Genomic DNA, 288358 nt, shown 5'->3' with positions numbered 1-288358 from the left:
GATTTGTATTAATGAACTAAACTAAATTGATTATGCCTCTGTATATAAAGAATTTTGCTTCTGAATTATCATATTCATTTTGCTGACTGCAAAGATTGTTATCATGACCATACCACAATTACTCTCAATTACACTGTGAGTAAGTAAGGAGGGGTAAATAATTTAGGCTATGAGGCATGACCCAAGATATGACCTCGGGGAAACTCAAAAGTAACAAATGGTGCTGAGCTACTGTCGCTCACCTTGATATCTACAGTGAGATGTGTCAATCTAAAGTGTCAACAGAATACATATTGCTATCACTCATCTGTTCATCTCTGCTGAAACAGAAAATGTTTTTCCTATTGTTTCACAATAACAATCAAATCCTAATGATTTGAAATATGAGGTCATCATAAGGACCATACATGACTAGTTAGAAAAGACCAAGCATATTGTAAGAATTTGTACATACTGATGCAGTTGAACACAGATGGACGACACTGACCGATCCAGCAAATGTAGATGTCATCAGCAATGTGCTGAATCAGCAACTCTGGTTCTTCAGTTTTGGAGATGCTGTTAATGGTATGACTTCAGACAGAATTATAGAATATGGTTGAATGTAGAAGATCTTGAAAAGATGAAACAAAAGCTACCCATATATAATGGGGCCCCACTACAAACTACAGATAACAAGATTTCAGCATATTATAAACCAAATGATAAATCATAAATAGTTTTATATAGCTGCCATGGCTACCACTGTGAAAATCAGATTCAGATCTTTTAATCACCTAAAGCTGCAGTAAAGGGATGATGCTGTGAGCAGTAAACATGGAAAACTGTAGTGCCTGATACTAACTAGGCAGCACTGTCCTGAAATACATCATTTATTTCTAATATGTTTAAAGGATACAAAGAAAAGTACCACCTTCGATAACTGGACCACTCATGTCTCTCTCCCACCATTCAGTATCGAAATCTGTTCCAGTATCAAATGAAAATATGAGTATTCTTATGCTATTGTGTATCCAAGTTTTGTGGATGGAATATATCTTGGCAGCATTATATCTGGTGAGGAAATATCAGTGAGACTATCATCAATTTCACTGCCAACTGGATGAAAGTCATCAGAGTAGTTGGCATCACTGCTGAGGGAAATCAGTGCATTATCTGCATCTGAAGGCTGATAGGAACTAACTGAGTCTGTGTGCACTGATTCTCTACCTAATCTGGCTGGTTGTCGGGGTCGGGGTGTTGGCCGTTTAGAGCTACCCTGAGATTGAGGAGTGCCTTCCCTTGGTGTAAGTTCTTGACTAGGACCCATGTCTACCTTCACTACTGAACGTCTAGTAGCAGGCACAGGAGATTGCTCGGAGGCAACAGGATTCATAACTGGAAATTTGTGCATTGATGTCATACTTGCAGAGACAACTGCTCCAGAGAGGCGCCCATGGCGACCACTGTCCATTATGTCTGATCTGTCATCCTCATCGCTCATCAAACCTTGTAATTCAGGCTCATCAGTTGACATAAATTGGTGAGTGTCATAATCAGAGGACTCCTTCATTCTGGGTACATTTGTGGATAGCCTGGTTGATTCCAGTGGTTGATCATCATCTCTTGTTTCGCTCAAAGACTTGTTAGGTTGCCCATCAATTGACTCAGGGAAAGATTCATTTCCTTTGCCAAATCCAGGAAATCTCATATTTTTACTCACCAGATGGTCATTTGGTATAGTGTCTCTGTCATCAAGCGTCCTGTCACTATCACCATCATCATCCATTTGTGCACTGGGTAAATGCACTTCAATACTCCGCTGGCTGTGTTGATCACTTCTTTGACTGTTGTCATCAGTCTCATTTGATGTTGCACATTTCACACTTGGATGCCTAATGTCTTTCTTGCCATCATCATTTTTATCTGGTTCTGCATGTCTTTTCGACTTTTTCTTTGTCAAATTCGAACGCTGTTTAGGAGAAATGCTCCTGTCTTTTGGTGAAGGTGAACGCTTTCCATATCTATTTAACCACATTTTGCCTCTATCTGGACTATCAGGATTTCTCCTTGCCTCTCTAGCCATACTTGTGTCACCTTTACTCAGGCTACTCTGGGCTGTAGTAGTGTCAATCGTCTGATCCCCTTTCTCAAGTTCTTTCTCAGCCAAGCGCCTGACTTCAGTAAGAGTATCAGAATAATTGGTAATATTCAGTTCAGCATCTGAATCGGCAATGCTAAGAGCTGCAACCTTTTCCTTCTTCTTTTTCATCTCAGCTTCTTCCTTCTCCACAGTTTTCAACCATCCTGGATTTGTTTTAGCCAACCTGAGTCGTTGTGTATGGGTCAAACCAAATTTAAGGGGACTCTTCTTTACCCCTTGCTCAGGTAACTGCCTCAACCACCCCTTGTTCTTGGGAACAGGAGAATGTGGCTCAGCACACTGTCTGTTAGACCTTCTTCCAGTTGTCACTTCTTCTTCTGTTTTGGATTGTACTACTACTTCATTTATCAATTGACCTCCCTTAAGAAAAGGCTGTCTAGGCCGACTCAATTCTTCAAGTCGTTTGCTTGCAGACTTTGGTATTGGTGGTTTCTGATTAACTGTAGGGACCTTTTGAACATTCTGCTTTCCCTGAGTAATTTTTACAACAGTTTCCAATAATTGTGAGTTCTGAATTCCAGTGAGCTCATTTAGAAGAGCTGTGAGCATTGGGAACATCTCATTAGAATCTGTAGTTGTAACATCCCTAGTTCTTTGTACTTTTCCACCCTTGGCAGTCTGCAATCCAGATGGTCTGTGGTTAATCATGTTATTGTAGATGGGACTCCTGTTCTCTCTCGCTGTTGTCTTAGTATCCTCATTATCATCAACACTTTCCAAATCTTCAATGGTCAGGTCATCATCCTCAGATGTAGTGTCATAGTGTAGGAGTTTGTGCATTCTGATTATTGGGTCACATTCACTGTTGTAAAACATTGGTGGTGGACAAACAATGTTATTGATGATAATTCCATCATCTTCATCTTTTTCTTCAACATGCTCTATGAACCTTTGCCTTTCACGTATGACTTGCTTCACCTTATGATTTTCAGTTTGTGTGGATGCTGTAAAACACTTCTGTTTCTGTTTCTGAGAATAATCTTCTGGACAAGAAATTGCCACATTCACTCCTTTGTCACTGAACTCCATGGTTTGAAGAATAGCATCTTGTTTTTCAACATCGGTCATAGATCCCATCTCTCGACTTTCATTTAAATGTTGCGCTGCATGGTGTGGTGTTACTTGAAGTGTCTGACTCTGATGTATTGCTTCTTCTACTGTTTTATTTTCTTTTTCTGTTTGTTTAATAACACGACTTGATAAAGCTGCTTCTGGTAAATGTGGAATTAATCCTGGTCCTAAGCAAAGCAGTCTGAATCCTAAGACAAAGTATCCAATTTCCTTTCCCATTAAGCTGTACACTTTAAAGAGACCTTTATCACCATGAACTGAAGGTACTGTAGTGCCCAGTTTTGCAATATCCACTGAGATATCATCCATTAGGGAATTCAGAGGCACTGCACTATTCCCCATCAGCTTTGGTGTATCTGGGAATGTATCAATCACCATAACATAGAGAGGCGTGTTAGTCAAATGCATCTTTAGACTCTCAACGGGGATCTTGAACAGACATGACTTTCCTTTCTTCACCATAAAATTTCCGTGTTTGTCTTTCAGTTCACCAAACTGATCTGGTAGTTGGTAGTAAGGGTCGCGCACTATCTTGGCTTTGATTGTATTGGCTAAATCTGGTTCTACATGACTGATTAATATGGTTGGAAAGTCAAGCAATCGGAATGCAATAGCGGGAAACCGACATGTTACATGCGGAACATACAACTTTTCCACAACTAACTCAAGTGAGAACAACGATTCTTCCATCCCTGGCATGATGAATCACAAAACGTGGCGTCTCAGAACAGCATAGATAATGTTGCACGATATACCGATGCTTGATAAAAGAGGTATTTACAGGCAGATGCTAGGAAAGTCAGTTGAACCATTCACCATGTATCAACACTCCCCGTGTCCTCCATCTTTGACAACAGCAAACATACTCAGAACGAGGCCATGCAGAGTTATTTCCCATTTGTGCAACTCTTTTCTGAAAGAGGCTTCAAGAACATGGCGGGTTATTGAAAATATGTAAACATATGAAAGTTGGGTCATGTGATTGTAGTACCACGCGTGCTTCCAATACTCATATCCATCAAGACATTTAGCTACCTGCATTAATATTATGACTATTTGTGAGACGGGTGAGTTCATAACTACAGTCAGTGGCCAAAATTGATGTCGCACTCGCCTAACCGTACAGTGCGTAGGGCAGTTCCGGATCACTAACGAAAAACCAACTGCATGCGCCTCCGCAAAAATGTATCTGAAGCACCTAAGGGCAATTTCTGACTGAAAAATGTTTCATGTTACTTACACCAAAATATGAAATTAATTCGGTCCTGATTGACTTTAGAAATATCGCAAAAGAAACGCTCCGCCGTTACGGCAGTTCCGAATCATTTCAGGGTATTCCGGATCACGTGACATAACTAGTCAGTGTTCGGTTATTGGTGCTCGTTTGGGGCAACAGGGGTCTATGTCAAACAGTAACACGCCTTTAATTAAATAGATGCGTTGACAATATTTATAATATTTGATAAACGAATAATTAACAAACATTGCAGTTGATAACAAAATTCACTTGGTAGATAGTTTTAACACTTTCTGCTTATAACAACATACTCCAGAATCATGATTCCAGGTACCAGTGTAGGCTGAAAATATTTTTCTTGGGGTTAATACATAAGTGGTTTATGATCCTGATCTCTTCAGTATTGATATATAGTATTTTGTCGTCACTTTTACATGCGACTTTAACTTGTAAAGTACAACTATCGAGGCAAAATAACCCATTTTTTCAGAACCATTAAATCTTTATTCAGTCAAGATTTTTAACATCACATCATCATTTACTGATTGTGAAGCTAACGAGTATAATCTATTAATACCAGCCTATTTGAACTCTTTATGGGTGTATGTGTATCTTCTTGTGTTTAAAAATGAAACAAACTATAGCTCGAGTCTACTCCAACCTCATTGCTTCCGCCTCTGGCATAATTCATCACTAAAATTCATCAAGTTATTAAAAAAAAAGAATAATATGACTTGAAAACAAAACAAAACAATTTCAACCCCAAGTTGGTTATTTTCAATATTCATAATCTTTTACCTGACAGACAGTTCTGTACCGCAAATTACGTTTTGGCGAAATGAAGGCTAAAACGTTTTATGTTTCTACTCTGTGCAAAGAACATCTAAGACAGACCCTTGAGTGAGTATATATTTTAAATAAAGGCAACAGAAATAAGATCGTGAAACTAATTACTTTATTTCAACAGTAATTAACATTTTTCGGTGGTTGGCAGTCCTGAGGTGATCCCTATTTTCTGGTGATCGGGAACTGACTTAAACATGTGGTTCCATAAATTGCTCATTTCTCCAAAAAATATGGCAGATGAAGAGAAGATTTTTGTTGCTTTTAACAGGTGAAAAGGATATGCATGCAATGGAGAGTTAACGTGAAGCAACTTGATTCTAGTCTTATTTGAGACAGGCCATTCCTAATGAGTTACCTTTTCCTGATGACAAATTACGCAATGATAGGTATCCTCGTTACAGGGCGCGCAAGTAAACTTCTGGTTCAGATCAAGTAAAACAAAATATATCACCTTAAAGAGCAATGTCTCGGCTTTAAAATGAAAGATTGAGTGAAGAAATCTATCGAGATTTACAGTTTCTAGGGGTTAATGTACGTGGCAGTGATCCGGAATAGCCGTGATCCGGAATACCCTTACCCACTGTATACGTCATGACAGCTTACTGAATATCAAAAGTTGACAAAACACAAAAGGAAGATATCATAACTTTTGTAAAATTTGAAAACACTCACACGAAATTTTCAGTACTTAGTGATATGATCTCTTACTCTCAAAACCTGTCGAATTTTGGCCCGTAGAATATGGCCTCTTACATAGACAAGAGAAAAGTCTCCACTGACTCCACTCTCCAGATTCCCCGACGATGCGTATGATGTCATCTTTAGTGTTAATGTCTGGCACTAACCTCATAAGGCGATTTTTAACACTTTCCAGACATATTCTGTAATGTTTAAGTCTGGACTTTGGCCTGGCCCTGGAAATTTTCTGATATGATTGTCTGTTTTCCACTGCTTGACCCTTCAGGCACATGACATGGAGCATTGTCCTGTTATATCCAGGTTCGGTTTGTAAAGTATTCGGTGATGAAAGGCCAGAGATTTTCATTCAAAACGTTTATATATTTGTCAGTGCTCATATTTCCATCCACACGTCGGTGTTCCCACTCTGTGATACATGACCCATCCCCAAAACATAGCCGATATCACTGTCCTGGCACATTCAGGCAGTAAATGTTCATTTCTTTTGCACCAGTTGAACACTTTCCTATAACTGCCAATCACTGCTTGTGTCTCATCACTAAATTTGATTTTTTGCTTTTCATTTTGGGGCCAAAGCCAGTTAGTGCGACAAAATTGTAAACAGAGTTCCCTGTTAACTGGTGATATTGTGATTTTCTTTGATACTTGCCACCACCTGTAGCCCTCAGTGAACAATCATCTGCGAAGAGTTCTAGCAGGCGCTGTATAAAGTTGACTGTGCATTAAATGTAGTTGTAATGTCATTCAAACTACTCCGCTGATTTCTTTTAATAAGATGAAATAATTGTCTATCACTCCTTGGTAATGATTTTGGTGGTCTTCCGCTGCTTGGTCTGTTTTCATTAGATCTGACTTGATTATAACATTTGATACACTTTTGTGCAGTTCTTGGATTAATTTCAAGTAAATCAGCAATTCGTAACTTGATTTACCTTGCTATGATACAGTTATGATAACACCTTTCTGATCTGGGATAAGTTGATAGCTGTGAGATGGCATGTTCAAGGAGATGATACACCGAAGGTAAGCAAAGGGAAGTAACTGCAAATAAATACTGTCATTTACACCCCACAAGGAAAAACAGTGAGTGAGTTTAGTTTTACGCCGCACTCAGCAATATTCCAGCTATACGGCGGCGGTCTGTGAATAATCGAGTCTGGACCAGACAATCCAGTGACCAACAACATGAGCATCGATCTGCACAATTTGGAACCGATGACATATGTCAACCAAGTCAGCGAGCCCGACCACCCGATCCTGTTAGTCGCCTCTTACGACAAGCATAGTCGACTTTTATGGCAAGCATGGGTTGCTGAAGGCCTATTCTACCCCGGGACCTTCATGGGTCACAAAGAAAAAAAACATGCGGAATTTGCCGATATGCCAAAACATGAAGCCAAAATGAATCATCAGCAGTTGTGACCCGACACTGCACAACCATTTTTGCGAACTCACTTTTAGCCACTGACTGTATAAACTGTAACAGATAATATGTTTTGTTCATTATATGCTTATGAACTTCAGAACGAAGTGAGCAACATCACAAAGAATTATTATCAGTTTTGTGGATAGCGGAATCAGTTTTCAGGTGTTATGAATTTTTTTCCCTGATTTTTCACCTAATTTTGCAGTGATTTAGGTACTGCTATACGACAGTAAACCTCTTTGGAAATGAAGCTACATAAGAAAGTTTACTTTGATGTAGGTACTAATATCTTGAAATTGTTCCAACATACATTCACCAGAGCCATTCTTCCTCTTACACAGAAAAAGAACTTGACAAAATGTAAACATCTAAAGTTGTGGCTTCTCTTTCAAACCTCTCCTTTTTCACTTTTGGGTCAAGCGTTTGAAAAACATGAAGCTCAGGCCGTGCAGTTGGATCCATCACATCTCGTCTATTTAGCTCACATACCTGTGTAATATTTGTCAGCCAGGATCATATTATGTCTGTTTTATACTTGCAGAAGTATACTGCATTCTAGGCTGTTAGTTTGCTGAGAAACCTGAGACAAATATTACCTTTTGCTAATTAAGAAAGAATTACACCCAAGTTTGTTTTGATAAGCCTCCTGTAATTTTGATTTTCACCAACTCAGCTTGAAATGTTTTGTCTCAGAAGACAATAGAGTGAGACTCAGTTTAACATCCCAGATAACACTTCCAGCAGTGACAGTAGTGCAGCTAACCAGCCTTCATTTGTGAGTGGTTGGTCATAAATGATTCTCTGCAAAATATTGAGTAGTATAGGGAATAGGGGTTCTGGACCACTTTCAAGAAATGTCTCTACAAAGCCTTATTTACTAAATAAGGCTTTGGTTGGGTCATTAGCTCTTGCTACTATTACCCCTACTACAAAAAAGTTGGCGGTAATTACTATGCCTACTTTGTGTTGGTAGGAGGTAACACTGTGCCGTACGGTACGATTAATAATTCTTCTCTTACAAACCCCCTACCCGGCCCATCCCTCAAGTAGTACAAGTTAGGTTCGTCGGCTTTCATATCCACTTTATCTATGTTGTAAGTTTTGACTGACCATATAGGATCGGTGGCTCGCTTACGGCTATCGCCCTCGTGTTCCCCCGGCTGGTATAGATACCTCACTAGGGCCCTATCTGGTATCTGTTTCTCCTTCCCACGCAATGGAGCGGCCGACTCTGCAACTATTGATTTTAGTTTGATAGCGTCTGCCGGTTTCTTACCGGTGAGACGGGTGACTTCATGGTTGATTGCCGACACCACCTTGGGTAACCTCGTGACCCATTCAGTCGATCGTTTTCCAGGGGTGGCCATCTCCCTAGCATACTGATAGCCGAACAAGCGCTCAGCCAAAGTCCTATTAAATCTTTCAACTATGGCTTGGCTGCGATGGGCTCCGGCCGTGCCACGCCTGACCTTTGTATCGTGTTTGGCTAGCAGTTGTGACACGGCACCCATGAACTCCCGTCCGGGGTCAACTTGCAGCTCTGTTGGCCACGTCAGCGGGCTGCGTTTGTATATGCGTTCGAATCCTCTGGCTACCTGGGCCGAATCTTTCGTGGTCAAGGGTTCGGCTTCCTTGTAACGACTGGCTACGTCCACTACGGTTAAGGCATACTTGTACCTCTTGTCGTGGGGTAGGAACAGTAGGTCTGCCTGGTGAACGCTATTAGGTATGTTAATACCGAACCTCCTTCTAGGCACGTAGCGTGGTGCCGGCAAATAGATCTGCCACAGGGCTTGTTTTTCAAGCCACGCTTTGGCTTCCTCAGGGGGTACTCGCGCTATTTTAGCTAGCTTATCTACTGCGCTAGCTCCTTTCCAGTACCCACGCGGGCTGTAGTAAATAGCCTCAAATTTTTTCATGTCCATACGCGTATGTGTTTATCCCATCAATAGCTATCCAACGTTTCGTGTCCATAGGCGACAGGGACGTCTTGTTTATAGTCAGTCCGTATATCTTATGTCCATCACTTCTAAGTGTGTTCATTTTATGTCTAAAGGTACGGGTCTTGAACAGGGCTTCCTTGAATCTGGCGTGTTTGATGTGTTGTTTCACCACATACTTCTTAACCCCCTTAGCCTTCCGGATCTCACTATTGTCGGCTTTCAGTATGGAGTACATCTTAGGTCTCAAACCTATGTACTCGGCTATGGGCGTGCCAGCACACTCGTCCTTCATTTTACCTAGGACCTTTTTATTTACCGTATTGTGTATGGCATGGGTCTTAGGGTAATCGCTGGTGTCGTATAAATCAAGGTGTTTTTTCATGTCCTCGTACACGTCCTCGGTTCGAATCTCCATCAGCAGGGAATCCGTGTCAGTGTACAGCACTTCACACCTGTCACCGTACTGTTTCTTGAGCTCGTTGTAGTAAAAGTCGTACATCAGGTGTTTGGATAAATCGAGGATGCTCATCCCCACGTAAACGGGCCGGTTGAATTTTATGTGACTTTTCTTCATGTGTAGGGCAACCAGGTTGTCTGTGAATATCTTACTACGGTTGAATGCCGGACTGGCTATCAATCTCCTGAGCTTGTCTTCCTCACTCGACCGAACCAGCTTCACGGTCACGCGTTTCCTCAGGTTCTCCATAGTCTTACCAAACACCGAGTTGTTCATGAGCTTGTAGAGATTTTTCTCAAAATCACTGGTGGCTTTTTTTCGTAGGTCTGTGTTCATTCTGATGTAGGGCTCCATCCATGGACTCTGGTCGAACATGAGCACCCTGTGTATTTTGGTCAGCCTCATACCCAACGACAGGTACAGCTGTAGGTTGCGATAGTGAACGATGTACTTGGTCTTATTCATTAAGTTAGGCACGAGTTTTTCAACGTCTGTCACACGCCCACCTGACAAGTTATGTTGGTACTCAGACATCCAGTCTGGGTTAACCCTCATACGTTCGGGGGCCAGGGGGTAGCTGTTGTGCGATGTGTGTAATTCCTTGGGATACTCTAAGTCAACCTCGAGGATATAACCTTTGTTCGAATCTGGTGCAACCCCCATAACATCAACGTGGGGTACCCATTCGAATCCCCCTGTAGGTAGATACTGACTCATGGCCCAGCCGTACAGGTTGTTTGCGTCGAGGTAGAGAATGTGATTGGTTGGTTTGTTAGGATCGTAACCTTTCACGTATTGATTATTTGCTTTCGCGTATCGTTTGGATGCCATGGAAATCCCACCTCGCAAGCCTTTCTCAATGAATAGGTGCATGTCGTAATCTGTGAGCAATTCCAAATTAACTCCGGTCTTTTTAAGCAAGGCATCCCACGACAGACCTGGGCTGGTGTAATACCATGCGGGGTCGAGTTTATACTGCTTGAAACATGTCCGCCTAAACGTTTCAAACACGTCGGCTAACAGCAGTACATCTGTCCTCAAGTACAGGTCGTGATAATCACCCAGGTTCTTACAACCCAGTTTATTCCATACGTTAGTCGCGTGCGAGTAATCATCTCGTGAGACAGACGCCTCATTCAGCTTGCTATAAAAGCAGTCAATAGGGGGTAGTCTGGTCTCGGTGAACTTGACCCAACTATCCATGTACTCATAGGGGTACACACCCTTCCTCATAAGCAGGGGTCTAGTCTCGGCGTCTGTGTATCGATCGGTGATAGGGAAGGTATTGTTGGCCTTGACCAGACTGTCGAGTGACGACAGGAGGAACTGAAACGAGTCAATGAACCTAAGTCCGTTTAAGCTGAAGGAGATGTATCTCTCCATGTTGTTGGGGATGCACGTTATATTACCATCGATTTTCGCGATGGCCTGCATGATCAAGTGTGAGTCGTACCCTCTCAAGTTGTGAAAGACAACGGGGATGTTTATTGTCTTAGGGTTGATTTTAAGATTGAGGTTGCACGCGTTGTGAGCGGCGCCTCTATACTTACCAGTTATGTGACAGTGATCTCTCACCGAATCACCGTTAAGTGGTGATTCACACACGTGACAGTTAGTGCTACTAGCGTGGGCTAGCCTGTCGACTCGGGTCAGACGCATGGGAGCGATTTTATACAATGCATTCCTAATAATTTTTTCTTCCTCCTGCAAACACTTTAGAAACCTTTCAGCCGCGTCAGGCCCCCTATACACTACCGGAGCTTTCGTTTCCCCGTCACAACGGACGACAATGTATCCAAACGAACAGGCTTTATGCTCTTGTGTTTTGTGGGTGAAGCTACCACTGGGAGCCTCGCCGGCGGCAGCCACTAAGGCTTCGAAGTCGGCATATATAATATAAGGCACAGACATTTGGTTCTTGTGGTTATTGAATTTTAGGATATTGTCACCTTCCTTAGGCATGTCGACTCGTATGGCCGTCTGCCCCACACCTTGACAATCATCCCGGTGGGATTCTAATAAATCAGCTCGGGTGAAGCCATGTAGACATCGTTCACAGAAGTGGGTCTTTCCTTTGTATGCTGATTGTTCATACAACAGCTTGCTAAAGTGTTTTATCCATGTGTAGTGATACTTGTCACCTCGCTGGATCATGAATATATTGATAACTTGGCGATCCTTCACCGGGCTGACCCTGTGTACTATTGTTGTGTTACCTTCGTGCCCAAAGATATTTATAGCCAGATTATTCTGTTTTTCTATTTTAGTGATCTGGGATATGGGGGTGGGTTCATCTATACCATCCCAGTTGAGCCCATCGTCTTGGGGATAGCTAGAAAGCCTATCTGAATGAGTGCCAGCTGGAAATAAGGCTGACCTGATAGCTAACCTCAGGCAATCGTTTCCTCTATTCTTAACGTTTACTATGGCATGTTTGTTTCTATAGTAGGGAGGCAAGGCTAGGTATGACCCGCCTCTGAACGGCACGTAGTTAGCTATGTCTAGATAGACATTATCGATTTTATCTACAACCCACCCGGACCCCAAGTGTGTGTAGCGTTCTAGGTATTCTCGTATCTGCTGAAAACTGGTATCGATTGATGTATCAATGGTCTCTGTATGTGTGGCGACCTCTTGTTGACCTCGGAAGTAAGGCTGAACATACTCAGTGGTACTCCCAACCTGCTTATCGAGCGACATTTTCACTGTGATCTGAAACTTGATACTTCCTAGATTATTTAGTTCCTGGTTGACCTTATCAGCTATCAGAGGCTTGATATCTGTAATGTCTATGTTTCTATCAACGTGCATGCGCCAACCTCTCAAATAGTTGCCTACAGCGCGCTCAGTGCGCACGAACTGTAGGTCAATAGCTCTATTCTGTCGTAATAATTCTACAAGCTGTGGTTTTCTCATACGGGAATACCCGCCTAAACCCAAATCGTGTGCCTCGACTTTCAGTTGTTTTACAGTGAGAGGTTTTGCTACGGGGGCATGTGATAACAATGCGGTTAACCCGGCTCTCCCCAGGTTTGAATAACCCGTGTATCCAAGCTGTTTTGCTTGAGCTTTTAATTGTTTTACTGTAGGAGGGGCTTCTAAACCTAGTAATCTCAACAATGCTGACTTCCGCATTCTAGAATACCCGATCACACCTCTCTGTTTTGCGACCCGCTTGAGCTCGCTTACAGTAGACATCGTGTTTACACCTAAGAGAACCAATGTCTAATTGGTTCACAGTAAGGGGAGGTAACCCTTAAGTGGCTATCTTGAGCAGTCGCCTACGTTCTTTTATGTAGCCTTTTTTATTCTCGTAGATGAGTTGATGTCTGACTACGTTCGCTCCGTGAGCTTTACATAGACAGTAGTGTCCTTTAACCCCGATACCACACACAGAACACGTGTAGTTAGGACTTCCCATATGGAAACAACAGAACCCCTGATTCCTGCATTTCCTACCACAGGCCTCGGTCTTCCCCATAAGTATATATTCGCATCGGTATGGAGCGGGTCTCATGTTTACTTATATAGGTATTTTAATTTAATTGCTTCGCAACCAACGCAGTAGCTGCTATACCCAACACTATGAAGCCCAGTTCACGATTCATTTGTCCCTTGGATGGTGTGTAGTACTGAGCTAGTGTGGGTTTATTGAGCGGTTCCAATTGTTTACCAGTTAGTAGGTAGTATTCTTTCATTGCTTCATCGACATCGTAGAATGTTTTAATGGCATGGTTTTCACGCTTGAGTTGTTCGTTAATAAAATCGATCCTCTGGAGGCGTTTTTTAACGTACTCGTCCTGTGCTCTTTGTAATTTCTCAGTAGCGAGATCGTGTCGCTTCCTTTCTTCCTGTATTTCAGCCGCGTGATCATCTCGTAGTTTAGAGAAGAGGAAATTACTCCCGGAAAATGCCAGGGCATTCACTAACGCCCCACCGACCATCATAGCTATCGTGGCCATCCCTATATTTATTTCATTATATTATCAGGTATTATTCTTTGTTTTACTAGGATGTCTTTTGTGGCCATCGCCATACCAAGGTTCATTATGAGCATACCCATATCCTGCAGGTTGAAATCTAGCTTGATAGTTGGTTGTTTAAGCACCATTTTAGTCAACCGAGCGTACCCTACGGCTAGACTGGCGACCACTGTGGCGTGGTATGCGTCGTTGACGAACGTTTTCCCCTCAGACATTATGTATATGATATAAAATATTAAAATTATAACATGATATGCGGGTCAATAGTGGGGGATACCCCCACACCCCCACTGTTGGGGGTTACCTCACTGTTGGGTGGTGGCTCACTGTGGGAGGGTACCCCCACGTATAACCATGTTATAACCACGGCAGCAGTTACGCCTACAGCCAACAACAGTCGGGTTGGGTTGGTCACTTTATGTTGGTTACACCACCGTTTTTTACCGGCAGCTACTCTCTTAGGATTCTTCTGCCTGGTTACTGTGGGGGTCACTTCCCTCACTGGTTCCTGTGAAGGGGTCTCCTCCACTGTTGGGGGTACCTCCACTGGTTCCTGTGCAGCATCCATCTATACTATTATTATTATTCTTTCTCTCAAATTGACAATGTTTTGCTGTGATAATCGCCGCCGTCACTGGAGCCAACAACATACCATATTTGTGGTACAGCCCGCAGCTGATAGAGCTCACGGCGTGTTCGATAAAAGGGTCTTTCTCGAGGTCCTCCCACAGGTAAAGTCGGCGCTCTGGTGGAATGGGAAGGAAGTGTGATACAATACCGGTGTATATCTGGGTCATAGCCGATCCTATTGTCTTTGTCATTTCTGCTCCGAGCCGGGACTCGTATCTAGCGTACAGCTTATCTATTTCTTCGGCTGACATTTTGTGAATTTTATCCGGAGTGTAGTCTCCAAAGTAATATTTGGCTTTACCGCCAACAGCCAACGCCACCAGTTTCTCTCGCTTGGGGGAATCCCCCACACCCCCAGTGGGGGAACCCTCCAACGACAATTGTTCGAGCAATTCCTCACACTCCATCTTATAATATAACAAGTAAGATTTAGTTTTAACTATATAATACCCGATGCAGACAAAACACAGAGAAATGAAGGTTAAGTTGCACACGACAAATACTTCAAATATCATAGCTATATGCTTAGCTTTGCTTAGCTTTGCTTAGCTTTGCTTAGCTTTAGCTTAGCTTAGCATACTATATATGCTACCGGTTGGTCGGTCTTTAGCACGAGCTTAGCGTGTTTAGTTTCAGCGAGCTGTTTCTTCACCAGTTCCCGTTCTAATTTGCTCATCACATCGTTCTCTCTCAAACACTCCTCGAACGAATCCCTGTCCTTGCAGTGAAATAAGGCCACCCATCGCGTCTGCTCCCTGAGGTCTTTCAACACCGAGTTGAACTTCTGCGTTAGCACCCAGACGCTGTGATTTGCATGCCGGCCGGAGAAGGCCAGGTACGATAGCATGTCTCTCTTTTTTGTTATCTCGCGATTAGCGCTGCAGTCGTCCAGTATGAACAGCGTCGGTTCCCCTTTAAATTTGAAGAGCTTTCAACCAGTCCTGCAGGCGTGTTCCAGGGTCGATTTTGTGTACGTCGGGGTCCGTCATCACCCAAGGTCGCGCGTACGTTTTATTCATGCTCAGAGTAGGGCACATGATAACGATGTTATCGAACACATCCTTGTAGTAACCCTCCAACATATCCAACACGAAAACGGTCTTCCCACAGCCAGTCTGCCCGCACACTATGGCGCAGTGTGGGTCAGTGGGTAGTTGTGGGTACCCCCCATCAGTAGATGGCTTGCACGAATCTCCCATTGTCTATATTAAGTTGCGCGTCCATAATAACGTACAGATATAATTTCAACTTACCAGCGGTTTGAGCCTTCTTAGTAATCTGGATGGTTATCCCTTCGCTGCCGTTATCTATACGGCGCCCGCTACCGTGCAGTTTATCATCATCCGTGGATCGCATGTCCAACCATAGGGCGTACTTGGTGGTCAGGTATTCACCGATCTGCACGGAGCCGAGGTCCAGGTCCTTTGTTATATAATCCCCCACTGGTAGCTTTTTTATCTCATCCCACTGCTGGTGTGGTCTCATACCATGACTGAACAGCTGGTTGGGCACGCCCTCGATGGTAACTTCCACCTTTTCAATCTCGGGGTTGAAAAACTTCTCGCTGTCCCTCCGGAATGGATCGTAATCCTCCACGGGGACGACCAGGATACCTTTCATCGATCGCGCCGGCACGTTCAGGTTGATATTCCACACAGTGTCGCTCTTATCTCGCACGACTGATCTATGCCTCAGTACGCGATCGTACAGGATGGCCATCTTCCCAGAGTACTGGTTTCGAACCTGCCTGGCCAGCTCCGGGCTAGTGACCATGTCGAACTCAAGAGAGATGTTGTCTATGGCATAACTAGCCTCATCACCGTTCGGCGTACGCACTACTTTGCTATAGTCGTTAAACGTGAGCTCGTATTCGAGCCTATCACCCAGCGCGGCCTGGTAAAACGGCGCGTGTCCCGTGAGCAACTCGAAGTCGAGCGGCACGCAGAATCGATTCCCGTATGCTAGAGCGATGGCCTTTTCACCGTCCGATAGCTTGTCTTGCTGGTCTTGCGTGAAGACGTATCCTATGCGCGCCCGGGTTGATTTGCTGATGCCCTGGTACACATCATTGACTCGTTCTCTCTCGCTTTTCCAGAGATCCTTGTAGCAGTGAAACACGTCGCTGTCGTCGATGCTCAGCACCTCGTTACCGCTGATCTTGATGGTCGTTTTCTTGATGATAGCTCGACCCACGTTCCGCACTAGCTCGCGTTTGTCGTTGTCGGAGGTCAACGTGATATTGAACGCCAGTCGAACAGTGCCTGGTACAATGAGGTCATTCTCACCAAGGTTTGGAAATCTAACCAGCAGAGTTTGATTCTGGTCTATCTTGCTGGGATTGTTGGTGATGGTCACCGACTGGCGCACGGCTCTGGCTCCTAATGGCTCTCTCAATCTTCTGAAAGGATCTAATTTTCTGCCGTACATTGTTATATAAAAGAAATATATTTTTAATACTAATGGATGAAGACATAGATATGACGGAGATGCCGGGCGCTAGTGCCCAGGCATTCGATGATGAGCAGGAGACCTCATTTACTAGTTCACCATTGAACCAAGAACTCTTGGAAACAACGGTAAATGATTATTACGAAAGTTTAAGAAGAGATAAAAACTACGTTGAACCACAGGGTCGATACCATAAGAATTTTTTTATTGATACAAAGGGTGTTCTACGCCTTAAGTCTGACCCAGGGGTTGACCTCTTTAACAAGAGCAATAAAAAACCACTGGCCTTGTCAACTCTAGCCAGCCGCCATGGTGTCGAATTTATCCGTGAACATCTAAACATGCATGATTACGGTGGTGCAATACCTAAGGCCGTTAAAGAAGATCTGCAAGCTACCAGATCCCACCTCACCACTAGAGATGAAATGACACCACAGCGTGCTACAGAAGCCTCGGACAGCATAGAAAAACTGTTGAGCACCTACTGGGACAAACCGTTACCGGGGTTTGACTTTCCGGTAAGGGAACTGCGCGGCTTAGACGAAGCCGTGAAACGCGTGCGTGGAGAACTCGTGAACAACATGGGGAAACTGAACGAAATCGACGAGCACATCGCTAGGGAAAAAACCAAACTCAACGAAACTGAAAACGATGATATGAAGCGTCGTATCAATGAACGAATACGTGATTTAGAAGACGAGAGACGTACACGATTGGAAGCCGCTTCCTCGAATCGTGAACAGCTTCGATCCCAGATCAGTCGTATTCGGGAAACAATTGATAGAATACTGAATGAGGATACAACTTTAGCCAACAGGATTCGGATATTGTTCCGGGAGCAAGGGATCACCATCGCCAGCATTCTAACTGCATTGGGTTTCATCATATCAACCCTGGTGGTGTCACTGACAGGGGGAACCCCCACACCTGCCGGCGGGGGAACTCCCACTCCCACAGGCGGTGGTGTTAAAGACTGGATAAAAAAACTCGGGGAAGGCCTAGCTAAACTGGCTGGTAAAGCCGCCGAAGCCCTTCCCGGCATCCTGGGTAGCATCGTCTCGTGGTTGTTGAGCGCTCTGTCTAAAACTGCCATGTGGCTCAGTCAAAACCTGTGGGCAGCCATCGTCGCCGTGGCGGGTCTGGTGTACGTAGCGGCTAAGAAATCTTTAACCAAATAAGTCCCAAAGTTACCCCACCAACCACTAGGGCCGTTTTATTATCGATATGCTGCTGATAGGGGGGTACCCCCACATGCATATGGGGGTGTGTGGGGGGCACATGAACTTTAGACTCCGGGGGTGGCGCCACTATACCCTTTTCACGTGGTGGGATGTGTGGGATATAGGGGGTGTTAATATCGGGGTTGATACCCAACTTTTGGTCCGCCGTGGCTATGACTATTTTGTTGTTATAACCCACCACTTTTTTTATTCTCAGTTGCATATCACTCGGAGCCATGTACAACCCCACGCCGAACACGTAATTGACTTTCGATCTGGCGTATTCTAACACGTTTTGGTAACGGTCGATGGCCCTCGGGAGATCAACTGGAGAATTGATAGCATCATCAACGTTGGAAACGAATTGTGTCTGAGCGTCGTAAGCAGTTCCCTTACCGAGGATGTTGGAACGCGTCATCGACTGCGCACCCAACAGCGCCCACACGTACGTTCGAATCGAGTCGTTCAAGCGTATTGTACCAGCACGAGTGAATTCTTTCGATGTTTTTGAGATCATTTTAGTCCAGGCTGTGGCTGCATCAGGATTGGTTTGCTTTATACAGCTGACATGGATCTTTTCATTCGTTGTGGGGCCTGTAAATGTATGACGGTTTGGGTTGTATGAACCATCTTTAGAACCGGCATAATATGTTCCGGACCTGTAGAAGTACACGAGAACTATACCGAGACCATGGTTCACACCAGGAAGGCGAAAGTCTTTATTCGTTGGAATCTCAAACTCCCCACAAATACATTCATAAGCGCGTCTATCATAGGGGTTATTCGTCATACTCCACGCTTTATCTTGGGGAAGAGGAGCACTTATTTCCTTCAATATTCGTCTCGTTTGATAATAAATATGAAACAAAATAACCGCCTTACTCAGTTCGTCTATACCGTAGTCTGGTGTCACACCCGACCCTGTCGTCGCACACCACACAGCAAAGTTGAGTTGGTTCTGCCAAAACTGCATTGGGTTTTGATTCCAGTTTACCACCGCCTGCGCGTTATTAACGGACACGATATAGTTTTCAAAGATATCAATAAAGGTTGTTTTAAACCCCGTACCATCTGCATTCACCACGATTTTCAAGTGTGCTAAATCCATATTATAATATATAAATTATATATTATAATATGTACATAACACTTCCAGGGATAACGAGCGGTGAGGCCGTTCAGCTGACGCACGCGATCGATAACACGTCAGGTCAACTCGAAGTCGCACTCTGCGATATCACCTACCTACCGCAATGGACTAACATTAATATCAGCAACAATAAGCTGTTCGTCAGTGGAACTCGCAGCCAGATAACTGACGGCTACTACAGCGTGTGCTCTCTAAACGACGAGGTCTTCAAACCCCTGGGAGCCGAACTCAAGATGAACGACTCAAACGGCACAGTGGTGTTAATCAACAATGGAAGAAACCCCTTGAGGCTCGGCCGACCATTAGCGAGGATACTCGGTATGTCTCCTGACGAGATAAAACCAACAACAACCGTCACAGGTACGAAGTTACCCGACCTAGTACCGTACCGAGAGCTGTACATTCATCTCGATCAGGTGAGCACAACGTACAACATTCAAGGAGGTCACCCTTCCACTATACTGAGAGCAGTGCCGGTGAAAACTGAGAAATACAACGACGGTAGAACCGAGTCATTTTCACCACGACAGTATAAGAGATTAACTCAGGGCAACATACCTGAGCTGACAATATTGGTGTTAGATATAAATCATAATCCTGTAAATATAGGATACCTCAGCTTAACGCTTCATGTAAAATGACCAGCGCACAAGGGCCCGGAGTGAAAAAATGCGTCAATATCGGGATCTCCGACCTCGGAGACACGCGCGGTTTCGACGCTCCCGGAGTAGATGGTAAATCGTACGCCTTGCAACTGAAAAACAACATTTACAAACGCGTTGAAATCCCCTCCGGTGGAACCCTAAGTGATATGATAGATACCACAAGAGCAACAGTCAACACTAAGTACGCCCTTGTCAACACCGGTGATAATAATTGGATAATATACCCATCGTTCGGGGGTAAACTGTTCGACTTAGACGATGTTGAGAGCACTACCGTCGCCCGAAACAAGCCATATATGCTCGTCTTCACCGAAGATGACAAGTGGGTGTTGTTACCCGATAACGACGACTGGTTTCTCAATATTAGACTCGTCTCTCCCTACGTGTTCATGGATAACAAAGACAACCACCTAAACAAAGTCGTGAACAATGGAACCCTGCTCGTGGCTTACGTCCCAACTCAGAGACGTAGCGTAGTCGTCAGCCCAGTCAACACTATGGCAGCCCACATGCTATCGAGTAAACCGGCCATACAAAACGTGAAATTGCAGTTGGTGTCTGAATTCGAAGGCGTGGTCAAGATACTAGAGAGTCTACCGGCAAACTCAACACTGGTCATCAAAGTCTACCTAGGGGAACCATCAGGGAATGATATCGAGATCGTGAAGGGGATCAAACTCGGGTGGGTGAAACGACACCAGTATCAAGTTTGCAACGTTTACGTGCGGGTGGGTGTTGGAGCCGACACCAGTCTGCAGGGGGTCAACGTGATCGTGGAAAACAAGATATCACTAACCAATATCTTCCTGCCTGACAACATACACTTCATGGGTATGAAGTTCACCCCTGAAGTATTATCAGAAAACCAGTTGGAAATTATATCGTAATAGTATAATAATGACCAGTCATCGTCCCAACACTACGCTTAACGACCTGGGAGATACGGAGGGATTCGATCAGCCTGGTGAGGAAGATGAATTATATATCCTGCACTTCAAAGACGTGTACAGACGGGTGTCGTTATCAGATTTTAAAGAGCCCAAATGGCTGATCAACTTAACACTCACCTCACCTTATATCATATTAAACGAAAATAGGTTTGTCTCTAAGATTAGGAACAACGGTATCTGGGTCGGGGATTTCATTCCGGAGGTATCCATATCCATAAGAAGTAACGGGAAAAATAGGTTAAGGTCTGTATTAAAAAATAAATTAACATTTAGCAATAATCCTTATGGTAAAGATCTTGTTGATAGAATATACTCCTCTTTCACACTCATCATAGAAGTCTTCTTTAACCAGGAAAACATCGCAATAGTACACCAAATTTTACCCGGGGTGTCAATACGCTGGCATGCCGTACACACAAACGAATATTGTCGTATTGTTATACAACGGGATACCCCCACGGGTCCTATAAACCACTTAATAAGCCTCCGTAAGGGAGTTTATATTACAACAGAAAAGTCTATTAGCCTCTTACCTATTACCATAACTGATGGTCTAGAACTTGTAGACTTCAAATTCATTGATAGATTTTTAACTGAAACCCAATTAAAATATCTTTCCAAATATACATTATAGGATGGGTCTGTACCCAGTCGTAGAGGAAGTAGCGAAGACGCTGGAAACCGTAGATGGGTTCCGCTTGAGGCAGTTATGTGATGTGAAACGTCAACTAGAACAAGACCGTGACACGCGTAAAGCACTATGTAAAAAGTACAATAGAGCTTTCAATATCGTGGACGGGGCTGACACTACCCTTATGGCAACCAGCATGGGACTAGGGGCGGCAGGCGTTGGGTTGTTAGCTACCATCGTGGCTGCACCTATAGTGCTAGGTATTGAAATAACAGCTGGGGTGGCAGGGTTAGCAGGATTGGCGCTTAAGTTAGTATCACGCAGACTTAATCGTAAGGCATTGAAACACGACGAGATCAGGGTTCTGGCCGAAGCAAAGCTGAACACAGTGAGTGAGCGTATTTCCACGGCACTCTCTGATAGTAAGATCTCAGAAGAGGAGTTTCGTTCAATCCTATCTGAACTAAAAAAATATAACGGAATGAAACTAGATATTCGATCCAAGTCTCGTAAGTCTGCTATCAGCGAGGACGAGAAAAAAAAGTACATAGAACAGGGGATACAAAAAGCCCAGCAAGCCTTTATTATGAACACCAAAGAGATCGTAGGCGGTTCACGTTAAACTGTTTCATCGATATAAACATGACATAGGGGAACACGAGGGCGATAGCCGTAAGCGAGCCACCGATCCTATATGGTCAGTCAAAACTTACAACATAGATAAAGTGGATATGAAAGCCGACGAACCTAACTTGTACTACTTGAGGGATGGGCCGGATAGGGGGTTTGTAAGAGAAGAATTATTAATCGTACCGTACGGCACAGTGTTACCTCCTACCAACACAAAGTAGGCATAGTAATTACCGCCAACTTTTTTGTAGTAGGGGTAATAGTAGCAAGAGCTAATGACCCAACCAAAGCCTTATTTAGTAAATAAGGCTTTGTAGAGACATTTCTTGAAAGTGGTCCAGAACCCCTATTCCCTATACTACTTATTGTGATGTAATGAATTGTTGTAAGTACTTGGTGATATACTTTGTTCTTGTGTTGTGTGTTTTCAATAAGTAAATTTTAGTATTAACTAAGGTGCAGTTAACATTTTATAGAGCACCCCTTTGTCAGTTTGTTTCATACTTATATAGCTGCACAAGACAGTGTTACTATTTTAACAAATAGGTGGATAATGGACAAAATAAAAAAAAAAAATGCTTGTTGGTGTTTGTATGATTTACATATCTGTAGATTTTGTCTTGAAAGTGAATATTGCAGTTCAAAAGCATGAAAAGAATGATATGAACAGGGATTTACAGGACACAGGTTCCTGCATCCTATACGCATAAAAATTAACAATGGACTCAACAATATGTATTATTGCATCCATAATGTTTGTAAAAATTTCAATGAGGTAACGTTTTCACTGAGTCTGCTACTAGCTTGGTTATGATATAATTTTTAGTGGCTGTAACAAGGTGATGATCATGATACACAATACAATAATAGTACCTGAAATACAACAATATCACAACATAGTGTTAATAATAATGTCTGAGTGTATGGCACCCTCATTTTGAAGTCCAGGACCTCTGAAAATTAGGAGTTCCAGGGACCCTCTTATATAGGACTCAATGCACATCCCTGCATGAACTCTAAAAATTAACTGAAAAAAGATTTTCCATGATATAAGACAACAGGTATCAGGATATATGCATTAAATGAAAATATGGTTTTCTTTGAACTTTCAGAGGGACAGTCAATCTAACATGATCTAATATGAAAAAGTCTGATAAAAGTCACGTCTCCTTGGATTGTATGTGTATTGAAGACATAATACAACATGCAATGATGCGTACATGCAATGAAATTATTCCATCTACCACGTGCTTGTTACCAGACTGTGCAAATGTTGCTTGCTTGAATTCCTGACATAGATTCAAAATGGACATATCAGTTGGCATAAACAATGAGCAGCAAACAGAAAACCCTTTTTCAAAGCTGGGGCAACTGTGGTAACAAACAATCTTCTCAGAAGCATACCTCAGATACAAAAACATCTTTGCAACCTTCTGTTGTTGATGATCTGGTGATTGACCTCTGTGATGAAGAACTGAATGACGATGATGTCCTGCTTGCTCAGGCATTAGATGAAAGCATAAAACCAACAAACATAAATAGTTCTACCTATGGTGAACATGGTGAAAATGCCAGTAACTCGGGCAAGTGTCCTCAGAATAGCATTCCTTTTACAAAGGTGACTACTTCAATCAAATCATCATCATCATCCAGTTTGTTCAACTCATATCAAAAGACTACAGTAGTGCAGGGCAACAATGAATCACATGAAGAGGGAAACTTATCTATTGGAGCAGACAAAATTGATTTGCATGTTCCATCCACCAGCTCTGTCTCACTGTCACACGTACCAGACTTGCCAGGGTTTGACAAGCATGCTGGCCAGCTGTGGATCTACCCAACCAACTACCCAGTCCGAGACTATCAGCTCAACATAGTTCAGCAATGTCTGTACAACAATACTCTGGTCACCCTGCCAACGGGTCTGGGGAAGACTTTTATAGCTGCTGTGGTCATGTACAACTATTACCGATGGTATCCACAATGCAAGGTGGTTTTCATGGCCCCAACCAAGCCTCTAGTAGCACAACAGATCCATGCTTGCTATAACATTATGGGGATACCCCAGCAGGACACTGCCGAGATGACAGGTAGCTATATTTCCTTACATCATTCATCATCATTGGTTTTTTATGTTCATTAGATGGCAGGATATTTTGTTTTTGCTGCCATCAGTGTCTGTATTTGTCCTGCTATTCCTGGCCATGGGGACGCTGCTAGTTGTGGTATATTGGCATTATATTGACATGAGACAACATTCTCTCTGCATTATTAGTTAGTAATATGCAGGTATAGATCAAACTCTTAATAACTTTGTATGGTAAACATTAGAAGTTCAGAAGTGCAATATTACTCTTGTTTGAATCAGGCAACATGAACCCCACAGAGAGGCAGAGGACCTGGAAGGAGAAGCGTGTGTTCTTTCTTACCCCCCAAGTGATAACCAATGACCTGAGCCGGGGTACCTGCCCTGCTGATACTGTTAAGTGTCTAGTCATTGATGAGGCACACAAGGCACTTGGAAATCATGCATATTGTCAGGTATTATTGTGGCTTGTACCTTGTGTTGATCAGTAAGAGCTATATTGTGTTATATACTAAGAAAATGGCACCTACACTCAACGAACTTCTGATTTTTTAAGATATTAGAAATATCAACATATCCAAAGGTTCATGTGTTTTAAAACCAGAATTATTATGATTCTTGTTTTGTCATTGCCATCTATCCATGCATATTGTATTTGTAAATATCTTATACCTACAACATAGAGGGTTCCCCACCCCGATCAGACTGACAATACCAATAATCCAATTAGAGTGATTAAGAGCCCTTCTGTGTCCAGTTGATTTTGTTATTTTTCCTTATTCTGAATCATGTTTAAAATGCTTGCCTTCTGCTAGACAATTGATAGTGGAACTCTTGAAAGCTTTTGTAGATCCTTTGAAGTGGACACAAAAGTTCACCTACCCAAGAGTTGCCTCCCTTGCTTACTTTCCCACCCAGTCACATGACCATTCATGCTTGTCACCCTCTCTCCTCCATCGCCCTGGTGGATGGTTGTGGGAACTTGGGAATCCCTGTACTGCACTGTATCCTTTTGTATTTTGATCCTTTAGCCTTAATTTTGCTGTATACAGTTTTTCGAATTACGCCACATTTTACATAAATAATGTTGTTTTTCATCATTTGTGATTTTTGTTTACATTTAATGAAATTGTGTTGTCACTGTAGGGACCCACTGTCTGTAGCTGATCCACACTCCCTGTGTCCTTTTTGTACTGATCAATGCTCTTCCAGCTTCCAGCAACTTTTGGCTTTACTTATGCGTAATAAGGACAAGGTGCGGAGGTCATTTCAAGTCATGGCTGATAAATCAAGAGATAGCATGTGTAACCGTTTGTTACAAACTACAGCCGAAATTCATGTTTCCAGTGTTTTTCCAATTTTGTCAAGAGGGCTGGCCTCTATCCCAGTAAATGTGAGGGCATCTAAGAAGAGGAGTTGATCCCATCCCATGCAAAAGTTGTCCTCAAGCACATTTCAGTTAACGGAGATCACCATCAAGGCACAGTTGCTCCACATCAGAGTCAGCCAGATCACACAGCTGCAGATCAGCATCACCCTCCTGCAGAGAGAGTCTTTCTCATAAAGAAGAGTGTTTGCGAACAGAAAACTCATGGAAAGGAGCATGCACAAAGTGCACAGTTCATCTGATAGGGATTCGGCACAGAGAACCAATGAAGAAGGCAAAAGTGTCTTGTCTGATGCAAAAGTAACATCCTGGATCACAAATGGTGTTGCCAATGAAGGATACTCGCATACAGACTGACAGATGAGGATTTTGACTCTCTCAGGAATCCATCCATCGAACCTGTTTCAGGAGGCCCTGCAAGCTTTAGCACAGCATTCGAGAAAGCTGTGAAGTACCAAAGTCAAAATGTGCCAACATTTAATGCTCGAAGATTTTCTGTGTACCACACGGAAACGTTCATGAAAGTGCCAGACTTGGATGAAGATTTCAAGCTTATCAACAATGTTGAAGACAAAAAGATTGAGCAGGTAGACACTTAGACCAGATGAATTTTTTTAGGCCATGCTATATCCACAGCAATCAATAAGGCACCCATCACAACTCACATTCAGGGGAGGACAGGATGATTTTCCACTGCTGCACAGAAAAGAGATCAACAATTATTTGTTTGATTGGCACTATTAGAAGCTGGTGAGTGATAAGAGGGTAAGATTCTTTATGGATAACAACTTCTTTATTACATATGATGCGACGTTTCTGTGTGGATCCTTATACCGCTGTCAAGCAAGAGTGGAGTAATACATCACAGAACAGACTTATATACATGGACAGGGATAAAGTAATAACAACATGTAGGTATGAATCAAAGGCGGGGGATTAACAACAACAATGGATGGTAGTAATGATGAGACAATAAGAGGAAGCCAATAGTGGCTGTAGCTGTAACAAAGTATACATGGCTGATAGGGTAATTAGGGTAGGGTAATTAGTAATGGTAGCTGGTGAGCTCTAATTTGTTATTTTTATCAGTTCATTGTATGCAGTTGGGATGAGATATCCCTGATCACTGTTGATTGAGGGCTTGTGTCTCCTGATTTGAACTGCTTCTGCCAGTTTTCTAAGGGTGAGGTCCTTGTGGTTTTTGGTATCTCTGCATTGTGGTATCTCTGCATTGTCCCAAATTATGCTGTGATTGGGACATTTGATGATGTGGTCGGATATAGCAGATTTCCGATCTGATTTGGTTGTAGATGATAAGCATTCTTTGATTCTGATGTTTATGGGCCGGGAGGTTTCACCTACATATGCCTCGTCATAGTCGCAGTTGATTTTGTAGAGCTCAACAATTCATCTTGATGCATCTGGCATCTACGCCTCACCCTCTTGACAAGGGCAGGACTACTTTCATCTTACTCATACAGCAAAAGGTTTACCAAACCACTGCTGAGAGTCCCATGGTCATCATCCACCATCTTCGGCGAAAAAATCAAACAGGTTTCAGTAGAAGTCAAGCATCCAGGAACACCTTGTTTACCTTCAGGAGAGGATGCACACCAAGAGGTGCCAGACAGACTAAACATTGAAGATAGGGTTCTGAACGACTGGAACTTCCACCCCAGACAATGGGTGGACATCTACAGTGGTACTGGGAAAATTGGGGAATACTGAAGGATGACTGCTGTCATAGATCCTGCAAGAAGACTGCAGAATCCATCTGAGGGCCACTCCACTGTGACCTGCAGTCTACTGATCTTCAACTATGCAGACAATCAAGCAGAGAAGTTAAAAGAGGCCATACTCTGCTGGAAAAGAAGGCAGTTGAAGTGCTAGATCAAGATCAACACCAGGCCTCTACTACCCAATCTTCCTAACACCCAAAACGAATTCCAAGGAGAAGTTCATGCTGAACATGAAGAAGTTCAACCAGGACTATCTCCTCAAGCCTGGAAAGTTCAAGATGATTCACCTTCCACAACTCTGACGTCTCATTTGTCCAGCAGACAACCTGTCCAGCATAGACCTCCAGGATGCATCCCCATACATCAGGAGCCAAGAAAGTATATGTGGTTCCTGTTCAAAGGTTAACAGTTCCAACTGAGCTTCCTTCCATTAAGAATATCATCAGCCCCATGGTTGTTTACACAACTGACCAAGCCCATAGTCTCCTTTCTACACCAAAGAGGTCTACACAGTGTAATCTATCTGGACGACGAAATACAAATTCATCAAGAAGCTGCAGCTGGACTTCACCATCAGTCTACTCACGCAGTCAGGATAGCTAGTGAACTTACTGAAGTTGGAGTTGGAACCGAGTCAAGACCTACAGTTCCTCGGAATAAGATGCATCACTACAGAGAATTGCATCACGGTTCCAGAAAATCAAGATATAAGCCATGATTCCACAACCAGTCATCAGTCCACTAAGGCTACAAACTTGTCAATATCTACTGGGTCTACTTACATTGGTCCAGGATCTGACTTGCAGAGGAAAGCTACAGCTGTGGCCATTACAGTGGATCCTTAATGCCCACCTTGACAGTACATATATGGTAAGCCTGCCAGAAACCACACCTGCTATGGTGGACTCAAGAGTTGTTAAGGAAAATACTTAGAAGAGCAGGTCTGCAGTACACATCTCTATGGATGCATGTTACAGGGTTGGGGAGCACACCTGGGAAACAAGGTAGCTGCAGGAAAGTGATCAAGCTTCCTGAGCAACAGAATGCTGATGACACACACATACAACTCCATAGTGGCATTCTACATCAACAGACAAGGCTCAACAGGGTTGTCAAGCTTATTACAACTCGTATTCCAACTGCACGACATGTTGGACAACCTGAACATCTGGATAAAGGCATGTCACATCCCGAATGCAAAGAATATCTTGACAGATGCTCTAACTTGCCGACAGCAACCAACTCCCGAAAGAGTGGATGCTACATCCAGAGGCATTTCGACTCATCGTACAGACGCTAGGGTCATGCTCATGGATCTGTTTGTCACAAGATTCAACAACAGATACATACATTTGTCTCAACGACACTGGATCCCCAAGCTTGTGCACTCAGCATACCTTGGGAAGGACTAAACACTTACACTTTTCCATCTCTGGTTCTCAACAAAATCAAGCAGACGACATCCCTGCAACTGATTTGATTGCACCTTGCTGCCATGTGCCTCATATGAATACTTGGTAGTCCAAACCTGAAACTACTAGACTGGCCGAACATGATTGTCCATCTGTACACCAAGCAAGGTCACAGGAATGCGCCAACGTTCCAGCTTCATGCATGAACCGTATCAAGAAAAGGGGATACTCAGCTAGCTCAGGAGAAGCAGTGACTCTAGCTGTATGCAGATCAACTCACAACTTATAAGAAGACAAGTGGCAGATATTTGAACTCTAAGCTTCACAGTAAGGAAAGCAACTCATCCCTTCTTTTGTCACCAGTTGCAGATGAAGTGATTGAAAGATTCAACATTGTCTACATACCTTGCAGTGATCAGCACAGTCGTCACAATGAAGACAGGCATCAGCTGACGAAAGTGCCAGAAGTACTTGCTCTGCTATACACCTTCAAGCTGGAATGTCAGCAAAGAAATTCACGGCACCTGCTCAGGATCTTAACATAGTACTATAGCATCTCACCAGTGATGCCTATAAGCCTTTAGAGCAAGCGACCTTCGAGCAACTTACACAGAAGACGCTGTTTCTTTTTGCCATAGCCTCAACAGCTTGGATGTCAGAGATACATGCGCAGGTCTTTGGACCAACTCAATTTGACACGGGACATCATACGACAGCATATACACTACTTAGATATGATTTTGTTGCAAAGAATCAACTTCCTAGTCAACCAGATAGACAGTTCCACATCCTAGCACTATCTATGATCCTTGGCCTAGAGGATTTGCAAGATTTATCCTTGTGTCCTGTCAGAACATAAAAGATCTACTTGCACCAGACACAACGAGGAGAAGAAAGTTCAAGTGTCTATTCATACCCTTGTCTGCAGAGACATTGAGAAGTCTCTCGGACGACAATATCAGTATGTATGAGAGCTGTTATACTGAGGCCTACAAAGCAGCAGGACTACCACCTCCACTAGCATCCAACCCGCACAAAGTCAGAGCCTCGGCATCTACACTCACTCTTTTTGGGAACTGCTCGATCTCACTGATTAAGGAAGGTCACTTCTGGACGTCAATCACATTAGTCAGTCAGTGTAAGTTGTTGGAATGGCAGTTGTTTGTAGTGACATGTGTTTTGACTTGTTGATAACCCACACTCTTAGGAGTAAACTGTTGAGAGTCCATGCGTATGTCTAAGACTAGGAAAGCATGAGTGATTACGACCTTGTACTTGTATTGTAAGGAAAATACTCGTACATGAAAAAGGGTTGCAACTATATGGTGAGGACGTCATGTAGAAAAAGTTGCTATAGATGACTATCCACACGAATCTGAAATATTTGCTTGTCTTAAAGAAGTCTGACAAGCTGTGGTCCCCACAAGTTGACAGAGGAAAGTTGAAAGAACAGGATCGTCAGAAGTGCCGTAATACAGTTCGGGGAAGATACAGGACTATCTAGCAGAGCTGATGAATCCAAAAACATGGTGTGGCCCACCACTGATTCCATCAGATCCTGAAAGCATTACAAGCATGAGTCAGGATAAGGAAAATATGTAATTTTTTTATACTTTATACGTATCTTGACTCATGATGTCAAGCCCTCCCGACCTCCCTTATAGAAGGTACTTTGGATTTCATCTCAGATCCAGGTGTCTGGCATATTATGGAGAGCAGGTCTCAATTTAAGAGATGCTAACCTACTTGCAGCAGGTGCAATGTAAGATTAAGACGTAGTTGCACTGGCCAAATTCCAGTTGCAACATAGTGTGCTGAAACGTCAGAGGCACATAGACATAACTCCATGATGTAGTACCCATGGAACAGCAATACAAAGGCAAAACTGATCCCTATTTACAAGAGCAGTCATAGCCGCAATGCTTTGGTGCCATAGTTATTCAAAATTTACAAGAAAAATGAGCTGGCATATTTATGCTTATAATGTTAGATTTATTGTTGATTTATTTCTGAAAAACTGACTTCCACCTTGTGCAAGTTAGACTCATAACTAGGTGGAACTTTGTAACATTTGGTGCACCAGTGCAAGTAACATAAAACTAAATTAACCTCTGGAGAGAGTGACAAGCATGGTTAATCATGTGACTGTCTTGGCAGGAAAGTATGCAAGGGAGGCAACTTGTGGGTGAGTGTAATTTTACATCCTCTTCAAGGGAACTACAAGGGATTTCAAGTGTTCCACTATTATTTGCACAGAAGGAGGAGGCAAGCATTATAAGCATGAGTAATGATAAGTATGAAATACCAATTTTACTCAAAGACTTATATTACTGCTCACAGTTCACACTGCTACATCTGGACAGTATCATGTATTTCTTTATTACAGGTTGTGAGAGAACTGGTGAAATATACACAGCAGTTTCGAATTGTTGCTCTCAGTGCTACACCTGGAAGTGATATCAAGGTCAGGGAGTCCAAGTGTCATTAGTGATGGGAAGATCTTTTAGAGATCAGATTTGGAAGTACAATGTTCTTATCACAACATCAGTTACATCAGTTACGGGGTATTGTTCAGATCAACACATGATAAATTTAATTCTGCAGTTGTGTGTCAGGACAGTTACTAGGTGCTACTTAAAGTAAAGGTTACATGCAACGTAAAACTCAACTTTGCAAATTCTGATACCTTTCAGTATGCAGTTCCTGAAACAAATCACCAAAAATGCTAATTCAACATATAAATCTGAAAAGAAAGCCTGTAAAATTGGCATTCAAATGGTTCTGCACTCATATCGCATGCGCAATGAATAGGTTTGCGGAGCTTGAAACAATATGCCTGTCTAGAGTATGAGGACGTGAGCAGTAGTTGTAACCTTGGTTTTGCACACAAACGTGTACAAAAAACATGTTGATTGTGATAAGCAGACTCACAGAGAAAACTCAAAGTCTGGTTTATTGACACCTATGTGTCTGCCTGCCTGTCTGCTAATGACAATATGCAATGCACAACTTCAATCATTGACCACATACAATTTGAAAGTAATACCTAATTGGCTTTTAAACCATAAACAAAGAGCCAGTTCAGCACATCAGCTAATGGACCAGTGGCCAGTGAAAAAGCTTCATTCGACATGCGTGCACAGCCACCAGCTCTGACTGGGTTCGGTATTGCGGCTGCTTTGTTTTGAGGGAGGTAAACCCAAGTACAAAATATTGCACGTTTGATTTGCAATTATATTCTTATAATTTTGTTTATTTTTTTCACAATCACCAATGTATTTTATAAATCATAAAGAAGTGATAACTGTGTTTTAATTAGTTTTTGGTTGCATTTGACCTTTAAACAGTTAGCCCCTGGAACTTATTCTCATATTCTGGTGCACACTTGTTCCAACGATTTCCACAAGTAGTGTGTCCACACCCAAAAATCCTTTTCCCCAATATTTATTGAATAAAGATTGTAACAATGCCATGTATAACTTAAATCACCTTTTTATGAAACACCACCTCCTCTGTACCAGTATAAGGACTGTACATGTATAAGGCACCATTTTTCAATACTAGAGCAAACCCATTGGTACAACATTAAATATAATCCACAGGTCTTCTATACCATGGTTACCATGATTGGCAAATGACTCGACTGCATTGGCACACATTTTAGTAGTTAAAGTGCCAATTAGCAACACTCAAAAAAATCCTAGCTGAAGCACTGCATGGTCTGGTTGTGACGTACTGTTTCAGGCTGTGCAACAAGTTATTACCAATCTGCTGATATCACACATTGAACTGAGAACAGAAGAGTGTATTGACATCAAACCATACACTCATGAGAGGAAGGTGGAGAAGATTGTGGTAGCACTTGGAGAAGAACTTTTGATGATACAGAAGAAGTATGTGCAGGTGGGTATACCTGAAATGGAACACTCTTAGAATATACTTCTCTCCTTACTTCTAATAATGTAAGCATTCTGATTGACTGTACAAACACTGTATGTGCTTTTTGTGGTCAGGTGATGAGTACAGTAGTCCAGCGTTTGATCCATCATCAAGTTCTCTACAGCCAGCGAGAGGTGACAAGTCTCTCCAAGTTCCTCATACTGAAAGCAAGGGAGGCATTTCGACAAAACCCTCCTCCAAGTATGCCTGTGAGTAGTTTTCCTCCATTGATCCAGATCTTTTAGGGCTGTGCAGTGTTACTGGTAATATCGCGATACAATTATCACAATATGGTTCAGATTCTGCAATATACTGGGCAATCCAGGGTTAGCTCCCTTTGAAATATCTGCTTTTGATTTCCATAGGGACCCGAGCACCCATCACATTACCCAGACCCGCTTTTATCACATGACTAATGAATGAGGAATAAATTATTTTTTTACAATGAGATTGTTTACATTATGGACACAACTTGCATTGAAAACTCAAGATATGAACTTTCAGCAGCTAAACGTGTCATGTACAATGTGTGTGGTAAGTACACCAAGTACTTGAATATTTGCATGTAAAAGACTGTCAGGATGTCCGCTCCAAGATGTCTGCCTCAAATGAGTCTTGAAAAAGCCACTGAAGTAGATGTACAGTTAACAATTAGGTAACTCCAGTTTTAAAACTTTTAACAAATTGTACAATGCATTAGTTTGGCCAGTTATAACTTAAGACATTTCAACCTTTCTAACAGACGACTCTTCTTCAATCAACGCAATACATTTCATCAGTCAATGCAATACAAAGGCATACTGTGAGATTTTACCCAGGTCTAGACTAACGAAGCAGTTGATGGAAACATAGGATGGAACCCTGTAAGTGTATGACAAGATATATGCTTGATTTGTTACTGATGGGGAATGATGAACATTGACCAAGAAGGTAAAAATGCCAATGTTTCAATTGGGAAAATTATCAAGCATGGAACAGACACAAGACTTGGCACTCAGCTTTTAACCAGCAAATGAATACATTGGGGCTCACCAAAGACGTTCTTTTTTAAACAACATCATCATTGTAAGAGTATATGATGAGACATAAATAAGCAGTCTGTCTGTCTGTATGGGTGACTATTAGGATTGGATTAAGGTTGCTGGAGAGGTACCTACTTTGAAAACTATATTTTTACATAACATTGTTTACTTGTTAGTTTAATTGCAAACGCTTTATATTTATACATTCAATTGTATTTTGAATGTAGGTTGTTAGAACAGCATTTCTTTGTAGATTTTTGTTTGTTACCAATGGTCTCCTTATGAGACTGATTCAAAATATTTATAGACACCATTCTTAATTTTGGCCATATCTGATTTAACTGAAGGGAAATAACTTGCAGTTTGTGTTTTGACGGGTACCCAGGTCGGATCGGTGAATAGGGTGTCGGGTATCTGGGTAGGAAATTTGGACCCATCCGAGCCATGTAGTACTTTACAAGTGGAAGTGCCATTAGAAGTTTGTCCAAAAGGGCCAGATGTTCTTCCAAATGCTTTACTTTTTGTGGATTTGAATGGTTTCCTTTGGAGGAATTAAGTGGCCTCACATGGACGAGTTTTTCATTCAGACTTATTAATAGCGTCTGTTTCTCTGAGTGATTCTTTCACAATTCACAATATTTTGTTAGTTTTGTTTGTTTCATAATGGGGCATGTAATATCAGTTGATCATAAAGGTCTTAGTCAAATACATTATGTATAGTATAGAATGATATGATTGTCAAGGATCTTAGTTATTGGACGCTGCATGCAATTTTAAGCTCGAGTGGTTCAACTAAATCGTGTTTTTGGTTTCAATTTGCGGTGGTTCATGTTAACACATGTTTATGTTGAAGCTGAATCTGTATGATTCAGTACATACAGTATCAATAATTACATACAGTAATGATGTACATTCTGATGAAGGAGTCACACTGACCAACAATCCATGTTATATAATTACCTTGGTCCTTATGTTCGCGAACATTTGTTGCAATACTTCAGTAAAACATTCCATGTTAATCATCTATATCATTACATTTTTCTGTAAATGGTCACATGTTGCCGTACACAGTTGGGACAGGGAGTCTGAAATCATCATGTAACAGCAACTAGGAAGATGATGTTGCACACACAGACAGCTATTATGAATTTATGATGTACGGACTTGGGCAGAAACCTTACAGTCAGTATATCACAATATGTATTGCAGTATCTCTTACATTATTGCAATATACTGCAACATGAAAATCAGAGTAATATCCGGCCTTAATTAATTTACTTATTTTCAATTCATCCTATGAGCTCAAGTTTGATGTCCCACAGAGCATATTTATTGTTGTCCCATAGAGCATATTTATTGTTGTCCCATAGAGCATATTTATTGTTGTCCCACAGAGCATATTTATTGTTGTCCCACAGAGCATATTTATTGTTGTCCCATAGAGCATTTTTATTGTTGTCCCATAGAGCATTTTTATGTTGACCTTGTTGTACATGGACTTGGGAACGAACATTCTCTGGTCTGTTTTGAATATTTTGCTGACTGTTGTAACAACCTGTGGAACGTTTGTCTAAATCCCTTATATTCTGACATTACTCCTTAAGTGATTACCATGGTTTATTGTGTTAACTGTCAGAGCCATCAGTATGGTGTGGTTGAGGGTGACTTTGCCCTGGCTCTCAGCCTCTACCATGGCTATGAGCTGCTGCAACTGCATGGCCTCCGCTCTCTCTACAACTTCCTGGAGGGAGTCATCAACAGGGATAAAGGTTATGGTCGTACCAAAACAGAACTCATGAAGAATGGGAACTTCCTGGAAATCATGGGCCTCCTGAAAACAAAGTATACAACAGATGACAGGTGTGTGCTAAAAAGGTCAATAGTCACTGTTACTTCATACAACAGACATCAAGACAAAATTCTCTGTTGCTTCGTTATAAGAATGAATGTGTCCACATACATCTGGTGTTTCCTAATGCTCACCTTAATACTTCTTTAACTTTAACAAAATTACCCGTTTGGACAAACAACGGTCTACATAGGAGAATGTCAAGGTTTATGTCATCAGTAATTGTATGTATTTTTATGCCCCTGTAAGTATACTCTGCAGCCCAGTGACTGATAAACTTGAGTGTGTTGTTTCCTCACACATTGTTACCTGATGTCTAGTTCATGGAGCTGTTCCCAGAAGCAGGCCAGCTGTGTCTCAGGTCATCCCAAGATGAAGAAGCTAGAGCAAGTCACCCTGGAACACTTCAAAACATCACACCAGGGTAATGCCATTCTGTATGACTGCTGCTGACTGACTTTAGCATTAGAGCAATGATGTTCTGTGTGACTGCTGCTGACTGACTGTAGCATTAGAGTAATGGTGTTCTGTGTGACTGCTGCTGACTGACTGTAGCATTAGAGTAATGGTGTTCTGTGTGACTGCTGCTGACTGACTTTAGCATTAGAGCAATGGTGTTCTGCGTGACTGCTGCTGACTAACTGTAGCATTAGAGTAATGGTGTTCTGTGTGACTGCTGCTGACTGACTGTAGCATTAGAGTAATGTTGATTTGTATGACTGCAGTTGATTGGTTTATAAGCAAAGATTCTTTTTCATGTATTTGCTTGGACAACTGAACTGAAACAATCTGAAGTGGAGTAGTTCTTTGTTCCTCAGCCACTCGTGTGATGATCTTCTCCCAGTACCGTGACAGCGTTCAGGAAATCACAGACATGTTGAACCTTCACAGACCAATGGTAATAGCTATGAGCTTCATAGGTCAGTCATCTACTGGGAAAGCAACGAAGGGATTCACTCAGAAAGAACAGCTTAAGGTTTGTGAATTTGTCTTGTAAGAAACATGCAAAACACTAAAGCCATCAATAATAGTTCATTTCTTGCATTACAAGAAAAAGAATCAACATTAGGTCAAGAAATGTGTATTGGTGTATGTTCAAACATATTGTGGTTGTTATCATTTACTCATTTGGAATGTAACTCCCTCCAGGTAATGAAAGAATTTCGAGAAGGTGGATACAACACTTTAGTGTCAACGTGTGTTGGTGAAGAGGGCCTTGACATTGGTGATGTGGATCTGATTATCTGCTTTGATGCACACAAGTCTCCAATCCGCCTGGTACAGAGAATGGGGCGCACGGGGAGGAAAAGGCAGGGCCGCATTGTCATGCTGGTCACTGCAGGGAAAGAGGAACAGGTAAATGGGCACAGCAGGGTAGGATGTTATCGTAGCAGGGTGGAGGGGGCACAGTAGGGTAGGAGGTTATAGTAGCAGGGTGGAGGGGCACAGTAGGGTAGGAGGTTATAGTAGCAGGGTGGAGGGGGCACAGTAGGGTAGGAGGTTATAGTAGCAGGGTGGAGGGGCACAGCAGTGTAGGAGGTTATAGTAGCAGGGTGGAGGGGCACAGCAGTGTAGGTGGTTATAGTAGCAGGGTGGAGGGGGCACAGTAGGGTAGGAGGTTATAGTAGCAGGGTGGAGGGGGCACAGGAGGGTAGGAGGTTATAGTAGGAGGGTGGAGGGGGCACAAGAGAATAGTGTGGTTACAGTAGCAGGGTGGAGGGGCACAGCAGGGTTAAGTGGTTACAGTAGCAGGGTGGAGTGGGCACAGGAGGGCAGGAGGCTATAGTAGCAGGGTGGAGGGGCACAGCAGTGTAGGAGGTTATAGTAGCAGGGTGGAGAGGCACAGCAGTGTAGGAGGTTATAGTAGCAGGTTGGAGGGGGCACAGTAGGGTAGGAGGTTATAGTAGCTGGGTGGAGGGGCACAGCAGTGTAGGAGGTTATAGTAGCAGGGTGGAGGGGGCACAGGAGGGTAGGAGGTTATAGTAGGAGGGTGGAGGGGGCACAAGAGAGTAGTGTGGTTACAGTAGCAGGGTGGAGGGGCACAGCAGGGTTAAGTGGTTACAGTAGCAGGGTGGAGTGGGCACAGGAGGGCAGGAGGCTATAGTAGCAGGGTGGAGTGGGCACAGGAGGGTAGAGCGGTGCCAGTAGTAGGGTGGAGTGGGCACAGCAGGGGAGGAGGTTATAGTAGCATGGTGGAGGGGCCACAGGAGGGTTGGAAGTTATAGTAGCAGGGTGGTGGGGGCACAGGAGGGTTAGAAGTTATAGTAGCAGGGTGGAGGGGGCAAAGGAGAGTAGAGCGAGTGCAGTAGCGGGGTAGAGTGTTTACAGCAGCAGGGTAGAGGGGTTACAGTAGCAGGGTGGAGAGGGCACAGCAGGGTAGAGTGTTTACAGCAGCAGAGTAGAGTGGTGATAGTAGCAGGGTGGAGGGGGCACAACAATAGAGTGGTTACAGTAGCAGAGTGGAGAGGGCACAGCGGACAGAGTGGTTACAGTAGCAGGGTGGAGGGGGCACAGCGGACAGAGTAGTGACAGTAGCAGGGTCGAGAGGGCACAGCAGGGTAGAGTGTTTACAGCAGCAGGGTAGAGTGGTTACAGTAACAGGGTGGAGAGGGCACAGCAGGGTAAAGTGTTTACAGTAGCAGGGTAGAGTGGTTACAGTAACAGGGTGGATGGGGCACAACAGAGTAGAGTGGTGATATTAGCAGGGTGGAGGGGGCACAACAGTAGAGTTGGTACAGTAGCAGGGTGGAGGGGCACAGCAGAGTAGAGTGGTGACAGTAGCAGAGAGGAGGGGCACAGCAGAATAGAGCGGTGACAGTAGGAGAGTTGAGGGTCACAACAGAATAGAACGGTAGAGTGGTGACAGTAACAGAGAGGAAGGAGCACAGGAGATAGAGTGGTGACAATGGCACGGTGATTGAGGCAGATAGAGTAGTGACAGTAGAAGGGTGGAGGGGGCACAGCAGACAGAGTAGTGACAGGAGGGTGGAGGGGGCACAACCATAGAGTGGTGACAGTAGCAGGGGGGAGGAGGCACAACAATGGAGTGGTTACAGTAGCAGGGTGGAGAGGGCACAGCAGACAGTAGTGACAGTAGCAGGGTGGAAGGGGCACAACAATAGAGTGGTGGCAGTAGCAGGGTGGAGAGGGCACAACAGAGTAGAGTAGTGACAGTAGCAGGGTGGAGAGGGCACAGTGAGACCTTGGATATCCGGACACATTCGTTTTTATGTTTAATGTAATTGAATATCCAGATGTCGGGATTTTAGCTTTTCATCCACTTCAAGGAAAACCCAAAATAATTTTGTTTATAATCATTAAGCCTTTATTGCACATGTATAGACATTAAAAACAACATCACAACATCACAAACCATCATACCGTGACATTTGTTAATCTCACATTAGCACTGTTATGACTAGCGGCATTGTCCAAAAGCAATATGATACGCCTAGCACCTGACCTCGTCTGCCTATCAAAGTTGAACAGCCAATCGCTGAACAGGTCAGACGTGATCCAGGCTTTAGTGTTGAACCTGTAGCGAGCATAACACCTCGGGATTGAAATCACTTCAGAAACGTGGCCTTCTTGATTTTCCAATAACAAATGGTCCAAAATGTTTGCTTATGTTTTCCAAGCTCACTTTTGGATTCCCTTCTTTGTAAAGACAGCAGACAGCACTTTCATTGATTTGACTAAATAAACACTTTCATAGTTAGAACTCAGTGGTTATCTCAGTGTCAGCTCGGCCTAATAGTCACTATGAATACCTTGTGAACCGGTCATTAATGGATGAGCAGACCATGTCTCATGTCAAAACATGTAGGACTCATACACTTCACCTCACACGGTCAGCGGTAGATCAAAGCTGTGTCCGGATTTGCGAGTCAATTTTGTGTTGATTTAGTCGGTTGGTTTGTAAAATATACGGTCCAGAGATGGAAACCGAATATCCATTATAGACAGTCACTTTCATGACGTAAGAGATTGGGTTTTTTTCTAAAAATTGACCGGAAGGTGAGGTTTCAGGTTATCTGCGGTCCGGGTATTTGAGGTCTCACTCTATTAGATGGGACGGAAGTAACATGACTTATAGCCCAAATATTTGTTACAGATTTACAACCAGAGTCAGTACTCTAAGCGTAGTATTCACAAAGCCATTCTGAATGGAGCACGAGCTTTGCATCTATACCCAAATAATCCCCGAATGGTGCCTGATGGCTTCAGTCCATCATGTCACAAGATGTTCATCACTGTGAAGGATGTGGCAAGCCTGAACAGAGGCACCAAGGACCCAGGAGGTGCCAAGCAGAAGAAAATCCTCACAAGCAAGACTGGCACATGTAGGAGAGTGTAGTGAGAGCATTGTATAGCGTTCACAATCATATGTTGCATACTTTCTTCTACCATTAATGACCCATAAAGGTTCCAGAGTAGAATAAGCCATCAGCAACCCATGCTTGCCATGAAAAGGCGACTACGCTTGTCGTAAGAGGCAACTAACTGGATCAGGTGATCAGGCTCGCTGACTTGGTTGACACATGTCATCGGTTCCCAACTGATCAGTGCTCATGCTGTTGATCACTGAATTGTCTGGTCCAGACTCGATTGTTTACAGACCGCCACCAAATAGCTAGAATATTGAGTGTGATGTAAAACTAAACTCACTCACTCACTCACTTCTACCATTAATGGGGCTTTAGATTTATGTAAAACATGGATTTGTAATGTTTCTTAGCTGTAAAATGTGTCACCTGTGGATGTCATGCTTGACAATGTTGTCTGCCTTTGCCATATATACCACTTCTGCAGTGACTGTTGCACACAAGCTTACTTATATTCTCATCATAGGTCTATTTTCATCAACTGATGCTAGTACAAATTGATATGTTGATATGTTACATCAGTGTTACATCTGATGTTGTGTGCAGTGTCGCATTAGCTGGGTTGTGTGCAGTGTTGCATCAGCTCTGTTGTGTGCAGTGTTACATAAGATGTGTTGTAGGTGTTACATCAGCTGTGTTGTGGGTAGTGTCACATCAGCTGTGTTGTGTGTACTGTTACATCAGCTGTGTTGTGTGTACTGTTACATCAACTGTGTTGTGTGTCCGGTGTTGTGTGTAGTGTTACATCAGCTATGTTGTGTATAGTGTTACATCAGCTATGTTGTGTGTCCTGTGTTGTGTGTAGTGTTACATCAGCTGTGTTGTATGCAGTGTCACATCAACTGTGTTGTGTACAGTGTTACATTAGCTATGCTGTGTGCAGTGTTGCATCAACTGTCTTGTGTGTAGTGTTACATCAACTGTGTAGCGGGTAGTGTCACATCAGTTGTGTTGTGTGTACAGTTACATCAGCTGTCGTGTGTGTCCTGGTACATTAACTGTGTTGTAGGTAGTGTTATATCAACTGTGTTGTGTGCAGTGTTACATCAGCTCTGTTGCGTGTAGTGTTACATCAACTGTGTTGTGTGTAGTGGTACGTACAGCTGGGCACTGTGCGTAGTAAGTGTTGTATTTTCTGGTTTCAGGGCGGAAATTGATGCCCAAGAGTGAGGAAGCCACAATAACACAAGAGGAATACAATGAACTGAAGCCGTTTCTGGTGTCCAATGTCAAACGTCCCCCGCCACAACCCTCCCTCCTCTGTCTGGGCTGTCAGGTCTCACTCAGTAGTCCAGTAACATCACATCACATCAGTAACATCACATGGTTCTTTGTTAGATAGGCCTTAGCAAATGGAGACACAAACTGCTAATATTTGTTTATTATCCCCTGCTGTGTGTTTATTGCAAAGCAGAAGATATAGTATTATGCCGTCACCATCCTTCCGTACGTATGTATGTGCATATGAATTTGAATATCTTAAGAACCGTTTACTAGATTCTTTTCATATCCAGTACCTAGGTTTATCACAGTATAAAAAGAGTCCCAGTCAGGTTTGTTGACCTTGACCTTCATTTTAAGGTCACAAGTGGACTCCAACATTTTACCCTTAGAGATATCTCAAGTGCCATAAACTGGATTTTTTCATATTCAACACCAAGCTTTATTTAGGGAGGGGGCAGGGCCCAGTTGATTTTGGTGACCTGCACATAATTTTCAAGGTCACAGCGACACTTTGAAGATTTCAGCATGTTAACATGCATGTTAGGCTTGTCAGCAAGATATTTCAAGACCAGATCACTGGATTTTCTTCATAGACTTTCATGACTTCTCTTTATAGCTATTTAGGCATATTTCATATGCCATGACATTCATGTCAAGGTCAAAGTGAGTCTTCCAAAATATTTGTGTGATTGAACAACTAGAGCGGTGTCGGGTATTACCAAACAAGCAGCTATGAATGAACAAAATTCCATTTCTGTACTGCTTTCTCAACTTGCTGATCTCTTGAGCAATTTTTATGCACATGCCATGAAAGGGAAAATTCCTCTACCAGAAATATGATCATCTGCTCTTTAAATATTTTTCAAAAGAAATGGAGAAGAAAACTGACAAAAAGACAAGCAATTGGCATTACATCCTTAAACATTGTGAGTATATCTTCGATAAGATGACTAAGCCAACAAGTCTTAGTCAAATCTTGGATACCCCATTCTAAATATAGTACCATGTCTATTTAAGTGCATTACGCAGTTCCGAACCATAATGCAAGGCTTTGATAGCCATATATGGACTGTACTGTCCAAATGAACACTACCCCTTTGTTGTGTAGTCCTGTCGTTCTTTACCGAACAAGTGCCATCGACCTTGGCAATTTTCACTACTCTACTTTATGCCTGTCGCCATTTGTGTGGCTTATTTGTCCATACTAAAACAAAGTGCATTCATTATTCCATCAAAACATGATAATTTTGCTTGTCTCCATTCTCTAGTCATCGGTCTTAGAGTTTAACTTGTCCTGTGTAGTATATAAATAATTGTTAACTACGGAAATGTGCCCTGCTGAAAAACACCATTTCATACATGAATTGTTTTTATTGTACAAGCTATCATTTTCTCCCAAGCCAAATAATAATAAATCAGACAATAACTCCAAATATTAGTCCAGGGAACCCTTTATTTTTACATCAGGAACATGTTTGTTGAGGTATGTCCATAAACCTTTTAAATACTCAACCGTGGCGTCATAGGAGTATCAAGGGCTGTTAATTTCACGACTTTGTTGACAGTGGTTTACCCTTAGACTATGCGCCTTTACTAACTGAGGGCACCTTGCACATCATTCAATTCATCATTCACCCCTTCTCCCTGTTGAAATACTTAATTCAATTAGTTTCCATGGCCAGTTAATTTTGACTCCCATACAATACCTCCACGTGTCATAAAATGCATACACATTAATCATGTATTTAAAAGTAGGGCTTCCAGTAATTTATTTTTTTTCTGCATTCCCATCTTCTGTATGAACCACTTTTTCTATTCATGAATAATAATAATAAGTGTCCTGACTATGTATGAATTAATGCACTTTTGTGACACAAAACAGTTCAGTTGTCTCCATGATATACATTTATTGAAACAATGTTTCAATAAGAAAACAATCAGAAATATATCAGTTCAATAAAAATAAAGATCAGTAAATAAAGATACTATAGATATTCTACATTTGAAAAACTGATAAAAGGATCCACATGCTGGAATGAATTTGCAATTTTCAAGCAAACATCAATCAAGTGATATTGTCAAAAATTAATACAACACTCTTCTTTGTGGACTTCCCTTTTGAGTATTTTCTGCTGGTTTTTTGAATAGTGAATGTTTACTTTCAAACTGCTACATTTTGAACAAAACTGAAGAAATATTTCTTCTGTGTTTGGACCTACTGTATATCAAATTACTTGATTGACATCATTAAATTCTGTGTAAGTGGAATCACATGTTATTTTTGGGTGAACATGCTACTGTTACCTGGCTTAACTGACCGTATTTCTTTAATCAGACTCAATATGATCAATATGATCTGATTTATAGTTTGTAGTTCTTTCATATTGCTCTTTCACATACTACTGTACTAGTTTCAGTTTCTGCATCTAATTAAGGGAGCAAACTGAGTACAGTGTGAAGGAAATAAATGCTGTTTACTTGATAAACAACAAAAGAACACAAAAACCCACACAATCATCTTTTGAATTTATCAGAATCTGACATTGTGATATGTTTCACTTGCAAAGGAATCAGAAGTAGAAGAGAATACATTATCGCTGACTGAATGGATGCTATGGCAAAACCGGCTGCAGGACACACAACTTGTTGATCACTCACAGCGCAGTCAGCATTTGGTGGAGTTGGTAGAGTTCCTCCAACTTCAGGGTGAGTACATGCATATAAACAGCTTATAGCCTCATAAGTAGGTTAATTTACTACTCAAAAGTATGAACAAATATCCACCTCCATACAGTTACCTGTTATGCCTGAACTTATATGCAGTTTTATGGATGGCAACTTCATTTTGTTGCATTAAGCAATGTTTCAATTCTTACATTGTTATCAAGCTAAAAGTGACCACAGCCAAGTTGTGACATGGTATGTTGTGACAAACAGCTTATTAACATTCAACAACAATATGCAGTAGAATAACAATGGGTACATAATTGGAAGAGGCCAGTAGGGAACTAAAACCAAGAAACAGCACTGGTGCAGAAACCAGTTACCAAGGGGGATTAAGTAATAACAAGTAGATAGGGTGCATCGATGGTCTATAGGTTTTTCCTTATCCTTACTCCTGTATCCTCCTTGCTTTTCTCCTGTTCCTTTTCCAATGGTATGTGGAAACTTAAATTCTTTTGTTGCTATGAATAGTCAAATTTCGTTCACCCATCAAGAGCCCCACTTTCACAGCAAAACGTCTCATTTGACCTGTGCCAAACTCTCCTCCCTCTCTCTATCACCCAAGCAGATGGTTGGGGGTTTCCTGAGTCCCTTTTATGGTGAACCCTTCTAGGCAAGCGATCACTCATTGCCAGCGTCTATAGTCTAGCAACCGTTTAGCATTCATGAACGCTAATGCATTGCTAGCTTCACTGGATGCACACATTGAATTGTCTACTATGATTGCCCATCACCATGGATGTGTTCAACCAACATAGCCCTTCAACCAACAGGACATCATACACCAGACTTTCAGGAAGGTAGTTTTAGCAATGCAGCATCCATTCTCCACAGAGATCCATCTTCCCATCAGTCAATGACATTCACTGCAGACTGCATCTCTGAAGAAGTTCTGGCTTCAAACAAGGACGTAAATGAGGATCTGCACCCAACCATCTATCCTTGGTTGCAGATGGCTTGCTGATATCGTCACCAACTTGTAACTCAAACTCTCCAGAGACTTATTGCATCAAAGATGATGACCTTGACACCTTGAAGCTCCATCCATGAAGCTGATATCGCAAATTCCAGTGAAGGTCACAAGAGGAGCATACCTCATCTTTCAGGACCAGAAACTTCCCTCTTCACAACATGGAACCATTCCTCAAGGCTACAGAGATAGATACGGATTACTCACTACTCAGCGACTCCAAAATCTGACAATAAGAAATTGGCACAACTCAACACAACTACTAGGAGGGTGCTGTTTGGTCTTGCTAGATCATGGGGCATCAACAAAGCCATGATCAACACCATGTAGACTCCGAAGACTGACCTGGAGGGGATGTTTCTGTTTACTGGGCCTGACCTGTGTACACGAAACCCCTGCAACGCAAACCCATGGCTGCACCAACATTGTTTGGGGTGGCATACGACAAATGTCCAGAACCCAGGACTCAAAGACAAGATGTTGATCAGGTCTGTTCAGACAGTGAACAACATGTACAAGTTAACTACTGAACATCCTTTCCAATCCACATTTGCAGGGATACAGAAGGCCGAGGACAAGAGGTAATCATCATCCCGATGTTGCTTTAACCATACTGTGGGAGGGGTTGAACATGTACGTCTTCCCACCATAGAACTTGGAAGTTATTATGCACTGCAGGAAGAGGAGAAAATACTCCACCAGAGTAGCTAGGCAGTTGCACTGGCCTTAAGACGATCAACTGCAATCAATCAATCAATCAATCAATCAATCAATCAATCAATCAAAACTGTATTTCTGTATTTTCTCAAAACTGTAAAGGTATGTTATGGTAATACAAAGTATAATATGGCAGTTAATATTATCATCTTGTAATAGTTTACTTCTTCGTTCGTAAGAATGCATTATATATAGGCTGAGCATATTTAAACTATGAACATCATTTGTCATAAGTAGTTCTTTAAAGATATACATATACATTTCGGAGTCACTTAGTAAATATCAAATTAGTAAATGAAATGATATTCATCTTCTGGACCTTCGTAACAGATAGAACAAGTTCAGAGATTTGTGTGAATTTTACACCATGGTCCTTCATTAATTTTTGTCCTTAATAGCTCTAAATCTAACTAAATATTTATGTAATTTATAATCTGTAACATCGGACAAACCAGATTCATCTCCAGAGAGCATGTCACAGTCCACCTGGGACTTAGATGGGACTTAATAGCTAAGAATCAGCTACCAGATCAACCAGATAGACAATTCCATGTTCCAGTATGTATGATCCTTGGACCAGAGAATACACAAGAAGTGTCTCTGTGCACAGGCCAAGCCTTGAAAATCTACTTAAAATCGACTGTTACGAGAAGGAGGAAGTTAAAGGATCTGTCTATCACCTGCCACAACTATTGAAGTCTCCCAAACTGTCATCTCTTTGGGTCAGAGCTGTCATCTTATGAGCTTACAGGGCAACAGGGCTGGATCCTCCTAGAACCCCCAATCCCCATAAAAAGTTAGAGCATTAGCCTTGACACTCCCCCTTCACAGGAATTGCTCTTTATGGTTTATAATGGAAGACTGCTTCTCAAAGTCGCACAGTGTTTGCCAACTGTTATCTTTGGGATATCACTACAGAATATGTATCTAGTATCCACCAGTTCGGGTCTCTTGTAGTAGCACAGCACCTCACGAATCCAGCCTAATGATAAGGAACTCACCCTTATCATGTTACTTGTTGATGCCAGGCAACTGTTCCATTGTCACCACTAGAGAGTCCATGCTCGTCTGTCCTACAAGATAGGTCAGCGCACGAGTGATCTAGACTCAGTTTCTGTAACAGCCCTTACCTTAAGATATTGGCCATGATTCAGAACATACCCATGATGTTCATGTCCGCACTGACTTTTAGGAGAACTGTTTGAAGAATATGTACAAACTGGCTCCGTGAATCAGTAGATACAAATGAAATAGGTTTGGATCTTTCAGTTGCAGGTTCAGCACATTGATAAGAAATGCCCTCAATCCTTTCATCATTTATAATTATAATAGCTGCATAAAACTAGGTAATAAAGTGTTCATATTTATCTGTTCTTCATTGCAGAAACCTTGTCTGAAACTGAGGACCACTACGGTGTCGAGATGGAGATGTATCTGAAGCTTGATGATGTGTTGCAGCCAGGGGAGAAGGATAACTCAGAACACGATGGGGGCATCCCCAGGTCCTCTATCACAAGTGAGCGTGGAAAACTCCCCTCAAGAGGGAAGCAAGCAGGGATGACTGCCATGGTGCCTGTCCAGAGAAGGAAGACTGTGAGGAGGTCTGATATGCTGCCAGTCATTGAGGACTGGCAAGGGGAGGAGGAGGATAGTGAAGGGGAGCTACCAGAGTTTCATACCAGTAGTATTTCTCCACACCATGCTGAAGCAAACAGTGACAAAAATAAAACCCATAAGCATAATATGAAGGAAGATGTAAACATTCTGCACACAAAGAGGGAGGTTAGTTTAATCAAGCCGATCACAATAGATGACAGTGATTTTGAAGAAGATGCTCCATTTGCTTTAATAGACATGAAACACGAAGAAGATTCCTTAGATAGTGATGAGTGGAAAAGGGATTTAAGTCTTGGTCAAGAGAAGGAAAAATTGTGTATGGCTCATGCAGAATGTAGTGATGATATAGATCATCAAGTCATTTCCTCAATGTTACACACATGTACTGATGTGATTTCTCAGGGTAGCTTGCCCAGTTGCCCAGTACAGCTAGGAACATTGATGATCAGACCAGCCCCACCTTTGCAGGAGGTTGATATGGTATTCAGTGAACTTAGAAATAAAGCTGAGTTACCTCCCTTAGATCTTAAGCCGATTGTTTGTGAGTGGTATGAAGAAAATCATGGACCAGCAGGGCTTATTTTTGTGAGTAACTGGGAGAAGCAACATCAAATTTCAGTTGGTACAAATCTGGAAAAGGACAGAGTTTGTGATAGTACTGCACTGTGCAGTAATCTGAGTGCTGCCACTGGGGACAGGGCCAATGTGTTACTGTCCACTGATCAGAAGGGATTACATACTGTCCAGACACAGATGGTCACTGCAGGTGTGAGTGATCAGTCCAGTTCTGACTCTGATGTAAATACATTTACTTGGATGAAACCAGTACCTACAAGGCCTGAAAGGGGCACAGCAACGCATAATCTATCAGTGCTAGAACTAAATGATTTGAAAAACATTCCCACAAGTACTGAAAACTGTCCCTCACAGAGGCCAGAAAAAGAAGGTTTGGAAACATGTGACAAAGCTGGTGTTGATATCATAGATCTTGGTGTAAGTATGAACAGAAGTGCTAATTTCAAGAAGAGTATGATGACAAAAGATGACCATAGGATTGTTGTAAGTGATAAGCCTAAAAAACTGGAGCAAGAGACAGACAACATACACAGTCTGCACACTGATGGTTTTGCAAATGAACTAGGGTCACAACATTCATACTTTGAAGATGATATAAAGAATGATAAATGCCCAGATTTGGGTACACTCCAAACATTACATGGTGCCAGATCTACTCAGCCAGGGGCTCTGTCCTTCACACAGGCCCTATTGTGTGTGCAGAGTAGTGAGGAACACCCACATGACGATGGGCAGCTTGTACTTGAAGACCTTAAACAAGAGGAGCATCAGCTGGACCAAGACCACTTGGTGGTGCAAGATTACAGACAGGAGAACACACAGGATAAGGAACAGCTTGAGCTGGAAGACTTCAGCAAGGATCACTTAAAGGGCCATCAACAGCCTATGGCAGAAGACTTCAGCAAGGATCACTTAAAGGGCCATCAACAGCCTATGGCAGAAGACTTCAGCCAGGATCACTTACAGGGCCATCAACAGCCTATGGCAGAAGACTTCAGCCAGGATCACTTACAGGGCCATCAACAGCCTATGGCAGAAGACTTCAGCAAGGATCACTTACAGGGCCATCAACAGCCTATGGCAGAAGACTTCAGACAGGATCACTTACTGGAACCGGTACAGCATTTGGTGAAGGATTGTAAACAGGACACAAATGATATTGGCCATTTCATGCCAAGCTTTAATTTGTTTGATAACGATTCAGATTTTGATGATGGATGCCAGGATGTGCAAGAAGTTGATTCATGTTCTTCTTCATCTTATACTGTAAAGCATTCTTTTTCTAAGACAAAGGTGACCCCCGAGAAAAGCACATCTATCAAGTCGGCTCCAGAAGTGATGTCTTGTGATCAGCAACAACATTCAGAATTTACTGATATGACAGCAGTATCTCTACCTCACTCAAACAACAATGAGGGTGATTTTGCCCTCCCACGATTTGACCTTGAATTTGACTTTGATGATGATGTCATACCACCATCCCCTATGGCAGCTCAAACATTTTCTCAGATATCCTTGAGTCGTTCACAAGTTAGCATCTCCAGTCGGAAAAAATTGAACTTTAAGAAGACTAATGATCTTGTTTCTGAGGAGAGAGATGCGAAAGTGACAGCCATGCAATGTGAGATTGCTGGCAGGACATCAAATGAAGTGCAGCATATGTCCTGGGACAATCTACTTGATGATGATATGGGCACGGTGAATTTTCCTGGTAGTCCAAGATCAACTGCACTGAGTGTGGGAGAAATCATGAATAAGACCTCTGCTTCAAAAGCAGTCTCAGTGTCTCCTTCAGGTGTCAATGCAGATCAAGGAGACATTCTGAATTCAATGCCCAGAACCCCTTTCTTCAACAGTCCTTTATCAAGCCATGTTCGAAGTAGCACTCCAAAGGTTGGGATGTCCAAGATGGCCTCATGCGTCTCACATCTGGCTCAGATTGCTACCCCAGTAATGAACACAGTTTCCACTAGGATTGGTGATGTCAGTACTGGTATATTGGCCAGTCCATGTCCTATGCTGACACAAACAAATCAGCTGTCTAACAGTCCCAGTAGCTCCATGCACAGCAGTCCTCATGAAGGTTTGTATGCAGACATTGAACTTACAACATTTGGAGACAACATTAATAATTATCTCACATTTGCAGGTTGATTAGTCCTGTAAGACAGGATACTTATTACATGTTGATATGGAACATATGTCACAGCATATAGGTGACTTACACGCTTGATTATGGACCCCAACGCCACACAATCCTCTTCATCAAATCAAAATGCAGTTTTACTCAATTATTCATTTACAGCTTAAAGTATCTACTGTGGTGATAGATTCTGGTGTAGCCATAGCTATCACCCAAGGAAATATTCGCCAGTTTTGTCTACTAATTGTCCACTGACCATCTGCTGACCATAATATTATATCTATCCTGTGTATCTCCCTTATAGTCCTGAGCTGAGATGTAGACCAATCCAGATGAGATATCATTTCTGGGATCAAATATATCCTGATTAAGTCAGTTCTTCTTCATCTGTTAACACAGGTGTTAATTAGGCTAGCATGGCAAAAGAAAAACATCTTTCTCTACCCCTTCTACATCTGCACAATCAATTTGTGCACCTGCTCCAATAACATTAACTGACTTGTCATCTATTTTACAGCAACAGGTGAGTTCAGTGTAGTCACTCATCTTGGACGCATTGAGTGGGTACCAGAGATTTGTATCTGTTCTGCTGGTGGTGGCATGGAGTTTAAAAATTCCATCGCCTGACACCAGGGACAAGTCAGTTTTCATTTCAAACAATCAAATAATGGTATCTTACTTGCCCTTGGGCTACTAGCTAATTTGCACCTATGGTTTCAAACTGCAAATAATATTTGATTTCATTTGATATCTGCTTAAAATGTAGCCATTAAATTTTGAAATGATAATAGAGTTATTTTTTAGTGCTCAAGATGGAGACACTTACGACTTTCGGAAATACCTGAGGATGACTTACTCTGTTTTGCACTTGATACAATTTGTATCATCCTTGTCCTTGTCGTTTTCCTCAGTTGTTGAGCTTTCTTTGGTGCCAGTTTATCAGGGACAGTTTATCAGATCCAGGAGTTTAAACTCAGTGGATCCTCGTCATCTGTCTCCATAAAGCCATAGAGTATGAGATTGTCCCATCTTCTCTGTGCTTTGAGTTTGTTGAGATCCTCCTCTAGTTGTGATGTTGATTGCATATCATGCTCTGTTTCTTTCACTCTTGTCTCCATGTCCCCCTGCTGGGCTGACACAGCAAAAATGACTTGTTTCATATTGTGTTGTTCCTCTATAAGTCTTAACACTCATCCACCATAACATCATAGAAGGTTAAGTTCAGGTTGATTAAGTAGTGGGAAATGGTTTGACAGGAACCTTAGGCAGGTGAGGCATGAGGGGAAGCAGCAATACGCGGACTATGCAGTAAGTTGAAAGAAAACAAGAGTGATGGCTGATACATAATCTCATTGGCTTTGAATGACATGTTAAAAGAGGATTTAATCCACTTTTAGCATCATTTTAAGAAGCTTGAGGTTACTTTGCATACAATAAGAGTTTTCCCTGTGCATCTGCAAGGAGAGGTAACTCGATCTCAATTAGGGACCACAAGGAGGAAAAACAGCATGATTGGTTGGACTTCACTTATATTCTTAAAGGTTAAAGAAGTTTCAGGAATACAGCAGTGAAGTGTTAGGGGTTGCAGTGTAAGAATTATCAAAATGGTTACCAATGTACAAATTTTTCCTTATCCTGACTCATGCTTTATTGCTTATCTCCCCTTTCCTTCCAAATGGTTAGGGGAAACTTGAATCCCTGCAAATTCCCAAGGAGCAAACATACAATCACTCACCCTAAGCCATCTGCCCTCTCCCGCCAAACCAACCACGTGATCAACCACATGGCAATCCTCACTCTCTCTTCTTAATCACCTGAGTGGACTGTTGGGCGGTGTTTCTTGGATTACTTTGCGGCTTATCTTTAGTTTATTTTGGGTCATTTAGCCCAAATTCTGCTGTGAATGCTTTTATTATGCTGTATTTTGGTTTTATTATGCATTGATATTGTTGTAACCTTACAATTATCATGTTATATGCATATGTTTGCGCTTTGACGTGGTGGTCACCAATGTTATTCATTCACATCATGTGAGGTTTATAAATTGTCACATGTGAATTGGAAAATTGAAACTAAATAAGACTAATACTAGGTCGATTTCATCATCAAAGAAGTCGTCGTCTTCCAGGCATTCATCGAGACTGTCACAGTTAGCAAAATCTTCAACTTCGTTGAGTCATGTGTGTTCACAGGAGTCTCCGACTAGTGTGTCGATGCTTGAGGGTACAGCTGAAGTTCCTGGGCATCAGCTTCTTAACTACAGAAAATCGAAACTCAGGTTCCAGATGACCAATGGAAGAACATACAATCATCCTCACCAGAAGCCCACAGCAATCCTTTGGACCTCAGAGCATGGCAACATCATCTGGGGCTACAGACGTCAGCACGGGATCTTACATGCAGAGGAAGACTGCACTTAAGACCTTTACAGCGATAACACATCTCAACGACACGCAGAAGCTCAGTGTGCCACATCATCTATAGCAATATCTGTTGTGGTGGTCGGTGAAATCAAATGTTTGTGGTTGAAATCGGGTTACAACCTTCATCTCTACATAGATGCATCTCCCCAAGGATGGGTGGTGCATTACGATGAAGCCACTGTAGACAGATGGTCAACAAAAGAGAGGAGCCTCCACATCAACCAGTTAGAACTGAAAGCAGTAAAAGATACATCCTCACTCCAAACAAAAGCAAGGGAACCCAGAAGCTTTCCGCTTAAATGTATGGAGCAAATTGCATGCAGATTAGAAAGAAGAGGATACTCCACCAGGGCAGCAACATCTGTGACGTTGGTCTTATGTCAATCTACACGTAATCTGTATGACGACAAGTGGAAAAGTTTCGACCAATGTGCTACTTTCAATGGGTTTATGGCCAGAAGCACAACTCATCCACAAGTAGCAGACTACTTATGTCATCTGAGGTCTACTAGACGCTTGAAGGGATCTACACTGTCAACTTATTTGGCAGCAATTAGCTGTAAAGTGACAGTAAAGTTGGGGGTGAAGCTGACGAAGGCTCCAGATTTAGTTGCATTATTAAGATCCTTTAAATTAGAGGATCAACAACAGAAGTTCCGAGTTCTTGCATGGGAACTTAATGTGGTACAGCGGCACCTCACCAGTGAAGAGACAGGCATCTTTTGAGTTGCTCACTCAAAAAACAATATTTATTCCCATCATAGCAACTGCAGCCAGGATGTCCGAAATCCATGCCTTAGATTTCGGACGTACAAGATTTGAAGCTGGTAAACATGCTGCTGTCCACCTAGGCTTTTGGTGGGACTTCATATCGAAGAATCAGTTGTGAGGACAACCAGATCATCAGTTTTATGTTACGGCTCTATTGAATATCCTGGGTCCAGATGACACACAGGACTTGTCCTTGTGTCCTGTCAGGGCAGTGAATATCTATGTAGAAAGAAGTGCTGTGAGAAGAAGGAAATTCAAGCGTCTGTTTATCCCATTATCTCCCACATTGCAGTGCATGAGTGAACCAAGATATGCCACACTGTTAGTTTGGGTAAAGTCCTTGACTTAAGATATGGGTTGCGGCACCAGTTTGGGTAATAATGCTTACCTTAACATATGGGTCGTTCCAGGTATTTAGACAACAATGTGTCTAGTATATCTAAAATCCACATAATCTATAAGATTACTTCTCATACTTAGTATAAGAAGCTGGTCCCCCATCAGACGTCAGACAGAAATCCAGTTTGCAGCCACAAGAAGAATTCCCAGGGGGTTAAAATAAGCAAACACAGAATGAGTACAATCTAATGTGGAATCCCAGAGGTGATAAACCCACCACCTTTTCCATTGGATTCAGTAAGCAAGAAAGCATGAGTCAGGATGATGAAATATATGTAATTCTTATGATAAAATTGATATTTTATCATCCTATTATTTTATTTTATTATTTATGAGATGAAGCCCTCCCAACAATCCCCTCACACCATTCAGGCTTCCCTGTAAGCCTGTGTGGAGGCATATTGTTGGAGAGAGTGAGGATTGCCATGTGATTGGTCACGTGGTTGGTTTGGCGGGAGTGGGGAGACGGCTCAGGGTGAGTGATTGTATGTTCGCTTCTATTGAATTGAAGGGATTCATGTTTCTCCTAACCGTTTGGAAGGAAAAGGGACATAAGCAATAAAGCATGAGTCAGGATAAGTATAAAATATCAATTGTATCATAAAAATTATATTTGCCTGCCTCATACATGTGAAAGAGGTTCAGGCAAGAAGGAGATTATTGTCACACCTGGTTATGTATAGGAGAAAACATGCCTCCGAGGTTTTGGTAGACAATGTAAAACCGGAGGGGGAGGGAACCACCAACCCTGATGGTTTTACATTGTCTACCAAAACCAAGGAGAAGTGTTTTCTGTAACACATATACCGTCAGTGATGGGTAATTACAATGAAGTTGGCCGTGAGGTAGAGCGTCTGCCTACGGATAAGATAATTGCGGTTCCAATCCTGTTTCGGAAAACCTTTGTATTGTGAGTTTAATCTAGAACAATATTTTTCATTTGATTTCAAACACTGATGTATCATTTGAATGTTGATGTTCATATAAGTTCGGAAAAGTAAACCCTGGGAAGCGGTCTTACTAACGAAAAGTAAAACCTGGGAAGCAGTCTTACTAACGAAAAGTAAAACCTGTCCATCCAAAACAAAAACCTCAAATGCGGTTATTCTGGGAAAATAAGAGATGACCTAATATATAGTGAGAAGCACACTTTAGGTTTATATAGAAGGTGAAGATGTCTGTTACCAAAGGGAAGAATTCTGTTTTTGTATGACAAGCAAACTACAGGATTTTTTGCCACAGTATAGTGGTCATGTGCTTTCAATAAGTGGCAATGGTAACTAAAGTTTGAGGTTTTAGTACTGAAAAGAGTTTTTCGAGGCATTTGTAAGGGTAGACAAAAGACATGGAAAGCAACTTCCTTCTCTACCTTATCTGTGGGTGTTGTAGGTTGTGGCACAGAGCTCAGTAAATCTGAGGAGGAGAGTTTCCATGTGATAAGGAAAAGGAAAGTGGCAGCCATTCTGGATGATACTGAAACTTCCTTTTCTCTGCAACATAGACAGGAAAGTGGAGGTATGTTATGTATGTCATATTTGACCTCTGATTATAGTCAAATATAAGTACATGTAGCATATGAGTTTACAAAAGTGTGCTTTATGTTGTAAAATGCTTCACCAAAAAGTGCAAATACTACTTTATCCAGCAGTTACTAAGTTGTCCAAGATAGTTGGAAGTACATGTATGTCTGTCTGCTGGTTTTCATCCTGACAGATCACTTGTTGAATAGTGTCCCATGATTAAGGTGAAGTAACTTTATATCATAGCACAAACAGATTGCTTCACTGCCTGTTTCAGAGTGGATTTGCCAGTAAAATATACAGTTGGTTATTCTGTGCATCTTAGAAGCATACTCTACACACGTGTGTAGTTTTGCCGTGAACTCTTCATATTTCACTTCATTTGGATACAGTTGTGTTTAAACATTATCTGTCAAAAGAGCATCAAAATGGTCAAAGAGTCTGTGGAATTTCAGTTGATCTTGTCAGTGTATAAAGATGTCATATCTTTGGTTTTATTTAGTCAATAGTGGCAAATTGCTGTCAATATTCCTACCAGTGCATTTACCTGAATACATATGAGTGTTGTGGTTGTCAGATGTCCCTTCCTTCAAGACTCCATCTCGACCTGCGGCCAGAAAGAAGCAGAAGATGAAGGTAAAGTAAGAGGTGACCAACAGGATCGGGTGGTCAGGCTTGCTGACTTGGTGGACACATGTCATCGGTTCCCAGTTGTGCAGATCAATGCTCATGCTGTTGATCACTGATTGTCTGGTCCAGACTCGATTATTTACAGACCGCCACCATATGGCTGGAATATTGCTGAGAGCGATGTAAAATTAAACTCACTCACTGTAGCTGAAAAATTTAACCGTTTCGTATTGCGATCCATATTTTGCATGCCCAAGGGGCAAGGGAGGTAACTTGAAAGATGGGAATGATAGTGGACCATGTGCTTCGCTGTGGCGAAGATGCATGCATGCATGATGATGATGATGAAATGTGGAGGAACACAAGAATTGATGAACACTGTGGTGTATGTAATGATGATGAGATGGAAGTAAATGTCGAGTACAAGAAACAAAAAATGAACCCATTTGTTGGTTGAATTACAACACTCACCATGTAAATGTTATTATTTTTGTCTAGGAAACCAGGGCAGTACTATTAGGTCTCTTTGCAAAGAATTCAGGGTAGCACTATCACGTCTTTTTGCAGTGAATTCTGTGTGTTCAGGGCCGCACTGCTATGATTAATATCAGGGAATTCAGGGTGATACTATTACATAAGGGTGTTCAGGGCCATGATGTCACGATTAGTATCGGGGAGTTCATTGTGGTACTATTATATCAGGATGTTCAGGGCCACACTGTCATGATTAGTGTCTGGGTATTCAGGGTGGTACTGTTATATCAGGGTGTTCAGGGCAACAGTGGCATGATTAGTATCGTGGAACTCAGATCGATACTATTATATGAGGGTGTTCAGGGCTACAGTCATGATTAGTATCGGGGAACTCAGATCGATACTATTATATGAGGGTGTTCAGGGCTACACTGTCATGGGTAGTATTTGGGAACTCTAGAGTGGTAATATTACATGTATATCAGGGTGTTCAGGGCTACAGGCATGAGTAGTATCAGGGAACTCAGAGTGGTATTATTACATGTATATCAGGGTGTTCAGGGCTACACTGTCATGGGTAGTATTTGGGAACTCTAGAGTGGTATTATTACATGTATATCAGGGTGTTCAGGGCTACAGGCATGAGTAGTATCGGGGAACTCAGAGTGGTACTGTTGTGTAAGGTGTTCGAGGCCACACTTGTCAAGTATAGTGTTTTGATTGCAGTTCAAGCTTTAATTCTTCTGGGCAGAATGACAAGATTTTCCTTTGGAAAAGGACATGGTACTCATGTTTTGGGGTTGATTATGTTGTTATGAGTTGTTGTTTTTTCTTTTGGCCATGCAGTTAAATTTCTCCAGTGACGATGAGACAGAAAGTGGCCCCAGTTTCACCAAGTCTAGGAGTGAGACATCTCAAGCCCATCGTAGCAGCAGTCACACCAATGATGATGATGATGATGATGATGATTTCCAGCTGGGTGAGCTGAGATGTAGCTCTTCAGTTAGGTTATATAGTAGTGAGAGATTCATCTGTCTGACTGTACTTTCCACACTTTATTGTAGGGCTTCCTTACAAGACTTAGGCCACAGTATCCCATTGTTGTCACACATGTGACTGAAGTAAGATGAATACCTGAATTAATCTCACCATGCTGTCACGCTTTCCATTTACTGCTTATCTGATTTAATATTTACAGGCAGAAAAATACAACTGAAATATTGCTCCCCTGGCTGTCAAGAACATTCACTCACCAACCCCTAGTAATTCTGCTGTCCTAATGTTGCTGAGATTAGTTGACAGCAGCATAGCACAACATTCATCCCTACTAGTTGAAGAAATATTGTCACATATTTATTGTTTTTCTAGGCAAACCTGCTGGTAAGAGCAGAATGGCGAATGCATCAAAGATAAAGAAGAAAAAGATAAGAGAAACAATCAAGGTATGTTGGTTACTTTAAGATATAAGTCTTTGGTGGGTATTGTTAGTGTCTGATTCATTTTTCAGCATTTTTTCTTATGCTAACTCTTTGATCATCTCTGCCTTCTCCATGACATTATCTATGACTGGTCCCATGAAGGTCCTGGGGTAGAATAGGCCTTCAGCAACCCATGCTTGCCATAACAGGTGACTATGCTTGTCGTAAGAGGCAACTAACAGGATTGGGTGGTCAGGCTTGCTGTCTTGGTTGACACATGTCATGAGTTCCCAATCGCACAGATCAATGCTCGCGTTGTTGGTTACTGAATTGTCTGGTCCAGACTCAATTATTTACAGACTACCGCCATATAGCTCAAATATTGCTGAGTGCGGCGCAAAACTAAACTCACTCACTCACTCACTCACTCACTATCTATGACTCAGTATGACCGAGATGAGGCATGGGACTTGAAGGAACCATTATTGGGGTGTATTTGATAAGTACATGTATACCTCATGCCTACATATGCAAGCTGGATATACATGGCCTATGCTGTTAAGATCCTTCTCTGTGCAGACCTTCCTTCAATATGTATAATCCGTAGTGAAGATTAGACATTTCTGTAGTTATGACTTTGAAGGTACAATGGAAAACTTATACACAAAGCTAACTACAGCAAGACTGAGACCATATCCAGGTAATTACACAGATGCTTTTTCATAGAAAATAGTTCCCAGAGTATCTGAAGGTAAATATGTACTAATGACACATTGTAGAGAAGAGGGGGCTATGGTTTCCTTGACAATGAGGCCATGCTGTCTGGTAGTGAAGCATCGTCAGATGAGGAGTGGGATAGCAATGATGAGTGTCTGGAGGCCAGCTTCGTCAATGATGACACTCTGATGTCTCAAGATCATGTTGGTGAGTACCATCAAATCAGTCCCCTCAAAATTAAGTGGCACATGTCCTGTCAGTATCATATGTCATACCTCCCTTCATCATTGCCATGTATTTTGTTTGCCACGATTCTATGGAATCTGCAGATTTTCAACAGTTCTCTTCACTATCAACTATTCATATGCCATTGTACAAAACATGTGTACATGTGAAAGATGGGATAATTCATTTCTAAGGAGCAATATCTGTATAGGTTTCATTGTTTCATCAAGTCTATGATTCTACACAATGGTAAGCCTCGTTTGGTTTCTGTTTTAACTGTAGATTTATGCACTCCTACAATTTTGTGACAACAGTCCCCAGTCTAACCTTAATCTCATACTCTCCTTCATTGGTTTTGAGTAACTGATAAAAGCAACGAGAGCCTATGAAAATGTGATCTATCGGGCAGCAACACTATCAGGTGAAGAAGCATCCCACTGCCAAGAGCCTCAGTAGGGAGCAGATTCATTTGGAGGTTGCATGACTCTCAGACCTCTTAACCTCACTTAACATGAGTGAATACCACACTGAAGTTATTGTTTAGCAATGGCAAAGCCATGGGGGGTGGTTAAGGGGGTTCAACACCTCCCCTGAAAAGGCTTGGATCCCCCTATGGATCTACACGCACTTTAAGTACCCTATTGTTTTTAATCTGTGTGATATTTGAAGCAATATATATATTTTGTTGGATTTGTCGTCATTGTGACCCTGAAAACACATGAGCAAATCCTGCTAAGCATGAGAAATTTGTTTGTGCACTCAGTATTCAGTGGATAACCTGCGGAGTCAATTCATCAGTATTTTACTTATCATGAGCCCGTCCTCCATGTGTATTCCATTTTCATGTCATTAACATACCCTCACAGGAAATGGCTCTTCACCTTTGGTAGATTTGCTCATAACTAGTTCAATCCCAAAAAGTAACAGGGTTTGCGCGTTGTGCCCTGTGCAGATATACATGCTGTCTACCTGAAGTCTGTGCGAAGTCCAATTCAACGTGACCGGTTCCGTCTACAAGCACATCACTATGAGAAGGATGTTTTCTCCCAAGTCCCTGAGCATGAAGACAATGAGTATGAGGAAGACAGCTTCTGTGTTGGGGATGACTTCCAGGAATCAGGTTAACCATCTTTCACACTGTCTTAATGTTTCGTATTTGATTTATGTCTTAATTATGATACGGGTCTTGGGTCCCAATGAGGTTCCTGGTACAACCCTCTGTGCTGAGGACTAGAGCTGACCTGTGTCTAAACACTCTCAGAAGCCGTTGGAATTGGTGACTATTTATCTCAACTTGAAACCGTAAAAAGATTAGGATTTGTTGAATTATACAAAATGGGGCTTGTCTTACAATAAGCAATGAAATAGGTTCATGGGGGGAATCCTACCATAGCTACTGTAATGACCTGACAGTGGGGAGTAGTTAGTCCTGGTAATAGGCACTAATCTTGAGAGGAGTACTTAATTCTGCTTACTGACACTAATCTTTAAGCAGTTTATTGAACCATCTAGAATCATGTTTTTTTGCTACTGAAAGGATTGTTTAACAGTTGTGGGGTAGCCTAATGCTTAAAGCATTTGCCTGTTGCGTCAAAGACCTGGATTTGATTCACCACATTGGTACAATGTGTGAAGCCTGCCATGATATTGCTGGAATATTGCTAAAAGCGTCATAAAATCATTCTCACTCACTCTAACTGTTGTGTTATTATTGCTTTAACAACATTACAGTTGTTGTTGCTTTAAACTGGTGTCTTCTCTAAGCTGTGACTAATCATGATGCAACTAATATTGTATGTATGTGTTTCCCTAATATCTGAATCTTAATATATCACTTGTAATGGTAATAGTTAATAACAGATTCTCATATGAATTATTATTCCATGATACACTGACCAACTGAAGAACAACCAAATCAAATAGTAACAAGCCCAAAGTTTACTACCTATTGCAACAATGGTTTTGTTTGATCTGATTACAAGGTAGCATCATCAGTAGATATGTCAACAATAACAGTAGGTTCAACAAGGGTTTAGAGAATATGTGGACATATCACTGATACAGGTGAAGTCTTACCAAAGCATTCAGTTCTGGCATGGCCTAATGACACCTGACAATAATTCAAACAGAGAGTAGACACATGTGAAGATATGTTTTCTGAGGCTTTTATGATGGCTCGACTGAGGGTATGGTCAACAATTGTTGTCATTCCCACAATGGCCTGGTTACATTGATACAGATTGGTTATTGATTTCAGAGTACATTGATGAGGAAGAACATGATCTGTTGGATGACTTTGATGAATTTTCACATTATTCGAAAAGGAAAGGTGCAGAACATTCAAAATCCAACAAATCTAAACATATTGTCGGAAGATCCAGAAAAAGGATTCGTCAGATATCTGGATCATCCAGTGACGAGGAAACTAGAGTAACCACCTCTGTGCTTGAGAACACTCAGGCTGACAACCTTGACCCTCACTTTATATGCAGTCAGAAAAATGAACCTGTTCGCAAAAAGATTGCAGCCATTTTGTCCAGCAGTGAGGAGGAAAGGAGTCCAACACCTGTGTCGAAATCATCACATCATGCTCCTCCCACAGCCAGCTTTGAACAGGCAGATATGAACACCTCTTCATCACAGAGGTCTGTGGCACTGTTAGATGCTGACAAGATGCGCCAGGAACGTCTTGCCAAGCAAAAACAGAAGCAACAGGAATTCCGTACAATGATGTCCAAGAAGAATGGAGCTGCCAGCATTTGTGGCAGTTATAATGATAGCCTTGAGCCAAGGACAGCATGTGCTTCTATTTCTGGCTCAACAGTTTATATGTCAAGGAAGTCATTAGACAGTAGTCAAACAGAGGACAGGTCCAGGTTTGACTGTGAAGACTATGACTTTGCTTCTGACAAACTGAGTTCAGTTATTCCAAAGCCACTGGTATGTAGTTTTAGTTTGACGGCTTACATGTAACTCGGTACCCTTCTAGCCAATGAATGGTCTTTGTCAGTCTTGCCAAAACACAAGAATATTTTCATACAACAGAAATCACATAACCTAATCATTTGTAAAAGAGCCATTTGGCAATAAGTCTTGATGATAGTGAGAATAATCAGTGCATCATTTTAACTTGTTTAAATCAAATTATTCTCCATTTAATTTCACATTTCTCTTCAGCCAACCGAATGGGGTTTAAAGGACAAGTTAGTGATACTAGTTGATTCAAGAGAAATCAGTGGGGCGCAGGTAAGTTCTTATGAGAAAAGGAAAATGACGATAAAGGGGAAAATGGTGGTATGACTTACAGTCAGTGGGGCACATGTAAGATGTGACAGTAAAAGGGAAGGTGGTGATATCACTAACGGTCAGTGTAACACAGGTAAGATGTGATGGAGTAGTATACACAATAAAGCTCTATATGGATTACTTTTTTAATGTGAAGGTCCTGGGGGAGAATAGGCCTTCAGCAACCCATGCTTGCCATAAAAGGCGACTATGTTTGTCGTAAGAGGCGACTAACAGGATCGGGTGGTCAGACTCGCTGACTTGGTTTACACATGTCGTCGGTTCCCAGTTGCGCAGATCGATGCTCATGATGTTGATCACTGGATTGTCTGGTCCAGACTCGATTATTTACAGACCACCACCATATAGCTGGAATATTGCCGAGTGTGGCATAAAACTAAACTCACTCACTACTTTTTTAAATGAACCAGAACCCCCATTGTGTATACTACTAATGGTAAAAGGGAAGATGGTGATATCACTTACAGTCAGGGGGACACAGGTAAGATATTATTATAAAGGAGAAAATGGTGATATCACATACAGTCATGGTAAAGGGGAAGGTGCTGATATCACCTGGATCACAGGCAAGATGTCATGGTAAAGGAGAAGGTGGTGATATCACAGTGAGTGGGGTACAGGAAAGATGTGCTGATAAAGGAGAAAATGGTGATATCACATTCAGTCATTAGGTCATAGGCAAGATGTCATGGAAAAGGAGAAGGTGATATCACTTACAGTGAGTGGGATACAGATAAGATGTGACAATAAAGGAGAAGATATAACAAAGAAAAGCTTTCTCGCTTGTAAGTGGGGTACATTAATTGGCTCAGCCAATCAGAAAACAACATTTTTGTGTGAAATAAGATAAATACTGTTGTTTTCCACATCGATCTATACTGCCTTCTTTGTTGCCTTTCACCTGTAATGTGAAATGTTTTCCACTTCAGGACATAGTGTCTAACTTGAGATTACAGCACGGAGTGTCTGTCGTAGCTCGCCAGCTTGGTGCTTGTGACTACATCATCAGTAACAGAACAGCTGTGGATCGCAGGCAGCTCTCAGGTGATACACCAGTCATTGCAACTGTTAGGTCTCCAAAAATAGACAGCATAGCTATTCCATAAATCATAAGAAAGTATGCAAACATTTACTGGCTTAACGCTTTCAACCTTTTGTGTAGTACCTCTCTAAGTCATCAAGAACAAAGAAGTCCAATTTGACACACTGTCACATTCAGAAAGGTGTTACAAGTGTGTTATTTGAGTTATGATGGCTGTTTATGTTACAGATTTCAGCAATGGGGCCCAGCGTGTGAAGCTGATAGATCGTGTTCAGCAGATGAGGGAGCTGTATGACAGATGCTGCCTAATAGTTGAGAAGGATAGAGTAAAGCCAGGCGAGGAGAAATCCGCCAAGCTAAGGTAGCAGTAAGATATAGTTGTACATATGTACATATGACAGAACTTTGTTTGCATGTTATAGTCACAGGTTATGACAAGGCCATACATTCAGGATAGGCTGTCAGTGGAAGTCTAGTACTGACGGGAAGTGTCTCAGATGATGGAGTTTGTGGTGGAGGAGACTGTTAGCTTATAATATTAGCTGGCATGGATGGTGTACCTATCAGCTTATGCTTTTAGGTGGTGATGGGGATGATGTGACTGTCAGGGCTCTGTTGGTTACATACATCACTATCAGTCATGTTTTGGAGACATGGAGGAGATTCAACTGAATGATCCCAGTGACACTGAAGGATGGTAATAAGTTATTGCGGATGTACTGTGATAAATGCCTATGTCTCAGAGTGACAGTGAGTGACAGACTTAGGTCAGGGGGCTAAAGTCAGGTCACTTAACACCATGGAGGCAGAACTATTTATGTATTGCGTATTTTCATAAGCAGCGAGGTTATTCTGTGAGAATTGTGGATGCGTAGCATTGGGTCTAGCACTAAGTATAATGTAAAAATGTATTCAGAGATTTATGATATCATACATCATTTTGAATGATTATTTGTAGATATATTGCAAATATAAGATTGGTTTGAGGCACATAGTATTATATGTTGTCTGAATTTTGTTGCATGTATAAATGCCACCTTTTTAGTACCCCTAAAGGTAAAATACTGAGTTTGCTATAACGCCGACATTGTGTATGGTGTTTACTGTTGCAAGTACTCTCTTGAATCCCGGATGTTGCTGAACCCTTAAATGTACTTTACTGAGAAAGTAAGTTTAATTTGTGTCACCATTTGACCACTTTCTGAAAGGTATTGTGCACTGAAGACATTTGGAAGGAAGGAAGTGTCATCTAAAGAAGGAAGTGAACACAGTAGGATAGAAAGTGATTTGGAGTTTGAAAACTGTTTAAAATGGGTGACAGAATAAGAAGGATTCTTTCATTAATTATTCATTTATTCTGATTTTGTTTCAGTCACAGAACAAAGTACTATGACTGGATTCAAAGTGTTCTTGTTCAAACGAATGTTCGTCTTTTCTTCACTGAAAATCAAGGTAATTTTTTAGCAAATGAAGGTCAAGGTAATGCCAATTATGTCACAGTTGAAGGTCCAGATCATTTATGACCAGTGAAAATCAAGATAATGCCCAAGATTGGACCATTCAGGATCAAATTAATGCCTAATTTAGGATCATGGGGGACCTACTACAAGGCAGCTGGGGTCAAGGTATTGTCCACTGTAGGGTAGTTAAGGCCAAGGTCATGTCCAGTGTATGGCAAATGCGGTCAGGGTAATATACAGTGTAGCACTACTGGAATCAAGGTCATGTCCAGTGAAGGGCACCTGGGGTCAAGGTAATGTCCAGTGTGGGGCAACAGGGGTCAAGGTAATGTCAAGTGTAGAGCTACTAGAGTCAAGGTCATGTTCAGCGTAGAGCAACTTATTATGAATCAATGGCCATTTTATGACAACTGAAGATAAGGTAACACAGCAATGTAAGAGCATTTAAGATCTGAATATAGTTATAGCTATTGTGTGATTGCTACTGTCAGCCAAGATAGAGGTTGGTTGTCTCAGTGAATATCAAACACTGATCATATCTAAGTTGATAGAAAATAGCATATGGTGGGATGGAGAAGTGTTGACCCCTCTCTTCTGTCTGCAATGTGTTGTTCGCCTGTGCAAGGTTACTTCAAGGGCTCACCAAGTTGTTCATGTCTGAGGTAACATGCTATATTCATGGTCAGCTGCTAGACTGTGGCACCTGTTTCAGGGGAGACAGCAGCTCTCATGGCACAACTGGCTCAGTTGGAGAAAAAGAAGGAGATGAACGTATCAGTACCAGTTGATGTTGGGCTTATTGAAGAACAGGTAGAGGAACTATATTGTTAACAACTGGAAACTCCATCTACATGTGAATCACGTCTCTCAATAAGGAAATAAATTGTCAGCAGAAGTTGTAGAAAATGCAGCACATGATAAGGGATGTTCTGTATCATCTGGCTTACAGACTGCAGGGCTGTCAGTGTACTGTGAGTATTTTGATCAGGTATGTTTCTGCTCTGTTATCAGGTGCTGAAGTTCTATACCTCTATTCCTAAAGTGAGCTATGCTAATGCACTGAACCTGTGCTACAACTACAGAAGCATTTCCGACTTCTTGTCCAGGTAAGCAGATACTATCTCACAGCACCTTTCACCGTATCTTCAGTACTTTTGTCGAGTTGTCTCAAAATAACAAAATCTTTGAATCTGAAAACACATATACACCTACTGGCCTGTTCACCCATAGCTTCTCTGTACGATATTTTTGGTTACTAGGTGACATGGCATGTTCAGGACAGTAAACCTTTAAAGGGTTTGCTAAGAATATGTTGTCACATTCCATCTGATGATGTCATAAGCATATGAAACATGTTACATAGATCAACTGTTTTCTACCAAATACTTTTAATATCTTCATGGACATTGTGGTGCTCAGACAGGGTCTAATTTCCTACCTGGCTACCCCACACCCTTTTACCCTACCCTCATATTTGTTATGTTAGTTCCTGACATCAAATTTGTAAGAAATGGAAATATATTGTTCAGCTTGGAGGCTAATATTTTGAGATTTTCAAAACTTTAACCATGTATTATGTTCCACACAGGCATCAATACAACCTTATAATCATGAAAGAATAACATATTACATTGTTAAATCTCTTACTCACATGCACATAACGGGTCCAGGTATTGAAACAACTCATTACCCACCCATTCCGGATATCCGAGTTACCATTATCACCCAGTCTCCGCTCTACAGCAACGAACAGAGATATGACAATGAGATAACACAAATGACTAGTATTCAGCTTCTCATTCACTACCCCAGAAAAGGGAAATTGTGGAAGGGTATTTGGTTTTCTGAGTATGGTGATTACCCTCCTGTTATACGTTAGATGATGCACCTCACATTTGATGCTTTCAACTCAATCAACTGATTGTTTTCAAATTCAGAAAAACTCAAGCCTTTTAGTGTTTAAATTCATGTGTTAGAGATTAGCGAATTTCTTAACTGATTGTTTCTTTTAAAAAAATATTTGGTAAAAGTAATAGAAGCATTATATGTAGTGAACAATATGACCTTATCACACCCTTATCTAACTTTTAAATATACTGGCCTAATCAAACTAAAGGGTTATAAACACCAAAGAATATAGGTTAGTGCAGATAGTTATCTGTGAGCATGTTGAAAGTTGAACTTCAATTCAGTATGAGTCAACAGATACTTGACTGGCTTGATAAAGTAATCACTCCATAAAGCATCAATATATCCATTAAAATTGCACACACTAATAAACTTGTTAAATGATGACTGAGTGAAAAAACACCTTGCGTATAGTGGTTATTTTCAGAAGTGTTTGTCTGGCCAGCAGTGACTGCTTTGTATGGAGAAATGAATCTAATATTTCCATAATGTATAAATCATGTTGTGTTTAATAACAGAAAAAAAGTCTTGTTTTTTAATATGTTAAAAATATATGAAATGTTTGGTGGTCATGAGTGTATGTATGTGCATATTGTGGTATTACTGTCCATGGTGTTAGATCAGGTTCACTTTTGTGTTGCAGCTGCACTCCACATACTGTCAGTGTTCGAGGGAGGATGTCAGAGGTACGTGCCGCTGAAGTTTGTCGCTATGTGGGTCATTGTTTTGATCTGCAGATGCTGCCAACAAATAGATAAAACTAAAAATCAGGCTCATGGAATGATTAGTGCTGACGTTATGGTACAGCAGATGCTACCACAGGATGATTGGGGCTGACATTATGGTACAGCAGATGCTACCACAGGATGATTGGGGCTGAGATTATGGTACAGCAGATGCTACCACAGGATGATTAGGGCTGGCATTATGGTACAACAAATCCTACCACAGGATGACAAAGGCTGGCATTATGGTACAATAAATCCTGCCAGAAGATGACAAAGGCTGACTTTATGGTACAGCAAATCCTATCACAAGATGACAAAGGCTGACATTATGGTACAACAAATTCTACCACAAGATGATTAGGGCTGACATTATGGTACAACAAATCCTGCCAGAAGATGATTAGGGCTAACAGTATGGTGTAATGGATGCTCCCAGGGCATGAAAATGTCTGAAGTCAAGATTAAGTTCACAAGACGATGCATGGAGAAATTGTGGCTGTTGTGCAGCAGTCTCATCTTCTACTAGGGCACCTTGTAAAGCATCACATCTGACATTCCCGACATTCCACTGATGGTTACTGTGAGCTGAGGTGCACACTGGAAGGTACAATATATAATAATTGGAGATGATGAAGGACAATTAAGGTTTACCTACAATTTGGACTGCTCATTTCATCAGAGCAGACTTATCTCTCAACTAATAATGAAAGACTGAGTTAGGAGCAAGCATTTTTAAATAGCATACATTGACTTCTCACCAGGACTGTGATGGTGCAATGTCTGTGATAACAAGGTCAAACACATCTGAATTCATGTGAATATGGCAACTGCTATGAAGAGATGTTGGAATTGATCTTTGACCAGTACATGTGCAATAAATACTTGGATATTAGTGGTCTCTTGTTTTCTGTCAGAGAGCTAAAGACATGCTGAGATAACATAATGATGAGACAAGTTGAGATCAATTAGTCAACCCTGGGAATACACATCACCAGTGCTAGTTTCCTCGAGGTCCTACATTAGTCAATCATGGGATTACAAGTAACTATCTCTAGTTTCACCCAGTGCCTACATTAGTGAAACGTGGGATTCATGTAATCAACGTCTGTTGCCCCAGTCCCTACATTAGTCAATCATAAACTTACACCTGACCATCGTCTGTTGCCCCAGTCCCTACATTAGTCAATTATGAGATTACACCTGACCATCATCTGTTGCCCCAGTTTCAATCATGAGATTACATCTGACCATCGTCTGTTAACCCACACCACCTGTTGTCCTTCTTCCTTCATTAGACAAACGTGAGGTTGCATGTAAACACTGTATCTTGTAGGGGTCTGTGATCAATTTGCCCTTTATTCCTACAATCTATGTAACTATGAGCCAACTTGTTGTGGATCTATAGTGTACATGTCACGTCTTTTGTGGAATATATTCCCCATTCCCATGCTCACAGACTGAGAAAGTAAGTGTGCTGGCTACAGCTGACCTGTTCTCATCATCTGCATGCCTTCAACAGAAATTACTTTTAATAAAAATGTTTTGTATCCGAAATGCAACCTTAAAGGACTGTTATCTTGCATGGTGAATGTTGCAGTTCTGCTTGTACCAAACATTCAGTGATAATATTTCTTACTTGAACCCTTTGTCGTTTCTAAACAAGATGGTTTATAACAATGCATTTTTCATTATCTTCATTACTAAGCTTTTTTGCAGTGTAATCAACAAATTGTGGAAACGTTTTAAATGTTACTTTCGGCGTAGAATAATTTACGTGCTTTGCTGTTTGTCGACGATATTTCCGAGAGTGCCCACACTACAAGCACAGGACAGGTTAGAAGTATTCAACAGGCAAACTGGGATGGAAGTTAATCTAAAAAAGCTTAATACTGTTAACTGTTTTAGATGTTCTTGGTATGGTACTTTGAAGGTAAACAGTTAGAAGTTGTACCTGGACACGAATATTTTTGTCAGTGATATACCGGATTGTAAAAACATACGAAAAATATTGGATTAATTCATACAACAACAATAGTTGTTACAGGTTTATTAACTATCCCCTATGTTATTTGATAGAATGTAGGCCATTGGCTGTTAAATATATCGGTGTGTGTAAATAAATCGATGCATTGAGGCTGATATCTAGGCTACATCACTAGTGTATTCTCATGCATATCCTTTTGATGAATCTGGACAGTTAATTATGCGACAGTTAGAGCATCGTCTCTCAAACAATCTACATGAAGTATGGTTTGACTCAATTAGTGATTTATCTTTATTTTATAGTTATGAAAAGGCACAAGCACTAACCACATATAATTATCTTCTTTACCAATAAATATATTGATAATCTCACCCAAGTGTCTACTGATATCAGTTATAACAACATGAGTATATATAATTGATATCAGTAGACACGATGGTGAGATTCTATTTATCATCCAAAATCACTGTTCAGCAGTTTTCATTGAAAAATGGACATCTGTGAACACAGTACTGCCACAGTGCAGCGATGTCATAGCATTGTGACGTCATCAACTTCATGACAATATTTATCAATATTTCGCTGTTTTTCATAAGTGACGTCTAGTGACTTCGATGAAAATGTAATATTAATGCTGACCGAACTCTACCGACCGGACTTTACGACAGGAGCCCGCTATCTTTCCTGTGCCGCATGACCGGCTTGCACCGAGCTTCAGGAATGTGAATAGGAAATAGTTTTATGAGAGCAGCGTGTCTTGTTCTAGATCTGTATTGTGTCACACAGTCATTTCATATACCTTTACCACGTCAGTCTGACACACAGGGTTATTTAAGGTGTTCCGCTGTTGTATCCCAGCGACGTCAGTGTGACACAGGGTTGAAGTGTTCCGCTGTTGTATCCCAACGTCGTCAGTCTGACACACAGGGTTGAGGTGTTCCAGTGGTGTATCCCAGCAACATCAGTTTGACAATTGAAGTGTTCTACTGGTGTGGACTAGCGACGTCAGTGCGACACACATGGTTGAAGCGTTCCACTGGTGTATCCCAGTGGTGTACGTCAGTGTGACACACAGGGTTGAAGTGTTCCATGGTTGTGCCCAAGCGACGTCAGTGTGACATACAGGGTTGAAGTGTTCTACTGGTGTATCCCAGCGACGTCAGTCTGATACACGCGGTGTAAGTTGTCCACTGGTGTATCCCAGCGGCGTCAGTCTGACATACAGGGTTGAAGTGTTCCACTGGTTTATCTTAGCGACCTCAATCTGAAACACGGGGCTGACACTGGTGTACCTTGCCGCGTCTTGTACAAGGTTGAACAAATGCGGAAGTAAAGCAAAGTAAAAGCCATTAAAATACACAAATCTCTATGTATGACATGCTTCACGGGAATATAGTAATATTTTTCGATGTGATTTGTCTTAAAGGCTGTATTGCAGATGTGTTCTGTTATGACAGTGGGTGATGGATGGTGGTGACTCCCCCGTGACACGGCACCCTCTAGAAAACACCATGTCGACACTAACCTGCGGGGGTAACTCTCTACACACGTTCTGCACGCTCTGCATTCTCTGCACGCCCCATTGATGATACCGTCCCTGCAGCTCAGTACATGAAATAACTTCAATGTACACACACCTTCACCAAATGTACATACCTTCAGTACAGGGAACAGGGAAATGACGTTTGTAGAAGAGAGAAGATGAATCAACTCAGACTTGTATTGTATTATGTAAAGTGAAGATGAATCAATTCACGCGTGTATCTTATGTAATGTGAAGAGGAATCAGTTCACAGTTGTATCTTATGTAAAGTGAAGAGATATTAAGTTAGTTAACATCGAAGAGACGCAGTATATATCATGGTGAAGACAACTCACATGAAAGCCCATCTGTCAGGATAAGACAAACGTCTATCAGTGAGGATGTCACCCCGTCACGTGTGACCCCACTGCCAAGGGTTGTCACCTGTCCTTCACTACCACTGCCTGGCTGACTCAATAAACCTTCCGTCTCATTATCAATCTTCATCTGAACTTTCCCCGACATCTTCCTAAAATACTCCCTAGGTCCATCTGAGGGCAAACCTCGAACATTCAGTTCCTTAAAGCTTCATGTTCACTTCCTCTTACACATAAAACACCAAATACTTGCGCCGTCCGTAGTCGTAACCGTATGATGAAAGATGATCAACTGTCGTAACAAAGGGAACAATCTGTATAGCAGTAGTTTGCTGATTTTTATTACATCCAAAGAATTTTTATATCGGATGGTTCGTAGATCTGAAGAAACACGTTATATGATGGTACGTAGGTCCGAAGAAACACGGTATATGATGGTACGTGGGTATGAAGAAACACGATATATGATGGTCTGAAGAAACACGTTATATGGCGGTACGTAGGTCTGAAGAAACACGTTATATGGCGGTACGTTGGTCTGAAGAAACACATTATAAGATGGTACGTAAATCTGAGTTATTCAGTGTTATGGTACAGTAGCCAAACTGGAAATTGAATACATTTCGATTCTTTTTTTGATATTACTGTTTTGTCAAAAGGACAAATGTAGCAATCCCCGAAACTGTAAAACACAATACTGTATCTGTTTGTTAAAAGATATACATTAGTGAAACCTTTAAGTGAAAGTCGGCAGTAGTTACACGTCATTGCCTAGTTTAACATTGCACTACAATAAGTAAAAGGACTGATGGTGTAGATCGAGACTTATAGATAGAGAACACACACCCCATCACACACCAGCCCACTCCAGTCTTCAGTGCCCGTCCAGATCAGCTGTTGCTGACACATGTGCTGCTTGTGTAACATGTAATGCTCCATGCATGTGCACTGCTGTGAAGTAGTTACGTCAGCGTGATGCGGATGTCACGTTCGCATTCATCAAACACGGAAGTCTGATCAAACACACATTTCCGAGAATCTAAATAACCTTTAATTGATAACGTTTCTTTTTCAGGACTAAGACTCTCGTGTTTCATGACACTGTGAAACGTGATGGTCTCGCTGGTCACCAGTTCAATCACTCTTGTTCACTATACTGTTCGGAATACTTATTTCACTGCTCTAGGAATTTAATTCATGTAACCGTCTCTAGAACAGAAAGCCACACAAATAAAAGCTGTGTAAAAGAATATTGTAGTAGCCCTCTTGAAAAGGATCTTTGATTTTATTGCTACAACATTGTGCACGGGTAAATCCTGCTTCTTTTGAAGTACATGGTGACAAAGTGTCAGCTTGAGAAGTCAATCCGAGTCGTTCCCCTGCTTGTTTAGTTGGCATGATGTTGGACCAGGTACTGCGCAGCAGGTTGGCTCCCTGTTACCCAGCAAGTGTGGCAGGCATAAAAAGGCCCACCCCAGTGAAGCAATTACATGAAAGGCATTCAGGTCTTTTAGACGACGTAAGGACAACACGACAACCAGCTATTAGCTTTCATGGCTATATAACATATAACACTGAAGAAGCGAGGCATACAATCGTGCTCGCGTTCCGAGAATAGTTAGGCACTTCCGCTAGTTGTTCTTCTTCAGTATTGTGTGAATGGAATCACGTCTTTCCTAAAGAAAATGATAATAAAACGAGAGATAAATGTCCAACATTCCAAATACTTATCTCGTCGGTGAAGCGTTGAGATTCCATAATGTCAGGTTTAGAATGTAGAAACAAATTCACAAAGTAAACATGACACACATTTGTGATGTTACTCTTGCTGTATGTTTGACTGGTGGTATGATGCTACTGTTTGTGAATGCCAGAGTGGTATGATGCTACTGTTTCTGTATGCCGGAGTGGTATGATGTTACTATTTCTGTATGCCGGTGTAGTATGATGTTGCTTTTCCTGTATGCTGGAGTGGCATGATGTTGCTGTTTCTGAATGCCGGAGTGGTATGAACCTAGTCTTTCTGTATGTCAGAGCGGTATGATGCTACTGTTTCCATATGCTGGAGTGGTATGATGCTATTGTTTCCGTATGCTGCAGTGGTATGATGCTACTGTTTCCATATGCTGGAGTGGTATGATGCTACTGTTTCCATATGCCGGAGTGGCATGATGCTACTGTTTTTGTATGCTGGAGTGGTATGATGCTACTGTTTCCGTATGCCGGAGTGGTATGATGCTACTGTTTCCATATGCCGGAGTGGTATGATGCTACTGTTTTTGTATGCCAGAGTGGTATGATGCTACTGTTTCCATATGCCGGAGTGGTATGATGCTACTGTTTTTGTATGCCGGAGTGGTATGATGCTACTGTTTCCATATGCTGGAGTGGTATGATGCTACTGTTTTTGTATGCCGGAGTGGTATGATGCTACTGTTTCCATATGCTGGAGTGATATGATGCTACTGTTTTTGTATGCTGGAGTGGTATGATGCTACTGTTTTTGTATGCCGGAGTGGTATGATGCTACTGTTTCCATATGCTGGAGTGGTATGATGCTACTGTTTTTGTATGCTGGAGTGGTATGATGCTACTGTTTCGGTATGCCGGAGTGGTATGATGCTACTGTTTCCATATGCCGGAGTGGTATGATGCTACTGTTTTTGTATGCTGGAGTGGTATGATGCTACTGTTTCCGTATGCCGGAGTGGTATGATGCTACTGTTTCCATATGCCGGAGTGGTATGATGCTACTGTTTTTGTATGCCGGAGTGGTATGATGCTACTGTTTTTGTATGCTGGAGTGGTATGATGCTACTGTTTCCGTATGCCGGAGTGGTATGATGCTACTGTTTCCATATGCCGGAGTGTTATGATGCTACTGTTTTTGTATGCTGGAGTGGTATGATGCTACTGTTTCCGTATGCCGGAGTGTTATGATGCTACTGTTTCCATATGCCGGAGTGGTATGATGCTACTGTTTCCATATGCTGGAGTGGTATGATGCTACTGTTTCCGTATGCCGGAGTGTTATGATGCTACTGTTTCCATATGCCGGAGTGGTATGATGCTACTGTTTCCATATGCTGGAGTGGTATGATGCTACTGTTTCCATATGCTGGAGTGGTATGATGCTACATGGTGACGTGGTTTCTTTTCCTTTCTTGATGCGATACTAGGTATTTCTCTCTTTCTTGTGGGAAACGTCTGTCGGTGCACTTACGTATGTAATATACTGATATAGTCAGGCTAACTTTGAATATGTAGTTAGCATGTTAGTTTGTGTATTAGACTATGCAAGTATTTCAGTTGATCTTCGGCGTCTGTTTGCGAATGCCCGTATAGCTCACCAAGAAACTCAAACTACCTAAACAGTGATTCTGGGTTCAATCCATGAAAAGTGTTGCTTTCTCCGTTCCAGTTAACAAGGGACCACGCTATAGTTGTCTCAATAGGTAGGGTGGGTACAGACTATGTCAGATGGCTGGATGCTGTCAAACTATATAGACGGGTATGGGAGTGCCTGGGCCCAATCATGTATGACTATCTCTGCAAACCAGACAGATATCACTATTTCATTAAGTACTACACGGATATATAGCGTCGCCATAATAGTGGGATAAGTGAACTATTATACAGGAGAATATTAAGTGCTGTGTGATGGAGCGTGTGGTATTTATACATGCTGTCGCCAGTACTTTCCTTGTTCGTACCTCCATACACCCTGGCGCCTTGGTGGAGACACACCCTCATCAAACACGTCCATTCTCTCAGGACCCCTTCCCACACACGGGTCGATTCTATCTCATAATAATGTATGCTACTCTAAATATGATTGTGAAAACAGACTTTTTAATATAACTACAGTTCAGCTGCCGTGACGGTATAATGCAAACACATAAAAATAATGTCAACTTAACATGAGCACTATATCAACTTGCTTTTTTCAGATATACACGTTCAAAGATCACTTACAAAGTAAGTGTTCTATAAATTCAGTATGAACCTTAGGCTTAGTTCTATAAATTCATGACGAAACAAGAAGTAAAGGTGTTGCTGCCTGTATTTGGCCTGTAAGGCCAGACCAGTTTAATTTTTTGCTTTACGGATTTTTGTCCTCTGAAAACCTAAGCAGGAGGGGAAAATAACCTGGCAAAGTAATATTCCTTTCAAATACTAAAAGTACTTTACTTTTGACAATCTAAGGAGCGTATATGGGACAAACCCAACCTAAAGAGATTTCTTACAAGTTTACACCTTTGGCCAATAAAACTATTAGGATTTTTTTTATTTTTAAGCGGAGAAATATTTTTTTCTCTTATCTTTGAAAACATAAGACCGGCGGATCCATAAAAACAAGAAATAAAATTGGTCTGGCTTAATCAGTCAATAACAATACTAGCATGTTTTACTGAAAGATAAAAGGCTCTGACAGTTTCTTATCCTGCTATGAAGTACTTCTTGAATTGGTTTGATAAGCCATAAGTTGTCAGTTCTCACTCGTTTAATACATATGATCACTGTTTGCGCAAGCATTACAAAATTTAGCAAAACGTTACAATGGTGAAACGGTCGGAACCAGAAAAGTTCGAACCAAGACAATGCCTCCGGTGTTAGATATAGCACCATCTTGTTGGCTTGATTTTCAGCAACCGTCAAACACGGATACACTTTCGTTTAGTTTTGAAAAAAGACTCACGACGGCAGGGTGAGCCTCAGACACATGAATTAATAAAACAAACAGGATATGATTTTTGATATAGTCAAGTCATGTCCCAAGGCACGCCATTATCCCATTGATTCACATTACATGGTGAATGACGGAAGCAGTGTTATGTTTTCATGAATATTATGGTCCAGACTGAAAAGTTGCTGTCTCATAGTTGCTGGACATCCATTTATAATGGCATCCTCCTGGCCTATCGCTTGATAATGACGTCACACAACATGACCCCAAGACATGGCTGGCAGTATACACATACGTACCATAATGGCGGTTCAGCAGACTCCAAGTACGAACAGACAGTCGTAGTCATTACTGAAAAGTTAACTCAGTTTGGAACTGCTTGGTATATATTAGCGTATCTGGACAAGCAAGCATGTTTCAGATATGGTATTTGCGCTCACGCACGCACGCACACACACACACAAACGTCATATGAGTGGCTAACGACAACAATGGTAATTACAAAGTTCCATTATATGTTTCCCAGTTCCATGATGGCCACCACCTTTTGATAAAATAGTTATACCTAGCTTTACACTGTATTGTAGCAGTTGTATTTACTTTGAAGAAATTAATGTCTTGACTTCTATTTCTATTCCTGTCGGGTATTTATCGATGTGAGCGGTTAAGGGGGTGCACCTTGTCCTGGCCCCATTGTCTTGTTGTTACAAACACACTGTTACAATCTCACTTGGCATGTATATGAGATACTTCTTTCATCACATTTTATGCATAATTTTCAGCTATATATTTGGAAGTTCGACAATATCCACGGTTATATTTTGATACGGTGAAATATGTAGATGTATTACATGAATCGAATTCAGCACTTGTTAAATTCGACTAGGTCATTCATTTTTATTATCGCTACCTTGGCTATAACTCGATTCATGCCAACATCAGCGTTTAAAGTTGGAACAGTTTGGCTGATGTTATAAAAGATTTCCAAAATCTTCCGGTTGTACGCTAGATTGATTGTGTCAGATTTTCGCTTATCGCGCACTGTCAACCGCAGTGTCGCTCTGTGGCTGTGGTTGTTGTTGTGGTGGTGGTGGTTGTGGTTGTGGTTGTGGTTGTGGTTGTGGTTGTGGTTGTGGCTGCTGTGGCTGTGGCTGTGGCTGTGGCTGTGGCTGTGGCTGTGGGGAATTTTTTTATTCCTTCTTCTAGAGGAATATATTGGAATAAGCTTAACATGTATCAGAAAACTATTTTGAGAAAGAAATTCTCGCTAGATTAAAACCTGGGTGAAAGTGTATAAATGCCTACCATTCCAGACAAGCTCCAATATGGCTTAAGATAAAGAACACGGTGCAGCCACTTCAGCTTATACTTTAAATGAAAGTATATCCTTCTACCTAAGGAGAGATTCACAGGTATATACTGCTTTTATGGATAACGAAAAGGCTTTCGATCGCATATGGCACAATGGACTCTTTTGTAAAGCTTTATGAAGCAGGCATAAACGGCAAAATGTCGCAGCTCCTATACCAAAGTTGTGCTTGGTTCAATATTATGACTTAAAATCAAATGAATATGCTATACAGCAATATGTCGGACAAGGAAAGGTCTCGTGTATACGGTATTAATATTCCCTGCATTTTATTGGTGGATGCTTGACACTGTGTATAGCAATGCCCGTAAGTGGCCGCTTCGAGGAATAGGTTCAAACGGCAAGGACAGACATATCTCTGGGTATATTATGCAACTCCCCCTTTAAGGATTTAATCTGTGCCCAATTACCCACATTTCACAATAGAACATCGTCACATAGTAAAGTGACAGACTTTTTAAAACCATTATAAAATACAATCTTTTTTAAATATGTGAGAGATTATCTTGAAATTGGGTAGTTTCCATTGAAATCATCGTGGTGTAAATCAGTTATAAACAGTGTAACTGAAACTGAAACCGCACGATGGGCTACTTAAGTCTGTGTGAGACAGGATATGTCCAGATACCCCTAACCCATTGTACCTTTCGTGTACATAAATGATATTGTTTGATGTATGTTTATCCCAATATGAAGATACCTAACCATTTTGTGTACAAATCAATTCTGCAGGAATATTTTCAAAATATTGTGAATTCTGTGAAAGACACTGTGGTGATTATAACTGCAATATAATTCTACGTTGTGAACATTATGTGTAGAACAGGAATCAATTCTTTCCAAACTTTTAGATCTTCTTCATGTCAATGTGTCTGTGCAAATAAAGTTACTGTCAGAATATGAAACGCTGTCTCTCTTTTCTAGAGGTGCCATACCTGTTACTGAACACATAGATAGACTGTCAGGGAGATGTATGGTTGTCCTATTGTGTGAGTGCCTGTATTCCATGGTATCTTCACTCAAGTGTGTATTGCCTTTGCTCTGTACATGTCTGCACCCGCCTTGTGAATATGTTGTAAATATTTGAAGTATATGTGTAAATGATCTTCGGATTGATATCTAGAGGAAATAAAGACATTCATTCATTCATTAATTCATTCGCATGTTTGCTGTGTGTACGTGTACATAGGTACATCTTGCCAGTACACCAGTACACACACATTGCATCAGCAGTTGCAGAAATCCTGCCACGACATCCTGGTCACTTGCTGAAACACGTCACGACAGCCAAGCGTGCGTAGAAATGAGCTTGATGATGTACGCGCTGTCATGACATAACAAGATCGCCCTATTCTCCGTAATAAATCCAAAGCGATGTATTGCCTGGACCTCCGTCTGTCATCGTACAAGGCTTCTGTTAGGACTGTGACAAATGGTCTTGTCAAACAGAGTGGACCAAGGTTCTCTGTACACTGTGTCACCTGTTTCAGGTGTGTCTGCAGCAACACAGCTTTCACAGGGATAACAAGACAGCATGACGTCAAAGAACTGTAAACAAAAATCAACGTTAGCAGAGCTGTTTACACTTGCTAACATCTCGTGCTTCGCAGCCTGTCCACACATCATGTGACATGAAATATTGGCTTTCAGGCTGTCTATACACATACACCTGGAACTGACTTGAACAATTATTCAGCCTGTCTATACACATACACCTGGAGCTGCCTTGAACAATTATTCAGCCTGTCTATACACATACACCTTGAGCTGACTTGAACAATTATTCAGCCTGTCTATACACATACACCTGGAGCTGACTTGAACAATTATTCAGCCTGACTATACACATACACCTGGAACTGACTTGAACAGTTATTCAGCCTGTCTATACACATACATCTGGAACTGACTTGAACAATTATTCAGCCTGTCTATACACATACACCTGGAGCTGACTTGAACAATTATTCAGCCTGTCTATACACATACACCTGGAACTGACTTGAACAATTATTCAGCCTGCCTATAAACATACATCTGGAGCTGATTTGAACAATTATTCAGCCTGTCTATACATACACCTGGAACTGACTTGAACAACTATTCAGCCTGTCTATACACATACATCTGGAACTGACTTGAACAATTGTTCAGCCTGTCTACACACATACATCTGATGCTGGCTTGAACAATTATTCAGCCTGCCTATACACATACACCTGGAGCTGACTTGAACATTTACTCAGCCTGTCTATACACATACACCTGGAGCTGACTTGAACAATTATTCAGCCTGTCTATACACATACATCTGGAGCTGCCTTGAACAATTATTCAGCCTGTCTATACATACACCTGGAACTGACTTGAACAATTATTCAGCCTGTCTATACACATACATCTGGAGCTGACTTGAACAATTGTTCAGCCTGTCTATACACATACATCTGGAGCTGACTTGAACAATTATTCAGCCTGTCTATACACATACACCTGGAGCTGACTTGAACAATTATTCAGCCTGTCTATACACATACATCTGGAACTGACTTGAACAATTATTCAGCCTGTCTATATACATACACCTCGAGATGACTTCAACAATTATTCAGCCTGTCTATACACATACACCTGGAGCTGACTTGAACAATTATTCAGCCTGTCTATACACATACACCTGGAACTGACTTGAACAATTATTCAGCCTGTCTATACACATACATCTGGAACTGACTTGAACAATTATTCAGCCTGTCTATACACATACACCTGGAACTGACTTGAACAATTATTCAGCCTGTCTATACACATACATCTGATGCTGGCTTGAACAATTATTCAGCCTGTCTATACACATAATTCTGGAGCTGACTTGCACAATTATTCAGCATGTCTACACACATACACCTGGAGCTGACTTGAACAATTATTCAGCCTGTCTATACACATACATCTGGAGCTGACTTGAACAATTATTCAGCCTGTCTATACACATACACCTGGAGCTGACTTGAACAATTATTCAGCCTGTCTATACACATACACCTGGAACTGATTTGAACAATTATTCAGCCTGTCTATACACATACATCTGGAGCTGACTTGAACAATTATTCAGCCTGTCTATACACATACATCTGGAGCTGACTTGAACAATTATTCAGCCTGTCTATACACATACACCTGGAGCTGACTTGAACAATTATTCAGCCTGTCTATACACATACATCTGGAGCTGACTTGAACAATTATTCAGCCTGTCTATACACATACACCTGGAACTGACTTGAACAATTATTCAGCCTGTCTATACACATACACCTGGAACTGACTTGAACAATTATTCAGCCTGTCTATACACATACATCTGATGCTGGCTTGAACAATTATTCAGCCTGTCTATACACATAATTCTGGAGCTGACTTGAACAATTGTTCAGCCTGTCTATACTCATACATCTGGAGCTGACTTGAACAATTATTCAGCCTGTCTATACACATACACCTGGAGCTGACTTGAACAATTATTCAGCCTGTCTATACACATACACCTGGAGCTGCCTTGAACAATTATTCAGCCTGTCTATACACATACACCTTGAGCTGACTTGAACAATTATTCAGCCTGTCTATACACATACACCTGGAGCTGACTTGAACAATTATTCAGCCTGACTATACACATACACCTGGAACTGACTTGAACAGTTATTCAGCCTGTCTATACACATACATCTGGAACTGACTTGAACAATTATTCAGCCTGTCTATACACATACACCTGGAGCTGACTTGAACAATTATTCAGCCTGTCTATACACATACACCTGGAACTGACTTGAACAATTATTCAGCCTGCCTATAAACATACATCTGGAGCTGATTTGAACAATTATTCAGCCTGTCTATACATACACCTGGAACTGACTTGAACAACTATTCAGCCTGTCTATACACATACATCTGGAACTGACTTGAACAATTGTTCAGCCTGTCTACACACATACATCTGATGCTGGCTTGAACAATTATTCAGCCTGCCTATACACATACACCTGGAGCTGACTTGAACATTTACTCAGCCTGTCTATACACATACACCTGGAGCTGACTTGAACAATTATTCAGCCTGTCTATACACATACATCTGGAGCTGCCTTGAACAATTATTCAGCCTGTCTATACATACACCTGGAACTGACTTGAACAATTATTCAGCCTGTCTATACACATACATCTGGAGCTGACTTGAACAATTGTTCAGCCTGTCTATACACATACATCTGGAGCTGACTTGAACAATTATTCAGCCTGTCTATACACATACACCTGGAGCTGACTTGAACAATTATTCAGCCTGTCTATACACATACATCTGGAACTGACTTGAACAATTATTCAGCCTGTCTATATACATACACCTCGAGATGACTTCAACAATTATTCAGCCTGTCTATACACATACACCTGGAGCTGACTTGAACAATTATTCAGCCTGTCTATACACATACACCTGGAACTGACTTGAACAATTATTCAGCCTGTCTATACACATACATCTGGAACTGACTTGAACAATTATTCAGCCTGTCTATACACATACACCTGGAACTGACTTGAACAATTATTCAGCCTGTCTATACACATACATCTGATGCTGGCTTGAACAATTATTCAGCCTGTCTATACACATAATTCTGGAGCTGACTTGCACAATTATTCAGCATGTCTACACACATACACCTGGAGCTGACTTGAACAATTATTCAGCCTGTCTATACACATACATCTGGAGCTGACTTGAACAATTATTCAGCCTGTCTATACACATACACCTGGAGCTGACTTGAACAATTATTCAGCCTGTCTATACACATACACCTGGAACTGATTTGAACAATTATTCAGCCTGTCTATACACATACATCTGGAGCTGACTTGAACAATTATTCAGCCTGTCTATACACATACATCTGGAGCTGACTTGAACAATTATTCAGCCTGTCTATACACATACACCTGGAGCTGACTTGAACAATTATTCAGCCTGTCTATACACATACATCTGGAGCTGACTTGAACAATTATTCAGCCTGTCTATACACATACACCTGGAACTGACTTGAACAATTATTCAGCCTGTCTATACACATACACCTGGAACTGACTTGAACAATTATTCAGCCTGTCTATACACATACATCTGATGCTGGCTTGAACAATTATTCAGCCTGTCTATACACATAATTCTGGAGCTGACTTGAACAATTGTTCAGCCTGTCTATACTCATACATCTGGAGCTGACTTGAACAATTATTCAGCCTGTCTATACACATACACCTGGAGCTGACTTGAACAATTATTCAGCCTGCCTATACACATACACCTCGAACTGACTTGAACAATTATTCAGCCTGTCTATACACATACATCTGGAGCTGACTTGAACAATTATTCAGCCTGTCTATACACATACATCTGGAACTGACTTGAACAATTATTCAGTCTGTCTATACACATACATCTGGAGCTGACTTGAACAATTATTCAGCCTGTCTATACACATACATCTGATGCTGGCTTGAACAATTATTCAGCCTGTCTACACACATACATCTGATGCTGGCTTGAACAATTATTCAGCCTGTCTATACACATACACCTGGAACTGACTTGAAGAATTATTCAGCCTGTCTATACACATACACCTGGAACTGCCTTGAACAATTATTCAGTCTGTCTATACACATACATCTGGAACTGACTTGAACAATTATTCAGCCTGTCTATACACATACACCTGGAACTGACTTGAACAATTATTCAGCCTGACTATACACATACATCTGGAACTGACTTGAACAATTATTCAGCCTGTCTATACACATACACCTGGAACTGACTTGAACAATTATTCAGCCTGTCTATACACATACACCTGGAACTGACTTGAACAATTATTCAGCCTGTCTATACACATACATCTGGAACTGACTTGAACAATTATTCAGCCTGTCTATACACATACCCCTGGAACTGACTTGAACAATTATTCAGCCTGTCTATACACATACCCCTGGAACTGACTTGAAGAATTATTCAGCCTGTCTATACACATACACCTGGAACTGACTTGAAGAATTATTCAGCCTGTCTATACACATACATCTGGAACTGACTTGAACAATTATTCAGCCTGTCTATACACATACACCTGGAACTGACTTGAACAATTATTCAGCCTGTCTATACACATACATCTGGAGCTATCTTGAACAATTATTCAACCTGTCTATACACATACATCTGGAACTGACTTGAACAATTATTCAGCCTGTCTATACACATACATCTGGAACTGACTTGAACAATTATTCAGCCTGTCTATACACATACACCTGGAACTGACTTGAACAATTATTCAGCCTGTCTATACACATACACCTGGAACTGACTTGAACAATTATTCAGCCTGTCTATACACATACACCTGGAGCTGACTTGAACAATTATTCAGCCTGTCTATACACATACATCTGATGCTGGCTTGAACAATTATTCAGCCTGTCTATACACATAATTTTGGAGCTGACTTGAACAATTGTTCAGCTTGTCTATACACATAGATCTGGAGCTGACTTGAACAATTATTCAGCCTGTCTATACACATACACCTGGAGCTGACTTGAACAATTATTCAGCCTGTCTATACACATATACCTCGAACTGACTTGAACAATTATTCAGCCTGTCTATACACATACATCTGGAACTGACTTGAACAATTATTCAGCCTGTCTATACACATACATCTGGAGCTGACTTGAACAATTATTCAGCCTGTCTATACACATACATCTGGAGCTGACTTGAACAATTATTCAGCCTGTCTATACACATACATCTGATGCTGGCTTGAACAATTATTCAGCCTGTCTATACACATACATCTGGAACTGACTTGAACAGTTATTCAGCCTGTCTATACACATACATCTGGAACTGACTTGAACAATTATTCAGCCTGTCTATACACATACACCTGGAGCTGCCTTGAACAATTATTCAGCCTGCCTATACACATACACCTGGAACTGACTTGAACAATTATTCAGCCTGTCTATACACATACATCTGGAACTGACTTGAACAATTATTCAGCCTGTCTATACACATACACCTGGAGCTGACTTGAACAATTATTCAGCCTGCCTATACACATACACCTGGAACTGACTTGAACAATTATTCAGCCTGTCTATACACATACATCTGGAACTGACTTGAACAATTATTCAGCCTGTCTATACACATACACCTGGAACTGACTTGAACAATTATTCAGCCTGTCTATACACATACATCTGGAACTGACTTGAAGAATTATTCAGCCTGTCTATACACATACACCTGGAACTGACTTGAACAATTATTCAGCCTGTCTATACACATACATCTGGAACTGACTTGAACAATTATTCAGCCTGTCTATACACATACACCTGGAGCTGCCTTGAACAATTATTCAGCCTGCCTATACACATACATCTGGAACTGACTTGAACAATTATTCAGCCTGTCTATACACATACACCTGGAACTGCCTTGAACAATTATTCAGCCTGTCTATACAGATACACCTGGAGCTGCCTTGAACAATTATTCAGCCTGTCTATACACATACATCTGGAGCTGACTTGAACAATTATTCAGCTTGTCTATACACATACATCTGGAACTGACTTGAACAATTATTCAGCCTGTCTATACACATACATCTGGAACTGACTTGAACAATTATTCAGCCTGTCTATACACATACATCTGATGCTGGCTTGAACAATTATTCAGACTCTCTACGTATACATCTAATGCTTTTCTTCTACCACACAACCTCTCTTTATACATACAGCTTTAACAATCATACGGCGTGTTAACAAGTGAACAGTCTCTACCTAGGGTCATATGTCGCATATATCAAGCTTACAGTCTGCCTGTACAGTCTGCCTGTACATGTAGCTAATACTTAACCCTTTTGCATAAAATCATCTTCCAGCACGTGCATCTGCTGTTTCCGCCATCAAACACACTAACTGTCTCTGTTTCTTTCACAACCGCTCAGTGTGGACGGACAAAAGCCCCACAGGACAGAAACCCCACAGACGAAAAATCCTCGGAGAAAACCCTCTTTGGACACAAGTCCCATGGCAAAAAACATATATGAGACAGTGGCGCTACATTATGTTTTCTCAAGGTGGTCTGAGTAGAAAGTGGGGCTTGAGGAGGAGGTTGGTCTTGAGAAATTGGGAATTAATTTTAAACGCTTAAGTGTTGTTTTGTTTTCAAGGATGGTCTTCAGGAGGAAGGATTAATTAATATAGTTAGTGTTAACGGGGTCTTCTCATTGTTTCATTCAATGAAGCGTTCAGTGTTAAAAGGATCTGAGCAATGGGCAATGTCAGGACTGTAAACTCTGTTGTTGTCGTGACTTTGAGATGGCCACCTTAAGAGCAGTAAGTCGGTATTTGGGAATAATTTGATGACCCAATGTTGTTTCTACCATCTTATCCAGTGCACCTAGGGAAAATGCAAGAAATGGGACTTGTCACACTGTACAAAGAGTTTACCATGTCAGTCTATCATGTTTGCGACTGGTATCTGCCAAGCCTACTGTCATGTTTGCGACTGGTATCTGTCAAGCCTACTGTCATGTTTGCGGCTGGTATCTGCCAAGCCTACTGTCATGTTTGCGACTGGTATCTGCCAAGCCTACTATCATGTTTGCGGCTGGTATCTGCCAAGCCTATTGTCATGTTTGCGACTTGTGTCTGCCAAGCCTACTATCATGCTTGACGCTGGTATCTGCCAAGCCTACTGTCATGTTTGCGGCTGGTATCTGCCAAGCCTACTATCATGTTTGACACTGGTGTCTGCCAAGCCTACTGTCATGTTTGCGGCTGGTGTCTGCCGAGGGCTGAGGGCAACTGATCTCGTGTGAGTGTGCACTCGTGTCTTAACTGCGTCTGATATAATTTGTGCTGAACAAGTGTCTGTACTGGTGTGTAGGTAAAAGGTGTTCAAAGCAAGAGAGTTCTATGGATAAACAACTTCTTTATTATAATGTAAGCAACGTTTCAGTGGTGGAAAACATACAAGAAACACATATTTAAGACAAGAAGCAAATGTTTACGCTGATTTTACTTCAATTGAGGTTTGCCTAGTGATAGATTTCGTCGAATCGATCATGTAATCTGCCATTTTTAGTGGTGAAGATATTGTAAAATTACTCCCATAATTCATACTGGAACTATTCTACACAGCTAATACTGTTGCGTCATTGATGTTGTGACTATTGTACTCAACTACCAGCACTGCATCTTTCGTGGTGGGATTATTGAACACACCTAAATCACAGCATCGTTCATGTTGTGACTATTGTACACAGTTAGAACACTGCACTGTTCATATTGGGACTATTGTACACACCTAAATCACAGCATCGTTCATGTGGGACTTGTACACAGCTAAATCACAGCATCGTTCATATAGTGACTATTGTACACACCTAAATCACACCATCGTTCATGTTTTGTCTTTTGTACATATTTCTCTCTCTTTTTTTCAGCATACACCATTCCTTCACCCTTTCCCTTTTCTCCGACAAACTATATCAACTTGATCTCAAGGACAGATAATATGATAACTTAGTGATTGAGCCAGATAGCTACAATAGATAGCCCGTGACACGTGGACAAGTACAGCATCGTCAGCATGTATGTATACCTTTATTCCCTCTTGTTTGATCATTGATGTTCACTGGTAGATGTGTAAGTACAGCCTGTATGAGCCCCAGCTGATCTTTTGTTTTGTGCTTGTCGGCAGTGTGTGACTCCAGTCATGCAAAAATATCCAACAATTAATCGTGCACAATGCTCATACCGTGTGTCGTGGTTCGCGCACATAGACGTGTCGTATACGTGACACTCCTCCATACAATTGCTACATTAGCTCACTAAACATTCTTTACAAATTGTTTATCCGTTGTTATTTAACGTGTTCAAAGTAATGGTTGAGGGTAGGATAGGGGAGGCATGTACCTTTGTTCACGTAAACACCTGCTAGACATAGTGTGTAACCTGTGCAGGTACCACACTTCATTGTATCCCAAGGGATACGCGTGTGTGTTCCTATGTGTGTTTGATTGGCAAACAGCCACCAGGCAAGTGACGAATGAAACTGTTCTTGTGAGGATGGAAGCTCGTACATCATGCCGAGGCCCCGCCTCTCGCTCCGCCACAGACCCAGCGCCTCCGGCAGGTAAGCCATATAAAAAGCGAAAGTCGCCAAGCGCGAACTAAAACTCATTCAACTGGAGTAATCAGCGTGCTCATCAACTGGTTAGGACTTCCAAGCTGCCTACATTTCACTAGTGTGTTTTGCTGTGACTATGGAATTACCCAAACTGATTCTGGTGAGCATAATGACGTATTTAAACCATTCCTCACGATGTACGACATTGCCTTCTTTGAAGTATGTTTGACGGAACTGACCAAACATGTACTGAAGTCCAAGTCATACAAGGTTCACTGTCCATAACCAGTTATACCCATGGCTCTCATTTCGCAGATTCCCATGTATTTACTCTGAGAATAAGTATTATTCTACATTCTACATAGATAGATAGATAGATAGATAGATAGATAGATAGATAGATAGATAGATAGATTGTGTTTTCGACTACCTTGAGCTAGGCTACCTTATTAGTTATACGAGGTCTTTCCTAAAGATATATGCTACCTTATTAATTACAACAGGTTCTTACCTAGAGATATAGTTACCTTATCAGTTACATCAATTTCTCACCTAGAGATATGCTACCTTATCGGTTACACCAGGTTCTTACCTAGAGATGTTACCTTGTTAGTTACACCAGGTACTTACCTAGAGATGTTACCTTGTTAGTTACACCAGGTACTTACCTAGAGATGTTACCTTGTTAGTTACACCAGGTACTTACCTAGAGATGTTACCTTGTTAGTTACACCAGGTACTTACCTAGAGATGTTACCTTGTTAGTTACACCAGGTACTTACCAAGAGATGTTACCTTGTTAGTTACACCAGGTACTTACCTAGAGGTTACCTTGTTAATTACCTTCGAAACGCTGACTACCTGAGACTGAGGACAGTCGGAGATGATGACGTTGTGTATGTTACCTGCAATAGTGAGTTGAGTGATGTTTTCATGACTGTGCGGGATGACCGTGGAAACTATAAAACGCAGCAACTGTTACCAGTGTGTGTCGGGCGCGTGTTTAATGTGTGACGGTGTCGCGTGTGTATGGAACCTACACTACATAATCGATATTACATTGAGTGAACACATTATTATGAATTTAGTGAGGGAAATATGGTAAAGACCTGTGTGTTAGAGACTTAATCTTCATACAGTATCTAACACACAGGTTTACATCAACAGGCAACGCTGATCTTCGCAACAATAGTAAACACAGAGGTCAATATCGATAGTAAACACAGAGTTCAATATCGGTTGTAAACAAAGACGTCTATGTCAAATAATCGAGCTGTTAAACTACAGCAAATTAGTTTTTGATAATATGCCCATACATAAGTGCTTTTGGCTAAATATACTGAATTCTCCTGTACGTCCAAAAAACAATTTACATACAAGGACAACTAGAGAAAAAACTATACGTTGACTTGCATAACATTAGAGTGAGCCCCACATTAGAAGCAGTGGCCGTTATCTTCACATCCGCCACTCCTAGTGGCGTTATAATTCGGATACTTATGCTGGGATGTGTACGTATGTGTGGACACACGCGTGAATCCGTTCTAGTGCACTTGTGTGTATATATGTGCGTTTGGGTGTACTATTGCAAGACCCTGGCCTGAACTGGCTGTATGCTGCCTGAACAACATCGATGTCCCGGGTGTCTGCTAGTTCCGTTCCCACCAACATCTATCCTATCCCTATCTACCTTTGAAAACGCCTAGAATTTGGAGTGGTAAGGAAGATGAACACGTTCTTTATTACAATAGAAAGCACTTCTCGGTGCAGGTTGTATCAAGCAGGTGATGATCCTTTTGCTTATAACATGATCCCCATGTTACCGGTTCCCCTCTGACATTACCCACTGTGTAGTCACTGGTTCTCCAGTCTACTGAAGCTCTAATCCGGTCAACTGCTGAAACGCTTCCTCATATTCCAATATCGTTCTGATTCCATACTCGGTACATCAGGGGTTCATGACGCTCCACTTCCTGAAGAAAACAATAGTGCACATAAGTTCGGTACCACTGAGTCCATTTATGACAGTTTTTCTTTGGTACGATTTACCGTGTACATATCCCAGGAGAGACATACAAATGATACGACTGCTTTCACAGTGGTAAGTCATATTACCACGGTTAGTAAGGTTTGACGTCTAGGGAACACCTGTTACACCACCTTTCACACATTACATAGATTTCAGACATCAACTTCCAACATAAAGCTGATTCCAGTCACCGTGACACAAACTCCCGCTGCGCCTATCAGGTGGTTGGGGCTGTAGTCATACGTCGGTGTAGAGGTAGTAGCGAGCTGGACACTGACGGGCTACGTCTTATGTCCAATTGTCCGCGCGATTACATCACATGGGACAAGGATGTCTACTTTATACCACCTAATAATGTACAATAATGAGACATTTACAACCTAGGTCATACAGTGTCGTAAGGATTGGGGGATTCCGCAGTGTGGTGCCTGGGATACTGCAGTGATTAATAGCGACTGGCTGCTGAGATGATGATGGTGTGTTCATACTGAAACACGTTATAAAGAAAACAGGTTTCTATTCCGATGACCAATTTAGCTATGCACGGGAGTGATAGTTCATATTTGTAATACTCTACACTATCTGCGAATGTAATTTTGGGATGAAAACAGCATAATTATAGATATTTGTGTATGGGTAACATTCATGTTTGACAGATACGTTTCAGACATGTAGATGTATTACTAGTCAAGTCACGTTGATATTTAGAACTGAATGCTCAGGAAAACGTTGAGATAGATCCAAATTTATTTTTTAATATGGCTGCCGTCTAAATAGTACAATTTGTTTTAATGCTGGCACAGGAGGATAGATAAGCAAAGTTTCTTACACCGAAAAAAGTGTGAAAGTGTACTTTAGATCAGAGATAAGGTGTCTGATTAACGCCCCCAGACATAGTGGCCATTCAAGACATTCGAAAATATGTAGCATTTTCGTGTAAGACCTGTCACATAGACTGCCCACCACCCACTCTCCACTGCCCAAGATACTATTTAATTAGACTTGAAGATACACGCGCGTTGTTAGTGTGTTCAACCCTACAGCCAGGGAGGAAAGTGGGTCATGCTGTTCTATCAGAGTTACTTCCGCTATGATCTATATCTCGTGACGGTACTCCATGCCACGGCCACTTCAACCTTAACCAACATCATTGTTGATATCTGTTTTCCTTGAAGTCACGGTCATTCATGACGCTAACTCTCACACGTCGGGAAGGACTACAAACTGTTTGGATGTTAAACCATTGAACGTGTAGCCACGAATCAGGTCATAGGCAAATCGGCGTATTCTTCTGGTTACTAGCCATTCTATGTTTGAGGCAATATGATGTATCTATTAATAGATATGGTGTCACCTGGCGCAAGCCTTTGTTGATATGTTCCTAAAATGGACATTGACATGTTCCAATGGTAGCTTGTGTGTGTTTATTCGGGGGTCCAGTGTAAATATAAACTTTCCCTTATGCAATCTTCAGACGTATGTCCAAGTGAAACAATGTGTCAGATAGAAAGCGGAATCGACATCCAGACAAGTGGGATTGGTACAGCATGTACATCCATGTACTATCAGAATTAGCCTGTCGTAAACATCACATAATGTTAGAGATACATGATCTATGCAGTATGCTGTTTACCTTTGCCGCAACTTTACTTCTTATATTATGGGTATTGCTTTATAACAATACATTTGCGATGTCGAGACCGTTTCTCAAGACGATCGCTGGGCTAAGACTGACCTGAATGTATGTTACAGTATGGGAGTTACGATCATATTTATGCTGCGATCGTTTTGTGGAAATAGAACCTGGCAGTTTTATACCCCTTTGTACCCAGACAGACCTGGTTGTTCTCTAACCTTTTCTGGATAGAACTGTTTATTTTCTACCCTTTTGTACCCAGAGAGACCTGGTTGTTCTCTAACCCTTTGTAACCAGACAGACCTGGTTGTTCTCTGGACCGTTGTACCCAGACAGACTTGGTTGTTCTCTAACCGTTTCTGGATAGAACTGTATATTTTCTACCCTCTTGTACCCAGACAGACCTGGTTGTTCTCTAACCCTTTGTACCTAGACAGACCTTGTTGGTCTCTAACACTTTGGACACATACAGACCTGGTCGTTTTATAACCCTTCTTACATAGACTTTTCAAATCACCACAGCCTGTCCACTTCTGGACAAGGTGGATATTTCCATCTGTCATATATCTACATTTACTGTTGAGGTCTGTCGTATTTAATAATAATAATGAAAATATGTTTTAAATATGGGTTTACATCAATCTGAAGTCATTGTAAATTAATTGTAAATAATTTATCTGGGTACGCATCCTATGCGATATCACCAGGAATATACATGGATCTGTTAAAGTACCAATGTAATCATAGACATATCCACTTTCCCTGAGAGTAAATGGAGACTGATTTCCTGTGGTTGCGGCCGTACGTGACTATGAGAAACTGCAAACGCTATTTCAAATAATATCCTATATTCAAACGGATGCCCAGGGCAAAACGGATTCCCTACCTACAGGGGAGACACGTGACCCCCCGTGTTCTGATGACAACACCTTGTATTCTTGACAGCAAGTGATGATGGATTAAAGCTAAGTAGTGAAGCGTGTGTGCGTGGACGTGCAGGTTGTCTTGCCAAACAGAGAATACCGGGATCCTTGATGTCCACAGTCAGAAGTTGGCTTACATATATTTGCTTAAACAATGTTCCATTATACTGCCTTTGTGGGACTGGCCAACGTATACATTATGCAACAGATGTATGTATCAACGGCCACCGTTTGGCCTTAGGCATTGTGTTATTGCGCCTTAGAGCCCATCCTACACATCATAGCTGGAGTATGAGTTATGGCATCTCACTCCATGGAAACCAAATCCACCTAGGACCTTTGAATGTAGGAACATGTTTTCAGGCGTCAGTGAGTTGTGATATACGACAAACATAAAGTAAGGGAACACCCTAAAATTTGATAATCGCATATACATTTCAACGTGGTGTGGTCATTTATACTCTAAGGTAAAGGCAACGTTGTGTGTGCTTAATGGAATCTTGAAACAACGTGTTAGACCTTGCAGTGTAGCAACTGATTCAACATCTGTGAAATGAAACATTGTTAAAAACAGCGAAAAACAAGGGTGCTAGAACACACCAACACCATGTTTGATTCAAAGGCCATGACACAAAAGAGTAGTGCATATTTGTAAGGCTGCAGATCTTCTATCGGGACAGTATCTGTAGCTGTCGATGACCACGCCCAACGATTGCGTGTACCTCAATCAAACACTGGGGACTGTACCGTAGTGTACGCAGGTTATCAAGTGAGGGTGTTTTCAGTTGTTAATTTGCCCATATTTGGAATACATAGTGTATCAGAGTTTGTAGGCAAGTGAGAAACAGTGTTTACTCCTAATACAGAATATATATATTAGAATTGGGATATTTCAAAATAAGATAAAACTAAAAGATACAATTGGTATCAGCTGGGGTATTTTCGAAGGAAGTGAAAAAGGCTCGTGTAGCTTTTACTTTCAGGCCTACTTTTAGTGTTTACCAGCTGATGTTTATATGTAATCATGCAAGAATTTTCCATGGGGGTCAAATTGCAAGGATAATGAGACTACATATGCGTACCGAGTATGTACTAGTCTCGGATACCAAACATCGATGTAGATGGATTACTGAAAGACGATCACGAAAAAGGATCTCTATAGACACTCGTCACATTTGCTGCAGGATAGTTGCTCCTCTGTCGGAAATCAAAACAGGAAATGTTAAAATATCGTTTGTGTACAGGCCAGACAAGTAACTTGTAACTGAAGATGTCTGTTACTGTTCAACCAACTAAGGTCATGTGATATTACATCAATCCTCCTATATGTTGACATGTTTGTGGAGACTGCACCAGTGGAAGTACATGTGTCGCCACGGCTGAAGATCCGCGTTAGAATTTGTCTTTACCAATCCATGCTTGTCGTACCCCTTAAGTAGTGGCCACCAGCCTGTGGTTAGAGGCGACTAAAGGTTTCGGATAGTCATGTTATGCTGACCTGGTTCATATGTCATCCCAAGTTCACTGGACTGTCTGGTGAAGACTCGACTACTTACACCCCACCGCCATTGTTTTGTTTCAATACCCCCTCCTTTGGGGTACTACGAGTCCTGAATAAACCCACCACAAATGCAAATGGGATCAATTTTCAATTCAGCTGAAAATAAGGAACGGAATAACGCAACTTGGTATGAATAACATTTAATTTTCTTTTACCTTACTAAGGTGCATAAATATGGTTATCAGTTATACATGATTTAACACTTTTTGAAATACGAACGATAGTTGGGAAATTGTTCCATCAGCATACTGTAGATGGGAAGGTTTCTTTTGAAATAGGAATAGATATATTTAGAGACCTGCGGAGAATATACTTTGATTTAGAACCAACATTCAAGGGAAGCAGTTCTTTTAGGTATGGAGGAGCGATATAATTTTGAATTTTATACATCAAACATAGGTTTCCTTTTCTTCGACGATCTTGTAATGTTTCCCATACAGTTTCCTAAAAAAGAAATTCACTTGATGTCTATTTTGGTTAAACAGTACCTATTCTTGCTGCTTGAAATTTAATCTATTCTAGCATGTTTATTTGTTCAAGACTTTATCCATCTCAGTCTTCACGTATTCAGATTCAAGATGCGTATTCAAGACGGGACCGAATAAACATAGTATAGATCTTATTAAGAGTACCCCTACACTATAATTTTTCAATAGTCGCATGGAGGTAACTGTTGATACTTTTTGCATCATATTTTGAATATGGCCAGCCCATGTTCTGTTGCAGGTAAGGTTAACTCTAGAGCGTTTATGTATGTGAACAAGTGTAATTTCAACACCATTAAATTAAAGATGTGGTATATCTTTGTCGTTTTTCATCGAGAATAGGACAGCTTCCGTCTTTTCAGGGTTGTACTTAATTTGCCATCTTTAACCCCAAATGTTTAACTTACATATGTAAGCATTTAGATTCATATCCAAAGACGAGTCATCAGCAAATAGACACGTTTTGCTATATCATTAGTGTTTGCAATGAATATAAAAGGGCCAGGAATTGACCCCTGCCGTCACCCCGGCTTAGAGTCCTTAGCTTGGAAACTGACCCATTGACAAATACACTCTGACAGCGATAGTTTATGTAACTAGCTAACCATCCCAACAGCTGTCCGCTTACACCATAGTTTTCCATTTTTAACAGTAATCTTTTGTGTCAGTCACGATCGAACGCCTTTGATATATCGCAAAATACCACATAAAAACTTCAATTTTGTCCTATAATTTTCAACCCTGATGGTATATTTCAATTAACTGATGTAGAATGGAATTCCCTGATTGCAAACCAGGCTGATATCGGAGCTTCTTAGCAGGAAAATAACGAAACAGGGGTTTGAAGACAACTCTTTCAAATACTTTACCAAGACATGTAAGGGATGTTGGTCTATAGCTGGGAGCACAAGTTGGATCACCTTTCTTGAAGAGAAGCATGTCACTGGCAACTTTACACTCAGATGGGTACAAAGACATATTGAACAACACACACTGAGTGTACAACGTGTTTCAACAATAAATGACAGTCAATTTTGTTACGACCGGACGCGTTTTCACATGTAAACGTCTAATGACATCTTCAATTTCAAATTTGTATATAGTAATGGTGTCAAAAATTTGAAAATATGGTAAAATTGTTCATTGAAATCTGATAGACATGCGTTGTTTTCATCTAATGTTGAAATAGATTAGAAATACTCATTCAGGACTGCAGCTTTTTCACACTTAGAATAAGGAGATGATCATCAGTACATTTAAGAGGGGTATGCAGCGATTCGCCCATGCACTATTCGACTGTTTTACTAAAGAACGTAGCTGCCTACAATATGACCTTTTGCTTTCAGCATGTGAATCCAGCAGAAAATTATCGATATTAGCAAAAACGCTTTCTTTTGCATAATACTTCATGTTATCGATTAGTTTTCGCTGCTTTTTGAATTTTGTAACACCAGATAATAGCGTTGTTCTATTTTTAGCTCTTTAACCTAACTGGCCCTTTTCCTGCGTTCTCATCTCAGACATCAATCCAACCATGACTTGTCATTTAGCCTTATAGTTACGTTCTTTGTAAGGACTTGAGCTGAGAAATATATTCAATTTCCGAAAAAGCCTGATTTAACACCCTGACAATTTACTAACAACTCAGACCAATCTGTTTAAGTGATAAATGCAATTAAGGTAGTAAGTCGCCGGTATATGCCATACGTGTATCTGTCATAGTTAGTGCCTCGTAAGTGCCTTTGTGATCACTTATCGATTCCTCGAATTCAATAACTCCACTGTGATCAATTTTTTCTACATCTTTGCTGATCATTATTGAATCAAGCAAAGTACCAGGCTGTTGCATTACCCATGTTGGTTCTGTTATAATATTTCTAAAACACTCATTTAACATGATGTCTTGAAGGTGATGACTTCTACAAGACAGAGGGTCAGCACTCAGAATACCTGTTATATAGTAATTCGACTGGAACCATCTAGAGCATTTTCAATTCTTACGCCTAATCGTTCCCTAAATTCTAAAGAATTATGCGCAGGTCTGTATGGTTAACAAATGGTTAATGGTTTGACAGGTAGGTGTATTGTTTCATCATACCTATTTTCTATTTTTTTTCTAATTAAGTGCTAATGGGTTTTTTTAAATACAAATCATAATACCTCCGTAGAATGTGTTTCTGTCTCTACGATTAGGGTCATGGTAACCTGCCCAATTTATTGTATCATTATCGGTGTTATCGTCTAAGAGTGTGTCTGTAAAACTAACAATATCGTTACTGGAAACATACTTGCTAAGATATTCCAGTTTATTTCTTATGCTTCTGGTGTTAATGTGAAATAAGGATAGGGTTTTGCCATGAAACTTGTGTATGTCCGTGCCTGGATCGGACTGAATGTCGCCAGCAACCTGAAGTAACAGTAGCAGGAGGATGCTTACATTAGTGTTACTAAACCGACTCTGCAATCCACAACGGAAAGCTATCACAAGGCTTGTTTTACATGACGCCGATAAAAGAATACACTTATTATATAATTCTGCTAGAATGGCCCATAGTAGAGGATTGTTACATAAATCAAATGTTGTAAATCTTTGCTAAATCTTTTACAATCCGAACGCACAATACTTGACACAATGCTTGACACAATACTTGACACAATACTTGAAGACGCCGCCATATAGTTGGAACATTGTGGGGCGCGGAGGGGAAACAAAGCATATCCCAACATTAATTAATAAACCATGTTCCGCAATCTTTCTCTAAGCAATGCATGTGAAATAGTTGCATGGCTGTTGCCAGTGTTGTAACGGTTGGCTTATCCACTTGCAGATCTGCCCCTTGCTGTTGTACCTGGAAGCGTTTTCTGTAGCATCCCCTACTGATGATGTGATCTCGACATGCACAAAGTTGTGCCAGGGACAGAAGGTAATCGACCACTGTGAAAGTTTAAAGAGAAACTATGACAAGGTAAAGACTGTGGACCATGCCAACATCATCTTCATGTGTTGTTTAGGGTACGATCTCTTTCATACCGGTATCGACTTCAATTCGTATGTATTTGACGACATTGATGATCTGAGACAGCTCGTTGACATGCTGAAGGAGGTACAAAACCCAGATGTGGCCAACAAGTATGCCACGTGTATCCGAGACTGCAGCATGGGCGGAATGAAGAAATGGAACGTGGATGAGGTCAAATCGTGTTTCAATGGTTCCAAGACGTGCCCTACTTACAAATGTCCTGCTTAGGTCAACACATCGGCTGCAGTCAACCTAACGTTAACATTGTCTGTCGTGGAATGTGGATCGTATCGTGGTCATCACGTGACGCTACAGTTATGACATGATGTCAAGCGTCAGTATGACGTGTCGCCCTGCCCCAGATCGGTGTCCACCATTCCGGAGACGTAGCCGCCGCACCACCACATGGAGATCGTGTTGTCCTAGCCAACTACTGACCAATACCCTCTAACACCTAGACCTAAAGCAATGTAACATGTGAACAACGTTGAGATCTGTGACGTTAATGTGCTGCTAAGCGTACGTTACCTCATGTACCATAGCTGTATTAGCCACGTCACTGTAACATCTTATCATTATTGTTTTACAAGAACACCTATACAAGATTAGGCTGTATGTTTATGATATTATGATATATGATTACATCCCCACATATTCAAGTGTTACACGCTAACTATTTGCATGGCAGTCTTTATTTTTGTTCCATAAGATGTTTAGCTATGGTGTGACTTATACGTGTGCCAGTAGCAAGTCTCTGTGCATGTTATCAGGTGTGTTCTGTGAAGGAACCTATGGCTCTCTTTGTTGAACATGTCCTTAAGTGACAGAGACGTAAGAACATTCCGTTTTAAAATCCTCATTTCATTTCATTCCAAGTTGTGAAGGTTGCTTATCACAATCATTGCCCTTGATTCCATGTCCGTACTGCCGTTTATTAACAATTCCTAACATACGCCATGACCTTTAATACATAAGACACTGTAATCCTGGTTAGTACTACTGATTCGTGTGTGCGTGGAGTTCTATGTTCCGCTGGATGCCAGGTTTGTGCACATATATAGGTATCACCAGAACAACTACCATAGTCTTAGTGACCCTTCCGCTCGGAGTTGAGCTCACTACTCCCCTTTACTTACACATCAGCCAGTCCATACATCATGCATGGTCTTGACAGTCTCGAGTACCTCCAAATACATGGCAGTGTATTACAATGAGAAGTAGTAAACATCAATTACTTCAGCAATATCCCTTCATCCTCTTGAAAGAAGGTACTGACATGAACGACAGTATACACCATGTAGCATATTCCGCCTGCCAAAGTCTAGATTATTGTAATGTGGGTTGTTTCACTTATGATCCCACCCAGACTCAAAGTCAAAGAGAAATAGTCTCTGCGATCGTTTAGACTTTGATAATAGGTTAGTTTTAGCTTAATGAAGTCTTGTGGATGTGCAATTATTTATGAACCAAGTGCTCCTCGTAAAATGTACGTCCGTACCTGTTTGTGTGTGTGCCGGTATTAAACGATGTATTTTATACTAACGCCTGTACATATAACATGTCTAAAGTAACCAAAGCAAGTACTGAATGTAAAAATATTTATGAATAAAGTTTTCACTTTTCACTCTCTGAGTTGCTATAGTGACAGAAGTCTGATTGGTTGAGCCCACACCAAGAAGTGTAAGTACACAGATACTAATGTATTATTACCTGTTATCAGGAACCAAATTTGTTTAAGTTTTTTGAAAGTCAAACACAAATTTGGCATTTTCTAATCCCAGAATACTAGTGATACTAATCCCTGCTGCCATATCACAACCTCCACCAACACCACAATCCCTGCTGTAACACCACAACCTCCACCCATACCACAATTCCTGCTATCACATCAAACCTCCACCAACACAATAATCCCTGCTGTCACACCACTACCTCCACCAACACCACAATCCCTGCTGTCACTCTCCACCAACACCACAATCCCTGCTGTCACTCTCCACCAACACCACAATTCCTGCTGTCACTCTCCACCAACACCACAATCCCTCCTGTCACTCTCCACCAACACCACAACCCCTTCTGTCACCTTCCACCAACACCACAATCCCTGCTGTCTCTCTCCACCAACACCACGAAGCCTGCTGTCACTCTACACCAACACCACAATCCCTGCTGTCACTCTCTACCAACACCACAATCCCTTCTGTCACCCTCCCTGCTGTCACATCACAACACCACAATCCCATTTTCAGTTGTACATAGACAGTATCCGTGTCGGACATATGCAAAGACAGTCACATTGAATATGAAAGTTCATAGTCAGTTCAAGCTCTGTTTCCTATCAGTCCTGTGATAAATCTTTTATTTGACCATTTAATTGATATTCACTTACCCCAAGGTATATATCAAGTTATTCATAATTCAGCGCATTTAAGCAGTGTTTGTCTATAGTACTCTCTGAGTCATCTACTTATGTATCTCAGCCGTGACTTATTTCTGGTACATACGCTCTATTTCCATCCCAGCTGATGAATTGCCTGTCATTTAATGTCCGCCAGGCACATGGAAACTAACTTCTAACATGAAACATAAACAACAAGAAGCAGAACGCCCAGTTGAAGCCAAAATTCTACAACGGAAAACGGTACTGTCCTGTCTTATCTTCTTAATAAACGTATCGCATATGGACGTCCATTAACATGCACATCTCTCAACATTGTACATCTTGACAATCCTCCGTGAATAATGTCAGTGTGTTAGTATGTATCTCTACAAAGCACTTACAAGTAAAAACGCATCTTAACATGACACATGTGTGTATCAATCACTGCATACGACACCTGTGTGAACACATATGTCTGTACAGGACACCTAGGTCTCAGTATATGGCAAACATGAGTAAGCATGTCTCTGCATATTACACCTATCTGTATGCATGTCTCTGTACATGGCATCTATGTTTCAGCATGTCCCAGTATATGACACCTGTGTGAACAAGTCCCAGTATATGACACCTGTGTGAACATGTCTCAGTTCATGAAGCGCAATCAATTCTCTGTACATGACAGCTACCTGTCTCAGTATGTGTAAGCATTTCACTGTACATGACACTGTGTAAGCATTTCACTGCCTGTGACATCTATGTAAGCATTTCACTGTATGCAACACCTGTGTAAGCATTTTACTGGGACATCTGTGTGTAGGTGGGTTCCTGCATTACACCTTAGGACTGTCGGTTAGATTGGTTTGTAATTAAATATTTGTTGTTTGTGAATTAGAAACCAATAATCAAGGATAATACAAAAGATATATTTTATTTCATATTTATACGAAGACCAATATGTCAGGCACTTGGAGTGTTGTACATGTATTCTCTGCTTGAGAACACAACTTGCCCTGGCCACTGCTGGCTTCTATATGGTGGCTCACAGTACAGTGGTTCACCATATGGAGCAGAGTGTGAATGACAGTAACAGTAGCTAGAACAGAAATGTTACAGTAATGCAGTAACGTATCTGACAAGAAAATATTGAGTCACAAGAAGCTCCAGCATGACATCCACATACATTTCTGCAGAACCTCACATGTCAGTGAAACACATTTCTGTAAAACATCAGCGGAGTAATGTTAACCTACATGACATAAGTCATATCTTTCTGCAGTAAATCACAATAAAATGTTTAACTGCTGTATACCATACCACCACTGAAGCACTACAGTCAAACCTTATATCACATCAGTAAAACATATGTCTGCATTACATGATATGACATCATGGAAACAGTCCTATAAAATATCATGACATGACGGAAAAGTAATATTGTACTGTTGTACTTTCTGACATCGTTGAAATATGTTACTGTAGTATCCTATTACATCATACTGTTGTACATTATGACATCACTGGAACAAATTACTGCAGTACCTTATGACATCACTGGAACAAATTACTGCAGTACCTTATGACACCACTGGAACAAATTACTGCAGTACCGTATGACATCACTGGAACAAATTACTGCAGTACCGTATGACATCACTGGAACAAATTACTGCAGTACCTTATGACATCACTGGAACAAATTACTGCAGTACTTTATGACATCACTGGAACAAATTACTGCAGTACTTTATGACATCACTGGAACAAATTACTGCAGTACCTCATGACATCACTGGAACAAATTACTGCAGTATCTTATGACATCAGTGGATTATACTACCTTAAAGTTTTTGACATCACATTTGCATAGCTCTCATTTTAATTAACCCTACTTTACATTTGAATAATACATAACTGTACTAACTCCCCACACACTTGTCTAGTTACAAACACTATTTTATCAGCATTTATAGGTATCACTGTAGGTTTGTGAAGGCTAATACTTGTATGACACTAAGAGCCCCTCTTTACTTGTTCAAGAAACAGGACCTGAGTTCTGAAGAATTGTTCACAGGCTGTACCCACTGGCTGGTCATATAACCTGATCTGAGACTAGTAGTGAAGGCCTGCAAAGGGAGCAGTATGAGACATGACCACTCTCAATACATAATATCTTGTGAGGCAAGGTACAGTAAACAGTGACCTATCTAAGTACATGGTGGCTGGTAATACCAGTACGCAGTGCAAGTACCTGACCTTCAGGTAAAAGATATCTTAGTAATGAGTGAGCTGTACACATTTCTAAAGTAATATGTCAGCAATATCACAGCTGGGGGCACCTGAACGTGGCTGAACACATTATTGTGCCCATGTGGGGAATCAAACTCAGGTTTTCAGAGTGATGAGTGACTGCTTAACCACTGCCCCTCCCAGGAATGAAGCAATGACGTAAAGTCATAGAAAGAATCTACAAGATACTTAGGGTCAATACATGAAATGGAGCTTTCAACACGAATGGCAGTAAACTGTTCATATTTTATCAGCATAATTACTCAGTGTATAAAAATCACATAACACTGCTGTGTATATACAATAAATAGATGTGTAAATAGGTCTTCTAAATGGAATGTTCTAGATGTATATATACATAATAAATAATAAAATAATACTGCTAAAAGTACAGCACATCACAGACTATGGCGGCGTGCCTGCAGAGGCAGAGGGACCAGGACACAGGGCACCTGAACTTCACTAGTGCCTAGTATTGTTACAGTTTACAAACACCTGGCCCTGTCACTTCCTTTTATGCACTGAAACAGAGACTAAAACAATGACAGAAATACACTTTAAAAATCACATTTCTTTTGTAAGAAAAATGTCAAAACCTATATGAATCAGTGTTTTCAAACTTATATAATCTGCCTTCCATAAAAGGAAACCTTTTGACTTTAGGAGGACTTCCAATAATGAAAGAGCAAAATATGCTCTATATATGTATCTTCAAAATAATCTTACATTTCATGGCATTTGATCAAAAGCTAAAAGATCCAGAACAAAGCTTGAGCTATGAAACTTTGTAGACAATAAATATGGTACTGACCAGAAAGAAGGACCTATATTCTCACCTGTAAATAAGTTTGTATTATCGTACACTTGTTAGTATGATTGGTATGTCAACCAGGGTCTTATGGCAGTTTCTGTACATGATGCTGGAAACTATGAGATTTACATTTGATGACTAATAGAACTTGTTATGTCATCAAATCATCACCACCAGTCTTAGGGGTCTGTGGGAGAAAGCGTTTCCTGAATTCTTCATCAGACATAGACAATGGTGGGGGAGTCTTACCAAATTGGTCTGCCATTGTAGGTATTGGGGAACGAGACGAAGATCTAGGAGGTGAGCGTGAAGTTGACCTTCGTGGTGACTTGGATGATGATCTTGAACGTGTCCTTGAGGGTGATCTAGATCTTGAAGGACGATCTAATGTAGGAGGACTGTCAAGAATGCGGACATGATTCTTTTTCTTGGGTGACCCACTTGGTGTGGAAGATCTCAAGATGGATGTAGGCCGGATGTTACCACACTGCAGAAGAGAAAACATGCTGTTTACTGTAATACACAACTGATGACATATGCATACATGAAGTAATGATTTAATTTTGCACTAAATCAAACAATAGTTTTTACTGTTCATAATTCGTGTTTCAATCACTGCCATAAATTCTGTACTTTTTCTGTCATCAAAATGAAAATCTTCAGATTTGAGGCAGAAGTTACCTTCACTGTCAGCAATGCATAATCAGTTGTTTAGGCAATATTGACCTGCTGTCCTTAGCAAGAAACCGCACTTCCTCTAAAATGTCTCTCCAGATGAAGATTGTCATGGCAGGATTAATTCATATGTAACTGAGGTAGTATGCTTAAACTTATTAACAATGGTTAGATCAAATGAAGACCAGTGGTCACCCACCTCACTAGCAAAATCCAAAAGTCAACAGTAAATATTTTCCTGTCCAACCCATAAGAATTCATTGACTTACATCAGTAAGCTTAGGTCCTGACAAAGAGTGGTCATTGTGGTAGAAGTGGTTTAAATATGTCACTCCTATATGGCTTCCCTACAATCCTGATGCAGTGGCAAATGGCTAAGACTTCTGATCAGTTTGACACACGGAGTCTCAGCTGTCCAGTCTGCCAATCCTAAGTCAGTAAGATCTTCAATGGGATCATAGATCATGAAGTACCACGATGGTGTCAATGAATGTCAGCTTTTCCACGTCATCCAGACACGGGATCCTTTATACAGCTGAACCCACTTTGGTATGGCCAAGGCATATAAAGACAGGACATGGGATCCTTTACACAGCTGAACCCACTTTGGTATGGCCAAGGCATATATAGACAGGACACGAGATCATTACGAGATCATTGTCACTAAGGCATTACTTCCTCTCAGATTCAGGGCAGTCCTGTTACTGGTAAGTAGAGCCTTCACAAGAAGTCTTATTTTGTGGTATAAATGTTTCCATCCTGACCTAACTAGGTATAGAGCAAGGCCCTACCAAGTATAATCAGGTTAATACCTGCACTATTTATCCATGTATCTTTCCTACTCAAGCTAACTAAATCCACAAATAATGTTAAAGAAAACACAGTCATAACTCCATGACCTTAGCTGAAATACATATTACCTGAAGCTTTTATACAATCATGTGCAAATCACTTTCAATGTAAATATGTGAAGGTACACTGAGACTTGAGAAGCTCTTGCTAATCACTTGAATAGTTACCATTACATAACAACTCTGACCCATTAATACTAAAAAACATCATGTTAAGACACAATGTTGCAAGACTCTCTGAATTTCTTCCATGCACAGTTTCCTATACTTTTTGGTCACTGAAATAACACATACAGGTAGGTTATGGACATCAACCCATAATATGTACCCACTCATTCACGGACATTACCTGTGCATGTCCCTGGGATGGTTTCAGGTCATTAGGCCATCATAAAGACTTATCACCAGGTATCAGACACACCTCTACATTCATCATTCTCAACAATGCTACATCGAAAGGTAAGCTATTATGAACAGAGGGCATGGCAGTGCCTTACACCATACAGATCTGGTAGTCAGACTTCACAAGCACTTAGGATAACAGAGGCTCCATCTATCAGCCATCAGGTCTCTATTGTTGACATGAGGCAGTGTTTAGAAGAAGACAAATGACAGGAAAGTAATTTATCATATATTAGCACTGACAGCAGTACTCAGTGGAGTGATGTGTTTGGCAGTCTGACTCCACAGGTAGCTGGACCATCAGGATAAGATTTAAAATGGACCACTGGCTGTTTAACATAGACAGAGATTTCCATTCTCCTGCAGGGGCTTCATGACACAATGTCCCAGTGTGGAGGACTATCTACTGAACCATAACTAAGTCTGTTACCTGTCTGTCATTTGTATGGCTCACCTGGTAAGAGGAGTAGCCAGTGGACTTGATGTCTTCATGGAGGGACCTCATTGTCTCACGGAGTCTACACAATACAACAAAGAACAACAAACTGTCAGCACCAGATTTTGTAGAAAGTTTTTGAATAAGCAAATTCATCTCTAAATCAGTTCATCACTAATTCTGATGTGTTCAGTTGTACAACTGACATTCCTGGAATCATATAACATACCAGTGAATACCCCGGGGATTCTCAAATGTGACTAAATGAAGGAATGGACACAGAGAAACGATACACAGCATACAGCATATGATTCACTGAACCCACAACACAGCTATGATTTTGTTCAGGGTTTGGTTGTTACTGTCAGAGCAGCTACATGCATCATGTCATCCATCAGTCCACATGGCCAATAATTCAATCCAGGTTCTACAGAAATTATCAAAATACACAGTTTTCAACACTGTTACACAGCATTATCCGCAGTTTGCCTGCAGGGCCCTTAAAACTACTAAGTCAGGGTCCCGAGGACACCAATGTTTGTAAACTGAAGTAAAACCTAGATTCCCTAGGTTATACTACAGCATGCACCTACAAGAGGTTATTGGGAACATGTCACTCATTTAGGAGATAAGTTAACTCCTCAAACAGGCATCTGAACACAATTCACAACAGTACATCCTCATCTCAGTGTCACCTCAACAGTAGACCCCACTGACTGTTTCCACTGATGTTGTCCTTTATTACCAACTCCCAATCACAGTGTCACCCTCCATAGTGGTCAGTATCCATCCCTTCTCTCTACATCAGTCACACAGTGTGACCTGAACAGCAGACATCCTCCATAGTGGTCAGTATCCATCCCTTCTCTCTACATCAGTCACACAGTGTCACCTCAACAGTAGACACTAAGGCAACTGACCTGTTATATCGTTTTTCTATCAAGTCTCGCTCTTGTTGACCATCCTGAAACATAGAAACATCCATAAACACATTGTGTGTAAATATAGAAGATACGAAATGACCTACTGTGTAAAACTATATCTATTAAAAAAGTGAATGATATGGAATCAAAAAAAGCAAAAGCTCATGTGGTAACAAATTATTCAAGAGTTTAATTAATATGGTATTACACAGAAGGAGTGTTTATCTAGTGAAAGTGCTGAAAAATGACCTAACAGTGTGCAGGCATTTGTGCTTCAGTGATATCATGGAATTTCCATCTGCATATAGTTTGAAGATAAAAACATAATAGAAGGTGTCAGATGAACAAATAGTATTTCATACTTTGACACGTTTAAATTGACAGTGCATTTAAAATGACAGACTTAGTTTCAGTGGGCAACCAGTAACATGGATTCCCTGGAATGTGGTGGAAAGTTTAACTTTACTTTTACACCAAGGCTTGGATTTGAAGAATTGTCAGTTTATTAGTTCTGTCTGCCATAGAAAATACCATAGGTTGATTACCGCATTATTCATGGCACCTGCAAAGACTGAATTCAGAGATTGTGAACTTGTGAATCTGAGACATTGAATGAACATGATTTTGAGAAGCGAAATTTGCCATTGCTCTATATCTTGCTGATACTTTTGTGTTGATCTTTGGAGATGTGCGAATATATGCGCACTTATCTGCATAATTTGCTGTGGTGTTGACAATTAATATTTTGTTGCCAAAAATTATAACAAAATTCTGCAGATCTGGTGTGTTTTTCCTATGTACTTTGGTGCTAGATTGAGTTATTGAGGATTTCAATGCAATTCATCGGGGAGATTTCGACTCAAATGGACTGTACAAGAGTAGATTTTGGACACAGTAATAAGACTTTCCTAACACATATGGGTAGATGTTGGATGTACTAATCAATCTAAGGGTTCCAAATGAAGTCACAAATGCACCTTTCTAACACTTCTCAATGCCTCAGGCTGTTTGGTCTGAAGTGTAACACCTTAATGAAGTGGTTTTCACTGTGAGCTCAAAGGAAGAGATGAGAAGATTGGCAGGACTGTTCATCCCCACTTAGCTCAGCCTAGCATGAGCTAGCTTGTCTAATGACTGATTCTAAACATAATGCGAATCACCAGCTCAATAAACAAGACATTCTCACACACTGATATCAACTGATAAGAAGCAGATCTCAAAATCTAAACCTGTCAAAAGATCACAGAGAATGTGTAACTTACAGTATATATTGTGTTCATATCAATTATTCATGACAGAGACTTGAGATGAAGCTTCTACTATACAAGGATCGCTCTCCTTCATGTCGCTGGGGCCAAATGGGCGTGTAGGCCTACACTGGTAACTTTGGTAACTTAGTTAACTTAACCCTTGACACTCTTGTTAGCTATTAATTGATGGTCAGTGGTCTTTAAAGCGCCATCATCATGGAAAAAGTTATTGAGATTTTGTTGTTGAAATCAAATTTCTGAGATACATTAAAAAAAATACACAAAAAAATAACATTTGTAAAGAGTATCTAAGTGTTCACATGAAAGTGTTGAAATCCTGGACAGTTTGTAACACCACTTCCACTCGCATGATGACATTTCCATTAGAGATTCTGACCTTACAGTATATCATGGATTGGCACTTAAGTATGAAAGAGTATGAAAATTCCGTCTTGATTTCTAAGATCACCACCTTTTGTCTATACCAAATTCCGTCCTGATTTCTACGATCACCACCTTGTGTCTATACCAAAGTCCGTCCTGATTTCTACAATCACAACCTTGTGTTTACACCAAACTCATTAACCAACATCAAACTTTTGCAAAAGCTGGGCCAGTGCAGTAAAACAATCACCTGTTCTACAATGTATTAATACATTTAATGTAAACTACAGTTAAAATAACATCAAAATGATCATTAATTTTGGCTTCTTACAAAACATACATAAGTTACAAAGACAAAAACGTTTGTTATATCCGTCAGTTTGTTATAAGTATATTCATTATTCATAGTTTACTGTACATATTTCTTAAGGATTAAGAAAAAGACACTTTTTCAGAAAATATTACAAAATCACATGTGTGTTTTTTCCTGAACTAGTAGAGCCGTTCAGAATAGAGCGCTGTCAACACCTAGCTGCATCCTATACTGTAGAGACCAGTGTCTACACCTAGCTGCATCCCGTACAATGGAGACCAGTGTCTACACCTCGCTGCATCCCGTACAATGGAGATTGGTGTCTACACCTAGCTGCATCCTGTACAGTATTTGTTCTACAAACATTAATTTGTACCATGATTTCCTCCATATCTTCTATGATGTTCAGCTTTTCACGCTCAAAGGTCAGTTCTTGTTCCACCTGCTTCACCTTATGTAGATGCAGTTCATCCGTCAGGTCCAGTATGTGCTCCTAAAACAAGACAAGAAACTGTTGATGATTTCAACATTGTGACCCTGTGTGAAGCTAGCACCAACACTGTATACAGGCAGGCAGGGTTAAAAACAATCATTGTGTGCCGGTTACATACGAAAACTATGTGTATGAGTATCATGCTTCTCAAACATCGTGAGTCATGCATTAACAAGTCTATGCAAGGTCTGAACCATGACCTTTTAAGTCAAAGAGCTATCCTCATGAATACAAATTGATGCAGATGAACACCACTGTCTCGATATTTACGGGACCAGGAAAAAATATTGACTTATCCGAATATCGACACATCCGAGTTGGGCATATCATCACATAGCAACATGAAAGAAATGGAAGAAAACAAATAAAAACACTAAATTGCTTGTCTATTATTTATTTGTCCTCACAGAAATCACAAATACACATGGTAATCTTGCCATAGTGTCCATTTTGAAACCTACAAGAGTTGGATTTACTCCACAAATGAAGAGTAGAAATAAGAAAGTTTTAACTGACAGGCATTCAGTGGCTCAGACATGATAATAACCATACAAACCTATAATTTGGGAACGTTTTATAAATAGCCCAACAACACAATACCATTCAATTGACTCCTAATCTGCATTTCTTAATCAGCAATTAAGTAACAACTCAACAATCAATTGCTCGTGTGCCACAAGTCCCTTAGTAGGTTCTCACTATGTTTAGATTCGATACTATTATCAGGAGTGTTCAGCTGAAAATTGGGAATACCGTGGAAGCTGTCTATACCGGCACTCACTGGTACTGAAGAAATAGTCTGGTTTAGACAATGTGCTGGATTGTAGAGCTGATGATAAATATACAAGCCACAGATGGGACTGATATTTTATGCCAGTCTTGACAACTTGCTGGATTGGACAAATGCCGGTTTTGACAACCTCCACTGTACATCCTAATTAGAAAAACAAACAAGTGACACCTACACCTCAATTAGCCTTAATTAGCTTACACTAACACTGCCTTTGATTCATGCTGCAGTGTGTGTGTAAACACATGGAGACAGTCACAGTTCAGGTGGATACTTTTCCGACAAATGTCGGTGTATAACGACTTTACATGCAAATATCAAGTTAAAAGGGTAGTTTTACTTGTCGTGACCATGAAATCATATAAAAAAATCCAAAAGTTAAAAGAGTTCAAACAATGATAAATAATGAAGAATTTTGCTGGGAACGAGTAATTATATCAAGACAATAGCAATATTAACAGAATTCGACAAAATGGTATTCGACTGTAGATCCATAATTGAATTTCAGACAATATATATTAGTGTAAGAATTCTGCATATGTCATATATATTTCTTATTGTATTGGTGTGCATTACCATATCTGATACATATTCCTCATTGCACTGGTGTGCATTATCAAATGTAATGCATATTCCTTACTGTATTGGTGTGCCTTAAACTCAAAAACCACACAGTGTTGGTGCAGTTGCACATGCAGCTGTGATGCTCACCTGGGGCAACACAGATGATCTCACCTACATCAGCAGTCAACAGTAAGAAAAAACATTTTTCTCATCACTACCATGACACAGTGATGACATGAAAGAGCAGTGCACATTACTTGTATGAAGTATGGTGTGAAGGAGCAGTGCACACTACCTGTATGAAGTATGGCGTGAAGGAGCAGTGCACATTACTTGTATGAAGTATGGCATGAAGGAGCAACGCACATTACTTGCATAAAGTATGGCATGAAGGAGCAATGCACATTACTTGGGTGAAGTATGGCATGAAGAAGCAGTGCACACTACTTGGGTGAAGTATGGCATGAAGGAGCAGTGCACACTACTTGGGTGAAGAATGGCATGAAGGAGCAACGCACACTACTTGGGTGAAGTATGGCATGAAGAAGGAGTGCACACTACTTGGGTGAAGTATGGCATGAAGGAGCAACGCACACTACTTGGGTGAAGTATGGCATGAAGAAGCAGTACACACTACTTGGGTGAAGTATGGCATGAAGGAGCAGTGCACATTACTTGTATGAAGTATGGCATGAAGAAGCAGTGCACATTACTTGTATGAAGTATGGCATGAAGGAGCAGTGCACATTACTTGGGTGAAGTATGGCATGAAGAAGCAGTGCACACTACTTGGGTGAAGTATGGCATGAAGAAGCAGTGCACATTACTTGGGTGAAGTATCGCATGAAGAAGCAGTGCACACTACTTGGGTGAAGTATGGCATGAAGAAGCAGTGCACACTACTTGGGTGAAGTATGGCATGAAGGAGCAGTGCACATTACTTGTATGAAGTATGGCATGAAGAAGCAGTGCACACTACTTGTATGAAGTATGGCATGAAGGAGCAGTGCACATTACTTGGGTGAAGTATGGCATGAAGAAACAGTGCACACTACTTGGGCGAAGTATGGCATGAAGAAGCAGTGCACATTACTTGTATGAAGTATGGCGTGAAGGAGCAGTGCACACTACCTGTATGAAGTATGGCGTGAAGGAGCAGTGCACATTACTTGTATGAAGTATGGCATGAAGGAGCAACGCACACTACTTGCATAAAGTATGGCATGAAGGAGCAATGCACATTACTTGGGTGAAGTATGGCATGAAGAAGCAGTGCACACTACTTGGGTGAAGTATGGCATGAAGGATCAGTGCACACTACTTGGGTGAAGTATGGCATGAAGGAGCAATGCACACTACTTGGGTGAAGTATGGCATGAAGAAGCAGTGCACACAACTTGGGTGAAGTATGACATGAAGGAGCAACGCACACTACTTGGGTGAAGTATGGCATGAAGAAGCAGTGCACACTACTTGGGTGAAGTAAGGCATGAAGGAGCAGTGCACATTACTTGTATGAAGTATGGCATGAAGAAGCAGTGCACACTACTTGTATGAAGTATGGCATGAAGGAGCAGTGCACATTACTTGGGTGAAGTATGGCATGAAGAAACAGTGCACACTACTTGGGTGAAGTATGGCATGAAGAAGCAGTGCACATTACTTGGGTGAAGTATGGCATGAAGAAGCAGTGCACATTACTTGGGTGAAGTATGGCATGAAGGAGCAGTGCACATTACTTGGGTGAAGTATGGCATGAAGGAGCAGTGCACACTACTTGGGTGAAGTATGGCATGAAGAAACAGTGCACACTACTTGGGTGAAGTATGGCATGAAGAAGCAGTGCACATTACTTGGGTGAAGTATGGCATGAAGGAGCAGTGCACACTACTTGGGTGAAGTATGGCATGAAGGAGCAGTGCACACTACTTGGGTGAAGTATGGCATGAAGAAGCAATGCACACTACTTGGGTGAAGTATGGCATGAAGAAGCAATGCACATTACTTGTATGAAGTATGGCATGAAGGAGCAGTGCACACTACTTGTATGAAGTATGGCATGAAGAAGCAGTGCACACTACTTGGGTGAAGTATGGCATGAAGGAGCAATGCACATTACTTGGGTGAAGTATGGCATGAAGAAGGAGCAGTGCACACTACTTGGGTGAAGTATGGCATGAAGGAGCAGTGCACACTACTTGGGTGAAGTATGGCATGAAGGATCAGTGCACACTACTTGGGTGAAGTATGGCATGAAGGAGCAGTGCACATTACTTGTATGAAGTATGGCATGAAGAAGCAGTGCACACTACTTGGGCGAAGTATGGCATGAAGGAGGAGCAGTGCACACTATTTGGGTGAAGTATGGCATGAAGAAGGAGCAGTGCACACTACTTGGGTGAAGTATGGCATGAAGAAGCAGTGCACACTACTTGTATGAAGTATGGCATGAAGAAGCAGTGCACACTACTTGTATGAAGTATGGCATGAAGAAGCAGTGCACACTACTTGGGTGAAGTATGGCATGAAGGAGCAATGCACACTACTTGTATGAAGTATGGCATGAAGGAGCAGTGCAAATTACTTGTATGAAGTATGGCATGAAGAAGCAGTGCACACTACTTGTATAAAGTATGGCATGAAGGAGCAGTGCACATTACTTGTATGAAGTATGGCATGAAGGCGTGATACATTCTACCTGTATGGAGTAAATAGAGGAAAGAAAGGTACACTCTACTTGAATAAAGTAAATAGAGGAAAGAAAGGTACACTCTACTTTTTTGAAGTACACAAAGACGTGGTACTCTATACTGTGACAGCAAGACTCACCTCCAGGGCTTCTACAGTATTCTTGCTTTCAACTTCTTTGAATGCCAACTCTGCAACATAAACGAACACAGGTCAGTAACTTACAACAATGAGAATGGATGAGTGAGGTTTGAATGAAGCCCATACTTTAAATGTATAATCATGTGTTTATTATGCTGGGACATGCCCACTGACATAATGGTGTAAGAGATGGACAATAATGAAACCTCTAGCACTGATGTCAACACTCTTTGGTTTGTGTGCCAAACATGTATAAGAGTTAGATTGGAGTCCCATTTCATTATTATACATGTCAAGTAATGGCTTGTTTTGACCACCATCCAAGTTTTATCATTTAACATTAACTCCTAAGTTCACCATGCCAAAATCTCATGTTTGACAGTTGAAATTTTCAAGACATTCAACCAAATCTGAAGTCCTTTCAAAGTCAGACGTTGCAAGCATATGTGTTCAAACAACAGAAGGTTTCACATACTATACAATTTTTTTTTTACAACTGGCTTAACGACAAAATATCTGAGTAATATGCACCTTGTTTGGCAGCTGCTATGTCATCCAGTTCTTCATCTCTTTTCGCCAGCTCTGCTAACAGGAATTTACGATCCATATCATTGGACGTGAGAGCTTGTCGGAACTCTTGTCGAAGCCGCTGCTCTCGCAGGATTCTTTCCCTGAGCTCCATACGCATCCACTTGAGCTTGCTCTACAACACAGAAAATCCACCATGGGGGATCACAACCTGCACTAGGTATTCTCCTACAGCTTGCCCTATGACAGTGTTGATATACTCGTGGAAACGAATAAGGGAACACATGAAAGAACAAGTGTTCCTTAATTTCCAGAATTTCATCCACAGTATTACACATACCTTCTGAATAAACCTGGAAAGGAACACTTTACATTCATGTGTTCCCTTATTTGCTTCCATGAGCATATATCTCTTTCCATTTTCACTCATGAACATGGGTGCAGACATTGATGTTTGACTGAGCGTAGACACTGGTGTTTGACTGAGCGTAGACAGTGATGTTTGACTGAGTACAGACAGTGGTGTTCAGATGGTACCCGTTAGTTTGAAATTTGACATTTTTACTGTTTGGGAGGAATAGCAACAATGATACATTGTTGTACCTCAAAGTGTTGTACCTGACATGTGTCTGATCATGATGATGTATGACTTATGTGGCCTGACGTGTGATACTTACTGTCACCACGACCAGCACTGTCATTCAATCACAGGACTACAGTGAATACAATACAGCCCATCAATCTCCATAAAATAATGTTGAAAATAATACCTGGAAAGAAGTTATTAATACTATTTTCTGATCACATTTTGATAAATATATGTCACAGAGACGACCATCTTGTGACATATCAGATATGATATTGTGTGTCAATGAACAGTAACCAGTATGGCAACTTTCGAGCAAGGTTGTTATTTTTCAGCAAACTGTGACATTGTGTACAACATTGTTTTTATGAACATCTGACAATTAAAGAAATTTTGTCAAGGTGATATTTTCTTGATTGTGAACTATGCCCTAATTAATTCTGGAATACATGTTCTTTTAATGAACTTATGTAAGCTGAAAGGTGAGCTGTAGCAGACTGTGGGATCATGTTCGTCCCTGTTTGCTTATGTAGAATGCTACAGTGGAATTGTCCATATGAACCATCAGTAGTTTGTTCCTCAATGTGTTTGTCCAGTGTAGTAAGGTGTACAGCTTTCATCTCCAAATGACTGATGTGAATAAGTCGTTCCTGCCTTGTCCATTTTCCTGATGCAACACCGTTGTCCACGTATAGATGAGTGATGCAGTCTGTCTTTGTCTAATAGGTTCCTTCACAAACATTTGAAGTATGAGTCCACCATAATAGGTATAGTTTCAATTTGACCAGTATGGCTATCCAGTCCGAACTGTCCAGATACGTAATCACGACCCACTGTAATGGGTGTAACTGTAGTCTTCCCCTTCAGGTCATATCCAGAGCTGAGGTGAGTAGACTGAGAAGACTTTGCCACTATTGTAGTGGTAATGGAGAGAGTAGTGCTTGCTATGTCAGGACTTGAATCTTGGTCCAGCATATTCCCAGGAATTGTAGATCCTGCTTTGACTCTAGCTCCAATTTTAATAGATTGACAAGCTATCCGTGTTGTGGAAGCAGTCTGATGGTAAGTCCAACTGAAGTCTGCGTTGACTGATCTCGTGATGAGCTTGAATCCTGTCGTCCAGGTAAATGGCACTGTGTAGCCCTCAACGATGTGAGTAACTTACGATGGACTTAGTTACAAGAGTAAACATTCAAGTGACCGATGATATTCCAAACGGCAGGATGTTCCACTGGAATTGACGACTGTTGAAAAGGAAGTACAGGTATTTCATGGATTCCGGCTGTATTGGGATGTGTAGATAAGCATCCTATAGATCAATGCTTGCAAGATAAACCTGCTGGACAGAAAAGATGTCAGATCTGAGGCAGGTGCATCATCCTGAATCTCTCGGGTCTGAGTAGATAATCCTTGTTGAATTCCTTCATATTGTAAATGAGCCTGAAATTTCCCTTTGGTACTTAGAAACTAGGGGAGTAAAATACAGGAGAGAGATCGTGTTGACTTATCCTGACTGCACCTTTTTTCTGTAAGGATGTTAGTGTCAGCTAACTTTTCCGCTTGATCCGTAACTGAAGAGAGCTGGGCCTTATGTAAGCAGCAGTCTAACCTTTAGTTGGATCCTCTAGCCCACTCTTAGCATCTGAGAGCCGTAGTCATTGGGTGGAATCCCCCAATTTATCCAGTAGCATTGCAGATGTCCACCCACTGTTAATGGTTGTACAGGAACAGCTGGGGTGGAAGACTCCAATTGTTTCGACCCCCTTCTTTGGCGCTTCCCACGTCTAGCACCCCTGAAACACTCCTGTGTCCTGTTGCAAAGGAGCTCCTGTTGTTTCTAAATGAGCGATAAGAGGATCCTTTGCTGCTCTGAAAGTTGGCACATTTCTTGTCGTCAGCTTTCAGGACTTTGAAAAGCTTGGGCTTTTTGGACTATCACAGAGATGTCTGTTGAATAATGTTGGCCTCAGGGTATGGTAGGCGATTCACTAGAAACATGAATATCAGCATCATTATTTAACAGATGGTTACTAGCGCTATCAGTTGATAGGGACTCCAAAGTGCCACCAACCGTTCAGCAGGGAGAGGAGTGGGTGACAAGAATGGCCGGTCATGTGATCGATGAGGGCACCAAGGGTACTTGTGGGTAGTGTGATTGTACATCCTCTCCAAGAAGGGAACTTCAAGGGATTTCAAGTGTTCCACTATCATTTGCACAGAGGGAGGAGAGAGGCATAATAGCATGAGCCAGGATAAGGAAACATTAAATAATTTTGGCACTTATAGTTTTCATGATTTCCATGGATCTGGACTTATTCTAAAACAATCAAATTGGACTTAAAGTAACTGCCTTGTTCTTTCAAATTTGTTGGGGACTAGTCATCATCTGATGAAGCTTGTTAGAACTTCCTACATGCATAATTCTCCTTTCCAGACCTTTCCGACAAACAACTAAAACCGAACATGCATATCATGTTTCTCTGGCTGAAACCTCATACTGACGAAACATTGGATGTGTCTCCACATCAAAAACAAAGATAGAAGTTTGACACTGCATATTGACCAGGACTGGATTGGTCTACTGCAAATAATTTCAAAGTCATACTCTTTCAATACGATCAGCAGAATATGTTGATTTGACAACCAGAGTTGCTCTGGCATGAGTAGTCTTCACATACCTTCATCTCTGTGACTAGGTACATGATAGTCTTGGCTCCTTTCAATCCATTCATGGGCTGAAAGAACAAAAGCTTCATGTCAAAATTACTTCTTCAAAAAATGCAAAAAGACACAATGTGACTCACACTCACTTCATATCAAGACCCCCACCAGGTATTTTGACACATCCTGAAAGTCCAGACACCCTCCTGGTATTTTGATTCTGCCTGGGTATCCAGACCAAAACCTGGTATTTCATCACTGCCTGAATGTCCAGACATCCTACAGGTATTTTGACACTGCCTACGTGTCCAGACACCCTCCTAGTATTTAGGCCCCCACCTGGTATTTGAGCATTGCCTGGGTGTCCAGACATCCACCTATTATTTCAACACTGTCTGAATGTCCTGACACCTTTCTGGTATTTCAACACTGCCTGAGTGTCCAGATCCTCCTCTATATTTCGACACTGCCTAAATATGCAGACACTTATATTGATATATTATATTGACACTGATATTTGAAAACTGCATGGGTGTCCATACACTCACCTGGTACTTAGACACAGCATCCAGTTTGCCTGCCTCCAGTACTGCCTGCACTTCCAGAGCCATCTCCTGGACAATGTGCTGAAGGACAAAATATTTCCTTCTAGAAAGGCATCAAAGCAGTAAAGTAAGCATCCAAATGACAGGTTAACAGGGAGGTGTATACTCCAAGAAACAAGACAAAACAACATGATATTTGAGATTTATTTAACATCAATACACCACAATATACACTCATAGAAGTAGAAAGTAGAATGTTCAATAGTAGATCAAGACATAATTAGACTGGTCTCTTTTCTAGCCCTGATCCAAACTATATCCATGGTGAAACTAACTGCATGAAGAAATATGTAAAAAATTTGTAAGACTTGTATTACAATTAAAACTGTAAGCAGCAGGATACATTGTAACATTAAACACTTTCATGGAAAATAGCAAACATGCACAACAATGTTGACATATTGCAAGACTCCTTCAAAACACTGGTGTGTTGACTGACATGAGGATGCAGAATCTCACAGGGTGGTTGCCCTCAACCACATACACCATGGAGGAAGAAAGATTGTTTCATCCTGGCCTTGTGACTTCAAGGCAGGAAAACCCCGACTAGCACACCCTACTGTATCTCCCTACTAGCCATGGTCAACGGGAACCATCAGGTCTCGTGATGCTAGTGTTGATTCTTAGCAGCTAAGTATCACATTACCTCACATCTACAATACTATCAACCCGCATAAAATGTTCAGTACAGTTGTTTGAAGGTAGATATGAAGTGTCACTTATTATCCTCAGCGTGAAACTGGTGTTTGGCTACTTATACCTGATTTGGGGCATATGGCAAAGTCACAAAGATTGGATAATGTCAGTTCAGTAAAGCACAGGCACACTGTGGTGCGAATAGGGTTGTGCAGCATAGAGAATATGTTCAACAGAGTGAAGGAACATAAATAAGCAGAAATAAAAAAGAAATACCATATTGCTTAATTTTATCAAGAATCTGTTTGTCTTTTCTGTCGTTATTGTTCGAATTTTCTTAACATTTATTCTACATAAAAACACTTTGGCAGTAGTCGGCGCATGAAGCAGGGGAGGAAACTATGTAAGTATTCCATATGGAATAATACCCTTCTGTTCCTTTACTACGTCGAAGAGGGAGCTGGCAGGGGAATGGAGGCAAAGAATGATCTGATATACCATGAGTTGCCCTTATAATGTTAAATAAAATATATTTCATGAGAGTAACTATTCAACATGGGGTTGGAAACCTGTGCATCAGCTGTGAAGAAATGTGTGTATACCTTAGGTGGTGGTGATATCTGATTTTGACATGAAAAATATCTTTTGAACCGAAGAGAGGGAAGTACGCTGTCAACATGTTGCTCGCTTTATTCGCATAAAAGAAGACTGGTCATATTCTCTATGCTGGGATACCCCATTTGTGCTACAGTTAGCCTGTGAGCAAAGAAAACAAATTTTGAATGCAAGGATAAACAATAATTATAATAATAATAGGCTATTTATATAGCACCTTTCCACGTCACAAGGATATGCTCAAAGCGCTTCCTGAGCTCCAGTTGAAATATATACAGCTGGCAGGTACAAATGGTGATAAGTCACTTGTAATGGAGAAATAAACGAGTCTTGAGTCATGATTTGAATGTACTTAGGGAAGGAGATGATCTTAACTCAACTGGAAGAGAGTTCCACAGAGACTGCTGCTGCATATGAAAAAGTTCTTGAGCCAAATGATTTTAGATTATAGCTTGGGACAGCAAGTAACAGTTGTTGTGATGAGTTCTTTCTGGAGAGTAATGTGTCAGGAGGTCCTGAAGGTAGGAAGGTCCTGAGTTATAGAAAGACTGATAGGTGAGGCAAAGAATCTTGAAATCAATCCTTTCACGAAAACGAGGCCAGTGTAGAGAGTTCAGAATGGGAGAGATGTGGCAGTGTGGACTGGTGAGAGTGATAATGCATGCAGCTTTGTTCTGGATTTTTTGGAGACGATGGAGTTGAGACGAGGAGATGCCAAACAATAAGCTGTTGCAGTAATCCAGGCGGGATAAAATCAATGTCCGCACTAGGGTGGCAGTGACATCTTTTGTCAGAACTTTGCGGATGCTGCCAATGTTCTTCAGATGGTAGTGGCAGGTCTTTACTAGATGATTTATCTGCTTGTCCATACTGAGGTTTGAATCCAAAAGAACGCCAATGTTTTTCACAAGAGGAGAAAAAGGAATCGTAGATTGCACAATGGAAATATCTGTGATGACAAATTTCTTTTGTCTTGAGACTGTGGAGATGACCATTGCTTCTGTTTTTTCATCATTAAGTTTATCAATATCACATTCGGCTTTGCAAACATGTAAGTTGAAGCTCAATGGGAAGGGAAACTGAAGGTTTAAGTGGAGGCAACTCTACAGAGTCAGTTGCCGAAGAACACGTTGGCTTCTGTGTCGTGGGATGGAAGAATGAGGGATTATGTTGATGTTACATCGGGATGATAAAAATAAAATAGTCTTATGCCTTAAACAAATCTGATACCAGCTATGGAGCAAGACATCCTCATACAGCTTTTGATAATCCTTTCCTCAGAAGTAGTTGAAAAGTAAGGGATTGATAGACAGATGGAGGACAGTGCACCAGGGCCCTCAACCAGTGCACCCATTGCATCATCATGTCTAGCTGTGCTATAATACAAGAGGATAACTTACTGCCTGTTGGTCCTCCAGTCTTTTCAGTTCTGCTTGAGCTGCCACCAGCTGCTCATCAAGACGGCGTACTCTGCAGCAGACACAGATTCAATGCTAAGAGAGTGACTGAGTCTTGTTTATGTCATGGGGTTTTATACAAGATATATCATAGTGGCTTGGCAAACTTGGGGTTGATGGCATGAGAAACAATCCATATAAATGAAGAAAAAGGACCAACAATTAACCAAATCCCACACTGTAACTTCTATTCCCTACTAGTCACTGCTTTAGTGATCTGGTGATCTCTGCGTATACAACACCTACCTGTTTACATCATCCTCTGCCAGATGGGTCTGAAACATACAAGGTCTGTGTCAGCATACCACACATGGATTTATCACGCCACAAATCCTTCATATATCATGTACTCTAAACTCTTTACATCCTGTTTTTATAAATGCTCTAAAAACGGTTTTCAAAGCTCAATTATCATAACTGTTGTGAATGAGAAGAAAATGTAAAATGTAAAAAGTAGAAAGGAGAGAGACAACACAGACAAAGACAGATCTGAAGTGCATTGATGTCCACATTGTGCTGTATTAATGATTTTGTTTAGTCTGAATGAGAAGACATTGAAATACAGCAGCCGTAAGTCTTTCCTGACATCATTTATTTATTTTTTTGTTTGCCGTGGATGGAATCTTGAATGTGTTCTTTCTCAGAAAATCCTTGTTAGCTGCTACTTTGAGTAAAGTGGTGCCTAGATCAAGCCAAGATGAAGGCCTGGCTTTCATATAGGATGGATGGTAGTTGCCTGGGGATGATGGCAGTCATCATCACTAACAACTTTTTGAATATGACACTATTTACAGAAACACTGCTTGAACTATGCCTGTGCATATATTTAAGAGATGTGGCTATGTGTTGGGTTCAGTGACACACTACATCAGGCAGTGTCTCCAGTCAGGCCAGCAGTGATGGAAGAATGAAACCATTACATACAAATCAAACAGGCATAAACTTATACAGATCTGTAGAGGTTATGAATTCTTTGAAGAATGTCCTCCTTGGGGTACATATATAGCATTGAAATGTCCATTTTAAAATGCCTACGAAAGTTGTAACAATATTTCAATAAATATTTTACAAAACAGCAAAAACAGTGCCGGGAATAACAGTGAATAATTGTAAAAGCGTATATCAATGCTATAATGAAAAAATACCACCACCAGTAAAAACCCATCACCAATAAGAACAAGAGTGATTCTTTGGAACCCACCACCAGGAAAATATTGAAACAATGTCGTGAGATTGAAAGCTCATTCAGTTAGGGCGTCACGACTCTGCCCACTGGTGAGAACTGTTTGGCCATACCAAGCACACTCCCGCGAGTGTTTGTCCAACTGGTAGTGTCGGATGAGCATGCTCGGCCGACTCAAAGTAGCCGCTGAGCACGTCTCCTCAATGGGCAGTGCCACTGCATAAGCGTGTGATGTAGCCACTGCCCTAACCAAATGAGCTTTTAACCCATTAGGTATGGTTAACCCCTTGTGAGTGTAAGCCACACAAATAGCAGAGACAAGCCATCTAGAGATGGTTTGCTTGTTCGCCGGCAGGCCAGCTCTCCCTCTGCCACGACAGCAGAACAACTGTTTATCCTTCCAGATATCAGCAGTTCGTTTGATATACGTTTTGACAGTTTTACGGACATCCAAGACGTGAGCACGTCAAAGAGAGGTACCAGACAGGGGTGTAGGTAGCTGGATAGGTGCTGAACATGAAAAGCGCCTCCGATCTTAGGGTGGTAAGAATCTGGCAGTCTAATACTGACCCTGTCTTTGTGAAAGACAGTCAAAGCAGGATCCGCTGGCATTGCGTGAATGCCACCAATCTGCCTGCCAGACGTTACCGCCACAAGAAAGGCAGCTTTCCAAGTTAGCAGCTGGAGAGAAAGAGATGACAGCTCATGAAAAAGAGGACTGGACAGACAGGCTAAAACGACTGGAAAGTCCCACAGGGGACAGTTGGATGGATCCTGTCCACGCCTTATAAAAAGCGCTGCACAAGAGGGTGCTGCCCCAAGATAGCACCGTCCACAGGAATATGAAAGAAATAGCTGTGGAATAGCCTTGGATAGTAGATGCAGCTAATCCAGTCTCTAACTGAAACTGTAAAAATTCCAGTACTTTAAATGAAGTTGAAGAAAAGGGATCAAGAATACCCCTGCCGACACATCAGAATGCATAACAGGCCCTTCTCATATTGAACGTTTATCGAATCCCTCTGCGAAGCCAGAACTGTGTTTGCAACTGGTGCAGGAATTCCGCTCGCTTGGAGGCGATTCCTGACAGTGGCCAGGCCACCCACTGAATCCTAGGATTCGGGTGTGGCCCTCCATTCTAGAATAGTAAGTCCAGTCGAAAGGGTAATAGGACAGGGCCAGAGCCAGAAACCTGAGAATTACCAGAAACCAGCTTTGAGATGACTGAAGCGATGCAAGGAGCACAAGAAGTCGAGCTGGTTGGGTGGCAAGCAGAGAGAGGACTTTGGGAATCAGCGGTAGAGGCGGGAACACCCACAATACCCTGCCTGTCCAACTGAGTTGGAAAGAATCCAGGGCGATGGCTCTCAGATCTGGTATCCGAGAGCAAAACACCAGAATCTGGTTCGTCCCCCAAGAGACAAACAGATCCACCTGGAACGACCCGAACGACTGTGAGATAGTATTGAATATCCCCCGATGTAGCATCCACTCTTATAGGGCCAGGACACGTCGAGAGAGTGGGTCTGCTCGAACGTTGTCGACCCCCTGGAGATAAACAGGATACACCTGAACATTGAACTGGTCATACCACAGCAGAAACTGCCAAGCCTCCCGTAGGAGGGATGGAGACACCGTACTGCCCTGTTTCAGGATATAGGTCATCACTGTCTGGTTGTCCATCTCTAGGCACACCACACAGTCGCAAACCATCTCCTTGAAAGTGTTGGAACACTAACTGCTCTCTATTCTAGTACATTGATGAGCAGGCGAGTTTCGCTCTGTGACCACTGGCCCGAGACTGATAGATCGCCCAGTATGCTCCTCCACCATGTGAGGGAAGCATCTGAGACCACATCCGAGCCAAAGCATACTGAATGGGTCGCATCCTCAACCGCACCCTCCAAGCAATGTCTACTGTCGCTGCCATGTTGCCTATCAGCTGGAGCCAAGTCTGAGCCGAGGCTGAGGGGGACTCAAGAAATTGTAAAACAATTCTCTGAACTTTCTCTGAGAAGCGATCCAGAGACAGGGAGACCAAGCCTCGCGCTGTTTCAAACAGTGCTCCTAAGAAGATCAGATCCTGTGTGGGAGCAAGGTCTGATTTCTTGAGATTGATAATCCAGTCCATCTTGGTGAGAATACTCATTACTACGAATGTCCCATCTCGACTTAAGTGAGCTTTCTCCGGAATAGCAGGCATATGTGCATAATTAGAGTAGTTGTAAACGATACAAAGTAACCGGCACATTACTCAACAACAATTAATAAACACCTCACTTTTTTTATAAAATTATGAGATAAAAAGTAAGCATGTACCTATATTGATATATAATCCCATAGAACTCTTTATATACGCCTATTGTCTTTTACAAGGCTGGAGAAAATAACAACAAGGACCGTGCCAACCACCATCTTACCGCCTACATGGCTGGAAGTAGCGGACACCACACAAGTTGGAGGCTTTCTCACTCATTTTCCAACTTCAAATCGTAAGCTTCGTGAAGAGAGCTGTGAATGGACTACTGTACTCGACGACAGTATGAAAAGTGAGGTACGAGGTAGATGGCGAGAGTTACCTGCTCTTGGCTGTTCGGAGCCCAGGAAGGGGCCCTGTAGTGGTGGTTTTGGAGTTTGTTGTTTTGTAAAATATTTATTGAAATATTGTTACAACTGTCCTAGGCATTTTAAAATGGACATTTCAATGCTATATATGTATTCCAAGGGGTACTTCTTCTGAAAAAGGATGGATCAGTTGGTGAAACATGGAAAGATGGTGAGTTGTACTGATTTGTGAGTGAAGTTCTAGCTCTTAGGGTAGACACTGAAATATTTACATAGTTTTGTGTTAGAGATGGGACTGAAAATGAATCCGATCCAAAGGATGCCTGGAACAGGGGAAGGTGAAGGGTTAGAGGGTAAAGGTAGCACAATCTTTTTATGTTACAACAGCATTTCGGAAGCAGTTCTTTTAGGAACTATGATACAGTTGGTATCAGCCACTCTGGAAAGGTATTCCATCCAGTATTACACTATATTTACATATAAGCACACAATAAACTCACACACAAAGCAAGCAAACTACAATTGTGGATGATCACACTGTCGTATATCTAATGTCTCTAAAACATATTACAACATAACAACCTACCTGAGTTTCAAATTCTTGTTTTACAACTTCCAGTCTGTGAATGAGTTTGGAATTATCCTCCTCATACCTGTAACATTTGTGTCTGGGCATATTCATCAGATATCACTACATCATTCTGTGTAATATTCTCTTTCCTTGTCAAACAAAAATATGCCCATGCATGAAACATTGAAAGATTCTCAGTATGAATACTCAATAGTTTAATTCACCTATCATTCAAAATAGGTCATATGACATCTACACGTTACTTTCAAAAATAGTGACATAATTCATATTTTCTCCACAATATTCCTGAAACAGTCACAAATAAATTTCAGACCTGAACACATTTACTATCTTACCACAAGTATGGAATATTACATAGAGGTTAGGTCATGTCTGCAAACACAATAACACATTCTGTGATTAATTGTTCTCCAGTACCCTTGACCTTACCTTGTGAGCTGTGCTGCAAGTCTGTCAACCTCCTGTTTCCATTTCTCTTCATTTCGCTTGGCAATCTTACAGGCAGATTTCTCCTCTGATAACTCCAACTGTCAAACACCATGTATAACATCCTCAATATCTCCAACTGTCAAACACCATGTATAACAACCTCAATATCTCCAACTGTCAAACACCATGTATAACACCTTCAATATCTCCAACTGTCAAACACCCTGTATAAAACTCTTATTATCTCCAACTGTCAAATAACCATGTACAACATTCCTTAACATCTTCAGTTGTTAATAACCATTAATATCTTAGTGTTAGAAACCTTTCTTCACAACCATTTAATGAATAATAATTAGTGGTCCTGTCTGTACCTCACTGGTCCAAAACAACATTCCTAGATATATACACATGATCATTAAATAAGCACCACCACAAATAATTGTCAATTGTAATGAATCAGGATCAAAACAGAGAAGTATACCGGTTATATCTAAATACACATGCACTTAGCACGAAAGTCACGTGCTGACTCAAATGCATGCTTTTCATGCTAAAGTTCTGTCATGGTACAAGCGACTGGGGAGAATAAAAAGGTGAAATGAAGTATTCTCATTGCTTTCTTATCAACACATTAATAAGTGCACAGTGCTGAAATTAAACTTTTTTGGACATGCCAAGGCGTAGGCTTTCTGAAAATACCAGATGGCATATTATTGACATGCATGAAGCTGGTTCGTGCTGTTCAGCATTGGGTCCAGACTGAATATCAATCACACTGTCATTAGTCGCCTTGTAAGGAAACATGCCGCCACTTCATACGTCAAGGATTGTCCACGATCAGGAAGGCCGAGAAAGACCACTCGCTGTATGATGACCGTGTCCTAGTTCACCTAGTGAGACGCAGGCCCATGACCAATGCCAAAGATCTCAGAGAACAATGGAGAGTGGGTGTTCGTCTGTCAACGAGCACCATCCGAAGGAGGCTCAGGTCCACTTGACTCGTGCACGTTGTCCAATCAGACGTCGCTTACTCACAAATAGACATAAGGTTCAACGTTTCATGTGGTGTAATCAAATGCAAAACCACAATCTGAAGACATGGCGCAGGATCCATTGGTCCGATGAATGCCGTTTTCTTCTTCGTGTTACTGATGGCCAGTTTGGAGGAGTAATGAGGCTTATCAACAGTGGATGATCCATGCAGCTGAACCCTTTGGTGGTGGCTCTGTAATGGTGTATCTCCCATGACAGTAAGCTCAATCTTATCACCATTCAAGGGACACTCAATGGTCAGAGATACCAACAGGAAGTACTGGAAGCTGCTGTTGTCCTGCATTTTGATAACCACCCCCTTGCCAGTCGGCCAGTATTTATGCATGATAATACAGTACTAGGCATCGTTCCAGAGCTGTTACTGCATACTTGCAGAACAAGGCAGTTAACAGATTATCTTGGCCTGCGAGAAGCCCTGATCTCATCCCAATTGAGCTTTTATGGGACCATCTGGGGCGTCAAGTCCAAGTAAGGGATGGCAGAGGATTCCAGTGATGCGCATTCTGCGTTTGATTTCCAGCATGAGGAGGAGGGTTGCAGCAGTTTTCTGTGCCAGGGGAAGATACGCCAATTTCTTATGTCACCATTACTGCTGGCTTGGGATTTAACAATGAATGTTTAATGAGACCTTTGTGTGCGTTGGACCTCAGACATTGTGTGACCATAGTTTTGGACATGATTATTGATAACATTTTCAGTGCCCCCATATGACCGTCAGTAAATTACAGCCGAAAGTAGCAGCAGTGTTGGTAGTTGATGGACTGACACTTTAGATGGTTCAGTTAACGAAATTAAAACCATGTGTTTAGTTTCCATATCATGAATGACCAGTGTGTTGTGTTAAACACAATCTTATGGCATGAAAATGGGTGGTGCTTAATTAATGGTCATGTGTATACTTAAAGATCACTATGATTATATTCATTTGAACATCTTTTAATTCATTAATAAATTCACTGGCCACCAGGACAACTGCAAACGTATCATTCAGTAGTCCTTATGAATTTTAACTAGTCAGGGACCACAGCACTATGTATAAGACACGCTGATGGGGCAAAACACATGAAAGAAATATCTATCTCAGTTAACAATGGACATTATTCATAAAGAAAATGTTAAAGACTGACTTTAAAGAATTTAATGGTTATCCCAGGCAGTGGTTTTGACATTGTTGTCCTTACATCAGATAGCTATAAACATCCCTTCAATTTCAGTGGGGTGACTGGCATGCCTTGCTCACCTTGAGTGCTTGAATTGTGGCTTCATATTCGACATGATCCCGTTTGAACCTCCGTGACACTTCATGCATAGTGTGTGCCTCTCTCACCTACAGGAGAGCCACAGGATTAAGACATACACAGACCTCACACCTCAGACTGTAGCAGAACTCTTTCTGAACATGGAATGAAACAAATGTGCTGCAATTTGAGTGCCTATATATTAGCTTACCTTGGCTTCATTAAGTTCAATCTTGATGGACTCCATCCCATGCTGGTGGCCTGACCTCTCCTACAACCAAATGTGTACTCCTTAGTCATTTAGGCACAGTCAGGTACAAAAGGGATTTCTGTAGTAATGTGAATGGAAAGTGTTCACTTTCCAAAAGACTGAAGTTACATATTTCTTGTTCTTAGCCAATAATGAGTGGGGTCTCAGATGGGAGGCTCATTTGGGGTCTGGGAGGGGGAATGTACTGGGTCTGACATGTGCCCCGCCAGTTAGGCTGTACTGGGGAGGGAGTGAGGGATGTTGGACTGGGGTCTGAGAGGGAGGTGAAGACAGCATGTTCTACCTGAAAGAGCTGCCTTTTGTACAGTTCAGCCTCATCCTTGGCAGCCTTTTCTCGGTGCTGCAGCTCAACCAACTTCTGCTTCAAGTCCTGTAAATCAATGACACTTCCATATATACAGAAACAATTACAAAATACATGTCACAGGTCTTGTCCTCTGTACGTTAGGAGATGGTGTTTGTTATATGAGGACATGAATTTTGAGATAAAGCAGGACCATGCACAAAGAGTAAAGGTCAAACTTTAGAATCTATGTGTTGTGCTTTACTACTATCTAGACATACACAAAATAATATTACATAGGGAAGAAAAAAGAGTTTTCAGGTTGCTGTACGTATCAACAACTCCATTTTGAAAACTAGTGGCATAAGATGGTCCAAAATGGGTATCTAAATATTGCTGTTGTCACATCAGGATACAACTAGACTCAGAACTCTGGAAAACATTTGGGAACTGAGATGGGAACTTTCAGCTTTATTGGTCAAGTAATTTTGAACCAGAGTACTTACATGGACTTTAGCTGTAGATTGAGCATTCTGCCCCGCAAGGTCAGCCTTCACAGTACTCAGTTCTTTCAGCTCCATCTGGAAGACACACACTTTCGCAGTCAGTACAAAGGTCTGGCATACTCTCCCTTGCTTCAAAGCCCACAACAAAGTATATCAGTCACATTGCCAAGTGCTGAAGTTTCATGCCCTAATGTAGCACTACCTAATTCAAAGAACACCAGTCAAGCTACTCTGTGTAACAGTACCTTATGCAAAGGTTTATTTGATCATTGTTTCACTCCACATTCAGCAATATTCCAGCTATATGGTGACAGTTATACAAATAATGAAGTCAGGACCAGACAATCCAGTGATCAATTATATGAGCATCAATCTACACAACAGGGATATGATGACATATGTGTCAACCAACTGTGCAAGCCTGACCACCTGACGCCATTACTCGCCTCTTGTGACAATCATGGGTTGTTGATGACCAATTCTAACCCGGATCTTCACAGGTATTATTACACAAAGTAGGTATGTTACATTCACCTAGTGATCATGACCTTTAACCTTCAAGAATTGCCACATGAATTCCCCAGGGACATGTGTAACAAAATAAAAAATCTTGTGCCACTAATTTCGGCAAACATTTTCAAATATTTCCTGTTGACAGTCAAAATTCTTGAAAGGCAAGCTACCTGGAGATAGGTAGGTATTACAAGGTACCTGTACTGGATTCTACTGAGCCATCTTGACAACTGTAGAGTTTTTAAGGACACACACTTGCTGTTGAAACTGGCACCTACCTGGAGCTGATTGGCCTGATCCTGGGCCAGGAGATGAGCTGCTTCTACAGCTGACAATTTTTCCTCCAATCGATGCCGCTCTGATGAAACATCTGCTGACCTTGATCTCAGTGAATGCAGCTCATTTTCCATCTGACCAAGACAACATTGTGAAAACATGTAATGTGATAAATTAGTAAATCTTTATTAGACAATAATTGCTGATGAATTCATTAGTGTGTAAGAGAAATATCTACTTCAAAGCACTCCATTCTGATACTGATTTGGAATTTCAGTGATTTCTTTTTTGTACAAATAGGTAAAGAACAAGGGCTTCCTCTACCAAAGAGATTTTGTGACATCGAGAAAACCAGAAATACCCTGTCAGCAACTGTGCGCAGGTCTCGTAGCTCCTTCTCAAGATCAATGCGTAGAGACTTCAGCTCGTTCACTTCAATATCCTTGAGACGAATCTGCTCATCTTGTGCTGCCCTCACAGCCTGAAAATATGTTCAGCATTACAGGACACCACAGCCCTCATTTCGCTTTCTGGATTAGAAATACAAACTTGTAATTTAACTGGGATTTTGAGTTTTATGGTCTCACGAAACAGGGTAAATCTGGCTCAAAGCTTACCAAGGCGTCTCCAAGTTCCCTCTTGAGGCTCTCCAAGTGTATGACTGTGTTGCTGGACTGATGCTTGCTCCCCTCCATCTCCTTCACCAACTGCTCATTGCGCTGCATCATCTGCTTCCACGCATGCTTCTGTCTGTCCAGGTCACGCTCCAGCTGCTTCACCTTCATCTTCCATCTGCAGGTAGAAACAGTGCAAGGATATAGAACTTCTCTAGATTACTAGCTTGAAATGTAGTGCCATCATGTAGTACTGTATGGAGTCTCTGTCTATCCTACTGTATACTGACATGCTATACTACTGTCTTGAAAGCATTTTATTCACCATGCCTTAAGCATGATAACCGGTTACTCAGGTGTCCTAGATATTATAAAACACAACAGTGCCTATCAGATCCAACACACTCTCTGACTGTGTCCTGGACATGTAAACCTTAACAGTGCCTGTTGGAGTGAATACTCACTGTCTGACTGTATCCTGGGCCCGTGTCTTGAACTCATCCTTCTTCTTCTCACTTTCATGAAGTGAGAGTTGAGTGTTCTTCAGCTCATTGGATGTCTTTTCAAGCTCTCGTGAGGTGTCCCTGAGTCTCTGAACAACATCCTCCAGCTGTGTATTTATCAGCAACCGGTGTCTCTCTGTGTCATCAAGACGATCTCCTGTTGCCTTTAACTCAGTGATCAGCTTGGCATTCTGCTTTTCACGGTTCTCTAAATCCTTTGTCAGTGTCTGCAAATGTATCATGTATATGACTAAACTGACTCCAAGCTGGATTATACTTTGACAACATTTCCAATCCTGTCAAATCCTTCATCAAGGCAAGAAAATATGAACATGCACAATGTGAAAGCAAAGGCTTAATTACACCCTCCATAAAACTCATTCTAATTATGTAGAGATATCAGGTTCTCCCATTGCTGGTCGTGCCAGAATGAACTTTCATCCTGCAAGTCACAGTGCTGCTTACATGCAAAAGTGAAATTCTGAAGATGAATTCTGGTCATGCAACCTAAAACACAGGCATTCCAAAAGGCAGTAATCTGTCTTTCAATTCAATAGAACATACATCTGAAATGGAAGAGCTTTAAATGGCTGGTAGGAAGCACTGTCATACTGTCATACACTCTTGACCACCATCACGAGACTAAGTCTACCAGAATGTTATGAGTTCAGTTTTCTCATTTTGTACTGAGTGAACTTTGTAGTGCATCAAGTTTGCAAAGGGTCCTTCTGACTTTATCAATAATGAGTAGTAAGTACAGAGATCTGATTTTAAAGACACCTAATTTGATGGTTTGTACATATAATTTGACTTTTTAGTTGGTTCTCCTTGCAGAGATAATCAAGTAGAACTAGTCGTCAATACTCAATCCCAAGTTGATGAACTGAGCTTACTTCAATGTGGTCAGAGAGTTGTGCTCTCTGTCGCTCACTCTTCTCCACAGCTCGTCTCAGTTCATCCACCTCTGTGATGGCTCCAACTGACCTGGCAAGTTCTCCCCTCAACTCATGAATCTCTCTTTCCACACTTCGCCTACCATCCTCTTCGTCCACTGAAAACAACAAGTGCCAATACAGTTGAAGGACATGTCATCATAATTCTATCAGGTATTCATCCTAACAGAGCCAACGTACCTTGGACAGTTTATTGTCTAAATACATCCACACATACATATAACCTGACTCACTAGTTCGCCGTTTCCTCTTATCTCTCATCTCATCCTCCAGACGAGCTTCCTCCATCTTCATCTTGAAGTGAGTTCGCTCCTGGTCAGCCCTCATTAGCTGTGACCTCAGATCTTCTACCTAAACAGACATGGTCATGCCAAATGTCATTTCACAATAGTCTTCATGTGGAGAGGTATTCTGCAAGTCAGTTCGCCTTGGAGACTTTACTTACCTGATGTTGCAGAGCTGTCCGGCTTCCTTCGCTCTGGTCCAGGCGACGCTTCACACCATCTAGTTCAGACTCAATCTGGACAAGTAACAGGAAATATCATGGACATAATGTATAGCACCATTTAACTGATACAAGTATTATCACTGCCTGATCCTATCAAATGGGAGCAGTCACCTAAACAACAACACATGTTACTAATGTCTGGGATAATCAAGGGCCAATATTCTTTTGTTCAAATCAACAAATAGGGAATAAATTTGTATCTTTAAAGCACAGACATGTTTTTCCTTTGGCTGCAAGAATTCACTCAGACCTCGACTCAATTCAGTTTTTTATACTGGACCCTTGATTCAATCATTTTTGATTTGATTCTTCATACAAGTAAAAACATCAGATTTTGTTTAATGCTTGGCTTTTCAATTATGAGATCAATCACTATATTTATGCAGAAGCAAATATACCCCCACCCTACCCCCCTACCAAAATTTATGTTTGTAGTAACTGCAACTATCCCCTGCATGTCACTTAATAACACCCCATGATGTTTTAGCATAATATCTTAAATATCCATATGTACAAAATTGCCGACCCCCTCCACCTCCACAGAACAAAATAGGTGACCCTCCCTTGAAATATCCCACACTCACCCATGCGCCCACCCCCATGCAGCTGGGATATGATGACATGTATCAACCATGTCAGCGATTGTGTAGCAAAATCGAAGTTGAGTATTAAAAGGTTTTAAATTTCTGCTCCAGAAAGGAACACTACCACCATGAATTTGCTATGAAAAGAGGAAACTATTATCACTTATTCGGAAATTCAGAACTACCAAAAAGCACCAGTTCATTGCCAGACCAATGTATGTGAGAAGTTTGGTGAAGAAATACTGAATAGTTTAAAATTCTGCTCAGAAAAGTCCACCCGAACCAATTTCAGTCTAAGTCAACACTTTTCGCCATGGAAACGCGAAATGTACAGATATCCAAAACTAATAGCCAGGAAAACTAAACATTAATCATATGATTACTGAGTAATTCCATGAAACAAACAAAAGTCACTATACATATAGGTTATCACGCTCGTGTGTTTGGAGATGGTTAATATCCTGCATTAGGAATAAACATTGTATTTAGCGAGACTTGGCGAGCTAAATACGTAGTGTTTATTCCTAATGCAGGATATTAACCATCTCCAAACACAAGAGCTTGATAACCTATTTATCATACAATGTCATTCTTACTTTATAATTTTAATAAAATGGGATTTCATTTGCTGCAGACCATGAAACTAAATTTCATGGGATGTACATGCATATCTATGACGTCGCTAATATGTGCGTAGTAATACGTGATGTCACAAGCTTGGTGATGCACGTTTGTACTGATCACCCATTTGAGTGTGTTACGTCATCTAGTTCCAAGTAAACTTTTATGCTAAAGAGAGCGTTGTTGTCAACAAATCTTAGCTTACGTTTGAAAAACAGCAAAAAACCTTGTGTGGAATTTCAGAAAATTTCAATTACCCTTTTGAACACCAAATACACTTTAATGTTCGTGTGACATTGTGCACCTGGATTCCTATGCCGTCCTCTCGCTAACACTGACAGTCAGTCAGGAAACTGTCTTTGGTATCTTCGCAAGCCTATGGATTTCTATCTTCGCTTCATAATCTACTCCATCTATCACAACCAGGCACAAATTTTCTGGGATCAAAGGACTGACAGTACTGTAACCATGGCCGTCAATCCAGACACGATCACCAACCCTTGACGCCATGTTTGTTTACACTGTGAAAGTAGTCCCTAGAATTTGCATATGACCTGTCTAATTTGCATTGGTATCCGCATATGACCCCAATGGATACCGAAAATATCCATTGACTTTATCCTGCCAAGAACACTATCCATTGTATGATAAATAGTAATACATTCCATTTAGACATGTTTACCTCAGTGCTAACTTCCAAAAAGCACTGAAATGGGAAATAGAAAATTAAGAAAGGGCAGGTAACTCCAAATTATATTTTATCTATTGAGACGTATTTCCTTTCACACACCAAGCACTATGTTGAAAAGCAAAGAGCAGGGAACTTAAATATTAAAAAAACCTATTCATAAGTACCTTAGAGAATATCATCAGTGTGTAAAGTCTCATTTCTCTAACATTAGTTTTTGAGAATACATATCCCCATTGAGATATGGGTGAACTACCAACATCACTATGACTGAGTACTGCCGTGTTCACCAGCATTACCTTGTGTTTCTGAGTCTCAGCATGGAGGTACTGGCTCCGTATCCGTTCATCGATGAGCATAGGCAGCTGTTGCTGCTGTTGTACTGCCTGCACAGACACAATCAACATCTCATCTTTTCACATCATAACAAGGTTTGGCTTCATACATATATGAAGCAATACAAATTGCTCAGAAACTGCAAAAGGTTTCAAACACAACGGTCAAATCCAGATAAATATTTAACACATCATGAAAAACAAAACATATGCCTTTTGTCCAAAATTAATTCATTTGAATTTTAGTCAGCTGATCTAACATGTTTCTGAATATGGCTCATCAATATGTAAATTCTACACATAATGTTAACTGACATTTCTCAGCTCTGATGAAAGGGTCCCCAAATCATCAAGTCTTTCTGTAGCCATTTTGTCTGTGCGCAACTCATTCTGTATCTGCAGCAGACGGCGCTCCACACGGTTGTCAATCTGAAACAATGACATAGCAGCAATCTCATAGCAACAAGCACTCCTTACAAATGACGTCCTGATTTTCAGGTATCCATGTGGGATTTGGTGGATTGGGGGTACAGAACAACAACAAATGTTTGGACAATGTCCATCTGAAATTGTTAAATAAATTAAGATTCACTGATCCACAATAAATGCTTTCTGTAAATAATGAAGTTGGGACCAGAAAATATATCCAGTGATTAACAGCATGAGCAAGGGTCTATGAAATGTGCCACCTAAATCAGCAAACCTGACCACCTGATCCTGTCACTAAAGACCAATTCTAGCCCGAATCTTCACAGTTCAAAATGTCAAGAACTTTTAAGGACATGATACCTCCGAGATATCCAATGACCACTTGAGTGAGACAGGGTTAAATACTGACAAAACCATAATGCATCTGCATCCAAGAATAGTTGATAATAAGAGCAATGATGACACACTATCAATAGTATCATAGAGTGCCAGTCATAGTACTAGGTGATCAAATGATCTTATCTCCCAACATATGCCATATACTATATTCATGTAACAGACAGAATCACAGTTCATTCATAAACACAGAATGTTAACAGCAATGCCTTGTGTTTATGACATGACACAGATATTCAGGGAGCAGGACCAATACACCTCACAAACAGTCAACTATGTAGTTGCAGTATATTACTCACTGAATCACTGGAGGACATCTTCTTCATGCTGTCTGTTATATCCCGTAATGAACGCTTCGTATCAGTATCATACCTGCAGAAAAAAAAAACTGGACGAATGCAGTATTCCTGCAGACACTCACAACAATGCCAGTTTCACACCTAATATATCTCCCCTACCTGTCTTTCATCAACCATTCTCTAACTAAATTAGTAAATAGCTCCCTTACACGTCTCTCCTCAACCATTCCTTCACTATATAGGTCCCCTACCTGTCTCTTCACAACCATTCTTTCACTACAGTGGAAGCTGCCTAAACCGGCACTCATTGTGACTGAAGAAATGATCCGGTTTAGACAATGTGCCGGATAGCAGGCTGACGATAAAGCCATGGAGGGGACTGAGATTTTTGTGCAATGTTGACAACTTGATGGATTGGACACGTTTGTTTTGACAGCTTCCAATGTAAATAGCTCCCCTCCCTGTCTCTCCTCAACCATTCTCTCACTAAATAGCTCCACTACCTGTCTCTTCTCAACCATTCTCTCACTAACTCCCCTGTCTCTCCTAAACCACTCACTCACTAAAATAACTCCCCTACCTGTCCCTCCTCAATCATTCTCTCACTAAATAGCTCAGCTACCTGTTTCTCCTTTACCTTTCTCTCACTAAATATCTCCCCTACCTGTCTGTCCTCAACCATTCACTCACTAAAATACCTTCCCTACCTGTCTCTCCTCAACCATTCTCTCACTAAATAGCTCAGCTACCTGTCACTCCTCAACCATTCTCTCACTAAATAGCTCAGCTACCTGTCTCTCCTCCTCAACCATTCTCTCACTAAATATCTCCCCTACCTGTCTCTCCTCTCCATCTCCCTGTTGAAACTTTCCTCCAGCCTCAGCTGCTCCGAGGACAGGTCACGGACAGACTGATGAATCCCGTGCAACTCTTTGTTCATATCATCTGCAAACCGCACCATTGCTTTCCTTTTCCTTTTGGTGTTGGAACTAGGAGAATCATTATCACTCTGTAGAATATAAAGAAATCATTCACTGATAATGCTGATAATAATAATAATAACAATAATGATGTGTATCACCACATGTAAGGTGTGTCTTTTGTTCCTAGAATTAGAGGGCTTTGTAGGGGGGTCACCTTATGCAAGGAGTGGATGATTTCTTATTTGCTTCTGACTGATGATGTCAACCAGTGTCCAATAGGCACCGATGTTGTTTGACAATAAAACTTCACATTGCCTCCAAAATCACTGTTCCAAGAACTATTTTAGTACATAAGCTGCCACTGCATATGAATTCCATGGTCACATATTCTACAAAGAAGAAAAAATCAAGGGTATATGAATTAGCATCAAATATGAAGATTTGTAGGAGTCACCTTGTACAATACTTCTGTTGCACTACCATCAACATACAAGGTATATGCTCAAGGGACACTTTTTCCCTGGTCAGTGGAACAGTGTACAACCAAAGCTGACTGTAAGGTGTCTGAAAGTTAACAGTTATACGGCCATCTGTTCCCACAAGATACTTTTTCACTGCTGGTTGAACACTGGCAATTTTGAACATTTATTTTTTACAGTATAAAGCTTATGTCCATACCCCATAATCTCTCTCATAGAGTGCCTCTCGGTACCTCTCCTGACGGATATCCTCATGAGTTCGGTCAAGGTCATCTCTCAACTGCAAAATGAAGCAACTCTCAATAAAGTAATTTTCTGATTTCATACTTAACCTGGCTCAAGCTTTTTATGCTTAACTCCTCCCTCTATGCGAAGATGGTGAAACACTTGAAATCCCTTGAAGTTCCCTTCTAACTGAAGTGGATACACTCTTCCACTGGAAGCCTCCCTTTCCAACCAGTACGTTCAGATGACCTGCCATGCTTGCCACCCTCTCCGAATCTCATATGCCCACCATGACAATAACTGTGAATTCAGTGTGCCTGAGAGGGGCGGTTGGGGCTCCACGAGTCAGGATAAGTGTAAAATATCAAATTTATTCACAAAATTACATGTTTTTCCTTATCTTGACTGATGCTTATTACGCTTACACAATCCAACGGAAATGGCTATGGGTCAGGCCACGCTGGATTCTGTTGACTGCCATATAAGTACATCCAGAGCTTACACTCCCTTCGGAAACTGTAACAGCAATAGTTTGGCCTTGTTCTTCATTACAAGTACAGTTTCATAATCACTCATGCTAGCCTGTTCAAGACATGTGCATTGACTCTCAACCATTATATTCCACAGAGCCTCTTGGTCTCAACAATTCATGTGATAAAAGGGTGAGTGAAACTAACCGTCTTTGTGGAACCGTTAGTTGTGAGCACAACAAATGGCCCAAATTGGTGAATGCCAGTGACATCCTCTGTGGTGATGTCCCGTAGACAGTGGTTGACACTAAGAGTAGTATAGGGAATGGGGGTTCTGGATCACTTTCAAAAAAAGTCTCTACAACGCCTTATTTACTAACTAAGGCTTTGGTTGGGCCCTTAGCTCTTGCTACTATTACCCCTACTACAGTGTGTTGGTAGGAGGTAACACTGTGCCGTACGGTACGATCAATAATTCTTCTCTTACAAACCCCCTACCCGGCCCATCCCTCAAGTAGTATAAGTTAGGTTCGTCGGCTTTCATATCCACTTTATCTATGTTGTAAGTTTTGACTGACCATATAGGATCGGTGGCCCGCTTACGGCTATCACCATCGTGTTCCCCCGGCTGGTATAGATACCTCACTAGGGCCCTATCTGGTATCTGTTTCTCCTTCCCACGCAATGGAGCGGCCGACTCTGCAACTATTGATTTTAGTTTGATAGCGTCTGCCGGTTTCTTACCGGTGAGACGGGTGACTTCATGGTTGATTGCCGACACCACCTTGGGTAACCTCGTGACCCATTCAGTCGATCGTTTTCCAGGGGTGGCCATCTCCCTAGCATACTGATGGCCGAACAAGCGCTCAGCCAAAGTCCTATTAAATCTCTCAACTATGGCTTGGCTGCGATGGGCTCTGGCCGTGCCACGCCTGACCTTTGTATCGTGTTTGGCTAGCAGTTGTGACACGGCACCCATGAACTCCCGTCCGGGGTCAACTTGCAGCTCTGTTGGCCACGTCAGCGGGCTGCGTTTGTATATGCGTTCGAATCCTCTGGCTACCTGGGCCGAATCTTTCGTGGTCAAGGGTTCGGCTTCCTTGTAACGACTGGCTACGTCCACTACGGTTAAGGCATACTTGTACCTCTTGTCGTGGGGTAGGAACAGTAGGTCTGCCTGGTGAACGCTATTAGGTATGTTAATACCGAACCTCCTTCTAGGCACGTAGCGTGGTGCCGGCAAATAGATCTGCCACAGGGCTTGTTTTTCAAGCCACGCTTTGGCTTCCTCCGGGGGTACTCGCGCTATTTTAGCTAGCTTATCTACTGCGCTAGCTCCTTTCCAGTACCCACGCGGGCTGTAGTAAATAGCCTCAAATTTTTTCATGTCCATACGCGTATGTGTTTATCCCATCAATAGCTATCCAACGTTTCGTGTCCATAGGCGACAGGGACGTCTTGTTTATAGTCAGTCCGTATATCTTATGTCCATCACTTCTAAGTGTGTTCATTTTATGCCTAAAGGTACGGGTCTTGAACAGGGCTTCCTTGAATCTGGCGTGTTTGATGTGTTGTTTCACCACATACTTCTTAACCCCCTTAGCCTTCCGGATCTCACTATTGTCGGCTTTCAGTATGGAGTACATCTTAGGTCTCAAACCTATGTACTCGGCTATGGGCGTGCCAGCACACTCGTCCTTCATCTTACCTAGGACCTTTTTATTTACCGTACTGTGTATGGCATGGGTCTTAGGGTAGTCGCTGGTGTCGTATAAATCGAGGTGTTTTTTCATGTCCTCGTACACGTCCTTGGTTCGAATTTCTAACAGCAGGGAATCCGTGTCAGTGTACAGCACTTCACACCTGTCGCCGTACTGTTTCTTGAGCTCGTTGTAGTAAAAGTCGTACATCAGGTGTTTGGATAAATCGAGGATGCTCATCCCCACGTAAACAGGCCGGTTGAATTTTATGTGGCTTTTCTTCATGTGTAGGGCAACCAGGTTGTCTGTGAATATCTTACTACGGTTGAATACCGGACTGACTATCAATCTCCTGAGCTTGTCTTCCTCACTCGACCGAACCAGCTTCACGGTCACGCGTTTCCTCAGGTTCTCCATAGTCTTACCAAACACCGAGTTGTTCATGAGCTTGTAGAGATTTTTCTCAAAATCACTGGTGGCTTTTTTTCGTAGGTCTGTGTTCATTCTGATGTAGGGCTCCATCCATGGGCTCTGGTCGAACATGAGCACCCTGTGTATTTTGGTCAGCCTCATACCCAACGACAGGTACAGCTGTAGGTTGCGATAGTGAACGATGTACTTGGTCTTATTCATTAAGTTAGGAACGAGTTTTTCAACGTCTGTCACACGCCCACCTAATAAGTTATGTTGGTACTCAGACATCCAGTCTGGGTTAACCCTCATACGTTCGGGGGCCAGGGGGTAGCTGTTGTGTGATGTGTGTAATTCCTTGGTATACTCTAAGTCAACCTCGAGGATATACCCTTTGTTCGAATCTGGTGCAACCCCCATAACATCAACGTGGGGTACCCATTCGAATCCCCCTGTAGGTAGATACTGGCTCATGGCCCAGCCGTACAGGTTGTTTGCGTCGAGGTAGAGAATGTGATTGGTTGGCTTGTTAGGATCGTAACCTTTCACGTATTGATTATTTGCTTTCGCGTATCGTTTGGATGCCATGGAAATCCCACCTCGCAAGCCTTTCTCAATGAATAGGTGCATGTCGTAATCTGTGAGCAATTCCAAATTAAGTCCGGTCTTTTTGAGCAAGGCGTCCCACGACAGACCTGGGCTGGTGTAATACCATGCGGGGTCGAGTTTATACTGCTTGAAACACGTCCGCCTAAACGTCTCAAACACGTCGGCTAACAGCAGTACATCTGTCCTCAAGTACAGGTCGTGATAATCACCCAGGTTCTTACAACCCAGTTTATTCCATACGTTAGTCGCGTGCGAGTAATCATCTCGTGAGACGGACGCCTCATTCAGCTTGCTATAAAAGCAGTCAATAGGGGGTAGTCTGGTCTCGGTGAACTTGACCCAACTATCCATGTACTCATAGGGGTACACACCCTTCCTCATAAGCAGGGGTCTAGTCTCGGCGTCTGTGTATCGATCGGTGATAGGGAAGGTATTGTTGGCCTTGACCAGACTGTCGAGTGACGACAGGAGGAACTGAAACGAGTCAATGAACCTAAGTCCTTTTAAGCTGAAGGAGATGTATCTCTCCATGTTGTTGGGGATGCACGTTATATTACCATCGATTTTCGCGATGGCCTGCATGATCAAGTGTGAGTCGTACCCTCTCAAGTTGTGAAAGACAACGGGGATGTTTATTGTCTTAGGGTTGATTTTAAGCTTGAGGTTGCACGCGCTGTGAGCGGCGCCTCTATACTTACCAGTTATGTGGCAGTGATCTCTCACCGAATCACCGTTAAGTGGTGAGTCACACACGTGACAGTTAGTGCTACTAGCGTGAGCTAGCCTGTCGACTCGGGTCATACGCATGGGAGCGATTCTATACAATGCATTCCTAATAATTTTTTCTTCCTCCTGCAAACACTTTAGAAACCTTTCAGCCGCGTCAGGGCCCCTATACACTACCGGAGCTTTCGTTTCCCCGTCACAACGGACGACAATGTATCCAAACCCACAGGCTTTATGCTCTTGTGTTTTGTGGGTGAAGCTACCACTGGGGGCCTCGCCGGCGGCAGCCACCAAGGCTTCGAAGTCGGCGTATATGATATAAGGCACAGACATTTGGTTCTTGTGGTTACCGAATTTTAGGATATTATCACCTTCCTTAGGCATGTCGACTCGTATGGCCGTCTGCCCCACACCTTGACAATCCTCCCGGTGGGATTCTAATAAATCAGCTCGTGTGAAGCCATGTAGGCATCGTTCACAGAAGTGGGTCTTTCCTCTGTGTGCCGATTGGTCATACAACAGCCTGCTAAAGTGTTTTATCCATGTGTAGTGATACTTGTCACCTCGCTGGATCATGAATATATTGATAACTTGGCGATCCTTCACCCCGCTGACCCTGTGTACTATTGTTGTGTTACCTTCGTGCCCAAAGATATTTATAGCCAGATTATTCTGTTTTTCTACTTTAGTGATCTGGGATATGGGGGTGGGTTCATCTATACCATCCCAGTTGAGCCCATCGTCTTGGGGATAGCTAGAAAGCCTATCTGAATTAGTGCCAGCTGGAAATAAGGCTGACCTGATAGCTAACCTCAGGCAATCGTTTCCTCTATTCTTAACGTTTACTATGGCATGTTTGTTCCTATAGTAGGGGGGCAAGGCTAGGTATGACCCGCCTCTGAATGGCACGTAGTTAGCTATGTCTAGATAGACATTATCGATTTTATCTACAGCCCACCCGGACCCCAAGTGTGTGTAGCGTTCTAGGTATTCTCGTATCTGCTGAAAGCTGGTATCGATTGATGTGTCAATGGTCTCTGTATGTGTGACGACCTCTTGTTTACCTCGGAAGTAAGGCTGAACATAATCAGTGAGGTCCCCAACCTGCTTATCGAGCGACATTTTCACTGTGATCTGAAACTTGATACTTCCTAGGTTATTTAGTTCCTGGTTGACCTTGTTCGAGCAATTCCTCACACTCCATCTTATAATATAACAAGTAAGATTTAGTTTTAACTATATAATACCCGATGCAGACAAAACACAGAGAAATGAAGGTTAAGTTGCACACGACAAACACTTCAAATATCATAGCTATACTTAGTATTTGCTTAGCTTTAGCTTAGCTTTGCTTAGCTTTGCTTAGCTTTAGCACACCCTATATGCTACTGGTTGGTCGGTCTTGAGCACGAGCTTAGCGTGTTTAGTTTCAGCGAGCTGTTTCTTCACCCGTTCCCGTTCTAATTTGCTCATCACATCGTTCTCTCTCAAACACTCCTCGAACGAATCCCTGTCCTTGCAGTGAAATAAGGCCACCCATCGCGTCTGCTCCCTGAGGTCTTTCAACGCCGAGTTGAACTTCTGCGTTAGCACCCAGACGCTGTGATTTGCATGCCGGCCGGAGAAGGCCAGGTACGATAGCATGTCTCTCTTTTTTGTTATCTCGCGATTAGCGCTGCAGTCGTCCAGTATGAACAGCGTCGGTTCCCCTTTAAATTTCTCGTGAAGAGCTTTCAACCAGTCCTGCAGGCGTGTTCCAGGGTCGATTTTGTGTACGTCCGGGTCCGTCATCACCCAAGGTCGTGCGTACGTTTTATTCATGCTCAGAGTAGGGCACATGATAACGATGTTATCGAACACATCCTTGTAGTAACCCTCCAACATATCCAACACGAAAACGGTCTTCCCACAGCCAGTCTGCCCGCACACTATGGCGCAGTGTGGGTCAGTGGGGAGGTGGAGGTCAGTAGATGGATTGCACGAATCTCCCATTGTCTATATTAAGTTGCGCGTCCATAATAACGTACAGATATAATTTCAACTTACCAGCGGGTTGAGCCTTCTTAGTAATCTGGATGGTTATCCCTTCGCTGCCGTTATCTATACGGCGCCCGCTACTGTGCAGTTTATCATCATCCGTGGATCGCATGTCCAACCATAGGGCGTACTTGGTGGTCAGGTATTCACCGATCTGCACGGAGCCGAGGTCCAGGTCCTTTGTTATGTAATCCCCCACTGGTAGCTTTTTTATCTCATCCCACTGCTGGTGTGGTCTCATACCATGACTGAACAGCTGGTTGGGCACGCCCTCGATGGTCACTTCCACCTTTTCAATCTCGGGGTTGAAAAACTTCTCGCTGTCCCTCCGGAATGGCTCGTAATCCTCCACGGGGACGACCAGGATACCTTTCATCGATCGCGCCGGCACGTTCAGGTTGATATTCCACACAGTGTCGCTCTTATCAGTTTACCACCGCCTGCGCTTTATTAACGGTCACGATATAGTTTTCAAAGATATTAATAAAGGTTGTTTTAAACCCCGTACTATCTACCACCACGATTTTCAAGTGTGCTAAGTCCATATTATAATATATAATTTATATATTATAATATGTACATAACACTTCCAGGAATAACGAGCGGTGAGGCCGTTCAGCTGACGCACGCGATCGATAACACGTCAGGTCAACTCGAAGTCGCACTCTGCGATATCACCTACCTACCGCAATGGACTAACATCAACGCCAGCAACAATAAGCTGTTCGTCAGTGGAACTCGCAGCCAGATAACTGACGGCTACTACAGCGTGTGCTCTCTAAACGACGAGGTCTTCAAACCCCTGGGAGCCGAACTCAAGATGAACGACTCAAACGGCACAGTGGTGTTAATCAACAACGGAAGAAACCCCTTGAGGCTCGGCCGACCATTAGCGAGGATACTCGGTATGTCTCCTGACGAGATAAAACCAACAACAACCGTCACAGGCACGAAGTTACCCGACCTAGTACCGTACCGAGAGCTGTACATTCATCTCGGTCAGGTGAGCACAACGTACAACATTCAAGGAGGTCACCCTTCCACTATACTGAGAGCAGTGCCGGTGAAAACTGAGAAATACAACGACGGTAGAACCGAGTCGTTTTCACCACGGCAGTATAAGAGATTAACCCAGGGCAACATACGTGAGCTGATAATATCGGTGTTAGATATAAATCATAATCCTGTAAATATAGGATACCTCAGCTTAACGCTTCACGTAAAATGACCAGCGCACAAGGGCCCGGAGTGAAAAAATGTGTCAATATCGGGATCTCCGACCTCGGAGACACGCGCGGTTTCGACGCTCCCGGAGTAGATGGTAAATCGTACGCCTTGCAACTGAAAAACAACATTTACAAACGCGTTGAAGTCACCTCCGGTGGAACCCTAAGTGATATAGTAGATACCACAAGAGCAACAGTCAACACTAAGTACGCCCTTGTCAACACCGGTAATAACTGGATAATATACCCATCGTTCGGGGGTAAACTGTTCGACTTAGACGATGTTGAGAGCACTACCGTCTTCACCGAAGATGACAAGTGGGTGTTGTTACCCGATAACGACTGGTTTCTCAATATTAGGCTCGGCTCCCCCTACGTGTTCACGGATAACAAAGACAACCACCTAAACAAAGTCGTGAACAATGGAACCCTGCTCGTGGCTTACGTCCCAACTCAGAGACGTAGCGTAGTCGTCAGCCCACTCGACACTATGGCAGCCCACATGCTATCGAGTAAACCGGCCATACAAAACGTGACATTGCAGTTGGTGTCTGAATTCGAAGGCGTGGTCAGTATACTAGAGAGTCTACCGGCAAACTCAACACTGATCATCAAAGTCTACCTAGGGGAACCATCGGGGAATGATGTCGAGATCGTGAAGGGAATCAAACTCGGGTGGGGGAAACGACACCAGTATCAAGTTTGCAACGTTTACGTGCGGGTGGGTGTCGGCTCCAACACCAGTCTGCAGGGGGTCAACGTGATCGTGGAAAACAAGATATCACTAACCAAGATCTTCCTACCTGACAACATACACTTCATGGGTATGAAGTTCACCCCTGAACTATTATCAGAAAACCAGTTGGAAATTATATCGTAATAGTATAATAATGACCAGTCATCGTCCCAACACTACGCTTAACGACCTAGGAGATACGGAGGGATTCGATCAGCCTGGTGAGGAAGACACCTTATATATCCTGCACTTCAAAGACAACGTGTACAGACGGGTGTCGTTATCAGATTTTAAAGAGCCCAAATGGCTGATCAACTTAACACTCGCCTCACCTTATATCACAATGGACGCAGATGCGTGGATCTCTAAGATTAGGAACAACGGTATCTGGGTCGGGGATTTCATTCCGGAGCTAAATAAATTAGCAGCCAATACAGGTTTTTATATCGCAAAAAATAATTTAATATCTGAAGTAGACAATAAATTAACATTTGTCCACAATGGTATTTGGCCCCCTTGGTATTTTAATGGAATATTCTCCCCCTCCACACTCATCATAGAAGTCTTCTTTGCGTATTCAGACGACAAGGTAAACACCTCAAGAGGACACCAAATTTTACCCGGGTTGACAATACGCTGGCAAACCGAACACTTACGCAAATATTGTCGTATTGTTATACAATGGAATCCCCCCCCTAAAACCCTCATGGAAATAGGCCCCCTGGGTTCTATAAACCACTTAATAAGCCTCCGTGGGGTTTCTATTATAACAAAAAATCCTATTAGCCTCTCACCTATTACCATGAATAATAATCTACACCTTGTAAGCTTCAAATACATTGAAAGACTATTAACTGAAACCCAATTAAAATATCTTTCATAATATATATTATAGGATGGGTCTGTACCCAGTCGTAGAGGAAGTAGCGAAGACGCTGGAAACCGTAGATGGGTTCCGCTTGAGGCAGTTATGTGATGTGAAACGCCAACTAGAACAAGACCGTGACACGCGGAAAGCACTATGTAAAAAGTACCATAGAGCTTTCAATATCGTGGACGGGGCTGACACTACCCTTATGGTAACCAGCATGGGACTAGGGGCGGCAGGCGTTGGGTTGTTAGCTACCATCGTGGCTGCACCTATAGTGCTAGGTATTGAAATAACAGCTGGGGTGGCAGGGTTGGCAGGGTTGGCGCTTAAGTTAGTATCACGCAGACTTCATCGTAAGGCATTGAAACACGACGAGATCAGGATTCTGGCCGAAGCAAAGCTCAACACAGTAAGTGGGCGTATTTCCACGGCACTCTCTGACAGTAAGATCTCAGAAGAGGAGTTTCGTTCAATCCTCTCTGAACTCACAAAATATAACGGAATGAAACAAGATATTCGATCCAAGTCTCGTAAGTCTGCTATCAGCGAGGACGAGAAAAAAAAGTACATAGAACAAGGGATACAAAAAGCCCAGCAAGCCTTTATTACGAACACCAAAGAGATCATAGGCGGTTCACGTTAAACTGTTTCATCGATATAAACGTGACATAGGCCGGGTAGGGGGTTTGTAAGAGAAGAATTATTGATCGTACCGTACGGCACAGTGTTACCTCCTACCAACACACGTTAAACGGTAAATGTAGTAGGGGTAATAGTAGCAAGAGCTAAGGGCCCCACCAAAGCCTTAGTTAGTAAATAAGGCGTTGTAGAGACTTTTTTTGAAAGTGATCCAGAACCCCCATTCCCTATACTACTCTAAGACTGTATTTGATTTCCAAAAGCAGCCCTCCATTATAGTTGTTTCCATGTAGAGCGAGTGTTGATGACAAGGCTCTCACTTGATGTGAATTGGAAGCTTGCAGAGGTTCAAGTTCTGCTGCTTTGCAGGCCCTCACTATAACAGCTCTCATACATACTGTGATAGTGTTGCTTCTGTAGGTGTCTCAGTAGATAATGGGATGAATAGGTGCTTGAAACAATGTCTCCTTGTCTTAGTGTGTTGGAGATATATTTTCAACAGTCTGGCTGGGCATAATGATAAATCCTGTGTATCATGTGGCCCAAGGACTGTAGATAATGCCAGGATGTGGAATTGTTTGTCCGTATTCCAGGCATTTGATTTTTGGAGATCAAATCCCATCTCCGTCCTAGATGTACAATCTCACGTCGATTGGAGTTAGATCGTGTGCAATGGAAGTCCAGAGCATGTATTTCTGACATCCATGCCGTTGTTGCTAGGGCGAGTAGGAACAACGTTTTCAGTGAGATGACACTGATAATAAACCTTGCCTGTGTAGTAGATTTAATCCCACAGGCTAAATGCTCTGAAATGAACTGTTGATCCTTCCTCTGAGCAGTGAGCACAGAGAGGATCATCCTTTCTTGCTTCAATTTCTTGGTTGCTGAACTTGGAGATGACAGTCTCATTGACAGCCCTGGAACGGGAGGAGAGACTTGGTCAAATCCGTTTGTGATCAACTACATGATCTCTGTGACTGAGAAGAGGGCTTCCTCCGGTGATGGAGATCAACAACATCTATCTGTTTCCTTCCGTGAGTCTATTCACGACTGGGGAACGATGTCCATGCAGCGAGTGTTGTCATGGTCATCTTGCCTATCCCTGGAATGACTATCATTCAGTCAATACCTTTGCTCATGCCTGTGTGAATCCGTATCCGATGAAGACGACGAATGATCACGGCTTTTCCGGCAAACGGGAGATGCAGACAGTGAACACTTGCGGCTGTAGCGAGATCCATGAGTGCGAGCTCTTGGAAAGTCGATGGAGGAAGCATCATCCACACTGCAATGTGAAGATACAGCCAATGGCGATGGTTTCTGTGAACAGGAGAGTGCATACGATCCCTCCTCATTATCTAACGGACCTAATACAGACAATAAACCATCACGAAGGGCAATTGTAGTTGTAGCTGCTGCTGTTTAGAACGGCGATCCATCAGGTTCAGCATATGATTGTTGCATGAAGAGACCGGAGTCCACTCACTGCAGTGCAAGCAGCACAGTTGATTCTCAGAAGTATCCTGAGTGTAGACGTTGTATATGTCTGTATAGACAGTAGACTCTCTGAAGGATGCAGCATAGTTGTCAACACAGTTGATGAAGGTCTAGTAGATGCTGGTTGTTGATAATGAGTGCTGTACCTCAGAAAGTAGTAGTGGAGGTTTGTCGTAGATGTGTCGTTCATCGGGAGAGACGATCTCACTAAAGGACTTGGTAGAAGACGTTGAGTGTAGTTTCAGCGCAGATCTAGAAGTTGAAGACATAGTCATAGATGATGACGACTTCAGCTTCTTAGGTTGAGATGACATCCTATCTGAAACGAAGTCTCGCTTGTATCTAGACAAGAACAAATAGGTTTGCATGAAGGACATACAGATCAATTGCCGACAGCCGTAGTTTACACTGGGATCATGATCTAAGTTGAAGAAAACGCGTCCAAAACACTTGAAAATTTGTGAATTTCAACAATATTATTAAAATCTAAATATTTTAGATATTTAAATACTTACCTTACCATAGGTCTTATGCATATTACCTCTAGCTTCGCGATCAGACAGTCATTGATTCGCCATCCCCTCGATGGCTACCTCATGTAATCTACGAATGTAGTCACGGAAGTGACGTGATCTCTCCACTCGCGCGAGAGCACAGAATCCAAAATTCACTTTTACCGTCAACCGGAAGGTCCGAAGAGTCCAAAGTGGGGAGGAGCATCCAGAGTTGGGAGGGAGTCACCGCCCTATGGTAAGGTAAGTATTTAAATATCTAAAATATTTAGATTTTAATAAATTTTTAACTTACCTTACCATAGGTCTTATGCATATGGCTTCGACAGATGGATGGTGGTGTGGACTCCAGAGGACCATCCCTCAGCAAACAGTGCACATGCATCAGGAGAACTCGGGAAAGCCAATGTCAATGGTCTCAGGATAATACCTGGAACAGGACAAAGAGCAACCCAATAGAACTCCAAAGAAAAACCGACGCACCCTGGGGGTGAGGTTAATCTTAAGACCAAAGGTAAGTAGAAGTGTAGTTACCTAATGGGCGGATGGTCGGGTAAGTTGCTGAGCAACCACCAATGGACCAAATGACTGTAATCCCTCCACGTCTTCAACTGCCAAGTCCCTCAAGTAGTGGGATGCGAAGACAGTTGATGACCTCCAGAAACAGCCCTCCATGATCTGCGGTACTGTGCAGTTCCGATGGAGGGCCATCGTAGACGCCAAGGCCCTGATCTCGTGCGGGTTACTTGCTACCGGATGAGGCAGGTGCTTGTCGTCATAGGCCGCCAGTCGATCTGAGCCAGAGGGCAATAGTATTTCTGTTTACTTCACCTTTGCAGGACACGGCAAAGGGAATGAATAACCTTTTGCGGGATCGTCTCCTAGAGGCTGACCTTTTAATATAGCATCTGAGAGCCCTGACTGGACATAGCAGCTCCTCCTCCAAGTCATGATGACCCAAGATCGTAGACAAAGGAGGGATGGAGAATAACCTGTTAGGCTGCCCGGGAAGCTGGTTCTTAGCCACAAAATCCCAAAGCAAACCCAAATGAGCACGTCCGTGTCTTGACTGTTCAAATCGGATCTGAGTAACGTCAAGAGCATGGATCTCGCTGACTCTAGCCGCTGTTGCCAATGATAGTAAGAAAACCGTCTTCTTGGAAAGATGTTCAAAGGAGGCTTCTTCTAATGGCTCGTACGGCGGCCCTCTGAGATGTTGAAGGACAACATTAAGATCCCAAGCTGGAGGACGAAACTTGGTCTTCTGGTCTTCCAGCTTGAAAGCTTTGAGAAGCGCAATAAGTTCCGGTATCTTGGAGATCTGTGAATCTGACTTGATAGCAAGGACAGAATTCAAAGCTGACAAATAGGTGCCTAAGGTACTGCCTTTGAGATGTCTAGAGTTCCGTAGGTAGAGAAGGAACTGTGCCACAAACTGAGGAGATGCTGCCATGGGATCTTGAGATCTTCGTGCGCAAAAATTCTCAAAAGAGCGCCATTTGTCGTCATATAAAGAACGGGTAGAAACTCTATGCGCGCGAGCTATAACGTTCGCCACGTGCGCAGAGTAGCCCTTAGCCTTTAATGCTCTCTGCAGATGACCCATGCGTGAAGATGGAATCGCTGTGGATCCGGATGCAGCTGTCGACTGTGTGGATGTCGAAGCAGATGCAACCACTCTGGAAGTTTGTAAGGGTCTCCGCTGGCGAGCCGTCGAAGATCGGGAAACCACGATCTGGCTGGCCACCAAGGTGCGACCAAAAGCAGTCGGAGGTTCTGCGTCAGTCTGATCTTGGCGATTACATCCGAGAGAAGAATTGGAGGAGGGAACGCATATGCGTCCAGTCCTTCCCATGATAGAGACATCGCGTCGACTGCCCACGCCTGTGGATCCGTTCTCTGAGGGTGAGAGGTAGGGACAGAGCTCGATCCGTAAAGGCGAGAATCTTCTGCCATCGATCGGGAGGGACCCTGACTAGATTGAGCCGAGTCAGGAACAACCCCCCAATGAACGTTAACTCCTGCGTTGGTTTCAGTTGCGACTTCTCGAAATTGATAATCCATCCCAACTGTTGAAGTAGGCGTGTGGAGAAGTCCAGTTGTTTGCGTAGCAACTGAGGATTGCAGTGATTTAGAAAACAATCGTCGATGTAAGGATCGAAGTCTATCCCCCGGAGGTGCAGAAACCGGGTGACAGGCAGTGTGACCCGAGTGAAAAGCCACGGGGCCGTAGAAATTCCAAACGGCAGCACTCGCCACTGGTAGTGTACTCCGTTGAATATGAAACGCAGGAACTTCCTGTGGCGTGGGAATACAGGAACGTGCAGGTAAGCATCCTGTAAATCTAGGCTGGCCATCCAAGCTCCGGGTGACAATTTGGCTCGGATCTGATCCAGTGATGTCATTCGGAAATGCGGGGGCTCGGCTAAATACAGGTTGTTGAAAGTCGCCATGTTGTGAATCATCCGCATTTTGGTGGAACCTTTCTTGGGTATCAGGAAGATGGGTGAATAGAACCCCGGGGAGAGATGGGGTTCTGACACTATCTCTATAGCATGTTTTGTTAATAAAATGTTGATGTTTTCTAGGATAAGTACCTGTTGATCTATTGAGTACCCTCGTGACAGGGGAGTGGTAGTCAACGGCGGAGCTCTGGCTAGTGGTAGCTTGTAGCCGGCTCTCAGGATCTTGCAAACAAACGGGTCTTCCAGGAATGTCCAGTTGGCCCAGAAGATCCCTAGTCTCCCACCTACAGGGGTCGGATGAACTGGTACGACTGGGGGTGGGAGGTCCCAGTCGTAGTAGTCCATGGCTTCAGCGGCCGGAGTAGGGACGCTTGCCCCTACCTCGACCGGACGTAGCTGGGGCATCCCTGCCACGTTCTTGAGGCTTGCGCTGGACATCTGAGTCTTTGGTACGACCTCGTCCCCTCCCAAACGAGGAACGGATCGACTCTCTCCTGGGTACATATCTTTTCTTGGCATTACCCCTGGCTCGGCCACGAAATGCAGAGCCCAAGGCTTCGAAAGTTGACAGCGCTACTTCCGTGTTAGTAAGTTCGGCATGTTGTTTATACACCGACGGTATCTTTTCATCAAAGAGGAACTTAGACGTAAATGGTGCACGAAGAAGTTGACGTTTAAATTCCTCTTGCCAAGAACAAGCATCTAAAAATCCAGATCGGCGCATAGTAGTAGTCATGGCTAGCGCCGCACGTAAGTGTCCAAGTAGGTCATGGAGCACTCTGCCTTGCCAAGCAAAAATGGTAGTTAAATGATCCACCCTCGAGGCATTATCCTCTGACAAATCCAAGGCTGCAGCGGAGGTGGCTGACGCAAGCGCCGAGATAGGTTTAAGCATACGTTTCAGTTCAGTATCAACAGCTGCTAACTTTGAATCCTGAACTCTGTAAGATGACGGAGTTGAACTTGACAACCTCTTAATTGAATCGTCTAGCGCCGCCCCGTTGTCGGCAAAATCCAGACTGTGCACTTTATAATCTGATTTCTTAGACTTCGACGCTTTGATGGTCGGATTTAAGGATAACTTCGCAAAGTCCGAGTCTAACAAAGTAATCGCATCCGCCACCATAGGGTGTGGTGGAATAAGTAACTCAGGAGTCAAGTGAATCGACGCCGGGTTGTTTGAATCCGAAGAAGGGGAAGGACAGTCCGGTAATCTGTCGGCAATCCACTCAAAGACAGCAGTTAAGGGAAGATAGGTGCCATCACTATCACCAACATTGCCAGGTTCCTCCTCATAGTCTGGGCAAAAGAACTGTTCCTCGTGTTCCTCCCAGGAAATAGAGGTTGATTCTCGTCGCTGACTCGAGTTGGAAGCAGAGTTCTTAGTGTTAAATTCTTTGCCGGAAGTCCGCAGTGGTTCCGGCGATCGCGAACGCTGGGATCTAGAGAGACGTTGTGGTGATCTTGACCGAGATCGCACTCTACGTCTACTTCTGGTACGTGAGTCTTCCTCTAAGGAGCGCCTTGGAGAGCGGGAAACCGACCGGGAGCGCCGGCGCCTGCTACGGTGTGGAGAACGAGAGCGCCGACCCTTCGGGGACCTAGAACGAGATCTGCGCCGGGAGCGCTCAGCCTCTAAACGACGAGCACGCTCTTCATCCAGCTGGCGCTGTAACATTTCTTCTTTAGTCAGCGTATGAGACACTCTGGGGATCCGATAAGACGTAGTTATAGGAGCAGGGTCCGGCAACAATATTGGCGCTGGCGTTGGTACAGGCGCTGGCGTCGGAATAGGCGCTGGCGTCGGAATAAGCGCTGACGAAAACACCGATGCTGATGTAAACAAAGGCGCCGGGACAGGCAGAGGCGCTGGTACAGGCAACGGCGCTGGCGTAAGTCTAGGCGCTGTCGTTGGTAAAGGTGTAGATACCGAGGTAGGGAGTACAGCAGCGCCCGGCGTCAAGAGAGATCGCAGAAGCCTCTGAACTTCAGGATGGGATAAGGCATCCGGGTGAGATAAATCTACAAAGGCGTCCGAACGCGTAGGCTCTGGAGAGGAGCGCGCCGGCGTAATAGATGAGCGCTCCACACTCGGCGTTGATACTGGTATTGAAGGCGGTGGTAGATCTTGGTCGTCAGGTAAGGATCCCAAGGAAGACGCTGGCGACGACATTCTTCTCTTACGTTGCGTAAAACGTTTCCTCCGAACCGCCAAAAAGGTCTTGAAATCGGTGAGAGATAACGCTTGACAGTGTAGGCACCGACTATCGATGGAACAAACAGCGGACGCACAATCCGGACACCAGGGATGTGGGTCCTTGGCTGATTTCTGCCCCTTGCAGACAGTACAATAGTGTCGAGTCATACACAGAACTGTAACAGACAAGAAACCACGACTTGACGACATGTTAATACAATACTAGGAGGAAAACCCCCTACATAAAAATGTAGAAAGTAGTTGCACCCCTACGTAAAAAATAGGCACACCCGTAAGTGCGGGGCAGCGAAAAATAACAACCACAATGGCTGCCTTCGCTACGCTGAAATTCATGGCAGAAAAAAGTATGCTAAATACCGAAAACACAAGTGAAAATGACCAAGCATGGGCAGAAACATGACGGGCAAACCACCAACAAGATGAACTACCCTCATGGACGCCATGTCGTTCTCACCTCCGACATGGCCAAGCCAAGCCTGAGTGAGAAAAGAACAACACGAGGTAGCAAGGTAAGCACATTAAATGCTTGTATGACTTGACTTTGATACATAATGAGGGGATACAAACCATACCTACCAAGGAGTAGCAACTTTATTGAAACTACACACAGTAGGAAAAAAAACTGCAAACCAACACGTCCGTTCGCACGAACGCTAAAGGTAAAAGTGAATTTTGGATTCTGCGCTCTCGCGCGAGTGGAGAGATCACGTCACTTCCGTGACTACATTCGTAGATTACATGAGGTAGCCATCGAGGGGATGGCGAATCAACGACTGTCTGATCTCGTTTAGCGAAGCTAGAGGTAATATGCATAAGACCTATGGTAAGGTAAGTTAAAAATTTATACAATGATGATAATAATGATGATACAAAAATCGAATACAACACAATTTAGATTATAGGACCGAAATATAAGCAAAAACTTATTGCCGTATCGGGATCCAAAATGCCTCCAACAGTCCTCTTCAGGGGATTAAGGAGAGAGGCTAAGCATGACTGGTCATGTGACCGCATTGGCGGGAAAAGGAGGCTTCCGGAGGGCGAATGTATTGCACGTCCACTTCAATTAGAAGGGTGAACTTCAAGGGATTTTAAGTGTTCCACTCTCTTCGCATAGAGGGAGGAGATAAACATAATAAGCATGAGTCAGGATAAGGAAAAATCTAGTTTATGAATACAGGATTTGTCTTGACATGTTTACCCATACTATTCCCACAGAGGTTACTCTTGTCATATCTTCCTACATAACTCCTGTTCTAATACAGCCCTTTCTTGATGAAAGTGTTCTGGATTTGTGATTGGTTCCAATCAGATTTATTTGTGCAATCAGCAATGTTGTTTCAAAAGTGATCTTTTGCAAAGCCTCAATAATTTCCATATGCTTTGGGAAAACTAGAAGCTCGTCCCCAGATCAATGTGCCAATGATTCCTCTTGAAAGAACCCATGTAATGTAATGGAGGATCAAAGGCACCTCCATTGCCCTAGCTAACCATTAAATGTCTTGCATGTCACATCACCAAAGACATCTTGTTTACTGATTCTTGCACTCTCTATTGTGCTAGTTTCCGTCAAACATGAAATACCAAATCTATCCTTCGCATGTTGATCAACTCCATGGCGGCCGCCAGATTGGATTTAAGTCAGTGTAGCATGTGATCAAACTGGATAGAAAGATAGGGAGATAATTCATGTTTTTCTTGCTAGGGGATTTTACGAGAAACAGGTAATATGGCCATATCTAAACAGATTATGCAGGAAGATATGACAGTAGTAACCTCTGTGGGAAGAGAGCAATGTTTACTATCTATTCAGCAATTCCAGGACTAGCATTCCCCAGTGTGTGTGTGCTGGTAATACATGCTGTTGTCTGCTGTGTGCACCTACCCTGTCGACTGCAGACCTCCTTTCATTCCCCACACTTCTGTAATTGTCCAGCATCTGGTCAAGAGATCGAAGATTACGTGTTGTGTCCTGACAAGAAAGCAAACAGTATTACATAATAACAACACTGGAGCACCTTTCGGAGCTTGTGTAGAGAAACAGCCCTCACAAGGCTGATATCCTGAGCATCATAATAACGTACAAAAGCTCTCTGTCATGTACTACAAATACATTATACAGTACAGTACATACATACCCACACACACACATATATACACTGTATGGCCGCCATAATTCACTCGCATATTCAGTAAAACAACCACTATTAATTCACTTCATTATGCATTATTGCTAGTGTCAAATATCCATGCATGTCTATAAAGGAATGTTTTTACTTGAATTTGGGTGATATTCATCAAAGTGAAAGCAGCAATGTAGAATAATCCTAGCAAAGACAGGACAGAAGGAAGCATTCATATATAATCCATTTGACCTTAATGTGGTCACTGGTCTTTGTAGTGATAAACTAAGAAAAGTGTCAAAGAAAATACTTTGTAATTGTTGTACTGCTGACTTGCTATTGTGTTCATTACTCAATATTCATTATACATTGCTCAATATTTGTGATATGGATCGTAATCACCTCACAGCAGATTTTTTGCAGCCCTTATGCATTGTATTTTTGCTTGTTGCTGACAAGATCCAGACACAGGGGCAAATTCTGGATTTGAACATGCCATCCTAGTTTTTTGCCATAAAGCTTATCTCTCCACAGCTAATTCCTGTGACTTACACAACTGGTGCTCTTGTCCTTCAAACTGTATTCAGGAGCAATGTTTAGATAAGTGAAGAGGTGTTTGTTTCCAATGAAAATTCGAAAGACCCACACCCACCACTGCCTCAATGCACCAGGACCACGTGCTGGGGGGCACGACGGGCGAGCTGGCTAAAGCGCTAGGCTCGTGATCCAGCGAGGTTGAGGCGTTGTGATCGAGCCCACCTGTGACCAGGTGTAAAAACCTTGGAGTCAACTTTGTGTGCAAACTCTTTCCGTGTTGTCACAACCCCTAGTGCGCAATACACAACCCTGTGCACTTAAAAGAACCCACAAATCTGTTGGTATATGACCAGATGGTGGCCACATGAATACGTGCATACACCTAGTTGCGTGCAACGTGCAGTAAACTTGAACAAAGTACTGTGACTATGTGTCCTGTGACTATGTGTCCCAGTCCACCCGCTTGTGAATTGGGTTCCTCATTAGGATGAGAAAGCCATAATAAACTCGGTGAGCCTAGTGGCAGCAAGAGTTGTATACTCCCCAGGGAGTTGAGATTGATAATATGATGTGACTATGAGATGGACATCCAATGATCAAGGGAAACAAATACCAGCACTTTGAGCAAGCAATAGTTGTGCCCTATATAAATATCCAATAATAATAATAAAAAAAAAAAATTCTGGAGTTGAACATGCCATCCTAGTTTTCTGGCATAAAGCCTATCACTCCACAGCTATTTCCTGTGACTTACATAACTGGTGCTCTTGTCCTTCGAACTGTATTCAGGAGCAATGTTTAGATAAGTAAAGAGGTGTTTATTTCCTATGAAAATTCGAAAGACCCACACCCACCACTGCCTCAATGCACCAGGACCACCTGCCATTATATGTCAGTGTAAGTAATTGTTAAACCATGCTGTAATTGTATGACATTGTTCATATAGGGTTCACAGTACTGAGTGTTGACAACAGTTAGTTGTCTGGAATGTATGCAGTAGTGTGGAATCTGCTCCATCTCAGGCATGCAGTATGCCAATTTTTTCATGCAAGCACAACAGGTCGCAAAGTTTTTTTTTATTTAGAGAGTATTGAGGACTTGCTCAACCTTTTTAGCAACAAACATGTGTAAGCTCCAGCATTTTTCACAATGGTAGGTATGCCCTTAGATTGATACATGGTAAGATTTACTGTTTATAAATGTATGCAAACACAGAGAAAATGCATATTCAGCTGTGACTACACGAGAGAAATGATGTGATTTTGTGCTTACTCCATCTCCTCGTATACTGCTTAAGATTAGATTATTTGATACATTTTTTAGTGATTATCAGTATATCGAAACACTTGGGAACCTTCCAGGTTTTGGAAATATTCAAAAATCGAAGAAATAATCTTGCATGTTTTGATACTGAAGGTTTCATGGATGTTTCCAATAGATAGGAACATACTATGGGCATCATGTATACTACTAACTTACCACAAATTCCATTAAATACCTTCAAAATATTGCTTCGCAGATTATGGAGACACACGTGTCCTAGAACATTGGGTCAAACATAGTAATTAAGATAAAATATCTCCACAACCACACTGATGAAACTATGTACATGTTATTTTTTCAGTAAATGTCGCAACAACCTTGATATTTTATAAAAAGGGATGACTCACAAATGGTGTCCTGTTAGTCATTTCAAATATATCACAACCGAGTGAAAAAAGTCCCAAATGTCATAAAACCCACGAGTCCCAATGTGTTGGTGATACAGACACATCACACATCCTTTTTGGACACCTTTTCCTGAGTGTTGACTTTCAATGTCATTCCATGGTGAGTCTTTAATATCCTCCATGAACACAGAGCTAAGAAGTGCCTGACACCTGTTAAACCTGAGTGGTGGTAATAATGTGCCAAACACTTTTCCCAAGAATTTTTTTGGTGAAGATTTGGTTAGAAATGACTTTCAGTAACCAATGCATGACACAAGAGGCAACTAATGGGTGGTCAGGTTTGCTGACTTGGTTGACACATGTCACTGTATCCCAACTGCGTGGATCGATGCTCGTGTGGTTGTCCAGTCCAGTCTTGATTATTTACAGCAAGCCACCATATAGCTGGAACATTGATGAGTGTTGTGTAAAACTAAACACACTCACTCTATTGTTACTGTTGTTATTACTGACTACAGATAATTCTGTGTTATGTATCGCTTCTATTCAGGATTTCCCATAACTGAGGAATGCAGTAAATAAAAGATGCATTACAATGTCTGTACTACAGGCATCTGTCAAAGAACTCAGCTTACTTATGCAACAACAATGTAAAAACAAGACAACTTTGATGAAACCCACAAACTTATGGTGGGAGCTAACAGACCTAGAAACACTACTGAGCGTGGTATTTCTGATTTAGGTGACCAACCCACCCATGAATATGAGTACTTGTTGAGCTATCAAAACAATGCCATGGAATTGGGATTCAAAACATTGTATTTCTAAGTCAGGTGCAATGCCAACACTTCAAAGTGAAACTTGTTGCCATGGAAAAAGAAAATGCAGAAATGCAGAGTAAGTGGTCTTTATGATCTCACAGTTTCGGGAAGGGTACCTATTACTTTCAGAAGTAGATGCAGATAAATACATCACAATGAACATTCAAAATCAAACCTGTCACCATGAAAACAGGAAATTATTATGTTTTTAAAAATGCCTAAATAACAAAAGGCAGCACTGATTAATTGTTGAATTGCACATACATGGACACAATAAAGAGAAACATGCACCAAATCCATTAAAAGGCAGGAGTTTTGTATGACGTATCTCAGTTGTTGGTATGGAAGCATTAGACACAGATGGTTGAACATACATGAAATTGACTATATTCCCTACAAAGGGTTAAAAAATCACAGGGATCAAGAGGGCTGATATAATTTTGGATGAGATAGACATCAGTTCCTTCTCACATGTGAAACTGGTTTAAAGAAAACCTTTTCACAAAAGTCAGTATTTTTCTGTCAGTGTCAGTCACTTATCAACAAAAAGATGACTGACAAAACAGATGAGAACTGTACAGAGCTGACTATCACATCTCAATCAGATAAAATACTTTCAGATATGATGACCTGGCAAGTAACATACTGATTACACACAAAACCTGGCCTGTGAAGTAATCATCATCGTGACACTGCATATTCTCTTTAGTCCTACACCCAATTTAAACAGTCACGCTTGAGTTAGACTTTAACTTGAAAAAATATTATCATGAACTTGGCTTCATCGTGATCATTGAAACCAGATAATGACAAAACAGCCTCATTTCATTGCAGCTAACCTGGACATGTAGTCTGTAGCTGATAATTTCAACAGCTTACAGGTTCTTCTACACTAAATTTGGCGAACAACTTTGGCTGGTGTTTTTTTTTTCATTTCAGCTTTAAGGTCACACTGTGAAAAGGTCAATTTTCTGAATTTGTTGACACCATATTATGTCATAACTGTCACAAGTACAATGTCAGTGTCAATAACCTGACACTACAATTACCAGAGCCAAAGTCAAACTTTTTGTCTTGGTTACAGGAAAATATTACATTCCAAAACATCCTAAATTTCAAAAGGTACCATTTGACTGCTTAATGAATGTGTGTGCAAACCATTGTGAGTGAAGACTTATGGTTCAGACAAAGAAATAGCTATTAACAGAGTCAAAATCAAACTTCTTGCCATGGAAAGGGGAAAAATAACAATTCTAGATATCGATAAATTGCAAAAGGCAACAGTTGACAACCTGTCCTCTGTGTGTGGAAAGTTGTGTGAATGAGTTTGTATTCACTTTAAACTGACAGATGGACAGACAGACAGACAGACAGACAGACGGACGGTCAGACAGACAGTCAGTCAGACAGACAGACAGACAGACAGACAGACAGAGACAAGCTGATTACTATATCCCCTATATTCCTCCCCTGTTTTGTAAACTACACTGTGATTTTCACTCACACCATAAATTACTGCCAGCAGGCACTCACTTTAACTGGTATTTAACAAACCCTGTTAATCATAAATATACAGGATCAGTGTTTTCATTCAACACTTGTACCACATCTTTATATACCCGACCCACAACATAAAGTACAAGTACAGTGATTCAGGAACCTGTATTGTGATACATGTAGTGATATACTGGGATCTTGAGTGACACTAATTGTGAATGTCAATCATATTTTCTACATTATAGCTTCCTAAACATAGATGTTATGGTTCTGATAACAAGCAATCTCAAAATTAGGTTGCATAGTGATGGGTTCTATTTTCATTTTCACACAATTTATTACAGTATGCCATTTTGTCACTAAATAATGCTGGAAAATATTTGTTGCAAATGAAAGTATGTGTAGCTTTAATTGAAACCATAAAAATACTGACAACAAGAAAACAAAGACATCAATATCCCTCACAAAGGCAAAATACTCTTCACGAATATGTCACCTAGCTATGACTATGTCAAGTGTTTTGTCCATTTTAATACAGACTGCAAAATGCATTGCAGGGGATAAAAACTTCAGATGTGTTCCTTACCCAATATACCGGTTCTGAGAAATTATATAGCAACCTGTAAACATGTACTACAATATACTGATAAACAGGTAATACTATGTAAGCCTCATCGTAAGTATGTAAAATACAATTATTTCTTTCTTACTTGTCTAAGAAACTAAACATTGTAAATCCTGAAATTAGAGAAAAGCCTTCAGTGCCGTTTACAGAGATGTATGCACTTAAGCCTGACCTTGACCAAAGGTTACATTGATCCAATCAAACAGCATACATTTTTCATACTTAACTAACTCTCACATTAGTCTCAAGATTTACAGTTTATAAACCAATACTCACAAGTTTGTCTTGTTTTCTAATTTGTTTACAGGTACTACTAAATCATAATGAGAATTAGTCATTCAACAAGTCATTCAAAACGTCATTCAACAAGCAGTTTTCAACTACAAAATTGAATGTGGAGTGAGAAATCTGGTCACTGCCAATCGTGTCATTGTGAATAGTCTCAAACTGCGACATTTCATGTGAAGGTGTGAATAGTCTCAGCCATGACATCATTTCATGTGAAAATGTGAGCAGACTCAGAACATGATATTGGTTCATGTGAAGGTGTAAATAACCTCTGACCATGACATCAGTTCATATGAAGGCATGAATAGCCTCTGATGACGTCATTAGTTCATGTGAAGGTGTAAATAACCTCTGACCATGACATTAGTTCATATGAAGGCATGAATAGCCTCTGATGACATCATTAGTTCATGTGAAGGTGTAAATAACCTCTGACCATGACATTAGTTCATATGAAGGCGAATAGTTTCAGACCATGTCATTAGTCCATGTGAAGGTGTAAACATGGTAAATAGCCTCTGACCATGACTTTAGTTCATATGAAGGCGAATAGTTTCAGACCATGTCATTAGTTCATGTGAAGGTGTAAATAGCCTCTGACCATGACATTAGTTCATATCAAGGCGAATAGTTTCAGACCATATCATTAGTTCATGTGAAAGTGAGAAAGTTATTGGCATGTTCACAAGAAGAAAATCGGTATATTTTGACTACTGGGAAGTCTTCCAGGTTATTCAGTTCAGAGGTAAGGAGAGCTACACAAACAATGTGCACTGAATGGAGCAGCCCAACCAACTACACATTTAATGCTCAGTATCATGCCTATCATCTGCACCTTTAAACCCCAATCACAGTACATGTAATAAACATGTCACAAGTAGTTGTTCCCCTTTGAAGACAAAATAATTACAGAAAACATGAACACGATGAAATGGCTAAGTTAATGCAATCAACACGGCCCAATAATGGTTGTGAATACCCAGTGTCGAGGAGCTTGTAAATCAGTGCAATGTCTATCACTTGGCTGGGTAGAGAGATAAGACCTAGTCAAGCATTGCTGACACTGACAAGTTGAATAGACCCCAGTACTGGAAATATTTCCGAAATGGCTAAGTATACATACAAGTCATTCAAGACCCATTGAAACCTGGGTACTAAGTCAACACTCTGTTATTCCTTCAAGGGCCAACGCTGAACCCTGTTTTCTCCATAGAAACTGATAAGACCCAATCCAAAACCTATGCATATCAAGTGTATGATTGATCCTCTAACAATACATCATTGTTGCGCAGGGAAGGAATCTACAAACAAGGTTATTTGCTCCATATTTGGCTTCTACCATATAGATAAGACACTAGGATTTTCTCAATATCAAAAGGCAGATCAAAATAATCAGTATAACATTCTCAATGGAGCAAGTACCAGACTAAGCCTGTAGAGTTTAATATGAGAGATAGATAGACAGATAGACAGATAGATAGATGGGGAGAGAGAGAGAGAGAGAGAGAGACAGATGCTCTTATATTATTATATCATATATTGTTATTGAAGAAAGCTTACAATTGTAACATATATATGTTATATTTTGAAGTGTAAATTGTAAAGTTTACAAAGTGTAAAATGTAATCTCAAATATAACCTGTGTTCAGAATTCAAAATTAACATCAATTCTTCGACCTGAAGCCTACAGAAAACCACTGGGACCTACAACCTTAGTTTTCTGCAGGTCCTAATGGCCAACAGTTTTTTCAGTAATTTAGTAATTAAGAGTTACTATTCCATATTAAAATATAGGGCCTACACATCCTGATTCAGGGTTAAGAGCAATCACTCCATGTGTTATATTTGACCACTTTCTAAATAGCATCGTGTAATCAAGGCTTATAGTTGTTCTGTCACTCTTTCGATGACATGGCTATGTACAGGATTCCCTAGTTGGCTTTCTCGGTACGCTTTAGTTTTTAGCCGCCTTGTGAATATACCAAGGCAGATAGTACTGTAAACAAGGATAATTCCAAATAACATTTAAATAATGTTCAGGGTGTTCAAGCTGCCACCGCAGGCAAGGCTTTTTCATCCCCGGTAATTAAGAGTTATCATTCCATATTACAAATGTGAGATCAAGTCTTCTAAATCACAATGCTCCAGCATCCAGGATCCTTGTCTTAAGTCACAACAGCAGTGAGTACTTGATCATAAATGTAGTTGGGCTACTTCAGTTTCCAAGAGGACTGCTGCCTCCAGCTGCCTCCTCTTTAATCCTCAAAAGGCATTACACGGTATGGCAAGGCTTTCTCATATATACATGAGTGAGAAACACATTGGGATAAGTGGCATAAAATATATGTGTGACAAAGAAATCAAGGTGTTTGATTGGCTACTCTATGGGGATGACCTTAGGCTAGATGATGATAAACCACATTCCTGAGTTTAATTCATCAATAAATCAGTCTCATTAAAATCCAATCTTGGCTCTTGCTACCACTAAACAACGGCCTGAGGACATCACACTGAAGGTCATGTAAAACACGACCTTTGGCAAACTTTGACCAAACAATAACATGATAACAGGAGTTACATTAGCCAATCAAAAAGCAGCTTTCATGAGACTAATTAAAAACTGGCAACTGAAACATCTGATCATTCTCTGATTAAGCGATTCAAAATTTGAAATGTGTGCAAAAGAAAATCCTTGATTCTCCTACACATGGATGATACAGTAATGTCAGTACTTAACATTGGCTTTTAAAAGTCTCCTTCATTTAAAATATTTGTCTGTTTGAAGCGATGGTCATGTAGAATACCCTGTGTTACTTCTGCAGTGTTGCATCCTTCTGATGTGGCCCACAATGGGTTGTCCTCACATCTCTGTCCAGCCGTACCGAGAATTAATGTCTGAATTTAATAAGATTGTTGAAAACCTTCTTGAGCTTTAATCAAATTTACATATGTCTGTCTTGAAATAGTATGTTTATGGGCTTTAATACATTTGTCTTTCCTAGCTTGTATTATCATCACTGCCACAGTAATCAACAGATATAACTGAAACTCGCTTGCTGTAAATGCTCACACTAGGTATGAAAAATTAGCAGGAAGCCGGATTTTTTCACTTCTGAGAATTTATGTAGTCTCTTAATGCACCACTGTGATCATGCAAAAAATGATTACTGCACGTGCAATAAACAGGGAGAGTGAGGTTTGTGCTATATCAGTTTGAACCCTGTGTGTTTGATAAGATGATCCTGTGAAAGTTTAACACACCCCTTCTAGAAATGCCAATACAAAACATGCTCTGTCTACTGTATTCCTTTCTCAGGTCTTATGATTTGATAACCCAAGCCCTATCTCAACAAGTGACACCCTTTGTCGACAACAATAATTGTGACATTATATCTTCCAGCGCACTGATCATTCACTACAGCTATGGAATCAGTACTACTGCTTCAATAGGCAGTGAGGGCACCGAGCTGGGGGTCAATGCTGGAGGATATTCAGTCTGTTCAAGCAGACATACAGCTGATTTATTGCACATGTGGAGTATTGAACCAATCAGAGAAGTAAGCTTTCATGTTCAGCAGTCATATTCATTGGCAATGAAATACATAACACTTTATATTTCATCAATCTACATATCATATACAAATGTACAGGTTTCTATGTTTGGATAATTCACTGCCACTGAAATTGAAGTGTGGCACATTATATGTAAGGAGACACATGTACGGAACAGGTATTTTATATAAATTTCACAAACATGAAAAAAACTCAAAGGAAAACAGACATTTGTTCCAATTACCTCCATTACTTTAAATGAAACAAAAACATTAGGTCACAACATACTTAAAGGAATTGAACTTAGACAAGTCTTTCCTCCACTAAAGAAATGTCTGAGTAAAGCATCATTCAAGGAGAGCAAAAAAGATCTGTTAATGTAAGAGCACATGGTTGTATTTCTAGAGCAATTAAGTTCACCTGGATAGATCACTAAATTAATAGAAGAGCAAAAAATGGCAGATCTTCAATACTTTGTGACTTCTTCTTCACTTGTGACTGCAGTTGCAGAAAGTGCAATAAGACACACTAACAATACCATTCAGAAAGTGGCCAAATGGAATGTTATGTTATTATGTTATATTTGGGATTACACTTTCTTAGCAAACCACAGATTCTAGTACTATGTTCAGGATGAGTCCTATCCACTTTTGTGGAAGCAGCATGGTAGGTTAGATGGGATGCAAATTTCTGCAACCTACTCTCACAGAAATTAACATTGGATGCAATATTTACCATGTATACCCACATATTAGTGCATCCACAAGAGCATAGAAAAAGTCCAAAAACTTTTTGTAGAGATTTGGATCAAGTACCAAAATGTTATCATTGAGCTTTCAACTAGCTGGGTTATGGTATTATTTCAATATTATAGTTGTAACAGTGATGATCATGATACACAACACAATCACAGTAATTGAATTACATCATTGTAATGGTAATAATATTTAAGTGTCTGAGACCCCCATTTTGTAGTACAAGATCCCCGAAAATTAGGAGTATGAGTCCCAGGGACCCTCAAATACAGAACTCAAGATAAATTCATGGACAGGTGACTATGTGCTGGCGATTAGGTGCCTTGCTCTGAGGGTGGTTTGAATCTGTACTAAACTGAGAAAGTGTAATCCCCAATATATCAGGTTAAATAACACACTAGAGTTCCTGATGAGAAATATATAAATACTTGAAAATTGTGTTCATGTGTGTCTTAAAAATCATTTCTCCATTGTGTCTTTGTCCACATTTGTCTGCCTGATAAATGAATATTGAGTGTAATGAAATAAAACAGATCTATACAAATACTGTATATTTATTTTAATGTTCTGAAATGTCATTGTGTTTGTTCACTGCCCTAAAAAATATAACTTGCAGTCACTGATGCCTTGTCGATACAAATGAATAAATTTTACATATGACACAAACAAATGTGCTTCATTATTTCATCCTTTCCAAACATTTTTGTCAAGAATGAAACATTTTATTTAGATAATAATTGGATGCACATTAAAACTTGCCTCCTTTTAAATATCCATATACTTGTGAATAAAATTACATGTGAACACCATATAAAATACAAAAGAAATTATGTGTAGTGTCAAAATGCCCTCTTTTCTTTGTACATAGTAAATTCTTTTCATGCAAATTACAGTTAGATGAATGCACACTGAAGCTTTGCCAGAAGAGCTTTATTTTTGGACACCATTGTTACTCACGCAGTATTAGAACGGTGCACAGGCAGGTAAACTAAGACCTAGGAAACAGAGAGTTATCTCCCTTACCATGATTTGACATCTGAACAAATCACTATGTGCTGAGGTGACGAGAAATGGTGTCCTAAGTATGTACTTGATGATATTTCGCTTATATGACGGCATGCATGTGTGTGTATGTGTGGCTGCTTGTACTATCCCAGACAAAACTGGTTACAGAGTGCTAGCTCACTCATACCATGTTTCAGTTACATATATATTAGAGAAAATACTTCTCCTCGGTTTTGGTAGACAATATAAAACCATCGGGGTCGGGAAAAACCTTCGGTTTTACATTGTCTACCAAAACCCCGGAGGTGTGTTTTCTCCTATACATCACACACTTGCACTTATTCCTGATTATCTAATTTGACAAACGTCACAGATTAAAAAACATATTTTAGTATTTCAGTCACATGAACACCTTAAAAACATGTAAACCATGGCACTGACGTGACCAGAAATAACTCTTCTTTTAACGTATTCTAATGAGTATCAGTAATTCAGTAAATAGTTAGACCCATAATAATGTCAACTTTTACACCTGAAATTTATTTTTGGCAACCTCTTCCCCCTTATCCCGCAAACAACTAGTTAGCATATGAAATGTGATCCTGGCAGAATCCCTATTACAGTCATGGTTTGAATAAAGGGAGACTATTACATGTTTATCTATGACATAAATCATGGCAACAGCTACAGCCACACTGCATTGCATCTCACCTGTAGATTGGCAGTGAGCTCCTGCACCCGTGGATCCATGTCGCCCATGTCATGGGGGTGGCGCCGGTGCCTGCTGGAGGGGAGATAATACTCATCACTCTCACTGGAGAAATAGGTACCACCACCAGCCATCATTCACAACAAGTGCAGGGAAACACAGAGATGAGGTAGTCAACACAGTGCAGGACACAACATAACAGTTTCAACTGACATCTTCCTCAGGGTGCAAAGGGAGGACTAAACTACACCTCACTCCCACTGATAGCAAAATCATGCAACAGTGAGCGGGGAACAAGTCCTGAAAAACACAACATTCACAATATCAGTAAGGGATTCTTGTTTCAAATAAAACTTCAAATCATAGTTCTCAGGTATACTTCTGGACATAAATTATACATGCAAAACAAAGCGTTAGTAAAAGAAAGAAATTGCTGAGGTTGTGCTTCTATCTACATTCACCAGTCACAAACAATAAACAGAAATGGTAATGCCATGCCTTTTTTCAAGGAAAGTATTAAATACACCAAACGACGAAATCTACTTTAATTATGATGACAATAATGACAATGACAACAACGTACATAGGTGCTTAAATGGCACTAGATTCCATATACACGGTGTCTGCTTAACAGCTGTCACTATCTCAGCTGATGGGTTAGTTAGTGTGCACTTGATTTCCATTCTAAACTCACTGGGGAGTATATAACGAGAGCTGCTTTGTCAGGCACTACATGCTTAACAGTCACAATATCATCTCATCCCATTAATTAGGTAAGCTATGTTACTGTTTCGTGAAGAGGTAACAGTCACAAACAGTCACTTGCCTAACATGATACCACATGTGCTACAGGAGCTTTATTGTATGGCAGAACTGACCCTGGAGACTACCATGACACCAACTGCTGAATGCAGTCACATCATAGTGGGATAGAAACTAGTTTTATCAAAAACATGTTGTTTTTTTTTACACTGAACACACATGAATGAGGTAAAATTGGGGTGTAACATTACATTCATGATTGTTGCACTTATATTAAATGTGCATTCATGTTTGTGTATCATTTTATTGTGCCAACCCATTGAGACACCATGTTGCAGTTTAACATGAATACCCCAATCAACAAAGTGTAAGGATTATAACCTAGTCACTCCCTGTGTGAACCTTGTGTTAACGCCTCATAACAGGCAGGGTAACAAGTATATTTTGATTTGATGCACTTGGTAATCACAGACCTCCCTTTAAAAGTTTAAATGGCCTGGTGTGTTACACACTAGACCAGAGAGGAATTCTATTTTGTGCTTCATTGGCATCCGATAACAGCTGCACATGGTTATTTATACAACATATCTTTAGAGTTGTTTGCACACATGAAATGTTGACATCATATTAAATATTAAGATGTCTTCCACAAATCCAAGACACACATATCGACACAAGTCATGCCTCTAACTTTATAACTGAAACTAAGTTATTTAACAATGATTTTTTTTCATAATTTTGACAAAAATTATGTCCAATGCCATTCAGTATTTTGACTTGTACCACAGTTTCAAGTTAACAATCGACTAGCCTCTACGTTTGTTTATAACAGGTGCTGCTCACCTATTTACAAACACCTGGTAGTTTCAACACCATATGATAACCATGTGCTCTGTCTCATACTATCTCATAATATCAATCACTGGATTATCTGGTCCTGATTTTATTATGTACACACCACTGTCATACAGCTGTGGTATTGCTGAGTGTGGTATTAAACACAGAAACAAACACTTGGTGATAATTTAGTTGTAATTGTATGCTTTTGCTAATGATTTCTTATGGATGTGGAAAGGGTTTTGTGGCATTTACTAAACATAGCTTTTACATTAAAATAAAATCAAAATGACTCTTCCAGTGACAGTAGGGTACATGACATACAGTATCAAATGAACATATACTTCATGGTATTACCTTTTACATACAGTTAATGCAACATTAGCATGGTAATCATCATGTTACATGAATCAGGCAGGCATACACGAATATAAAGACAAAAAATAAATGTTCTTGTTGTGGGCCAAAAGAACGCCTGTCACATACCTGGTCGCTTGGGTTCCTCAACAACCAAATATACAGAGCCGTCTTCACATTTCACAGTACTCCACTCTCAGATTTCATGTATGTCCTGTTCTACACCAGCATGTTCAATTTACAGATCATTCTGCTTTATCAAGTATCGTCAGTGGCAGTATCCTAGTATTTACAGCGCGATCCTGTCAGATAGTTCTAAAAACCGCCGCTCAGCAGCAATTGGTCGGGCATGTCAGCACCTGCCTTGCCACAAGTCCACGGAATGATTTAAAGACAATCAAGCTAAAATACCCCTGCTACTCCCAATATAGTAATTGTTAAAATTTAAGCACCATGTGTATGAAACTATAAATATTTATTTCATTGTTACTTTCAAATTAACTTATGAAATTATGTACGAGTGCTATCATGCGATTGCCATAGCTTAGCTGTCAACACTGGACTGAAAACAATACAAATCAATTACCACGATCCCCTGAAGGCAAATCCTTATCAACTAACACGCAAACTGACAACAGACATGCATGTATGTTTTATTTAGTTATGGAGCATGCAGATATTTGGTAGTTATATGCATGTGTTGTTGTAAAGATATCGTCCGATGTGTCCGTGCATGTTTACAAGATTGAACTCGGCGCCATTGACCGGAAGTCCCATGGAAAAGGAACAATGAATTTGATTGGCGGTTGAGGCTATCCGGTGTTACTTACAAAAAGTACCCCAGTACGATAAGATCATGTGCCAAAGACTCATTAAAGTCGCGTAGCGTATTGTGAGGTTTCAAATACAAAATTTAGAGCTATTATAATTTCGTTATATACCTCTGATTTTCCAACACATTATGTTTGTCTCCATTCTACCATAACCGCATTATTCAGATTTTAAACAAATACATGATGTGTTGGAAAATCAGAGGTATATAACGTGATTACATACCTCCGAATGACTTTGATTATCCAATCACAATCCAGTATTTACTGATGTCATGGTAGAATTCTTATCAAAACTGACCTTCCAGGTCGCATAGACAGTCTGCCATACTGACCTTGAAACTGGTATACCCAATGCCGTCTAGAGTGTGTGGCATGCCTAGATTCCAACAGAAAATGAAGAACGAACCTGGGCTAATTTCCAAACTCAAAGTTCATACAAAAATAACCATGCAAACCTATTTACCACTCTTTCCACCACAAACGAAGAAGTATCAAATCAGAGAAGTGCCCGTAAAATCTCCAGATCATCATCGTTCTCAGATCTCCATAATACGGATTTGTAACATATTTATACTTCTGTCTTAATCTTAAACATGTTATTTCCTGTATGAAAAAGTTGTATGGAATTTCCTGACACAATAGTGTTTGTTTTTCAACATGATGAAGATAATGATGGTGACGTGAAGTACGGATGTGTAAGTTCAGTTTTACGCCGCTTTTAGCAATATTCCGGCAATGTCACGACTCCGCACATTGCACACATGTAAAGAGTCGGTCCCGGGCCCGGGCCTTCGGTGTGACAAGCGAACACCAGGCTACCCCACTGCCACGTAGGCTGATTGTGTCGACTATTATTTCTCAGAAAATTCTAACGTATAGTAATATGAAAATACTATTTTTCTATACCAGTACTGTTTTAAAATGTTGGTGTTGTCTTTTTCATCATCGCATGAAACACAGTTAAAGGTACGAAAAAGGCACAAAAGCATGCAACAGGGAAAGAACGAAAATAACTTGTATTAACCTTGTTTGATATGTCGAATGAAAATACAAAAATTTGACAGAGAACTAACATCTGAAGTAGGTAGACTTTTGATTTTCGTCACAAGCGTGGACATCTACACGTTTAGATTGTTAAAAAAGAACACAACCAATCCATGAAAAACAAAGAGAAAGCCACATGTACATGCAGTTACTCGAGCGTAAGATATGACGTCATAGAACATAGATTGTACACAATGGGTCCCATGACGTCATACTACAATGACGTTGTTATGTCTATGGTTACAAACTAATCATCTAGTGGATACTAGTATCAATCAGTTTAGTTGAAGATTTTACAAGGATGCATGCATGTAAGTAGGAGATTTTAATTATAGTCTACAGAATTTTTCAGTTCTGCAGTGAAGTATGAAATTAATTATATTTGTAACGTGCATTACACCATATCAAGGAAACGTGGAGAACCACTAACAATCCGTTTAATTCATATCGCTTGCATCATAGCTACGACAGATTTCGTTACTGGCGTCAATGGGTTTAGTTAGGAGTCTGAAGAATGGACCTAGGTCACGCTCCTCAGTACAACTGTTAGCTGTTGATTGTGTGTGTTGGAGTCGGAACATGGGACTTCCGGGTGAACGAGAGTAAACAGCGTTCATTCAATTTGTTCTCGACAAAAGAGTCGGATAAAGCCGGTTCTCGGATTAAAGGAAGTCGGAATAATGAGACTTGACTGTATTTTGTATTCTGAATAGTACAGCCTACTCTATAATAGACATCTTTAGATTACAGTCGTTTCACGAAATGAAGAAAATCTCTGCACTCGTCTTTAATATATTTTATTGAGAAATTTAAGTTTTGAGAAATTTGTTATGAACCGTTTCATATCAATGAGAAGACGATTGCCTAATGATCATGCTAATTTCTCCGTTATGTCGGCTCTAGCTCTGAGCACCAGACCTCCTCAGTCCAAAGAAATCACGGGTCACCAACAAGCTGAGCTGCGCCAAGGCACAGATTTGCGATGGCAGTCAGGTTATGTGCCCCCAATCGACAATGACCGATACAATCCACGAGTTGCATTTCACCATCCCAAGGACCTGCATAACCAAGGATCTGCATCTCATCCCTATAGGGATACAACGAAGATACAAAGATACAGATACAAAGAAGGATCTTCATCTCACTCCGAGTGGGACAGATATAACCAAGGATCTGCATCTCACGTCGTCAGGGACAGATATAACCAAGGATCTGCATCTTACCCGGCCGATTGGGACAGATACAACCAAGGATGTGCATCTCTCCTCGATAGGGATAGATATAACCAAGGATGTGCATCTCTCCTCGATAGGGATAGATATAACCAAGGATGTGCATCTCTCCTCGATAGGGATAGATATAACCAAGGATGTGCATCTCTCCTCGACAGGGACAGATATAACCATGTATCTGCATCTTACCCGGCCGATAGGGACAGATATAACCAAGGATCTGCATCTCTCCTCGATAGGGATAGATATAACCATGTATCTGCATCTTACCCGGCCGATAGGGACAGATATAACCAAGGATCTGCATCTCTCCTCGACAGGGATAGATATAACCATGTATCTGCATCTCACCCCGATAGGGGCAGATACAACCAAGGATCAGTATCCCACGCGGATAGGGGTAGATACAACCAAGGATCTCTAGAGATAAGGAAACACGGTCTCCATCAACCCAGCTGGTATCCTGTACAACCTCCACGATATGACGACAATCAGCTTGCTAAGTTTCCCCAAAGAGAAGCAACATTTTGGCGTGGCCCTGTCGCAGACCGGGCATACTCACGCACAGTGGATGCAAAGGATGCATTTCACATCATACAACGCGACCGTGACATATCAAGTCATGTAAAACAATCCCAAATTGTACCAAATAACACAGCTGAACTGTGCAGCCAGTCCCTCTTAATGAGAGAACAACCAATCGGCAGCAAGTCATCACGGCACTATCGAAGTTACTCGTTGACCAACTGTTCCAACAGCCAGTCGCCTCTGTCAACGTCCAAACATCCCGTATCATCACATCAACCACGCGCACGCTGTCCATCTGTATACCCTATAAAGCATGATCTCACAGCGAACAATCTTGCGACCTATGAAACCATCGGCATGTCACCTGCTTCAAGTAAAATACGTTTCAACAACCAAGGCCCTCTGTCGCAATATGAAAGAACCAACCTACCAACCTGTGTTGCACCTTATAGACCTCAACATACCCAATATTCCAACACTGAGTCGAGCATTCCATGGGTACTCCAGTTTCGTAATACTTTCCACCAAAGTATGTCGCCTCCCGACCTTCGGTTCCCATCCCATCTGAAAGCGGCAACTTCCCAGTACAATTTCGAACCATTCCCAGAAGATCTGTCGACCCGACCCAACCCGAAACAATACCCTCATACGCTACCCTCCCGATCCACAAGTCTCCCCACGGAAATACCGCTCCTTCAGGCAGGGTTCCCTTTGTTCTCAAGGACACCGCCGTCACGGAATAATCTTCCTCTACTAAATGAACCACCATTACGTCACGCGCTGCCCCAGTGTGCGTTGACTCCATGTCCGAAACGCTGCTTCACTAATCACTATGGCTACCTCGACTACTGCCCCGTGCCCGACCTGCCAAGCTACACCCCTAACTCGCTGTGGTGGGAAGAGAAAGCTGCCCCGACGTCACGGCAGTCTCAAGCAGACAGAAGACACGGTCATCACACAGTTCCAGATACAAGTATATACCTTGTTTTTTACTCTCTATTCGAGGACACGTACGTATAACACAAAGGTTCCTACAACTACATACACACAGTGGCAGTCAGTTACCACCATTTTTTCTTATTAGTTCGTCTATATCAAGAACACCCAAACGGTTTAGGAGACAAACATAATGTGTTGGCCCATTCGAGGTTCGATTCCCCACATGGGTACAATATGTGAAGCCCATTTTCTGGTGTCACCCGGTGTGATATTGCTGGAATATTGCTAGAAAAGCGGCGTAAAACTAAACTCATTCACTCACTAGATTACCTCTCCTCGAGGCTGGAATTAAGAAATGTTCTGAGCTCCCATTGGATCACATTTTTTCTGTGTGTATGTACATTTTAAATAAGACAACTTTATTTCTGGGATTAAATGTCAGACCTATCGATTTTGTAACCTACAGGAACTGGGTCTAACCGTAACCACGGACGTAGCACGAGCACACTCGACGCCTCCTTCGCGGGTAAGCGTGGCGGAGAGGCGGTGAGGGACGTTACTTGCTGTAAGAGGATGAAAGTCACACAGGTATCAAAGTTATCATGTCCCCATTGTCATCCTACAGCTCATAAAAAGAACAATTTCGTCACGGGCGTAGCATTAATATCACTGGTGACACTCTATTCAGGGTGAAGTATATGGTTTATTGTTGACATTACACGCCGTGAAGACATGGACTTGGAGCTCAATACCAAGGTTACGCGTGGTCGCCTGCTTTCGCTTGTTGATCGTAACTCATGTTGTGTTTCAGAAATCGACGCCACTCTCGTTACTGAACCAGCGACGGATCAAGGTGCTAAATAAAGCGTTGGGATTAGCAAGAAGGTAATGATCTCACATCATGTAATCTCTAGTCTTAGCTGTCATACAGACCCTATATCCAATACAGCCCATAAGTATAGAATATGTGGCAAGTCTGAATCACCACAGTTCCATGAAGCAGGAAATTTATCGATTCCTTCCTGTTACATTTTATTATTTTAATTTTCGAACAGTTGTTTTCTTCTGTAAAATACTTTCCTTTCCGAGACTTGATGTTACTCTAGATCATCCCTTTGACTGGTGTGTAATATGGTACTAATGGACAAGTCGTGTGTTTAAGATTACGCTAATATATTGTGTATTTTCACAATTTGTTGCTAACATTTCGAAATAATGCTATTTCAGATCACCAAAGAAACCAACCAGGCAGTCATCTGTTCCAAGCATCGGAACACGTGGCTTTGAAATCACCAGCAATCCACTGCCATGTAAAGAGTAAATCATTATTCTGGGCTGCTAGAGAAACCATGTAAAGAGTAAATCATTGTTCTGGGCTGCTAGAGAAACCATGCTAAATAGTAAATCATTATTTCGGGCTGCTAGAGAAGCCATGTAAGAGTAAATCATTATCCCGGGCTGCTAGAGAAACTGTGTAAAGAGTGAATCATTATCCTGGGCTGCTAAAGAAACCATACTAAAGGGTGACTCATCATCACGGGCTGCTAGAGAAACGATGTAAAGAGTGAATCATTATCCCGGGCTGCTAGAGAAACCATTTAAAGGGTAAATCATTATTCCGGGCTGCTAGAGAAATTATGCTAAACAGTGAATCATTATCCCGGGCTGCTAGAGAATCATGTAAAGAACAAATCATTGTCCCGGGCTACTAGACAAAACATGCTGACATTTACACAGAGTGTGAATAAGTGCTGTCGTTCTGGCGATGACTAGTTCGACCACAGAAGAGTTTCATGACAGTTTGAGTATTATTGTTGATGAAAATAAATTTGGAGTTCAATTTTCACCTATTTTGTTCTTGGGGCATCAGATTTGTACAAAAGTATTGAGGGGTGTCTTTGATTTTGTACGACATGCATGAGTTTGGAGGTTGGTGCCATTCACCCCACCCCTAGCCATAAATTATCGTCTGTATCTGTACGTAGTGACAGGGATTTGGCAAACCGGGTACTGAACCATGCGGTGTCATCCAGGTAAGCTGCTATGCATTTTCAACCAGGTCATTGGTAGTTTATGAGCATTATCCGGTTATCCCAGACTTAGCATTTGGGACGGATTAACCACTGTCCCGTTGATTCGGACTAACAGCCTAATGTCCATTCTACATGGAGTCATGTGGTGGACATAACACATGTCCGACTAAATGTCATACTGGTTGTCAGCTTCAAACATACCCTCCAGTTTCCCAGCCTGATCACATGCACCCGACTAACGAAGCCGGCTCTAGTGATAAACATACTGTACGGTAGTATTCATTCAACAGAATCCCCAGGTTAACACTGTGTCACACGTAACAAAATCTTCCCATCTGTACAACATAACAGCGATAGTTTAATGACATCTGAAGGGAACTCACGAACCATTAGTGCCAGTTAAAGTCGTTGGTGATATGTTGTAATTAAGTGTATTTTGATCAGCGGTTGAGACTGATCGTTCGATTGTCACCCCAGCAGGAGTTCGTGGAGAACGAAGACTGAGGACTAGATAATCTTACTTTCTTAACGATCACGAAAGACAAACTGGTTTTAATTAACTATCCTTAATATTCATCATAAATGACCATATTTCTAAATTTAGGCGGGAATACAAATGTACCGGTATATGTTTATTTCAGCTTTTAAAAATACGTGACATGTAGTATTGTTTGCTTGTGTGTAACGAAGAACTCCGCAGTATTCCATCTATATGTCAGGTTCTGTTAATAGGTGGACGGGCCTCTGGACTGAGAACCGACCCACTTCTACCATGTCACCGAGCCTGCACCTACTCCTTTAAGTCGCATCTTTGAACATGCATAGACTTCTGTGGACCTAAATCCTTACCTTGAATCTACACGGGTCTACTATTCCTTGTTAACCCTATTTATTGAAAAGAACTAGCCTTGTTTGGAAATAATGCCACATGTGGTGTACTCTCAAAATTCGTTGGTTTCACATTAATTTCAGTCGCTGTGCGCATGCGCAGAGCGTGTAAAAAATATCTACTGGTCAAATTCCGTTTTGGTCGTACGATTACCGTTAGTGTAAACACGCTCTAAAGAAAACGAAAAATCAAACAAAATACATAGTTTAATGTCTATTACAACTTATTTTTATACCGATATGTACAAAAGACCGTGAGTAGTGAAATAATAGCTTGATATATGTCAATAAGTTCTTGTATATACACATCTTACCACCACCGTTCTTCCCGCACATCCCCTTCTCACTACTATCAAAACACACATTTCTGATGCAGCTGCAACCAAAATACGACATCAATACCTTAAAAGCATATGTAAATCGATATATTTAGTCAGCCATGAAGAGTTGTCACTCGTAAATAGTTATTATTTAATCATTTTGTTTTGAGTGTATTTACACTATCGGTAAGCATACGACCAAACCGGAACCTGACCAGTAAATATGTTTACTCGCTCTGCGCATGCGCACAGCGAGTCTGACGTTAATGTGAAACCAACGAATGGAAAATGTAAGGACGTGCACTTTGATCACATAGTTACGGGTGACAGTGGTTAAAGGGAAATGGTTAGGCATAGAACACGTGACCGACACTAAAACGAATACATCTAGTTTTTCAGAAGAATGGAAAAAAGACGTAAACCTACAGGGACACAAGTCAAACGTGTGTGTGAGAGAGAGAGAGAGAGAGAGAGAGAGAGAGAGAGAGAGAGAGAGAGAGAGAGAGAGAGAGAGAGAGAGAGAGAGAGAGAGAGAGAGAGAGAGAGAGAGAGAGAGAGAGAGAGAGAGAGAGAGAGATATATGAAATTTTAACATTAGTTCTTTAGTTCTTAGACCGAAGCCTACAGACAACCACTGGGACCTAGAACCTTAGTTTTCTGCAGGTCCCACAGCTTTTTCATCTCAGGTAATTGAGTTACTATTCCATATTAAAATATAGGGCCTACACATCCTGATTCAGGGTTAAGGGCAATTACTCCATGTGTTCCATTTGACCACCTTCTAAATGGCATCGTGTTATCAAGGCTTATAGTTATGATTACACGATGCTTATAGTTGTTCCGTCGCTTTGTCGATGACATGGCTATGTACAAGATTCCCTAGTTGGCTTCTCGGTACGCTTTAATTTTTAGCCGTCTTGTGGATACCCCAAGGCAGATTGTACTGTAAACACTGATTATTCAGAATAACGTTTAAATAATGTTCAGGGTTTTCAAGCTGCCACAGCACGCAAGGCGCAATCTCCTTTTGATACCGCGGAGGATATGGAAATATATGAGAGCTCAGCGCCAAAACGCAACCCAATTTCAGCGAGGTTTTGAGCTCTCCGTTGCAAGGAGGGAAGGAAGTGGCGACTGACTGAAAACGGTGAAACATCTTTCGTGAGTACTGGAATTCGTGGAATTTTTGAGACTATGGTTATTATTGATCGTCCGGTAGATAGCTATATAAGAGCACATGCTAATCTTCTAGCTGTACTAATTGTCAGCGTATGTTTGCGTGACATCAGAGACTTTTCAAGCAACACATTCATCTGAGCAACTTTCCAGTGCTGCTTGGTGTGAGTCAGACTAGACAGCTCGAGTCACCATGTCCGACCTACAAGTATACCGCATGCACATTTACCATATCTGCCCATACAATGATGTTTACTGCAGTAGCGAAGTTCATCCGTAAACGTTGTCTTGCAATCCTCGGTTGTTTGATCTTAATCTGAAAATTCTGATGTAGACAGTGTTTCCTCCCTTAAGCTACTCCCACTCCCCTCCCGTGTTGTGTAGGTACCCCGCCATCACGGTTTGGTGCGAATGGTCTATACATATGGCAAACACAGTAGAAAGTGGTGAAAACAGCCTCTAATTTCAGTGACGTGCTACGTCCCAAATGCATACTTCTGCTGACATATACCATATATGTGATAACTAAGCAGTGCTTATGTAGAATATGACGCATGTGTACAGGTGATTACTTATATGGAACATGACACATGTGTACAGGTGATAACTTATATGGAATGTGACACGTGTACAGGTGATAACTGATTTGGAATATGACACATACGTACAGGTGATAACTGATGTGGAATATGACACATGTGTACAGGTGATAACTGATCTGGAATATGACGTGTGTACAGTTGATAGCCTAGGTAGACGGGTGAGTGAGTGGGAACTGATAACTTATGTCAACCAAGTCGGCAAGCCTGACCACCCAATCCTGTTAGTTGCTTCACGATGGGCATGGTTTTCTGAAGATCAGTTGTAACCCGGATCTTCATGGGTGAAGTATATGAAATATGACATATACTGTACAGGTGATAATTGATATGGAATGTGACACATGTACAATTGATAACTTGATTATATTAATCATGACATGGACTGTACAGGCAATAATTGATATAGAATGTTAGTGTTGTGACACATGTACAATGGATAACTTAATTATTTGAAATATGACATAAACCTTACGGATGGTAACTGGTGGAAATGATGTACTCTTGTTGAATTATATAGAATGTAGCACATTTACAGCTGATAAATATTGAATTTAGATGTACCAGTTCATTACAAACCTGGCACAGGCTTTATGATTAAAATGGCAGATTGTACAACCAGGAGCAACAGTGAAACAGTCAGCTCTTATGAATGTATACGTGCATACAGAATGCAGTCCTACTTTATTTGTAATTAACATATCAGATGGAAACATGGTCAGTCCCCTGTGTGTAAGCCATGCTGGCATATCCTTACATCATGTTCTATAACCATAAGGAAACCTCCGACTTTACTGGTCCATATGTCATAAATGTTGTGTTATATCTACTGTGGCAGTGATATGTTGGATTGTACCTATTGTGGCAGTGGGATGTTGTATTGTATCTACTGTGGCAGTGGGATGTTGTATTGTATCTACTGTGGCAGTGATATGTTGTATTGTACCTATTGTGGCAGTGGGATGTTGTATTGTATCTACTGTGGCAGTGATATGTTGTATGTACTGTGGCAGTGGGATGTTGTATTGTATCTACTCTGGCAGTGATATGTTGTATTGTACCTATTGTGGCAGTGGGATGTTGTATCTATTGTGGCAATGATATTTTGTATTTTGCCTGTTGTGGCAGTGGGATGTTGTATTGTATCTACTGTGGCAGTAGGATGTTGTATTGTACCTATTGTGGCAGTGGGATGTTGTATTGTATCTACTGTGGCAGTGATATGTTGTATTGTACCTATTGTGGCAGTGGGATGTTGTATTGTATCTACTGTGGCAGTGGGATGTTGTATTGTATCTATTGTGGCAGTGATATGTTGTATGTACTGTGGCAGTGGGATGTTGTATTGTATCTACTGTGGCAGTGGGATGTTGTATTGTATCCACTGTGGCAGTGGGATGTTGTATTGTATCTACTGTGGCAGTGGGATGTTGTATTGTATCTACTGTGGCAGTGGGATGTTGTATTGTATCTACTGTGGCAGTGATATGTTGTATTGTACCTATTGTGGCAGTGGGATGTTGTATTGTATCTACTGTGGCAGTGATATGTTGTATGTACTGTGGCAGTGGGATGTTGTATTGTATCTACTGTGGCAGTGATATGTTGTATTTTACCTATTGTGGCAGTGGGATGTTGTATCTATTGTGGCAATGATATTTTGTATTGTGCCTGTTGTGGCAGTGGGATGTTGTATTGTATCTACTGTGGCAGTAGGATGTTGTATTGTACCTATTGTGGCAGTGGGATGTTGTATTGTATCTACTGTGGCAGTGGGATGTTGTATTGTATCTATTGTGGCAGTGATATGTTGTATGTACTGTGGCAGTGGGATGTTGTGTTGTATCTACTGTGGCAGTGGGATGTTGTATTGTATCCACTGTGGCAGTGGGATGTTGTATTGTATCTATTGTGGCAGTGATACGTTGTATTGTATCTACTGTGGCAGTGGGATGTTGTATTGTATCTACTGTGGCAGTGATATGTTGTATTGTACCTATTGTGGCAGTGGGATGTTGTATTGTATCTACTGTGGCAGTGATATGTTGTATGTACTGTGGCAGTGGGATGTTGTATTGTATCTACTGTGGCAGTGATATGTTGTATTGTACCTATTGTGGCAGTGGGATGTTGTATCTATTGTGGCAATGATATTTTGTATTTTGCCTGTTGTGGCAGTGGGATGTTGTATTGTATCTACTGTGGCAGTGATATGTTGTATTGTACCTATTGTGGCAGTGGGATGTTGTATTGTATCTACTGTGGCAGTGATATGTTGTATTGTACCTATTGTGGCAGTGGGATGTTGTATTGTATCTACTGTGGCAGTGGGATGTTGTATTGTATCTATTGTGGCAGTGATATGTTGTATGTACTGTGGCAGTGGGATGTTGTATTGTATCTACTGTGGCAGTGGGATGTTGTATTGTATCCACTGTGGCAGTGGGATGTTGTATTGTATCTACTGTGGCAGTGGGATGTTGTATTGTATCTACTGTGGCAGTGGGATGTTGTATTGTATCTACTGTGGCAGTGATATGTTGTATTGTACCTATTGTGGCAGTGGGATGTTGTATTGTATCTACTGTGGCAGTGATATGTTGTATGTACTGTGGCAGTGGGATGTTGTATTGTATCTACTGTGGCAGTGATATGTTGTATTGTACCTATTGTGGCAGTGGGATGTTGTATCTATTGTGGCAATGATATTTTGTATTGTGCCTGTTGTGGCAGTGGGATGTTGTATTGTATCTACTGTGGCAGTAGGATGTTGTATTGTACCTATTGTGGCAGTGGGATGTTGTATTGTATCTACTGTGGCAGTGGGATGTTGTATTGTATCTATTGTGGCAGTGATATGTTGTATGTACTGTGGCAGTGGGATGTTGTATTGTATCTACTGTGGCAGTGGGATGTTGTATTGTATCCACTGTGGCAGTGGGATGTTGTATTGTATCTATTGTGGCAGTGATACGTTGTATTGTACCTATTGTGACAGTGGGATGTTGTATTGTATCTACTGTGACAGTGGGATGTTTAAAGAATTGCACACTAGAACCGGACACCATTACATGGACTGATGGAGTCCACTCAGAGTTGTGAAGCAGTGACCATTCTAAGCACACAAACCACCAGCTGTCATGTTCTATGTTGAAATGTCATACAGTTGTAGACCCTGCTGCTGTGTCTGGAGAAGTAGGATCAGTGGGAACTGGCTCACAGAGTCACACAAACGCAAAGACGATATTTTTGTGATGTTAATGAATGTTATGATGTTAACACTGACAGCAATACACATTTCAGTGTATTACGGATGGTTTATTGTTGAATTGCTGTTGAAGGCTCTGCATGGCTTCATGGCTTGTCTGCTTTACTTTTACCCATTATAACAGGGGCTGCATTAGCCTATGGTATTTGACAGCGGAAACTGCGTGGACCCATTTGTCAGACTCTGTGACTTGGTAGAGTGTATGTCGTGATGTCATGACTCTGGAAGCTAGTAATGATTTGTCAGGTCGGGTTATTTATGTTTATAGCTGAAATGGTTAATCAACAGTGATATACTGACAATTTGTGTATGATACATCTTGTATTCATGTTTCTTCAAGGAGAAAAACATGATAACATGCAGGGGCAGATATAAGCTTTTTTGAGGAGTGGGTGCATGCAGTCAGTTTTTATTTATTTTTGTTTTATTTTCCATCTTTCATGTACAGGCAAACAGGTATAGAAAAGTTTTATAATAATACAATGGTATATGGATACATGTAGGAAAAACTACAGTTGGCTGAAAGAGTATAATTAGCCAGATTATTTTCTAAGTAATAAATGTAATGTTGACCAATACTGAAAAAATAATTCCGGTTGATAGGTATACATATACTGACATATCATAATGACGGACAATTTCTTTTTTTAAATATTCTGACTTTCTATTCTGAAATATTCTGAAACCATATGTGCTGCATCTGTAAATATAATGTTTGACCACAGTCAGTGTTTATGTCATCATGCTTGTTTATGGACATTTTTGGAAACCATCGTAACATCCATTATGTATTTCTATGACTACTGAGCATACCACGCTAGTTGTACCCTTACAGATCATATACAGTACTGAGCATACCATACTTGTTGTACCCTTACAGATCATATACAGTACTGAGCATACCATGCTTGTTGTACCCTTACAGATCATATATAGTATTCCCAGAAATTATTGAGAATCATGTTGCGTCATGTAACTCATTACGTTTATTAACTTCTGGCGTTTTACTTACATAAACATGTTAAAACATCATCCTTTTACAGTCTCAGTCTTGTTTTAGTACTTTGTTCGACCTCCTCGCTCAGCAATGCATGCCTGAATACGCCTAGGCACACTACCCATCAAAGTTTGTAGGTAATCGTGTGACAGGGTATCCCAATATTGGACCACCTCGGCCTTCATATCTTCAATATTTCTCAGTCCCTTTTGGTTTATTCTGTCCTTCATGACTCCCCACACATTCTCAATTGGGTTTAGGTCTGGGCTGTAACTGGGCCAGTCTAAAACTTGAACATTTTCGCCCGACAACCACTGTTTTGTGTAGCGCGCAGTGTGTTTTGGGTCATTATCATGCTGGAAAATCCAATCATCTTCATACAATGTTTGTGCTGTCGGAAGAAGGTGACCATTTAGAAAGTCAACGTATCTTTCTTTTGTCAAGTTTCCCGTGAAAACACACAATGGCGTCACTCCGCGAGCCGATATGCCACCCACATGTGAAACTTCGGGCTATGTTTTGGTCGCTGGTAGATAGGTTTGACAGTATCTTTGGTCCAAATTTTCACACAATTAGGGAAAAGCCAAACAGAACTTTCATCCGAAAAGAAAACATTATCCCAATCTTGATTTTCATGAGCCCGACACCAGTTTAAACGTTTTTCCTTTTGTGCATCTTTCATCAACGGCGAGGGAATTCCACGTTTTTTCACCCAATTAAGTCTCTGTAATTCCTGCCTAACTGTTTCATTGCATACCTGAGGACTTCCTCTGCTAATCATTTCATTTCTGATGTTCTCAACACTTTTCAATTTGCCCCTAATCACAATCTGCCCAAGTCTTCGGCGATCCACAACACTGAATTTCCTAGGCCGACCTGCCCCTGCTTTGTGCTCTATCCCGGTTCCTGTTTGAATATTCTTCAAAGTTCTGTATACTGTAGACAGAGGAATACCATGTCTACAAGCTAACACTTTAGCATCAGCCTCACCCCTTTCAAAATCATCTAGAATGAGCTTTCTTTTCTCTCTTGCTGTAAATTCTGCCATGTCAACACAGGAAGCCGTCTGCTCAGACAAGGGAGATAACTCTTGACATAATGAGCTGCCTTCTAAGCCTTCAAGAGTTGTCTCCCTTATTTAGTATGCTTAGTGCATAGTGAAAGCCTTTTTTCCAATCTTAGCATCATTAGAAAAAAAACAAAAATTTTCTCAATAATTTCTGGGAACACTGTAATTACGGTTGTAAAGTTGTAAATGATAATCTTTTTCAAGACGTAATGAAATAGTATTCAGTAGTCACTACTATGAAGATTATACAAACTGTTATCAACACCTCACTGCCACTGTTTCAGTGTGTAGATGATGTAGTATTATTGTAGGAAAATTGTTACATTCTGCAATGTCGTAAAACAATGATGCAGTACAAGCCTATACCTATGCAACACTGTCAATGTTCTTGTGAGAACTGGGAATTGGGATGATATTGCTAATCTGTTCCTATGTCACATTCATATTCAGGCCCCATAAGTAACTGAAGGAATTACGGCAAATTTGAAGGAATTGCATCTCAAATGTAAAGAAACGCAGCCCACTTGCAAAACAATTGCAGCAATATCGGATGCTTCTGATGTTCAGACATAAACAACTGGGGCATGACTTATGACACTCTTTTGCAGCAATGATCCAGTGTATGTTGGTGACATTTTGCAAAGCTGTATGAATGTAATGAATAACAGAAGCACAATGAATGTAGATGTTGTAGAAGGGCATTTGCAGACTGATGTACTTGACACTGCTTACAGAGAAAAGAACAAAACACTTGTCATTGTCAGTGACGGATCAGATGGATACTGATTTATTTGTTAGATTAATACAATAATTGTCTCAGCATACTTTAAAGCATTCTTTATATAGGTCATTGATTGTATTTCATGTGAGGTTATATAACCTACAAGTATCATCAGATTTTCCATGCTTGTGTGTTAAAAAGTAGCTTGAGCATCTTCAAAGAGGTTGGTTAAGGTATTTGTCAGCCAAGGAGTCTTTTGATCTGTTTTACAGGCTTAAGATAGAGTACTGCTAGCCGATCCCTGCTGCTTGCCTGTCAGCCAGGTATATAGTGAGGAGTTTGTGATTCATTAGTCTGTCATTACTAAACAAAGAGCAAAGTATTTTTGATGTTTCTGGTAGTGGCAAGCATAACTTTTAGAATTTGATTTCCAAATGGCATGAGTGACTGAGTTATGATTGGGGACATACATAGTGGAAATATCGATTTGTTTTTATACTGGTAATAACTGACGGCAGGGTTTTTTGGGAACAATGCTGAGTGACAGGATTGTGTGCTCCTCATGGAGTTGGGAATGTCATCTGAGAGTTTAGTGACCAGGACCCATATTCTCAAAACGTTTGTAGTCCAAACAATTCTTAACATTGATCATAGCCACTGTGTTGAGGATGGGCATAAGAAGTTCGTAGGGTTACAGATGTTTTGAGAATTGGGTGGTCATCTACCAGCGGATTCATCGGTTCTCTTAAGTCAGGGATTTACAGGATGCAAAGTCTTATATGCATAAAAATTTACAGTGGATGCAACAAGATAAACTAGCGCATCCACAGGGAAAAGGTCCAAATACCTTTTTTTGATATGTTGATGAAGTAACAAGAAGTTATCACAGAGTCTGCTGCTAGTCAGGTTATGATATCGTTCACAGTTTAATTACTGTGATGATTATGATACACAATACAATAACAGTGACTGAATTGCAACAATATTATAACACAGTATTGTTAATAATATTTAAGTATCTGGGACGCCCATAGTCTAGTCTAAGACCCCTGAAAATTAGGGAGTATGTCCCAGAGACCCTCAAATACAGGACTCAAGGAAAATCCTCTTTAAGTGCACAGGATTGTGTGCTGCATGACTTGCATTCGTATATGTAATGACTTGTGTTTGTGAAAAATTTTTTAACAATTACAAATTGCAATTTCCAAAAATAACCTATCTGGCTTAAAATACAGGTATTTCATTCAAAAGCTGATTTGCAGTATCTTAAATCTCTTTTATCATTATTCCATGGTGTTTAATTCAAGTCAAACTATCAAAACTTACTTTTCTATCAGGGAAGATAATTTTTTTAAATAGTCTAGTTTAATTTAATGGAATATTGCATAAAAGAAAACATAAGGCAAGAGAACTGTTATGAAAATAATTTTTTTGAAACATATTTACTGTCCTTAATGACACACCAGCCACAAACATACCAGAGATGACTGATATTCTAGCCAGTATGTGTGGCCATGTTATGTGTTGACAGGCTGCCAAGACCTACCTATCACATAGCTGTCATGCCTGGCCTGGCTTACAACAGTCAGAGATCAGGCAGTAGGTGAGAAGCTCCATGTATCATCTTATAATATATTCACCCCTTACCACCATTACCAGGCACTGATTGCTTAGGGCTGCTGCCAACTTTGTTTCTTTTGTTGGAGTGACATTCTGAAGAAGCCTTCCATATTTTGGAGTCTGTCCAGTTTCAACGTAACTGAACTGATAGTTTATGTCATTGGTGGAATAGTGGTGTTGAGTGTGTTCAACAGGAATAATTTGATATTAGTGTGTGGTTATCACCATGATGAAAGAACAAGGATTACACATGTGACTCACCGGGGAATGTTGCCATATTTGTACATTCAGTACTTCTAGAAAGTATACGGTATGAGTACAGATAAGGGCAAGATAAGTAAGTGTTGGTAAGTGTGGCTTGTTCTCCAGACAGAGCTGCTGGTGACTGTTTGGCCTGGTTGCTTATTGAAAATGTACTACCCTTTTCTCAAACTACATATGAGAGGTAACACCACAGAAGCAGAAATGAAGAGTCACCGTATCTGCTGTGGATACACAATATTCACTTAATCACTAATAAAACATACTATTTCCACTAATTCCCACTCTCCACAGCCCAGTCCTCCTTACCCTCTCCCTTGTTTCATTCACTGGCACTTGTACAGTGGTTGTTTGAATTGATTGACATCATTTACTTTGCCTGTGTCTGTAATATGCACTCCTTTGAGATAAGGAATGCATTTATGTAACACATACTCTATAAAAATGTGTAAAGAAATCTTCCTTTCACAACAATTATGATGATGAAATAAGTAATATCTGGACAATTGTATTTTTGCCAGATCCAAATCTTGATTGAAGCATCAAGTGGGTCATATGAAAATGATGAAGTTATTTAAGGTATAATTAGCTGCAGCTGCAGTGAGCTGCAAGAGGTTTGGAGTCAGTAAGACAGCAGAGCTGCATGTGATCTGATATGTGCATGGAGCAGGAAGGTTCCTTGCAGTGGTGGTGAACATACCGTGTCTCTCCCACAGCAGGCTGCCTACAAGTGCCTGCATCAACCCAGCACTCAACTGTAGGGCAGTGTGTTCCACCATCCACTGTAGGGCAGTGTGTTCCACCATCCACAGAAGGGCAGTGTGTTCCACCATCCACCGTAGGGCAGTGTGTTCCACCATCCACTATAGGGCAGTGTTATCCCATCCACTGTAGGGCAGTGTGTTCCACCATCCACTGTAGGGCAGTGTGTTCCACCATCCACAGTAGGGCAGTGTGTTCCACCATCCACTGTAGGGCAGTGTGTTCCACCATCCACTATAGGGCAGTGTGTTCCACCATCTACTGTAGGGCAGTGTTTTCCACCATCCACTGTTGGGCAGTGTGATCCCATCCTCTGTAGGACAGTGTGTTCCATCATCCACTGTAGGGCAGAGTGATCCCATCCACTGTAGGGCAGTGTGTTCCACCATCCTCTGTAGGGCAGTGTGTTCCACCATCCACTGTAGGGCAGTGTGTTCCACCATTCACTATAAGGCAGTGTGTTCCACCATCCACAGTGGGACAATGTGATCCCATCCTGTGTAGGATAGTGTGTTCCACCATCCACTGTAGGGCAGTGTTTTCCACCTGTCCCATGATGTTTTGTTAGACAGTTCTGAATCTCCGGTAAATGCTCTCCTTTTTGTCACTGTTGTTTGTGAGCTGTATGGTTCCATTGGCCTGGCTTATCAATCCTGATTGAGATCTTACTTGGATGAAATGGTCTCATATGTGGAGGCACAAGTGGACTTCAGAATGTGAGCTTAACCAATGTTGAGCAACCTGTGTGCTGCAACTGTTGCCAAGCAACCCACATTGCTCACAAATGTAGCAACTGTTACTGAGCCACCCATGGGACTATGCATCTGACTGCACAGCCTCTACTATCGTCAGGTCATGATTGAAGGCAACTATTGCCAACCAGACCATCAGCTGTGAAACAGTTAACCCTTTCTCTTATTATTTGTAATTTGGGATGAATCGCAAGATGCCAGATTATAGATTGTAAATTGTAGTGCCAGAAGTACCAAGATGCTACCAAACACAACCTTACCTTAATGCTGTTTTCCTTATAGGAGAAAGGTTACACTTAACGAGGAGCATACCATCCCCATGTAGATCAGGATAAGAACTGGCCTTCAGCAACCTAATGGGATTTAGTGCTCAACATTGTATCCCAGTTCTGTCAATCAGTGTTCATGATGTCAGTCACTTGATTGTCCACACTGGTTTATTTGTTGCCTACCAAAATATGGCTGAACTAGCGCTGATTGTGGCATTAAACACTAATTGACCACAGATATTGCCTATAAAGATGTGAAACCTTGATGAGTGAAAGTGAATGCAGTTCTACAGGTATAGCTCATGGTTTGCCTGGTTGACACAACAGGTAGATCCTGTAGAGGACCAGTCTGATATCATAGTACATCTGGCAGGTTGTGACGGCACCCAGATCTTTAGATCCTAGATGTATGTAAGGTTTGACAGAGTATTTCTTTTGGTTCATTAAGGTAAGAATAAAAGAAGTGATTTGCAAACTGTATGAATCCATGTTGTTGATCCAAATAATTAAATGGGAGGCAAATTGAGACAAATAATCAGGAAGGAGGCAACTGTTTTAAATGTCATGATCACTTAACACGTAAGCATTGGTTTCCTGAGAACATGTAGACAGATGAAATTATGTGACTTAGGAATAAATCATTTACACATGTCATTTCTGAAACTGCAGCAGGTGAGAAAACAACAACAGTGAGCAAGGCTTCAAGCCCTGCAGGTATGTTTGTTTATTCCTTCTCAGCTTGCAAGAGTCCAAGATGTTTGAAGCGATACTGAATATGTTTTAATTCCCTAGACAGTAAATGGTATTTTTCTGACAAGCTGTTCACTTTGATGGGCTGGTCATAATTGATTACATTCATTGGGAAATAATTGCAGTAACATGCAGAGATGCCAACCACTCCGATTTAGGAGGAGTAACTTCAATTTTCAGTTATAAAATCCACGCTATGATTTCTCTATAAAAAACATAATTATGCTTATAAATTTAGAACGTTTGAAAGAATTTTATTCAATAGCCTTTGAAATATGTTTATTTGACTAACGTATTATCTGGTTAAGTATGTCCAGAAATTGCATGTTTCAGGCTAAATCTAATGATTTTCATAAGGGAGGCATGCCCAGACCCCCACTGTCAAAAGGAGCCAAGCCCCATCTTGCGCTCACCCATAACTTGCACCTTCAGGGCTCAGGAATTGCTTTTAGCAAGGCATGACTCTGCTTTCTTTCAATTCAGGGTTGGCATCCCTGAATGCTTCAATAACAAGGAAAACAATGTAAATGTAATTATAATGGAAACGCACAGCCTCCTATATGGAAGCAGACGGCCCAACACTACATAATATAACTACCAGAAATTCCACCAAGGTTGAACCACTGACCCATGGACACCTTGACTGAAACAGATGAAATATAATTAGGGCTGGAGATTTTAAAATTATGTAAACAATAATGATGACATGCCTATAGACTAACAACTGGTCTCTGAAATGATCATCTCTTACTGAAAAAAACTTTCTTAGTGAAAAAAATTAATATAATGAAATGAAGCCCTGAGACTTTCTTCATTTTCAGAAAATCTAGACTTGCCACATTTTCTAGACTTGCGTGGGCTTTCTTGGATACATTTACTTCAGGATCTGTACTAAAGACAAACTTGCCTAGCATGAAGATTTTTAGCTGTGATGTGAACAGTGGTGGCGGCAAGGCTTGATGTGAAGGTTTGTCTAGCTCTGACCCGAATGTGCCTGATTATCCCATGACGAACAGCTGATGGCCCAGACAGGCCTGTAAAGCATTGTACATCAAATGTCCCCACTGAATGCTTCTAGGAGACAGGTTCTTCCAGATGTGAACAAACTTCTGTCAGAGTGAAAACTACTTAAACATTAGGGCTCATTAATTATGGTAATTGCTCAGAAATCTAAGTTGGTGTCGAAACCCATCAACATGTTCTTGTGTTGTGGCCATGTGAGTATGTCCCACTGCCCACTGAAATATAAGAGTCTATTACATTGTGAAACTCTGCATTTCTTAGCAAGTAGGACAGCTTGCATTCACTTACAGTATCACATTGATAAACTGTACTAAGTGCCTAAATTGATCCATCCACATTATATTATTCTTAAGTATTTGATTGTAAAGACTGTTCCAAAGTTTTAAAGTCTAGGCTAACCTGTGCTGGGTTAAGTTGCTCTGATTTAGGCAATATCTGCATCGACTGTCCTGGAAGCTGATGCTGATATGAACAGCCATCAGTTGGTTGAATGATTTTTCAGTTGTCACAGTTATGATATGCTTGTCCCTGTCTAAGGTTGTGTTCCCTCATGACTTCTAACTGGTATGTATCTGAATGTATAAAGCTCTAGTGAATGTAATCTGACCAAGCCATGTGTCTCCCAACTAGTAGTGAGGAACCCTCCCCCCAGGCTGAACAGTTCTGAAATGAAGCTGGCCCTGTTGGCAAGAGGCCAACTATCAGTGAGTGGTATTTTGGCTGTCAATGGCTTCCCAGTGAGAGACCATCAGTGTGTCAGTTGTAGTGAGAATCCCAAGCTTCCTCTCACCAGTGTGTAGTCCAGAGTGCAGCAGCAGCAGACAGGCTGCCACGAGCAGCCTGGCTCACCTCTCAGCCAGGTCATCACAGTACATGGAAGAGGGGGAGAAGGTGGGGGAACCTTCTCACCCTGGACATTCCAGATGTTCCCAGTCAGCTACAGCACCATGTGCCTCACCATAGTCTAGGCAGGGGGACCTGATCACAGTTCATAAGTCATCGTAGTGCTCATGTCTGTTTCATCGTTGATATTTTATGACCTTTGTGCTCTTTTAGTTTTGTATGTGTGTAAGAGTATAATGGGAGAGAGAGAGAGAAGTTTTTATAAGCATTGCTTTGAGCATCATTCCAGCAGTCTCACTGCCAGCTACACCAGCATTGGGTTTCAGACATTGTACCTGTGTGGGGAATTAAATCCAGGTTTGCAGCATGTGCAGCACAGTGAACAACATTAGACTGCCACTGTGTTTAGGTACACATTTCTTATACTGTATTATCATCAGCATGATGGTAGGCACAAAAGCAGGTCAGAATCAATATACCTGGTAATCCTTCTTCTGAAAGTCAACACACACCTATGTGATTGTGTTGAGTTTCTGATGGCTATGATATGTTGTATTTGTATGATGTCATGTTTTGCTTGCAGGTAAACCAGGGGCAGATAACTCCACCATGCACTGATCAACTAGGCCATCTGCTTTTCACGTTTTCACCTGCTGTTTGGGTCCTCAAACAAAATGGCGGATGTGAGTCTCTGTGTATCTGTGTGTCACTACACGAACGCTTATTCCTTGATTATCTATAGTTATGATAGCAAGAAATAAACCTGTTTAAATTGAAAAGGAGCCCCAATGGGTTGAGAGAAGAACCTCAGGAAATCTATACTTGCTTCATTTATTGTTTTAACACTGCATAGGTGCCTGGGCAGTAGGGAAATTAATGTGTTTCAGGAACTGTGAGACACTCTATATACATCCTGTGTATCATGTGTGGTTATCATTGCATCTTTATTGTTAATGGGTTGGACGAAACTGATAATTGCACAATCTTGTAGTCAGCAATTGTAACAATTCATCCCTAAACAATTTTGATAAAATATTCAGAAACCTCCAATACATGATAACAAAATGCCATAGACAGACTAGATACTTGGTGACTGTCTAGAAACAGACAAAGGTGCATTTAAAACCAGTTAAACACAGAGGTAATTGTATTTGTGATGTTTTGTTGTAAGTAACATATACTGGCACTGCAGTGTCAGGCAATAGAGAGGGACATTACTGATTTGCGCAAGTTATATGATGGATGGGTTGGCTGACGAAGAAACTCATGATTTGATTACCAAATATGCAAACACAGAGTACATTTCTTGCAGTCATTATGTAGTAAAGAGGTAAAGCAACCACTGCTAGATGCATGTTTCAGTTAGTGTGACTGTTTGGAGACAAAAGTAGATAATAGTGGGTATAGTGTATTTTTACATCATCCATCACAGAGAATAGCAGTAGTCGCAAAGGACATAAAGCTGTGTATCATTTGATGGATCATGTAGCAGACGAATGGAAAATGCAAAGGAGTGACTGAGTGAGTTGAGTTTTACGCCTCACTTAGCAATATTCCAGCTATATGATGGCAGTCTGTAAATAATCTAGTACGGACCAGACAATCCAGTGATCAACAGCATGACCATCAGTCTGCGCTAATGGGAACTGATGACATGTGTTAGCCAAGTCAGCGGGCCTGACCACCCGATCCCGTTAGTCGCCTCTTTTTTTTTTAACGACAATCATAGTCGCCTTTCATGGCAAGCATGGGTTGCTGAAGGCCTATTCTACCCTGGACCTTCACAGGTCAATACAAAGGATGAGTACAAAAATATTTATACAGTCATGCATTATAAGTTAGGTTCAACAAATGTGTCTGTTTGGGTGTTTTTAAGTGTGTGTGTGTTTTTACTGGCTGGCTGCTCGCAGATCATGTAGCCATCATATTGTCTACCAATTACTGACTTTGATTGACATTTCATACATCATGCTTTACTTTGACAACATGAAAGTCTATGATTACACTGATGAATGTTTCCCATATTCAGCCATTCACACTGCTCTGACTGATTTGTTGATTGCAGAACATGAACAAGGAGTTGTTCCTTGACATCCTCACTAAGGAGGAAAAAGAGGCTCTTCTCACAAAGAAAATGGAGGAAATTCGCAAAAAGAATGATGCTCTCCGCAAAAGACATGAGGTTTGTCCTTGATGTAACAAGAACAACACTAGTGAATAACAAAAATAAGTGATGGTTGTTATCTGTTTAACATGAACAACACTAATAACAAAGATGAGTGATGTTGTTATTTGCTCAGTATGAACAACACTAGTGAATAACAGATGGGTGATGCTTGTTATCTGTTACTAGGTGATGGTGAGTTTTCATATAATTATCAGGAGTGAATGTCTTATTTTGCAAAAGTCACTCTTTGTAAAATATCTGGGTTTTTTTTACAGGAAATAGAAGCGGACAAAAGAGTTGCCGCCAAAAATAATCCCAATAAAGATGTCAACTCATATACCAGGGAAGCTTCAAGCTCTGGGTCATCGTCCCCACAGAAGGAATCTAAGGTAGGAAATACAGCATAGGGATACATTTCTGCATGCTTGTGGTGTTCTACAGCAGGTAGTAAGTTAATATTGACAATACAAAAGGTGTTCCCCACTCACCCGAGAGTGTGACAGTACATGTTGAGTGTAACCTCCATAGGCTGTCGTGATGGAGGTTCCTCATTTCAACCTAATCCACGATCTGCACAGATCTAATCAGGCCATTCACATAGAAGGCTTTCAAGTGGGAACAGTCTAGTCTGAGCTTTGGAGATGTAGTCCTTTTAAAACTGTTGGTTTCCAAGAAAAAAACATCTCTTTACATATTAATGGAAAACGCTTTGTGTTCCTTGTTCTATTGTTGGATGAAACATTAGTTGTACAACTGAATTTGCATTTGTTTAGTCTCAAGCTATTAGTGCTGAACCAAAGAATCATCTATGGTTACAAAACAGTTACCATGGTTATTCAAAACAACTTAAATGTACATCAAGCAAATACATCTCACACGAAATCACCTAGATGGATTACAGAAGTCCTGTAACCAATTATCAAGTTGTCCATACCTCCCTGTTTCAATATCTAATTCAGAGCAATGAGTGATTCAGTCACCTTTCAACCATCTTAACATATGGATTTTTTGTAAGACAAACACAATTTATTCTCTATTTCTCTTACAAACCCATGAAATCTTTGTGATATACTTCTTATGTTTTCTGAAAGAAAGTGGTAACCTTTTTTCATCAAGATTCAAGAAGGCGGTAAGTTGCTTAGGGATTGTGTGAACAGTACACAAAGTCAAGTTTAGTTTGCAGGCCACCATCTGCTGATGAATTCAAGCATATGAGCCAGGATAAGGATAAGATGCATTTTTTAGGAGTACAATATGGTTGTATACTCATCCTCATTCATATGTGAAGGTACCCATCATCCCTGCTCTCCACTACATTTAGGCATGGAGAAAGTGACAAATTAATGGCTGGTCACATTGGGTGCAGATGTGCATCCACAGAGGAGGGATGTATCATGTGACATGTTTCTTGACTGTTGTTGGGGAACAGTATAGAGTGTTTCCCTTCATCTCTGGTCAAAAGAGAGAGAGTCCAATGATATAAGTCAGATTAATTGTGAAATAATATTTTTTCTTCAAACTATACATAATTATATTTTCCATTTCCTGACTCATGATTTATTATGCTTGTCTTCTTCTTCAATCCAAACATAGTTGAACTCTTGAATCCCTTGAAGTTCCCCTCATTGAAGAGGACGTAAAATCAACACTCATCCACACGTAGCCTCCCTTTATCCTGTGCTTTGGCCTGCAAATCAGTCACATACACAGCCATGCTTGTCACTCTCTGCTTCATTGCCCTAGACGATGGATGTGTGGGCACCTGGGCTCTGATATGGCGCCATATCCTTTCAGTTTTTGACCTTATATCATCTAAATTTCAGCTGTATCCAGTTTTTGGTGTGTATGTTTACATGATGTAGCAGAATTATCACCAAATTGTACATATTTTATACGTAGTTTGTCTTGTATTTCATCCTTGTATGTTTGCTAACATTTGATGAAAACTTGCTTGGGTTGTAATTCACATTTGTTAGTCATCTCAGCAATTAGAAGTCTGGAGGATGCCAGGAACGCAGGTTCCATGAATGCAGCAAGTTTTCCATATGCAGGTTCCACAAAGCAAGTGCAGTCATCAATGGAGGTTCCACAAACTAAAGCTTCAGGAATGTCTAAACAGCACTTCAGTGTTCTCGAAATGCTACCATTATATGATGTCAGGCTTCAGCCCACATTGTAGAAGTTTGTCCCAGACGTGTTAATGAAGTATGTTACAACGTAGATGTTGGCTATGTTGGATCAGTGTGGCTGAGAGAAAATTCGCACATCTGAAACTAACGATGTAAGATATCATCCGAGAAAGCACTGAAGTTGGATCCTCATCACACAGGCTGTTGCAAATGCCATGTTCGTACTTGGCAGACAGATTACATGAAGTTATCCTACATAAGGAAGATGGTGTCAACTTTGCAAGATTGCAGCTACATACAGATCCTTTTCATTTACATTGTCCTGTACAGTGTACAGAGATCAACAGGACAGTTTGGCAGTCGTCACCAGCCTAAGATCATGGATTGTGGGTGATTAGAAGTGGAAGACTGATGCATCATCACTGCACATTGCTGAGATTCCGATAACAACATCTTAATTATAGATAAAGCATGTGCATATTCTACCCCATGGCAGCACTTCTGCAGCAACGAGTATTCTGCAAACAGAATGACATCATATTACCAGAAGAATGATGAGCTACGATTCAAGCCACGATACCACAAGCAATACTCTCTCCCTTGACACTTCGCATTTGGCAGTGGTTACTTGGTCTACTGACATCAGCTCAAGACATGACTTGCACAGGGAGGTTACAGTTAGGCCCGTTACAGAGATTTGTCAAAAATCACCTGAACAATACCAACCTGTTTGTTCTACCAGATCGTTCCAAGCCATATCTGCTTTGGTGGATTCACACAGACTCACTCAGCGGAGGAGTGAGTGAGTTTAGTTTTACGCCACACTCAGCAATATTACAGCTATATGGCGGCGGTCTGTAAATAATCAAGTCTGGACCAGGCAATCCAGTGATCAACAACATGAGCATCGATCTGCGCAATTGGGAACCGATGACATGCGTCAACCAAGTCAGCGAGTCTGACCACCCGATCCTGTTAGTCGCCTCTTACGACAAGCTGATTCGCCTTTTATGGCAAGCATGGGTTGCTGAAGGCCTATTCTACCCCAAGACCTTCACGGGTCCTCAGCAGAGGAACCTACCTAACAGAGCCAGAGTGCAATGTTCATCTATATGTGGATGCATCTCTCCAAGGATGGGGCGCTCACCTTGACAATGAAGTAGTTTTGGGGAGGGGGTCGAGACAAGATCAAGCTCTATACATCAATCTCTTGGAGATGAAAGCAGTGATCAACGCAGTACAACTTTAGTAAAGCCTTTTCAAGAACACCAAGCTCAGAGTTCACACAGACAACTCCACAGTAGCATTTTACATAAAAAAACAGAGGTCAACTAGGTCATCAAGTTTGTTAAAGGTCACGTTTCACCTGTACAATATCGTTGACAAGCTGAACATCTTTGTGAAGGCTTGCCACATTCCAGGAGCAAAGAATGTCACAGCAGACATACTATCATGACCACTATGGCAGTCTCCAACAGAATGGATGATACATCCAAAGGCTGTTGAGCTCATAATACAGACATTAGGATCCCTGATAAGAGACTTGATTGCAACCAAGTGCAACAAACGGTTACAGACATTTGTTTCTCCAATACTGGATCTACAAGTCTCGGCAACACGCTCTCAGTATACCATGGGAGCATCAAATGATGAAGTTGCTATAAGATAACTAGGAGGAGACTAGTATATCTAAAACAACACTGAGATGTCACTAGACACTTTCATCAACAAGTTTGGTACCCCCAAGATACAGAACGAAAGTTGAAAGTTGCAAGTCTACAGTGCCGTTTTTCAAGTTCCCATAAGGGGGCTACAGCACGTAAAATACAGACAACCAGAGAATCCAGGAAATACAAGAAATGACTCACCCCCAATTCCGTCAGATCTGTCAAGCATACTAGGCATGAGTCAAGATAAGAAAAATATGTAATTTTCTTATTAAAATTGATATATTATACTTGCCCTTACTCATGAGGTCAGCCCTCACATCCTCCTCTCTCATGATACTGTGGATTTCACTGTAAATCTGGGTGTTGGGCTGTTTGATTTGGAGAGAGTGACAAGCATGGCTGTTCTGTGACCGATTTGCGCCAATGCATGGGCTAAAGGAAGGCTATTTGTGGGTGAGTGTTGATGTACAACGCCTTCAATGAAGGGAAGTAGGATAAGTCAGGATAAGTGTAAAATTTCAATTGTAATCAGAAAAATCACATTTCTGTTCCAAAGTGTGTGCAAGGCTAAATGCTAAGTATCCCTGTTTTTTAACATTTAATACAGTAATTATGTTATATGTCTATACCATCATTTTGATTTGAATTGCTGCTTGGTTTGTTGTTTAACACCACACTCAGCAATATTCCAGCTATATGATGGTCTCTAAATATTCAAGTCCGGACTAGACAATCCAGTGGTCAACATCATGAGCATCGATCTATGCATTTTGACATCATTGCCATTATTTTCACCTCACCACAGAAAAGTCTTTTTGTCACTGTAAAATATAGAATGTTGAGATAAACCCACTTTCTGTTCAGTTTGAAGGTCATGTCAAATTGCTACTTACTTTTCACGTTGCACACTGCAGTATCCTCCTACAGTCATGATGTTTCTCTCATGTGATGTCGTCAATTTCATGTTTTGCTTTGGATTACAGTCTCTACCTGGGGAAGACAGACGTGGACCCCGCCCAAAGTCAGGAGGGAGGGGCAAGACCCAGGTAGGCGGGAAGAGCAAGGAAAAGAAGCCACAGGTAGGGTGATATTGCTGAATAACAGGAAAAGTTTATCTTTGCATTGTGCTGCTTGTTATCTGCTTTACATATACTAGCTGCCAAAGTAGTTCATTTTTTTCTCAGACTGAACATCAACTGGAGTCAGCATGGGTGTCTGCATATGTAATCAACAGGGGTGGTCCTCATAGGTGGTCCTTGTGGGTGGTGCACACAGGTAGTGAACAGATAAAGTCAACAGGGAGGGTGCGCAGGGGTAGTCAACAGGGGTTCCACATGGATGGTGCATAGGGAGTAGTGAACAGGGGATTCACATGGGTGATGCACAGGGGATAGTCAGCAGAGGGTCCACATGGGTGGTGCAAAAGGGGTAGTCAAGAGAGGGTCCACTTGGGTGGTGCACAAGGGGTAGTCAACAAAAGGTCTACATGGGCGGTGCACAGGGGATAGTGAACAGGGATCCACATGGGTAGACAACAGATGTGGTCAACAGATGGTGCTTGCAGGGGTTATGTAGAACATAGTAGTCAAAAGGAAGAGGCCACATGGGTGGTGCACAGATGTATTCAACAGTTGTAGTCAGCATTCAGGGGTGGCCCACAAGGGGTAGTCAGCTTGGGTGGCCCACAATGATGGTGAGCAAAGGATTGTCGAGGCTGGGGTGACCCGTGAGGGGTAGTCAGTTGGGGTGACCCATAAGGGGTAGTCAGTTGGGGTGGCCCACAAGGATGGTGAGCAAGGGGTAGTCAGCTGGGGTGGCCCACAAGGATGGTGAGCTAGGTGTAGTCTTCAGGGTTGATCAATGGTTTTGTCTTAAGGGGAGGTATTTCCTGAGCAGTGATGATACATGCTCCACAAGATCCTCAGATGTTTGAGACCTGAACAGTGATTTGCATGAATAGGAATGATGGATTTCTGCTTGATTCATGAAACATAGATCAAAAGACAAAATTCAGAGTTTATTGCCACAATGATGATGACATAGTCCTTGCTTCATGTTGTTTGTCTATAGTGGTTGTAGGAGATGTGCTGACTTGCAGACTACATGTGTCAAGTAGCTGTAGGACTCTATATATGTACATTAGTTGTGGGACATATACTTGTGCCCACACTAAACATGATAAGCCAGTTGTTAGTGTTTTATATATATGTAAGCATATGTGTTCAGTGTCACTAATCAAGATAAGTTTCTAAGCTGTACTACATCGGTGATGGGATTTGATGAATGCATTATGCATGTATTTAATCTGCGAGTTCTGAGGAGAGTGTCCCATGTGGACCTAGTTTTTCCACATTAGGATGTTTGGAGACAGGGAAGGTTTGTAGACTGTCCAAGCCAGGGCTAGTCATGCTGATGACATACAGCTATCTATGATAACAGTTTATCATCAGATCATTGATCACTTTAACCTGTGCACATATGCTCTGTTTGTTACTTTATTTTCATGTCAGTATGTTTACATACTGCGCTAATTCCTAGCATGAGTAATACAGTATAAGGCAAAGATAAGGCAAAGTATTATATTACCAGTAAATTGAGTAGGTGGTAAAAACATCATCCACCCTTCTCTACGTCATTCAGACTCATTTGCTTCTATCACATATCCACTTAATCTTCTATAGCAGCACCATATCTGCCATTGTATATCAAATCTCTTTTGTCTCATAATCCCCAGTTTATTGTAATATATATATGCTAAAATTCACTCTGACTTAATGTACCTATATTACTAGTATATATATATGTCTGTTAGTAGGCATTCACTTGACAAAAGGGCAAGGAAAAGCCCAGAAACATTGTGCACACAGCAGAGACGAAGCCGACATCTGTAATATTTTGCCTTATGCTTGAATACCAACTCCTATATGTGTCTCAAGAATCTCATCAGTAATAGATATCTGACAAGTGTCATTGTTACATGTTTCATTGACTGTACTGTCACCATTCTCAACAAACCTGTGTACTCAGGTGTCTGTCCCTGCATGCTGCCCCTCTACTAACTGGCATGTCACTTTCATCCCATTCATAGCAAGGAGTATTTCGAGTCATACGATGGGAACCCCACTCTGGTGAAGTTGACATCACTGAGGACGATGCTAATGATGGTGGTGATGAAGGGGATGGGATGACCAGACGCCTTCCTTCCAAGTTCCCATCAGGTCCACCTGAAGCCAAGCAGATAGATGGTATGGAGGAGGGGAAGCATGACATGAGGACAAATCCTGCCAAGAGGAACAGACGACCACATATGACCTCAAAGAACCATGAAGAGATGGCCCAGAGGAGAGATCGTCACATACCATCAGTTTGGCCCCAGAGAGGATCGAGCAAGCTGGGACCAGAAGATGTGAGTCCACTGGTCCAGTGCAGGACAGCAGGCAGTATGGAAGTGTTAGCGTCCCTGCATCATGACATGTAGTCCTTTTAGTGCTTCCTGTCCCGTTCTGGTGACTGCAGTGACACACTATAATTGGGTAACGTTCACCAGATCACTTTGCTCCATACTGTACACGTGGAGGTATACAACCTTAGTTTTCTGTCACTATACACTCCTCTATGCATACTGCTCCAGTAGTTTCATTATCATGACAGAGTGATACGACATCATACTTCCCTTTTTTTTAATCACCTTGGGATGGGTACAATTTGGTATTTACACACAATCTATTAACCTTTCCCAGTGTATTGGCTGTGCTTCGTCATGTGTCCTGATTGCTGTATGTTCTTGTCTGGATGCTGCATAGTGTGTGAGTTGCCAGCATGCTGTTAGCGTGACCACTGTCTACGCTCAGTGTGTGGACTGTGGAGACTTGCTTGGATCTGCAAGAGGGAGCTTGACTGGAATGTCACATACAATTATTGCCCTCATTGGGCTGTTTGTGTCTTCATTCAAGAGAATTGGTTACATGCCGTATCTTCTACTTGCTTAACATTTGATTTGTACCTTGAAGGGTTTTTTTTTATGTCTTATTTTGGATTGATGAAAATTGAAATAATTGTTTACATAACTGGCATTTGTCCATGTTTTCATGAACCAAAACCTAAAGATAGGTGTCAGGAAACACCACAGCTTTGTCATATGGTCATGTAGTGGAAGTTATATATACTTATAAGTACAGAATTAACTGAAGTTGATATCCTGAAAAAATGATGGGGCATTTTTCAGTCTTTAGTTGATTTCACTGTAAATTCGATGTCTGCTTCATGCACTTGATAAATCTGTAGCTGATGTGAATGGTGTGATGCTGCCGTATTTAATGCTTTCCTTCTTTCACAGGGTCCACCTCCAGACCCTTCCTACAACTTCCTTGCTGATCGACGCAGAGAAGGGCCTGCAAAAGAATCTAACGGAGAAACTCCAGTGGAAAAAGGCCGCAAACCTGACACTAGACGACACCCCAAAAATTATGGGGGTCAAGACTTTAATAATGTCAAAACACAAATGAGAACAACCAAAGAACGACAGGTAATCACATAGTTACGTTTTTTGTCATCAAATGTGTTTTGACAAGTTTCCATTCAGATCTTTGTGATTTCTCCTGTTTTTGTCATTTGTTTGTCTGTGTGTTGTCAAATCAAGCACATAGAGGAACTGACTTGAAAACGATTATGATATTATTCAGATTGTCCTTGGATAGAGTCAGAAATACAGTATGTTTAGGTCTACTATGGACAGTTCAGTTCTGAACTGGGACATTCATGCACATCTGCTTGCTTAGTCTGCAACTTAAAATGTATCCAAGTTTAACATGGATAAGTGTTATAGACGTTCTAAAGTGGGATCTGCCGCCCTTGATTTTGTACTATGTGTCCTGTACATATCTTGGCCCATTGCACGTGTGTCTGGATGTGATCACGTGTTTATCATCATCATGGTGTTATCTTCATATTGTGTATGTAATGTGTTCTTGTCACAGGAACGTCCTAAGTCAGGACCCCCACGCACAAAAATGGAGCTTGCAATGGCGATGACAGGGAAAGAGAGGAAGCAGTACCTGGAGTGGAAAGCAGAACGCGACCGTGTGGACCAGGAAAGAATGGACCGCCAGAAATCTACATCAGGGGAGTGGCGGCGTGCGTGGGATGCTGATAAGAATCAGCAAGAGTAAGTGATGTTGATCACTTACATCTGGACCATATTCAGTAGTTGTCTATAAGTATTCTATTTTGACAAAATATCTTGACAAAAATTTAGACATTCTGGTGTGATGAAACACTTGGTAAAACTAAATGGTTCTTCTTCAATTTGTTCTAGTTTCGAACAACCTTCAAGTCCACAGAGAACAGAGCCAGCCAAACGACCAGGTATTTACATTTCTCTTGTCAGATTGAAGCAGAATTGGGTATATTGTTTTTTGGCTGTTTCCATGAAAATATCTTGACTTGACAATTTAAATATGTAATTCAATTGACTACCCTGTTTCTATTATATTATGGCCATGAATTCCCAATGTTGGCTGTCATCACATTGTCAGATCTTTTATGTTTTCAAAGACATCGTGTGCACTACTAACTTTCCCTGCAATAGATTTGAAGTAAACCCAGTCTCAGGCTTATTCCACTCAATGCTGGTGTTGAAGTCATTCAACAGGAGAGTAAATGATCACATCCCCAAATGTAACTAATTATGTTATATCAGGCTCTGTAATAAATCAGCACATGCAATATTTTACTGTACCTTTTTGGCTAGTTCATTAAGATTTTAATTTGCATCTTTCTATTTACATATAAATGTGGCACTGACAGTATCAAAAACATAGAGATGCTCATTTAAGTACACAAGGTAAGATATTTTTAAATTCAAAGAAGATTATTCTTGACATTTCTTGTTTCATGCTGGCAGAGGCAATTACAGTATGGTTCAAAATTATTGAGAATAGCTAAAGCATTTCATATTATTAAACGAGAACAAATCAGATAAAATTGAATGTATAGTGAAAGTGAACTGACCTTTTCTTGTTGTGTAGGTAACAATTTAATATTTTATCAAGTCTCCTTGAGCTTCACGGCACAGTCTAAGACGGGTAGGCATACTTCCTATCACAGAGGTTAGTGTCTCGTGAGTTATGCTGTCCCAGTATCGGACCACTTCTCTCTTCATGTCTTCAATTTTTGTCAACCCCTTTTGATTCACACATTCCTTCATCATCCCCCAAATGTTCTCAATGGGATTTAAGTCAGGGCTATATGCAGGAAATGGTAATGCAGTCACATTTTTCTCCTGAAACCACTGCTTGGCATGTTTTGCGGTGTGTTTAGGATCATTATCTTGCTGCAAAATCCAGTCATTTCCATAAAACACATGTGCACTTGGAAGGAGAAAATTATGTAATATGTTAGTGTAGCGTTGACTTGTCAGATTTCCCTCAAACACACACAGCGGGGTCGTTCCTAATAAGGATATCCCTCCCCATACATGAAACTTTGGGCTGTATTTAGGTCGTCGATACAACGGTGCTGACGCAGACTTTGTCCATATTTTCACATTATTGGGGTATACCCATATTAAGCTTTCATCAGTAAAAATCACATTTTCCCAGTCAAAGTTTTCATGTGCCAAACACCACTCAACACGCCTGTCTTTATGTTCTTGTTTCATGAGAGGAGAAGGAATTCCAGTCTTTTTCTCCCATCCAAGATCAATCAAATTTCTTCTAACTGTAGATTTTGATACAACTGTTGATCCCCTTTCTATCATTTCATACCTGATGTTGGAGATGCTTGCCCTTTGCTTTTTAGACGCTAAAATTCCCAGCCGGACGCGATCTGAGAAGTCCAATTTTCTGGGTCTCCCTGCTCCTTTCTGGTGCCCAAAATCCTTTCCCTCTTTAAAATTCTTCCTAATCATATACACAATAGAAAGAGGAGTTCCTGTTCTCTCTGCCAATGTATTTACATCATCAATTCCTTGATTACACAACTCAAAAATCAACCTTCTTTTATCTTCAGCAGACATTGTTGACAGTGCTGAGGAAAATGACGTCTGCTACAAATTCAGGGGAGGTAACTCTAATTGTACTACACTTAGTAGGCCAAGATGAGTTACCTCCCTTATACCATTACTTAGTTTTAAGTATCAGTGAATCAGTTGAGGTGTTAGGATAGCTCAAAGTAAGAAGAAAAATTCTCAATAATTATGAACCAGACTATATATACAATATGGCTAACAGGATCACAAAACTGACAAGGGACCAAACCGCAACATGGAAAGTTTGGTAGACTGATTGCATACCATGTCATTTGTACTTAACTAGGAAACAGTACTAAAGTAGGACAATTCACATGTACTTAGCAGAGAAATGGCACATGCCTTCTTCTGTTCATAAATTATTAAGAGTATTTCACAAATACAGGCACAAGAAACAAACATCTCCTGGCATTCTTTGTTACGGCCAGGAGACATTGAAATTTTTATGAAAAGAAATCAGAACATGGTACATTATGTCTGTTCATCCCTGCTGCAAACTGTCTAGAATGATTGGATGCCTGATGCCTACTGAATATCCTTGCTATGATGTCATAGAGGTAGAGTATATCAGTACTATGATAAGTAGTCACTTCTACAAGTTACAGGTTTTCAGACGTCTTTGGACAGAAGTGGCATAGTCCCGCCCCAGGCAAGCACAATTGCATTTTTACCTCAAAACTAGATTCTAAAAAAGGCAGTGAATACAGTATTGGATAAGGTTTATAGTGTGACGACAACTAACATGAGAATTTATGGTGTTAATGTAATAGAGATACTACTCTCAGATCTATACACAATGATAACAAGTGTTTAATTTCTGTACAAGAGGATGATTACCAGTGATTGTTGCTTGTTTACACTGTCTTCTGTGGCTGATTGTTGTAGTGAGAGAAAATATCTATCAGCAGTAACTTCACTGTGTATGATGCATGCTGCTTGTAAGGAGGTCTGTCATTATAGTACAGATAGCATTTGCCCTGTCCAGTCAGTCAGGTGCATCACAGGTGATTTTGAAACCTTCTTTAAACAAAGTTTAGGATAATTAAACCTGTGACAACTTTATCCCAATCGGGGTTAGGCCCCTGGGTACAAAACAACTTATTCTGGGTACTCTATACCGAAGGCTGTATTGTCTATAGAGTGGTGTATTTACTGTCCTGTTGGATATTCTCTCCGTCTGCAGGGTGTTCTCACTTTCAAGTAGATTTTTTTGTCTGTCCAATTGAGATATTTGTCTATGCAATAGGTTCTTCTCTGTTTGTCTTGTTCTTTATTCTCACTTTCCAGTTGGGGTGCATTATACAACAGAAGGGTCGACTGTCATTTTAGGGTGTACCCTCTTCACATGACGAGGGTGGACCTATCCGGTACTTGGTAGTCCCTATCCATTGGGTGTACCCTGTCTATTGAGTACCAGGGTACTGTGTCCAGTATTAGAATGTAATTCATGTCTTTCTCAGTAAGATGGTGACCTCATTTTTGATAATATTTTCAATGACAGTACACAAACAGTGAGTGATTTGACACAAAGTGATCATTCCAGTAGTAGAAATGATCCGAACAAAATTGATGACAATTACCTCTAGAATGCCAGATGTCAACTGTAGACTGTTAGACACATACTGGTGCTGAGTTAGGGATAGGCTACCTTTCTCATGAAATAGCTCAAACCAGATAGATTTCTGTGTGCAGAATTGTACTGGGGACACATCTATGTGCTGTGTCATAGGATCCAAGACTCCTGTGTCAAGAGTCTACCCTCTCTCACTATACCATTCAAGTGAATCTGTAAACAGAATTTGGGTGTGCTCTTTTCCTATCCAGTACCAGAGTGTATTCTCTATCAGATGTTTGCTGCACCTGTTACATGTGCCATTTAAGCCATGCAGTGTTGTATGTAAAAGTTAGTCAAGGTTACATGAGATTTTCATTCTGCTCACTGATTTGTGTCTCTAAATGGCCACAACTGGATAAGATCTACAGATTTGTGCACAGACAGACGTTCAGTTTGAACAAGTCAAAAGACAAACATTACAGTATGAAATATACTTACGATGGCATCTGATTTAGGATAAAGAAGTTATAACATGGTGTTTTCATGAACATGAAGCAGTGGTTCATCAGTGCCTTTGTTTTAGTGTTGTTTGCTGTCTGCCAGGTGTGTTGGCCCATCACATATGATATAAGAGTATGGTGCTAGTTGGCACATGAGCCCTAGGAGTCCTTTTACAATGTGTATTTTGAACATCACACAAAGTTTATGCATGTCTGAACATGCCATGTATTTATTAGTTTTAGTATGCAGTATACCGTCATGTCGTCAGGGTCACTAGCCAATTATATGTGCATGTGTGTGTCCAAACATGAACCTCTCAACCAACATTAATGAAACTGAAGCTTGACATTTATGCTTGTAGAACTAACATACTGAAATGTAAAACCATATGGTTTTATATTTTCAAGTTTATCAAACCTATTATGTAGGTTTTTTGTGTCACTGGTCACTTGTATTAAGAATTGTCATATTGATTATTTTTGCTTTGTCCTTCAACATGCTGTCAAATACTCCACTAGTTGTAGTTATTGTTTAAGACGCTTTAAAACTCTTGAGCAAATAACTGCATGTGTTTCCCCAACAAGAGTGCCCTTGGCGTGCAATACATATTATAGTCAACTATGTCATGGCCTTATAGTTTTGTACTTATCTCCCTTGCAGTACACTGCCTCAGAGGCAAGTTGTGGTTTCGCTGATTTCATTTATTTGTCAGATTTGATTTGCCTGAATGACTACGGTTCAAAGTGCTATACATCATATATTTCCAACCACAAAAGATTGAATTTATTAAACACATGCACACTCAATTAGGTGAGCCTCACTGTGAAATATCTTTGAGTAGTTTCATACACCCACAGTGAACAAGGAGACTCTCTGCTGAGAAGAGGGCAAGATCAGCAGGTCCACTGAATATAGATGTTGTACCTGTATTATACGAGCATTGGCAACACACAGACAAAAATACAATTTCATCACTCAGAGATGTAAATCCAGTGGTAACCCTCAGAGATGTAAATAAAGTGGTGACTGTCAGAGATGTAAATACAGTGATAACAGTAAGAGATGTAAATGCAATGGTACCAGTCAGAAATGTAAATAAAGTGATGACTGTCAGAGATGTAAATACAGTGATAACAGTAAGAGATGTAAATGCAATGGTACCAGTCAGAAATGTAAATAAAGTGGTGACTGTCAGAGATGTAAATACAGTGATAACAGTAAGAGATGTAAATGCAATGGTACCAGTCAGAAATGTAAATAAAGTGATGACTGTCAGAGATGTAAATACAGTGATGACAGTAAGAGATGTAAATGCAATGGTACCAGTCAGAAATGTAAATAAAGTGGTGACTGTCAGAGATGTAAATACAGTGGTAACAATAAGTGATGTAAATGCAAACGTAACAATAAGAGATATGTATAGTGCTGAAAGATTAATGGATACATCACAAGGTCAGATGTATGGACGATAAAATAGAGGTGTTAAGTGTGATCAGCTATACTAGGCAGCAGTGCTGTTTCCTGATAATCTCTGGAAGGGCAGATTGCAAAGATATTTCTATGATTCTCTTCTTTGTGAATGCTTTTTACCTGATTTGAAATTTGTTTTGAAATGTAAGGTACATGTTACAAGTGCTGAAGTGGATCCTTGTTTGTTATACAGTAGGCTTGCTAGCAAGAAACATTCTCCAGTGTAGTATATGGTGTTCCAAGGGTCATGTCAGTTACTCATGTGTTGATGAAACAAATGCTTATTTTATGATGTACATAATACCTCTCGCTCAAAATGCATGGAACATCCCCAGGAAATGTGACTTTACTTTGATGCTCATACTTTTCCCTAGTGCTTGGTAAATCAGCTACATAGAAATGCCAAATGTAGAGGGTTCGTGTAGAGTGTGTATGGTGGGATAGTACAGGGAACATGTACAGGAGTGGTCTAGTGCAGGGATCATGTTGATGATTTGGATAGTACAGGGATCATGTACAGTAGTGGGATATTACAGGGATCATGTACAGCAGTGGTATATTACAGGGATTATATAGAGTGTGTAAAGTGGGTTGGTACAGGGATCATGTACAGCAGGGGTGTATTACAGCGATTATGTAGAGTGTGTAAAGTGGGATGGTACAGGGATCATGGAGAGTGTGTAAAGTGGGATGGTACAGGGATCATGTACAGCAGGGGTATATTACAGGGATTATGTAGAGCGTGTAAAGTGAGATGGTACAGGAATCATGGAGAGTGCGTAAAGTGGGATGGTACAGGGATCATGTACAGCAGGGGTATATTACAGGGATTATGTAGAGTGTGTAAAGTGGGATGGTACAGGGATCATGGAGAGTGCGTAAAGTGGGATGATACAGGGATCATGTACAGCAGGGGTATATTACAGGGATTATGTAGAGTGTGTAAAGTGGGATGGTACAGAGATCATGGAGAGTGCGTAAAGTGGGATGATACATGGACCATGTAGAGTGTGTAAAGGGCGATGGTACAGGGATCATGTGCAGGAGGGCTATATTACAGGAATCACAGAGAGTGTGTAAAGTAAGATGGTACAGGGATCATGTAGAGTGTGTAAAGTGGGTTGTTCCTGGGATCATGTAGAGTGTGTAAAGTGGGTTGTTCCTGGGATCATGTAGAGTGTGTAAAGTGGGATGGTACAGGGATCATGTAGAGTGTGTAAAGTGGGATGGTACATGGACCATGTAGAGTGTGAAAAGTGGGATGGTACAGAGATCATGTAGAGCGTGTAAAGTGGGATGGTACAGGGATCATGTAGAGAGTGTAAAGTGGGATGGTACAGGGATCATGTAGAGCGTGTAAAGTGGGATGGTACAGGGATCATGTAGAGCATGTAAAGTGGGATGGTACAGAGATCATGTAGAGCGTGTAAAGTGGGATGGTACAGTGTACATGGCAGTTATGGAGTGAATGATCCCTGTATGATGTAGCTAGGTTTGCTAGATGACTTCTCCCTGCATTGATCCTGTTCTTCCAGATGTTGCTTCAACTGTAGTCAGTGTTTAATATTTGTAGGCGTGCAAGTTGTATTGATGAATAACCATTTTCCTGTTTAATTATAATTCTACTGTTTATCATTTTTAACTAATTCAACAGACATTAAAGATACTTCTCTATTGCCTTTTGTAACTCAATTTATTTTCAGGCTTGCTTTAGAAATTATAATGTGTTGTCAAACCGTTCAAAAGTGTAGTGAGTGATTTCTTTTCGTGCCACGGCATGTTGTGCATCATGGAGGAGGCTTCTTGCATCATTGAGCTCCCCAAACACCTGACTAGATGCTAGAGTTGTGCATGCTGCACCAGATTTGGCGTCCTCTTTAGAACAACACCAGTATATCATCACAACCTGTTATTTTTTGTTAAAGCTGGTCGAATCGGTAGTGGTAGATTTGACCGTGGGGAACGAGAGGAACGGCAACGGGGAGATGCCCCGAGACTAAAAGGTACCTGTGGTTCGTGCATCCTCATGTACATCCATCAGTACATACGTTTGTAGACATGGTCATCCATGGTGTGGTTCCTGCCATATTGTCATCAGTAACATGCATCATAACACCAGCCTCCACATTGTGTGTCATTCGTTGTACCAGGCAGACTGTCAAGCAGGGACACTTCACCGGGGTCAGTCAGTGTGGCCTGTCAGGTCACTGACACAAAACGTCATCTTAAAAAACTGAGTTAGACGTGAGTTAGACATGTCCAAAGATGCTGACCTCAGTTCTGTCTACCCTGCTTGAGTCGAATGGTGCAAGTAGTGAACACATCTGATGACAGGCTCCAATAACTTCTCTTCTCCCTACTGTGAGGTCTGGCTTTGGTTGTTGGGTGTGTTATCAGGGCATGTCACTGTATTGAGGTGTGAGCTAGTCGATGTCTGCAGCACCCACGTAGAATGTAGATTTGATTTCCACTTCATCACTCTAATTCACTTTGAGTGCTTAATACAAGTGTCATGTTTTAAGGTAGTAATTTGTGAGTTACATTTTCACAGAGTGAGTATGTGTCAGTGACTGTGTACAACCTAGTTGTTGATACTGGCTCAAGAAGATCATTTTCTAACTCTCCCAGAGCAATTGCGAGATATGCTGTCCACATATTTCGCCATACACACCGTACATCCCTCACACTAGGTCACTCGGTATCTGCATGTATAAGATGGAGGCAAAAGTTCAGGAAACTTGTGCAACCACTTGTCATGAAGCATGATTGTCCCATGGTGTGGACTGCACAAAACACATGATGTTTATGGAAATGTCAAGTTGGCAATGCCATTTACTGTCATCCCCTTCTGCAGATTCAGGGCAAATGTCCATAGCTTGTATAGTTCATAGGTGCCTTCACAAATAATGAAGCCCATTATTTATCTGTATTTTAGATGGTGCTGAGGTCATTCTCAGATCAATCCTACAAATTTTCATCCTTGCAAATAAAATTGATCTTTCACAACTTCTTTCTTGTGAACACTGCAGTTAAGATTCTTTATCCATATGAGTTAAGATTGCAAGTTAGGTCTGAAGGTGTTTGTAAGTGAGGCCTTCCTGGATGTTGTTATGCTGTGACACATGACTGTTGCTTGCTTGTTAGCTGCTTCACATCAGTCTGGGACACAACATCCACAGATCTACTCAAGTCTGCAAAGTTGAGATTAGGTTATGAACTCATGAATACTATGCGAACATTCAATATACAAACAGTGATGATATGTGTGCTCCAACCCTCCTCCAACCTTTGTCTGCCCCTGCCTACCCATCTACTGTATCCATCTGGTATACCAACAACTTTCCCATATACACCAGTGTTAGTCATAATGCAGAAAACCTGCATATTTCATGAACTAGGTTTCTCAAATATGCAGTGAAATTATAAGCTTGTGTTATTGTTGACGCAATTCCAATAGGCCCTTAGTTCAGATAATCTAAACTTCTAAAACTAAATGTTTGCCAGTTAACTGTTCAGTGCTGAATAAACACCTGAGCTGTTTTACCTTGTTTTTTTTTTGTTGTTATTCAACAATCACTGTGAATGTCTTGATGAATGTTCCAAACTGCAGTTGACTTGAAAAAAACATGTCTGTGACTCCCTGTCATACCAACAGGGTGTCATGATGACTCCTAAATATTTATGCCAAGGACAAACACTGCGTATACATCCCTACAACTTTCTCTCTATCTTAGGAACCTCTTCAAAACTCATTCTAGTTATTCCATGTCTAAACCTTTCAACACACTCCATCTCCCCCATTTCTATCCCATCCAGGTCTCTCTATCTCTTTTCTAACCATTCAGCCTCTTTTACCTCTCTCAACCACCTCTACCCCACTTCACCCTTTCCAACCGTTCAACCTCTTTTACCTCTCTCAACCACCTCTAGCCCCCTTCACCCTTTCTAACCATTCAGCCTCTTTTACCTCTCATCCACCTCTAGCCCCCTTCACCCTTTCTAACTGTTCAACCTCTTTTACCTCTCTCAACCACCTCTAGCCCCCTTCACCCTTTCTAACCATTCAGCCTCTTTTGCCTCTCAACCACCTCTAGCCGCCTTTTACCCTTTCTAACCGTTCACCCTTTTTTACCTCTCTCAACCACCTCTACCCCCCTTCACCCTTTTTTACCTCTCTCAACCACCTCTACCCCCCTTCACCCTTTTTTACCTCTCTCAACCACCTCTACCCCACCCTTCACCCTTTTTTACCTCTCTCAACCACCTCTACCCCCCTTCACCCTTTTTTACCTCTCTCAACCACCTCTACCCCCCTTCACCCTTTTTTACCTCTCTCAACCACCTCTACCCCACCCTTCACCCTTTTTTACATCTCTCAACCACCTCTACCCCCCCTTCAGCCTTTTTTACATCTCTCAACCACCTCTACCCCCCTTCACCCTTTTTTACCTCTCTCAACCACCTCTACCCCCCTTCACCCTTTTTTACCTCTCTCAACCACCTCTACCCCCCTTCACCCTTTTTTACCTCTCTCAACCACCTCTACCCCCCTTCACCCTTTTTTACCTCTCTCAACCACCTCTACCCCCCCCTTCAGCCTTTTTTTACCTCTCTCAACCACCTCTACCCCCCTTCCCCTTTTTTACATCTCTCAACCACCTCTACCCCCCTTCCCCTTCACCCTTTCTAACCCTTCAGCCTAACTTCTCTTAACTACCTCTAGAACCACTGTGCCCAAACCACCTATCTTCCCCTCCATCTACTTTCAACCACTCTCTACCCTATTCTATCTCTCTTTTGCCACTCTGTACCCCTCCAGCCTACTCCACCTTCAGTTTACTGGTAGAAAGTCCAAAATAACATATCTGTAATCACAAGCATTGTTATGCAAACATCATTTTGTAGCATCATGTTACCATCATTAGGTTACCTACATCATGACATATGTCCTCTTTCCTGTATCACATCCGTACACACTTGGTGTAACCAACATCACAACTTTAGACACATCATGTTATTGACATCACAACCAGTAAATGTTTCTTATCCACTAGATGTGGGCCAGAGCTGTGTCCTTATATCCTAGCACTGCACAAAGCAGGCAGTTAGTGATACATCAAATTCAGCGGCTCCTTTCACAAATCAGCCTTTACTAAGGTGAACCCTAACTCCTATTCTTTAACATTGTGCTAAGGTTACCTTAGTGACTTATGATCACCTTAGTGCTTTGTGAAAGGAGGGCCAGATGGTACAATTTAGGTCATTTCTGCAGAAACTGTGTCACAATGTGTTTCATAGCACCTAACTAATTTTGGTAAGACAAGTACAACTGACATCATGTTATCTCGGAGTGACTGGTGACTTCATTAACTGAGTGACCACCATGCATTTTGTATCCATTCATTGAGTATGTGGGCCACTGGTGTGATGACCTGCTGCAGGCTGCATTGACAACATACAGCCCACAATGAAGCACTTTCATTGTCATCATGTAGTGATACTAGTTGCATGATGTTAAAACTACCATTTGTTATCTACAAGTAACAACTAATTGTATCTCTATTTCATGCATTGTATTCACAAGTATAAATATACTGTGTATAACTAACTAGTATCTTTGTAGCCATATAAGTATGATAAGGACACAGGTAAAAGTTCTGCTTATCAACTTCCTGTTTTCTTTTTCTTTTAGTAACTTCTCTATGTAGTGCAGTGACAAGGAACAGTCTTTCAGTTCAATGCAATACAAGTTTGATAAACATTAATGTGAAGCAGAAATGTTGAATGTTTGGTGTTGAAGTAAAGAGTGGAGAGTCTGAGGTCATACCTCATGACTGACACTTGTGTTTTTGTAAATCATTCATCTTACATTGGACTGAATATTTAGCAGGGGTCAAGCAGGAACAAGATGTGCAAACTAAGCCAGTGGGTCGAGGTCGTGCTCGTGGCCGTGGTCGTGGTAGAGGTCGTGGTGACCGCTCGCCTCGCCAGAGGACATTCTCCAGTGGGGATGAATCCCGGAAGGTGGAGAGACAGAAGGACCTGCTAGTGGTGAAGATCGACAACTCTGGGAAAGAGACAAACCAGTCAGTGGAGGTGGAGTACTGGGATGATGACATGATGGATGTCAAGTCCAACTCTGCTGCTTCAGTCAAGTCAGGAGCAAGTTCTCGTGACGGTCATTCCAATCATGCTCGTAGGCGGCGTGATGACCACCAGTTTGATGATTATGATGAAGGTCAAGATGGTGATGATAACTGTGTTAGTGGTCATCAACGTCGCCACACACAGAGTAACAGTCTGGGCGATGAGAATGAACATGATGAGTCTTGGGAAGACTGTCCAGAGGACAGTGAGTTTTATGCAGATGATGACTATGCAGATGGAGATGACAGATATAAGGAGCCTCTAAAGCTGGAGTGCAAACTGAACCCCGATGCACCAGAGTTTACTCCAACATCACCAGAGTTCATGAAGACACCACCAGGTCATGTCAAAGTAATGGACTGGGTAACAGAGGTCAATTCAAATCTCAGCCCAACTTCACCCTCTCCAACAATGGATGGGGTAAACAATGATGAGTGTAAGAGAGCACTCTCCAAGGATAAGTCAAATAGTTCAGGAAAGAGCTCTTCTCATGGTGGAGTTACCAACTATGACACTAAAGTTACTGAAGAAGAACTTAGTGCCAGTTACATTGAGGAAACACATGATTCTGCTGCCCCTGAAGCTTCAGAGGAATTCCTGGATGCTTCTGGAGATGTGGGAGAGGCTGAGATATCTCAGCTATCCAGTGAGAAAGTAGGAAACAATCCTGAATCCAAATCAAGCACTTTAGGTAGCTGTGAGGGTGTTGAAGGTGAGACTGACCCATCCACTCAGAACACAGATGTCAGCAAAGTTCAGAAAGACAATGTTATAGCTGAGGCCCAGTCAGACTCAAAGGTGGATGGGCCAAGTGAACCTGAAAGGAACAATGAAACTATTGCCAACAGTGATGGTGCTGTCAGTGAAATGAAACAAGTTGATCGTCATATACAGGATGGGGCTGAAATATCCCAGAAAGATCAACCGCTATCTTGTTTTGAAACTGGAATTTCAGCAACAGCTGCACCAATAAATCCTGCAAAAGATGCAGCAAAAGTAGAACCCTCATCAGTGGAATCCACAGCAGATGCCACAGCAGATGCCACAGCTGATGCCGGAGCAGATGCCGGAGCAGTGGAACCCACAGCAGATGCCGGAGCAGTGGAACCCACAGCAGATGCCGGAGCAGTTGCTGCCACAACAGACATCACAGCATTGAATCTCACATCAGATGTTAAATCAGAGGAACCCGCAGAAGAGGCTGCAAGTGAGCAGTCCACACAGCAGATGGCCAAACCAGATATGACGCCTCTGACTGATAAGTCAGACCAGTCACAATCACATCTGTTGGTGCAGCAAAAGGGTGAGCCACTTACTTTGACAGTAAGCTGTCCTAGATAGCCCTGTCTAATAAAATAGCTTTCATGTAAATGGGGATGATTTATATTTTTTCTAAATTAGTTTTGTAAATAAATGGGGACATATATGGGACATATATAAATGCTTCTTTTTATAGTCGTGAATGTATTTGTCAAGGCATTCATAAACCATATCATGTTGCATTTTTGTGTTACATTGAATTGCATCAGAGTTAGCATTGTTTGGTGTATATGCTTGATATCTTTGGAATGTTTTTGAAATTACTACAACTTTTCATTGATATTAGAGGTCAAATTCATTTCACATATTCAAGATAAAGACCTGAAAGGTATTTTTATGTTTGCAATGTCAGATGTGAGTGACTGATGTTGAAGTTTAAGTACAGTTGAAGTTATCAAAATCAGTAGCTGTCCAATATGGGAAGTTGCTGGTGCATTTATTATCGTTTAAAATCTCTGCAATCCAACAGCTGTCAATTCAGGATCTATGCATGAAAGGAGTTGCCCAAACATGTGTTTATACAGTTATTAGAAATGTCTAATGATTTCGCCAAATATGTATTGTCACCAATTAATCCTTTTAAACTGCATTGTTGCTGAGAAAAAGATAATTTAATCTTAGTTCAGTATGAGTATACTAGTACTTGTAATAAGTGAAAATTGTCACTCATGAGGATGTTAAATCTTTGGCATTTATTGTCAGTGTGAGCAGTAATTGAGAGACCCACATGATACAACAATGTATATTGTATATAAGAGTGACAAAACTAGATCAGTTCTGGTCTTAGGTAACCGTGGCAGCACTCTGTTAAAATCTGATTATTTCTCGAATCCCAACAAGTGCCAGTTTAGACAACTTCCACTGTACAAGCAAACAAATTTAATTTTTTAGAGCATAATTAATCTTACTTTCTTCACTAAAATTTCATTTTAAAAGGGGAAACATTTAAGACAAAAATTGACTGGAGATACTTTAAAAATCTGCCAGTTGAGAAACTGTCATTTCTTGAGTTATAAGGGAAGTGTTTTACTTGTGGGGATATTGCTGCCATCAAGCCACTGCCCTGTGTGCCTGCTCCTGCACATGTCGATTACTAGGACATCAAGGGGATAAAGGGAACATCACATGATCACACATGACACAATTAACTGATGAAGAGCATACACTGAAACATGTGTTACCTTGGTATGCTTATTACAACTCAAGCAGTGTTTCTTGTAGCTGTGTGAAATATGGCCCACATCCTGAGGGTAGGGCAGTGAAAATGGGTTGAGGTTATTAAGTCAGTTATTATAGTAGCTAGAACAATGGGGCTTGACTTTTTTGTTAATTACACAGCATTTAGCATGTAATTTTAAACTGATGTATAACCACAATGTGTAAGACATATTTTCCCAAATTAGGTGTGGAACTCTTCCTGAGGTACATACCACCGGCTGTTAGAATAATAGCTGTGTTTTCCCAAACTGGAAGCGAATACAACCATGTATAACAGACTCTCTGTTTCAAGTTCTACATTTGGAGCATGTATTATCTTAACCCAGTGCTGATGTCAGGAAACCAGAAATGTTTATCACTTACTATGTAAATAGGGAAGGCAGAGGCATACCGCCACAATTGACAACACACAGAAACGTTTTTGGCATTCAAGAAATGATGATGGTGGGACCTGAAACACCTTTCTAGTTTTTGCTGGAACATGGAACTAGTGATTTTTTAAAAAAAAGGAACTTTAGTTTGTTTACCCAGTGCATGTACATGCTTTGGAGATGTATATCTATTTTACTTGTGTTGCATTTACTGGTCTTGTAGGCCATAAGATGTGTGTAGTGTAAGTTGACTTTGACATCCAACAGTGTTGTTGGAAATCCTGATGGAATTTCTGTAGACCATGTATGCACCATGATCAGAGTGCTTGTAGTGATGAAATCACATTGTCCTGTTGCAGCGCCAACTGTAGACAGTGATCAGAAGAGCTCTGAATCTGAGGGTGTTGTTGCTGCTGAGAGCAAAACAACAATCCCAACAACTACTACTGCAACAGCTGAAAGCTCTCATGTAAGCATAGAAAGCATGCAAAGCCTCTCAGTCCGTTTCAAGCTGTCAGACATGGACTCACACTAGCATAGCTATTACTAACACTTGCCCAGAGGTAAGTCCGAGATGAGGGAGGTGGCTTGGTGTCCCATTGGACATAACAGGAATATCTCAACATAGCATCATCTTTGTTTTTAATATTCACCCCCTTGTTTAACTTAAGGTGATGGGCACTCTGTTTATTGAAAGAATGATTCATATATTGCAATAAGAATACAGTCAAGTCTCGTTAATCCATCCCCCATTACACAGCAAATTGTCAGATTAATGAGAATGTAGGAGACAGAATTATTTGAGACTAAATTATGTTTATTTAATTCTTTACCAAAAGTAGTGTGGGATAAAGCCGACTGATGTATAAACTGAGGTTGGATTAATGAGGCTTTACTTTAAGCCATATTTCTATAACATAGTTGTCATATATTTATTTGAAAATTTGTCTCAAGTGGTTTCACTTTCCAGATCACAGAAATCAGATCCACATTTCTGAATTTCATAATTTCCTGATATTACTTCAGGTATAATTTGAATTTGAAATCAAGTTTGTGTAAGATAGTACAGTTGCTGGAGAATGGTTGAAAATATTTTAAACTATCCAAAACTGTGTTCGACAGTAGATATTGCTCATGTGAGATTATATGATCATTTTGTACAGTGCCCTGAGAGTAATATGACATTATGAATCTGATAATGTCACAATGCTATGACATCATTGCTGTGCAATGAAGGATGGTTTTTTATGATAAACAGAATCTCACCTTCATGTCTGCTGATATCAGTTATATCAAAATGTTGATAAAGGTAAATATCCTCAACATTCTGGTGTTGAACATATTGTGTCAGGATATCAAGGTACACTTGTAAGACAAGGTGAAATCCACCCCTCGTGTTGAACATATTGTGTCAGGATACACTTCTCAAGGTACACTTCTTGTTAGACATAGGATGAAGTCCAGCCCTATTGTTCCAGTCTTTTTCTTTTGCAACACTACATGCATCCAGAGAGTGGAAGGTCAGGGGTTCAATCCCCGGCTGTCTCATACCAAAAAGATGTTAAAATCTGATACTTGTTTGTCCCTGTCTTGTGTTCAACATAAATGGATCAAGAAGAACTGGTTGTTTGGAGTTAAAGAATGTGTCTGAGTGGGGTGCTCATGCTTAACTGCGGCATGGCATCTCAGTGAGCTAGCACTATAAAACCAACTTAAGTCTGACCTAGCAGTACAAGCATCTAAGTACATACATATGCGTGCATGTCATCATATGAGTGAAATATTCTCCAGTATAAGTAAACCCCATTTCACTCTACCTTGTAACACTGCAAAGTTCTGTAACTTCTTCTGTCACTGCACTATGTCTTCTGTCTTAGAGGCCCTCGAATAAGACAGGCCCTCAAATGGATGTGCTTGTATGAGGTGCAACATTCACACAAAAGATGGACGAAATCATGGCCCTTTATGTGTATGTAATGGTTCTCTGTGTTGACAAACTCTCGTCAGATTTGAGCCTTTGGCTGTACACCATTGTTTTTGGGTGTGTAGTGTCCACCATGTCTTCTTCATGTCATCATTTCTCCCTTGTTCTTCCAGGTTGAGTAAGGACCTTGCAGAGGAAGACCTGGCATTTCAACATGACAGTTTTCACATCACCCTTTCGACAACATATCCGCCCTGTTTTTAGGGAAATATAATAACCAAAAATATATCCATATTCTTCATTTCATTTCATCCAGTCAGCATTATGTTGTTAAAATGTCATGTCAGGTTTTACGTAAATTTTAGATTTCAAAGAGTGAAAAGTTTCTGATCTGATTCCATTATACCATGGAAACTAGGGCAAGACAATGTGCCAGTAAGTGAGGATATTAGATCCTCCTTCCCATAGTGGGGTAAGTAAGTCTGACATGACGAGTGCAGTCTCTAAGCACAGGATTGTTTGTTACCTGTATAGTGCTGCCATCGCCGCAATGTGTCTTATTGAGGAACTATATCACTTGTCTAGTGTCAACAGGTGCTCTGATACTCTGTATGTTTTTATTGACCTATGGTGCAAACCTGAGGTGTTTTCTGTTTATGGTATTCTGTGTGCCAGGCAGTGAAAAAATGGATTAGTTTGCTATGATGAAGTTTGACATTTCGTTCATACATGATATTTGAGACTGATATCTACAAGAAGCGATAGTATTTAGTTTTGATGGCGGGCAACAGCCGATATTTTAACTACTGCCCTTGTAAAACAGTGTTGTGAGTATATTAGTTTGTGCTTGAGATGTGTTTGATATTGAATTGTAAATATTTACAGCTGCTGTTTGTTTTACCTGTGCTCACCTTGCATATGTGAAATTGTGTGTTTCATTTACAACATGTTTTTTGTCAGCTGTACTTAATTTATGCAATTTTATGCAAACACTAACTGATGTCCTCCCCATATTTCATTGGTAGTCTTGTTTACTGCTACTGATTACTGTAATTATTTTTGCATTCTGTCTTGGGAGGGTATTCTTCCACAGACACCTTGTAAGAATGAAATGGTTATTTTAAGTCATAGATCTATTCATAATATTCCATCTGTCAAATTCAATATAGTGTCACTTGTTATTTATTGACAACTATACATTGTCCTTCATATTTATGTATTTTGTGCAATCATATTCACTGTTATTGCATTTAGGATGTGAAAACTCCACTTGTATAGCAATCTTGTGTACAAAGTCTGGTTGAAATATCCCAACCTACCCCACAGCATGGGGCAACTGAGGGACAAATCTGACTGAAGTACACCACCCTGCATCTCAGCATGGGGCAACAGAGGGGCAAGTCTAACTGAAGTACACCACCCTGCATCACAGCATGGGCTACAGAGGGGCAAGTCTAACTGAAGTACACCACCCTGCCCCTCAGCATGGGGTAACAGAGGGGCAAGTCTAACTGAAGTACACCACCCTGCATCACAGCATGGGGCAACAGAGGGGCAAGTCTAACTGAAGTACACCACCCTGCATCACAGCATGGGGCAACAGAGGGGCAAGTCTAACTGAAGTACACCACCCTGCCCCACAACATTTGGGCAACTCATGGGCAAGTCTGGGTGTACCACATGTACTCACTGAATACGTTTTAGTTATTTATCATTCTATTTTAATATTGCGAAAGTGTAGCATATTGATTTGAAACTTCTTAGTGAAGTAAGAGGTTGATTTAGTGAAAGGAATGTACTTATAATACTCTACATTGGCTAAGGACCATATGATCATAGATTGCTTTTGGTGCTTAGAAAATGTTGAGTGGTATATTTGCTGAGTAACAATGTCTGGTGCTCTAGTTAATAGATAATCTCAGTTAGCTCCATAAGTTTGGAATGTTTATGCAGTATTAATAATCTTTGTATATTGGCATTAGCATGTGTTGATATTTGGGAAAATATACAAAATACAAACATAAACCATAAATGTTACAAAAATACTTAGATTGTATGTATTGTGTCAGCCATGTTTTAATCAGTTCTATTTGCTGGGAACATTCCCATGTCTTCAGTCTTGGCTTACTGGGCTCGAGAATGCACAACACTGTTAACAATAAGACCTACTGGGAAAAGTGGAACGCTTCAAAGTTTTAAGATTTTATTGAAATGAATTTTAAAAGAGAATAAATTTTGTACAAAGACTCGAAATGGTGCATTTTGTCTACATTTCAGTTGTAAAGTCCATTTGTGGTGTCCCCTACCATGACATTGCTGAAATATTGCTAAAAGTGGCATAAAACTAAAATCACTGTGTCTCACTATGAGCCAAATTGGCGGAATGACGGACTAATTTATTCAAGATGCATTGAATGTACTTTTCTTAGTTGTATATTTTAACAAATTTACAACAACATGGGTTGGAGTGGAAGTTTTCACCCATTAATTGTCTTTGGTTTGACAGGACCGCACTCAAACTTGGTGGTTTCATCAGATTGCTTTGCATTAAGACCTGCATTACATTGTGCTTTCTTCACATACTTATGACATATGTAAACTGTCAGCTGAATATCGTTTCATTTAACCACCTGCATAGTTTCCATCTCAGAAACACCTGAAGTTCTTCAAAGGCATTTAGAAGTTGGTGAGGTAATACAAGACACTATTATGGATGACAACTTCTTTAATTGTTTTAACACGATGTTTCAAGGCTAATTCTTGCCCCACCTGACGAAGGGCAAGAATTAGCCTTGAAACGTTGTGTTAAAACAATTAAAGAAGTTGTCATCCATAATAGTGTCTTGTATCAGAAACACCTCTTAGAAAATTCCTTACCCAAATCTCTTAAGGTTAACATTGCAGTCATGACTAGTATATTGAACTCCTGCATTTGTATATTGATGTGATAATGCTTGCTGCCATTGAAGCGATTCATTGGGCAGCGGGTGGTTTGATGCAGGTTCAGTTATATACAGGCATGTACAGCTGAAATAGTGTCAAGTGCATCAGTAAACAAGAAACTCAGCAAACTTTTTAGCATGACAGATTTAGTAGAATTAAGTTAGAATGTTCGGGCACTTCAAAACCAAAGGCCTTGGGGTGTCACCCAGTTTATTCATAGAATGCCTTTGGTGGGGAAGAAGGGGCAGAGACTACACAGATAAGATAGTCACATCATGGATGAGATAGCTACTAGTATTTAACAGGTACATCAGCTTGAATTAATGAGATTTCCCCACGCTTCTGTTAGAGAAATCGCTTGGAGGACCCAGTATGAAGAACAGCAGAACTAAACTATGGCCATTAGACAATTTATTCAAGCCAAACCTGTGGATTCGGAAACAAGTTTCAGTGAAGAGCCAGTAGGTCGGCCAAGACTAGTATCAGCTATGTTAAAGTTTTGTGTCCATCATCAAGTTACAAATGTGTTTTGTGACAGTCCATGATGACCATTCAGGATGTACCAAGTAAATAACAATGAGTGAATAATACCATGGATCCGACGATTGTTTATTATGTATCATACACAAAATACAGGTGTGAAACCACTCTTGATATTGGTTTTCACATATAACTTAAAATTTGAAGTCGTCTCTCCATGTCGGCCATGTACATATGAACGTGTCCCAGACATGAAGATAGATCATTACAAAATATAGTCAATGTAACAGTCAAAAGTTATATGGAGGTTCTTTATGTTCTGTGCCCAGAAACCTATGGTTAATTTTACGGGGTTGAAATTGTCAACGTAGTTCATAACACTCATGTTTCATCACCTGAGTGATATGACGTCTGATGATTCCATCACGGCAGACAGAAACCGTTATTTCACAGTATGGTAATCTGTCCATACAATTACACTCGTGACGACAAATCTTTCCCTATCCACCCTTTAAAACTAACAACGAAATATACTTGCAACAAACATCTAGATGTAATCAAGACAATGCAGAATGGAGGATATCAAAAGAGTGTGAAGCAATGTAGAAACCTCGACATGTCGCGATAGTGGCTTTAACTCAGATAAACCTATATTCAAATGGATTGCACCTTTTAACTGCCAATTCCTGTAACCTAGACGATGAACTGGAACATGTATCGTGAAATGTTCATGTATCATTAAATACATAAGTAAGAAGTTTAGTAAAGTATGACACATTCGACTCCTTTTCCGTTTTAACTTGAGCAAGGCAATAACAATTTGCCATCTATGTCAGTTTAATGACACTGAATAGTTAACTCAATCATGCTTGACCCTCAATCAGTAAATAATCTGTCCCAGGTTGAGAGATAATTCCTATACACACACCCATAGCTTTTACAACGGCGCTGTGCTCTTGTCTTTGGGATCACACAACTGTTTGAGACTATTACTCAGTTCTTTGTGGGGTAAACATTACTTGCAATTCATGCAGATGTCATGTTGTACCTTGTTTGGTCTTTTCAATCTCGGTGGATAATAGAGAGAGAGAGTGCGCTTTTCAGTGCCTATCTGGGACGAGCGCACGCACAAACACACGCACACAAACACACACACTTACACACCATGTGGCTCTTGATTGAAATAATTTGCAAACGTGGTCATTTTCAATATTAAACTACAAGCTACGCATATCTATGCAAAGATGTCTAATGACAGTTCTTTGTAAAATAAACATTACATTCCAGCCCTTGTGCAATTTGTACAATGGCAAAAGCTGGTGATTTCTTCAGATGCAATGCTTAGGTTACCGGTAGCAATTTGGAAGAAATCCTACACAACTACAATTACGTACTGAATTAGATCTCCTGAAGCTACTGGAGAGTTGAACAGATTAGCGCCTCCATCTTCTGAAAACGCGTAACGGATTACAGGTCTGTGTATGGAATCAAATAATTTCAACAATGACAAGTGCTTAAACCAATCTATACCAATCTGCTGGAGTGGTGTTGTTATGGACGAAAATTGCACCCGTCCATCTTTTCAGAATGTAACTTGCTTCATAATGAATTGTAATCTGTCTGTATTGATGTCTCTCCACAATTAGAACAAAGGTGGTTGTTTCCTGTGAAAACATACCTTCATTCTTAACGTGCACGATTTGACGAACCCGTTTATTTCAGCTTAAGCAAGGCTTCTATATAAGACGTGGAGTTGGGCATGTAAACCATTAGCATCTTGGCCATTGTTGCAGCTTGTACCAACTTTTCATTTCACAAACTACCTTTCCACAGCTGAAAATTAAGCGCCGTTCGGAAATAATCTACACTTCTTTGGGGTCAACAGAAACATGCTTTTTGATGACACCCAATTTCAACTTTGCTGACAATGCTCCTACATCACGACTGGTGGATTATTCTTTCACAGATGACAGTGACAACGACTATGAAAACGATTGTCGTGATCCACATTTCACGCAACCCCTACAGAAACTCCAATCAGAATTGGCTCTGCTAACATCCACAGCACGACAGGTTCAATGTGATCGTCGTCGCCGAAATGTCCAAAGACATTTAAAGGAAAGGGCATCTCTTAGACTGAAGACAGAGGAGGACGATGAGAAGCTGAGAAACGAATGTGTCTTAAAACGATTAAACGATGTTTTAAGACTTCCCCAAACCCATTTCAACATCCAGGGAAGACCATGCGCGCTCCAAGAAAAGGAAAGAGTAAGGAAAAAGATGATGACCAAGCAGTCCACTTTATCTGCAGTGTATGATACCGAGCGACCCACCAAAAAACCTAAAATGGATTTCAACTTACTTAGGAGGTGTTCTAAAAAAGCACTTGTCAAGAAGGTATCCAGCAAAAGGAAGCAGTTGTGCAGTTTGGCTGAAGACGATGACGACACAACGCCCTCAGACTGCCTTTTTGGATTCCTCAAGATGAAAAGATAAACTTCCCTGCAATACTGTTTGATGGTTTTATGCAAAGAAGTGCTTTGTTTTACCCGTTTCAGTGCTATGTATCGTGTGTCTTCGGATTTATTGCTAATAAACTTCAAATGGGACAACGACTTTACTCTTATTTTTGCATCCTGATTTACAATCTTTCTAAACATGATTAATGTAAAGAAAGAGTGTCGCATAACAAATACCATTCAATGTCATGTTGGTAGTGTGTATACTCGTTTTGTCCATTTCCAGTTATGAAAGTAGGCAACAGTAAAAGTCCACGCCACCACAACAAGGTGAGTGAGTTTAGTTTCACGCAGCACTCAGCAATACTCCAGCTATATGGCAGTGGTTTGTAAACACCAGACAATCTAGTGGTCAACAGCACGAGCATCGATCTAAACAATTGGGATACGATGACATGAGTCGACCAGGTCAACGAGCCTGACCACCCAGTCCTGTTGGTCGCCTCTTTTGACAAGCACAAGTTACTGAAGGTCAATTCTAACCCGGATCTTCAAGGGTCACCACAAAAGAAATGGTTGCAAACTGATGCTGCCAAAATTGAAGAAGCATGGACATTACTGAGAGCGTTTGACACATGCAATGCAACATTCGCAAAAGCTCACTGCAAGCGGTTTGTCACGGCTGATTTTGACATAGCTAAAATATGTTCCTAAAACCTTGACAGAAGTTAATGACTTCATATGTTTACATATTCTTGCTGAGTTTGCTTGCAAAGCATGACAACTTTGGATATATATCTGTGTATCAAAAAAACATACTCTATATGCTTAACATTCTAATCCCAGACAGCAGAATAAATGCAGTGATTTCAAACCCATATCAATCGCATTAACCCTTCCATAGGTAAAACGCTTCTCTTTGCTTAACAATATGGTCCACACAATTAACAATAGTAAGTGGGACGTGTTTTTTTTAACCTGGAACACCAACTACACAATAAGAATATGCACCTTTACACATCCAATAATCAGACAAATCATACACATTAGGGGTAGATATAAATCTGAACATTTTACAATCCAAAAAGGTTTCAATGAAATCTACTTGCAACAAACATCTAGATGTAATCCAAACAATGCACAATGGAGGATATCAAAAGAGTGTGAAGCAATGTAGAAACCTCAACATGTCACGATAGTGGCTTAAACTCAGATAAACCTACATTCAAATGGATTGCACTTTTTAACTGCCAACTGCTGTAACCTAGAAGATGAACTGGAACATGCATCATGAAATAAATGTTCATGTACCATTAAATACATAAGTAAGAAGTTTAGTAAAGTATGACACATTCGACTCCTTTTCCGTTTTAACTTGAGCAAGGCAATAACAATTTGCCATCTATGTCAGTTTAATGACACTGAATAGTTAACTCAATCAGGCCTTGACCCTCAATCAGTAAATAATCAGTCCCAGGTTGAGAGATAATTGCTATACACACACCCATAGCTTTTACAACGGCGCTGTGCTCTTGGGATCACACAACTGTATGAGACTATTACTCAGTTCTTTGGGGGGTAAACATTACTTGCAATTCATGCAGATGTCATGTTGTACCTTGTTTGGTCTTTTCAATCTCGGTGGATAATAGAGAGAGAGAGTGCGCTTTTCAGTGCCTATCTGGGGCAAGCGCACGCACGCACACACGCACACACACACACTTACACACCATGTGGCTCTTGATTGAAATAATTTGCAAACGTGCAAATAAACATTACATTCCAGCCCTTGTGCAATTTGTACAATGGCAAAAGCTGGTGATTTCTTCAGATGCAATGCTTAGGTTACCGGTAGCAATTTGGAAGAAATCCTACACAACTACAATTACGTACTGAATTAGATCTCCTGAAGCTACTGGAGAGTTGAACAGATTAGCGCCTCCATCTTCTGAAAACGCGTAACGGATTACAGGTCTGTGTATGGAATCAAATAATTTCAACAATGACAAGTGCTTAAACCAATCTATACCAATCTGCTGGAGTGGTGTTGTTATGGACGAAAATTGCACCCGTCCATCTTTTCAGAATGTAACTTGCTTCATAATGAATTGTAATCTGTCTGTATTGATGTCTCTCCACAATTAGAACAAAGGTGGTTGTTTCCTGTGAAAACATACCTTCATTCTTAACGTGCACGATTTGACGAACCCGTTTATTTCAGCTTAAGCAAGGCTTCTATATAAGACGTGGAGTTGGGCATGTAAACCATTAGCATCTTGGCCATTGTTGCAGCTTGTACCAACTTTTCATTTCACAAACTACCTTTCCACAGCTGAAAATGAAGCGCCGTTCGGAAATAATCTACACTTCTTTGGGGTCAACAGAAACATGCTTTTTGATGACACCCAATTTCAACTTTGCTGACAATGCTCCTACATCACGACTGGTGGATTATTCTTTCACAGATGACAGTGACAACGACTATGAAAACGATTGTCGTGATCCACATTTCACGCAACCCCTACAGAAACTCCAATCAGAATTGGCTCTGCTAACATCCACAGCACGACAGGTTCAATGTGATCGTCGTCGCCGAAATGTCCAAAGACATTTAAAGGAAAGGGCATCTCTTAGACTGAAGACAGAGGAGGACGATGAGAAGCTGAGAAACGAATGTGTCTTAAAACGATTAAACGATGTTTTAAGACTTCCCCAAACCCATTTCAACATCCAGGGAAGACCATGCGCGCTCCAAGAAAAGGAAAGAGTAAGGAAAAAGATGATGACCAAGCAGTCCACTTTATCTGCAGTGTATGATACCGAGCGACCCACCAAAAAACCTAAAATGGATTTCAACTTACTTAGGAGGTGTTCTAAAAAAGCACTTGTCAAGAAGGTATCCAGCAAAAGGAAGCAGTTGTGCAGTTTGGCTGAAGACGATGACGACACAACGCCCTCAGACTGCCTTTTTGGATTCCTCAAGATGAAAAGATAAACTTCCCTGCAATACTGTTTGATGGTTTTATGCAAAGAAGTGCTTTGTTTTACCCGTTTCAGTGCTATGTATCGTGTGTCTTCGGATTTATTGCTAATAAACTTCAAATGGGACAACGACTTTACTCTTATTTTTGCATCCTGATTTACAATCTTTCTAAACATGATTAATGTAAAGAAAGAGTGTCGCATAACAAATACCGTTCAATGTCATGTTGGTAGTGTGTATACTCGTTTTGTCCATTTCCAGTTATGAAAGTAGGCAACAGTAAAAGTCCACGCCACCACAACAAGGTGAGTGAGTTTAGTTTCACGCAGCACTCAGCAATACTCCAGCTATATGGCAGTGGTTTGTAAACACCAGACAATCTAGTGGTCAACAGCACGAGCATCGATCTAAACAATTGGGATACGATGACATGAGTCGACCAGGTCAACGAGCCTGACCACCCAGTCCTGTTGGTCGCCTCTTTTGACAAGCACAAGTTACTGAAGGTCAATTCTAACCCGGATCTTCAAGGGTCACCACAAAAGAAATGGTTGCAAACTGATGCTGCCAAAATTGAAGAAGCATGGACATTACTGAGAGCGTTTGACACATGCAATGCAACATTCGCAAAAGCTCACTGCAAGCGGTTTGTCACGGCTGATTTTGACATAGCTAAAATATGTTCCTAAAACCTTGACAGAAGTTAATGACTTCATATGTTTACATATTCTTGCTGAGTTTGCTTGCAAAGCATGACAACTTTGGATATATATCTGTGTATCAAAAAAACATACTCTATATGCTTAACATTCTAATCCCAGACAGCAGAATAAATGCAGTGATTTCAAACCCATATCAATCGCATTAACCCTTCCATAGGTAAAACGCTTCTCTTTGCTTAACAATATGGTCCACACAATTAACAATAGTAAGTGGGACGTGTTTTTTTTTAACCTGGAACACCAACTACACAATAAGAATATGCACCTTTACACATCCAATAATCAGACAAATCATACACATTAGGGGTAGATATAAATCTGAACATTTTACAATCCAAAAAGGTTTCAATGAAATCTACTTGCAACAAACATCTAGATGTAATCCAAACAATGCACAATGGAGGATATCAAAAGAGTGTGAAGCAATGTAGAAACCTCAACATGTCACGATAGTGGCTTAAACTCAGATAAACCTATATTCAAATGGATTGCACCTTTTAACTGCCAACTCCTGTAACCTAGAAGATGAACTGGAACATGCATCATGAAATAAATGTTCATGTACCATTAAATACATAAGTAAGAAGTTTAGTAAAGTATGACACATTCGACTCCTTTTCCGTTTTAACTTGAGCAAGGCAATAACAATTTGCCATCTATGTCAGTTTAATGACACTGAATAGTTAACTCAATCAGGCCTTGACCCTCAATCAGTAAATAATCAGTCCCAGGTTGAGAGATAATTGCTATACACACACCCATAGCTTTTACAACGGCGCTGTGCTCTTGGGATCACACAACTGTATGAGACTATTACTCAGTTCTTTGGGGGGTAAACATTACTTGCAATTCATGCAGATGTCATGTTGTACCTTGTTTGGTCTTTTCAATCTCGGTGGATAATAGAGAGAGAGAGTGCGCTTTTCAGTGCCTATCTGGGGCAAGCGCACGCACGCACACACGCACACACACACACTTACACACCATGTGGCTCTTGATTGAAATAATTTGCAAACGTGCAAATAAACATTACATTCCAGCCCTTGTGCAATTTGTACAATGGCAAAAGCTGGTGATTTCTTCAGATGCAATGCTTAGGTTACCGGTAGCAATTTGGAAGAAATCCTACACAACTACAATTACGTACTGAATTAGATCTCCTGAAGCTACTGGAGAGTTGAACAGATTAGCGCCTCCATCTTCTGAAAACGCGTAACGGATTACAGGTCTGTGTATGGAATCAAATAATTTCAACAATGACAAGTGCTTAAACCAATCTATACCAATCTGCTGGAGTGGTGTTGTTATGGACGAAAATTGCACCCGTCCATCTTTTCAGAATGTAACTTGCTTCATAATGAATTGTAATCTGTCTGTATTGATGTCTCTCCACAATTAGAACAAAGGTGGTTGTTTCCTGTGAAAACATACCTTCATTCTTAACGTGCACGATTTGACGAACCCGTTTATTTCAGCTTAAGCAAGGCTTCTATATAAGACGTGGAGTTGGGCATGTAAACCATTAGCATCTTGGCCATTGTTGCAGCTTGTACCAACTTTTCATTTCACAAACTACCTTTCCACAGCTGAAAATGAAGCGCCGTTCGGAAATAATCTACACTTCTTTGGGGTCAACAGAAACATGCTTTTTGATGACACCCAATTTCAACTTTGCTGACAATGCTCCTACATCACGACTGGTGGATTATTCTTTCACAGATGACAGTGACAACGACTATGAAAACGATTGTCGTGATCCACATTTCACGCAACCCCTACAGAAACTCCAATCAGAATTGGCTCTGCTAACATCCACAGCACGACAGGTTCAATGTGATCGTCGTCGCCGAAATGCCCAAAGACATTTAAAGGAAAGGGCATCTCTTAGACTGAAGACAGAGGAGGACGATGAGAAGCTGAGAAACGAATGTGTCTTAAAACGATTAAACGATGTTTTAAGACTTCCCCAAACCCATTTCAACATCCAGGGAAGACCATGCGCGCTCCAAGAAAAGGAAAGAGTAAGGAAAAAGATGATGACCAAGCAGTCCACTTTATTTGCAGTGTATGATACCGAGCGACCCACCAAAAAACCTAAAATGGATTTCAACTTACTTAGGAGGTGTTCTAAAAAAGCACTTGTCAAGAAGGTATCCAGCAAAAGGAAGCAGTTGTGCAGTTTGGCTGAAGACGATGACGACACAACGCCCTCAGACTGCCTTTTTGGATTCCTCAAGATGAAAAGATAAACTTCCCTGCAATACTGTTTGATGGTTTTATGCAAAGAAGTGCTTTGTTTTACCCGTTTCAGTGCTATGTATCGTGTGTCTTCGGATTTATTGCTAATAAACTTCAAATGGGACAACGACTTTACTCTTATTTTTGCATCCTGATTTACAATCTTTCTAAACATGATTAATGTAAAGAAAGAGTGTCGCATAACAAATACCATTCAATGTCATGTTGGTAGTGTGTATACTCGTTTTGTCCATTTCCAGTTATGAAAGTAGGCAACAGTAAAAGTCCACGCCACCACAACAAGGTGAGTGAGTTTAGTTTCACGCAGCACTCAGCAATACTCCAGCTATATGGCAGTGGTTTGTAAACACCAGACAATCTAGTGGTCAACAGCACGAGCATCGATCTAAACAATTGGGATACGATGACATGAGTCGACCAGGTCAACGAGCCTGACCACCCAGTCCTGTTGGTCGCCTCTTTTGACAAGCACAAGTTACTGAAGGTCAATTCTAACCCGGATCTTCAAGGGTCACCACAAAAGAAATGGTTGCAAACTGATGCTGCCAAAATTGAAGAAGCATGGACATTACTGAGAGCGTTTGACACATGCAATGCAACATTCGCAAAAGCTCACTGCAAGCGGTTTGTCACGGCTGATTTTGACATAGCTAAAATATGTTCCTAAAACCATGACAGAAGTTAATGACTTCATATGTTTACATATTCTTGCTGAGTTTGCTTGCAAAGCATGACAACTTTGGATATATATCTGTGTATCAAAAAAACATACTCTATATGCTTAACATTCTAATCCCAGACAGCAGAATAAATGCAGTGATTTCAAACCCATATCAATCGCATTAACCCTTCCATAGGTAAAACGCTTCTCTTTGCTTAACAATATGGTCCACACAATTAACAATAGTAAGTGGGACGTGTTTTTTTAACCTGGAACACCAACTACACAATAAGAATATGCACCTTTACACATCCAATAATCAGACAAATCATACACACTAGGGGTAGATATAAATCTGAACATTTTACAATCCAAAAAGGTTTCAATGAAATCTACTTGCAACAAACATCTAGATGTAATCCAAACAATGCACAATGGAGGATATCAAAAGAGTGTGAAGCAATGTAGAAACCTCGACATGTCACGATAGTGGCTTAAACTCAGATAAACCTATATTCAAATGGATTGCACTTTTTAACTGCCAACTCCTGTAACCTAGAAGATGAACTGGAACATGCATCATGAAATAAATGTTCATGTACCATTAAATACATAAGTAAGAAGTTTAGTAAAGTATGACACATTCGACTCCTTTTCCGTTTTAACTTGAGCAAGGCAATAACAATTTGCCAGCTATGTCAGTTTAATGACACTGAATAGTTAACTCAATCAGGCCTTGACCCTCAATCAGTAAATAATCAGTCCCAGGTTGAGAGATAATTGCTATACACACACCCATAGCTTTTACAACGGCGCTGTGCTCTTGGGATCACACAACTGTATGAGACTATTACTCAGTTCTTTGGGGGGTAAACATTACTTGCAATTCATGCAGATGTCATGTTGTACCTTGTTTGGTCTTTTCAATCTCGGTGGATAATAGAGAGAGAGAGTGCGCTTTTCAGTGCCTATCTGGGGCAAGCACGCGCACGCACACACGCACACACGCACACACACACACTTACACACCATGTGGCTCTTGATTGAAATAATTTGCAAACGTGCAAATAAACATTACATTCCAGCCCTTGTGCAATTTGTACAATGGCAAAAGCTGGTGATTTCTTCAGATGCAATGCTTAGGTTACCGGTAGCAATTTGGAAGAAATCCTACACAACTACAATTACGTACTGAATTAGATCTCCTGAAGCTACTGGAGAGTTGAACAGATTAGCGCCTCCATCTTCTGAAAACGCGTAACGGATTACAGGTCTGTGTATGGAATCAAATAATTTCAACAATGACAAGTACTTAAACCAATCTATACCAATCTGCTGGAGTGGTGTTGTTATGGACGAAAATTGCACCCGTCCATCTTTTCAGAATGTAACTTGCTTCATAATGAATTGTAATCTGTCTGTATTGATGTCTCTCCACAATTAGAACAAAGGTGGTTGTTTCCTGTGAAAACATACCTTCATTCTTAACGTGCACGATTTGACGAAACCGTTTATTTCAGCTTAAGCAATGCTTCTATATAAGACGTGGAGTTGGGCATGTAAACTATTAGCATCTTGGCCATTGTTGCAGCTTGTACCAACTTTTCATTTCACAAACTACCTTTCCACAGCTGAAAATGAAGCGCAGTTCGGAAATAATCTACACTTCTTTGGGGTCAACAGAAACATGCTTTTTGATGACACCCAATTTCAACTTTGCTGACAATGCTCCTACATCACGACTGGTGGATTATTCTTTCACAGATGACAGTGACAACGACTATGAAAACGATTGTCGTGATCCACATTTCACGCAACCCCTACAGAAACTCCAATCAGAATTGGCTCTGCTAACATCCACAGCACGACAGGTTCAATGTGATCGTCGTCGCCGAAATGTCCAAAGACATTTAAAGGAAAGGGCATCTCTTAGACTGAAGACAGAGGAGGACGATGAGAAGCTGAGAAACGAATGTGTCTTAAAACGATTAAACGATGTTTTAAGACTTCCCCAAACCCATTTCAACATCCAGGGAAGACCATGCGCGCTCCAAGAAAAGGAAAGACTAAGGAAAAAGATGATGACCAAGCAGTCCACTTTATTTGCAGTGTATGATACCGAGCGACCCACCAAAAAACCTAAAATGGATTTCAACTTACTTAGGAGGTGTTCTAAAAAAGCACTTGTCAAGAAGGTATCCAGCAAAAGGAAGCAGTTGTGCAGTTTGGCTGAAGACGATGACGACACAACGCCCTCAGACTGCCTTTTTGGATTCCTCAAGATGAAAAGATAAACTTCCCTGCAATACTGTTTGATGGTTTTATGCAAAGAAGTGCTTTGTTTTACCCGTTTCAGTGCTATGTATCGTGTGTCTTCGGATTTATTGCTAATAAACTTCAAATGGGACAACGACTTTACTCTTATTTTTGCATCCTGATTTACAATCTTTCTAAACATGATTAATGTAAAGAAAGAGTGTCGCATAACAAATACCATTCAATGTCATGTTGGTAGTGTGTATACTCGTTTTGTCCATTTCCAGTTATGAAAGTAGGCAACAGTAAAAGTCCACGCCACCACAACAAGGTGAGTGAGTTTAGTTTCACGCAGCACTCAGCATTACTCCAGCTATATGGCAGTGGTTTGTAAACACCAGACAATCTAGTGGTCAACAGCACGAGCATCGATCTAAACAATTGGGATACGATGACATGAGTCGACCAGGTCAACGAGCCTGACCACCCAGTCCTGTTGGTCGCCTCTTTTGACAAGCACAAGTTACTGAAGGTCAATTCTAACCCGGATCTTCAAGGGTCACCACAAAAGAAATGGTTGCAAACTGATGTTGCCAAAATTGAAGAAGCATGGACATTACTGAGAGCGTTTGACACATGCAATGCAACATTCGCAAAAGCTCACTGCAAGCGGTTTGTCACGGCTGATTTTGACATAGCTAAAATATGTTCCTAAAACCATGACAGAAGTTAATGACTTCATATGTTTACATATTCTTGCTGAGTTTGCTTGCAAAGCATGACAACTTTGGATATATATCTGTGTATCAAAAAAACATACTCTATATGCTTAACATTCTAATCCCAGACAGCAGAATAAATGCAGTGATTTCAAACCCATATCAATCGCATTAACCCTTCCATAGGTAAAACGCTTCTCTTTGCTTAACAATATGGTCCACACAATTAACAATAGTAAGTGGGACGTGTTTTTTTAACCTGGAACACCAACTACACAATAAGAATATGCACCTTTACACATCCAATAATCAGACAAATCATACACACTAGGGGTAGATATAAATCTGAACATTTTACAATCCAAAAAGGTTTCAATGAAATCTACTTGCAACAAACATCTAGATGTAATCCAAACAATGCACAATGGAGGATATCAAAAGAGTGTGAAGCAATGTAGAAACCTCGACATGTCACGATAGTGGCTTAAACTCAGATAAACCTACATTCAAATGGATTGCACTTTTTAACTGCCAACTCCTGTAACCTAGAAGATGAACTGGAACATGCATCATGAAATAAATGTTCATGTACCATTAAATACATAAGTAAGAAGTTTAGTAAAGTATGACACATTCGACTCCTTTTCCGTTTTAACTTGAGCAAGGCAATAACAATTTGCCAGCTATGTCAGTGTAATGACACTGAATAGTTAACTCAATCAGGCCTTGACCCTCAATCAGTAAATAATCAGTCCCAGGTTGAGAGATAATTGCTATACACACACCCATAGCTTTTACAACGGCGCTGTGCTCTTGGGATCACACAACTGTATGAGACTATTACTCAGTTCTTTGGGGGGTAAACATTACTTGCAATTCATGCAGATGTCATGTTGTACCTTGTTTGGTCTTTTCAATCTCGGTGGATAATAGAGAGAGAGAGTGCGCTTTTCAGTGCCTATCTGGGGCAAGCACGCGCACGCACACACGCACACACGCACACAAACACACACAGACACACACACACTTACACACCATGTGGCTCTTGATTGAAATAATTTGCAAACGTGCAAATAAACATTACATTCCAGCCCTTGTGCAATTTGTACAATGGCAAAAGCTGGTGATTTCTTCAGATGCAATGCTTAGGTTACCGGTAGCAATTTGGAAGAAATCCTACACAACTACAATTACGTACTGAATTAGATCTCCTGAAGCTACTGGAGAGTTGAACAGATTAGCGCCTCCATCTTCTGAAAACGCGTAACGGATTACAGGTCTGTGTATGGAATCAAATAATTTCAACAATGACAAGTACTTAAACCAATCTATACCAATCTGCTGGAGTGGTGTTGTTATGGACGAAAATTGCACCCGTCCATCTTTTCAGAATGTAACTTGCTTCATAATGAATTGTAATCTGTCTGTATTGATGTCTCTCCACAATTAGAACAAAGGTGGTTGTTTCCTGTGAAAACATACCTTCATTCTTAACGTGCACGATTTGACGAAACCGTTTATTTCAGCTTAAGCAATGCTTCTATATAAGACGTGGAGTTGGGCATGTAAACTATTAGCATCTTGGCCATTGTTGCAGCTTGTACCAACTTTTCATTTCACAAACTACCTTTCCACAGCTGAAAATGAAGCGCAGTTCGGAAATAATCTACACTTCTTTGGGGTCAACAGAAACATGCTTTTTGATGACACCCAATTTCAACTTTGCTGACAATGCTCCTACATCACGACTGGTGGATTATTCTTTCACAGATGACAGTGACAACGACTATGAAAACGATTGTCGTGATCCACATTTCACGCAACCCCTACAGAAACTCCAATCAGAATTGGCTCTGCTAACATCCACAGCACGACAGGTTCAATGTGATCGTCGTCGCCGAAATGTCCAAAGACATTTAAAGGAAAGGGCATCTCTTAGACTGAAGACAGAGGAGGACGATGAGAAGCTGAGAAACGAATGTGTCTTAAAACGATTAAACGATGTTTTAAGACTTCCCCAAACCCATTTCAACATCCAGGGAAGACCATGCGCGCTCCAAGAAAAGGAAAGACTAAGGAAAAAGATGATGACCAAGCAGTCCACTTTATTTGCAGTGTATGATACCGAGCGACCCACCAAAAAACCTAAAATGGATTTCAACTTACTTAGGAGGTGTTCTAAAAAAGCACTTGTCAAGAAGGTATCCAGCAAAAGGAAGCAGTTGTGCAGTTTGGCTGAAGACGATGACGACACAACGCCCTCAGACTGCCTTTTTGGATTCCTCAAGATGAAAAGATAAACTTCCCTGCAATACTGTTTGATGGTTTTATGCAAAGAAGTGCTTTGTTTTACCCGTTTCAGTGCTATGTATCGTGTGTCTTCGGATTTATTGCTAATAAACTTCAAATGGGACAACGACTTTACTCTTATTTTTGCATCCTGATTTACAATCTTTCTAAACATGATTAATGTAAAGAAAGAGTGTCGCATAACAAATACCATTCAATGTCATGTTGGTAGTGTGTATACTCGTTTTGTCCATTTCCAGTTATGAAAGTAGGCAACAGTAAAAGTCCACGCCACCACAACAAGGTGAGTGAGTTTAGTTTCACGCAGCACTCAGCATTACTCCAGCTATATGGCAGTGGTTTGTAAACACCAGACAATCTAGTGGTCAACAGCACGAGCATCGATCTAAACAATTGGGATACGATGACATGAGTCGACCAGGTCAACGAGCCTGACCACCCAGTCCTGTTGGTCGCCTCTTTTGACAAGCACAAGTTACTGAAGGTCAATTCTAACCCGGATCTTCAAGGGTCACCACAAAAGAAATGGTTGCAAACTGATGTTGCCAAAATTGAAGAAGCATGGACATTACTGAGAGCGTTTGACACATGCAATGCAACATTCGCAAAAGCTCACTGCAAGCGGTTTGTCACGGCTGATTTTGACATAGCTAAAATATGTTCCTAAAACCATGACAGAAGTTAATGACTTCATATGTTTACATATTCTTGCTGAGTTTGCTTGCAAAGCATGACAACTTTGGATATATATCTGTGTATCAAAAAAACATACTCTATATGCTTAACATTCTAATCCCAGACAGCAGAATAAATGCAGTGATTTCAAACCCATATCAATCGCATTAACCCTTCCATAGGTAAAACGCTTCTCTTTGCTTAACAATATGGTCCACACAATTAACAATAGTAAGTGGGACGTGTTTTTTTAACCTGGAACACCAACTACACAATAAGAATATGCACCTTTACACATCCAATAATCAGACAAATCATACACACTAGGGGTAGATATAAATCTGAACATTTTACAATCCAAAAAGGTTTCAATGAAATCTACTTGCAACAAACATCTAGATGTAATCCAAACAATGCACAATGGAGGATATCAAAAGAGTGTGAAGCAATGTAGAAACCTCGACATGTCACGATAGTGGCTTAAACTCAGATAAACCTACATTCAAATGGATTGCACCTTTTAACTGCCAACTCCTGTAACCTAGAAGATGAACTGGAACATGCATCATGAAATAAATGTTCATGTACCATTAAATACATAAGTAAGAAGTTTAGTAAAGTATGACACATTCGACTCCTTTTCCGTTTTAACTTGAGCAAGGCAATAACAATTTGCCAGCTATGTCAGTGTAATGACACTGAATAGTTAACTCAATCAGGCCTTGACCCTCAATCAGTAAATAATCAGTCCCAGGTTGAGAGATAATTGCTATACACACACCCATAGCTTTTACAACGGCGCTGTGCTCTTGGGATCACACAACTGTATGAGACTATTACTCAGTTCTTTGGGGGGTAAACATTACTTGCAATTCATGCAGATGTCATGTTGTACCTTGTTTGGTCTTTTCAATCTCGGTGGATAATAGAGAGAGAGTGCGCTTTTCAGTGCCTATCTGGGGCAAGCACGCGCACGCACACACGCACACACGCACACAAACACACACAGACACACACACACTTACACACCATGTGGCTCTTGATTGAAATAATTTGCAAACGTGCAAATAAACATTACATTCCAGCCCTTGTGCAATTTGTACAATGGCAAAAGCTGGTGATTTCTTCAGATGCAATGCTTAGGTTACCGGTAGCAATTTGGAAGAAATCCTACACAACTACAATTACGTACTGAATTAGATCTCCTGAAGCTACTGGAGAGTTGAACAGATTAGCGCCTCCATCTTCTGAAAACGCGTAACGGATTACAGGTCTGTGTATGGAATCAAATAATTTCAACAATGACAAGTACTTAAACCAATCTATACCAATCTGCTGGAGTGGTGTTGTTATGGACGAAAATTGCACCCGTCCATCTTTTCAGAATGTAACTTGCTTCATAATGAATTGTAATCTGTCTGTATTGATGTCTCTCCACAATTAGAACAAAGGTGGTTGTTTCCTGTGAAAACATACCTTCATTCTTAACGTGCACGATTTGACGAACCCGTTTATTTCAGCTTAAACAAGGCTTCTATATAAGACGTGGAGTTGGGCATGTAAACCATTAGCATCTTGGCCATTGTTGTAGCTTGTACCAACTTTTCATTTCACAAACTACCTTTCCACAGCTGAAAATGAAGCGCAGTTCGGAAATAATCTACACTTCTTTGGGGTCAACAGAAACATGCTTTTTGATGACACCCAATTTCAACTTTGCTGACAATACTCCTACATCACGACTGGTGGATTATTCTTTCACAGATGACAGTGACAACGACTATGAAAACGATTGTCGTGATCCACATTTCACGCAACCCCTACAGAAACTCCAATCAGAATTGGCTCTGCTAACATCCACAGCACCACGGGTTCACTGTGATCGTCGTCGCCGAAATGTCCAAAGAGGATTCAGCAGACATTTAAAGGAAAGGGCATCTCTTAGACTGAAGACAGAGGAGGACGATGAGAAGCTGAGAAACGAATGTGTCTTAAAACGATTAAACGATGTTTTAAGACTTCCCCAAACCCATTTCAACATCCAGGGAAGACCATGCGCGCTCCAAGAAAAGGAAAGACTAAGGAAAAAGATGATGACCAAGCAGTCCACTTTATTTGCAGTGTATGATACCGAGCGACCCACCAAAAAACCTAAAATGGATTTCAACTTACTTAGGAGGTGTTCTAAAAAAGCACTTGTCAAGAAGGTATCCAGCAAAAGGAAGCAGTTGTGCAGTTTGGCTGAAGACGATGACGACACAACGCCCTCAGACTGCCTTTTTGGATTCCTCAAGATGAAAAGATAACTTCCCTGCAATACTGTTTGATGGTTTTATGCAAAGAAGTGCTTTGTTTTACCCGTTTCAGTGCTATGTATCGTGTGTCTTCGGATTTATTGCTAATAAACTTCAAATGGGACAACGACTTTACTCTTATTTTTGCATCCTGATTTACAATCTTTCTAAACATGATTAATGTAAAGAAAGAGTGTCGCATAACAAATACCATTCAATGTCATGTTGGTAGTGTGTATACTCGTTTTGTCCATTTCCAGTTATGAAAGTAGGCAACAGTAAAAGTCCACGCCACCACAACAAGGTGAGTGAGTTTAGTTTCACGCAGCACTCAGCATTACTCCAGCTATATGGCAGTGGTTTGTAAACACCAGACAATCTAGTGGTCAACAGCACGAGCATCGATCTAAACAATTGGGATACGATGACATGAGTCGACCAGGTCAACGAGCCTGACCACCCAGTCCTGTTGGTCGCCTCTTTTGACAAGCACAAGTTACTGAAGGTCAATTCTAACCCGGATCTTCAAGGGTCACCACAAAAGAAATGGTTGCAAACTGATGTTGCCAAAATTGAAGAAGCATGGACATTACTGAGAGCGTTTGACACATGCAATGCAACATTCGCAAAAGCTCACTGCAAGCGGTTCGTCACGGCTGATTTTGACATAGCTAAAATATGTTCCTAAAACCATGACAGAAGTTAATGACTTCATATGTTTACATATTCTTGCTGAGTTTGCTTGCAAAGCATGACAACTTTGGATATATATCTGTGTATCAAAAAAACATACTCTATATGCTTAACATTCTAATCCCAGACAGCAGAATAAATGCAGTGATTTCAAACCCATATCAATCGCATTAACCCTTCCATAGGTAAAACGCTTCTCTTTGCTTAACAATATGGTCCACACAATTAACAATAGTAAGTGGGACGTGTTTTTTTAACCTGGAACACCAACTACACAATAAGAATATGCACCTTTACACATCCAATAATCAGACAAATCATACACACTAGGGGTAGATATAAATCTGAACATTTTACAATCCAAAAAGGTTTCAATGAAATCTACTTGCAACAAACATCTAGATGTAATCCAAACAATGCACAATGGAGGATATCAAAAGAGTGTGAAGCAATGTAGAAGCCTCGACATGTCACGATAGTGGCTTAAACTCAGATAAACCTATATTCAAATGGATTGCACCTTTTAACTGCCAACTCCTGTAACCTAGAAGATGAACTGGAACATGCATCATGAAATAAATGTTCATGTACCATTAAATACATAAGTAAGAAGTTTAGTAAAGTATGACACATTCGACTCCTTTTCCGTTTTAACTTGAGCAAGGCAATAACAATTTGCCATCTATGTCAGTTTAATGACACTGAATAGTTAACTCAATCAGGCCTTGACCCTCAATCAGTAAATAATCAGTCCCAGGTTGAGAGATAATTGCTATACACACACCCATAGCTTTTACAACGGCGCTGTGCTCTTGGGATCACACAACTGTATGAGACTATTACTCAGTTCTTTGGGGGGTAAACATTACTTGCAATTCATGCAGATGTCATGTTGTACCTTGTTTGGTCTTTTCAATCTCGGTGGATAATAGAGAGAGAGAGTGCGCTTTTCAGTGCCTATCTGGGGCAAGCACGCACGCACACACGCACACAAACACACACACACACACACACACTTACACACCATGTGGCTCTTGATTGAAATAATTTGCAAACGTGCAAATAAACATTACATTCCAGCCCTTATGCAATTTGTACAATGGCAAAAGCTGGTGATTTCTTCAGATGCAATGCTTAGGTTACCGGTAGCAATTTGGAAGAAATCCTACACAACTACAATTACGTACTGAATTAGATCTCCTGAAGCTACTGGAGAGTTGAACAGATTAGCGCCTCCATCTTCTGAAAACGCATAACGGATTACAGGTCTGTGTATGGAATCAAATAATTTCAACAATGACAAGTACTTAAACCAATCTATACCAATCTGCTGGAGTGGTGTTGTTATGGACGAAAATTGCACCCGTCCATCTTTTCAGAATGTAACTTGCTTCATAATGAATTGTAATCTGTCTGTATTGATGTCTCTCCACAATTAGAACAAAGGTGGTTGTTTCCTGTGAAAACATACCTTCATTCTTAACGTGCACGATTTGACGAAACCGTTTATTTCAGCTTAAACAAGGCTTCTATATAAGACGTGGAGTTGGGCATGTAAACCATTAGCATCTTGGCCATTGTTGCAGCTTGTACCAACTTTTCATTTCACAAACTACCTTTCCACAGCTGAAAATGAAGCGCAGTTCGGAAATAATCTACACTTCTTTGGGGTCAACAGAAACATGCTTTTTGATGACACCCAATTTCAACTTTGCTGACAATACTCCTACATCACGACTGGTAGATTATTCTTTCACAGATGACAGTGACAACGACTATGAAAACGATTGTCGTGATCCACATTTCACGCAACCCCTACAGAAACTCCAATCAGAATTGGCTCTGCTAACATCCACAGCACCACGGGTTCACTGTGATCGTCGTCGCCGAAATGTCCAAAGAGGATTCAGCAGACATTTAAAGGAAAGGGCATCTCTTAGACTGAAGACAGAGGAGGACGATGAGAAGCTGAGAAACGAATGTGTCTTAAAACGATTAAACGATGTTTTAAGACTTCCCCAAACCCATTTCAACATCCAGGGAAGACCATGCGCGCTCCAAGAAAAGGAAAGACTAAGGAAAAAGATGATGACCAAGCAGTCCACTTTATTTGCAGTGTATGATACCGAGCGACCCACCAAAAAACCTAAAATGGATTTCAACTTACTTAGGAGGTGTTCTAAAAAAGCACTTGTCAAGAAGGTATCCAGCAAAAGGAAGCAGTTGTGCAGTTTGGCTGAAGACGATGACGACACAACGCCCTCAGACTGCCTTTTTGGATTCCTCAAGATGAAAAGATAAACTTCCCTGCAATACTGTTTGATGGTTTTATGCAAAGAAGTGCTTTGTTTTACCCGTTTCAGTGCTATGTATCGTGTGTCTTCGGATTTATTGCTAATAAACTTCAAATGGGACAACGACTTTACTCTTATTTTTGCATCCTGATTTACAATCTTTCTAAACATGATTAATGTAAAGAAAGAGTGTCGCATAACAAATACCATTCAATGTCATGTTGGTAGTGTGTATACTCGTTTTGTCCATTTCCAGTTATGAAAGTAGGCAACAGTAAAAGTCCACGCCACCACAACAAGGTGAGTGAGTTTAGTTTCACGCAGCACTCAGCATTACTCCAGCTATATGGCAGTGGTTTGTAAACACCAGACAATCTAGTGGTCAACAGCACGAGCATCGATCTAAACAATTGGGATACGATGACATGAGTCGACCAGGTCAACGAGCCTGACCACCCAGTCCTGTCGGTCGCCTCTTTTGACGAGCACAAGTTACTGAAGGTCAATTCTAACCCGGATCTTCAAGGGTCACCACAAAAGAAATGGTTGCAAACTGATGTTGCCAAAATTGAAGAAGCATGGACATTACTGAGAGCGTTTGACACATGCAATGCAACATTCGCAAAAGCTCACTGCAAGCGGTTCGTCACGGCTGATTTTGACATAGCTAAAATATGTTCCTAAAACCATGACAGAAGTTAATGACTTCATATGTTTACATATTCTTGCTGAGTTTGCTTGCAAAGCATGACAACTTTGGATATATATCTGTGTATCAAAAAAACATACTCTATATGCTTAACATTCTAATCCCAGACAGCAGAATAAATGCAGTGATTTCAAACCCATATCAATCGCATTAACCCTTCCATAGGTAAAACGCTTCTCTTTGCTTAACAATATGGTCCACACAATTAACAATAGTAAGTGGGACGTGTTTTTTTAACCTGGAACACCAACTGCACAATAAGAATATGCACCTTTACACATCCAATAATCAGACAAATCATACACACTAGGGGTAGATATAAATCTGAACATTTTACAATCCAAAAAGGTTTCAATGAAATCTACTTGCAACAAACATCTAGATGTAATCCAAACAATGCACAATGGAGGATATCAAAAGAGTGTGAAGCAATGTAGAAGCCTCGACATGTCACGATAGTGGCTTAAACTCAGATAAACCTATATTCAAATGGATTGCACCTTTTAACTGCCAACTCCTGTAACCTAGAAGATGAACTGGAACATGCATCATGAAATAAATGTTCATGTACCATTAAATACATAAGTAAGAAGTTTAGTAAAGTATGACACATTCGACTCCTTTTCCGTTTTAACTTGAGCAAGGCAATAACAATTTGCCATCTATGTCAGTTTAATGACACTGAATAGTTAACTCAATCAGGCCTTGACCCTCAATCAGTAAATAATCAGTCCCAGGTTGAGAGATAATTGCTATACACACACCCATAGCTTTTACAACGGCGCTGTGCTCTTGGGATCACACGACTGTATGAGACTATTACTCAGTTCTTTGGGGGGTAAACATTACTTGCAATTCATGCAGATGTCATGTTGTACCTTGTTTGGTCTTTTCAATCTCGGTGGATAATAGAGAGAGAGAGTGCGCTTTTCAGTGCCTATCTGGGGCAAGCACGCACGCACACACGCACACAAACACACACACACACACACACACTTACACACCATGTGGCTCTTGATTGAAATAATTTGCAAACGTGCAAATAAACATTACATTCCAGCCCTTATGCAATTTGTACAATGGCAAAAGCTGGTGATTTCTTCAGATGCAATGCTTAGGTTACCGGTAGCAATTTGGAAGAAATCCTACACAACTACAATTACGTACTGAATTAGATCTCCTGAAGCTACTGGAGAGTTGAACAGATTAGCGCCTCCATCTTCTGAAAACGCATAACGGATTACAGGTCTGTGTATGGAATCAAATAATTTCAACAATGACAAGTACTTAAACCAATCTATACCAATCTGCTGGAGTGGTGTTGTTATGGACGAAAATTGCACCCGTCCATCTTTTCAGAATGTAACTTGCTTCATAATGAATTGTAATCTGTCTGTATTGATGTCTCTCCACAATTAGAACAAAGGTGCTTGTTTCCTGTGAAAACATACCTTCATTCTTAACGTGCACGATTTGACGAAACCGTTTATTTCAGCTTAAACAAGGCTTCTATATAAGACGTGGAGTTGGGCATGTAAACCATTAGCATCTTGGCCATTGTTGCAGCTTGTACCAACTTTTCATTTCACAAACTACCTTTCCACAGCTGAAAATGAAGCGCAGTTCGGAAATAATCTACACTTCTTTGGGGTCAACAGAAACATGCTTTTTGATGACACCCAATTTCAACTTTGCTGACAATACTCCTACATCACGACTGGTAGATTATTCTTTCACAGATGACAGTGACAACGACTATGAAAACGATTGTCGTGATCCACATTTCACGCAACCCCTACAGAAACTCCAATCAGAATTGGCTCTGCTAACATCCACAGCACCACGGGTTCACTGTGATCGTCGTCGCCGAAATGTCCAAAGAGGATTCAGCAGACATTTAAAGGAAAGGGCATCTCTTAGACTGAAGACAGAGGAGGACGATGAGAAGCTGAGAAACGAATGTGTCTTAAAACGATTAAACGATGTTTTAAGACTTCCCCAAACCCATTTCAACATCCAGGGAAGACCATGCGCGCTCCAAGAAAAGGAAAGACTAAGGAAAAAGATGATGACCAAGCAGTCCACTTTATTTGCAGTGTATGATACCGAGCGACCCACCAAAAAACCTAAAATGGATTTCAACTTACTTAGGAGGTGTTCTAAAAAAGCACTTGTCAAGAAGGTATCCAGCAAAAGGAAGCAGTTGTGCAGTTTGGCTGAAGACGATGACGACACAACGCCCTCAGACTGCCTTTTTGGATTCCTCAAGATGAAAAGATAAACTTCCCTGCAATACTGTTTGATGGTTTTATGCAACGAAGTGCTTTGTTTTACCCGTTTCAGTGCTATGTATCGTGTGTCTTCGGATTTATTGCTAATAAACTTCAAATGGGACAACGACTTTACTCTTATTTTTGCATCCTGATTTACAATCTTTCTAAACATGATTAATGTAAAGAAAGAGTGTCGCATAACAAATACCATTCAATGTCATGTTGGTAGTGTGTATACTCGTTTTGTCCATTTCCAGTTATGAAAGTAGGCAACAGTAAAAGTCCACGCCACCACAACAAGGTGAGTGAGTTTAGTTTCACGCAGCACTCAGCATTACTCCAGCTATATGGCAGTGGTTTGTAAACACCAGACAATCTAGTGGTCAACAGCACGAGCATCGATCTAAACAATTGGGATACGATGACATGAGTCGACCAGGTCAACGAGCCTGACCACCCAGTCCTGTCGGTCGCCTCTTTTGACAAGCACAAGTTACTGAAGGTCAATTCTAACCCGGATCTTCAAGGGTCACCACAAAAGAAATGGTTGCAAACTGATGTTGCCAAAATTGAAGAAGCATGGACATTACTGAGAGCGTTTGACACATGCAATGCAACATTCGCAAAAGCTCACTGCAAGCGGTTCGTCACGGCTGATTTTGACATAGCTAAAATATGTTCCTAAAACCATGACAGAAGTTAATGACTTCATATGTTTACATATTCTTGCTGAGTTTGCTTGCAAAGCATGACAACTTTGGATATATATCTGTGTATCAAAAAAACATACTCTATATGCTTAACATTCTAATCCCAGACAGCACAATAAATGCAGTGATTTCAAACCCATATCAATCGCATTAACCCTTCCATAGGTAAAACGCTTCTCTTTGCTTAACAATATGGTCCACACAATTAACAATAGTAAGTGGGACGTGTTTTTTTAACCTGGAACACCAACTACACAATAAGAATATGCACCTTTACACATCCAATAATCAGACAAATCATACACACTAGGGGTAGATATAAATCTGAACATTTTACAATCCAAAAAGGTTTCAATGAAATCTACTTGCAACAAACATCTAGATGTAATCCAAACAATGCACAATGGAGGATATCAAAAGAGTGTGAAGCAATGTAGAAACCTCGACATGTCACGATAGTGGCTTAAACTCAGATAAACCTATATTCAAATTGATTGCACCTTTTAACTGCCAACTCCTGTAACCTAGAAGATGAACTGGAACATGCATCATGAAATAAATGTTCATGTACCATTAAATACATAAGTAAGAAGTTTAGTAAAGTATGACACATTCGACTCCTTTTCCGTTTTAACTTGAGCAAGGCAATAACAATTTGCCATCTATGTCAGTTTAATGACACTGAATAGTTAACTCAATCAGGCCTTGACCCTCAATCAGTAAATAATCAGTCCCAGGTTGAGAGATAATTGCTATACACACACCCATAGCTTTTACAACGGCGCTGTGCTCTTGGGATCACACGACTGTATGAGACTATTACTCAGTTCTTTGGGGGGTAAACATTACTTGCAATTCATGCAGATGTCATGTTGTACCTTGTTTGGTCTTTTCAATCTCGGTGGATAATAGAGAGAGAGAGTGCGCTTTTCAGTGCCTATCTGGGGCAAGCACGCACGCACACACGCACACAAACACACACACACACACACACACACACACTTACACACCATGTGGCTCTTGATTGAAATAATTTGCAAACGTGCAAATAAACATTACATTCCAGCCCTTGTGCAATTTGTACAATGGCAAAAGCTGGTGATTTCTTCAGATGCAATGCTTAGGTTACCGGTAGCAATTTGGAAGAAATCCTACACAACTACAATTACGTACTGAATTAGATCTCCTGAAGCTACTGGAGAGTTGAACAGATTAGCGCCTCCATCTTCTGAAAACGCATAACGGATTACAGGTCTGTGTATGGAATCAAATAATTTCAACAATGACAAGTACTTAAACCAATCTATACCAATCTGCTGGAGTGGTGTTGTTATGGACGAAAATTGCACCCGTCCATCTTTTCAGAATGTAACTTGCTTCATAATGAATTGTAATCTGTCTGTATTGATGTCTCTCCACAATTAGAACAAAGGTGCTTGTTTCCTGTGAAAACATACCTTCATTCTTAACGTGCACGATTTGACGAAACCGTTTATTTCAGCTTAAACAAGGCTTCTATATAAGACGTGGAGTTGGGCATGTAAACCATTAGCATCTTGGCCATTGTTGCAGCTTGTACCAACTTTTCATTTCACAAACTACCTTTCCACAGCTGAAAATGAAGCGCAGTTCGGAAATAATCTACACTTCTTTGGGGTCAACAGAAACATGCTTTTTGATGACACCCAATTTCAACTTTGCTGACAATGCTCCTACATCACGACTGGTAGATTATTCTTTCACAGATGACAGTGACAACGACTATGAAAACGATTGTCGTGATCCACATTTCACGCAACCCCTACAGAAACTCCAATCAGAATTGGCTCTGCTAACATCCACAGCACCACGGGTTCACTGTGATCGTCGTCGCCGAAATGTCCAAAGAGGATTCAGCAGACATTTAAAGGAAAGGGCATCTCTTAGACTGAAGACAGAGGAGGACGATGAGAAGCTGAGAAACGAATGTGTCTTAAAACGATTAAACGATGTTTTAAGACTTCCCCAAACCCATTTCAACATCCAGGGAAGACCATGCGCGCTCCAAGAAAAGGAAAGACTAAGGAAAAAGATGATGACCAAGCAGTCCACTTTATTTGCAGTGTATGATACCGAGCGACCCACCAAAAAACCTAAAATGGATTTCAACTTACTTAGGAGGTGTTCTAAAAAAGCACTTGTCAAGAAGGTATCCAGCAAAAGGAAGCAGTTGTGCAGTTTGGCTGAAGACGATGACGACACAACGCCCTCAGACTGCCTTTTTGGATTCCTCAAGATGAAAAGATAAACTTCCCTGCAATACTGTTTGATGGTTTTATGCAACGAAGTGCTTTGTTTTACCCGTTTCAGTGCTATGTATCGTGTGTCTTCGGATTTATTGCTAATAAACTTCAAATGGGACAACGACTTTACTCTTATTTTTGCATCCTGATTTACAATCTTTCTAAACATGATTAATGTAAAGAAAGAGTGTCGCATAACAAATACCATTCAATGTCATGTTGGTAGTGTGTATACTCGTTTTGTCCATTTCCAGTTATGAAAGTAGGCAACAGTAAAAGTCCACGCCACCACAACAAGGTGAGTGAGTTTAGTTTCACGCAGCACTCAGCATTACTCCAGCTATATGGCAGTGGTTTGTAAACACCAGACAATCTAGTGGTCAACAGCACGAGCATCGATCTAAACAATTGGGATACGATGACATGAGTCGACCAGGTCAACGAGCCTGACCACCCAGTCCTGTCGGTCGCCTCTTTTGACAAGCACAAGTTACTGAAGGTCAATTCTAACCCGGATCTTCAAGGGTCACCACAAAAGAAATGGTTGCAAACTGATGTTGCCAAAATTGAAGAAGCATGGACATTACTGAGAGCGTTTGACACATGCAATGCAACATTCGCAAAAGCTCACTGCAAGCGGTTCGTCACGGCTGATTTTGACATAGCTAAAATATGTTCCTAAAACCATGACAGAAGTTAATGACTTCATATGTTTACATATTCTTGCTGAGTTTGCTTGCAAAGCATGACAACTTTGGATATATATCTGTGTATCAAAAAAACATACTCTATATGCTTAACATTCTAATCCCAGACAGCACAATAAATGCAGTGATTTGAAACCCATATCAATCGCATTAACCCTTCCATAGGTAAAACGCTTCTCTTTGCTTAACAATATGGTCCACACAATTAACAATAGTAAGTGGGACGTGTTTTTTTAACCTGGAACACCAACTACACAATAAGAATATGCACCTTTACACATCCAATAATCAGACAAATCATACACACTAGGGGTAGATATAAATCTGAACATTTTACAATCCAAAAAGGTTTCAATGAAATCTACTTGCAACAAACATCTAGATGTAATCCAAACAATGCACAATGGAGGATATCAAAAGAGTGTGAAGCAATGTAGAAACCTCGACATGTCACGATAGTGGCTTAAACTCAGATAAACCTATATTCAAATTGATTGCACCTTTTAAGTGCCAACTCCTGTAACCTAGAAGATGAACTGGAACATGCATCATGAAATAAATGTTCATGTACCATTAAATACATAAGTAAGAAGTTTAGTAAAGTATGACACATTCGACTCCTTTTCCGTTTTAACTTGAGCAAGGCAATAACAATTTGCCATCTATGTCAGTTTAATGACACTGAATAGTTAACTCAATCAGGCCTTGACCCTCAATCAGTAAATAATCAGTCCCAGGTTGAGAGATAATTGCTATACACACACCCATAGCTTTTACAACGGCGCTGTGCTCTTGGGATCACACGACTGTATGAGACTATTACTCAGTTCTTTGGGGGGTAAACATTACTTGCAATTCATGCAGATGTCATGTTGTACCTTGTTTGGTCTTTTCAATCTCGGTGGATAATAGAGAGAGAGAGTGCGCTTTTCAGTGCCTATCTGGGGCAAGCACGCACACGCACACACGCACACAAACACACACACACACACACACTTACACACCATGTGGCTCTTGATTGAAATAATTTGCAAACGTGCAAATAAACATTACATTCCAGCCCTTGTGCAATTTGTACAATGGCAAAAGCTGGTGATTTCTTCAGATGCAATGCTTAGGTTACCGGTAGCAATTTGGAAGAAATCCTACACAACTACAATTACGTACTGAATTAGATCTCCTGAAGCTACTGGAGAGTTGAACAGATTAGCGCCTCCATCTTCTGAAAACGCATAACGGATTACAGGTCTGTGTATGGAATCAAATAATTTCAACAATGACAAGTACTTAAACCAATCTATACCAATCTGCTGGAGTGGTGTTGTTATGGACGAAAATTGCACCCGTCCATCTTTTCAGAATGTAACTTGCTTCATAATGAATTGTAATCTGTCTGTATTGATGTCTCTCCACAATTGGAACAAAAGGTGCTTGTTTCCTGTGAAAACATACCTTCATTCTTAACGTGCACGATTTGACGAAACCGTTTATTTCAGCTTAAACAAGGCTTCTATATAAGACGTGGAGTTGGGCATGTAAACCATTAGCATCTTGGCCATTGTTGCAGCTTGTACCACCTTTTCATTTCACAAACTACCTTTCCACAGCTGAAAATGAAGCGCCGTTCGGAAATAATCTACACTTCTTTGGGGTCAACAGAAACATGCTTTTTGATGACACCCAATTTCAACTTTGCTGACAATGCTCCTACATCACGACTGGTGGATTATTCTTTCACAGATGACAGTGACAACGACTATGAAAACGATTGTCGTGATCCACATTTCACGCAACCCCTACAGAAACTCCAATCAGAATTGGCTCTGCTAACATCCACAGCACCACGGGTTCACTGTGATCGTCGTCGCCGAAATGTCCAAAAAGGTTTCAGCAGACATTTAAAGGAAAGGGCATCTCTTAGACTGAAGACAGAGGAGGACGATGAGAAGCTGAGAAACGAATGTGTCTTAAAACGATTAAACGATGTTTTAAGACTTCCCCAAACCCATTTCAACATCCAGGGAAGACCATGCGCGCTCCAAGAAAAGGAAAGACTAAGGAAAAAGATGATGACCAAGCAGTCCACTTTATTTGCAGTGTATGATACCGAGCGACCCACCAAAAAAACTAAAATGGATTTCAACTTACTTAGGAGGTGTTCTAAAAAAGCACTTGTCAAGAAGGTATCCAGCAAAAGGAAGCAGTTGTGCAGTTTGGCTGAAGACGATGACGACACAACGCCCTCAGACTGCCTTTTTGGATTCCTCAAGATGAAAAGATAACTTCCCTGCAATACTGTTTGATGGTTTTATGCAAAGAAGTGCTTTGTTTTACCCGTTTCAGTGCTATGTATCGTGTGTCTTCGGATTTATTGCTAATAAACTTCAAATGGGACAACGACTTTACTCTTACTTTTGCATCCTGATTTACAATCTTTCTAAACATGATTAATGTAAAGAAAGAGTGTCGCATAACAAATACCATTCAATGTCATGTTGGTAGTGTGTATACTCGTTTTGTCCATTTCCAGTTATGAAAGTAGGCAACAGTAAAAGTCCACGCCACCACAACAAGGTGAGTGAGTTTAGTTTCACGCAGCACTCAGCATTACTCCAGCTATATGGCAGTGGTTTGTAAACACCAGACAATCTAGTGGTCAACAGCACGAGCATCGATCTAAACAATTGGGATACGATGACATGAGTCGACCAGGTCAACGAGCCTGACCACCCAGTCCTGTTGGTCGCCTCTTTTGACAAGCACAAGTTACTGAAGGTCAATTCTAACCCGGATCTTCAAGGGTCACCACAAAAGAAATGGTTGCAAACTGATGTTGCCAAAATTGAAGAAGCATGGACATTACTGAGAGCGTTTGACACATGCAATGCAACATTCGCAAAAGCTCACTGCAAGCGGTTTGTCACGGCTGATTTTGACATAGCTAAAATATGTTCCTAAAACCATGACAGAAGTTAATGACTTCATATGTTTACATATTCTTGCTGAGTTTGCTTGCAAAGCATGACAACTTTGGATATATATCTGTGTATCAAAAAAACATACTCTATATGCTTAACATTCTAATCCCAGACAGCAGAATAAATGCAGTGATTTCAAACCCATATCAATAGCATTAACCCTTCCATAGGTAAAACGCTTCTCTTTGCTTAACAACATGGTCCACACAATTAACAATAGTAAGTGGGACGTGTTTTTTTAACCTGGAACACCAACTACACAATAAGAATATGCACCTTTACACATCCAATAATCAGACAAATCATACACACTAGGGGTAGATATAAATCTGAACATTTTACAATCCAAAAAGGTTTCAATGAAATCTACTTGCAACAAACATCTAGATGTAATCCAAACAATGCACAATGGAGGATATCAAAAGAGTGTGAAGCAATGTAGAAACCTCGACATGTCACGATAGTGGCTTAAACTCAGATAAACCTATATTCAAATGGATTGCACTTTTTAACTGCCAACTCCTGTAACCTAGAAGATGAACTGGAACATGCATCATGAAATAAATGTTCATGTACCATTAAATACATAAGTAAGAAGTTTAGTAAAGTATGACACATTCGACTCCTTTTCCGTTTTAACTTGAGCAAGGCAATAACAATTTGCCATCTATGTCAGTTTAATAACACTGAATAGTTAACTCAATCAGGCCTTGACCCTCAATCAGTAATTAATCAGTCCCAGGTTGAGAGATAATTGCTATACACACACCCATAGCTTTTACAACGGCGCTGTGCTCTTGGGATCACACATACAACTGTGTGAGACTATTACTCAGTTCTTTGGGGGGTAAACATTACTTGCAATTCATGCAGATGTCATGTTGTACCTTGTTTGGTCTTTTCAATCTCGGTGGATAATAGAGAGAGAGAGTGCGCTTTTCAGTGCCTATCTGGGGCAAGCACGCACACGCACACACGCACACAAACACACACACACACACACTTACACACCATGTGGCTCTTGATTGAAATAATTTGCAAACGTGCAAATAAACATTACATTCCAGCCCTTGTGCAATTTGTACAATGGCAAAAGCTGGTGATTTCTTCAGATGCAATGCTTAGGTTACCGGTAGCAATTTGGAAGAAATCCTACACAACTACAATTACGTACTGAATTAGATCTCCTGAAGCTACTGGAGAGTTGAACAGATTAGCGCCTCCATCTTCTGAAAACGCATAACGGATTACAGGTCTGTGTATGGAATCAAATAATTTCAACAATGACAAGTACTTAAACCAATCTATACCAATCTGCTGGAGTGGTGTTGTTATGGACGAAAATTGCACCCGTCCATCTCTTCAGAATGTAACTTGCTTCATAATGAATTGTAATCTGTCTGTATTGATGTCTCTCCACAATTAGAACAAAAGGTGGTTGTTTCCTGTGAAAACATACCTTCATTCTTAACGTGCACGATTTGACGAACCCGTTTATTTCAGCTTAAACAAGGCTTCTATATAAGACGTGGAGTTGGGCATGTAAACCATTAGCATCTTGGCCATTGTTGCAGCTTGTACCAACTTTTCATTTCACAAACTACCTTTCCACAGCTGAAAATGAAGCGCCGTTCGGAAATAATCTACACTTCTTTGGGGTCAACAGAAACATGCTTTTTGATGACACCCAATTTCAACTTTGCTGACAATGCTCCTACATCACGACTGGTGGATTATTCTTTCACAGATGACAGTGACAACGACTATGAAAACGATTGTCGTGATCCACATTTCACGCAACCCCTACAGAAACTCCAATCAGAATTGGCTCTGCTAACATCCACAGCACCACGGGTTCACTGTGATCGTCGTCGCCGAAATGTCCAAAGAGGATTCAGCAGACATTTAAAGGAAAGGGCATCACTTAGACTGAAGACAGAGGAGGACGATGAGAAGCTGAGAAACGAATGTGTCTTAAAACGATTAAACGATGTTTTAAGACTTCCCCAAACCCATTTCAACATCCAGGGAAGACCATGCGCGCTCCAAGAAAAGGAAAGACTAAGGAAAAAGATGATGACCAAGCAGTCCACTTTATTTGCAGTGTATGATACCGAGCAACCCACCAAAAAACCTAAAATGGATTTCAACTTACTTAGGAGGTGTTCTAAAAAAGCACTTGTCAAGAAGGTATCCAGCAAAAGGAAGCAGTTGTACAGTTTGGCTGAAGACGATGACGACACAACGCCCTCAGACTGCCTTTTTGGATTCCTCAAGATGAAAAGATAAACTTCCCTGCAATACTGTTTGATGGTTTTATGCAAAGAAGTGCTTTGTTTTACCCGTTTCAGTGCTATGTATCGTGTGTCTTCGGATTTATTGCTAATAAACTTCAAATGGGACAACGACTTTACTCTTATTTTTGCATCCTGATTTACAATCTTTCTAAACATGATTAATGTAAAGAAAGAGTGTCGCATAACAAATACCATTCAATGTCATGTTGGTAGTGTGTATACTCGTTTTGTCCATTTCCAGTTATGAAAGTAGGCAACAGTAAAAGTCCACGCCACCACAACAAGGTGAGTGAGTTTAGTTTCACGCAGCACTCAGCAATACTCCAGCTATATGGCAGTGGTTTGTAAACACCAGACAATCTAGTGGTCAACAGCACGAGCATCGATCTAAACAATTGGGATACGATGACATGAGTCGACCAGGTCAACGAGCCTGACCACCCAGTCCTGTTGGTCGCCTCTTTTGACAAGCACAAGTTACTGAAGGTCAATTCTAACCCGGATCTTCAAGGGTCACCACAAAAGAAATGGTTGCAAACTGATGTTGCCAAAATTGAAGAAGCATGGACATTACTGAGAGCGTTTGACACATGCAATGCAACATTCGCAAAAGCTCACTGCAAGCGGTTTGTCACGGCTGATTTTGACATAGCTAAAATATGTTCCTAAAACCATGACAGAAGTTAATGACTTCATATGTTTACATATTCTTGCTGAGTTTGCTTGCAAAGCATGACAACTTTGGATATATATCTGTGTATCAAAAAAAACATACTCTATATGCTTAACATTCTAATCCCAGACAACAGAATAAATGCAGTGATTTCAAACCCATATCAATCGCATTAACCCTTCCATAGGTAAAACGCTTCTCTTTGCTTAACAATATGGTCCACACAATTAACAATAGTAAGTGGGACGTGTTTTTTTAACCTGGAACACCAACTGCACAATAAGAATATGCACCTTTACACATCCAATAATCAGACAAATCATACACACTAGGGGTAGATATAAATCTGAACATTTTACAATCCAAAAAGGTTTCAATGAAATCTACTTGCAACAAACATCTAGATGTAATCCAAACAATGCACAATGGAGGATATCAAAAGAGTGTGAAGCAATGTAGAAACCTCGACATGTCACGATAGTGGCTTAAACTCAGATAAACCTATATTTAAATGGATTGCACCTTTTAACTGCCAACTCCTGTAACCTAGAAGATGAACTGGAACATGCATCATGAAATAAATGTTCATGTACCATTAAATACATAAGTAAGAAGTTTAGTAAAGTATGACACATTCGACTCCTTTTCCGTTTTAACTTGAGCAAGGCAATAACAATTTGCCATCTATGTCAGTTTAATGACACTGAATAGTTAACTCAATCAGGCCTTGACCCTCAATCAGTAAATAATCAGTCCCAGGTTGAGAGATAATTGCTATACACACACCCATAGCTTTTACAACGGCGCTGTGCTCTTGGGATCACACAACTGTATGAGACTATTACTCAGTTCTTTGGGGGGTAAACATTACTTGCAATTCATGCAGATGTCATGTTGTACCTTGTTTGGTCTTTTCAATCTCGGTGGATAATAGAGAGAGAGAGTGCGCTTTTCAGTGCCTATCTGGGGCAAGCACGCGCACGCACACACGCACACAAACACACACACACACTTACACACCATGTGGCTCTTGATTGAAATAATTTGCAAACGTGCAAATAAACATTACATTCCAGCCCTTGTGCAATTTGTACAATGGCAAAAGCTGGTGATTTCTTCAGATGCAATGCTTAGGTTACCGGTAGCAATTTGGAAGAAATCCTACACAACTACAATTACGTACTGAATTAGATCTCCTGAAGCTACTGGAGAGTTGAACAGATTAGCGCCTCCATCTTCTGAAAACGCATAACGGATTACAGGTCTGTGTATGGAATCAAATAATTTCAACAATGACAAGTACTTAAACCAATCTATACCAATCTGCTGGAGTGGTGTTGTTATGGACGAAAATTGCACCCGTCCATCTTTTCAGAATGTAACTTGCTTCATAATGAATTGTAATCTGTCTGTATTGATGTCTCTCCACAATTAGAACAAAAGGTGGTTGTTTCCTGTGAAAACATACCTTCATTCTTAACGTGCACGATTTGACGAACCCGTTTATTTCAGCTTAAACAAGGCTTCTATATAAGACGTGGAGTTGGGCATGTAAACCATTAGCATCTTGGCCATTGTTGCAGCTTGTACCAACTTTTCATTTCACAAACTACCTTTCCACAGCTGAAAATGAAGCGCCGTTCGGAAATAATCTACACTTCTTTGGGGTCAACAGAAACATGTTTTTTGATGACACCCAATTTCAACTTTGCTGACAATGCTCCTACATCACGACTGGTGGATTATTCTTTCACAGATGACAGTGACAACGACTATGAAAACGATTGTCGTGATCCACATTTCACGCAACCCCTACAGAAACTCCAATCAGAATTGGCTCTGCTAACATCCACAGCACCACGGGTTCACTGTGATCGTCGTCGCCGAAATGTCCAAAGAGGATTCAGCAGACATTTAAAGGAAAGGGTATCACTTAGACTGAAGACAGAGGAGGACGATGAGAAGCTGAGAAACGAATGTGTCTTAAAACGATTAAACGATGTTTTAAGACTTCCCCAAACCCATTTCAACATCCAGGGAAGACCATGCGCGCTCCAAGAAAAGGAAAGACTAAGGAAAAAGATGATGACCAAGCAGTCCACTTTATTTGCAGTGTATGATACCGAGCGACCCACCAAAAAACCTAAAATGGATTTCAACTTACTTAGGAGGTGTTCTAAAAAAGCACTTGTCAAGAAGGTATCCAGCAAAAGGAAGCAGTTGTGCAGTTTGGCTGAAGACGATGACGACACAACGCCCTCAGACTGCCTTTTTGGATTCCTCAAGATGAAAAGATAAACTTCCCTGCAATACTGTTTGATGGTTTTATGCAAAGAAGTGCTTTGTTTTACCCGTTTCAGTGCTATGTATCGTGTGTCTTCGGATTTATTGCTAATAAACTTCAAATGGGACAACGACTTTACTCTTATTTTTGCATCCTGATTTACAATCTTTCTAAACATGATTAATGTAAAGAAAGAGTGTCGCATAACAAATACCATTCAATGTCATGTTGGTAGTGTGTATACTCGTTTTGTCCATTTCCAGTTATGAAAGTAGGCAACAGTAAAAGTCCACGCCACCACAACAAGGTGAGTGAGTTTAGTTTCACGCAGCACTCAGCAATACTCCAGCTATATGGCAGTGGTTTGTAAACACCAGACAATCTAGTGGTCAACAGCACGAGCATCGATCTAAACAATTGGGATACGATGACATGAGTCGACCAGGTCAACGAGCCTGACCACCCAGTCCTGTTGGTCGCCTCTTTTGACAAGCACAAGTTACTGAAGGTCAATTCTAACCCGGATCTTCAAGGGTCACCACAAAAGAAATGGTTGCAAACTGATGTTGCCAAAATTGAAGAAGCATGGACATTACTGAGAGCGTTTGACACATGCAATGCAACATTCGCAAAAGCTCACTGCAAGCGGTTTGTCACGGCTGATTTTGACATAGCTAAAATATGTTCCTAAAACCATGACAGAAGTTAATGACTTCATATGTTTACATATTCTTGCTGAGTTTGCTTGCAAAGCATGACAACTTTGGATATATATCTGTGTATCAAAAAAAACATACTCTATATGCTTAACATTCTAATCCCAGACAGCAGAATAAATGCAGTGATTTCAAACCCATATCAATCGCATTAACCCTTCCATAGGTAAAACGCTTCTCTTTGCTTAACAATATGGTCCACACAATTAACAATAGTAAGTGGGACGTGTTTTTTTAACCTGGAACACCAACTGCACAATAAGAATATGCACCTTTACACATCCAATAATCAGACAAATCATACACACTAGGGGTAGATATAAATCTGAACATTTTACAATCCAAAAAGGTTTCAATGAAATCTACTTGCAACAAACATCTAGATGTAATCCAAACAATGCACAATGGAGGATATCAAAAGAGTGTGAAGCAATGTAGAAACCTCGACATGTCACGATAGTGGCTTAAACTCAGATAAACCTATATTCAAATGGATTGCACCTTTTAACTGCCAACTCCTGTAACCTAGAAGATGAACTGGAACATGCATCATGAAATAAATGTTCATGTACCATTAAATACATAAGTAAGAAGTTTAGTAAAGTATGACACATTCGACTCCTTTTCCGTTTTAACTTGAGCAAGGCAATAACAATTTGCCATCTATGTCAGTTTAATGACACTGAATAGTTAACTCAATCAGGCCTTGACCCTCAATCAGTAAATAATCAGTCCCAGGTTGAGAGATAATTGCTATACACACACCCATAGCTTTTACAACGGCGCTGTGCTCTTGGGATTACACAACTGTATGAGACTATTACTCAGTTCTTTGGGGGGTAAACATTACTTGCAATTCATGCAGATGTCATGTTGTACCTTGTTTGGTCTTTTCAATCTCGGTGGATAATAGAGAGAGAGAGTGCGCTTTTCAGTGCCTATCTGGGGCAAGCACGCGCACGCACACACGCACACAAACACACACACACACTTACACACCATGTGGCTCTTGATTGAAATAATTTGCAAACGTGCAAATAAACATTACATTCCAGCCCTTGTGCAATTTGTACAATGGCAAAAGCTGGTGATTTCTTCAGATGCAATGCTTAGGTTACCGGTAGCAATTTGGAAGAAATCCTACACAACTACAATTACGTACTGAATTAGATCTCCTGAAGCTACTGGAGAGTTGAACAGATTAGCGCCTCCATCTTCTGAAAACGCATAACGGATTACAGGTCTGTGTATGGAATCAAATAATTTCAACAATGACAAGTACTTAAACCAATCTATACCAATCTGCTGGAGTGGTGTTGTTATGGACGAAAATTGCACCCGTCCATCTTTTCAGAATGTAACTTGCTTCATAATGAATTGTAATCTGTCTGTATTGATGTCTCTCCACAATTAGAACAAAAGGTGGTTGTTTCCTGTGAAAACATACCTTCATTCTTAACGTGCACGATTTGACGAACCCGTTTATTTCAGCTTAAACAAGGCTTCTATATAAGACGTGGAGTTGGGCATGTAAACCATTAGCATCTTGGCCATTGTTGCAGCTTGTACCAACTTTTCATTTCACAAACTACCTTTCCACAGCTGAAAATGAAGCGCCGTTCGGAAATAATCTACACTTCTTTGGGGTCAACAGAAACATGCTTTTTGATGACACCCAATTTCAACTTTGCTGACAATGCTCCTACATCACGACTGGTGGATTATTCTTTCACAGATGACAGTGACAACGACTATGAAAACGATTGTCGTGATCCACATTTCACGCAACCCCTACAGAAACTCCAATCAGAATTGGCTCTGCTAACATCCACAGCACCACGGGTTCATTGTGATCGTCGTCGCCGAAATGTCCAAAGAGGATTCAGCAGACATTTAAAGGAAAGGGCATCACTTAGACTGAAGACAGAGGAGGACGATGAGAAGCTGAGAAACGAATGTGTCTTAAAACGATTAAACGATGTTTTAAGACTTCCCCAAACCCATTTCAACATCCAGGGAAGACCATGCGCGCTCCAAGAAAAGGAAAGACTAAGGAAAAAGATGATGACCAAGCAGTCCACTTTATTTGCAGTGTATGATACCGAGCGACCCACCAAAAAACCTAAAATGGATTTCAACTTACTTAGGAGGTGTTCTAAAAAAGCACTTGTCAAGAAGGTATCCAGCAAAAGGAAGCAGTTGTGCAGTTTGGCTGAAGACGATGACGACACAACGCCCTCAGACTGCCTTTTTGGATTCCTCAAGATGAAAAGATAAACTTCCCTGCAATACTGTTTGATGGTTTTATGCAAAGAAGTGCTTTGTTTTACCCGTTTCAGTGCTATGTATCGTGTGTCTTCGGATTTATTGCTAATAAACTTCAAATGGGACAACGACTTTACTCTTATTTTTGCATCCTGATTTACAATCTTTCTAAACATGATTAATGTAAAGAAAGAGTGTCGCATAACAAATACCATTCAATGTCATGTTGGTAGTGTGTATACTCGTTTTGTCCATTTCCAGTTATGAAAGTAGGCAACAGTAAAAGTCCACGCCACCACAACAAGGTGAGTGAGTTTAGTTTCACGCAGCACTCAGCAATACTCCAGCTATATGGCAGTGGTTTGTAAACACCAGACAATCTAGTGGTCAACAGCACGAGCATCGATCTAAACAATTGGGATACGATGACATGAGTCGACCAGGTCAACGAGCCTGACCACCCAGTCCTGTTGGTCGCCTCTTTTGACAAGCACAAGTTACTGAAGGTCAATTCTAACCCGGATCTTCAAGGGTCACCACAAAAGAAATGGTTGCAAACTGATGTTGCCAAAATTGAAGAAGCATGGACATTACTGAGAGCGTTTGACACATGCAATGCAACATTCGCAAAAGCTCACTGCAAGCGGTTTGTCACGGCTGATTTTGACATAGCTAAAATATGTTCCTAAAACCATGACAGAAGTTAATGACTTCATATGTTTACATATTCTTGCTGAGTTTGCTTGCAAAGCATGACAACTTTGGATATATATCTGTGTATCAAAAAAAACATACTCTGTATGCTTAACATTCTAATCCCAGACAGCAGAATAAATACAGTGATTTCAAACCCATATCAATCGCATTAACCCTTCCATAGGTAAAACGCTTCTCTTTGCTTAACAATATGGTCCACACAATTAACAATAGTAAGTGGGACGTGTTTTTTTAACCTGGAACACCAACTGCACAATAAGAATATGCACCTTTACACATCCAATAATCAGACAAATCATACACACTAGGGGTAGATATAAATCTGAACATTTTACAATCCAAAAAGGTTTCAATGAAATCTACTTGCAACAAACATCTAGATGTAATCCAAACAATGCACAATGGAGGATATCAAAAGAGTGTGAAGCAATGTAGAAACCTCGACATGTCACGATAGTGGCTTAAACTCAGATAAACCTATATTCAAATGGATTGCACCTTTTAACTGCCAACTCCTGTAACCTAGAAGATGAACTGGAACATGCATCATGAAATAAATGTTCATGTACCATTAAATACATAAGTAAGAAGTTTAGTAAAGTATGACACATTCGACTCCTTTTCCGTTTTAACTTGAGCAAGGCAATAACAATTTGCCATCTTTGTCAGTTTAATGACACTGAATAGTTAACTCAATCAGGCCTTGACCCTCAATCAGTAAATAATCAGTCCCAGGTTGAGAGATAATTGCTATACACACACCCATAGCTTTTACAACGGCGCTGTGCTCTTGGGATCACACAACTGTATGAGACTATTACTCAGTTCTTTGGGGGGTAAACATTACTTGCAATTCATGCAGATGTCATGTTGTACCTTGTTTGGTCTTTTCAATCTCGGTGGATAATAGAGAGAGAGAGTGCGCTTTTCAGTGCCTATCTGGGGCAAGCACGCGCACGCACACACGCACACAAACACACACACACACTTACACACCATGTGGCTCTTGATTGAAATAATTTGCAAACGTGCAAATAAACATTACATTCCAGCCCTTGTGCAATTTGTACAATGGCAAAAGCTGGTGATTTCTTCAGATGCAATGCTTAGGTTACCGGTAGCAATTTGGAAGAAATCCTACACAACTACAATTACGTACTGAATTAGATCTCCTGAAGCTACTGGAGAGTTGAACAGATTAGCGCCTCCATCTTCTGAAAACGCATAACGGATTACAGGTCTGTGTATGGAATCAAATAATTTCAACAATGACAAGTACTTAAACCAATCTATACCAATCTGCTGGAGTGGTGTTGTTATGGACGAAAATTGCACCCGTCCATCTTTTCAGAATGTAACTTGCTTCATAATGAATTGTAATCTGTCTGTATTGATGTCTCTCCACAATTAGAACAAAAGGTGGTTGTTTCCTGTGAAAACATACCTTCATTCTTAACGTGCACGATTTGACGAACCCGTTTATTTCAGCTTAAACAAGGCTTCTATATAAGACGTGGAGTTGGGCATGTAAACCATTAGCATCTTGGCCATTGTTGCAGCTTGTACCAACTTTTCATTTCACAAACTACCTTTCCACAGCTGAAAATGAAGCGCCGTTCGGAAATAATCTACACTTCTTTGGGGTCAACAGAAACATGCTTTTTGATGACACCCAATTTCAACTTTGCTGACAATGCTCCTACATCACGACTGGTGGATTATTCTTTCACAGATGACAGTGACAACGACTATGAAAACGATTGTCGTGATCCACATTTCACGCAACCCCTACAGAAACTCCAATCAGAATTGGCTCTGCTAACATCCACAGCACCACGGGTTCATTGTGATCGTCGTCGCCGAAATGTCCAAAGAGGATTCAGCAGACATTTAAAGGAAAGGGCATCACTTAGACTGAAGACAGAGGAGGACGATGAGAAGCTGAGAAACGAATGTGTCTTAAAACGATTAAACGATGTTTTAAGACTTCCCCAAACCCATTTCAACATCCAGGGAAGACCATGCGCGCTCCAAGAAAAGGAAAGACTAAGGAAAAAGATGATGACCAAGCAGTCCACTTTATTTGCAGTGTATGATACCGAGCGACCCACCAAAAAACCTAAAATGGATTTCAACTTACTTAGGAGGTGTTCTAAAAAAGCACTTGTCAAGAAGGTATCCAGCAAAAGGAAGCAGTTGTGCAGTTTGGCTGAAGACGATGACGACACAACGCCCTCAGACTGCCTTTTTGGATTCCTCAAGATGAAAAGATAAACTTCCCTGCAATACTGTTTGATGGTTTTATGCAAAGAAGTGCTTTGTTTTACCCGTTTCAGTGCTATGTATCGTGTGTCTTCGGATTTATTGCTAATAAACTTCAAATGGGACAACGACTTTACTCTTATTTTTGCATCCTGATTTACAATCTTTCTAAACATGATTAATGTAAAGAAAGAGTGTCGCATAACAAATACCATTCAATGTCATGTTGGTAGTGTGTATACTCGTTTTGTCCATTTCCAGTTATGAAAGTAGGCAACAGTAAAAGTCCACGCCACCACAACAAGGTGAGTGAGTTTAGTTTCACGCAGCACTCAGCAATACTCCAGCTATATGGCAGTGGTTTGTAAACACCAGACAATCTAGTGGTCAACAGCACGAGCATCGATCTAAACAATTGGGATACGATGACATGAGTCGACCAGGTCAACGAGCCTGACCACCCGGTCCTGTTGGTTGCCTCTTTTGACAAGCACAAGTTACTGAAGGTCAATTCTAACCCGGATCTTCAAGGGTCACCACAAAAGAAATGGTTGCAAACTGATGTTGCCAAAATTGAAGAAGCATGGACATTACTGAGAGCGTTTGACACATGCAATGCAACATTCGCAAAAGCTCACTGCAAGCGGTTTGTCACGGCTGATTTTGACATAGCTAAAATATGTTCCTAAAACCATGACAGAAGTTAATGACTTCATATGTTTACATATTCTTGCTGAGTTTGCTTGCAAAGCATGACAACTTTGGATATATATCTGTGTATCAAAAAAAACATACTCTATATGCTTAACATTCTAATCCCAGACAGCAGAATAAATGCAGTGATTTCAAACCCATATCAATCGCATTAACCCTTCCATAGGTAAAACGCTTCTCTTTGCTTAAAAATATGGTCCACACAATTAACAATAGTAAGTGGGACGTGTTTTTTTAACCTGGAACACCAACTACACAATAAGAATATGCACCTTTACACATCCAATAATCAGACAAATCATACACACTAGGGTAGATATAAATCTGAACATTTTACAATCCAAAAAGGTTTCAATGAAATCTACTTGCAACAAACATCTAGATGTAATCCAAACAATGCACAATGGAGGATATCAAAAGAGTGTGAAGCAATGTAGAAACCTCGACATGTCACGATAGTGGCTTAAACTCAGATAAACCTATATTCAAATGGATTGCACCTTTTAACTGCCAACTCCTGTAACCTAGAAGATGAACTGGAACATGCATCATGAAATAAATGTTCATGTACCATTAAATACATAAGTAAGAAGTTTAGTAAAGTATGACACATTCGACTCCTTTTCCGTTTTAACTTGAGCAAGGCAATAACAATTTGCCATCTTTGTCAGTTTAATGACACTGAATAGTTAACTCAATCAGGCCTTGACCCTCAATCAGTAAATAATCAGTCCCAGGTTGAGAGATAATTGCTATACACACACCCATAGCTTTTACAACGGCGCTGTGCTCTTGGGATCACACAACTGTATGAGACTATTACTCAGTTCTTTGGGGGGTAAACATTACTTGCAATTCATGCAGATGTCATGTTGTACCTTGTTTGGTCTTTTCAATCTCGGTGGATAATAGAGAGAGAGAGTGCGCTTTTCAGTGCCTATCTGGGGCAAGCACGCGCACGCACACACGCACACAAACACACACACACACTTACACACCATGTGGCTCTTGATTGAAATAATTTGCAAACGTGCAAATAAACATTACATTCCAGCCCTTGTGCAATTTGTACAATGGCAAAAGCTGGTGATTTCTTCAGATGCAATGCTTAGGTTACCGGTAGCAATTTGGAAGAAATCCTACACAACTACAATTACGTACTGAATTAGATCTCCTGAAGCTACTGGAGAGTTGAACAGATTAGCGCCTCCATCTTCTGAAAACGCATAACGGATTACAGGTCTGTGTATGGAATCAAATAATTTCAACAATGACAAGTACTTAAACCAATCTATACCAATCTGCTGGAGTGGTGTTGTTATGGACGAAAATTGCACCCGTCCATCTTTTCAGAATGTAACTTGCTTCATAATGAATTGTAATCTGTCTGTATTGATGTCTCTCCACAATTAGAACAAAAGGTGGTTGTTTCCTGTGAAAGCATACCTTCATTCTTAACGTGCACGATTTGACGAACCCGTTTATTTCAGCTTAAACAAGGCTTCTATATAAGACGTGGAGTTGGGCATGTAAACCATTAGCATCTTGGCCATTGTTGCAGCTTGTACCAACTTTTCATTTCACAAACTACCTTTCCACAGCTGAAAATGAAGCGCCATTCGGAAATAATCTACACTTCTTTGGGGTCAACAGAAACATGCTTTTTGATGACACCCAATTTCAACTTTGCTGACAATGCTCCTACATCACGACTGGTGGATTATTCTTTCACAGATGACAGTGACAACGACTATGAAAACGATTGTCGTGATCCACATTTCACGCAACCCCTACAGAAACTCCAATCAGAATTGGCTCTGCTAACATCCACAGCACCACGGGTTCATTGTGATCGTCGTCGCCGAAATGTCCAAAGAGGATTCAGCAGACATTTAAAGGAAAGGGCATCACTTAGACTGAAGACAGAGGAGGACGATGAGAAGCTGAGAAACGAATGTGTCTTAAAACGATTAAACGATGTTTTAAGACTTCCCCAAACCCATTTCAACATCCAGGGAAGACCATGCGCGCTCCAAGAAAAGGAAAGACTAAGGAAAAAGATGATGACCAAGCAGTCCACTTTATTTGCAGTGTATGATACCGAGCGACCCACCAAAAAACCTAAAATGGATTTCAACTTACTTAGGAGGTGTTCTAAAAAAGCACTTGTCAAGAAGGTATCCAGCAAAAGGAAGCAGTTGTGCAGTTTGGCTGAAGACGATGACGACACAACGCCCTCAGACTGCCTTTTTGGATTCCTCAAGATGAAAAGATAAACTTCCCTGCAATACTGTTTGATGGTTTTATGCAAAGAAGTGCTTTGTTTTACCCGTTTCAGTGCTATGTATCGTGTGTCTTCGGATTTATTGCTAATAAACTTCAAATGGGACAACGACTTTACTCTTATTTTTGCATCCTGATTTACAATCTTTCTAAACATGATTAATGTAAAGAAAGAGTGTCGCATAACAAATACCATTCAATGTCATGTTGGTAGTGTGTATACTCGTTTTGTCCATTTCCAGTTATGAAAGTAGGCAACAGTAAAAGTCCACGCCACCACAACAAGGTGAGTGAGTTTAGTTTCACGCAGCACTCAGCAATACTCCAGCTATATGGCAGTGGTTTGTAAACACCAGACAATCTAGTGGTCAACAGCACGAGCATCGATCTAAACAATTGGGATACGATGACATGAGTCGACCAGGTCAACGAGCCTGACCACCCAGTCCTGTTGGTCGCCTCTTTTGACAAGCACAAGTTACTGAAGGTCAATTCTAACCCGGATCTTCAAGGGTCACCACAAAAGAAATGGTTGCAAACTGATGTTGCCAAAATTAAAGAAGCATGGACATTACTGAGAGCGTTTGACACATGCAATGCAACATTCGCAAAAGCTCACTGCAAGCGGTTTGTCACGGCTGATTTTGACATAGCTAAAATATGTTCCTAAAACCATGACAGAAGTTAATGACTTCATATGTTTACATATTCTTGCTGAGTTTGCTTGCAAAGCATGACAACTTTGGATATATATCTGTGTATCAAAAAAACATACTCTATATGCTTAACATTCTAATCCCAGACAGCACAATAAATGCAGTGATTTCAAACCCATATCAATCGCATTAACCCTTCCATAGGTAAAACGCTTCTCTTTGCTTAACAATATGGTCCACACAATTAACAATAGTAAGTGGGACGTGTTTTTTTAACCTGGGACACCAACTACACAATAAGAATATGCACCTTTACACATCCAATAATCAGACAAATCATACACACTAGGGGTAGATATAAATCTGAACATTTTACAATCCAAAAAGGTTTCAATGAAATCTACTTGCAACAAACATCTAGATGTAATCCAAACAATGCACAATGGAGGATATCAAAAGAGTGTGAAGCAATGTAGAAACCTCGACATGTCACGATAGTGGCTTAAACTCAGATAAACCTATATTCAAATGGATTGCACCTTTTAACTGCCAACTCCTGTAACCTAGAAGATGAACTGGAACATGCATCATGAAATAAATTTTCATGTACCATTAAATACATAAGTAAGAAGTTTAGTAAAGTATGACACATTCGACTCCTTTTCCGTTTTAACTTGAGCAAGGCAATAACAATTTGCCATCTATGTCAGTTTAATGACACTGAATAGTTAACTCAATCAGGCCTTGACCCTCAATCAGTAAATAATCAGTCCCAGGTTGAGAGATAATTGCTATACACACACCCATAGCTTTTACAACGGCGCTGTGCTCTTGGGATCACACAACTGTATGAGACTATTACTCAGTTCTTTGGGGGGTAAACATTACTTGCAATTCATGCAGATGTCATGTTGTACCTTGTTTGGTCTTTTCAATCTCGGTGGATAATAGAGAGAGAGAGTGCGCTTTTCAGTGCCTATCTGGGGCAAGCACGCACGCACACACGCACACAAACACACACACACACACACACTTACACACCATGTGGCTCTTGATTGAAATAATTTGCAAACGTGCAAATAAACATTACATTCCAGCCCTTGTGCAATTTGTACAATGGCAAAAGCTGGTGATTTCTTCAGATGCAATGCTTAGGTTACCGGTAGCAATTTGGAAGAAATCCTACACAACTACAATTACGTACTGAATTAGATCTCCTGAAGCTACTGGAGAGTTGAACAGATTAGCGCCTCCATCTTCTGAAAACGCATAACGGATTACAGGTCTGTGTATGGAATCAAATAATTTCAACAATGACAAGTACTTAAACCAATCTATACCAATCTGCTGGAGTGGTGTTGTTATGGACGAAAATTGCACCCGTCCATCTCTTCAGAATGTAACTTGCTTCATAATGAATTGTAATCTGTCTGTATTGATGTCTCTCCACAATTAGAACAAAAGGTGGTTGTTTCCTGTGAAAACATACCTTCATTCTTAACGTGCACGATTTGACGAACCCGTTTATTTCAGCTTAAACAAGGCTTCTATATAAGACGTGGAGTTGGGCATGTAAACCATTAGCATCTTGGCCATTGTTGCAGCTTGTACCAACTTTTCATTTCACAAACTACCTTTCCACAGCTGAAAATGAAGCGCCGTTCGGAAATAATCTACACTTCTTTGGGGTCAACAGAAACATGCTTTTTGATGACACCCAATTTCAACTTTGCTGACAATGCTCCTACATCACGACTGGTGGATTATTCTTTCACAGATGACAGTGACAACGACTATGAAAACGATTGTCGTGATCCACATTTCACGCAACCCCTACAGAAACTCCAATCAGAATTGGCTCTGCTAACATCCACAGCACCACGGGTTCAATGTGATCGTCGTCGCCGAAATGTCCAAAGAGGATTCAGCAGACATTTAAAGGAAAGGGCATCTCTTAGACTGAAGACAGAGGAGGACGATGAGAAGCTGAGAAACGAATGTGTCTTAAAACGATTAAACGATGTTTTAAGACTTCCCCAAACCCATTTCAACATCCAGGGAAGACCATGCGCGCTCCAAGAAAAGGAAAGACTAAGGAAAAAGATGATGACCAAGCAGTCCACTTTATTTGCAGTGTATGATACCGAGCGACCCACCAAAAAACCTAAAATGGATTTCAACTTACTTAGGAGGTGTTCTAAAAAAGCACTTGTCAAGAAGGTATCCAGCAAAAGGAAGCAGTTGTGCAGTTTGGCTGAAGACGATGACGACACAACGCCCTCAGACTGCCTTTTTGGATTCCTCAAGATGAAAAGATAAACTTCCCTGCAATACTGTTTGATGGTTTTATGCAAAGAAGTGCTTTGTTTTACCCGTTTCAGTGCTATGTATCGTGTGTCTTCGGATTTATTGCTAATAAACTTCAAATGGGACAACGACTTGACTCTTATTTTTGCATCCTGATTTACAATCTTTCTAAACATGATTAATGTAAAGAAAGAGTGTCGCATAACAAATACCATTCAATGTCATGTTGGTAGTGTGTATACTCGTTTTGTCCATTTCCAGTTATGAAAGTAGGCAACAGTAAAAGTCCACGCCACCACAACAAGGTGAGTGAGTTTAGTTTCACGCAGCACTCAGCAATACTCCAGCTATATGGCAGTGGTTTGTAAACACCAGACAATCTAGTGGTCAACAGCACGAGCATCGATCTAAACAATTGGGATACGATGACATGAGTCGACCAGGTCAACGAGCCTGACCACCCAGTCCTGTTGGTCGCCTCTTTTGACAAGCACAAGTTACTGAAGGTCAATTCTAACCCGGATCTTCAAGGGTCACCACAAAAGAAATGGTTGCAAACTGATGTTGCCAAAATTGAAGAAGCATGGACATTACTGAGAGCGTTTGACACATGCAATGCAACATTCGCAAAAGCTCACTGCAAGCGGTTTGTCACGGCTGATTTTGACATAGCTAAAATATGTTCCTAAAACCATGACAGAAGTTAATGACTTCATATGTTTACATATTCTTGCTGAGTTTGCTTGCAAAGCATGACAACTTTGGATATATATCTGTGTATCAAAAAAACATACTCTATATGCTTAACATTCTAATCCCAGACAGCACAATAAATGCAGTGATTTCAAACCCATATCAATCGCATTAACCCTTCCATAGGTAAAACGCTTCTCTTTGCTTAACAATATGGTCCACACAATTAACAATAGTAAGTGGGACGTGTTTTTTTAACCTGGGACACCAACTACACAATAAGAATATGCACCTTTACACATCCAATAATCAGACAAATCATACACACTAGGGGTAGATATAAATCTGAACATTTTACAATCCAAAAAGGTTTCAATGAAATCTACTTGCAACAAACATCTAGATGTAATCCAAACAATGCACAATGGAGGATATCAAAAGAGTGTGAAGCAATGTAGAAACCTCGACATGTCACGATAGTGGCTTAAACTCAGATAAACCTATATTCAAATGGATTGCACCTTTTAACTGCCAACTCCTGTAACCTAGAAGATGAACTGGAACATGCATCATGAAATAAATTTTCATGTACCATTAAATACATAAGTAAGAAGTTTAGTAAAGTATGACACATTCGACTCCTTTTCCGTTTTAACTTGAGCAAGGCAATAACAATTTGCCATCTATGTCAGTTTAATGACACTGAATAGTTAACTCAATCAGGCCTTGACCCTCAATCAGTAAATAATCAGTCCCAGGTTGAGAGATAATTGCTATACACACACCCATAGCTTTTACAACGGCGCTGTGCTCTTGGGATCACACAACTGTATGAGACTATTACTCAGTTCTTTGGGGGGTAAACATTACTTGCAATTCATGCAGATGTCATGTTGTACCTTGTTTGGTCTTTTCAATCTCGGTGGATAATAGAGAGAGAGAGTGCGCTTTTCAGTGCCTATCTGGGGCAAGCACGCACGCACACACGCACACAAACACACACACACACACACACTTACACACCATGTGGCTCTTGATTGAAATAATTTGCAAACGTGCAAATAAACATTACATTCCAGCCCTTGTGCAATTTGTACAATGGCAAAAGCTGGTGATTTCTTCAGATGCAATGCTTAGGTTACCGGTAGCAATTTGGAAGAAATCCTACACAACTACAATTACGTACTGAATTAGATCTCCTGAAGCTACTGGAGAGTTGAACAGATTAGCGCCTCCATCTTCTGAAAACGCATAACGGATTACAGGTCTGTGTATGGAATCAAATAATTTCAACAATGACAAGTACTTAAACCAATCTATACCAATCTGCTGGAGTGGTGTTGTTATGGACGAAAATTGCACCCGTCCATCTCTTCAGAATGTAACTTGCTTCATAATGAATTGTAATCTGTCTGTATTGATGTCTCTCCACAATTAGAACAAAAGGTGGTTGTTTCTTGTGAAAACATACCTTCATTCTTAACGTGCACGATTTGACGAACCCGTTTATTTCAGCTTAAACAAGGCTTCTATATAAGACGTGGAGTTGGGCATGTAAACCATTAGCATCTTGGCCATTGTTGCAGCTTGTACCAACTTTTCATTTCACAAACTACCTTTCCACAGCTGAAAATGAAGCGCCGTTCGGAAATAATCTACACTTCTTTGGGGTCAACAGAAACATGCTTTTTGATGACACCCAATTTCAACTTTGCTGACAATGCTCCTACATCACGACTGGTGGATTATTCTTTCACAGATGACAGTGACAACGACTATGAAAACGATTGTCGTGATCCACATTTCACGCAACCCCTACAGAAACTCCAATCAGAATTGGCTCTGCTAACATCCACAGCACCACGGGTTCAATGTGATCGTCGTCGCCGAAATGTCCAAAGAGGATTCAGCAGACATTTAAAGGAAAGGGCATCTCTTAGACTGAAGACAGAGGAGGACGATGAGAAGCTGAGAAACGAATGTGTCTTAAAACGATTAAACGATGTTTTAAGACTTCCCCAAACCCATTTCAACATCCAGGGAAGACCATGCGCGCTCCAAGAAAAGGAAAGACTAAGGAAAAAGATGATGACCAAGCAGTCCACTTTATTTGCAGTGTATGATACCGAGCGACCCACCAAAAAACCTAAAATGGATTTCAACTTACTTAGGAGGTGTTCTAAAAAGCACTTGTCAAGAAGGTATCCAGCAAAAGGAAGCAGTTGTGCAGTTTGGCTGAAGACGATGACGACACAACGCCCTCAGACTGCCTTTTTGGATTCCTCAAGATGAAAAGATAAACTTCCCTGCAATACTGTTTGATGGTTTTATGCAAAGAAGTGCTTTGTTTTACCCGTTTCAGTGCTATGTATCGTGTGTCTTCGGATTTATTGCTAATAAACTTCAAATGGGACAACGACTTGACTCTTATTTTTGCATCCTGATTTACAATCTTTCTAAACATGATTAATGTAAAGAAAGAGTGTCGCATAACAAATACCATTCAATGTCATGTTGGTAGTGTGTATACTCGTTTTGTCCATTTCCAGTTATGAAAGTAGGCAACAGTAAAAGTCCACGCCACCACAACAAGGTGAGTGAGTTTAGTTTCACGCAGCACTCAGCAATACTCCAGCTATATGGCAGTGGTTTGTAAACACCAGACAATCTAGTGGTCAACAGCACGAGCATCGATCTAAACAATTGGGATACGATGACATGAGTCGACCAGGTCAACGAGCCTGACCACCCAGTCCTGTTGGTCGCCTCTTTTGACAAGCACAAGTTACTGAAGGTCAATTCTAACCCGGATCTTCAAGGGTCACCACAAAAGAAATGGTTGCAAACTGATGTTGCCAAAATTGAAGAAGCATGGACATTACTGAGAGCGTTTGACACATGCAATGCAACATTCGCAAAAGCTCACTGCAAGCGGTTTGTCACGGCTGATTTTGACATAGCTAAAATATGTTCCTAAAACCATGACAGAAGTTAATGACTTCATATGTTTACATATTCTTGCTGAGTTTGCTTGCAAAGCATGACAACTTTGGATATATATCTGTGTATCAAAAAAACATACTCTATATGCTTAACATTCTAATCCCAGACAGCACAATAAATGCAGTGATTTCAAACCCATATCAATCGCATTAACCCTTCCATAGGTAAAACGCTTCTCTTTGCTTAACAATATGGTCCACACAATTAACAATAGTAAGTGGGACGTGTTTTTTTAACCTGGGACACCAACTACACAATAAGAATATGCACCTTTACACATCCAATAATCAGACAAATCATACACACTAGGGGTAGATATAAATCTGAACATTTTACAATCCAAAAAGGTTTCAATGAAATCTACTTGCAACAAACATCTAGATGTAATCCAAACAATGCACAATGGAGGATATCAAAAGAGTGTGAAGCAATGTAGAAACCTCGACATGTCACGATAGTGGCTTAAACTCAGATAAACCTATATTCAAATGGATTGCACCTTTTAACTGCCAACTCCTGTAACCTAGAAGATGAACTGGAACATGCATCATGAAATAAATGTTCATGTACCATTAAATACATAAGTAAGAAGTTTAGTAAAGTATGACACATTCGACTCCTTTTCCGTTTTAACTTGAGCAAGGCAATAACAATTTGCCATCTATGTCAGTTTAATGACACTGAATAGTTAACTCAATCAGGCCTTGACCCTCAATCAGTAAATAATCAGTCCCAGGTTGAGAGATAATTGCTATACACACACCCATAGCTTTTACAACGGCGCTGTGCTCTTGGGATCACACAACTGTATGAGACTATTACTCAGTTCTTTGGGGGGTAAACATTACTTGCAATTCATGCAGATGTCATGTTGTACCTTGTTTGGTCTTTTCAATCTCGGTGGATAATAGAGAGAGAGAGTGCGCTTTTCAGTGCCTATCTGGGGCAAGCACGCACGCACACACGCACACAAACACACACACACACACACACTTACACACCATGTGGCTCTTGATTGAAATAATTTGCAAACGTGCAAATAAACATTACATTCCAGCCCTTGTGCAATTTGTACAATGGCAAAAGCTGGTGATTTCTTCAGATGCAATGCTTAGGTTACCGGTAGCAATTTGGAAGAAATCCTACACAACTACAATTACGTACTGAATTAGATCTCCTGAAGCTACTGGAGAGTTGAACAGATTAGCGCCTCCATCTTCTGAAAACGCATAACGGATTACAGGTCTGTGTATGGAATCAAATAATTTCAACAATGACAAGTACTTAAACCAATCTATACCAATCTGCTGGAGTGGTGTTGTTATGGACGAAAATTGCACCCGTCCATCTCTTCAGAATGTAACTTGCTTCATAATGAATTGTAATCTGTCTGTATTGATGTCTCTCCACAATTAGAACAAAAGGTGGTTGTTTCCTGTGAAAACATACCTTCATTCTTAACGTGCACGATTTGACGAACCCGTTTATTTCAGCTTAAACAAGGCTTCTATATAAGACGTGGAGTTGGGCATGTAAACCATTAGCATCTTGGCCATTGTTGCAGCTTGTACCAACTTTTCATTTCACAAACTACCTTTCCACAGCTGAAAATGAAGCGCCGTTCGGAAATAATCTACACTTCTTTGGGGTCAACAGAAACATGCTTTTTGATGACACCCAATTTCAACTTTGCTGACAATGCTCCTACATCACGACTGGTGGATTATTCTTTCACAGATGACAGTGACAACGACTATGAAAACGATTGTCGTGATCCACATTTCACGCAACCCCTACAGAAACTCCAATCAGAATTGGCTCTGCTAACATCCACAGCACCACGGGTTCACTGTGATCGTCGTCGCCGAAATGTCCAAAGAGGATTCAGCAGACATTTAAAGGAAAGGGCATCTCTTAGACTGAAGACAGAGGAGGACGATGAGAAGCTGAGAAACGAATGTGTCTTAAAACGATTAAACGATGTTTTAAGACTTCCTCAAACCCATTTCAACATCCAGGGAAGACCATGCGCGCTCCAAGAAAAGGAAAGACTAAGGAAAAAGATGATGACCAAGCAGTCCACTTTATTTGCAGTGTATGATACCGAGCGACCCACCAAAAAACCTAAAATGGATTTCAACTTACTTAGGAGGTGTTCTAAAAAAGCACTTGTCAAGAAGGTATCCAGCAAAAGGAAGCAGTTGTGCAGTTTGGCTGAAGACGATGACGACACAACGCCCTCAGACTGCCTTTTTGGATTCCTCAAGATGAAAAGATAAACTTCCCTGCAATACTGTTTGATGGTTTTATGCAAAGAAGTGCTTTGTTTTACCCGTTTCAGTGCTATGTATCGTGTGTCTTCGGATTTATTGCTAATAAACTTCAAATGGGACAACGACTTGACTCTTATTTTTGCATCCTGATTTACAATCTTTCTAAACATGATTAATGTAAAGAAAGAGTGTCGCATAACAAATACCATTCAATGTCATGTTGGTAGTGTGTATACTCGTTTTGTCCATTTCCAGTTATGAAAGTAGGCAACAGTAAAAGTCCACGCCACCACAACAAGGTGAGTGAGTTTAGTTTCACGCAGCACTCAGCAATACTCCAGCTATATGGCAGTGGTTTGTAAACACCAGACAATCTAGTGGTCAACAGCACGAGCATCGATCTAAACAATTGGGATACGATGACATGAGTCGACCAGGTCAACGAGCCTGACCACCCAGTCCTGTTGGTCGCCTCTTTTGACAAGCACAAGTTACTGAAGGTCAATTCTAACCCGGATCTTCAAGGGTCACCACAAAAGAAATGGTTGCAAACTGATGTTGCCAAAATTGAAGAAGCATGGACATTACTGAGAGCGTTTGACACATGCAATGCAACATTCACAAAAGCTCACTGCAAGCGGTTTGTCACGGCTGATTTTGACATAGCTAAAATATGTTCCTAAAACCATGACAGAAGTTAATGACTTCATATGTTTACATATTCTTGCTGAGTTTGCTTGCAAAGCATGACAACTTTGGATATATATCTGTGTATCAAAAAAACATACTCTATATGCTTAACATTCTAATCCCAGACAGCACAATAAATGCAGTGATTTCAAACCCATATCAATCGCATTAACCCTTCCATAGGTAAAACGCTTCTCTTTGCTTAACAATATGGTCCACACAATTAACAATAGTAAGTGGGACGTGTTTTTTTAACCTGGGACACCAACTACACAATAAGAATATGCACCTTTACACATCCAATAATCAGACAAATCATACACACTAGGGGTAGATATAAATCTGAACATTTTACAATCCAAAAAGGTTTCAATGAAATCTACTTGCAACAAACATCTAGATGTAATCCAAACAATGCACAATGGAGGATATCAAAAGAGTGTGAAGCAATGTAGAAACCTCGACATGTCACGATAGTGGCTTAAACTCAGATAAACCTATATTCAAATGGATTGCACCTTTTAACTGCCAACTCCTGTAACCTAGAAGATGAACTGGAACATGCATCATGAAATAAATGTTCATGTACCATTAAATACATAAGTAAGAAGTTTAGTAAAGTATGACACATTCGACTCCTTTTCCGTTTTAACTTGAGCAAGGCAATAACAATTTGCCATCTATGTCAGTTTAATGACACTGAATAGTTAACTCAATCAGGCCTTGACCCTCAATCAGTAAATAATCAGTCCCAGGTTGAGAGATAATTGCTATACACACACCCATAGCTTTTACAACGGCGCTGTGCTCTTGGGATCACACAACTGTATGAGACTATTACTCAGTTCTTTGGGGGGTAAACATTACTTGCAATTCATGCAGATGTCATGTTGTACCTTGTTTGGTCTTTTCAATCTCGGTGGATAATAGAGAGAGAGAGTGCGCTTTTCAGTGCCTATCTGGGGCAAGCACGCACGCACACACGCACACAAACACACACACACACACACACACACTTACACACCATGTGGCTCTTGATTGAAATAATTTGCAAACGTGCAAATAAACATTACATTCCAGCCCTTGTGCAATTTGTACAATGGCAAAAGCTGGTGATTTCTTCAGATGCAATGCTTAGGTTACCGGTAGCAATTTGGAAGAAATCCTACACAACTACAATTACGTACTGAATTAGATCTCCTGAAGCTACTGGAGAGTTGAACAGATTAGCGCCTCCATCTTCTGAAAACGCATAACGGATTACAGGTCTGTGTATGGAATCAAATAATTTCAACAATGACAAGTACTTAAACCAATCTATACCAATCTGCTGGAGTGGTGTTGTTATGGACGAAAATTGCACCCGTCCATCTTTTCAGAATGTAACTTGCTTCATAATGAATTGTAATCTGTCTGTATTGATGTCTCTCCACAATTAGAACAAAAGGTGGCTGTTTCCTGTGAAAACATACCTTCATTCTTAACGTGCACGATTTGACGAACCCGTTTATTTCAGCTTAAACAAGGCTTCTATATAAGACGTGGAGTTGGGCATGTAAACCATTAGCATCTTGGCCATTGTTGCAGCTTGTACCAACTTTTCATTTCACAAACTACCTTTCCACAGCTGAAAATGAAGCGCCGTTCGGAAATAATCTACACTTCTTTGGGGTCAACAGAAACATGCTTTTTGATGACACCCAATTTCAACTTTGCTGACAATGCTCCTACATCACGACTGGTGGATTATTCTTTCACAGATGACAGTGACAACGACTATGAAAACGATTGTCGTGATCCACATTTCACGCAACCCCTACAGAAACTCCAATCAGAATTGGCTCTGCTAACATCCACAGCACCACGGGTTCACTGTGATCGTCGTCGCCGAAATGTCCAAAGAGGATTCAGCAGACATTTAAAGGAAAGGGCATCACTTAGACTGAAGACAGAGGAGGACGATGAGAAGCTGAGAAACGAATGTGTCTTAAAACGATTAAACGATGTTTTAAGACTTCCCCAAACCCATTTCAACATCCAGGGAAGACCATGCGCGCTCCAAGAAAAGGAAAGACTAAGGAAAAAGATGATGACCAAGCAGTCCACTTTATTTGCAATGTATGATACCGAGCGACCCACCAAAAAACCTAAAATGGATTTCAACTTACTTAGGAGGTGTTCTAAAAAAGCACTTGTCAAGAAGGTATCCAGCAAAAGGAAGCAGTTGTGCAGTTTGGCTGAAGACGATGACGACACAACGCCCTCAGACTGCCTTTTTGGATTCCTCAAGATGAAAAGATAAACTTCCCTGCAATACTGTTTGATGGTTTTATGCAAAGAAGTGCTTTGTTTTACCCGTTTCAGTGCTATGTATCGTGTGTCTTCGGATTTATTGCTAATAAACTTCAAATGGGACAACGACTTTACTCTTATTTTTGCATCCTGATTTACAATCTTTCTAAACATGATTAATGTAAAGAAAGAGTGTCGCATAACAAATACCATTCAATGTCATGTTGGTAGTGTGTATACTCGTTTTGTCCATTTCCAGTTATGAAAGTAGGCAACAGTAAAAGTCCACGCCACCACAACAAGGTGAGTGAGTTTAGTTTCACGCAGCACTCAGCAATACTCCAGCTATATGGCAGTGGTTTGTAAACACCAGACAATCTAGTGGTCAACAGCACGAGCATCGATCTAAACAATTGGGATACGATGACATGAGTCGACCAGGTCAACGAGCCTGACCACCCAGTCCTGTTGGTCGCCTCTTTTGACAAGCACAAGTTACTGAAGGTCAATTCTAACCCGGATCTTCAAGGGTCACCACAAAAGAAATGGTTGCAAACTGATGTTGCCAAAATTGAAGAAGCATGGACATTACTGAGAGCGTTTGACACATGCAATGCAACATTCGCAAAAGCTCACTGCAAGCGGTTTGTCACGGCTGATTTTGACATAGCTAAAATATGTTCCTAAAACCATGACAGAAGTTAATGACTTCATATGTTTACATATTCTTGCTGAGTTTGCTTGCAAAGCATGACAACTTTGGATATATATCTGTGTATCAAAAAAAACATACTCTATATGCTTAACATTCTAATCCCAGACAACAGAATAAATGCAGTGATTTCAAACCCATATCAATCGCATTAACCCTTCCATAGGTAAAACGCTTCTCTTTGCTTAACAATATGGTCCACACAATTAACAATAGTAAGTGGGACGTGTTTTTTTAACCTGGAACACCAACTGCACAATAAGAATATGCACCTTTACACATCCAATAATCAGACAAATCATACACACTAGGGTAGATATAAATCTGAACATTTTACAATCCAAAAAGGTTTCAATGAAATCTACTTGCAACAAACATCTAGATGTAATCCAAACAATGCACAATGGAGGATATCAAAAGAGTGTGAAGCAATGTAGAAACCTCGACATGTCACGATAGTGGCTTAAACTCAGATAAACCTATATCCAAATGGATTGCACCTTTTAACTGCCAACTCCTGTAACCTAGAAGATGAACTGGAACATGCATCGTGAAATAAATGTTCATGTACCATTAAATACATAAGTAAGAAGTTTAGTAAAGTATGACACATTCGACTCCTTTTCCGTTTTAACTTGAGCAAGGCAATAACAATTTGCCATCTTTGTCAGTTTAATGACACTGAATAGTTAACTCAATCAGGCCTTGACCCTCAATCAGTAAATAATCAGTCCCAGGTTGAGAGATAATTGCTATACACACACCCATAGCTTTTACAACGGCGCTGTGCTCTTGGGATCACACAACTGTATGAGACTATTACTCAGTTCTTTGGGGGGTAAACATTACTTGCAATTCATGCAGATGTCATGTTGTACCTTGTTTGGTCTTTTCAATCTCGGTGGATAATAGAGAGAGAGAGTGCGCTTTTCAGTGCCTATCTGGGGCAAGCACGCGCACGCACACACGCACACAAACACACACACACACTTACACACCATGTGGCTCTTGATTGAAATAATTTGCAAACGTGCAAATAAACATTACATTCCAGCCCTTGTGCAATTTGTACAATGGCAAAAGCTGGTGATTTCTTCAGATGCAATGCTTAGGTTACCGGTAGCAATTTGGAAGAAATCCTACACAACTACAATTACGTACTGAATTAGATCTCCTGAAGCTACTGGAGAGTTGAACAGATTAGCGCCTCCATCTTCTGAAAACGCATAACGGATTACAGGTCTGTGTATGGAATCAAATAATTTCAACAATGACAAGTACTTAAACCAATCTATACCAATCTGCTGGAGTGGTGTTGTTATGGACGAAAATTGCACCCGTCCATCTTTTCAGAATGTAACTTGCTTCATAATGAATTGTAATCTGTCTGTATTGATGTCTCTCCACAATTAGAACAAAAGGTGGTTGTTTCCTGTGAAAACATACCTTCATTCTTAACGTGCACGATTTGACGAACCCGTTTATTGCAGCTTAAACAAGGCTTCTATATAAGACGTGGAGTTGGGCATGTAAACCATTAGCATCTTGGCCATTGTTGCAGCTTGTACCACCTTTTCATTTCACAAACTACCTTTCCACAGCTGAAAATGAAGCGCCGTTCGGAAATAATCTATACTTCTTTGGGGTCAACAGAAACATGCTTTTTGATGACACCCAATTTCAACTTTGCTGACAATGCTCCTACATCACGACTGGTGGGTTATTCTTTCACAGATGACAGTGACAACGACTATGAAAACGATTGTCGTGATCCACATTTCACGCAACCCCTACAGAAACTCCAATCAGAATTGGCTCTGCTAACATCCACAGCACCACGGGTTCACTGTGATCGTCGTCGCCGAAATGTCCAAAGAGGATTCAGCAGACATTTAAAGGAAAGGGCATCTCTTAGACTGAAGACAGAGGAGGACGATGAGAAGCTGAGAAACGAATGTGTCTTAAAACGATTAAACGATGTTTTGAGAATTCCCCAAACCCATTTCAACATCCAGGGAAGACCATGCGCGCTCCAAGAAAAGGAAAGACTAAGGAAAAAGATGATGACCAAGCAGTCCACTTTATTTGCAGTGTATGATACCGAGCGACCCACCAAAAAACCTAAAATGGATTTCAACTTACTTAGGAGGTGTTCTAAAAAGCACTTGTCAAGAAGGTATCCAGCAAAAGGAAGCAGTTGTGCAGTTTGGCTGAAGACGATGACGACACAGCGCCCTCAGACTGCCTTTTTGGATTCCTCAAGATGAAAAGATAAACTTCCCTGCAATACTGTTTGATGGTTTTATGCAAAGAAGTGCTTTGTTTTACCCGTTTCAGTGCTATGTATCGTGTGTCTTCGGATTTATTGCTAATAAACTTCAAATGGGACAACGATTTTTGCATCCTGATTTACAATCTTTCTAAACATGATTAATGTCAAGAAAGAGTGTCGCATAACAAATACCATTCAATGTCATGTTGGTAGTGTGTATACTCGTTTTGTCCATTTCCAGTTATGAAAGTAGGCAACAGAAAAAATCCACGCCACCACAACAAGGTGAGTGAGTTTAGTTTCATGCAGCACTCAGCAATACTCCAGCTATATGGCAGTGGTTTGTAAACACCAGACAATCTAGTGGTCAACAGCACGAGCATCGATCTAAACAATTGGGATACGATGACATGAGTCGACCAGGTCAACGAGCCTGACCACCCAGTCCTGTTGGTCGCCTCTTTTGACAAGCACAAGTTACTGAAGGTCAATTCTAACCCGGATCTTCAAGGGTCACCACAAAAGAAATGGTTGCAAACTGATGTTGCCAAAATTGAAGAAGCATGGACATTACTGAAAGCGTTTGACACATGCAATGCAACATTCGCAAAAGCTCACTGCAAGCGGTTTGTCACGGCTGATTTTGACATAGCTAAAATATGTTCCTAAAACCATGACAGAAGTTAATGACTTCATATGTTTACATATTCTTGCTGAGGTTGCTTGCATAGCATGACAACTTTGGATATATATCTGTGTATCAAAAAACTTACTCTATATGCTTAACATTCTAATCCCAGACAGCAGAATAAATGCAGTGATTTCAAACCCATATCAATCGCATTAACCCTTCCATAGGTAAAACGCTTCTCTTTGCTTAACAATATGGTCCACACAATTAACAATAGTAAGTGGGACGTGTTTTTTTAATCTGGAACACCAACTACACAATAAGAATATGCACCTTTACACATCCAATAATCAGACAAATCATACACACTAGGGGTAGATATAAATCTGAACATTTTACAATCCAAAAAGGTTTCAATGAAATCTACTTGCAACAAACATCTAGATGTAATCCAAACAATGCACAATGGAGGATATCAAAAGAGTGTGAAGCAATGTAGAAACCTCGACATGTCACGATAGTGGCTTAAACTCAGATAAACCTATATTCAAATGGATTGCACCTTTTAACTGCCAACTCCTGTAACCTAGAAGATGAACTGGAACATGCATCGTGAAATAAATGTTCATGTACCATTAAATACATAAGTAAGAAGTTTAGTAAAGTATGACACATTCGACTCCTTTTCCGTTTTAACTTGAGCAAGGCAATAACAATTTGCCATCTTTGTCAGTTTAATGACACTGAATAGTTAACTCAATCAGGCCTTGACCCTCAATCAGTAAATAATCAGTCCCAGGTTGAGAGATAATTGCTATACACACACCCATAGCTTTTACAACGGCGCTGTGCTCTTGGGATCACACAACTGTATGAGACTATTACTCAGTTCTTTGGGGGGTAAACATTACTTGCAATTCATGCAGATGTCATGTTGTACCTTGTTTGGTCTTTTCAATCTCGGTGGATAATAGAGAGAGAGAGTGCGCTTTTCAGTGCCTATCTGGGGCAAGCACGCGCACGCACACACGCACACAAACACACACACACACACTTACACACCATGTGGCTCTTGATTGAAATAATTTGCAAACGTGCAAATAAACATTACATTCCAGCCCTTGTGCAATTTGTACAATGGCAAAAGCTGGTGATTTCTTCAGATGCAATGCTTAGGTTACCGGTAGCAATTTGGAAGAAATCCTACACAACTACAATTACGTACTGAATTAGATCTCCTGAAGCTACTGGAGAGTTGAACAGATTAGCGCCTCCATCTTCTGAAAACGCATAACGGATTACAGGTCTGTGTATGGAATCAAATAATTTCAACAATGACAAGTACTTAAACCAATCTATACCAATCTGCTGGAGTGGTGTTGTTATGGACGAAAATTGCACCCGTCCATCTTTTCAGAATGTAACTTGCTTCATAATGAATTGTAATCTGTCTGTATTGATGTCTCTCCACAATTAGAACAAAAGGTGGTTGTTTCCTGTGAAAACATACCTTCATTCTTAACGTGCACGATTTGACGAACCCGTTTATTTCAGCTTAAACAAGGCTTCTATATAAGACGTGGAGTTGGGCATGTAAACCATTAGCATCTTGGCCATTGTTGCAGCTTGTACCACCTTTTCATTTCACAAACTACCTTTCCACAGCTGAAAATGAAGCGCCGTTCGGAAATAATCTATACTTCTTTGGGGTCAACAGAAACATGCTTTTTGATGACACCCAATTTCAACTTTGCTGACAATGCTCCTACATCACGACTGGTGGGTTATTCTTTCACAGATGACAGTGACAACGACTATGAAAACGATTGTCGTGATCCACATTTCACGCAACCCCTACAGAAACTCCAATCAGAATTGGCTCTGCTAACATCCACAGCACCACGGGTTCAATGTGATCGTCGTCGCCGAAATGTCCAAAGAGGATTCAGCAGACATTTAAAGGAAAGGGCATCTCTTTAGACTGAAGACAGAGGAGGACGATGAGAAGCTGAGAAACGAATGTGTCTTAAAACGATTAAACGATGTTTTGAGAATTCCCCAAACCCATTTCAACATCCAGGGAAGACCATGCGCGCTCCAAGAAAAGGAAAGACTAAGGAAAAAGATTATGACCAAGCAGTCCACTTTATTTGCAGTGTATGATACCGAGCGACCCACCAAAAAACCTAAAATGGATTTCAACTTACTTAGGGGGTGTTCTAAAAAGCACTTGTCAAGAAGGTATCCAGCAAAAGGAAGCAGTTGTGCAGTTTGGCTGAAGACGATGACGACACAACGCCCTCAGACTGCCTTTTTGGATTCCTCAAGATGAAAAGATAAACTTCCCTGCAATACTGTTTGATGGTTTTATGCAAAGAAGTGCTTTGTTTTACCCGTTTCAGTGCTATGTATCGTGTGTCTTCGGATTTATTGCCAATAAACTTCAAATGGGACAACGACTTGACTCTTATTTTTGCATCCTGATTTACAATCTTTCTAAACATGATTAATGTAAAGAAAGAGTGTCGCATAACAAATACCATTCAATGTCATGTTGGTAGTGTGTATACTCGTTTTGTCCATTTCCAGTTATGAAAGTAGGCAACAGTAAAAGTCCACGCCACCACAACAAGGTGAGTGAGTTTAGTTTCACGCAGCACTCAGCAATACTCCAGCTATATGGCAGTGGTTTGTAAACACCAGACAATCTAGTGGTCAACAGCACGAGCATCGATCTAAACAATTGGGATACGATGACATGAGTCGACCAGGTCAACGAGCCTGACCACCCAGTCCTGTTGGTCGCCTCTTTTGACAAGCACAAGTTACTGAAGGTCAATTCTAACCCGGATCTTCAAGGGTCACCACAAAAGAAATGGTTGCAAACTGATGTTGCCAAAATCGAAGAAGCATGGACATTACTGAGAGCGTTTGACACATGCAATGCAACATTCGCAAAAGCTCACTGCAAGCGGTTTGTCACGGCTGATTTTGACATAGCTAAAATATGTTCCTAAAACCATGACAGAAGTTAATGACTTCATATGTTTACATATTCTTGCTGCGTTTGCTTGCAAAGCATGACAACTTTGGATATATATCTGTGTATCAAAAAAAACATACTCTATATGCTTAACATTCTAATCCCAGACAACAGAATAAATGCAGTGATTTCAAACCCATATCAATCGCATTAACCCTTCCATAGGTAAAACGCTTCTCTTTGCTTAACAATATGGTCCACACAATTAACAATAGTAAGTGGGACGTGTTTTTTTAACCTGGAACACCAACTGCACAATAAGAATATGCACCTTTACACATCCAATAATCAGACAAATCATACACACAAGGGGTAGATATAAATCTGAACATTTTACAATCCAAAAAGGTTTCAATGAAATCTACTTGCAACAAACATCTAGATGTAATCCAAACAATGCACAATGGAGGATATCAAAAGAGTGTGAAGCAATGTAGAAACCTCGACATGTCACGATAGTGGCTTAAACTCAGATAAACCTATATTCAAATGGATTGCACCTTTTAACTGCCAACTCCTGTAACCTAGAAGATGAACTGGAACATGCATCATGAAATAAATGTTCATGTACCATTAAATACATAAGTAAGAAGTTTAGTAAAGTATGACACATTCGACTCCTTTTCCGTTTTAACTTGAGCAAGGCAATAACAATTTGCCATCTTTGTCAGTTTAATGACACTGAATAGTTAACTCAATCAGGCCTTGACCCTCAATCAGTAAATAATCAGTCCCAGGTTGAGAGATAATTGCTATACACACACCCATAGCTTTTACAACGGCGCTGTGCTCTTGGGATCACACAACTGTATGAGACTATTACTCAGTTCTTTGGGGGGTAAACATTACTTGCAATTCATGCAGATGTCATGTTGTACCTTGTTTGGTCTTTTCAATCTCGGTGGATAATAGAGAGAGAGAGTGCGCTTTTCAGTGCCTATCTGGGGCAAGCACGCGCACGCACACACGCACACAAACACACACACACACACACTTACACACCATGTGGCTCTTGATTGAAATAATTTGCAAACGTGCAAATAAACATTACATTCCAGCCCTTGTGCAATTTGTACAATGGCAAAAGCTGGTGATTTCTTCAGATGCAATGCTTAGGTTACCGGTAGCAATTTGGAAGAAATCCTACACAACTACAATTACGTACTGAATTAGATCTCCTGAAGCTACTGGAGAGTTGAACAGATTAGCGCCTCCATCTTCTGAAAACGCATAACGGATTACAGGTCTGTGTATGGAATCAAATAATTTCAACAATGACAAGTACTTAAACCAATCTATACCAATCTGCTGGAGTGGTGTTGTTATGGACGAAAATTGCACCCGTCCATCTTTTCAGAATGTAACTTGCTTCATAATGAATTGTAATCTGTCTGTATTGATGTCTCTCCACAATTAGAACAAAAGGTGGTTGTTTCCTGTGAAAACATACCTTCATTCTTAACGTGCACGATTTGACGAACCCGTTTATTTCAGCTTAAACAAGGCTTCTATATAAGACGTGGAGTTGGGCATGTAAACCATTAGCATCTTGGCCATTGTTGCAGCTTGTACCAACTTTTCATTTCACAAACTACCTTTCCACAGCTGAAAATGAAGCGCCGTTCGGAAATAATCTACACTTCTTTGGGGTCAACAGAAACATGCTTTTTGATGACACCCAATTTCAACTTTGCTGACAATGCTCCTACATCACGACTGGTGGGTTATTCTTTCACAGATGACAGTGACAACGACTATGAAAACGATTGTCGTGATCCACATTTCACGCAACCCCTACAGAAACTCCAATCAGAATTGGCTCTGCTAACATCCACAGCACCACGGGTTCAATGTGATCGTCGTCGCCGAAATGTCCAAAGAGGATTCAGCAGACATTTAAAGGAAAGGGCATCTCTTTAGACTGAAGACAGAGGAGGACGATGAGAAACTGAGAAACGAATGTGTCTTGAAACGATTAAACGATGTTTTGAGACTTCCCCAAACCCATTTCAACATCCAGGGAAGACCATGCGCGCTCCAAGAAAAGGAAAGACTAAGGAAAAAGATGATGACCAAGCAGTCCACTTTATTTGCAGTGTATGATACCGAGCGACCCACCAAAAAACCTAAAATGGATTTCAACTTACTTAGGAGGTGTTCTAAAAAAGCACTTGTCAAGAAGGTATCCAGCAAAAGGAAGCAGTTGTGCAGTTTGGCTGAAGACGATGACGACACAGCGCCCTCAGACTGCCTTTTTGGATTCCTCAAGATGAAAAGATAAACTTCCCTGCAATACTGTTTGATGGTTTTATGCAAAGAAGTGCTTTGTTTTACCCGTTTCAGTGCTATGTATCGTGTGTCTTCGGATTTATTGCTAATAAACTTCAAATGGGACAACGATTTTTGCATCCTGATTTACAATCTTTCTAAACATGATTAATGTAAAGAAAGAGTGTCGCATAACAAATACCATTCAATGTCATGTTGGTAGTGTGTATACTCGTTTTGTCCATTTCCAGTTATGAAAGAAGGCAACAGAAAAAATCCACGCCACCACAACAAGGTGAGTGAGTTTAGTTTCATGCAGCACTCAGCAATACTCCAGCTATATGGCAGTGGTTTGTAAACACCAGACAATCTAGTGGTCAACAGCACGAGCATCGATCTAAACAATTGGGATACGATGACATGAGTCGACCAGGTCAACGAGCCTGACCACCCAGTCCTGTTGGTCGCCTCTTTTGACAAGCACAAGTTACTGAAGGTCAATTCTAACCCGGATCTTCAAGGGTCACCACAAAAGAAATGGTTGCAAACTGATGTTGCCAAAATTGAAGAAGCATGGACATTACTGAAAGCGTTTGACACATGCAATGCAACATTCGCAAAAGCTCACTGCAAGCGGTTTGTCACGGCTGATTTTGACATAGCTAAAATATGTTCCTAAAACCATGACAGAAGTTAATGACTTCATATGTTTACATATTCTTGCTGAGTTTGCTTGCATAGCATGACAACTTTGGATATATATCTGTGTATCAAAAAACTTACTCTATATGCTTAACATTCTAATCCCAGACAGCAGAATAAATGCAGTGATTTCAAACCCATATCAATCGCATTAACCCTTCCATAGGTAAAACGCTTCTCTTTGCTTAACAATATGGTCCACACAATTAACAATAGTAAGTGGGACGTGTTTTTTTAATCTGGAACACCAACTACACAATAAGAATATGCACCTTTACACATCCAATAATCAGACAAATCATACACACTAGGGGTAGATATAAATCTGAACATTTTACAATCCAAAAAGGTTTCAATGAAATCTACTTGCAACAAACATCTAGATGTAATCCAAACAATGCACAATGGAGGATATCAAAAGAGTGTGAAGCAATGTAGAAACCTCGACATGTCACGATAGTGGCTTAAACTCAGATAAACCTATATTCAAATGGATTGCACCTTTTAACTGCCAACTCCTGTAACCTAGACGATGAACTGGAACATGCATCATGAAATAAATGTTCATGTACCATTAAATACATAAGTAAGAAGTTTAGTAAAGTATGACACATTCGACTCCTTTTCCGTTTTAACTTGAGCAAGGCAATAACAATTTGCCATCTATGTCAGTTTAATGACACTGAATAGTTAACTCAATCAGGCCTTGACCCTCAATCAGTAAATAATCAGTCCCAGGTTGAGAGATAATTGCTATACACACACCCATAGCTTTTACAACGGCGCTGTGCTCTTGGGATCACACAACTGTATGAGACTATTACTCAGTTCTTTGGGGGATAAACATTACTTGCAATTCATGCAGATGTCATGTTGTACCTTGTTTGGTCTTTTCAATCTCGGTGGATAGTAGAGAGAGAGTGCGCTTTTCAGTGCCTATCTGGGGCAAGCACGCGCACGCACACACGCACACAAACACACACACACACTTACACACCATGTGGCTCTTGATTGAAATAATTTGCAAACGTGCAAATAAACATTACATTCCAGCCCTTGTGCAATTTGTACAATGGCAAAAGCTGGTGATTTCTTCAGATGCAATGCTTAGGTTACCGGTAGCAATTTGGAAGAAATCCTACACAACTACAATTACGTACTGAATTAGATCTCCTGAAGCTACTGGAGAGTTGAACAGATTAGCGCCTCCATCTTCTGAAAACGCATAACGGATTACAGGTCTGTGTATGGAATCAAATAATTTCAACAATGACAAGTACTTAAACCAATCTATACCAATCTGCTGGAGTGGTGTTGTTATGGACGAAAATTGCACCCGTCCATCTTTTCAGAATGTAACTTGCTTCATAATGAATTGTAATCTGTCTGTATTGATGTCTCTCCACAATTAGAACAAAGGTGGTTGTTTCCTGTGAAAACATACCTTCATTCTTAACGTGCACGATTTGACGAACCCGTTTATTTCAGCTTAAACAAGGCTTCTATATAAGACGTGGAGTTGGGCATGTAAACCATTAGCATCTTGGCCATTGTTGCAGCTTGTACCAACTTTTCATTTCACAAACTACCTTTCCACAGCTGAAAATGAAGCGCCGTTCGGAAATAATCTACACTTCTTTGGGGTCAACAGAAACATGCTTTTTGATGACACCCAATTTCAACTTTGCTGACAATGCTCCTACATCACGACTGGTGGATTATTCTTTCACAGATGACAGTGACAACGACTATGAAAACGATTGTCGTGATCCACATTTCACGCAACCCCTACAGAAACTCCAATCAGAATTGGCTCTGCTAACATCCACAGCACCACGGGTTCACTGTGATCGTCGTCGCCGAAATGTCCAAAGAGGATTCAGCAGACATTTAAAGGAAAGGGCATCTCTTTAGACTGAAGACAGAGGAGGACGATGAGAAGCTGAGAAACGAATGTGTCTTAAAACGATTAAACGATGTTTTGAGAATTCCCCAAACCCATTTCAACATCCAGGGAAGACCATGCGCGCTCCAAGAAAAGGAAAGACTAAGGAAAAAGATGATGACCAAGCAGTCCACTTTATTTGCAGTGTATGATACCGAGCGACCCACCAAAAAACCTAAAATGGATTTCAACTTACTTAGGAGGTGTTCTAAAAAAGCACTTGTCAAGAAGGTATCCAGCAAAAGGAAGCAGTTGTGCAGTTTGGCTGAAGACGATGACGACACAACGCCCTCAGACTGCCTTTTTGGATTCCTCAAGATGAAAAGATGAACTTCCCTGCAATACTGTTTGATGGTTTTATGCAAAGAAGTGCTTTG

The 288358-nt window shown here is 40.9% G+C and overlaps 5 protein-coding genes and 1 pseudogene across 12 annotated transcripts in view; 4 read left to right on the top strand and 2 right to left on the bottom strand.

Moving 5' to 3' along the window:
* The window catches only part of LOC137294930 (microtubule-associated protein 10-like), a 4987-nt gene extending 903 nt beyond the window's left edge, over positions 1-4084 (bottom strand). The window contains exon 1 of the mRNA XM_067826103.1: positions 455-4084. Coding sequence (XP_067682204.1) covers positions 998-3913 — 2916 coding nt within the window. The 5' untranslated portion in view covers positions 3914-4084 and the 3' untranslated portion in view covers positions 455-997. The remainder of the gene's footprint in view (positions 1-454) is intronic.
* Positions 4085-23435: 19351 nt separating this feature from the next.
* Positions 23436-67832, top strand: LOC137293531 (Fanconi anemia group M protein-like). The gene is made up of 27 exons (XM_067824133.1): positions 23436-24219; positions 24498-24670; positions 31140-31217; positions 32498-32656; positions 32767-32901; positions 35351-35574; positions 35884-35987; positions 36382-36539; positions 36713-36919; positions 39678-39906; positions 41094-41224; positions 43740-43878; positions 46968-49859; positions 54902-55027; positions 55610-55668; positions 56983-57115; positions 57505-57578; positions 58334-58478; positions 59449-59616; positions 60754-61436; positions 61674-61742; positions 62732-62846; positions 63073-63205; positions 64217-64296; positions 65017-65114; positions 65316-65410; positions 66856-67832. The coding sequence occupies exons 1-27, from the start codon at positions 23460-23462 to the stop codon at positions 66968-66970; spliced, it is 7482 nt and encodes a 2493-aa protein (XP_067680234.1). The 5' UTR covers positions 23436-23459; the 3' UTR covers positions 66971-67832.
* A 19324-nt stretch (positions 67833-87156) lies between these two features.
* On the top strand, positions 87157-98469 carry LOC137294126 (uncharacterized). The gene is made up of 2 exons (XM_067825098.1): positions 87157-87351; positions 96654-98469. The coding sequence occupies exons 1-2, from the start codon at positions 87328-87330 to the stop codon at positions 97071-97073; spliced, it is 444 nt and encodes a 147-aa protein (XP_067681199.1). The 5' UTR covers positions 87157-87327; the 3' UTR covers positions 97074-98469.
* Positions 98470-100140: 1671 nt separating this feature from the next.
* LOC137293533 (centrosomal protein of 128 kDa-like) lies at positions 100141-168201 on the bottom strand. 3 transcript variants are annotated; one of them, XM_067824137.1, is made up of 32 exons: positions 167580-168201; positions 165497-165794; positions 153798-153884; positions 135770-135850; positions 135005-135177; positions 134169-134241; positions 133360-133473; positions 133009-133095; positions 130754-130828; positions 130542-130659; positions 130249-130406; positions 129317-129582; positions 128856-129030; positions 128600-128719; positions 128241-128372; positions 127450-127524; positions 126944-127030; positions 126601-126660; positions 126392-126478; positions 124096-124193; positions 123661-123727; positions 119573-119601; positions 119270-119339; positions 116562-116639; positions 116031-116087; positions 112770-112941; positions 112239-112288; positions 107939-108055; positions 105613-105656; positions 104711-104774; positions 102578-102815; positions 100141-102038 (listed from the first exon to the last, which is right to left on the bottom strand). In XM_067824137.1, exons 2-32 carry the CDS (start codon positions 165629-165631, stop codon positions 102022-102024), a joined length of 3204 nt encoding a protein of 1067 aa, XP_067680238.1. In that variant the 5' UTR covers positions 165632-165794; positions 167580-168201; the 3' UTR covers positions 100141-102021. The 3 variants fall into 3 exon arrangements, with proteins under 3 accessions (XP_067680238.1, XP_067680237.1, XP_067680239.1); XM_067824136.1 differs by lacking the exon at positions 100141-102038 and having other exon boundaries at positions 102424-102815; XM_067824138.1 differs by lacking the exon at positions 100141-102038 and having other exon boundaries at positions 102424-102815; positions 165497-165569; positions 167580-167781.
* Positions 168202-170217: 2016 nt separating this feature from the next.
* Positions 170218-173313, top strand: LOC137295277 (uncharacterized; annotated as a pseudogene).
* Positions 173314-176188: 2875 nt separating this feature from the next.
* Positions 176189-219129, top strand: LOC137293534 (coiled-coil domain-containing protein 9-like). 6 transcript variants are annotated; one of them, XM_067824140.1, is made up of 13 exons: positions 176356-176428; positions 189961-190060; positions 191443-191559; positions 191820-191933; positions 196327-196422; positions 198432-198749; positions 199680-199868; positions 200320-200507; positions 200658-200707; positions 207822-207899; positions 211787-213346; positions 215312-215421; positions 217050-219129. In XM_067824140.1, the coding sequence occupies exons 2-13, from the start codon at positions 190052-190054 to the stop codon at positions 217056-217058; spliced, it is 2838 nt and encodes a 945-aa protein (XP_067680241.1). In that variant the 5' UTR covers positions 176356-176428; positions 189961-190051; the 3' UTR covers positions 217059-219129. The 6 variants fall into 6 exon arrangements, with proteins under 6 accessions (XP_067680244.1, XP_067680243.1, XP_067680241.1 ...); XM_067824139.1 differs by having other exon boundaries at positions 211784-213346; XM_067824143.1 differs by lacking the exon at positions 198432-198749 and having other exon boundaries at positions 176189-176428; positions 211784-213346.
* The last annotated feature ends 69229 nt before the right edge of the window (positions 219130-288358 follow it).

This window comes from Haliotis asinina, chromosome 8, assembly GCF_037392515.1.
Source record: "Haliotis asinina isolate JCU_RB_2024 chromosome 8, JCU_Hal_asi_v2, whole genome shotgun sequence".
Taxonomy (NCBI): Eukaryota; Metazoa; Mollusca; class Gastropoda; order Lepetellida; family Haliotidae; genus Haliotis; species Haliotis asinina.
The sequence above is the reverse complement of the archived record's forward strand: the minus strand, read 5'-3'. Positions and strand labels throughout refer to the sequence as shown.

What these genes read in the sequence shown, in the direction of transcription:
- LOC137293531 (XM_067824133.1), top strand. Translation starts at nt 23,460, where the DNA reads ATGAGCAGCAAACAGAAAACCCTTTTTCAAAGCTGGGGCAACTGTGGT. An exon ending in TACAGAAGAAGTATGTGCAG is followed by an intron (nt 32,657 to 32,766) that starts GTGGGTATACCT and finishes TTTTGTGGTCAG; the next exon opens with GTGATGAGTACAGTAGTCCA. An exon ending in GAGAAATCAGTGGGGCGCAG is followed by an intron (nt 61,743 to 62,731) that starts GTAAGTTCTTAT and finishes TTTCCACTTCAG; the next exon opens with GACATAGTGTCTAACTTGAG.
- LOC137294126 (XM_067825098.1), top strand. Translation starts at nt 87,328, where the DNA reads ATGGAATTACCCAAACTGATTCTG. An exon ending in AATTACCCAAACTGATTCTG is followed by an intron (nt 87,352 to 96,653) that starts GTGAGCATAATG and finishes ATCCACTTGCAG; the next exon opens with ATCTGCCCCTTGCTGTTGTA.
- LOC137293533 (XM_067824136.1), bottom strand. Translation starts at nt 165,631, where the DNA reads ATGATGGCTGGTGGTGGTACCTATTTCTCCAGTGAGAGTGATGAGTAT. An exon ending in AGCTCACTGCCAATCTACAG is followed by an intron (nt 153,885 to 165,496) that starts GTGAGATGCAAT and finishes CTTTCTTGTCAG; the next exon opens with GACACAACACGTAATCTTCG. An exon ending in ATCAGGCCAATCAGCTCCAG is followed by an intron (nt 127,525 to 128,240) that starts GTAGGTGCCAGT and finishes TGTGTCTTCCAG; the next exon opens with ATGGAGCTGAAAGAACTGAG.
- LOC137293534 (XM_067824139.1), top strand. An exon ending in CTCTCCGCAAAAGACATGAG is followed by an intron (nt 191,560 to 191,819) that starts GTTTGTCCTTGA and finishes TTTTTTTTACAG; the next exon opens with GAAATAGAAGCGGACAAAAG. An exon ending in GAACAACCAAAGAACGACAG is followed by an intron (nt 199,869 to 200,319) that starts GTAATCACATAG and finishes TTCTTGTCACAG; the next exon opens with GAACGTCCTAAGTCAGGACC.